A 239,900-nucleotide genomic window follows, 5' to 3' on the forward strand; every position below is an offset into this window, starting at 1 on the left:
CGACTCTTTCCTTTACCAGTGGTCTGGACTCTTTCGCCTCACCATGGAATCGTGTGCATAGTTTGTCTTGTGATGGTAATAATAGCACTTCACCCTGAGTAGGTACTCAATGCTATTCACTGCATTTTGCATATCTTCTGGTATTACTATTCTAAAGCTGGGAAATCTAAGGCTCAGAAAGCTCAGGAAACTTGCTGAAGACGCAGAACTGGACCTTGAACTCAGACCCTCTGGATGGCCTCACTACTGCCCCCCTGTGGCCTCTTACAGTAAGTGGCCGTTGTGGCACCTTCTCACTGACCCCACCACACACAGCAGTCTCAATTCACCCCAGGGCAGGGACTGCACTGTGCTCATGTCTGAGATGTCCCGGTTAAAGGTTTGTGACCTGGAACTCACCTGTTTTGAACCCTTCAGGGAGGCAATTACATCTAGAGAGGGTAAACTACTAGTTTGGGGTCCTACAGCCAGAAATCGTGAGAGCCAGGTTGTCGGGACTCCCAGGCTGAGCGGGGCAACTGTGCCCAGCATGAAGGGTCGGGGGAGGCGCAGGCTCCTCTGTGTCTGAGGGTGTCTGTCAGGCTGCCCGAGTCCGCAGGTCCTGGTTGGCCAGGCGCATCCTTGTCCAGGACACCCAGGCCAAGGCTCTTCTCTGGACCGAGCCTCATCTCTGCAAGGGCAGCCTGTCCCATCTCCAGTCCGGCTGTGTCATGGATCCTCTCATCCACGGGTGGTGGGAGCCCCCTGCTGTCCAGAGCGAGGAGTGGTAGCAGGGTGGGTAGGTGGGTGGAGGCCACCAGAGCCAGGAGCCCCCGGGGCCAGCAAGTCAAAGCCAGATTGGGATGTGGCCCTGCCCACCTCTCTAGCCACGCCCCCCACCCCCGAGGAGCACCACTGTTCCCACAGTTCCCTGCGCCTCTAGACATTTGCACCTGCTGCTGCTGCTGAGGCCTCAAGGGCCTTTTCAGTTGTCTTGAGTCTGACTAAGAATTACTGTGCACCTCCTGTGTGCCAGTCTGGCCTGTGAGGAGTTGGCAGTCAGTGTGAGCCGACACGAGGTGAGCTCACTGCAATATCATGTGTGTGTGTGTGTGTCCTCCTCCAAGAAGCCCCCCTAGATTGCCCCTCTGCCCAGCCCAGCCCTCCAATGGCTCGTGTGCCCCCCTTTATAACAGCACAGGTTGGCCTGAGCCTGACTGCTTGTTCCTACCTGTCTTCCCCATCAGACTTGAGCTCCTTTGGGGGGGCAAGGGCTTTGCCTTGATCATCTTTGGACCCCAGGTTCCGTTTGTGTGGAGGCTGGGACATGGTAGGTGCTCCATAAGCCTGGGTGGAATGAATGCAAGTCTGGGTTCAAGGTTGTGAGATCTTCAAGAAGCTACGCAATGGTGGAATTTCAAGCAGGGGGCTGGGTTAGAGTGTGGGGGCCACTTCGCCGCCCTGCACATCTGAGGGGGCTGCCTAAAGTCCTCGCATTTGGGACCACCAGAATGGGAGCCCCCCGCGGGGCTGGGATTCTGTCTTATTCCACTGGTGCCTGGAACACTGTAGGTACTTAATAAATACCGTAGACGGTACAAAGAAATGAAGATTACCAGATTTTGAGTTCCCGTCATGGCTCAGTGGTTAACGAATCCGACTAGGAACCATGAGGCTGCGGGTTCGATTCCTGGCCTCACTCAGTGGGTTAAGGATCTGGCGTTGCCATGAGCTGTGGTGTAGGTCGCAGACACGGCTTGGATCCCACGTTGCTGTGGCTCTGGCGTAGGCTGGTGGCTACAGCTCCGATTAGACCCCTAGCCTGGGAACCTCCACATGCCACGGGTGCGGCCCAAGATTACCAAATTCAAGCCCCTCTGTAACACCTCGCGTGATCATTGAAGCCAGTTTGTACTTGCATCCCTCTACAGACAGGGAGCTCATGACCTACCTCCCGAGCAGCATTCTTTCTCTCTTTAGACAGCAGCTGCCCCTGGGGAAGTTCTTTTGCTTTTCCTCGGCCTTGGCAGAACCAGTGCATGTCAGCCCCTGCTCTGAGGAACCCGTGTTGCAGATCCAGCCCCTGGGCATCTGTCCAGTGTGGCAGCCTCACTGCCCGGAAAATGAGGGTCCACGGCCCACTCTTTCCTGTCTGGCCCTCTTGCCCTCCAGCTGCGAAAGAGATGAAGGCGAAGGGCCGAGGTGGGTTCAAGGACAGCAGATGTGGTCCCCGAGAAGACAGAGCCCCACTCGCGAGCTGAATCATGAGATTTATTCTCTATTCTGAGTGTTTCCCAGAACAGCCACTCATGCCCAGAAAATCCCTCATTCCACCCCCTCTCCATGAAGGAGGAGGAAGCTGGGGACCAGAGACGGAAGGGAGAGGATTAAGATCCCACAGCCAGAGTCTCCAGTGGCAGGAGAGGACCTCAGCGCCTATGACCCCTGGCTGCGTCTTCGGGGCCACACGAGGCAACGGAGGTGGCACTCAGCTCCCAGGTTGACATGGGGTCTGAGGAAGATGGCAGATGTCCTGTCAGGCTTCCTCTCACGGATGCCCAACCAGAGTCTCCTCAGTGCAGTATTATCACCAGGTGCTTGCACACCTCCAGAGACAGGGGTCTCAGCACTTGCAAGGCAGCTGCTCTATCTTGACTCCACAGTGAGTGTGTGTGTGTGTGTGTGTGTGTGCGTGCGCGCGCATGTGCACGGGTGGGTGGAGGAAAGGAGAGGTTGCCTCCCTTCCCCAGGGAATCCACCTTGCTCCAGCTCACCCACGCAGGCTGCCAGTGGGGCAGAGGTAACCCCATATCCTGCTTTCCTGCCAGGGAACGTCTCTCCAGGGGCTCCCCCAGGGCCTGTGCAACGGGGTGAGAAGCTCGTGGAATCCTCCTCCAGGCTGGAGCCTCCCTGGAGACAGAGCTGCCTGCCTGTGGGCTGGGAAGTCAGCTCTCCTCCTGATGATGCTACGGCAGAGGGTCTCAGGATGCTGGGACCCAGCTGGGGCAGCTGCCCGCCACCACCGGAGCCCTGGGCTGTGGTCCAGCGGGAGACTGTGGCTGAGACTCTGCCTTAAGCTTCTGTGTCACTCACGGGCGTGGCCGCTGCCTCCAGGCAGGCCTCCTGGGGACCACAGCTCACAAAGCCCTCTTCTTGGCTTCTTGTTTGTACCACCAGTTCTGCTTGAGGACATCCGTCTGGGATGCTCTCTGCTATTTTCTTGAGGAGGCCCACCTGCCGCTTCTCTACAACGGACATCCTTCAGGACGGAGCCCGCTCTGCTCTCCGCCTCCCGGCAGCCTTCCATGCGGAGCCCCCTCCAGCTCGGGAAACCAGTCCAGATAGTCCAGCCAGGAGCTCCCTGGGAGACCAGAACAGTCCTGTCGTCTACCCAGAGGAGGTGGTCTGGCAGGAGGGTGGTCGCTAGCTTACCCCCTGCTGGGACCCACACTGGACTCTGGCCAACAGGTGGGATGTTGAAGGGGGGGCCATAGAGCCAGAAGGACCAAGACATTTCCATCCAGACACCGTGGTTTCCCAGGAACCAGAGAAGGAGTGTGACTTGGCCGAGGGCACACAGCAAGTTGGAGCCGGAGCTGGGATTAAGACTGCAGGGTCGGGGCTCCCAGTCCAGTGCTCCTGGGTCTCCTAGAGATGATCTCTGTGGGTCTGAGACGTGTATGTCTGTCCCTTGGGCGGGAAGGGCCAAGCCCCGGCTGAGGATGGGGGAGGGCCAGCCAAGAAACCGCCTGTGCGGAAGGAGGTGGCACCGCCGTGGCGGAGGGTAGGACACACTCCGGCCCCTCCCGCTTTGAGGGCTGAAGGCACATCAGACGGCGAGGAGATCTTTGACAGAAGAGGAAACTGAGGCCCAGAGAGCGGACAGGGTGCCAGGTTCTGGGCTGCTTTCCTTACCTCGTATTGCAGTGGACCTGGCAGGGCCGGGGCCTTTCCTGGGTGCCCGGGCCCGCAGCCTCATGGTCAGGCTCTGAATCTCAGGGGTTCCCACCCAGCCTCCTGAGCCCTGCCTCCCTCCTCCTGTCAGCTGGAGGTAAAGGGGGGAGAAGGAGGATGCCTGCGGGCCAGGAAAGGGGGCCCTGGGGTGAGGGGTGGGTCTCTGGGTACCACGGGTCACGTGGTTCCCAGGAGGCGGAGCATCACTTCCCCGGAAGCTCACTGCTTGCTGGCGATCTTCTTCTTCCGGGCAGAGACCAGGTCATAGAAGGGGACACGGGTGATGCTGGCCCTGGAATGAGAGCAGGTGGAACGATTTCAGGGCTGGGCGAGCTGATGAGGGGGGTCTTACCTCCTAGGGCTGGAAGTAGGGGCACGTGTCTCTCAGGGTGGGCTTGGCCTGCCTGGCTGCAGAGGAAAAGGCCAGATGACCCCAACGAGGACCAAGCCAGGGAGGGTTCGGCTTCGCTGGCCTAACCCAGAGTCCCACGGGGCCAGAGGGGCTGCGGCTGACAGCTGAGAGCTTTGCGAATGCTGCTCCACAGGCCTCTGGACTCAGGCTCTGGCTTGCGGGTCCCGGCTCTGCCCTCACTGGCTGCGGGACCCTGGGCGGCACCCTCCCCTCTCTGGGCCTCAGTCCTCATCTCCTATCTGTAAAATCGGGGTGAGAGGAGAGTGGGTTTGGCCTGGCAGCTCACAGGGTTTCTGGAAGGCCTGAGGAAGAAGACCCCACAAGCCCCTGGGATATGGCCCTCGGCCCCCTTAATTTTTTTCCTTTTCAGGGGCACACTCAGAGCATGTGGAAGTTCTCAGGCTAGGGGTTGAATCGGAGCTATAGCTGTCGGCCTACACCACAGCCACAGCAAGGCCAGATCCTTAACCCACTGAGCAAGGCCAGGGATTGAACCCACATCCTCATGGATACTAGTCGAGTTCTTAACCTGCTGAGCCACCACGGGAACTCCCTCCATGACCACTTTGGATCGTGATGCTAAGAGGCGCTGGGCAAAGAGCTTTACACAACATCTCCCATGATCCTCCACCACCTCCACAGGCCCTGTGCCGGCCCACGACAGGTGCTCACGGGATACGGGGGGAAAGGATTTGCATCCCAGAAACAGGAGGGAGATGCTGGAGTTAGTCCTCTTTACAGACAAGGAAGCCAGGCCCTGAGAGAAGCAGGGGCTTCTGGCGGGTGACGGGAGACCCCGCCCCACCAGCCCGGCCAGCCGTTACCGAATGGCCTGGATCCATTGGTCCCGCTCCTCGGCGCTGGCGGCTGAGATCCGGTAAGACTCATGCTTGCCCTCCACCACTTTGCCGTCGCCGTCCGTCTTGCAGGCCTTTATCTTCTGGCCCCGGCAGCTGGGGTTGTAGAGCTCCAGGCAGAACTGTGGGGAAGTGGCCAGGTGAGGGCAGGGCTCGGGTGGGAGGAGAGGGCGGCTGTCCCGGGCTCTCCCGGAGGCTCAGAGAGGCCCAGACCCTCGGGCAGGACCAGCACTTGGACCAGTGGCAGGACACACCCGACCCCCGGCCTCCCTGTGAGGGGCAAAGGGGCCTCAGGTGCAGCTCCTCATATTGAGAACGACCTAGGCGCCAGGCTCTACCTAAATACACGATTCTCCTTAAAATCCCCAGTTGACAAAGGGGAAACTGAGGCTCAGAAAGGAGCAGAGACTTACTGAAGGTCCCGGAGCCAGGGGCAGAGGTAGGCTCGAGAGCCAGCGAGGCTAAGCCCTCTTTTTTATATTTTGATCTCTTTTCTTTCTTTCTTTCTTTTTGCCACACCCGCAGCATATGGAAGTTCCTAGGCCAGGGATCGAACCTGCGCTACAGCAGTGAAAACGCAGGAGGCTCAGCCTGTTAGACCGTCAGAGAATTCCCTTATTTCTTTTCATTTTAGGGCCACAGCTATGGCATATGGAGAGTCCCAGGCTAGGGGTCCAATTGAAACTATAGCTGCCAGCCTACACCAGAGTCACAGCAATGTGGGATGCAAGCCTCACCTGCGACCTACACAGGCAATGCCTGATCCTTAACCCACTGAGCGAGGCCAGGGATCGAACCCGCATCCTCACAGAGGCAACGTTGGGTCCTTAACCTGTTGAGCCACACCAGGAACTCGGAGGCCAGCCCCCTTGAGGACGTTGACCTGTCCCCAGGGTCCACAGCCGCGGGATGGAGGCTGAGGCAGCCGGGAACCACCCAGAAGGTGTGATGGGCGCAGCCTGGGCCTCTGGGGAGCGAAGCCCAGCAGCCCCTTCCTCCTGCCCTGTTTTGTAAATTCTTGCAGCCGCCACTGCGGCCTCAGGCCCCCACCCTGACACCTACCGGCTTCTTGGGGTCGTCCACCTTCTGCACTGAGAGGTTCTCAAGGGGGATGATTCCTCGGGGCTCCTTGTCCTGCAGGGAAACGGGAGGAAGGTCAGGATCGCAAGTGGAGCCTCCAGGCCAAGGGCAGGAGTGGATGTGGGGGACCCCAAGGCTCAAAGAGAAGTGCGTCCCTCTCCCCAGACTCTGTCCAGCCCTGGCGGGGTGGGGCGGGGGGCGGGGGCAGCATGGGAAGAGCCCTGGCTGGGAGTTAGGAGGCCTGGCTCTGGCTCTGCCGAGCACCTTGGCCCAGCCCCTTCCCCTCTTCGTGACTCAGTGTTCCTCTTCTGCAGAATGGGTGTGGAGCAGGACCGGATGACCGGGAGGGGGCCCCAAGCTCTTGGTGGACTGGCTATTGAGGGTTCGGGCAGGGGCTGTGGGAGGTGCGGGGAGAGGCTCACGGTGGTGAACTCGAAGTAGTAGAGGCAGCTGTCAGTCAGGATGAACCAGCGCCGTTTCCACGTCTTCACGCGGCCTCCTGCAAGAGCCCGTGGCCAGGCGGTCAGGCGTCCCCTGCCCTGGGCCACTGGTGCTTCCCTCCACGGGGGAGCAGGGCCTCTGATGCTCTCCTCTGGGCCCCCACCTGCGTCCCCTGACCCCTGGCCTGTCACACCTGTCTCTGAATTTCCCTCTTTCCTGCTGAAAAAACCAGAGCGGCTCCCACCACCCCCAGGCTTCCCCTGAGCTGCCCGACACCAGGTTCCTTCCTGATAAGGCCCTGGGGCAGGCTGGCCATCCCCTGCATCCTCCTGCTTCCCTCGCCCTTCCGTTCATCCTTTGGCCTGCTCCCTGGCTGGTACTGTGCCAAGCCTGTCATCATCTTTCATTTGCCAGGTAACATTCTAGAAGTTTAAAACAATATTCACTTTTATGTATTTATTTATTTATTTTGCTTTTTGGGGCCGCACCCACTGGCATATAGAGGTTCCCAGGCTAGGGGTCGAATCGGACCTGCAGCTGCTGGCCTACACCACAGCCACAGCAATGCAGGATCCGAGTTGCATCTGTGACCTACACCACAGCTCATGGCAACGCCAGATCCTTCACCCACTGAGCGAGGCCAGGGATCGAACCTGTGTCCTCATGGATACGAATGGGGCTCGTTACCACTGAGCCACAATGACAACCGCATGAAAACAACATTCACTGATCAACCCCTATAACCACCTATGAAGAGGGGACCATTATTAAACCCACATTACAGATGAGGAGACTGAGGGGCAGAGAGGCTAAGCCATCTGCTCAAGGTCTTGCAGCAGAGCTGGGATTCGAACCCTAGTGTCCCAGCCCCAGGGCCCAAGTGCTTGGCCATTATCCTACACATATAACCCTCCCAGGGATGATTGCTCCCATTTCACAGCGATGGAGACTGAGGCCGAGGAGCCTGACCCCTGGCCCAAGTGGAGAAGCTGGGGTCTGTGAGTTAGAGACGCCCCGGGACTGAGAAGAGTCAGCTGCGCAAGAAAAGAGGCTGCAGTCTGCAGGGAGATAGGCTGGGAGGTGAGCCTGGAGAGACAGAGGGTTTGGAAGGGGCCCTCCAGGCCGGGGCCCCTGCTCACCACGAGGGTCCTGTCCTCTGCTGCCCGGGAAGACCACTGGGCCTGGCTGGACCGCCCCTGCTGGGGGTGCCGGGGGCCGACGGCTGAGCCCTGCAGTGCCCTGGCTGCAGCAACCACCACAGCTCCTTTCTGCAGGGGGAGGCCCTCCCTGCCCCCCACTCACACCGAGGGGAGGCTTCCTGAGCCACATCCTGTCATGCTCCCTCGGACACCCAACCGTCTGCCCACCAAAACCCCCCATGGGCTGGCTGTGCGCCCTTGGGCAGGTGCCCTAACCTCACTGGGCCCGGGCTTCCTCAGAATGGCTTCAGGAAGAGACGCCTGGGGTGGAAGCCTTTATCTCTGAATCTGTCAACTTCTTGGCCCCGCTTTCTCCCCATCATTCCCCTCCCCCAGGGTCCCCTCATCCCCAGGACAGACAGATGGAGGGATGGGGCAGCCAGACAGCTAGCTGTGCAGGGGGGGGCGTCAGGAGACCTGGGGCTGACCCAACCCCGCGCCCCGAGGCTGTGTGTCAAGTGTGTGCATGCGTCCGGCCGTGTAGCCTGAGCGCGCAGCTCACCCAGCTTAAGCAGCCAGCCCTCGCGGTCGGGGTTGAAGAAGGTGTGAGTGAGGTCATTGCCGTCGTCCTCGGGGATGGAGAAGGGCTCGTTCTTGATGCTGTCGAAGAGGTTCTGCCGCGGGAGAAGGGGGGAAAGAGCTGCTGTGACATCCCTCCCAGTCCAGGGCCTGCGTCTGGCCTGTGTGGCTTTGGGCAGGTCCCGGCCCCTCTGGGAAAACTCTTTCCCCTCCTGTTAGCGCCCTGTGGGTCCCTGGCCTTCCTGATGAAACCCTCCCTGGGCCCCCAGGCCCACCGGTGTTCTCTGTCCCCCACCTCTGCATCCTGCCTCCCCCTCGTGGTACCGCAGAGCAGAGCCCACGGGGTCAGCCCCACAGAGAGGCGATGCCCGGCTGCCCCTTCCTGAGGTTGACCCTCCAAAGAGGTGGGGAACTCCTCCAGGGCAGGCCTGCGTGTCACAACCCCAGAGGCTCCCCAGGGCCCGGCCTAAAGCAGGTGGGCAACTGTTTGCTGACTGACAGTGGCTGACAGTTCCCCCCACCCTCGCCCCCGCCCCGTCCTCCCACTGGAATTCCAGCGAGTGGCAGGAGAACGTGTGGTGGGACTCGAGCAGCTGCCTGGTGTCAGGCTGCTTGGCTTAAAAATCTCGGCTTGCTCACTCAATGGCTGTGTGACCCTGGGCAGCTCCCTCGACCTCTCTGAGCTGCTGCGTCCTCATCTGAAAAATGAGCAGACCAAGGTGGACCCCTGAGGTTCTAGGGGGAGTAAATGGGTTCCACCGGGGTCAGAGCCTCACCCTGCCCCCAAGTAAAGGGGTAGATGAGGAGGAGGAGGAGAAGCCCCGCCTTCACCCTGACCACCCAGTTCAGTCAATTGGGGCCCATCAGCCCCGTGTCTGAGAGTATTAGAGGCAAGGAAGCGCAGATGGGATGTGTACATGCACACACATGTACCCCTATGCACGTACACACACACACACACACACTGGGGCACAGCAGCCAGGGCTGGGGTCTCTGGGAAACATCCATGGGGGGAGGGGGTCTCCTCTTAGATGCTGTAGCTAGACTTCCAGTTGTACCCTGGGTGCGGGGACGCAGAGGAGCTGCTAGGGAGTCAGAGAGATTGGCCACCCAAGCTGTGACTCATGGCTCTTATAGGTCCCCCTCCTAGGCAGAGACCTGCGGGGGTGGGTGGGGGGGGAGAAGAATTTTCCAGAAAGCAGATTTCACTTCTCCATGGAGGACTTCCTAGCAGACAGAGCTGCTGAAATGGAAGGAGCAACCTTGCAGGGTAATGAGCTCCTTGTCACTGGAGGTATGCAAGTTAGGGCTGTGACCTCCCTGTGGGAGAGTCGTACATGTTGGTAACAGATCACCGGTCTGTTTGGAACCCCCGCCTGCCTTAAACCCCGTGGGTACTACTTTATGGACAACCTGCCCGGATTTCCAAGGGGATAGAAAAAACATTCTAAATTGTCTCTTCTGCTTATTAAAACCAGACGCAATGCTGGGTCCCCGTCGTTGAGATAATGTAATCATTTCCTTCCGCGGCGTTGGTGTGTGTGTGTTCAGATGGTTTCCTCGAAATTTTAAATGGAAAATTTTCATAACTGCCGTTTGATTTCCCAACGTTTTAGAAGTGGTGCCGCTGGTTTTTACAGGCCTTTTCTGATCTAGGAGCCTAGGGATGGTGGTGGGTGAGAGAGCGGGGAGGAGGGCGTGGGCCGAGGGCAGCTTTGCCTGGGTTTGATGGACGTTTCTATCACTGTTGACTCGGGGGGTCCCCGGTCTCAGCTGGCTGTGACGGGGCGGGTGAGGAAGAGCACGGCTCTTTTGCTCTGGAGCCCCTGCACTCCTCGGCCGCCAGGAAGCCCCGCTGCCCCTCCCCCGCAGGCCCAGGCTGGCGCTGGGAATCCCCAGGTGGCGCTGGCTGGTTGACTGAGGCCTGCGGTGGCAGGGCCTTGTCAGCAAAGCTGGCAGCCCAGACAAATATTCTGAAGCCCCAAGGAGGCAGGCAAGAGGGGGCAGAGGGGGCCTCATCCTTCACGACACCCACAGGCAGCCCCCTGGCGGCTTCTGCAGGCGCCCTGCAGCCTTCACAGGCCGCCCCCGCAAGGAAACCTGCTCAGTTCACCCACGTTTCCTGTACTTTGTAAACCACCAGCCGCCACCCCCCCCCCCCCCCCCGCCGTGCCCCTGCCCCCGGTAAGAAAACCCCTGTACCTTCCGCCACCAAACCACTGGGCCAGTCTGTCTTCTCCCACCTGGGGCTGGGTAGACGTGATCAGAAAGACAACAGGCAGCCAGCCTTTGGTTCTGCCAGCCTTCTTCCGGTTCTCCTCAGTTCTCCTCTGGGGAATCTTCCTCCCCACTTTCTGCCCAGGTTGCTGGGCGGGGGAGGGGGGGGGCTGGCGGGGAGGGTGGACACTCACTGCCCCTTCCCCACCCCCAGGCTGCAGGAGACAGGGAATGACTCCCATCTGGCTAATCAGAGCATTTTATCCTACTGGCCACAGTGCCTGGTCCAGAGAGGGACCTATGACCTATGCCAGCCAATGAAGCCTTTATTCTGGGGCTCGAGTTTAAACTGTTAAGCAAGACAGAAGCCCTTGGGGAGAGCCAATTTAAGAGAGAAACCGACATGGGGGAGGGGTTGCTCAGAGATGGAGAGACCAGATTGAGCCCTGATCTCACTGAGCGCCTGGATCTAGCTGAGCCTGAAGCCGACTATTCATCCCCCATCTTTTCTACAACATGAGTTGAGATTTCCTCCAGCCAAGAAGCAACTGGAGGAGTTCCCGTTGTGGCGCAGTGGTTAACGAATCTGACTAGGAACCATGAGGTTGCGGGTTTGATCCCTGGCCTTGCTCAGTGGGTTAAGGATCTGGCGTTGCCATGAGCTGTGGTGTAGGTTGCAAATGAGGCTCAGATCCCACGTTGCTGTGGCTCTGGCGGAGGTGGGTGGCTACAGCTCTGATTAGACCCCTAGCCTGGGAATCTCCACATGCTGCAGGGGCGGCCCCAGAAAAGGCAAAAAGACAAAAAAAAAAAAAAGAAGAAGAAGAAGAAGAAGCAGCAACTGGAAACTGGGAAACCCAGCCAAGACCTCTGTCCCCAAATCTTGCCTTCTGGTCTCTGCAGAGAGAAGGGCTCTGGAGTCAGACACTCCTGGGGTTGAATCTCCACTGCTCATAAACTGAGGCCCCTGGCCAGCTCAATTGGAGCTCACTTTCCTTTGTTGTCAACTGGCAGTGATACCTACTGCCCAAGGTTGTCAGAATGACTTAATGAGAACACTTAATGGGCCCGGCACACGCTCAGTTCTGATGGAGACACTTGGACAAGAAGAACCCAGGAGGTCCAGTGCTGCCTGCAGCAGAAGATGCCCTGAATTGGGCATCTTATTAAACCAGATGGAGCAAATGAGTAAATAGAGTATGTGATTAAATTATCTCAATGTTGGAGACCCAGCATTGCATCTGGTTTTAATAAGGGACTCTCCACCTGTGACCCCAGAGGCTGGAGAGCCCTCCCTCTGTCCTCTCTCTTTCTTCCCCCGCTCCACCCTAGCTCCCTCCCTGCATGGCTCTGTCTGGGTGGTACCAGGCGCTTGAAGCACACAGTCTGCTTCTCAGGAGAACAGAGCATCATCAGCCCAATTTGCAGATGGAGCAACAGGCTGACACTCAGGGGCACACAGCCATAAGGGCAGAGCTGGGATTTGATCCCCCGAACTCTGAGTCCACATCCTGCACCTTAGTCCCCTAGACCCTGCCCCATCCCCATTCCGACAGTCAGGGTGAGGCCAGCCCTACATGTCTGAGCTCCCACTCCCATCATGCACCTCTCTGAAGCCTTTCTCAGATGCTCCCCCTCATGGTCACGGGGTGACCTGTCTTTAGATGACATATCTATGTCAATTTAATCTCATCAATCAGGCCACTTAAGCACGAGTCTTTGGCGAGACCCAAGCTAGAGTAGCTTCATGGAGACTCCTTCTGCAAAGATGCAAACTTTGAATACCTGCAGGTGCTTAAAGCCAAGTCCTTGCTTTAAACATGGGGAAGATGAGGCTTGGAGAGGAAGCAAGGGTGATATCCTTTAAGAGCTAGGATTGGGTCAGTGGGATCCACTTTGTGCCCTGGGAAGCTTCGGGATTAATTAGCCAGCTCGACGACATAGGTGCTGTGCTAAATACCTAACGCTTCTACCCCAATCCTGTAAACTGGGGGCTCAGAGAGGTCAAGCCACTTACCTAATATCACACAACTAGACAATGGGCGAGCCAGCACTTGGATGGGGCTGTGACTCCAACGCTGGGCTCTTTCCCCCACTCTGTGCCCGCCTCTCTCGGCTGCCAAGGAGGATAATAAACCCTTCCCAGACCTCCCAGGCAGAGTTTGAAGCTAAATGGAGATAATAGACCCGAAAGCCCTAGGAGAAGAAAGTTACAAGCTCTATACAAATGCGAAGCTTTGTTATTAACAAAAGGCTTGAATTGGGAAAAATACCTAAGGAGGGAGCTGCTGAAGGAGGCCCTTTGGGGGCTGAAGCAAAAAAGCTGGCACCTGGGAGATCCAAAGGGACTGGTGCTGGCATATCATTAACTCATTACCTGCCAGACAAGGTGTGCCCTGCTTCCCGCCCCAGAGAACCACAGTGAGATTAGTTACGGGTTTCAAATGCCTTTCACAGTTCGGGCATTTTACAGGGGGCTGGGGATTTAAAATTACTATTAATTATTCTTAATAGCGACCTAAGCCACCATTTAGAGCTTGTGCTATGTTCCTGGCATGGGCTGTGCCCTTTACATTTTTAAAAATGACTACTCACAGCCGCTCTGTGACGCAAGCGTCATTATCCCTGCTCTCCTGGTTGAGGGAACAGGAGCTTGGAGAGGGTGAGTCATGACCAAGGTCACTGGGCAGGCAGGCCAGGCAGGCAAATGGGGAGGTGGAATTTGACCTGAGCTCTAACCTACTCCCAAGCCCTCATTCTATGTCGTGCCCATCCCCCCATGATACGCTTTCTCCTTTGGAGACTAAGGAGGGTGCTGGGCTAAGGGGGTGGCTATTCTCAGACACCAAGGGAAGAGGGGCACCAGAATCACTCCAGACCCAGGCTCCCTACCACCACCCAGACTTCTGCTGCTGGGAGGTGCAGCACCGGGTGCCAACTCTGAGTGTGGGTTTCACACTCTTTTCTGCTCTCCTGCAGGGCTCTGACCCTGAGGCAATGATGCTCTATTGAGCTCTGGGGCGTCTCTAGTCCTGGAAATGAATTGCCAGTTCATTTTTGCTGAGCCAGGCTTTGGATCTCACTCCTGTATTTCTAGAACAGCTCTGCTCCGCTTTGCCTGTAGGAAGCTGGCAGATTCCTGAGGCTGCCATTAGAAGCCCTGGGCACTCTGGCCCTGCCTTGGTGCCCACAACTGTCTATATATACACAGTGGGCCATTCTAAGTGCCCCTTCCTTTCCCAATCAGGTCAGGTGCTTGGCCATTTCCTCCTGGAATATTCTCTCTCTGCTTTGCTTCTGGGCAAACTCCTATGCAACCTTCAAGGCCCAGTTCAAAAGTCACCTCCTTCATGGAGTCTTCCATAGCACCCTTCCCCTGCCCCCAGGAGAGGGACCTTCGTGTCCTCTGCGTTCCTACGGTCAGCACAGCATGAATCATGCAGGGTTGTCACTCACACATGTATCACCTTCCCGCCAGACTCTGAACTTGGGCTGACTCAGCCCTGGCTGCCGCATGCCAGGCCCAGGGCCTGGTGCAGTGTGGCTGGGTGGGGGCTGTTTGAGGCGGAGATGGGAGGCCTGGGCTCCGCTTGACACTTGAGCTGATGTTTGGCCTGTGTTCCTTCCTCTCTGAAGGAGTCCAGGCTCTGAACAGAGTTTGAGGATTTTCAGCTCTGACCGCCTGAAAATCTAAGCATCTGAGATTCTAGGAAACAGACCACAGCTGCAGGCAGGAGGCACCCTTTCTGGAGGGTGTGAGAGGTGTATGTCCAGAGTTCTCCAAAGATCAGGGTCTAGTGGGGTGGCGTGGGGGGAGGAACCTCCTGGGCATCTATCTTGGACCTCTTTTTTTTTTTTTTTATGGCTGCACCCACAGCATATGGAAGTTCCCAGGCTAGGGGTCCAATCACAGCCACAGCAATGCCAGATGCAAGCTGTGTCTGCGACCTACACCGCAGTTCCCGGTAACGCTGGATCCTTAACCCACTGAGTGAGGCTAGGGATCAAATCCCCATCCTCAAGGATACTAGTCGGATTCTTCACCCGCTGAGCCACAAAGGGAACTCCTGAGACCTCCTTCTTAAGATGGGGCCACTTGGGGAGGCCCGGCTCAGGATCCACCTCTCTTGTGATGGTCCCTCTTAAGACAGCTGCCAGGAAGGGAGGTCTGTCTCGGCAGAGTCCCCTCTTGGAGTGCTCTAGCTCAGAGGAGCCCCTCTTGGGCCACGGACCTAAGGACAGGCTCCTCCTGGATGCCTGGGGACTGAGCTGATGGGGCCGCAGCCCTCTTACCCGCAGCTGCTCCTCGGGCAGGTCACTGCCGTCATTGATGCCTCGGTTCATGGACACAAAGCGCTCGAAGGGCGGCCTGTCTCGGACATTGGGGTTGTGGAGGCTGGTGTTGAGCATGATGATGGAGAAGGACAGGACGTAGCAGGTGTCTGCGGGACGGGGCGGAGATCACAGTCCCGGCCACACCCCCTCCCCTGCCCAACCCCTTCCCGGGGCCAAGAGTCCAGCTGGCTTAATGCCCGGCCAGTCCACCCTGTCCGCCTGACTCGGCATTCGGGGCCCGGCCTCACCTCCCACTCATCCTGGGCTCTCTGCTCTAAACAAGCTCTAGCTGTCAGTCCCCCCCCCCACCCCGCGTGCTCGCATGCCCCCCTCCCCACTTCTGCTCCTGCTGGGTCCCCGACCAGGCCCGCCCTCCCCTTCCCGTTTTCTCTGCATTGAAACCTCCTGCTCTTTTGGCTCCAGCTCCAGCCCTCCTCCCTGCCGACCCCTTCCAGCCCCCCTGCCCACTCTGTTCTGCCTCCTCTGAACTCAGAAGATGCTTATTGTTGGCACTGCTGTTCAGGGCTTGGTCACGTGCTGCTTGGTAATCTTGCTGGCATCGTGGGGCTCCTGTTCCATTATTCAGACTTTCAGGGGCTTGGGAGCGAGGGCTGAGCGTTTGGGAGAGGGGGGCGCTCGCGGCTGTGATGTTTTAAAGCCGTGGGTCCAGAGCCAGGGCAAGTCTGGCCGTGTCCCTGGTTCTCTGGTTGACCTCGGAAAGTCCCCGAGGTCCCGGAGCCTCAGCTTCCCCATCTGTGACATTAGGTGGTTTAACGTTGAAACAGCCTCACGTTCTAGAACCTCGACCTGCCTGCCTCTGTGAACAGTGGCACCCAGCGTTGGTGCCTGCCTTGCGCTAAGCTCCTTCCATCCCGCGAGAACACTCTGAGCCAGGCACTGTCACCAACCCCCATTTTACGGATTAGGAAACAGAGGCACAGAGAGAGTAAGCTACCTGTCCAAGGTCACACAATTAGGTAGTTGGACTGTGATTTAAAGCTGGTGCTTTAAAATTCCTTCCTTCCGACAGAGATATGGAGGACCTCCTGCGTGCTATAGACTGGGGATCAACTAGTGGAAAAAGGTCTGTTTAGACTTGTAGAGCTGATGGCTAATAAATATGCAAATTTCTAATTTACATACAACTGCAAGGTAGGACACATGCTCTGTAGCGCTTGTCCATGGATATACTGCCAGGAAGTCCCCTTCTTTCCTCTGAGTCCGTATCTATGTGGCTGAGAATACGGCTGACCTCACAGAGTGGATGTAAGGATTAGATGACTTTGCGTGGGGAGCACACGTAGCGCAGGGAGAGTGCTCAGTACGTGTAATTGGTTATTGCTATGGTGGCTTCAGATCCAGAGAAGAGGCCAGGACAAGCCCGCCAAGATGACTTCTCGCCTGTTGGGAAGTTTGGAGGACTGATCTTTGCCAATATTCTTCTATGCCTCTTTGTCCCCCTGCATCCTGCCTAGGCTGTCTCATGCTTTGGTGCCTTTGCTCAAACTAGAACTCCTACCCTGAAGGCCTTTTCTCTCTTTGACCTCCTGGAGAACTCCTATTCATCCTTCAAAACCCCACTCAGACCTCACAACCTTTAGGAAGCCAGCCTGGACACACTGAGTCCTGCCCTCAATGTGGTACTGCTGCCTTAGGACCCTGTGCCATTGTTTTCTGCCTTCTTCCCCAAGGATTATGTCCTGAGGCAGCTCTGCTCAGCAAGCACCCAGCAGAGGGCCTGGCACAGAGCTGGTGCTCAGTGAGGGTTCATGAGGGGATCTGAGCTCCCAGGGTCTGGGTGCTTGGAAGAGACTTGAAGGGGTGGAGAGGCCATGGTGCCCTGGGTGGCAGATTTACACCTGGCAGGGTCCCCTCCCACACTGGTACCTGTGGACTGGAAGACGCCTGGGTTACAGAGGCAGTATCGGGCAGCAAAGGTCTCCATCATACGGTCGATCTTCTGGGCCTCGCCTGGCAGCCGGAAGCTCCACAGGAACTGTCTGGGGAGGAACAGAGCTGTGGGCAGAGGATTGGTGGTGGGGGGCCCTTGGAGGGAGTGGGGGGCTCTCAGAGAGGCTGGGGGCCCCTCCCCACCAATAAGCTGCTCTGCCTCTCCCAGGCTTAGTCTGTCTTTCTTTTTCTTTTTAGGGCCGCACCTGCAGCATATGGAAGTTCTCAGGCTAGGGGTCGAATTGGTGCTTCAGCTGCTGGCCTACGCCACAGCCACAGCAATGCCAGATCTGAGCCATATCTGTGATCTATGCTACAGTCTGCAGCAACTCTGGAACCTTAACCCACTGAGTGAGGTCAGGGGTCGAACCCGCATCCTCATGGATACTAGTCCGGTCCTTAGCCTGCTGAGCCACAATGGGAACTCCAGGCTTAGACCCTTGAGGGTCAGGCCCCCGCCCCCTGGACCACTCACCTGAGGGCCTGTACGAGGTTGAGGTTGGCGAACTCGTGGCAGTCCACGAAGGCCTGGAGGACCTGCAGGTTGATTGGGTCCCTGGGGGAGGAGGCAGAAGGGAGGGTAGGACACACTGGGGAATTTGCTGGAACCCACTGCCCTGAGTCAAATCCTTCCTCTGTCACTTCCTGCCTGGGTGACCCCATGCAAGCCACTTGACCTCCCCAAGCCCCGGTATCCTTAACTGGAAAATGGAGAGACTCAGGCGTACCCCCATTTCCTCCCTCTTCCAGGTCTGAAATAAAAAAGCGCTACCCTCTTGTCTGCTGCATTTCCAGCTTGTTTAAGACAAGGAGTGTGTCTTCTGGGGGCCGGGGTAAAGGGGTGCTGGTTTGCTGGCCCAGCTCCACGCTTGTCCCCTATACTCTGTCCCCCACCCAGAAGCCAGAGGGGTCCCTTCAGGCCACTCCTCTGCCCAGAACCCTCTCAGGGACCCCCATCTTGTCGCCTGCTACTTCCTCCCTCCCTCTCTCTCTTCCAGTCTCACTAGTCTGCTCTTCCTTGAGCAGCCTTCTGCCCCAGGGCCTTTGCACATGCTGCTCCCTCTGCCCGGGAAGCTCTTAAGTTACAATCCAGGGTCACATTCTCTACGAGACCCTTCATGTCCACACTACTTAAAGTCACAGCCTTCGACACGTGGTTTCCAGAACTTTCTCACCTCCCTTCTCTGCTTTATTTGTATTCCAAAGGACTTACAATCTTCTAACTTATTTCATATATTTTGAGATGTCTTTCCCACTAGAATGTCCCAGAGGGCAGGAGGTTTTTTTAATTTTTTTTTTAATAGGAGGCTTTTTTTATACTGAAGTATAGTTGATTTACAATATTGTGTTACATGCAGGTGTATAGCAAAGTGATTTTATATATTCTTTTTTCCGTTTTTTGCCCATTATAGTTTATTATAAGCTACTGAATATAGTTCCTTCTGCTATACAGTAAATCCTTGTCATTTATCTATTTTATGTACGGTAACCTGGTAGCGTGCACCTGCTCATCTCATATTCCCAATTTATCCCTCCCCGCCCCCCACCCCAGGCATTTTGTCTGTCTCGTTTGCTGATGTCCATCCAGGGTTTAGAACACTGCTTGGTACACCCACCGTACATACTAAAAATATCTGCTTGTTTTCTAAACAAACAAAGGCAGCAAGGCAGGCAGGCTTTGGTTCAGCGTGTGGAGGGGAGCCATCAGTGAGTTGACACAAGACCCAAGAGTTACAACTTTCCTAACATGATTCATGCCCTTGCTTACCTGCCCCCCGACACCTGTGCCCACCCGCACACCCTCATTCCCTGCCACCCAAGGGCCCCTCCTCCTCACCTCTCTCCCAAGTAGGTGCCGATGGCCGTCTTATTGAGCCCCTCACCCTTGTACAGGAACTGGGCGATGTCCTGGACGTCAGGGCTCAGCAGTTTGTGCTCAATGAGATACTGGATGCCCTGGAGGTCATACACAGAGCCTGTGAGCAGCTACCACCCAGCAACTGGCCTGGGAGGAGGAAGGGAGGGAGCCCCTGTGGCCAGAGCCCTGGGGCCTGGCATTCTGGCATTGGCTTGGCTGGATCTGGGAAGTCGTGTTCTCTCCCTCCTAGAAGATGCCTTTGTAAGGTGGTGAGTTCCCCATCGGCAGAGGTGTGCAAAGAGAGATGGGGTTCCTGCAATGAACCTGAGTCACACCAGGTGCTCCGCAGGGTCCCCTTCAGTCCGACACTCTCTGATTCTATGCTTCAGTGATGCTATGAATTTTAAAGATTGGATGAGTCAGCCATTCCTTTTGTCCCCTTAAAATTCATATTGTTTAAAAAGAGTGTTTCATTTTTTTCTCCCAAGGAATCTATGTCCATTGTTAAATATTAGGGAAAAAAAAGCCCCAGCTCAATCAAAGGAGAGAAAACTACCCAGTCCAACCACATGGAGGGAGACGGTTTCACTGGTGGCCTCTCCTTCCCCTTCTGTATGAAAATGGGCCTGTGCCTTGCGCGCTTGGCTGAAACCCGCTCTTGCGGTTTGATAATATCACAAGCATCTCTCCCTACCATCCAGGCCCTCAGAGCCTGTCATGCTAATTTCACAAGTTGGAGGGGTTGGTCTCTGGATTTCTGTGATGATGTGTTTGGGTCCCTGTTCCTTTGGGAGAAATGGCTGCTGAAAGAGGGAGGACGGGCTGTGGAGAGCTCTGAGTGACAGGCAGATAGCATGGGGACCCTTTGATGTCCCCTCCCTGGGGGCGCTCAGGCAGGAATGTGAGTTAGTGTGTGTGTGTGTGTGTGTGTGTGTGTGTGTGTGTGGTCCATGTGGATGGAGCAGGGTCGACTTCTGTGGCTGTGGGACCCGAGGGTCTGTCTGGGGGAAGAGAGCCAGCCTCCCAAGCCAGAGCAGGAAATTTCCAGGGACCCCTCGGCTGCCCCAATCCCACCTCTGTGTGTCAGCTTGAGGCTTTGTCTGTCTCTGCTCCTGCAGGAAAGGAGGCCAGTGGTCCCCTAATTGGGCAAGAGGTGGGGGCTGGGGTTGCTCTGAGGCTAGTGGGGTGGGGGTTGGGGGGTGGGGGTGGAGGTCAGAGCGTAGCTGGGCTCTGAGCGCCCAGGGCTCTAAGCCAGCATCTCAGGACTGGTCCCCTGACCGAGAGGCTGGAAGACCCCACTGGAGACTGGGCCTCAGGATCTAAGGGCCCCACTGGCCAAAGTCCTACTCACAAAGTGGGAGACAGAGGCCCAGAGCCAAGGGGCCCCAAGGCCATGGACATCTCAGACCCCACCTCATCCTCCTGGCTCCCACCTCACGCCCTGGGGCCCCTATGCTGTAGGGTGGCAGAGCCCCTAGCCGTGAAGGGCACCGGGCAAGGTGCTGAGCCTGGCGAGGTTCTGTTTCCCCATCTGTAAAGTGGGTCATTGTGTCAGCTGAGGGGAAGAAGAGGAGTGGCAGGGGTGGCGGGCCCCATGACCCGCGCCCCCGCAGCGCCCACCTTCACGGGGTCCATGTTGAACTTCTTGCGCCCGATGGACAGCTCCTTCTCTTTCTGGGCCACGCGGCTGCAGATGGGAAGACATCAGCCTGGACGCCCCAGGACCCAGGGGAACCTCCCACCCCCCCTAGAGCCTATTTTCCCTAAGGGCCTCCAAGGGGGGTCCCTCAGGCCCCGCGTCAGAACCACCTGGGAGAACGTGAGACAAGAGACCGGGTCCTTTCCTGAGCTACGATGCCAGATTTTCAGGGGGCCCAGCACCAGCATTTTCATCAGCTCTGGAGCTGTGGCCTCAGGAGCCAGAGGGGCTCCTGATTGGGAGGTGGAATTATTGGGGTGTGGTGCTTGGAGCGGGGTCAGGATAACGGGGAGGCTGGGGGTGAGAGCACAGGCTCTGGAGCCAGAGCCATGAAGGGTGAGTCACTTCATGGCTCTGGAACTCAGTTTCTCCATCTGTAAAATGGGGGTGACTCCACCCCTGCCCGCAAACATCGTTGAGCGGTGTAAGCACAGAAAATAGCTGGCGGTGGGTGCCGTGTAAATGTTACGTTGTTTTTAATCACTGGGTGGGAGCAGGGGAAGCTGGAGACACGAGGGCCAGGCATCTATGCGTGTGTGTGTGAGTGCGTGTGTGTGTGTGTGTGTTCTTGAGTTAGGAAGGTGGAGACCAGAGCCATGAGAGGACTAAGGGGTGGCAGGGGTAGGGTGGGGGTCTCCTCGGACACCTTATGTAGGAGTCAGTGTCCTGGGGCCCTAGGGGATGATAGGGACCAAACTTATTCTTTTTTTTTTTTTTTTTTTTTGTCTTTTTAGGGCCACACCTGCAGCATATGGAGGTTCCCAGGCTAGGGGTCAAATCAGAGTTCTAGCTGCCAGCTTACACCCCAGCCACAGCAAAGCCAGATCCGAGCTGCAGCTGTGACCTACAGCGTAGCTCACAGTAGCACTGCATCCTTAACCCACTGAGCGAGGCCAGGGATTGAGCCCGCGTCCTCATGGAAACTAGTCAGGTTCGTTACTGCTAAGCCACGACGGGAACTCCCAGGGCGGTCTTCCCATAGAGGGGGAGGGGTAGATGACATAGGCCAGGCTCCTAACCCCATAAGATCCTTGGCTCCCTTGGGCCTGAGTTTCCTTCTCCCTGGCGCATCCCAAGATGCTCCTGGCCAGTGGCAGCTTCCCAGTGTCGCCTGCCGGGCCCCTCACCTCTCCTCCGCTGTCTCAAAGCAGTCGATCTGGGCAAACACATCTGCGATTTCCTCCTTCAGCTTCTGCGGGGTGGCAGGGGGACAGGGAGGGAGAGTCAGGGGGGTGGAGGCGGGGACAGAAAGGGCTTCGCGACCCTCCCCACCCCCACACACAACCACTCCCACCCCTGGGCACAAGTCAGTCCTCTGTCTTGAGCAGCCAACAAGGGCCCCAGCTCCTCAGACCCCTCGCCCAGATGTCTCTTACAGCCTCAAAATCCCTAGCCAAACTTACCGCTTCTGCTTGTACCTAATTCTCCAGGGGCGCCTGTCCTGGTGTGAGGGAGCGCCTGGTCCCCACCCTTCACCCCGCTCTATTTCCAGCCCTGAAAATTGTCCTGCCCTTGAGCGAAACGTTCCCAACAAGCCCTCCTCCACCCGGCTGCCATCTTTCTGAAGCGCAGCTTGGTGCCCGTGCTGCTTCTGCTCAAAGGCCATCCATGGCTCCCTACTGCCTCTCCAGGCCAGAGGTACAAATTCCTGCCCTCTGATGAGGCCCCAACTCCTCTGGTTTCCCTCCCTCCATCCGTTTACTCTGCCCCCGCCCTAGACTCAGCGGCCAGCACGAGCCCGGTCCAGCAGGTGCAACCAAGGTACGAGACCGCACAGGCCTCTCCTCGAGGGATTTCTGCCCTTTCTGTGGAATTTACAGAAGAGGACACTGAGGCGCAGAGAAGTGAAGTGACGTGTCCCACATCTGATTCCAAGCCTGTCTTTTCCCTGATGCCCCCCTGCCACTCCTGGTCCTTTTCATCTTGACTCAGAAGAAGGTGCCCCGTGGCGGGGTACAACTCCCAGCTCCGCCAACCACTGCCACTGGGCAGATGGGGAGAGGGGGCACAGCTCGCTTAGCAATCCCCTGCTGCGGGGGGTGGTGCATGAACACCCAACAAGAGCCTCCAAAGGCACCCAGCCTTCCCTCACCTCCCAGGATCTCTGGAATGAGGGTAACCCTGGCTTATCCTGGGACCCTGGGGCAGCAAGGGGACTGGAGCCTCTGGGCCCAGTCAGCTCCTGACCATGTGACCTTGGCCGAGTCCCTGAGCAGCTGCCCCACAAATGAAATGAGGCTTCCCTCCTGGGTATTAATTGAGCACCTACTATGCTCTGACGAGTGGGCTGGGGCTACAGGGACGGGAAACACCAGGCTTTCCTCATGTGGAGCTCAAGGTCCAGTGGGGCTGCGATGGTGGCAGTCACGGGGCAAATGAAATGACCTTGCAGAAGATGGTCAGAGTAATGGAATATGCTAGGTGCTTGCTGAGTGAATGATCTTGTGCCCTTATCTTCCCCTGGAGTCTCAGGTGCACCTGTCTTGGGGCGGGGATGGGGTTGGGGTGGGGTCCCAGCATCTACGTTCGGGGTGGTCAGAGCAGTCTCTAGAGGAAGAGGCGTTGAAGCCAAGGATGAACTAGGAAAAGGAGGAGTCGTGAGGAGAGTTCCAGGCCAAGGGAACTGTGAGTGCAAAGGCCCAGGGGCAGGGCCGAGCACGGCATATTCTGGGAACAGAAGCAGGGTCTATCTCAGAAGGTTGCTGAGAATCTGATGAGCTAATGTCTGAGAGACTGGTGAACTGGAAAGACTTGGTAGATACGGGAGTGATCTTGTTTCTTGTTTCTTTTTCTTTTTAGGGCCGCACCTGCACAATATGGAAGTTCTTGGGCTAGGGGTCCAATCGGAGCCGTAGCTGTGGCCTACACCACAGCCACAGCAGCTTGCCATCCCAGCCGTGTCTATGACCTATGCCACATCTCTGGATCCTTAACCCGCTGAGTGGGGCCAGGGATTGAACCCACATCCTCATGTGGGACCTAGTGGGGTTCTTTTTTTTTTTTTTTTTTTTTTTTGTCTTTTTGCTATTTCTTTGGACCGCTCCCGCGGCATATGGAGGTTCCCAGGCTAGGGGTCCAATTGGAGCTGTAGCCATTGGCCTACGCCAGAGCCACAGCAACGCGGGATCCGAGCCGCGTCTGCAACCTACACCACAGCTCACGGCAACGCCGGATCCTTAACCCACTGAGCAAGGGCAGGGACCGAACCTGCAACCTCATGGTTCCTAGTCGGATTCGTTAACCACTGTGCCACGACGGGAACTCCCCTAGTGGGGTTCTTAAACCACTGGGAGCCGCAGTGGGAGGTCCTATTAGTGTGATCCTGACCAAACAGTCTACATTTTTTTGGCCACACCCACTGCAGGCAGAAGTTCTCCAGGCCAGGGATCGAACCCAAGCCACAGCAGTGACCTGAGCCACAGCAGAGGCCATGCTGGGTTGTTAACCACTAGGCCACCAGGGAACTCCATAAATGGTCTACATTTTTAGGGGGATGAAGCTGAAAGCCAGGGTGGGGATGAGACCAGGTTGAGGCCACACAGGCAGGGATCGGCACACAGTAGGTGCTTAGCTGGCTGCTTTCTTTCTCTCCCCCACTCTCCTGGCTCTCTCTGGGCCCTGGCAGTTGAGCCCAGGAGTGGAGAGTCCCCTGAGAATTCTGTTCTCCCCACTCCTGGGGGCAGGGGCCGAGGCTGCATCGGGGCTAGAATCAGGCCCTACTCCCAGGCCAGGGTGGGTTGGGAATGAGCAGGGTGGTGTGTGAGCACGTCTGAGTGTCTGCGCGTGGGTGGGTGTGGTTTGAGGGTGTGTCAGCATGAACTTGTATGTGGACAAGAACATGAGTATTTGGAAGTTCCTGTTATGATGCCGCAGAAACAAATCCGACTAGGAACCACGAAGGGCGGGTTCGATCCTTGGCCTCACTCACTGGGTTAAAGATCCAGTGTGGCTGTGGCTGTGGTGTAGGCCGGCAGCTGTAGCTCAGATTCGATCCCTAGCCTGGGAACCTCCATAAGCCACGAGTGCGGCCCTAAAACGCAAAAAAAAAAAAAAAAAAAAAAAAAAAGAGCATGAGTATTTGTGAATGTGAGGGTGAGCACACCTGGATGTCCTCCAGAAGCTGCTTCCGGTGCCATTTGATCCGCTGCAGCTCCTCTGTCTCCCCGCTGCTCAGCTCCCCTGGGTCTGGAGAAAGAAAAACCAGTGGTTCCGGGTTCATTCCCCACCCTCCCCTCCGTCATTCAGCTCCAGCTTCTCTGGAGCTTTCATTTCCCCAGGGCCCTCTTCCCTCCAGAAACCCAGGACTTGCTCGCTCTCTTCATTCAAGCCTCTGCTCAGATGTCATCTCCTCCAAGAAGCTCTCCCTGATTGCCCTGTCCGAAGCAGTCCCTCCTCCCCCCTCCTACTAGCTTTTTGTTTCTTCTGCCCCTCTGGGTACAGACTCTCTAAGCCATCCTGTTTACCTGCATCTTGTGTGTTATACTTATTCCCCGCGAGGGAACAGGCACTTCAACAATTTCGCTCACTGCTGCATCCTCAGCACCCAGAGAGAGCCTGACACAGAGCAAGTCCTCAGTACAATACTAGCTGAAGACATTCATCCTTTGCTGGAACTTTAATTCTTCCCTGGATCATGCATCTGTCATTTATTCATTTATTTGCCCAACCGGGAAGTGTATCGCTTCACCTCACATCCCATTGGCCAGATGTAGTCACGTGGCCACAGCTACCTTCAAGGGAGGCTGGATAATGAGCCTTTAGTAAGTGGTCCTGATATCCTCACTATGTAAGATGAGAAAACTGGATTTGGGAAGGGGGTACATTTCAGTTCCTGCCCCAGATACTGAGGCTCAGAAAGGTGAGATGACCTGGTTTGGGTCTCAAAGGGATACATTGCGGAGCCGGGGGGGGACTTGGGTTGGGATGGCTACACAGCCTGAGTTCTTTCCTCATTGCCTGGAATTAAAGGTGACACAGGAGTCAGCTGACCTTTCTCTAAACCCCATTGCGCTTCCCGTCCCATCCTTAACACCCTCTCGGTTAAAATCTCCACATACAGAGTTCCCGTCGTGGCGCAGTGGTTAACGAATCTGACTAGGAACCATGAGGTTGCAGGTTCGATCCTTGGCCTTGCTCAGTGGGTTAAGGATCTGGCATTGCCATGAGCTGTGGTGTAGGTCGCAGATGCGGCTCGGATCCCGTGTTGCTGTGGCTGTGGTGTAGGCCGGTGGCTACAGCTGCAATTCGACCCCTAGCCTGGGAACCTCCATATGCCGCGGGATTGGCCCTAGAAAAGGCAAAAAGACAAAAAAAAAAAAAAAAAAAAAAAAAAAAAAATCTCCACATATGCACACAAAAAAGGGAATTCCCTTGGTGGCTCAGTGGTAATGAATCCGACTAATATCCATGAGGATGTGGGTTCGATCCCTGGCCTCGCTCAGTGGGTTAAGGATCTGACGTTGCCATGAGCTGTGGTGTAGGTCGCAGACACAGCTCGGATCCCACGTTGCTGTGGCTGTGGTGTAGGCCAGCAGCTGCAGCTCTAATTCACCCCCTAGCCTGGGAAATTTCACATGCTTCAGGCATGGCCCTAAAAAGCAAAAAGTAAAAATAAAATCCCCACGGAATCCTTATTGCTTAGAGTGAAAAGTTTTCATCCTGGTCTTGAGTCTCCCCAGCCTCTCCAGACTCTCCAGCATCCTCAAGAGCCTGGCATCCAGTCTGCCCACTCCTCACTGCCCCCAGCGGCCTAACCCCAGTCTTACTTCCCCACCGTTGCCTCCTCACCTCCACCACGTCGGCACCCCTTTTCCTTTGTGTGCACCCAAATCCCTCAACTCTCAAATCCTAGCTTTGGGAAGTGCCCGGTCACGTTTCTTGAACGTTTTTCTTTCTCTCTGTTTTGCGTTTTTAGGGCCCCACCTGCAGCACATGGAAGTTCCCAGGCTAGGGGTCAAATCGGAGCTGCAGCTGCCAGCCTACACCACAGCCACAGAGACTCAGGAATCGAGCCACATCTGCGACCTACACCACAGTGCATGGCAACGCTGGATCCTTAACCCACTGAGCGAGGCCAGGGATCGAACCTGAGTCCTCACGGATACTTGTTGAGTTCTTAACTCACTGAGCCACAACGGGAACTCCTCAGTCAGTGTTATTCTAAGTCTCTTTGTTACAGCAGCCATGCCTGAAACTCGGCTAATGCGGTGTCCTTGTCTCTGAAATGTGAATCATAACCTAGATAGTAATTATCAGGATTAAAAAAGCTGAATTTTGCTCGATGCTCAGCAAATATCTAACATACGGTAAGGGTTCAACCCATGTCTGATGGATGCCATGTTGTGGCAGCCAGTTCTTCCCCTCAGGACCAAGGCACCCACTCCCTCAGCTGCTGGGGTAAGTGTATGCAGTCTCCTAAAGGCTCACAGCCGAGTCCTTCCGCATGAACTTGACCTCAGTCCAAATATAGAGTTGCTTTACCCAAGGAAATACCCCTGCCCGAGGGTAGTCACTGCAGAAAAAGCCCAGGCCCTTTGCCTGGTTTCTGGGCCCGAGTCAGTTTTTAGATTTAGGCCCTGACTTTTTCAATTCCTTTTTTTTTTTTTTTTTTTTTTTTTTTTTTTTTTTTTTTTTTGCTTTTTAGGGCTGTACCGGCGGCATATGGTGTTTCCCAGGCTAGGGGTCGATTTGGAGCTACACTTGTCAGCCTACACCACAGCCACAGCAACTCGGGATCCAGGCTGAGTCTGCAAGCTACACCACAGCTCATGGCAATGCCAGATCCCCAACCCACTGAGTGAGGCCAAGGATGGAACCTGCATTCTCAGGGTACTAGTTGGGTTCGTTACCACTGAGCCACAACAGAAATTCCATTTTTTTTCCTTTTTTTTTGCTTCCCCATGGCATATAGAGTTCTTGGGCCAGGCATCAGATCTGAGTACAGTTGCACCCAAGCTGCATCCGTAGCGATGCTGCATCCTTAACCCACTGTGCAGGGCCGGAGATCGAACCTGCGTCCCAGTGTTCCCGAGATGCAGCCAATCCCACTGTGTCACAGCGGAAACTCCAAACCAGGCCCTAGTGACGGAGAGGCCAGGCCCCCAGAAGGAAGGCTCCTGCATCACTGTGGCCAGTGTATGTGGTCATGAGCGCCTTGGTCAGGCAGCCAAGCCGGGTCTCTCTGACCCACCAAGTCCCACAGTCAAGCCCAACAGCCATCCTTTGTAACTGGTTCAACCCACTTCACCTTTGTAAACAGGTCACCCAGTGAGCAGAGACAGAGGGCTCTAGTAAGCTCCAGGGACAGGTGGCTCAGACCCCCATGTCACCCACTGTTATCGCGCCAGTTCTGCACGGATTGTGGATCCCATGGGTCCTTCTGACAAAGGAGGAAAATGCCTGAACTTGGTTCTTGATGGTGGTTCAGTGTTTGGGTACAAGCAGAACTGGACAGCTACTGAACTACAGCCCTGCTCAAAGTTTCCAGAAAGTGGTGAGAAGCCCCGCCTCCCAGTAGGCAGAGCTTTGGCCAGGGCACCTGGTCATCTATTTCATGGGGAAAGTGAAGTGAAATAAAAATCTATATGCGTTCCTGGGCAGTGGAAGATGACTGGCTTCTTGGTCAGGAAGAAGGAGAGAAGAAAGATGGGGAAAGGAGAGGTCCGGGGGATAGATGGGTGCGTGGCCGTCTGGGAGCGGGCACGGGGTGTGAAGATTTTTGCAAAGCACATGAATGTCCCTCAGGAAGCAGCCACTATAGGAGGGGCACTAAACCTCCAGACAGGCAGCAAGACTCAGCCAGCTGACTTCAGTCTGTCTCTGTGCTGGTCCGACGATACCTGAATAAAGCAGAGGAGAGGCATGGACCCACTCACCCAGGCTCCCCAAGCTGCTGCCACCTGCTGAATATCAGGCCCGCCAGCCACAGAGACCGAGGGTTTCCAAAAGGCCAACCAGCAACCTGATGGCAAATCAATTACACGGGCTCCCTTGTTCTGGATACGCGGCATCCTTTCCTGCCCACAGAGCCTTGGCCAGCACCACTATTCAAGGGTTGATCTGCTGACTCAGAACCCTGCAAACGCTGCATGAGACCAGAGGATCCACTTTATAGTAAAGGAGGCGTAGGAGGAGCCTGGGGCCAGAGGACCCACTGGTCCTCGTATTTCATCACCAGAAGACGTTGGTCGGACAGAGCAACGGAGCAGCCTACTGAAGGTGCAGCTGAAATGGCAGCTGGGAGATGACACACTGCTTGGGTGGGGCCCTGTTTTCCCTTCTGTCCCTGCCACTCTGAGCTCTGCAAGCCTAGAAATCCTGCTTTCCACGGGCACTGAGGGGAAGTGGCACTAGCACCAGGAGACAAAGTGAGAGTCGCGCGAACTCTAAGCTCCGAAACACCTGCTCCCTGCCAACAGCTCCATGTAAACCTTGTCGTTTAATCCTCACAACTCTTCAAAGTGGATCTTTTCCAGTTTAAGACCCTGAGGCTCAGAGAGGCAAAGCGATTGGCGCCACGTCACAAGAAGTGGCAGGGCTGGCATCAGAACCCCAGTCTGCCAACATCTAAGCCCCTGTCCCAGGAGAAGCAGATACTGCAGGCTGCTGGGGACACACAGGGATGGAAGGTGTGAGGGGCCATCCTCACGGAGGCAGGAGCAGAGCCACAGCGGGGGAGGTGGCCCTGGAGGCTGGGACCCAGAACGCCTTCAGGAGTCGGGGGAGTCTTAGATCCACGGAGGAAAAACCCCAAAACCTCTAGCTAATTTGGGCTGAAAGATCAGACTTTTTTGTTTTGTTTGTTTGCTTTTTGTTGTTTTCCTGTTGGCTGGGGCTGGTGTCCTGAAGGTCTCTTTCTGGCTGAGGGCACCCCTGCTGGTGGAGGCCACGTGGATCCCAGACAAGCTGCTGGTTGGAGAGAAGCCAGGTGGGAGTTCCGTGTTTCTGTGGATAACCCCAATGCGGACGGCCCGGGGGGAGGGATGGGGGTGCCCATGGCGGGGTCCCCGGCTGACTTCTCTCTCCCCAATGGGTCTCATTAGCCCTCTCGCCCTTTGCTGGCCTGGACTCACACGCATACCTTCAGCTTCAGCCCCTTCCCCGAGTTTCAGACACTTGCGTGGCCCCCGTGTCCCAAACACCATCTCATTTGTCGCTATATGGAACGTCTAGAATTTCCCCTCAAGCTGGCTTTCTTCCCGAGTTCTCAAGCTCTGGGAATGCCCCCCCACCCCAGATACCCCGGCCAGAACCCCAACAGGCACCTTGACACACACCTCTCTCTCACCCTTCTGTCTTCTTGTGTCGCCCTCATATCACCAAGCCCTGTCTCTCTTCTTTCTTTTTCCAAGGCCCCCACCATCTGTCCCCCAGACCCCAGGCTCCTCTCTCTGGATGATTGAAGGTGTCCTGATGAGCCCCTGCCTCCACTCTGCCCCTCCCATCCCATCTCCTGTGACCTCCCATTGTCCTGGGGATAAAGAGCCCACCTCTTACTGGACCCACCAGTCCTGCTGGGGCCCCACCCTCATCCCACACTGCGCTGCCCCTGCCCCAGGCTCAGGCCTCCTGGCCACCCCTCATTCGCTCCCATACGCTCACTCCCTTTGCACCTGCTGTTCCCTGGGTCTGGAATGCCTTTCCTTCTCCTGCCTGCCTAGTGCTTCTTACTCGCTCCCTCCCTCTCCCCTCAGGGGCCCCCCTCTGGGCACCCCCTCTCCCTCATCTCCCTCCCATCCCTGCAGTAGAGCTGGGAACTTGCTCCATGAACCAGCCAAGCTCTTGGCTAAAGAAACGCATGAGGGTTGAGCACCTGCTCTGTCTCAGGCCCCGGGGGCTCCAGGCTCTGGCCCTCCACCATCTCATTTGATTCCCACCACAGCTCAGGAGGAAGCTATTTCTAATCTCATTCTACAGATGAGGCATCTGAGGCTCAGATTGTCCAAGAGGTGGCAGGGGTGTGATTCACTCCCAGGCCCATCTGGAGCTCTGAGGCCACAACCCTAGCCTCGATCTTCTCAAGCCAGATATCTCAGTGCAAATCATCAAACCTCATCAAGACACTAAGCTTGGATTAGAGAGTTTCCGTTGTGGCTCAGCGGTAAAGAACCTGACTCGGTAAAGAACCATAAGGATGCAGGTTTGATCCCTTGCCTCCCGCAGGGGGTTAAGGATCTGGCGTTGCTTTGAGCTGTGATGTAGGTCACAGATGTGGCTCGGATCCTGCCTTGCTGTGGCTGGGGCGTAGGCTGGCAGCTGCAGCTCCAATTTTACTCCTAGCCTGGGAACCTCCAGGTGCCGCTGGTGTGGCCATTAAAAAAAAAAAAAAAAAAAAAAAAAAAAATACACCAAGCTTGGATATTCTGACTCAGAAATGCTGGCCACGGCTCCTCACTGTGGAGAATGAAGGCAGATGCAGACAATGCCTGCAGAATGAGCCCTTTCTCTTTTGGGGCAAGAAGGCAAACAAGACCAATGTCAGAGCTGGGCAAACAGTTTTCCTGGCACAGTGGCATGACGTGGGGGTACATTATTTGCCTTTTTTTCTTTGGGCAGCTGCTTTTGTGGTTTGACAGGTACATTCATGAACCCTCTCAGTCCAGCATCCCCTTCAGTTGGGTCCTGACCCTGGCAGGTGGCAGCTGGCCAAGGGCATCGGAAACCCTGAAACAGGGCTGACCGCCCCGAGCCTGCGGCACCCATCACTTGGTGGCGTCGGAGCCTTTGGACCCTTCACCTCTTTATTTAAAAGGGTGGATTTCTCCCCAGTTCAGAGCTGCAGTTCAGGGAGGATGACAAGGACACAGCCCGAGAGGGGTCACTTCTGACACCAAGCCTGGCGGTGATGGAGTTTCAGGCAGTGATGCAGCTCAAGGGAGATGGATTTTAATAATAATGATGATGACGATGATAATAATAATAGTGCTAATAATGATAAAAACGCAAAGATATTAACATGATAGGAATGACCACCACCAGCAGCTCTGTTTACGCCTCCCTGGGCTCTGCTTTCCGAACCTCACAAAGGCCGCCCTCGGACCCCTGACCCCACCCACGCCGTGACGAGGCTGCCCCTCGCGCCCCATGCCCAGCCCAGCTGCGTGTGCCCAGGTGCCGCCCGGGCCATCTCCCCCACTCCTCTCTACTTCCCCTTCGTCCTTCCTCTTTCCCATCATATTTTTAGAAATTTGCTTGCAGCCCCGCTTCCAGAACAGCTGGCCCCGCTTCCCCTTTCCAGGGCAGTTGGAGGGGGGGGCAATCCTGGGGCCCTGAAAGCAGCGGCTCCTCAGACTTTGGGTCTGAGGGGCTCTGGGGTGGGGTGGGGGGGCAGGCGGCCGGCAGAGCCGTACCCCACCCCCGCTGCTGAGGGCCTGCGGGCACCCGAATCGCCTGGCCTGAATCGAGTGGTTTCCTCCCCCAGCGAAGCCCGCCTCTATTTTTAACCCACAGACTTGCTGCACCAGCCCCACCGCTGTCTTTGGTCACGTTGGGGCTTTGTTGCCTGGATCGCTCAGGTTTTTCAGCAGATGCAGGGGGAGGGGCCCCGCTCCAGGGTGCCAGACATCCGCAGCTGGAGCTGGGGGTGGGCGGACTTTTGCCACCATCCTGCCCATCGTACAAGTGGGGAAACTGAAACCCACAGCGGGAAGAGGCTCACCATGGCCACAGGGCATCGGAGCCAAGGCGAGCTGTCCCCCGGATCCTCATCCTTGCCCCGCTGCCCAGGTGAGACTGGGATGAGGGTGCCCACGCAGAGGTGGCAAATCTGAGCTTGGAGAGGGGAAGTCACCTGACTGTGGAGGAGCTTTGATTAAGACTGGGTCTGGGTAGCAGAGAAATGACCCACTCTCTCTCCCTCCACTTCCTCCAGGAAGTCTTCCTGAACTGCCCCTGCCCTGGGGTGGAAAGAGTCGCTCCTTCCCAGCTGCAGGTCTCTGCCCATTTGCACATCGGCCCTGGGTGCCCGTCCTGCAGAATCTGTCTCCTCCTCTCCCTCCCTTCCCCCTACCCCCATCCCAGGCCAGCAGCTCAACTCGGGACTGGGCCATGGCTGTCTCCAGCATCACAAAACTCAGGGCCGGCACACCAGTTTGAATGAATGAATGAATGAATAGATGAACCAATCAATGGAACCCTCACATCTCCCAAGAGACTGCCTGCAGTGACTCCATTCAACCTCTGTCCTCCCAGGACTCGCCTGACCCGAAGCAGTGGCTTCCCTCAGATGCCCCGCACCTATACCCCCCAACCCAGGCTAAACTGGGGCTCTCTCTTCTCTTAGATCTTGTCCCTATTCTGCTACTTATTGGCCACCTGACTTCGGGCCCGTCCGTCCTCTCCTCCAGTTCACCTCTGTGAGCCGCCGTTTCCTCATTTGCATTATGGGGACAACTATCCTAAGGCCTTTGGTACCAGAAGACCCCCCCCAGCAAAGAACCAAGTAAGAGTGGTAGCCAGTCAGGCAGTGTTGGCTGGCGAGGGGGAAGGGGACTTCACAGTCTCTTGTCACCCTTGTGTCAGCTGTGTGACCTTGAGCCAGGCACTGCTCCTCCTGGGTCTCCTCTTGTCCCCCAGTTGCCACCTGCGGTGTGTTCACCAAGCCCCTACAGTCTGTGAGCCACCTGCCTCCCAAAGCCCGCAGGGGAAGCTCAGGGTTTGGGGAGAAAGGGTGGGGAGGGGAGCCAGGAGGTGGGGAGGGGTCCTGCCCCAGCAGGACGGTGTCCCTCTCTTGGCCTCCTTTGTTCCATCTGTAAATGGGGGTTGTTGAAACTAATGCCTGCTTCTCTAGCTGTGTTCCCCTGAAACCCTGGGGTGAGGGGAGGCCCAGTGGGCGGGGTCGGACTGCCTTGTATGAGGGTTCTTTTGTTCCCAGACTAGGAGTCGAACCGGAGCTGCAGATGCCAGTCTACACGACAGCCACAGTAACACCAGATCTAAGCCACGCCTGCAACCTGCACCTCAGCTCACGACAACGCCAGATCCTTAACCCCCTGAGTGAGGCCAGGGGTCGAACCCACATCCTCACGGATACTAGTCAGGTTTGTTGCTGCTGAGCCACAACGGGAACTCCTGTGTGAGGTTTTGTTTGAAGGTAGGGTTCTGCTGCACATTATCTGGACCTGGGGAACCGAACTGCTCCAGGCAGCCCTTGTCCTCAGGAATTCCAGGCCATGCTGGAATATTCTGAGAAGGACTTGGGCCCTCTTCTCTCCTCCTCACGGAAACACAACGGAGTCCCGTCCGCCCCTGTACCCACTCTGCAGCCTCCTTTCCTTCCCCTCCAGACACATGGTCCTGCTGACCGGGCAGGGGCCCGGCCACGGTCCCCGGCTGCTCATTCCTGGGCCCCTCCACTGGCAATCAGTGGTGTCCTCAGCCGCCCCAGAGGCCACCGTCCCCCACCAGAGGCCAAACTGGGGCTGCAGGGTGCTTGTGCCACCCGGACACTTATCATCCTCACGGATGTCACCGTCTTTGACACAAGCTATCTTTCGCGTCCCACCTCCGGACCTTTGCACTGGCTATTCCTTCGTCTGGAATATTCTTTCCCCAGAAACCCACACGGATCCTTTCCTCCCTCCTTCAAGCCTCGGCTCAAACAGTGTCTCCTCTTGAGGTCTTCTCGGCCACCTGTCCCATCTTCCTCATCTCACCGTGCCGCTCATCCGGCTTGTCACCTCCCGACCAAGCACACGCACACTCGCACTGTCTGTCTTCCCCCTAGAACATAATAAGCTCCTGAGGGTGAGGGGAGCCCCCGCTTCGTTCGCTGGACTCCCGGCCCCTGGAACACAGCTTGGCACCAAGCCCGAGCGCCTAGACCTCTGTTTTCTGCTCCTGCCTGTCCCATCTGGCTTATATCTATGTACACACTGATTGCTGTGAGGCCAGCACCGTTATCCCCATTCTACAGAACAGGAAACTGAGGCCCAGACAGGTCGGCCCAGACGCTTACCTGGGTGGCACAAGTCCATTCTGAAGCCCCCCCGGGGAAGGGCGGCCCGGGCTCCAGGGGCCTGCTGACCCAGCTGCAGCTCGGCTGCTCAGGCAGAGATGTGTCACCTCAGCTAGAGCAGGCCCCTTCCCGTCCGCCCGCCCCGCCCAGCCCCTGTGTGGGGAGGAAGTCCTGTCCTGCCTGGGTTCTGGGGCTCTGGGGCTCTGGTACGTAGGCTCTTGACGTAACAGCACTTCCTAAAACCAGTTCTGCGTACTGGGGACTCTTTGCATGTTGGGGGTGGACGAGGGAGGGATAGAAGGACACGGGGGGCGGGGGATAAAAAGAGAAAGATGGTGCGACAGAGAGAAACATGCAGACACACCCCCCCGAGGAAGATGCTTATTAGAGCACAGATCCTTCTCCAGCGGGACCATGGGCACTTACTCAGCAACCTCCCTGCCCTTCAGCTGAAGGGTCACTCCACTTGAACAGTCCAAGCGGAGCCCCCTAGGTCCCACCCCACAAGCTCTCTTTCATCAACCCTCCCTTGATCAAGGAAAAATTAATCCAGTGCTAGCAAAGGCTCTGCCTCCCCTCAATGAAATGCTTGGCTTTTGCCTGTCTAGTGATTGGTCAGGCCAGATGTTCAGTTTCCCTTTTCCCCCAGGTTGCTGGGAAGCTCAGTCAAATCCAAAGTGCCTTGACGACTGTTCTGTTGTAACAGACAGACGTTGAGGCCAGACAGCAGGGTGATTCAGCTCTGCCACTCAGGGCCTGGGTGAACTTGGGTGAGTCACTTATTGGCAATGAGCCTCAGTTTGCTTACCTGTAAAAGCTGAATACTAATTCTCACCTCGGGGTTATGAAAAACATGGGGGACATAATGCATGTAAGATGCATGAATAGTCAATAAACACTATCTTCTTTCTCTTTTAGGTTTCAATTTTCTTTGGGGGTTAAAATTTACAATTCGACTGCTTGTGTCTTTTTTTAATTTTTTTTGGCAAGCTGATTCAAATCCTTGGTGGAAAAAAGTACAGTGTGAAGAAATATTTATAGGGGTTCCCTTGTGGCCTAAGGATTCGATGTTTTCACTGCTGTGCCTCAGGTTCTATCCTTGGCCTGGGAATTTCTGCATGCCGTGGGCATAGCCAAAAATGAATAAATACTTCAAAAGAAGAAATATCTAGGAGGTCCTATTGTGGCTTAATGGTAAAGAACCCGAACAGTGTGCATGAGGATTTGGGTTCAATCCCTGGCCTCGCTCAGTGGGTTAAGGATCTGGCCTTGCCAGGAGCTGTGGTGTAGGTCACAGAAACGGCTTGGATCCCAGGTTTTTGTGGCTCTGGCTCAGATCTTGCGTGGCTGTGGCTCTGGCGTAGGCCGGAGGCTACAGCTCCGATTTGACCCCTAGCCTGGGAACTTCCATGTGCTGCAGGTGCGGCCCTAAAAAGACGAAAAAAAGAAAAAAGAAAAAGAAACATCTATAAATTCACTGCTCCTTCCTTGTCACTTTGTGGCACATATTGTGTATTCATCTGTTTTCCCACCAGTCTCAAAGCCCAGGAGGACAAGGGCCCTCTGTGTCCTGTGCTTGGTAAATGCTGGGGGCCCATGCGGGTGTATGAATGTGCAATAAATGAACGAATGGACGAACGAATGAATGAAGGGCACCCAGGGGAGGGGGTGAGGTTGATGCAAGAGCTGGCTACAACGGCCCCCCGTCCCGGTATCCACACCCCTCTGCCCTGTGATGCAGTCGCTCTTCTTATGGAGAGGTGGCATCTATTTCTCTTCCCCTTGCGTCTGGACTGGGCTGTGTCTTTCCCTGATGGCTAGAACGTGGCAGAAGTGAGGTTACATGACTTTCAAGGTGAGGCCTTAAGAAGCCCTGTGGCCCAGCTGTCCGGGCTGGCCTGCTGAGGATGGAGACACACAGAGAAGAGAAAACTGAGGCCCCTTCCTGGGACACGCGCGACCAAGTCGGAACTCGAGTTCCTGGCCAGCTCAGGACCAGAGGCCGGGCTTACTCACTCCTGGTGGAGTTTTCAGGATTCTTCATCCCTGCCCCCAGCCCCCAACCCCTGCCTGCCAGTGCTGCCTACCTTGAGGTTATTTCTTAGGCATCTTGTTGACATTCTTTTCATGGTAAACTAGAAATTTTCTCAGCCTATCTGGGCTGGAGGCACAAAAGCCCATTTCCTGGGTCATTTCAAAAAGAAAAATGGGGGGAGTTCCCGTTGCCGCTCAGTGTAAATGAACCTGACTGGTATCCATGAGGACGTGGGTTTGATCCCTGGCCTCACTCAGTGGGTTAAGGATTGGGTATTGCTGTGAGCTGTGGTGTAGGTCACAGACTTGCCTTGGATCCTGCATTGGTGCGGCTGGTGTAGGCCAGTGGCTGTAACTCTGATTTGACCCCTAGCCTGGGAAGTTCCGTTATGTGGCTGGTGTGGCTCTAAAAAAAAAAAAAAGAAAGAAAGAAAAGAAATGGGGAGAAAAGCGTCATTCCCAGGGTAGAAAAGTGTTCACAGCAGATCTTCTTGCACTATTTATAACAACCAGGACATGGAAGCAACCTCGTTCAAACAGATGAATGGATAAAGATGTGGTATATAGATACAATGGAATATTACTCAGCCATAAAAAAGAACGAACTATGCCATTTGCAGCAACACGGATGGACCCAGAGATTATCTTGCTGCATAAGTCAGACAAAGACAAATATCACATGATATCACTTATATGTGGAATCTAAAAAACAAATGGGAGTTCCCGTCCTGGCTCAGTGGTTAACGAATCTGACTAGGAACCATGAGGTTGCAGGTTTGATTCCTGGCCTTGCTCAGTGGGTTAAGGATCCCACATTGCTGTGAGCTGTGGTGTAGGTTGCAGACGTGGCTCAGATCCCACGTTGCTGTGGCTGTGGCGTAGGCTGGCAGCTACAGCTCTGATTCGACCCCTAGCCTGCGAACCTCCACATGCCGTGGGTGCGGTCCCAGAAAAGATAAAAAAAAAAAAAAGATGCAGATGAACCCATTTACAAAACAGAAGCAGACTCATAGCTATAGAAAACAAATTTATGGTAACCAAAGTGAGAGGGTTGGGGGGAGGGATAAATTAGGAGTTTGGGATTAGCAGGTACCAACAGCTATATATAAAATAGACAAACACTGAGGTCCTACTGCGTAGCACAGGGAACTATATTCAATATCTTGTCATAACCTGTAATAGAAAAGAATCTATACATTTACATACATATATAAATGAATGCATATGTATGACGGAGTCACTTTGCTGTAACCAGAAATGAACACATTGGAAGACAGATTTATATATATACAATATATATAAATATACATACATAAATATGCACATATAAATACACACACACACACACACACATATATAAAGCCTGCTTGTAAGTTTGGCCCTTGGCTGGAGTCTGGGAGCTTGGATTTCTGGAGAATTCCTACTGTTTCCTGGTAAGAGTCGGTCACTGTGCTATGCAGCCAAAATTGACTCAACCCTGTAAATCAATGATACACTAATAAAAAACATATTAAAAAAAAAGTGGCTCACAGGGCTGAAAGTGTTTGTGCAGACAGCATGGTTTATGCTGAGCCCCCGTTTTTTTGTGTTTTTTTTGTTTTTTTTTCCCCAGGATTCTGGGATTTGGCTGTGTGCTGGGCAGAGGATGCCTATGTGACCAGCCCCCAATAAAAACTCGGGGCGCTGAGTCTCTACTGAGTTCCCCTGGTTGACAGCACCTCGCACCTGTTTTCACAAGCTGTTACTGGAAGAATGAGGTGCCCCCTGTGGGACTCCACGGGGAGGGAGGCTCAGAACCTGGTGCCTGGTTTCCGCGGGACCTCACTGCACGTGCTTTTGCTGACTTGGCTTTGTATCCTTTGGCTGTAAGATCAGAGCTGCAGCTAAGTCTCCGTGCTGAGATCTGCGAATCTTCCTGGTGAACCCATCTATCTCTGCATAGTCTTGGGGAACCCCTGACGCATGCTCTGATGCTTCAGCCAGGCTGGATGGGTGTCCCTTGCCCAGGGCCACAGTTTGGCATCTGTGGCTTTCCTTTTTTTATTTTTTTAATGATTTTTATCTTTTCCATTATAGTTGGTTTACAGGGTTGAATCAATTTTCTACTGTACAGCAAAGGCACCCAGTCACATACACATATATATATTATTATTATTATTATTATTATTTGGTCTTTTTGCCATTTCTAGGGCCGCTTCTGCGGCACTTGGAGATTCCCAGGCAGGGGTCGAATCGGAGCTGTCACCTCTGGCCTATGCCAGAGCCACAGCAACATGGGATCTGAGCCACGTCTGCAACCTACACCACAGCTCACGGCCACGCCGGATCCTTAACCCACTGAGCAAGGCCAGGGATCGAACCTGCAACCTCATGGTTCCTAGTTGGATTCGTTAACCACTGAGCCACGACGGGAACTCCTCTTTTTCTCACATTATCCTCCATCATAAGTGACTAGATATTGTTCCCAGTGTTAGACAGCAGGATCTCATTGTTTATCCATTCCAAAGGCAATAGTTTGCATCTATTAACCCCAGATTCCCAGTCCACCCCACTCCCTCCCTCTGCCCTTCAGCAACCACAAGTCTCTTCTCCAAGTGGGACTTTCCTTTTTGTCAAAGATCTAGAGGAAAGGTTCAGTTATTACTCCTACCTCTTTCTCTAAGACTCAACTCAAATACCACCTCCTACGTGAAGCCTCTGGTGATTGCACCTTCCTTCCCTCTTCCCCCACAGCTCTGATCATGTCCAGGTAGGCTGGGAGGGAGGGTTCTTTCACTGTGGGTGGCAATGGGTCTGATAGAATCAGCAGCAGGGGAGCTATGGAAACCCGAATTCAAATCCTGTCTCATTCTCTGTTAGTTAGGTCGACCTTATAGTTTGTCATCTGCAAAATGGGTACAGGTCAGATTAAGTTTGTTTACATGGGAGAGAAAACCCAAATAACAACAGTTTAAAGAAATTAGAGGGATAGAAAGAAGCCCGAGGTCAGTAATGCAGGACCAATCTCATGGATGCCTGGTGATTAAGTATTCAGGCCCTTTCTAACGTACTGCTTCTATTCTCAAGGTCTCCTCATGGTCCAAAGAGGCTGCCTGATCTCCAGCCATTATGCCTGAATTTGAGGCAGGAGGAAGGATGAAGAGGGGAAGGGCTTCCCTTAAAGGGCTCCTCCTGAAGGTCTTTCTGGCCTGAGGTCAGAGTTTCTGCTTCCTTTATGTATAGTAGGTGGAAGTCCACAGTTGATTATGGGACAACCCCTAGCAGTCCCCACACAACTACCCCTGCCACTTATGGAATGCTCAGCATCTGCCAGGTTTTGTGCCAGGTGCTTGTACATCACCTTCTTTAATCCTTTCCACAGCCTAATGAAGTGTATTGCAAGCCCCATTTTATAGGTAAGAAAACTGCCTTCAGAGAGGTTAAGGTACTTGCTCAAGTCACACAGCCAGGAAGAGGCAAAGCTCAGATTTCAGTCCAGCGCTGCCTTCATAGGCACTCTGAATGTGCGCATCATTTTAAACATTTAGAAAGGAATTCAGCCAACTGCCCACCCCTCAGGGGAGAAAAAAAGATCCAATATTTGAATTGTATCAAAACCACATGGGTGACACTTTCTGTTTGCCTTCAAGCTCAGAATTCCTCCTCTGGAAACAGCTGGCTTGAGGGAAAGAGACGTGGAGGGAGCTTAGAGGTGGTCTAATTCAATGGTCTCCTTTCACGAATAACTGAGACCTGAAGAGGGAGGGGCCTGAGAGTAAGTGAGGGGCAGACCCTGCCCTTGAACCTCATTGAACTTCACCTTTAGAGTACCTCATCCATCCATCCATCCATCCATCCATCATCCATTCCATCCATCCATCCATCCTTTCAGTTGGCCTTTATTGAACGCCTACTATGTGTCATGTACTGTTTTTCCCATTGGTACGCGACAGATAAAAATCCCAGCCTTCATGGGGCACATGGTTAAGTCACCATGTGGGCGCAAGGTTAGGTTACCATAGGGCTGGGTGGGATGGGACAGGTGTGGGCTGAGTGAGTGTCTAGAATAAATCATCTTTGATGTCCCCTCCCTTCATAATTTTCTCTGATTTCTCATTTTTTTCCTCATGAGTCAGAACTGGAAACAGCCTCTGTCTGGAGGGGGCACCCCTGCATCTTGGGACAGCTGAGGGTCTGGCCTGTGAGCCCTGAGCAGCAAGCAGGCCTCCAGAAGCCCAGGAACTCTCTCAACGTGCCTGATTTCTGCCAGACCCATCACTCTTGATCTGGGTTTGGCCATAAGACTCCCTGGGAGCCTGTAGGACAGAGGGACAGAGGGAAGCTAGACCTGGAGGAGGGTTTGCAATGCAACCAAAAATAGGGATGGAGGTCAAGGGCAGCAAAGCTCATTTTCATGTTCAAGTTCACATCTAGACATTGTCTCTAATGAGGTAATTGTGCATATGTGGGAAGGGGTGAGCACAGAGAGAGGCTCCTCCCAGCTTCTCTGATAATTGGGGAATTGGGGAAGAGACAAAATGCACATCAGAGGCTAAATTATTTTGTGTCTAGATGATGGGCCAGTGTGAGTCATGAAGGAGAAGGATGATGATGCAGAAAATTCAAGCATCTTCTGTTTTGAAGTGTAACTCAGTCTGGCTTAAACTGGAATTTACCAGCTCAGTTCCTGGAGAGTCAGAACTGGGTGGGCTTTCAGGACATGAATACCAGAAACTCAAATTATCCTTGTTTTTTCTTTCTCTCGTTCTCTGTCTTAGCTCTTTCTGTCTCTGGCTTCAGATGAGTTTTCTCCAGAGGACAGCCAACCTGGCCACAGAGAGCTCCAGGCTCACATCTAATTACCTTTGACTTCAGAAAGAGAGCCAACCCCCTAAAAATCCTCACAGACTTTGATTGGCTAGGCCTAGGTCATGTGACTCTCTAGGTACCAATCACTGCACACCACTCAGTGAGGGCATCGCAGAGCAGAGATGCCTGTTTGGAGTCCTGGCTATTTGTTACAAGGAAGGAAAGACGGCTGTAGAGGTCAAACAGGAGTTTGTGCTTCAGAGGAGGTGAGGGAAGGGTATTCCAGGTTGAAGGAATAGCACAGGCAAAAGCTCAGAGGCTTGAGGTGGAATGGAGTGTGGGACTTGGGATGAATTCAGGCCTAGATCTGGTTCTCCCTAGATTCTGTCCCTCCCCTGCACCTCCTTCCCCTCTCAGGCCTCCACTCAGCAGCTCCCTGATGCCCACTTCCTCTTTCCAACCCAGGCGGCAATAGTTTGGAGACAGTAGTTTCTGCTGGGCACATCAAGTGCCTGTGTGTGTATCACTTCCATGCAAGAGGTAGCCCAGGCTCCACCCTCCTCCCCAGCTCACTGGGGTGGGGGCCTGGAGGAAGCACAGGTCTCCAGGGGCCCAGGAGGCTGAGTTTCAGGCCATGTCTCCCTGTGTCCTGCCTCCCTCATGGTCACCAGAGGGCTGCAGCAGCTCCAGGCATCTTGTCTCTATTTGACCACGCCCACTATGGCTCTGCTCATCCCACGTGGCTGGGATGGACCCATGCTCATGCCCGGATGCAAGGGATCCCGGGAAGCAGAGCACCTGGTGTTTGCAGCATCTAGGAGGGTGGCGGGCTCCCCCAGCCAGGGAGGGGCTCGTAAGAAACAAGGCGTTGGCCCATGGGGCCCTTGAGGGAAGTGGCACCACGGGGATGGAGGGGAAGCAGTCGAAGAGACGAGAAGAAACTCAGAGTGTGATTAGAGACACACACTCTAAGGGCCTTTGAAGAGGTGGTCATCAGTGCCCCAGTTGGGGAGGGGGGGAAGCGAAGGTCCATGAATGTCCATGGAGTTAACTCCAGGTGGCTGGAGTGGGAGGTGACCCGGCCAGGGCGACAGGCAGTGAGCTGAGGAAGTGGAGACAGCGAAGTGGGGTGGCAAGAAGGGTGTGGGAGGTGGGGTCCACTGGGCAGGGCGTGTGGGCAGAGGAGGGTATTTTTAAGAAGGGAGTGGTTTGGAGTTCCCACTGTGGTTCAGTGGTAAGGGACCCAACTAGTATCCATGAGGATGTGGGTTCGATCCCTGGCCTCGCTCCCGTGGGTTAAGGATCCAGCGGTGCTGTGGCTGTGGTGTAGGCTGGCGGCTGTAGCTCTGATTTGACCCCTGGCCTGGGAACTTCCATATGCTGCAGGAGTGGCCCTAAGAAGCAAAAAAAAAAAAAAGAAGGGAGTGGCTTTACTTGAGCCAGGCCACCAGAAACCCAGGGTGTTTGTGATTGGAGAGAGTCTGGGCAGGAGTAGAGGACGGCCCAGCACGGAGGGCAGCCCAAGGGGAAAGGACAGACAGGTCCCCGGCCTGACAGAGAGATCCACCCAGACCCTGGTCGCCGCCAGCAGGCTGGGATTCTGACCTGGAGGTTGAGTCTGACTTTTGCATTGTTGCGGTGAAGGGCAAGCTGTCTGTCTGGAACATCGGTTCTACCCCCTTTTTTTTTTTTTTTTTAAGGTCTGCCCCTGAGGCATATGGAAGTTCCCAGGTGAAGGGTGGAATCAGATCTGCAGCTGCCAGCCTCCAGCACAGCCACAGCAATGCAGGCACCAAGCTGCTTTTGCGACCTGTACCACAGCTCATGGCAACACTGGATCCTTAACCCATTGAGCAAGGCCTGGGATCGAACCCACATCCTCATGGATACTAGTCGAGTTCGTAACCCACTGAGCCACAGTGGGAACTCCCAGTTCTATTTACTTTGGAGGCTGCTCCTTTAGAGTTTTGGCCAGCCCTTCAAAAGATGGAAATCCAATACTTCAGTGAGTTCACTTGGGTCAGGTATGGTCCACCATGGAGCCTTTTGCTTAAAAGTGTAATAATAAAGCTTTAACAAAACGATCTGTTTACACATGTCCTCCTGGGTCCCTCTGGTCCCCTTTTCTGCTATTTTGGTCTCATCTCTTTGGTGGCTGTGTCCACGTTTGTGGGCCCCGTGGTGTGGGGGGCAGGCTGGGGCTACCAGCTGCACTTTCTGAGTTTGAGCCCTGGCTGGAGGGGGTGCCATACCGCAGGATCTCCCACTTTGAAAACCAACTAGTAAGAACAATTTCTGTGAGGTCAGAGAGCAGGGCTGGGTGTTTTAAAATGTTGCCTGGGATTTTGGTTTTATTCAAGTATGATGAGGCCAACAGAATGGGAGATGATTGCACGAGAAGAGAGGTTTTTTTTTTGTTTTTTTTTTTTGTTTTTTTTTTTTCCCACTGTACAGCAAGGGGGTCAGGTTATCCTTACATGTATACATTACAATTACATTTTTTCCCCCACCCTTTGTTCTGTTGAGAAGAGAGTTTGAAATAGGCACAGGCCCTAAGAGAAGGGGGTATGGCAGGCCATGCCGGGCCACACGGGGATGCACCAGGGCCAGCCAGGAGGCAGAAGAGTGAGGGGAGGGCATGGACAAGAGCCTTTACTGTGGTTTTCTGGGGAAGGGATGGGCGAGGCAAGGTAAGCACTGAGCAGGCTTGGGATTGGCTCATTGGAATAATCTTGGCTGGCTCTGGGCAATAGGGTGGCTCCCAGTTGTTTAGAAATGACTATTGCCTGCTGGAATATAAGCCAGAGAGAGGAAGCAAGTAGGGATATGGGCTCAAGATTGGTGGGTTTGGAATTCATGCTTGCAGCCACCTTCTTTTTTTAAGGGCCACACATACAGCATATGGAGGTTCCCAGGCGAGCGGTCGATTTGGAGCTGCAGCTGCCAGCCTACACCACAGCCACAGCAACTCGGGATCTGAGCCATGTCTGCGACCTACACCACAGCTCACGGCAATGCTGGATCCTTAACCCACTGAGCGAGGCCAGGGATTGAACTCGAGTCCTCATGGATACCTGTCGGGTTTGTTAACCACTGAGCCACGACGGGAACTTCAACAGCCACCTTCATTTACCAGCTCTGGATAACTCTGGTGGGGGTGGGGGGCAGCCCCTTCCCAGCAGTCAAGCCCCAGATGCCAGAGTCTCAAGAATGCAGAAAGGGAGCTCCCGTCATGGTTCAGTGGTAACAAACCCATCTAGTATCCATGAGGACACAGGTTCAATCCCTGGCCTCACTCAGTGGGTTAAGAATCCAGTGTTGCTGTGAGCTCTAGAGTAGGTCGAAGAGGCGGCTTAGGTCCCAGGTTGCTGTGGCTGTGGTATAGGCTGGCAGCTGCAGCTCCGATTCGACCCCCAGACTGGGAACTTCCATATGCTCAGGTGCAGCCCTAAAAAGAAAAAAAAAAAGGCAGAAAATAAGGAAATGCAGTTAGCATATAAGTTAATGCACTGGGTTGGTTTGGTTCCCTGCTGCTTCGAAGGGAGGCACAGAGCACAGGCTTGTCCTGCAGCAGGTATTCAGTGCATGCTTCTTGGAAGGAATGAATGTGACACTATCACCAGTGAGGTTCAAGCTGTGTTGTCAAAGCTGTTGTGTGTTTCACCTGCGAGCATCAGCCTCTTGCTGGTGTCAGCCTGTAGTTCAGCGGGTTCTGGCTTTGAACCTCGGTGCCTCCACCTATGGCCGCAGCCTCCTGGACTCAGCATTCTCATCTGTAAAGTGGGGATAGTTCGGAGGGCACGTGAGGATTAGAGGGCGTGGCGGTCAAGTGTCCGGCCTGGAGTGGAGTGGCCTCAGTGGAGCAGCCGTTGGTCCCTTGTCAGTCTCTCCAAGGCTTATGGTTCCAAAGTGTTCCAGGCCCTGGCAGACAGTAAGCCCTTGTTTAGTGTCTGTTTCCTTGGGATTTAGGAAAGATTCTCTTAGGCAGGGGACCCCCCCTAAACCTGGAGGGCCCCCCTGGGAGCCTATTAAGATACAAACGGCAAGATCCTGAGTCCATCCTCTGATGCAGGGACCTGAAATCATTACTTTATTATTTTATTTTATTTTATTTTATTTTATTTTATTTTATTTTATTTTATTTTATTTTATTTTATTTTATTTTATTTTATTTTATTCTATTTTATTCTATTTTATTTTATTTTTGCTTTTTAGGGCCACACTTGCAGCATATGGAAATTCCCAGGCTAGGGGCAGAATCAGAGCTATAGCTGCCTTCACCACAGCCACAGCAACGCCAGATCCGAGCTGCAGCTGCGATTTACACCAAGCTCACGGCAACGCTGGATCCTTAACCCACTATGAGAGGCCGGAGATCGAACCCTTGTGCTCATGGATACTAGTCGGATTTACTTCCATTGAGCCACAATGGGAACTCCCTGAAATCATTATTTTAAGTCAATTCTCAGAGGCCTGTGACCCCAGCAAGGGAGATATTGTCCCCCTTTCTCTGCAACGGTGTCAGAACATACGTGGGGCTTCAGAGCTCTGGAGTCAGCCTTTAGCAAAGAAGTTGTGACAAGAAATCAAGAAACCACTTCTGTGTTTTCTACTGAAGGCGTGATATCATCCAGCGCTCCTTACATCAGGAACATATGAGAGATTTCCTCCAGCGTGGTATTAGGAAAATGCATCTGACCATGGTACTGGCCTGTTTCCCCTTTTCCAGTAAGGAGAACTGAATAACTTGCCCTGTTTCCCTTTTTACTCCAGCTGCCAGGAAGCTCAGGCAAATCTGAAGCTCAGCTGCAGCATCCTTAGGCATATTTTCTCCCCGTCCTGATTCTTCTACTTCCATATTCTTAGCTTCTCATATATATGGGCGATAGTCTGGGACATACAGATTCTCATTATAAAAGAAAGAAAGGAAAAAAAAAAAGAGGAAAGGAAGGAAGGGAAGAAGGAAGGAAGATAGAATAAAAATCTCAGGGAGTTCCCATCTGGTGCCATGGAATCTAGTATCCATGAGGATGCAGGTTCGAACCCTGGCCTCGCTCAGTGGGTCAGGGATCTGGCAGTGCCGTGAGCTGTGGTGTAGGTTGCAGTCGCAGCTTCATACCCGCATTGCTGTGGCTGTGACATAAGCCGGCAGCTGTAGCTCCTATTCGAACCCCTAGCCTGGGAACTTCCACATGCCGTGGGTGCGGACCTAAAACGTCAAAACAAAACAAAACAAAACCCCAAAAAACCCTCAGGCAAAATCCAAGTAGAGTGGTCAGGGGAGACCAGACTTAAAGTTTTGGCCACCAGCCTGCTGTGTACCCTTGGGCCACTCACTCACACTCTCTGATTCCTTCCGCCCTCCTGACCACTTCGAGGTCTCCTCTGCAGGCTCCCCTTTCTCTGCATGTCCTGAAATGTTCATTCAACACATACTTATGATGTGCATGTCTGTTCTGCTCTTAACAAACCACCCCCAGCTTCTTAGTGGATCTCAACCACATCTATTTTGCCTGCAAAGCTTCAGTCTAGGCAGGGCTCAATTAGGCAGGGCTCAGTGGGAATAGCTGGTCTCGACTCCACTTGCTGTCAACCGGGGTGGCCCAAGACTGGGCCTGGGACCTCTGCAGGCTCGTTCTCTTGCATCTTTGGTAGCAGGTCTGGGGGCTTGAACCTCTGGACCTTGGCATCTGCCTGTGGCCTCTCCACGTGGCCCCTCCAGCATGGCAGCGACCAGGTAGCCTGCAGCCTAGGAAGCCATGGTACGTGGGCCGAGAGAAAGCCCGGTGGGAACAGCTGACTTTTACAACCTGGCCTCAGAAGTCTCTTAGTGTCACCTCTGTCACAGGGTCCCTTCGTAGGAAGAGCATGTGGGATGGGAGAGGTTGGTGCCGCCACCTTTGGAAAATACCACCTGCTGCTCTTCCTCGGGCCAAACGGCGCGCTGGGCCCTGGGGCCACAGATAGGGTGGCGTGTAGGAGGCCTGGCTTCCTCCAGGGCCTGTCCCCATATCTCTTTCCATATTGCTCAGGACCCACGTCCTCAAAGGGACACTTGCGCCCGCAGCTCCGTTCCGATTCCTGACTGACACCTCCAGTTTCCTACCCGACAGCACCATCGGTGTCTCATCAACTCGGTGGGTCCCCAGCTGGTCCCTCAGGCTTCTCCAGCTCAGCACTTGGCACCCCCCCAGTCATCCAAGTGGGACCCTGGGCATCAGTTTAGTTCCCTTCTTCTTTTTTTTTTTTTGGTTTTTTTTGTCTTGTTTTAATTGTTATTTCCCCAATACTCTTCTTTTTTTATATGTGTGTCTTTTTTTTGGGGGGGGGCACACCTATGGCATATGGAGGGTCTCAGGCTCGGGGATGAATCAGAGCTATGGCTGCTGGCCTACACCACAGCCACAGCAGCTCAGGATCTGAGCCATGTCTTCGACCTACACCACAGCTCATGGCAACAGTGGATCCTTAACCCACTGATCGAGGCCAGGGATTTAGCCCGCAACGTCATGGTTCCTAGTCGGATTTGTTTCCAGTGCGCCACGACGGGAACTCCCTTAGGCCCCTTCTTTTCCCTCCTCCCTGCCTGGACAATCAATGTCCCCTAGAATCTGACATTCCCCACGCCTCTCAGAGCCATGAACTCCTCAGGTACCCTCACTGCCAACCCTCTATCTGGGCCACCGTCATCTTTCCTCTAGTGACAGCCCTGTAGGTCCTTTGACTGTAAGCCTAGCCCCACACCAACCCCGCCACTTTGCCCTCACAGTATTCAGCTTGATTTTTCTAGGACCCAGATCTGGTCATGTCCTTCTTCTGCCTAAAACCTGCTGTGGCTCCCTACTGCCTTCAGGCTGCCATTGAGGCTCCATAACTTGACCCATGAGACCCTCCAGAACCTGGCTTGTGCCTGCCGCTCTGTCCTCTTCTCTCCTCCACGCCACTGCGGCTCTAGGGGCCATCTTCCTTTATCTTGATCAGACCACAAACGCTCATGCCCCAGGACCTTTGCACATGCCACTCCTGCCACCCTTTGTGCTTTCCCCCTCCTTGCCTTCTCCGGCCAACTCCTACTCAAACTTTGGCTTAATCCATTTTCTTTGCGCATTTTTTCCTGACCCCATACTCATGGCTCTGAGCACCTCCTACCAGAATCCTTGGACCCATCACCATAATCACTTGCTCCATATTTGTTTTCATTGCTGGATTATAAACTCTAGGAGGCACGGGGCTGGGTGTCTCTGTGAGTCTGTGGCACACGGTGATGCTAAGGAAGTATCTGCTGAATGAACAGATGGCAGGGGGCAGGGGGCAGTGTTTGACCAAATCAACCCTGGTCTTCTGGATCCTACGACCATAAAGTTCCATTTAAGCAGAAGGCAGGTGGCCAGCCGGCACCTTTCCTCCATCTGGTAAACCACAGTTTTGGAGGTGGTAACAGCTGAGGCCATCAATCATTTCCACCCATTTCTAGGGTCACTTTGCAATGGGTCCGGCCACTCTGTTAACCAGAATCTTCAGTTATCAGGAAGCCGGGTCCCTGGACCAGGCTGGGCCGTGGGAGTCATGTCCAGGGATGGTGACATGGACCAGCTTGTGATGGCAACGAACTTGCAAGCCTGGAATTCCAGAATGTTCTGCTGGAAGGCCCTTTAGGGTATCTGACGTCTCTCCCCTTTTGGTCACAGAAGAGAGGGGAGTGGGGAGGTGTCCCAATCGCCCTGCGTCCCAGGTTTTATTCTTTCCCTCTTATCAGCCTTGCCCCCACTGCTGCCCCTCCAGCTCTTGCCACTCTGTCCGCACCAGGCTGTCGGGGCGGTGGGCCAGGAGGAGGCCCCGTGTGGCTTCTCCACGTAACCTCAGGCCCACAGGGTCCTGAGACAGCCCTGGGACGGACGAGGCACCTGACTTGGCCAGTCAGCCCTGGGGGGCGGGGGGACGACAAAGGACCCTGACCCTACCTGCTAGATCTTTCTCTTTGGTCCCGACCAAGTCTGCAAGCCAGGACATGGGGCCTCACAGGCAGGGGTCATGCTAGTGGGGTGAGGACCCAAGATGGTACCAGGCAGACCCAGCTCTCCTCTGCTTCCTCTGTCCTTCCCAGCTGTGTGACAGGAGCTCAGGGACTCGGCCACACCAGCCTTGGTCTCCAACTCTGCAAAATGGGCCTATTTGCTCATTTATTCCAAAGACCTGCTTAGAGTGCCCTCTGCAAGGCCTGGGGGCTCTGGGCACCCAGTGAGTGGGCAGCAGCAGCTGAGGAGCCTGGCAGACGTGGCCAGGTCCCTCTTCCCACCAGCTGCCACCCGCTTTCCCTTTCTGGGCCTCTTTTTCCTTCTCTGTAAAATTGGGGATAATGACAGCATCGCCCACAAAGGAAGGTGTGAGGGATTTCATTAAAGGATCCAGGGACAGCAGCCAGCACCCAGCGCGACCATGGGAGACCCAGGAGGGTCTGGCCCCCTCCCTCAGGTTCCTTGGAGAACAAAACCAGCCCGAGGGCTCCACCCTGTGGTGGCTTGGGGTATGCCACTCAGAAGAACCACAGCCTGGGGCTTCCCTGTGCTTGGGGTCTCTGGGCTGAGACTAGCTGGGGCCAAGGCTGGGCATCGAGAAGAGAGTGGCAGCCCCTTCTCGCCGCCTGCTCTTTCATTCTCCATCACCCCCTTCTCGACTCTCCATTGCAGATCTCAGGGTGGGGATGGGGGTGGTGGTGAAGCGATGGTTTAGGGGCAATGGGGGGGGGGGTAAGGAGGTGCTGGAGTGGCTGGCTTCAGCTGCGAAAGCCTCACGAAGAATCCCCCTGACTCCATCTGGTGACTGGTCCACCCACCCAGCCTTCCTCCACCACCCGCCATCCATTCTTCCATCCGTCCCTCCACCAGCTGTCCATCAGCTCATCCGCCACCATGGTTGAGAACTTGCATCCTGGGGAGTTCCTGTTGTGGATCAGCGGGTTAAGAACCTGACTAGTATCCATGCGGATGCAGGTTCGATCCCTGGCCTTGCTCAGTGGGTTAAGGATCTGATGTTTCCACAAGCTGCGGCATAAGTCACAGATATGGCTCAGATCCCGTGTAGCTGTGGCTGTGGTGCAGGCCAGAAGCTGCAGCTCTGATTCGACTCCTAGCCTGGGAACCTCCATATGCTGTGGGTGTGGCCCTGAAAACAAAAAAAAAGGCAAAAAAAAAAAAACACCCCAAACACCCACGTGTCCCTCTTGATATAGTCTGACACTTAAATATTCATATAACACTGGAATGCGTTGTTTTAAAAAGCCCCTTGATCTCTGATCTTCACAAACATTCAGTGGAATAGATGTAATTATCCCCATTTTACAGATGAGAAACTGAGGCCCAGAGGATGAAGTGTCTCATCCAGGGTCTCATGGTCTGTGGGTGGGAGGGATGTGAGACCCCCTGAGTCTGAGTCACAAGGCCACACCCATCTTTTCACGTCACTGCCACTCCTCAGGATGGAGTGGGGTCCAGCCACGCCCTGGGGAGCCAGTGCAACTGGCTAGACCATCCTCTAGGGAGTCCACAGGCATGTGATGAGTTCTTAGAACAAGCACGGAGGTAATGATAGATTCGGGTGCAGCGAACCAGTGAACGGGTCACAGAGCAGAAGGTTGCATGAACTGGCTTGGAGGAAAGAAGAAGGAAGGGCATGGAGAAGTGGGAACAGCATGTGCAAACCGCAGAGGCGAGGCTGAGCCGGGCACCTCTGGGGGCATCCACAGACCGGAGCCCACCCTGTTCGGTGCGTGAGTCTGTGTGCGTGGCTTCCGTGGGGGGGGGGTGCGGGGGATGAGTCTCAAAAGAAAAATGGGGGCCAGACGGGGAGCGGTTTTGCCCGCCAGAACACAGCTGACGTTTCTCCTCTCACCTGACTGCTGATAGAGAAGGAAGGAACCACGCTTGGCAGGAAAGCTCTCTTATGCCAGACACCACAGAGGGGTTTTCACATCTCTTGTCTCAAGCACTCTTCACCACATCCCTTTGAGATGGCTGTCGTGATCCTACTTTGTAGATAAGTGAGGCTGAGCCTCAGAGGTTCTGTCACCGCCCCTCCTCCCCCAAGTCATGCAGCCAGACGTGGGGAGCTGGGAGCCAATCGTACTTCTAACGTGCAGTTTAGAAACGTTGCTCTGAGAGTTCCTGTTGTGGCGCAGCGGAAGTGAATCTGACGAGGAACCATGAGGTTGCGGGTTCGATCCCTGGCCTCGCTCAGTGGGTGAAGGATCCGGCGTTGCCATGAGTTGTGGTGTAGGTCGCAGATTTGGCTCAGATCTGGCATTGCTATGGCTATGGCATAGGTGGTAGCCATAGCTCTGATTTGACCCCTAGCCTGGGAACCTCTGTATGTCTCAGGTGTGGCTCTAAAAAGCAAAAAAAAAAAAAAAAAAAAAAAAAAAAAAAGGGAAGGAAAATTTGCAGTGTGCGAGGATATAGGTGAACCTGGATGACATTATGCTAAGGTTGAAAAAATCACAAAAAGACAAATACTATGTATGATTCCACTCACAGGAGGTACTTTGAATGGTTGGATGGTGGTTGCTGGGCGCTGGGGGAGGGGGAGGGGCTGTCATTGTTTAGCAAGGACAGAGTTTCAGTTTTACAAGATGCAAAGAGGAGTTCCCGTCGTGGCTCACCGGTTAACAAATCCAACTTGGAACCATGAGGTTGCAGGTTCGATCCTTGGCCTTGCTCAGAGGGTTAAGGATCCGGCGTTGCCATGAGCTGTGGTGTAGGTCACAGAAGCGGCTTGGTTCCCATGTTGCTGTGAGTCTGGCAAAGGTCGGCAGCTGCAACTCTGATTAGACCCTAGCCTAGGAAATTCCATATGCCGCGGGTGCAGCCCTAAAAAGTCAAAAAAAAAAAAAGATGCAAAGAGCCACGGGTGATGGCGCTGGTTTCACAACATCATGAATGTGTTTATACCACTGAACTGACACTTGATGGTTAAGATGGTAATTTGTATGATATGTGTATTCGCTGTAATGTATTTACACAAAACAAATGTGTGTGTACGTTATGTGTGTTTACACGTAACATGGCAGATTTACACACCTGGAGCTCCAGAGAGAGATCTGGTTTGGAGCAATGTATCTGGGCGTCCTCACCGCGCAGGTGACCGCAGGGCCGTGGGACCGCGTGAGTTCATGGAGGCTTTGGAGTGAGAACAGGAGGGAGCTCAGCTCTTTGTGCTTATCTGGCATCTGCTCTCCTTTATCCAGAGAGGGTCCTTCCTTCCTTCCCTCCCTCCCTCTTCTCTTTCTTCCTTTTTTCTCTCTTTCTTCCCATCTTTCTTTCTTTCCGTCTTTCTTTTCTTTTTTGTTTCTTTTCTTTTTTCCTTCTCTTTCTTTCTTTCCTTTTCTTTCCTTCCTTCCTTCCTTCTTTCTTTCTTTGGAATTTCCTGGGCCAGGGATTGGATCCGAGATGCAACTGCTACCTATGCTGCAACTGCGGCAACACCGGATCCTTTAACCCACTGCCCTGGGCTAGGGATTGACCCCGAGCCTGCACAGCGACCCAAGCCACTGCAGTTGGATGCTTAACCCACTGCACCACAGTGGGAGCTCCAGTCTTTGTTTTCTTTTGGGACCAGCACACCTCCACTTCCAGTCCATGTGACTGATGAGGCTGACCCCTCCCCCAGCTCCAGGATGAGGAAGGAGAAGGCGTGCCCTCATAGTCCATCTCCCGGCTGTTATGGTTGGTTCAGCAGTGCTCCTGTGCCTGAAGCAGAGCCAGTGAGATTCAGTCCTGGGACTTTGGCCAGAACGATGTGGAAAACAAAACTTTCAGGTGTGATTCTAGCTGCAAAGAGGATGCAAATCTGGAGCTGCCTGGTGCCACCAGAAGGATCCCAGGAATGAAGCCAAAGCAGACGACACTGAGTGGGCAGCTGGAGAGCAGGAGAGACTGAGTCTCTGTGACATGGTAGAAGCTTCTGGGTCCAGTGGTGTCTGAGCCCTTCGTGGCTACAGCAGATTTTCAGAACTGGCTCCCTCAACACCTACTCCCAATCCGTGTCCTTCTTTCCTTCCTTTGCTACAAAAGGAAGCTAACCCACTCCCGGGCATCTATCCAGAGAAAACCACGACTTGAAAAGATACATGTACTCCAGTGTTTATTGCAGTACTCTATACAAAAGCCAAGACATGGAAACAACCTAAATGTCCATTGACAGGGGAGTGGCTAAAGAAGCTGTGGGACATATACATGATGGAATATGACTCAGCCATTAAAAGGAAAGAAATAACACCATTCGCAGCAACATGGATGGACCTAGAAATTATCATGCTAAGTGAAGTCAGTCAGACGGTGAGACACCAACATCAAATGCTGTCACTGACATTTGGAATCTGAAAGAAGGACACAATGGAGCTCCCGTAGTGGCTCGGCCTTTAGCGAACCCGCCTAGCATCCATGAAGATGTGGCTTTGATTCCTGGCCTCGATCAGTGGGTCGAGGGTACAGCGTTGCTGTGAGCTGTGGTGCAGGTCGAAGACGCGGTTCGGATCCCCAGTTGCTGTGGCTGTGATGTAGGCCGGTGGCTACAGCTGCAATTCGACCCTGAGCCTGGGAACCTCCATATGCTGTGGGTGTGGCCCTAAAAAGACAAAAAAATAAAATAAAATAAACAAATAAAATAAAATTAAAAAAGGACACAATGAACTTTGCAGAACAGATACTGACTCATAGACTTATGCTTTCCAAATGAGACAGGTTGGGGCTGGGGGGTGCGCTGCAGGTTTGGGATGGAAACACTGTAAAATTGGGTTGTGATGATTGTTGTAATAACATTTTTTTTTAAAGAAGGAAGCTAAGTCATTATTTCACAGCCTCCCTTAGAGCCAAGGGTGGTCACATGACCCCTTCTGGCCAATGAGGATGTCCCTGAGGAGAGAGTCCCCTCCTGAATAAAAGGAAATTCTTTTTTTTTTTTTTTGTCTTTTTGTCCTTTCTTGGGCAGCTCCTGCGGCATATGGAGGTTCCCAGGCTAGGGGTCGAATCGGAGCTGTAGCCGCCGGCCTACACCAGAGCCACAGCAACGCAGGATCCGAGCCGCGTCTGCAACCTACACCACAGCTCACGGCAACGCTGGATCCTTAACCCACTGAGCAAGGCCAGGGATCGAACCCGCAACCTCATGGTTCCTAGTTGGGTTCGTGAACCACTGAGCCACGATGGGAACTCCTGTCTTGAGAGGCACTCCTTCCCTGGGGACCTCGGGCTTTTAAGTACCACCTGCATCTGGACACTGTATCATGGACGGCTCTAGTCTGGATCCTTCCCTTGCTCCAGACACACCATCCAAAGCCACACTTGACACCCCCATGTCCAACACACTTCTCAACCCAAATTTCCAGAATGGGAGCCTCAATTCCCGATCCTGCAAACCTTCTCCTCCCCTAGCCACCCCTTCCTGGTTAAATGGAAATTTCCATCAGCCACCGTTGTTAAGAATGAAAATGGCGCCATCCTCGACTCCATCGGCAAATCCTATAGACTCTACAGAATATATCCTGGGTCTGGCCACTTTGCAGATCTTCCACCACCACCTCGCTGGTCCAAGCCTCCATCCCGGTTTGCCTGGGCACCTCGGTGAGGACAGGATCTCCCAGCTTCTGCTCTTGTCCCACTACAGTCTATTCCTAACATAGCCACCAGAGGGCGCCATTTAGATTCGGATCCCGCCGTTTCCCCGCTCATAGAATGAACGCGAAATCGTACCTGGGCCTCCAGACCCTGGCCGCTCTGCCTAGTGCACCTCCTTCAAGCCCCACAGGCCTTCTTGCTGCTCTGAGAACACTGTCAGCTCCTCCCACCTCCGCCCTGGGCAGGGCCTCCCTGCCCTACTCTTCCCTGGGTCTTTGAGAGCTCAGCCTGTTTTTTTAATCAAAACTGCCTTGTCCCTTCTGCATCCTTCTCTTCTTCCCAGCCTCCTTTTCTATTTTTTTTTTCATGGCACTTTTACCTCTTGTATGATCATTAGATTTATTATCTTAGTTGCAGTCTGTGTCCCTGCCTGGCTGTGGACTCGCTGTGTCCCCAGGCCAGCGCCCAGGACGAGTTGTTGAATGAGGGTTGAATTGTGCAGGTCAGACTAGTGGTACAGGGAGCATCTTCCCAGCACCTACCCACCCCCCCCACCGCCAGGCCCGGCCCCATTGAATGTATCTTCTCCTCCCTGCTCAGCATCAGAACCCCCGGCCCCATCCAGCATGGGAACTGGCATAGCTGGACAACTGACACCTCTGGCCAGGGCACAGGGAGAAAGGCAAGAGCGAAGGGGTGAAATGGCCTGGGGGGTCCCTGTGGGAGGGTGGGGACACTGAGAGTTAAAACCCAAGACCCTCTGTTGGAGGAGATGGGAGGACACCTTGGCTGGAGTGGGGAAGCTGCCCAGAGACCCCTGGCCTCTGTCCACTGCAGCAAAGGTGTGTCTGAACCTTGGCCTGTCCTGTACAGTGTCTGAGGCTGACAGGCAGGCTGGCTGGGGGGTGGGGGTGTCTCTGCGCCTATCTGTCCTTGATAAGGGGAGGGGAGGGGAGTGGTGGGAACTCGGGGCCAGCGGGAACACTCAAGGCTGAGTGTTGGTCTAATAGCCTTTCTGGGTCCCCCATTTCTTGTTTGTAGGAAATGGGCCTCCTTCAGCCTCTGTGACCTTCCCTGAGGGCCAAGGGGCAGGTTCAGACAGCTGCTGAGCAGGGAAGGAAGGGGTGCAGAGACAGGGGAGGGTCCTGGGTCCCTCTCAAGGGCTGCGCATAACGATGTAGGCATCGCATACACTAAGAGAAAAGTTATCTTCCTTATGCTTCTTTTAAAAATGAATACTTGAATACTTGAACATTGAACAGCTTAGGAGTTTCCGTTGTGGCTCAGCAGTTAGCGAAACTGACTAGCATCCAAGAGGACACAGGTCGGATCCCTGGCCTCGCTCCATGGGTTAAGGATCCAGCGTTGCCACGAGCTGTGGGGTGGGTCGCAGATGCTGCTTGGATCTGGCGTTGCTGTGGCTGTAGCGTAGGCCGGCGGCTACAGCTCCAATTGGACCCCTAGCCTGGGAACCTCCATATGCCGTGGGTGTGGCCCTAAAAAGACAAAAAGACCAAAAAAAAAAAAAAAAAATTGAACAGCTTAGAGTCCTTTCTTGGGCTTCTCCCTGGCCTGATTGCACTTTAAACAGAATCACCCCTCAACTAAAGATTAGGCGCCCTGAACACCATTGCCTGTGGGTTAAAGACTATTAGCGCATGATGTTTTTCCAGGAACTTCTCTGGTTTGTTCTAATCTCTGATCCATATGCCTTTTCCTCAAGTACTGTTATTCGAGGCAATAACCCAGAAGGCCACCATCGCGACCGTGCTTTTGTCGGCTTTGGGGACCAAGATTCCCCCAGAAAGAAGAATGTATACGTTCCCTCAAGACTGAGTCTTATCCAGAATCCTCTTTTTCTCCTTTTTACTATAAAACTCCCCACGGTTCTTCCCAACCGATGGCACAGTCTTTAAGGCCTTTGCCGGGCAAAGCAATAAAAGCTCTCTTTTCCTCCTTCACCCCAAACTCGGCCTCCTATTTGTATTCAGCCTCCGTGGACAGAGGCTGAGTTTCAGCAACACTGAGGGGAAATAGGATCTGGCCAGGCAGGAGGAGGACAGACGGCTGGCAGGAAGATTGGCAGGGGCCAGGCCACACTGAGTGGGCAGGCAGTAGAGGACCCTTGAGAGTCTGGCCTGCTGGTGACAGAGGATGAGGGTGGGTGGCATGGACAGGGAGACTCTCCTGCCTAAAAGGATGGGAGTGGTCCCTCTTCAAGGAAAACGGGAGCCCCCTCACGTCTCAGAAACCACCCCCCAGCACTGACCCTGATGTGTCTACACTCTCCTAGGGAGAAAGGCTGAGTTCTGAGGCAAACTGCGAGAAGGCCAGTGAGAGAGCGAGGCCCATTCAGGAGGGGGGACCCCAGGCCCTGGATGCTGGGATGGAGAGATGCCCAGGGCTCCAGGGCTAGTTAAACCCACCGGCGAAGGCAGCAGGAGCTGCAGGCTGCTTTCAGTCAATGGGCTGCTTTCATCGGCTTGGGGTAGACAGTGTTGGTTAAGGGAGAGCCATGCGGAGAAAACAAGGTAGGATCCGTACCTCGCATGGTAGGGCGGGATCATATGACATGCATCACATAATCCAATGTCAGAAGCTAGACCATGAAGCAAGAAGAAACCACAGAAGGGAGACAGAAAACTAACTCCGGTAGTCAGTGTAGACAGAATACCCACTCAGGCAGTCAGGGTAGGAGCGTGGGCTCCATACGTTCTTGGATATGGATGCTGATTAACCTTTGTGGCTTAAGGGCTCCAGGGAGTAACACCCCCACAGGGCTTGTTTTATTATAGGAAATGCACTCTCCCCACAGGCTTTGTTTATGGCAGGAAATGGGAGAATCTCTAGCCCACCCCTCAATGGATAAAAAGAAATGAGAGGAACGGTGACTTGATCTAAGGAAAGAAAAGGACAAAGAAACCATAAAACTTACGCGACTCCAGCCCTTATCCGGGACGGATACAGGCAGTGGAGCAAGGCCAATGGAGAAAACCACATCATTCTGGACCCCACGGTGGGGCCCCTCCCCAACTTTTAAGAGATAAAAATCCCTATAGAACAATGAAGAAGGGGGCTCTTTCCCCCCGCCCAGCAGCCCTGGGAGCTGTCTGCTCTTCTGTAATAAAGACTTTGCTGGCTGGCTGGCTGCCTGTGTTCACGGAGTTCATTCTTCGACTGCCCATGAACGAGAACCTGGATTCCGGAGTCATCCTTCTGGTATCAGAAGGATGTTTTAGACATGTCATGTCAGGGTGGCAGAGGCCTTTCTAAGAGTTACAATGAACCTAGAAGCCAAAGAAAAGACAGATGGACCAGTTTGAAACTGTCAGCACTAACAGCGGGAACCCACAGCCAGAACACAGACTGGGACTTGAACCCAGGTCACCCGGTGTCTGGACTCACTGAGGTTCAGGTTCTTCCTGCCTCAGTGCAGAAGGAATTCAGCGAGAGACCCAGTGAGAGGGAAGAAATAGATGTATTAGGATAGGATGCTTGTGAGAGATGCAAGCGGGCAGGCACGGAAGCTCTGCCCCCAGCATCCAGCGGGCTACAGTTTTATCACCCAAGGGGGTCGGAAAGGCCCGCCTCTCCCTTTCTGGGAGTAGTAGCTCCGCCTGGGCATCTGGAAAAGGTGTGTGTTCGAATCAGCAGAAGGGGGGTCCTCAAACCCCTGCCCCGGGTCTAAATCTGAATGCAGACCTCACCCCATCCCCTACCCAACGACCTGAGGCCCTTCTCAGGCCTCCAGTTGTCCAGCAAGCCTGCCCTGAGCCGATGGCTTTCTCGAGCAATGATTAACTTCCAGGGATCTGTCCCTCTCTATCTATGATCCTTAACCGGGACGTCTACGGCTACGTGGGCCTGCTCCATCCCCATCAAATTGACACGAATATGAAGAAATCAGTGTGGCTCAAACCATGGCTAGTAACCCAGGGACAGTCTGGGGAAACAGAGTTGTGACTCACGTGACAAAGAGCTGATTTCCCTGAAATGGAAATCAAGGAGAAAGCCCAACCCCCAGAAGAAAGTGGGCAAAGGAAAGGAAAACGCCCGCCGTTCCCAGAATAGGGGAAATGCAAATAGCTTTCGACGCTCTGAAAAAACGCTCACGCATATGCAAAGAAATGCAAATGAAGACTCCACGGTTCTGTCCTTGTGGCCTCTGCTAATATCCAATGTAAGAGGCGTGCAGGTGAATGTGGGGGAAGGCGTTTTCCTGCTTTGCTGGTGGCAGGAGGGATGGGTAGAGCCCCCAGGAGGGGATTGGACACAAATGACAGCCCTGTCACCCAGCAGCCTTCCGACCCTCGCACCTGGCAGAAGGGTGTCTGTATGTCGTGATACAGGTGATACAGGGCGGCGTGGCTGGAGAAGGGACGGGTGGGGAAAGCTTAACCCTCCTTCGGTAGGAACTAATCCGATTACTTCCAGCACGCTGGAACAATGGGTTTCTGTTAAGCTGCCAGAGGGAACCAGGAAGCTCTTTACTTCAAGGGAACTAGCTTTGAGGTGAATAGGCAATGGAAACCAGCCGCCCAGAGGATGCCCGGCAGCGCGTGCTCCCTTCCTGGTGAGAGAAAGAAACGAAAGCAGCTTTTTGTTCCCTGCTGGGATGTCTCTGGACACAGAAGAAACTGGCAAGCGAGGTGGCCTCCTAGGAGGGGGCTGGGGGCTGGGCTGGGCTTATCACCACAGACCATGCCCAGTGCTTGTTGCCTTGTGAGTTTTGACCCAGGTGAATGTCTTGCTCCTCCAAAGGTACGACGAAAATATGAAAATAACAAAAACTTAAAAATGCTGCCTGGGCCCAAGTTTACGGGGGACTGGGCTGGTTGTGTCTACCGGAATGGGAGATGGGGAAGCCTGTTGAGTTGGAGGGGCCAGGGGGGCATCTGGGGTGGGGATGGGGGTGGAAGCATCTCCAGCAGACGGAGGACCGAGATCCAGGAGCCACAGTTTGGAGATAGTGTCATTTCTGCTGAACCACAAAGGAGACTCCCTCTTTTTTTTTTTTTTTTTTTTTCAATTTCGAATTTTGTTGACTAAAAAAATCCACAAGCTGCAAATTGAGAGTTATTTGGGGTGAAATTAGGATTTAAGTCTGGAAGACAGCATCTCAAACCACTCCTTGGCGGCGAGGGAGGAGCTAGGATGTGTAGTTTTTGCAACAAAGGTTAGGGAGCAGGAACAAAAGAGGCCTGGGCTCACTGAAATCCTTCCTTTGAGATGCACATCAGCTCTCAGGGCTGGTGTGCTGCGCTTTCACAGCCCCCAGGACTCACCGGCTCTCACCCTTGGAGGAGACGCCTTTACAGGTGGCTGTGACATTCTCCATCCTTGGGTTGACATACCACCTGGGGAGGAAAAGGGGGACTATCAGGGTGTGATAAAGGTCAGGGGGCGGTGCCTGCAGCACACACACACTTTGCAAACGTTTGCTGCTGATCTCCCGAAGGTCACCAGCAGTCACAAGGAGCAGACGCCACCATGGAGGATTTTAGTGTCTTTCTAGATAGGAGGAGATGCAAGAATTGGGCTCATAAAATCTTCTCCTGAAAATATCTTGACTACATGAAGGCCGGTTCTTCCAGTTCTCCGAGAGCACAGAGTGCCTCGCTCCTGGTCCCCACCCTGAGCTCCACTCAGGGGCTGCTGGGGGTTTGTAGCTGCAGTGGCTCATGTTTTAGTCCATGTAAGAGGCTGATGGCACGTGCCAAGCTTCAGTTCACAATTTAATAAACATCCTTATTTCTATAACAGTTTACTAAGTGCCAGATCTATGCCAGATCTTAGCGTACACAGTAAAGACTTTGGCAGCATTGGCTGCTATTTTAATAAAAGATTAACATTTTTATGAAGATATGATACCTCTGGGAGTTTCCATTATGGCTCAGCAGGTTAAGAACCCAACCTTATGTCGGTGAGGATGTGGGTTCCTTCCCTCGCCTCGCTCAGTGGGTTAAGGATCCAGCTTTGCTGCAAGCTGCTGTGTAGGTTGCAGACGGGGCTTGGATCTGGTGTTGCTGTGGCTGTGGTGCAGGCTGACAGCTGTAGCTCTGATTCGACCCCTACCCCGGGAACTTTCATACGCTGCAGATGTGGCAGATGCAGCCATAAAAAAGAAAAAAAAAAAAAGTGGAGAATGGCAGTTGAGGGATAGTCAGCAGCATTTCCCCAAATGACTAAGTTAGATTTCTGCAGGAATGTCCCCTTAAGCGAACACGTTAGGGGATATATTCATGTTGCAGCATCTCCATAGATACAGGGGGAAAAAAGCAATCAATAAAATTAAACACTTGTGATTGGAACAAAACAGTTGTTGCTAAGAATAGCCAGGAACTTTAACTGATAATAATATATGATAAAAGTGATATCTGCCAAAAGCCTGCGTCATGTTCCCTGGTTGAAACTAGAGCATTATTTTTTTTTTCCTTTTTTGATCTTTTTAGGGCCACACCTGTGACATACGGACGGTCCCAGGGTAGGAGTTGCATCGGAGCTGCAGCTGCCGGCCTTAACCCACTGAGGGAGTCCAGGGATCGAACCCACATCCTCATGGATACTAGTCAGATTCTTAACCCACTGAGCCACAGTGGGAATGCCTGGTGCATTCTTTTTCAAGTCAAAGATGCCTGCCTTCGCTGAGTCTATTCAACTCAAGGAATTATGTTGTTGGAAAGGAAGAAATAAAACTGTCATTTTGCACAGAGGAGACTGTCTACGGTCTTAGACTTTTTAGTAGCAAACTGTCTAGATAAATTATAATAAGAATTTCCATCCAGGCTGCCATCTATTTAAGTCCAATCTGCAATGTCTGACATATTCCTACATATAAGCCACAAACAGAAAATACAGTTTTTAAAAAGTGAGTTACAATGGCACCGAGAGTAATGAGGTAACAAGCAGTAAATCTTATGAAAAAAAATAGTGCATGACTTTTCTCGGGGGAAATCATAAAACTTTACTGAAAGCTATAAAGAAGAAATACGGCATGTTCACGGGTAGGGAGACTGATGTTACGAAGATGTCAATTCTCCCGAAATGCTTCTGTAAGTTGAACCGAATTCTAATCAGAATCCTGATACAGTTTTTCTCGGAACTTGACGAACCGATTCTAAAATCCACAGGAAAGAGCACAGGGTCGGTGACAATTACAACAATTTTGGAAAAGTTCAAGAGAGGAGAATTTGCCCTGCCGGGTATAGAGACCTGGCATAGAATTTCAATAACTAAGGCTGTGTTGTGCTGGCTCCAGGGTGGACAAAGAAAGCAATAGATAAAGAAGCAAAGAACAGACACACACGTACAGACACGTTGCCGTGAGAAGCTGGGGCTGCAGCTCCCTGGGGAAAAGGCAGGCAACCCTCCTCAATAAATGGTCATGGAGACAAAATTAAATCTTTTTTTTTTTTTTAGGGCCACGCCCACGGCATATGGAAATTCCCAGACTGGGGTCCAATCGGAGGTATAGCTGCCAGCCTATGCCACAGTCACACAGCAATTCAGGATCCTGAAATTAAAATTGCAGAAATCCTATCTTACCGCACCCTAAAGTCCACCCCAAGTGTGCAAGGACTGAATATGGAAAACAAAAACTTTAAAAGCTTTTGAAGAAAGCAGTAGGACTTTTTTTTTTTTTTTTTTTTTTGGTGTCGCCATGCCTGGGGCATGCCAAGGTACCTGGGCCAGGGATTGAACCCATGCCACAGCAATGCAGATCCTTAACCACTAGGCCATCAGGGAACTCCCCAGTAAACTGTTCTTATGAAATTGGGAGTAGGAAAGGATTTCGTAAGCAAGAGTCACTCCAGAAGCTAAGTCTTTAGGGAAGAAATGTAAATTAGACTACATTCAACTGAAAATTGTGTGTATTCAAAGCCCCAGCTGATTAAAAGACATCTCAAAGACTAGGGGGAAAGATTTATAATGCATATAGTAAATTTAAATTTGGGTTCCCATTGTGGCTCAGCAGGTTAAGAACCAGACACAGTGTCTGAGGATACGGGTTCAATCCCTGGCCTCTCTTAGTGGGTTAAGGATCCAGCATTGCTGCAAGCGTGGTGTAGGTCGCAGACGCGGCTCAGATCCCATGTTGGCTGTGGTGTAGGCCAGTGGCTGCAGCTCTGATTCGGCTCCGAGTCCGGGAACTTCGATAGGCTGCAGATATGGCCATAAGAAGAAAAAAATAAAAAAATTTGGGAATCAGAATATCAGAATATACAAAGAACTTCTCCAAATAAGTACCAGAGAGGAGAAAAATGGACCAGAGATATAAGACTATTTACAGAACAGGAAACACACGTGTCCCATAAATATTTGCAAAAATGCCATAAATAATATATGTTAACACTGCAATGAGAGGCCAATTCACACTCATCAGGTTGGGAAAAGTATAAAGCTTTACAAGCCCGGTGTGGGTGAGGGTGTGGCCCCCTGAAAAATGACATCTCGCTCCGTATTAAGGTGAAAGATGTGCATACCCTCCAGTTCTGCTGTGCCACGTCTAGGGGCAAACCTCACTGGCCAGCTCCAGGAGCCCACAAATCACCGCAGCAGAACGGTGGGTAAAGCAAACACCACAAGCCTTACGTATATCCATTAACAGATTAGATAAGTGCACTTTGATATATTCATATCACGTGAGATTATACACCAGCACAGAAACCTGAACCAGAGCCATGGGTTAAACATTTACCCGCACGCTGCTGGGTGGAGTTGTGCTTCCGGAACCGAAGGCCTGGGGGGTGGGGAGGAGGGAGCTGACTGATCTGACCCGCCCCTGGAGGATACAAACTAGGACCTCTGCGGGCACAATCTAGGGAGACAGATTGGGCTGAACATGAGGACTGGTTTTCTAAATGGCCCAGCCCCCCAAAGACGGGAAAGACTGCCATCTAAGGGAATGAGCTCCCCGTCACTGGAGGTATGTGAGTAGGGGCTGCGTGGCTGCTTCGTGGGCAGTGAGTCAAGCATTGGATCACGCATGGTGCCAAGGCAAGATTGGGAAAAGACCAGCTTTAGGATCCTCTACGCATGCCCAGAAGCCCCGTCCTCTCTACGCATGCCCAGAGGCCCCGTGCTTCTGTGATTCAGTGAATTTGCGAAGTGTGGTTAACAGGACTGAATGAATAACCAGAGGGTGACACATCCCTGGATGGAACACCGCTCCCTAATGAAAGCGGATGGACCACTGCCCATGCAGCCGCATGGCTGGATCTCAAACACACACCGAGGGAAAGAAGGCTTGGGGCTGTATACTGTGATGCCACTTCTGTGAAACTGGAGAAGACGCAATTAATCTGTAAAGAAGATCAGACCTTCTGTGGGGGCGGGGGGGAGGCATGGACTGAGCAGGGGTGTGAGGAAACTTTCCACGCTAATGGGAATTTACTGCCTCTTTTCGTTCTTTTTTCTTTTTTTGGCTGAGTGGGGAGTTTCCACGCCAGGGATCAAATTTGAGACGCAGTCCCGACCTAAGCCGCAGCTGCGGCAAAGCTGGATCCTTAACCCACGGTGCCAGGCCAGGGATCAAACCCACGTCCCAGAGCTCCCAAGATGCCACCAGTCCCCTTGTGCCACAGCGGAAACTCCCGTGATTTTCTGCCTTTGATGATGTGTGGTCTCGTGGGTGTATGTATCTATGAGAATAAATGGAATTGTATACTTTAAATGGATTTATTTCTTGTATGTAAACTATATCTCATAGATATTAAGAAAAAAAATAAAATAAAAAGGAAGAAAAAAAGAAAAGCTGAAGAGGACTAGACAGGAGGCCAGGGCTGCTGCATCTTGGCCTTGCTCTCATGGCCTCGAGCCTCAGTTTCCCATCTGTGAAATGAGGGGATTTGGACCTGCATTCACTTCCAGTGTGGTGGCTGCGAGTGTGTCAACCCGAGCAAGTTCATGAACCTCTCTGTGCCCTGGTTTTCTCATCTGTAAAATGAATGATAGAGCCACCAACAGCACTGGGGCTGAAGAGCAGTGGCTGCCGCACTGGAAGCAGGCAGAGACTGCCACTGTCCTTCTAGCCCCTACTGTCCTCCAGGCTGCCCCACCCCCATCTCATTCCCCTGCCAACCCTGGCCTGTCCTCACAACCCCAGGCCCACCTGCAGATCAGGGCCATCCCAAGCTGTCCGGAGGTTCCACCACCCCCGAGTCACTCTCATTACAGGTCACCAGTTCTTCAGGGGTGTCTAGCTGTCTTCTTGGTTTTGCATCCACTGCAGTACCAGCTCAGAGCCAGGTATTAAGTGGTGCATAATTGATACATGCAGATTGAAGAAGGGAGTCAATTGGCCCTGAGTCAGGGAGAGTTTTGCCAGGGCGGTCCTGGAGAAGCAGCTTCCTTAGGAAGGAGAGCAGGTGCGATTGTACAGCCAACATGGCCAGGTATGGTTGGGTAGGTTGTTTACTGCACAACAAGGCTCCATGTGATGGGGGATAAAACCCAGTGCATTTGTCTCTTTCCGAGTCATGGGACCATTCTCATTGGCTATATCTTCCCAAAGAGCTGCTTTGTACTTTTTTCTTTTCCTTTTATCTTTTTAAAAAATTTTATTTCTTTTCTCTATGGCTTCACCTGAGGCACATGGAAGTTCCCAGGCCAGGGATCAAACCCACCCCTCTGTAGTGACCTGAGCTGCTGTGGTTGGAGTCTTAACCCACTGCACCCCAGCGGGGACGCCTCTTTTTTTTTTCTTTAATAAGCATTTTATTTTGGAATAATTTCAGATTTCTAGCAAAATTGCAGGAACAGTAAGAAAATTCACAATATCCTTCACCCAGTTTCCCCTTATGTTCACAGCATTTGCATAACCGCAGTGCATTTGTCGAAACTAACACTTGGTACAATACCGATATCTAATTTCAGATTTGTTTTGGATTTTGTAACTTTTTCCACTAATTTTTTTTCTCGTTCCAGGATCTAATCCAAGATCCCACATTACACTTAGTGCATTGTTTTTGTTAGATTAACACGGAGGTTGCCCTGTAGGGTCGTGGTGGTTGGGAAAAGAATGTGGATTTGGGGGAGTAGCCAGAACGAAGTCCTTCGGTGTGGCCTGTGTGGCACCCGGGGTGGGTCATCGGGGGACACTTGGCCTCCCTGACCCCAGCTGGGTGCCGCGAAGTGCCTTCCACTGCCTCAGCTCCACCCGTGCAGAGCACAGATGTTTGTTGGCAGGTTTTAATCATTGGCTGGCCAAGTGCTGGCGCAGGTCCGTGGAGAGACTGCATTTCCCTTTCTGCAAAAGCCATTTTCAGCAACGCTGTAGCTTGTGTGTAAGCTTCTGGAAGGTTCAGCTCCAGGTGCCCCCAGGGCAGGGAGTGGGAGGGGTGCTGGGCGCCCAGCACCTGGCACTCCACACCCTTCTACTGGTTTCCCAGTTTGTCCTGCGTGAGTCTGGGGTGGGTGACTGGTGGCTCTGCCCATCCCCTCCTGCCCCTTGTCCCTGGAGCTGGAAGGGCGCTGGGCGTGGAGAGCAGTGGCGGCGAAGAGAAAGAGCAGGTGAACTTGGAGCCCGGGGCAAGGGTCCAGGGCTGCTCAGACCCTGAGTCTCCCTGAGGCCAACGGGGCGCCCTCGCCCTCCCCACCTGCTACAGAATTCAGGCTCTGTGTCCAGACTGCAGCTGGGGTGAGGGAAGAATGTGGAGGCCCCTAGCCTCGGGGTTGATTTCAGGCAGGGCTTTCCTAGTCAGCAAACTGATTTCTCAGAGCCTCTGTTTCAGCATTGTTAAGATGGGCCACAATTCCGGAGACCTGGGGGGCCTCCAGCGCGGGGCCTGGCTGGCCTGGGCGCTGCCTTCTGTTTCCCCTTCTCCATCAGCTGATCCCCACCTCCCTTTCTGCCTCATCCCCCCATCTCCCTCCACATTCAAGGGGTCCCACACTGGCCCCGCTGCTTGGCCAGGCTGTCCCCTCTGGCCGGTCCTCTCTCTGACACCAGCTTTCAAGTCCTGGCTTGAACGCCACTTCGCAAGCGCCAGCTCACCCTCTGTGTGATTCTGTGGTCCCCTCCCTGTCAGTCTTCCGTGGCCCCATCACTTCCTGCCCCGTTTTATGGACACCTGTGATGGGACTGTATCTTCCACCGGGACCTGCTGTAGTACCACTCACATCCTGGACTCATCAGCACCCAGTACAGTGCCTGGCACACCGTAGGTGCTCATTAAATGCTTATTGCTTAGAATTGAGGTGAGCTACGTCTTTGGAAGCCTCGAGTTCTCAAAGAACAGCTCTGGCCCTGCCCTTGGGAGGAAGCCTCCAGCTGAGAGGGTCCCCAGGTCTCCGGTTGGTGCTCCAGAGCAGGGATGCCCAGGGTAGGGCTCTGCCCAGCACCTGACAGCCACCCCACCCTCCGGTGGTTCTGCCAGACCGCATGCTCCGCCTTCTGCAAACGGCCGCGGGGGCAGCAGCTTGGGTAAGTTCCCCTTCCGCTTCCTCCTGCCTCCTGTCCCGCTGCTGCTGCTGCTCCTCGCTCAGGGCCCCCCTCCAGGCTCTCCACAGCCCCGGTGCCTGCAGAAGCGCTCCGCGCCCCCAGCTGTCACCACCACCGCCTCCCAGGCCTCAGACGCCATGCAGGCCATCAAGTGTGTGGTGGTGGGAGATGGGTAGGTACCTGGTGGGACTTGCTCCCAGCTCCCTCCTGGGGGAGCCCTGAGGCCCTCCCCCTCCCCACGCCCCTGGGAGGCGGCTTCCCCTGCCCTGCAGATCCAGGGTCCCTGGGAGGCAGCTGGAGGAACCACTCCCTTTTTCTCCCAGGGCCCAGAGGGAACCTCAGGACAGTGAGCTTCACCCTCGCTGCCCACCTCACCCCGGAAGCTGCCTGGGTTGAGGGTACAGGACTGAACTCGGGTGTGCCCGGGGCCCCTCACCTGCACCCCGAGACCTGGGGCAGGTCTCCCATGCACCCTCAGTCTTAACTGTGGATGCCGGCAGGGGGTGGTCCCCAGGCTGGCTTGGGCTCTAGTCACTGGCTTGCACTGCTGTGTGGCCTTGGGTGAGTCACAATGCCTCTCTGAACAGCTCTGTTGTCTGCAAAGAGGCCCTTGATGCCAGGTCACTTGGGATGTTCTGAGTGTTGGTCCTGTGCCTATACGCTCAGTCAAGAGCGCCTCTCACCCCCAGGCCTGCCTGGCTGGGGAGGGTGTGGGTGGATGTGGGGGAGGAGGTGGGGGGAGGGGTGAGAGAGGCCCCGCTGGGAAGGAGGAGAGAAGGGTGGCGGGTGAGCTGATCAATGCGGGCCAGGCTCCGCTGAGGGGGCTCCTCGGCTGTCAGATCTCAGGGACCTCAGATTGTCACATCCTCAGTGTCCTCCCCTGCACATGACAGGTTCAAAATGCCAGTCTCTCTTGCCTGCCCGCTCCGTTGTCTTAGCGTTCTGCCCAGAGGCACCTCCTGGGGTGGGTTTTCTGTAGCTCCATCCACACACATTCTGGCATGTTCTAGCTGGATGGGCCTCCCCTCCAAGCCTCCCATCCTACAGAGGGGCAGCCTGAGGCTTTGAGAGGCTCGATCGGCCTGGCCTGGGGTGGGCGGGTGTATCCGGCAGCCCTCCGCTGATGGTGATGCACCCGCTGCCGTTATCTGCCTGCCGGTGCAGCTCTGCTCACTTCTGCTTTGCATCTGATATGAGGAGGGGAGGGCGGAAGCCAAGGGCATCGTTCCAGTCGCTCAAAGTTACCTTGGCGGCAGGACGGGGGGAGGGGGTGGGGAGAAGAGGGCGGTCAGCCCCCTCGGAGCAGGAAGTGATGAAACCAAGCAGAGCAAGGGAAGAACCAGCGTTACCTGTGTCGTCCCCCCCCCCCCCGTGTCCGCCCCCTCCCAGCCCAGCAGGTGGAGGACAATGACAGTTCCAATAATGGCCACCTCTACCAACTATGAAAGGCCTGGGCTTAGTCTCACCCCTCTCTTTTATCCTGCTGCCAATCCTAATATTAGGCCCATTTTACAGATGGGAAAACTGAAGCTCAAAGAAGTTAGGTACTTTGCTCAAAGCCTCAAGGGATTGGATCCCTGGTTTTTGATTCCTAAACTCCAGGCTCTTGACTGTCTGGCCCTCTGGTGGTGGGGGGGCGCAGGGGAGGGTGCACTTTGGCCGGCATTTGCTGGGCCAGGACTGTGCTCAGTTCTTTCACTGGCTTCGTCTAATTTCTCTCTGAGTCCATCCCATGGGGATGTTGGCTTCTCCCTATTTTCTGGAGGGGGAAACAGGCACAGGGAAGTTAAGTGACTTGCCTAAGATTGTGCCACTGGTGGGTGGGTGATGGAGCCGGGGATCTGAACCCCAGAGGAGAGATGGCAGAACTCGTGGGAGGTGGGGGGTGGGGGGTGGAGGTGGGGGTGCTGAGGCCTTGTCCATTTCAGCCGGCCTCCTGGGCACCTCTGGTCCTTCACCCTCGGTCCTACGTCAATGTCACCTAGGGAAAGCTGGTAAAACACAGATTCCCAGACCACCCCGCACCCAAGATCCAGAACCTCTGGGGTAGGACTCCAAAGTCTGCCCTTGAACAAACACCCCAGCTGACTCTTAGGCCTCATGGTGGGAGACGACTGATGCGGGGATTCTCAGATGGGGACATGGAGGGCTGGGCCAGGGGACCAGGCAGGAGCTGAGAAACCTCCCCAGGTCCCAGGCAGGGCACATGACCGCTGTCTTCTGGAACTTCCTGTCTTTCAGAGCCGTGGGCAAGACCTGCCTTCTCATCAGCTACACCACCAACGCCTTCCCGGGAGAGTACATCCCCACTGTGTGAGTTCTATGCGTGGGCGGGGCGCTCGGAGGATGGGGAGACACGCATCGCCAAGCCCACCCCCCCTTTCAGGCATTTCTTGTGTGTGTGTGTGTGTGTGTGTGTGTGTGTGTGTGCGCGCGCGCGCTGGGGGGTCACGTCGCAGCCCATCTCTGCCTGGCAGAGCTGCCCTATGATCCATCCAGTGGGGAGGTGGCAACCAGCGCCAGGAGGAGTTGCACCGAGGACTCCCAGGAGGGAGCGGTGGGGAGGGGTAGAAGGGGGCTAGGGGGCAGGTGGCCTTCAGGAGGGCCTGGAGGAAAGAGGAGCTGCAGAGGGCTGGTTTGAGCGAAAGCGAGTCGGAAGAGGGGCTGGGAGGGAGGAGTGGAGGGGAAGGGGCGGGGTGGGGGAGGAGGAGGGCCCCCTACTAGGGACCGACCTGGGTCGCCTGTGTGTGGTGGGGAGAGTGCAGCGCCACCTGAAGGCCAATCGGAGGCATGCCCTCGTGTTGGATGGGGAGGCAGGGGTCACTTGAGTCTGTGGGGAGAGGGAAGGGTGGACAGGAAGCAGAGACCGCCCCCCCCCCCCATGCCCAGGGCCCCATCCCTCATCCAGCTCTGCCGCGTGGCATCAGGGCTCTGCGTGGCCTTCTTCAACCCTCCCTCTGGCTTCACAGCCCAGGACTTGGCTTCATGTCCTGTCTGCCTCCCACCGCCCGGTCACCAAACACTCCCTGGGCGTTTCCACCTCGGGGCCCTTGCTCCAGCCCTTCCCTCTGCCTGGAGTGTGTTTCCTTCCCACGGCCACATGGCTAAGACCTCCAGGCCGGCTCCAGTGCCCCCTCCTCCAGGAAGCCCCTCTGATGTAGCCTGAAAGGGTCTCTCACTCCCCAGAGTAACTTCATCTGATCTTTCCCATGACCATGAGCCTGTGAAGGGCAGGGGGGCACCTCCAGTTCTTTTTGGGTCTCCCATTGTCTCATGCACAGTGTAATCTACCTGCTCTTTGTGTGTGTGTCTTTTGTCTTTTTAGGGCCGCACCCCAGCACATGGGGGTTCCCAGGCTACGGGTCTAATGGGAGCTGTAACCCCCGGCCTAGGCCACAGCCATCCAAACATAACAGTTTGCATCCACATACAGTCTTATATACAATGTGTATTTTGAGTCAACCTGAGCTGAACTTTAAGGAGAGACCTTAGGAGGATGGATCACAGCTACCATTTATTGAGGGCCTACTATGTGCTGGTCCCTGGGTGAAATGTCACGTGTGTGGCCTCTTTTGATCCTCAGGGGAGGTGGGTATTATTCTTTGCAGGGTGCCCTCCGGGGAAGCTGAGGTTCACAGCAGCTAAGGGGCCCGTCCCCCAGGGTCACCAGGTGGTCAGACTCCCTCTACTGGGTTTCCGTGGGACACTGGCCCAGGCTCCGGTTGCCTCAGGCACCCCCAGCCTGGGCAGGGGGATGGCAGGCAGCCAGGAGAGGGCTGAGAAACCTGGGTAGGAAGCCTGGAAAAGCGATTTCTGCCCCATTTTAATTCCCAGCTGCCCCTAAGGTGCCGGGGCCCCTCTCTACCTCCGCCCTCATCTGCACGTTCACCGTCAACCATCTGATTCTCATCAGCACCTCCTAGTGCCCTTGGGAGGGCTGGCTCTAGACCCGAGTGGGGAGGCAGGTGCACAATCAAGACGGCTCCTGCAGAAGGCCACTGTCACCAGGACAGGGCTGGCACTGTCCTTGCCTGTGGTGGCTCGGTTGGAGGGCCCACTTGCTCAAAGACCTTAGACCAATTGCTTCCCCTCTCTGAGCCTCAGTTTCTTCTTCTTTAAGAGGAGGGCTGGGCTGGGTGATGCCACGCTCATTGCCCGGGCGCCTTCCTTGTGCAGAGAGATGGGAGGCAAGTTCTCAGCTGCACGATGACGAGCGCAGCAGAGGCCAAGGCAGGGCCAGTCGCTCTCAGCCTGCTGGAGGGACTGGCCCCTGGTGGCCTTGAGTGGATTCCATTGTCCTGGACAAGCTTGCCGGACAGACAGAATGGACCAGACAAGTTTTATTCCCAGGACTCTGAGGACTTGGGTCAGAGAGCAGGGCTGGCTCCCAGGTGGACCATAGCGGGAGCAGAGCGTCCCCCACTCGGAAGGGTCTTGAACGTGGTTTAATGCTCTATCCTGAAATTCTTTTGTTTTTGTTTTTGTTTTAGCTTTTTAGGGCCACACCCATGGCATATAGAGGTTCCCAGGCTAGGTGGTGAATCAGAACTGTAGCCGCCCGCCTACACCACAGCCACAGCCATACTGCATCCTTAACCCCTGAAATTCTTTTTTTTATTTTAAAAAAATTATTTCATTTTATTTTTTCAGAATGTCTAAATACATTTCTTTTTTTAAAAAATATAATTGAGGTGTTCCTGTCCTGGTGCAGCGGAAACTAATTTGACTAGGAACCATGAGGTTGCGGGTTTGATCCCTGGCCTCACTCAGTGGGTTAAGGATCCGGTGTTGCCATGAGCTGTGGTGTAGGTCGCAGACACGGCTCTGATCTGATGTGGCTGTGGCTGTGGTGCAGACCGGCAGCTGTAGCTCTGATTAGACCCCTAGCCTGGGAACCTCCATATGCCGCAAGTGCGGCCCTAAAAAGCAAAAAAAAAAAAAAAAAAAAAAAAAGTTGATTTAGCATGTTGTACCAATTTCTGCTGTACAGCAAAGTGACCCAGGCATACATAGGTATACATTCTTTTTCTCATATTATCTTCCATTGTGTTCTATCCCAAGAGACAGGATACAGTTCCCTGTGCTGGACAGCAGGACCCCAGTTTGCATCTCCTCACCCCAACCTCCCCGTACATCCCACTCCCTGCCCACTCACCCTTGGCGGCCACATGTCTGTGAGTCTGTTTCTGTTCTGTCCACTCTGAAATCCTTCATGTTTGAACAAGGGGTCCTGCATTTTCCTTTTGGGTTGGACCCTGCCAAGAATGTAGCCTGCTCTGCACCCCCACCCTCTCTGTCTTCCGTAGGGAGTTACTCGGCTCTGGCCAAGCCCCCAGAGGTGCTTCCTGCTATAAAACCTGCACACTCCTGTGACAGGCAGGGGAAAAGAAGCCACCCTGAGCCCTTGACATTGGAGCAGGGGGACAGCCAGGAAGAATAGACTTGAGGAAAACAGGTCGCCTGAGATCTCTGGCTCGGAGTTAAAGGTTGAGAGAGGCCTGGGGCTGGGGTGGTAGGTTTTCGGGGGCTGGAGGCACGTGTCCCTTGCACTAGGTCAGATAATCAGGAGAGCTGAACTCAGCTTGCTGCCAGGGGCTGGGGAATGAACGCTCAGGGTCAAGGCTCCATCTCACAAAAGGGGAGACTGAAGCCTGCTCTGTGCTGGATGTTGGGGATACAAAGACAAGACAGGATGCTCCTGTTCTCAGGTGCCTGTGACATGAGTGTGTGTGTGGGGGGTCTCCCCTTCCCCTCTCTCCTCCTAAAGACCATTCTCAAACAGAAGCAAAATTTAGAAGGAGCCATGCCGCGGCTTAATTTCTTCCCCGAAAACCCATGTCTTACCTGCTTCACTCCTCCTCGGGGGTCAGACACGCCAGACTCCCCCAGCCCTCTGCACTCCCACTTCCCAGCACTCAATTCACTGCTCAGTTGTCTGCTCCCTGACCCCTGGTCTAAAGCCCCCCCGCCCCCGGCCCCCTCATCCCACCACCCGGCTTGGGATGGCTTGGCTGGCTGGGCTGGCTGGGCATTGTCCGCTGTCTGTCCTTCCTAGTCTGTCCTGATCTGACCTGCCAGCTGGGATGGGAGCCCCTTGAGGGCAGGGCTTCTAGAATGGAGCTGCGCACACTGCTGGCGCTCTGTAGTGACCGGACCACCCTGGCAGGCAGGGAGGGCACGGTACAGCCTGCCCCAAGAAGGTGCTAGAACTCAGCCACCAGCCAGGGGCCCAGCTCTGCTGGGCTCCTCTCTGGGAAGAACATGCGTGGTTCATCAAGGTCAGATGGGCCAGTACTTGCTTTTCATCTTCCTTTGTTAACTGGCACATCAAGCCTGGAATTCCCATAGACGAGCTGTCATCCAGCCTCCCCAGCTGGGCGGTCCAGGGGCCCTGCCCAGCTTTCCACCCTGTCTCTCGGCTCCCCCTCACCCCAAGCTCCTGCCACCAAACCCGTTACTCCTTCACTGTGTCTGGCTGGCTTAAGCCTCCTGCTGCTTAGACAGCCCTCCCCACCCCCGAGGCTCTTACTCCACCTGGGACCCTGTCCGACCCTAGGTGTCTATATCCCCAGGAGAATCAATCCTCTTCAGTGCACCTGTCCACACTCAAGCACAAACGTGCATGTGCAAATCCCAGCTCTTGCACTTATGAGCCGCCTGGCCTTGCACAAGTTATTTGACCTCTCCGGACCTGTTTCCTCAACTGTCTAATGGCAATAACTGAATTCTTTTGTCTCAGGTCAATGGAATGTCAGGACCTAATGTATGAAGGTCCCTAGCCCTCTGCTCAGCCCAGAGCAGATGCTCGGCACTTCTCTAAGTCCCAGGAATGGGCTCTTCCCCCCTCGCCATGGCCCCTGAGACCCTGGGGCAGCTTAGAGAAGACAGACACCTTTGGCTCAAGGAATCTTTTTTTTATTTTTATTTTTTGTGGTCTTTTTAGGGCCACACCTGCAGCACATGGAAGTTCCCAGGCTAGGGGTTGAATCGGAGCTGTAGCTGCCGGCCTCCACCACAGCCACAGCAACACCAGATCCCAGCCACGTCTGTGACTGGCCTACAGCACAGCTCACAGCAATACTGGATCCTTAACTCAATGAGCAAGGCCAGAGATCGAACTCGCATCCTCATGGATCCTAGTTGGGTTCATTAACCGCTGAGCCATGATGGGAACTCTGGCTCAAAAAATCCTGGGGGTGCTTTCTGGTGCCAGAATTTCAGACTGGACATTAGAGGAGAGAGCATCCGTATACTCCTAGGCTCATCCCCAAGGGGTGTTTCTGCCAGAAGCCAAAGGAAACCTGGGCATTTCTTTTCCCATCATGCCCAGCAGTGCCTCCCTGGACAGCGCCTTCTGCCTGAAATCCCACAGCAGTAGGGGTGGTCCCCAGAGTAGGTATGCAAAGCGCCTACTATGTGCCTAATGTGATGGCACATAGTAGGTGCTAGCTTCAGGTTGTTGTGAGGAACAAGCCAGGCGTGGTGTCTGCTGTTTGGATGCTGAGTTCACCAAAGATTGCTTTGGAATGGGGTGCGGGGGGGCCCCCCTGACCTGGCAGGGGCTAAGGAATGGCTTCTTGGAGGAGGTGACCTTGACATGGGGCTGGAGAGAGGATGAGTAAGAGTCAGCCCGGCACCAGGAAAGAAGAAGAGTGGGAAGCCAGGGGAGGGGCATTTGCAGGAACTTTCCAGGCAGGAGGGAGCAGGGCCATCTGCGGAACTGAGGGCTGAAACAGCACCATGTGCTAAACATGTCAGGCTGCCCATTTTTTTGGTGGTGGTGGGGGGTGGGTGCCCATCTCAGGATAGACATCTTTGGAGTTGCATGAAGGCTTCTGCAGCCTGTCCATGGGCAGGGGTCTTGGAGGGCTTCATGGAAGAGGTGGCATGTCAAGGGCTGTAGTTCAGTTTGGTTGAACTCCATTCCACCTGCACTCACTAGGTGCCAGCCCTGCGACTTCGGAGAAGAAGCACATGGGCCCCGCCCCCATGGGGCCCAGAGCTTGTGGTGGGACAGGGATGGAGAGGCACTAAATGCCCGCTCCTAATCAAGGCAACACAGTTGCCCGAGGGAGGGGATGACAAACTCTTTCCAGGTGGGGGAAGGGAAGGAGGTGGCCGGGAGGTTTCCCCATAGAGGAGGGGCTTCCTGGGCAGGGTTTTGAAGCATGAATAGGAGACAAGGGTGACAAGGGGTTGGAAGAGTATATCCAAGAGAGGCACAAGGGAGACAGGGGTGAAGGCTGGAGAGTATGGAGGACCAAGTGGATCTGAAGGAAATCCCTGGAACGGGGGGGGGGGGGGCGGGCATTCCAGAGGGGGCACAGCGTGAACAAGTGCTGGGAGGCAGGAAGCGAGGGCTTTACCTGGAAAGGGAATCGGCTTGGCTGGTGGGTGAGGGGAGGACATGGGAGTAGCTGGAAGAGCCTGAGGTCTCAGGGGGCCAGATCAGGGGATGAGGAGCAGAGTCTGTGTGGGTGGCTTCGGCGGGGAGAGAGAAAGTGGTGGCCCCAGCCGTCAGGGGACAGTGGGTGAGGGCACAGCTACGGCACAAGGTCGTGAGCACTGGATGTTTCCACATCAGCTGGAACTGGCTTCTCACTTAGTTGGGTTGCGTACTGGCTGTGTGGCCTTGGGCCAGTCACTCTACCTCTCTGACCCCAGGATGAGGAACCAGCACTTACCTCTCAGGGATGTGTATAGTGAGAAAAACTATTGGAATGATTTTTTTTTTTTTTTAACCCAGAAGCGTGTTTGGTTGCCTTGGAGACCTCTCTGGTGCTGGCAGGGAGCTTTTCAACATCTGTCCCATCTTAGCATCTGTCCTGTTGCCTCAGCAGATGTCTTTCCCATGGGTGCCAATGGCATTGCCTGAACTCTCCGGGGACCGACAGCTTTTGGTGTGCCCTGGGGTGGGGGGTGAGGCTAGAAGGCCAGGGAATTGGTGCCCCAGGACGCCCCTCTGCCAATAGGAGATGGAGACGGTGGGAAAAAAAGGCCCCGGCTCCCGGTCTCCTCTGGGGGTCGCCCTGAGCTCAGGGGTCCCAGCAGATGGAGCCCCAGTTCCCCCGCAGTCGCAACTCAATAGTGCATCCTACATGGGCTCTTGTTTCTTCCACACCTCTTCCTCATTCCCCTCCCTCGGCTGCCTGGGGTCGATTCCCAAATAAACCACTGGTACCACCTCCTCATCTCAGGATTTGCTTTGGGGGAAGCAACCTAGAATGGGAATGAATTCTCATTTAATAGATGTTGGGTGGCCAAGGGCAGCGGTGGCCTAGGAGGTGGGCAAAGTTTACTCTGATCGCACCTTGCAGGGAATGTGATGAAGCCTTGAAAAATCACCACTCCAAAGGCAAAAATATGGTTGCGGCCATGTTTTCCACTTTATGCTGACCTGCATTTAATTTTTTTAATGTAAGGGATCTGTATGAAAAATACAAAAGAGAGGAAGTTCCCATTGTGGCTCAGAGGATTAGGAACCCAACTAGTATCCACGAGGATGTGGGTTTGATCCCTGGCCTTCCTCAGTGGGTTAAAGATCTGGCATTGCTGTGAATTGCAGTGTAGGTCACAGATGTGGCTCGGATCTGGTGTCCCTGTGCCTGTGGCGTAGGCCAGCAGTTACAGCTCTAATTCGACCCCTAGTCTGGGAGCTTCCATAGGTCCCAGGTGTGGCCATAAAAAGAAAAAAATAAAATAAAAAAAAGAAACCCCAACGGCATAGTGCTGTGTGACCTTGGTCCTGTTGCAGCTCCTCTCTGGGCGTTGGCTCTGCCATGGAGCCATGCACTGCAAGTCCGCAGACTCTGCGGCTGGAAACTGACCCTTCCGTCTTGCCTGCTCCCCCAGGTTTGACAACTATTCAGCCAATGTGATGGTGGACAGCAAGCCCGTGAACCTGGGGCTGTGGGACACGGCGGGGCAGGAGGACTACGACCGCCTTCGGCCGCTCTCCTACCCGCAGACGGTATGCCGCCCCACCCCCTCCTTGTGGTCCTGGACTTTGCCTCGTCTTCCCTCTGCCTGGGACGCCCCTTGGCAGCCTGGGTTTGGTGAACTCTGACCCTTCCCTCAAGGCCCAGCTAGAAAAGTCCCGGCATCTCCGCCCAGCCCTCCATCAGTGCCCTGTCCTCAGTCTTCCCAGCTCCTCTGCCTGATGGGTTCAGGCAGACCCCGGTTCTCAGTGGGCGGGGCAGACAGACAGGGATCCAATAGGAGCTCAGGATAGTGAGCCCCAGGGGTGCTAGGGGAAGGGAGGAGAGATGGGAGCACACCTGCAGTGGACTCTGGCTGCTCGGCTCTCCTTCCGGGGTGGCAAAGAAAGGGCTAGGGCTGGTGGCCAGATGGCGGGGTACTGAATGCCTGGTGAGGATCACGGAATGGCAGATGGCAGACCTTTTAATCCTCAGAAGCCTCACTTTCCCAATCCGTAGAATGGGACAGTAGCAGCGCTGCTCCAGCGTTGTGTGGGGATGAACCACGTAGAAGGAGCCCCGCCCTTTAGGAAGTTTTGGATAAACAAGGCGCAGTCGGGTGGTAGACGCGGGGAGGAAATCCCTGCTCTGCCGGATCCTATTCGCCCAGGGTCCTCTGGGCAGCTCCACCCCTCAGAGGCTGCCCAGGTGCGGGAGGGTCCTGGAGAGATGACCTTAGGCCTCCCCTCACGAGTGACCCTTGCCTGATCCCCCAGGACGTCTTCCTCATCTGCTTCTCTCTTGTCAGCCCAGCCTCCTATGAGAATGTACGAGCCAAGGTGAGTCGGGGCGGGGGTGGGGGCAATGGGCATGGGGCACATGACCCTAAGGGAGCCAGAGGGCTTGGGGGGCTGGGACCAGTGACCCTGAGGGAATGAGGGGGGGCTTGGGGGGAGGGCAGGTGACCCTGAGGGAGGGAGCACAGGAGGGAGGGAGGAACAGGTGGCTCTGGCCTGCCCCTGGGACAGTGAAGATGTGGGCAGAGAGGGCCCCATGGCCAACCAGGGCTGAGGGTGGGGGGACCCAGAGGGTGGGACTCAGAAGGGGTCCGGAGGGGGCTGGGATGGTTAGCTTTAGGCTCTAAACTTGTCCTCTCTCCTCCCCAACACCCGCCTGCCCCCCTGTTATCTTCTCACAACTTGCTGCCCCGCCTTCCCCTCCCATGCTCCCCCTTCTCCCGGCTCAACCTTCCACCCCCTTCCCCGGCCCAGTGGTTCCCCGAGGTGCGGCATCATTGCCCCAGCACGCCCATCATCCTGGTGGGCACCAAGCTGGACCTGCGGGATGACAAGGACACCATCGAGAAGCTGAAGGAGAAGAAGCTCGCGCCTATTACCTACCCACAGGGCCTGGCGCTGGCCAAGGAGATCGGTACGGGGCTTGGAGAAGGGAGCTGGGGGCAGGGGAGCCCCGACTCAGCCTCATGGTGGTTGCCCACCCAGGCTCCAGGGCCAGGCTGTGCTGTTCCAACCCTGGCTGTGCCCTGGACTAGCTGTGTGACCCTGGATAAGTCACTTAGCTTCTCTGTGCTGATGTTTCCTTGTCAGTGAAACACAGCAATCGTAGGAGTTCCGGGCGGTTGGGAGAATTAAGAATTCATACCCACGAAGCTCCTAGAGCAGCAGCGGACATAGAAAGTGCTCTGTGTTAGTTATTATCATCCATAAGTAGATTTTGAAATGTGTGTTTTGACAGAAGCAAGGATAGAGTGGAGTGGACTGTGTTTGCTCAGAGAAAGAGCAGCCCACTTAAGCTTGGGTCTTCTGGGAAGGCTTCCTGGAGGAGGCACTTCTATTTTGGTTTGATGGGTGACGCCGCGCCATCTGCCTCCTTCTCGCTCCCCATTCCCCAACCCCCTGGCTTCTCAGCCCATCTCCTCTTTGCCTCCCTATCACTGGGCCAGAGAAGTAAAGTGACTTCTCAGGATCACACAACTCGTAGGTGGCAGAACCAGGATTTGAACACGCTAGCTTGGGGGCCTCCTCTTGGTGGTTCAGGACTTCCTGTACCAGGGGGGTGGTGACTGATGAATCTGGCCTCTTACGAGGTGTCCAGGCCTGCTGTCCCTGGTCGGGCCTGACCTGCCTGCAGCCTGGGGATGGGGCACCTGGCCAGGAGCCTGGGACCCCCCAGCTGGGTTTGGCCAGTGTGAGCAGCGATCCAGCTGCCCAGGGCTCAGCCCTGCCCCCCACCCCTGCCTTGGCCCTACTGCCCTTCCTTCCGCAGGAACTGGGAGGGCCCTGGGGACTCACATCTCTTCACAGGAAGAGAAACCGCAGCCGCCACCTCTCTCTCTTCGCATGACTACAGGACCGTCCTTGTGACACAGCCCCTCTCTCCCAGGGGCCTCTGCTGCTGCTTAAACCCTGGGCCCTCTGCCCATCCAGGGGGCTCTGGCTCCCAGGCTCTCTGGTCTTTGCTCACAGATATTGGGGATTGCACCTCTGCCTTCTTCCTTTTTTTTTGCTTTTTTGGGGGGCCACACCCACAGTATATGGAAATACCCAGTTTAGGGGTCAAATCGGAGCTGCAGCTGCTGGCCTGCACCACAGGCACAGCAACATGAGATCTGAGCCACATCTGTAACCTGACTCACAGCAACACCGGATCCCTGACCCACTGAGTGAGGCCAGGGATCAAACCCGTATCCTCATGGATATAGTCAGATTCGTTTCTGCTGAGACCCAACAGGAACTCCACCCTGCCTTCTTTCTGACCAGCTTGCCCCACTCCCAAGCTCCTTCCACCCAAAACTGCCTCTGCAGCCTGCCTCTGACCCCGTCCTTTTTAAACAAGGGCTTTGGGATAAGATGGGGCCCGGAAGCCTGGATTGGGGCGGCTTGGCACTGACTGTGTGACCTTGGGCCAGTGGCTCCCCCTCTCTGGAACTCAGTTTGCCCATCAAGCCAGCCTACATGCTCCCCAAAGGTCCTTTCTCCTCCATGAGGCAATGACCTGGGGGTCCTTCCCTGGCTTCTAGCCAGTCCTTCCTGGGGCCAATCCCAGGTGGGGGTGTGGCAGGCACCATGAGCAATGACTTTGAACTTGCTTCGGATCAGCCCAGACCAAGGGGTAGACCTGGGGAAGCTGCAGACTGAGGAGGAGGTCACAGCTGCCTCTGTCCACCAGCCCAGGATGACGAATTGTGGGGCAGCTCTGATCCTTGCTGACATGGATTGAACACTTCCTCGGTGCTGGGCCGGTGCATTGTCCCCTTCTGTTGTCATAGCAACCATGAAGGACGGCCTCTCATCATCCCATTTTACAGAGGAGGAAACCGAGGCTCAGGGAGAAGAAGCCATTGGCTCAAGGCCACCCAGCTGGGATGTGGCAGAGCCTAGACTCGAACCTGGGCTACCTGGTTCCTTCAGTCATGTTCAGGGTCATCTGGTCTGTGGGAGACTAGGGCACTGAAAGGGGAAGCGGCCAAGGTCCTGGAGTGGCCAGGCCCCCAGTCAGCACCCTTCTGGGCACCACTGAGCCAAGGAGCATGTGTGTGGCAGGTGCCCAGGAGGACGCAGTCGGTGGGGATGGAAGGAACAAGTGGCCACATGCCCTGTGACCCCCTTCTGGGCACAGAGGGTTAGGGTGACAAGACTCCCAGACCCAACTCAGCATGCTCCATCTCTGCCAGGTGCCAGGCCAGCTTGTGCTCCTGGGTGGGACAATGCTCCCATGTGCCCCATCCAGCATGTGACTTTGGGTTTTTTGTCTTTTTAGGGCCGCACCCATGGCCTATGGAGGTTCCCAGGCTAGGGCTCAAATCGGAGCTGTAGCTCAAGGCCTATACCACAACCACAGCAACTCGGGATCTGAGACTCGTCTGTGACCTACACCATGACTCATGGCAATACTGGATCCTTAGCGAGGCCAGGGATCGAACCCAAGTCCTCATGGATACTAGTCAGGTTCATTTCCCCTGAGCCACAATGGGAACTTCCCAGTGTGTGACTTTGGACAAGCGACATCCTCTCTGATCCTCATCCCTGCCCCACCATTTCTTTCTTCCAGCCCTGGGCATCAGTTGGCTTTCCCATCCCTGGGCTGCCCTCCTGAGGTCCTGGCTTCCCCCCGCGGCTGTGTGTCTCTGGACCCAGGGTCCCCTCTCTGGGCCTGTGTCCTTACCTGGGAAGCCAGGAATCTCAATGTTTCTCCGCAGGGTGGTCAGAAGCGCCCAGCTGGGTGCCGGGTGGGGAGCAGGTGCCAGTCAGTGTCCATCTGCGTCCCTCCCTCCGGAAAAGCGGGCTCCAGGGAAGAGGCAAAGTTGTCCCTTTCAGCCCCTCTCCTTCCCCCTGTTCCTGAAATTGGTCCCCAGGCCTCTCCCAGGGGTGGGGGGGGGGGTGAGGGGTTCAGCTGCTCCCTTCAGGGAAACTGCTTGGGTTGTAGTGGACACAGATCTCACACAGGCTCCTTCCAGAAGGTCATGGAACACTGCCCCTGCTAGTGGGGCTCAGCCTGCCTTCCTCACCATCTGTGCCCTGGGATCCAGCCCCGAGTGGTCACAAGGCCCCCAGTGGCACCTGGAGGCGTGGGGAGGGGAATGTCTAGCATGTGACTGGACAAGCAACTTTTCTGAGCTTCAGTTTCCTCCTCCATAAAATGGGATGAAGCTAAGGATGACATTTGGAAAGTCCTGGTGAGCAGACTGGGGCTCCTAGGCCTTCCTGGGGGAAGCGTGGAGGCCGGTGTGTGGTCATTTTCTAGAAGAAAGGGAGGCACCGAGGGATTTGGTTGCTGTCGCTTGAGCCCCCTTTGCCTAGGGAAGGTATCCACATTCCTCCTGCCTTCTGCCAACGAAGGGCTTATGTGTCCAAGAAAGCCACAAACTGCCCTCGTGAGTCTTAACCTCTCCGTCTGAATTCAAGCTCCATCTTTCAGACGCGAGGAGGCCCAGACACAGAGCAGGAAGTGGCCTGCTTTGAGCGACACAGCCCAGGTGGCCCCAGCCTGGTGCAGCTGTGTGGCGTGGGCGGGGGTTTTGCCAGCCCTGACCTAGGCCTCTACCCTCTTGCTGTCCTGACCCAGACTCGGTGAAATACCTGGAGTGCTCGGCCCTTACCCAGCGAGGCCTGAAAACCGTCTTTGACGAAGCGATCCGGGCCGTCCTGTGCCCCCAGCCCACGCGGCCGCAGAAACGCCCCTGCAGCATCCTCTAGGGGTAAGAGCCCCCCCCCCATGGCTTCAGGACCCTCCCCCTCCCCACCCCAACTCCCCCCACACATAGTAGGCTCTGGCTGGGAGGGAGGCATCCAGCCACTGCTTGGTGGCCCTAGGTTTCACTGGGAGTGGCATTTAGGCCAGGACAGAAGAGCATTAAAGGGGCCTCTGTTTGCCCATCTGCCTGAGCCCTTCCTGCTCTGTGAGTCCAGTGTCCAGACGGAAGGGTCAGAGTATCAGAAAATACCAGGTAGCCTGAGCCAAGGTGCCGTGTCCCTGAGCTCCTGCTCTGCAGGAGGGTGGGAAGGACAAGGATGAAAGATACCTTGGTCCCGGAGTTCCCGCTGTGGCTCAGTGGGTTAAGAACCTGACTAGTATCCGTGAGGATGCGGGTTTGTTATCTGGCCCAGCTCAGTGGGTTAAGGATCTGGTGTTGCTGTGAGCAGTACTGTAGGTTGCAGACGCGGCTCACATCTGGTGTTGCTGTGGCTGTGGTGTAGGCCGGCACCTGCAGCTCTGATTTGACCCATAGCCTGGGAACCTCCATGTGTCACAGGCGTGGCCCTAAAAAAGAAAAAAGAAAAGAAAAAGAAAAAAAAAAAAAGATACTTCAGTCCCTACCCCTCAGGACAGAGGGCTGGAGGCAGGGCAGACTGAGCTGTGGGGCTCCTGGGGCACAAGAGGGACGGATGTGGGGTGGCAGAGAGGGCTTGCCAGTCTGGAGCAAAGCTGGGAGCTGGCATGACCTGTGAGCTCAGAAAGCTGGGCGTGTGGATTCTGCTTGTCCCCAAATTCTCACCCTGTGCCTGTGTCCCTTCCAGGACGAGCCCAGCCCTTGCAGCCAGATGGTTCTGACCCTCCAGGACCCCCGATGGCACCCTGGCTGTCCCCTCCTTGTGGCGTTTCCCAGCAAGATGGCTGCTGAGCTTGGTCTTCTCCGTGCTAGAGGCCCCCACCCCCGGGGCCCAAGGGGTGTGAATCTGTAGGCGCTGCATCCCCCTCCCCTTGTGCTCCTATCTGGAACCAGAGGGGAACCCTAGGACCTGATAAGCCGCCCCTGCGTTGCTGTGGTCAGATGCCACACATGGCATTATCTGCCTGTTTACCCCTCTGGAAACTTCGGGCCAGATGGTCGCCGATCACCACTCGTCCACCTTCAGGGACGGGTCTCTCGGTCGACTCTACTGTTGATGATTCTACTTATCTGAGCGTTCTCCTCCTGAGCTGAATTAAGGGTCTCAGAACCTTTACTCCTCTGGTCTTAGTCCTCCTTGGGGGGACAATATAAAATATTTGTTTTCTAAACCTCTATGGACACCTACCCAGCCAATTGAAAAGCTGGGTCCAGCTGACTCCTGCCATCTCTTGTCTTTCTGCTCCACTCACAGGATCCTGAGCTGCATTTACCTGTGAGGGTCTTAAAACTTTCAGCCCTTGCCAGTCAGGACTATGCCATTGCCCACAGAAATCCAATTCAACCTGCTTAAACAGAAAATAAATTTATTAATTCAAGTCTGAAAATTTCATGACTTCAGGTGCAGCTTGATCAAGGGGGCACAAATGATGACATCAAGGCTCATTTTCCTGTCCTTCTTTGCTCTACCTTCTGCTGTCTGGTTCATTCTTAGGCAGGTAACTCTCCAGGTTTCATCTTTCCAATTTCAAGTTCAGCAAAAAAGAGCAAGCGTCTGCCCCCAGGCAAAGTTGTATTGAAGGTTTACTCTGATTGGACCAGCCTAGGTCTTGGGGCTCCCTTCAACCAATCATATCTGTCAGGAGAAAGCTGTGCTCTGATTGGTCAAGCTTAGACTACATGCCAGCCTAGAACATGGAGTCGAGGCAGCCCTTTCAAAACCACACACCCTAGGGAGGAGGGAAGGGGTTGGTTCTCAAATGGAGAGCCCTGCCAGGATTTGGGAAGGTGGTTGTTGAACAATGAGAAACCCACAGTCTCTACCATTGGAGGTCCCAGGAAAGTGTCCCAACTGGGTAAGGAAGCAGTGCTGGTCCCAGGGGGCACTAAGCACAGGGGAAGTTTCTTTAAAAGGGAGATAGGGGAGTTCCCCTCGTGGCTCAGTGGTTAGCGAATGCGACTAGGAACTGTGAGGTTGCGGGTTCAATCCCTGGCCTCGCTCAGTGGGTTAAGGATCCAGCGTTGCCGTGAGCTGTGATGTAGGTTGCAGACACGGCTTGGATCTGGCGTGGCTGTGGCTCTGGCGTAGGCTGGTGGCTACAGCTCCGATTAGACCCCTAGTCTGGAAACGTCCACATGCTGCGGGAGCGCCCTGAGAAAGCAAAAAAGACAAAAAAAAAAAAAAAAAAAAAAAAAAGAGAGAGAGAGAGAGAGAGGGCTGCTGTAAGGGTTTATGAAATTCATCCCTAAAGCACCACCGTGCCTGGTGGGGAACCAGTCCCACCTCGGGGTTTGCTAATTCAGGAATGCCAGACTTTCCAGTCCTGCGGATGATCGGATGATCGTGCTTCTCTGTCCAGAATTCATTCATACGCAGCACAGACTTACTCTGTGTTCACACCTACTCTGTGCCAGGCACTGTTCTGGGGTCCTGCAGTGCGCCCAAGTCCACGCCATCAGGGGCTGATCCTCTGGAAAAACTAAAGCAAAGTGATTAAAAAAAGAGACATGTGGAGCTCCCTCTGTGGCAAAATGGGATTGGTGGCATCTAGGGAGTGCTGGGTCAAGGGTTCGCTCCCGGACCTGGCACGGTGGGTTAAGGATCTGGCCTTGCTGCAGCTATGGCTTAGGTTGAGACGGGAGTTCAGATCTGACCCCTGGCCTGAGAGCTCCATGTGCCACGGGGCAGCCAAAAAAGACAAAAGTGATATAAGACCCCATCCACGACATCGCCAAAGTCTCCCAATTCCCAGCCAATGAAACGCTTGGGTTTCTGTTTTCCGCTGTCCCAGAGCTCCGGGCCACCTCCACTGCCCCCATAAGCCCTGAAGTTCTGAGGCAGGATCTCCGTTCACTGGCCTCCCCGGAGCCCCACCCTCTGGAAGGAGACTGAGTGCAGTGGGAAAACGCCCGTGGCCTTTCGTAGTTTCAGCGCAGACAATGTCACTAGGTTTTTAAAATTACTTCTCTTCTGAAACAAACCAGAAAACCATTACCGCCACACGCCCCCACACCGCACACGACACACACACACAGTCGTGTGTGAATCAGACTTCCCACTCTAATATATTCAGTGTTTAAAGGCCCCGAGAAGCCCCTTCCGGTGGGCCAGAGTCAAGGAGGGCCTCTTTGGGTTCCCTGCTCTTCCGGCCTCGGGAAAAATTCAGGTCACTTCCGGCAGGTGGCCTTGCTGGCCACGCCCCTCCTCTCTCTCTCCTCCTGTAATCGTGTCTCCTCTGCCTTGTGCCTCTTCCCCTGAACCTACCCCAGTGGACACAGTCCTTACTTTATACCAATAATAAAGTCATTAAACAAATTCTCTCCCCATTATGTGGTCTCAGCTAGCACATATGATCTCATTTAATCCTCCTAGCAGCCTTCCAACGTAGGTACTAAGAGCTCTGCTTTGCAAAGAAGGAAATAGAGGCACAGGAGTTAGAACACGATTCATTAAGGCAGACACTATGCTTTGCTGCTCACCACCATTCCTCCCATCCTCCTTGCTAACAGGATCTTAGTTTGGTGCAGAGCAGCAATGTATCCAGCTGCAGACAAAAATATTTGTTTTCCCAGCCTGCTTTGCAGCTGGCATCCCAAGTTTGCACCATTCTGGCCACAATAAGACATAAGAGAAAGCCAGCTGGAGAGGTGGCTTCTCTGAAAGTCTCTGTTTTCTTCCATAAAATTGACAGACCCAGCCCGCCCCTGCTCTTAATCCTGCCTGTCTCCTTCCCTGATGACTCCTGATGAGATAGCTGGAGCTGCAGCAACCCTCTTATGAACCTGAAGCCACTAACATGAAAATACAACCTAACATACTAAGCATGGAGGAGCAGAAAGATTTTAAAAAAAGAAAAAGAAAAAGAAAAGAAAAGAAAAAAGAGGCCTGGATTCTTCACAACTTTAGTCTGGAGCTGAACAAATGCCAATGGCTGCCTTGTTAAGGGATTAGAGAGACTATGAAACCACTTATTTGTTTCTTGCTGCTGTGGTCAGGCCTTCTGATACTGTCATTGACAGCATTTGTAACTAAGGTCTTGGGACTCCTAGCCCTGCATTCCTTCCACGGTATTACTGTGTCCTGAACTCATCGGATGTGGGGCGTGCCACTGGTTTCTGCTCTGCAAACTGGCTGCGGACCACAGCCCCTTAAGGTAGGAAAGAGAAACCTCGAGGGAAGTCAATGAGGGGTTTTGAAACAGGAAGAACTGTTAGTTGTGGGCAGGAGCCGATGACATGGCTAAGCCCACTCATTTGACAGCAGCCACTCCCAAGCATCCACCCAGTGCCAGGCCGGGGCTGGGTCGGACTTGGGTGCATTACATTTGGCTTCTTGCAGTGACATCATCCCCGGGTGGGCAAGGCAAGCACCTGCCAGATGAGCCTGTCTCATTTGGGGCTCTCCGTCTCAGAGCCTGGCTTCTCCTTGTAGCTTCTTCCAAAGCAGAGGCCTGGGGGTCCCCTTGGCATCTCCCCTTCTGTCATCCCAGCATTCACTGGTTACTAAGCCTGGAAAATTCAGACTCCCAATATCTGTTAAACTCACCCCCTCATCTGGTCCACTGCCACTCCCTGGCAGCCATTCACATAGTCTGAATCCCTACTCTAGGCCTTCTAACCATCCCCTTGGCAGTAGCTACGGCCTCCTCGCTGGCCTCCCTGCCTCCACAGCCCCTGCCTATACTCCAACCTCCACCAGAGGGCCTGGGGGATCTTCCTCATTTACAAACAAAATGATGACACTCAGATGTCACCATGTAGAGTCACCAGGATCTTAGCAACTACCGGGCACCTAGTGGATCCTGGATAAATGTTTGCTCTTTATATAAAGGAATAAGCAGGTGAAAGAATGAACTTTAATGGAGGGTGAGACCCAACTCTTCTGGTGACCCAGCTGAGCCCTGGCTTCCAGCATCCTCGCCAAGGCCTCAGTCCTGTGCATGAGCCACCTTGGATGTGCCATCCCAGTCGAGTCCCCACATGACTGCAGCCTCAGCCAACAGCTTGTGGAGCAGAAGAGCCACCCCACCGAGCTCATCCACCTCTGAGAGATGATATACTGCTATCCTGAAACGATGCATTTTCTGGGGCCAAAGTCCCTGCCACCTTGTCCTTTGCCCCTTTACCGCGCCTCTCTATCCTTTTAACTCCCCCACTGCCCCAGATATGGTACCTCTGGGGTGCCATCTACCCTCATGGGATGTGGGAGGCAAGACAGGGTAGGTTCTGGGGAGGAAGAGCGAGATCTAGGATAGTTCCAGAAAACTTCCGAAGGCTTTGAGAAAGTGAAATGAGGAGGAGCCATCCCCATAATCTGAAGTTCAGTTCGATTCCATTTCCATGTGAAAACAATACCCTCTGTGCCAAGTGGTGCTGGCAGCCGGAGGTGCAAGATCCAGTCGTCTGCTCCCCCAGGGCTCAGAGGCCGGGGGCAGAGGCAGCTGGGTAAATCAACACCTGCCGCGGGGTTCGATCGACACACCACGGAAGTGTGTTCAGCAGAAAAAGGAAGAGACGCTGGTCTCAGGGTGCCAGGTAGAGATGTTTTTGCCTCCTCACCCTTGGCTGAAAAGCAGCCAGAGAACATGAAACAGAAACTCTCATCTTCAAAGAAACCAGGAGACACCTGTGCGCCCAAACCGCAGCACATAAGCAAGAAGAGCAGAGAGAGGGGTGGTAAATGATTGAACAGATCCCAGAAAGACAAACCCAAGCGCCGGCTGTTCCATGTCGGCGGGGTTGGGTGGGGGCTTGGAAACAGGAGAGATGCAAATAGCCTGGACTTACAGAACCACAGTGAGGGCTCCAAAGTAGGGGACCCAGACACTGCAGGTGGCAAGGCAGGATCCTGAAAACACGGGAGATTGTTTGGAAGTCCGTCTAAGGAGCTATGAGACCCCCTGGGTCTTCTCCTCTGCACTATGCAGCCAGGCAAGCATCCCTCCCTAACCTGGGCAGGCAAATCCAACCAGAGAGTTCTGGACCCAAGGACACCAGCTACAGAGCAGGTGGGAGTGAGGCTCCAGACTGATTATTGGGAATGGGGTAGATTTGGTTATGCTGAGCCAAACATCTCCTTCCATCCCCCACTTCTGGGGGAAGAGTGTACTTCCCCACTTCACGGATGCTGCCTTGGCCATGTGACTTGCTTTTGGCCAATAGGACGTTAGCATGTGCCTCACAAGAAGAGACTTGATGTGCTTGCCCCATGTTCTCCTGTGCTGACAAAAGAACATGCTTTGGTAAGCCCGCTGCTTCCGAGAGTATAAAAGAAATAGGGAACAGAGATGTCCAGCTCACCTGCAGACCTGCAGCTCAAAGCAGATCAGCCTAGCTGAGCCCAGCCTAGATCAACCAATCCCAGCTGCCCTGAAGATGTGCAGTGAAATAAATGCTTATTGTTGTGCACTACAGAAGTGTTTGTGGTTGTTTGTTACACAGTAGTAGCTGACTGATACAGGGGGACTCAGTGAAAGTCTGAATACATAACCAGGGGACCCCAGGCCCCTTCCCCGGCCCTGCATAGGAATGCTAGCACCCAGGCATGCACTCATCCCAGACGGGAAACCAGACAGATTCTGACCATCCCAGGGAAAAGCCTGTCCAATGTTGACAGCTAGTAACATCTGGACATCTTGAGAAAACATCCAGCTGTTCCTACAGAGATGTTCATTATTTTACAAGCCCTGCTTTCCCACATGGAGCTTCCAGTCCAATTTTTTTTTTTGTAGGACCCCACCCACGGCATATGGAGGCTCCCAGGCTAGGGGTTGAATTGGAGCTGTAGCCGCTGGCCTAAGCCACAGCCACAGCAACACCAGATCCAAGCCACGTCTGTGACCTACACCACAGCTCACAGCAACGCCAGATCCTTAACCCACTGAGCAAGGCCAGGGATCGAACCGGCATCCTCATGGTTCCTGGTCAGATTCGTTTCTGCTGCACCACCACAGAAACTCCACAGTCCAATCTTTAATGCTTCATTCTGAAAACTGAATGGAGAACCAAAGATGACCAGTTACCTGAGGAAAGTTCTAATGTGAAAGAGACCCAGTCAAACAAATAGTGGAAAAAAAAAAAACTAGTAAGAAATAGAGACAATGCAGTGATCAGAAGAAAACTTTAAAAGAAGCCACCACTGCTCTCCTTAGAGAGATAAGGAAGCATATTATATGTACAAATAAATAGAGAATGCAATAGCAAGGAGCTCTTAGTAATTTAAAAAATGTTGATTAATTTTTTTAAAAATAGAAGAATTGGAAGATAAAATAGAGTTAAAAAACCTCTCAGAATAAGATGTTAAAAGTAAATAACCAAAAAATTAAAGGATTAATCTAGCAGGCCAGTGGAAAATAATAAATATTCCAGAAGGAATAATAAAAAGTCTTTGCTTGAACAGAACACAAATCTTCAGATCAAAACAGTTCACTGAGGAGTTCCTGCCATAGTGCAGGGGGTTAAGAATCTCACTGAAGCAGCTCCGATCGCTGCAGAGGTGCAGGTTCAATCCCTGGCCCGGCATAGTGGGCTAAAGAATCTGGCGTTGTTGCAGCTGTGGCATACGTAGCAGATGTGGCTCGGATGCAGCCTGTGACCTAGGAATTTCCATATGCAACAGGTGCCACCATAGAAAAAAATCAACCCTCCCCCAAACAAAAACCCAAAGGACAATTCACTGAGTACCCCAAACTTTCTACTTGGTGTTGGGGGGGGGGAATAGTGCCCAAGCATTATAAAATTTCAGAAATTTAGGGATAAATCAAAGATCCTAGAGACTTCTCAAATAATGCAAAAAGCTATGTAAAAGTATACACACAGGATTGAAAATATGAATAAGACTGGAAGCTAGAGACACGAACAGATGCCTTCCACCATCTGAGTCAAAGTCGAGATTTACAACCTAGAATCCTAAACCCAGCCAAGCTGTCAACAAGTGTGAGAGGAGAATTAAATGATTTTCAAACCTGCATCCTTTCTCAGGGAGTTACTAGAGGATGTATGCCAACAAAATAATGGAGTGAACCATTAAAGAGGAAGGCATGGAATTCAAGAAACAGAATTGAACACAGGAAAAGGTTGAAGGAAGGGAGTTCCCACTGCAGCTCAGTGCAAATGAACCTGACAATTCTCCATGAAGATTCGGGTTTGATCCCTGGCCTCATTCAGTGGGTTAAGGATCCAGCATTGCTGTGAGCTGTGGTGTAGGTTGCAGATGTGGCTCGGATCCCGTGTTGCTGTGTCTGTGGTGTAGGTCGCAGCTGTAGCTCTGATTTGAACCCTAGCCTGGGAACTTCCATATGCCGCAGGTGCAGCCCTCTAAAAGCAAACAAACAAACAAAAAAATGGAGAGAGAATCCCAGGGTGTCAGCTGTGCACAGGTGTTGGGAGAGCTGGGACAGGTAGGAGGAACTTAAAAGGCTCCAAGAACAAATTCTGAGATTAGACCCTGGAAATTCCATTTCAAGTTTTTATGAAGCTGCAGGAGTGTATGGAAATACTTAGTTCAAGGAAACTAAGATTAAAAAAATAAAACCAAGCAAATGAAAAAATGAGGCGCTTCTTAACTCCTGACTGAGCAGGAAATAATATTTACATTGCATTAATAATGGAATCACTGAATATGTATTTAACAGAAAATATTTTGAGCGGATGGGGAAAAGGGACCGGCGTGTGTAAGAAATCTGAGGTCCTCCTTTACCGTAATAGGAAGCCTGCAGGTGATGGGTAACACTGGGGATTCAAGCGATGGAAAACTAAACCGGTATTTAGCAAGATGGAGATAAATAAAAGAGAAATAGCTGAGAGGGTGGAATTGCTTCAGAGATACAGAGTGGGTCAGCGCTATGGGAGGACTCCTAATTTTTGCTGTTACAAGTCTTTTTAGCACTTTAGGTTTTGTTGTTGTTTTAAGTACATTTGATTTATAGTGTTTCGTCAAGCTCTGTTGTACAAAAAAGTGATCCAATCACACATACTCCCCTTAGCTGCACAGTAGGATCCCATCCATTCCAAATACAACAGTTTGCACCCCTGCAAACTGCCCCCCAAATGCCAATCCATCCCATTCCGTCCCTTTCCCTCCTCCCGCCCCACCAACCCCAAGTCTGCTCTTGGCCATGATCTGTTTCTAGCACTATTGGTTTTTAAAGTGTACTTGCAAACAGTACTTTGATGAAAGCAAATAAAACATAATTCCATTACAGGGGTTCGCTGGTGGCTCAGCTGGTTAAGGATCCAGGGTTGTCACTGCTGTGGTGCGGGTTCGATATCCCTGGCCTGGGGACATCCGCATGCCGTGGCATGGCTGAAAAAAAAAAAATTGCATTATAGATAAAAAGGGATCCCAGTGGAGGGAGCATCAGCGAATGAAAAGTCTTCAGAGAGGACTTCCTTGAGCAGCTGACGCCCTAAATCTATTGAAGCCTAAACAGAGGCTTAGGGAATAGTCCGTGCAAAGGGCCTGGGGCATGAGTGAGGTTCAGCCTGAAGACCACAGCCTTAAAATAGAAAGGTAAGGGGAATGGGAATAGGAGCAGGCAGAGGCAGTTTACATGAGTACTGGGCCCGGGTGGGGCTGTGGGTTTCATTCTACAGCAGCAGGTAGCTCTAGGATGCTCTTAAGGGGCAAGCGTAACTTTTTTTTTTTTTTTTTTTTTTTTTTGTCTTTTTAGGGCTGCACCCGCCGCATATGGAAGTCCTCAGGCTAGGGTCGAACTGGAGCTGTAGCCAGCATACACCACAGCCACAGCCGTGCAGGATCCGAGCTGCATGTGCGATCTACACCACAGCTCATGGCAATACCGTATCCTTAACCCATTGATGGAGGCCAGGGATCAAACTCGCATCCTCATGGATACTATTTGGGGTTCATTACTGCTGAGCCACAACGGGAACTGCCTGGCATAACTTGTTTTTAACGGACTCTTTTTTCTTGCTGAAGAGGGGGTGGGGGCAGAAGCAGGGGGACCAACAAGAGGTCAATGTGGTTTGGCTCAGAAGAGAGACTTGGGTGGATGGAGAGCCGTGGACCGGTTAGAAAGATGAGAATTCAACAGAAAAGCAAAAAGGCTTGGTACGGGGAGGAGCGGGGACAAACGGAAGGGTATTTGACCTTCCCAGGAAGCTTCGGGGCAGGGTGGGAAGGGGGCCACTGCTTATCCTGAAGAAGAAAGTTTACAGAGGAGTTTTCACAAAGTCATGCTGCTTAATGGAAGCAGATCAGGGGCTCAAGCTCACCTGCCCTGCCTGCTAGCCCATCTTCCCTGACTACAGGAGGTGTCCCTGGGAACAGCTGCTGGGTAAAGAGGTTACCGCTCTCATTCTCAGCAAGGCTATGCAGTAGGTGTTGAAGACGAGGGACTGAGGCTCAGAGAGGTTGAGTCACATATCCAAGGTCACACAGCCAGTAAGGAGAGAAACTGAGGTTCGACCCTAGCAGAAGCCAGCAGGGGCTGACCAACCAGAGGGTGGGACTCTGTGACGAAGCCCCATGGGCTGGGCTGGAAAGATGTTTGGGCTTTTGTCTGGTCTTATTTGAGGGGACAGTAGCTGCGTCCCCGACCCCCTGTGTGGTCAGCTTTGGCCCAGGCATTGTGAGGCAGGGGGAGAGGAGAAGGCCCTGGGCTGGCTCTCAGGGGTGGGAGGAGCCTGGGCCCCAGCTCCTGGAAAAGGACCTGTGTGATGGCAGGGGCTCATCATCGGTCTTGGGGAGCCTTCCAGTCTGAGGGTGGAGACACGATCCTAGTTTCAAGGAGGCCAAGGTCTGATAGGAGAGACACGGGTGGGCCTGTGAGCCCCCACGGAACACCAGGCAGACACAGCCGACCGTCCCTTCCTGGCTGTTCCCTCCTCCCCTTGCCTCCTGAGAAAGGGTCAGGGCGCTCAGGTGCGCAAGGTACTGAAGGGCTCACCTTGGGCACGTAGCCGTCCTGCCGCTCCATTCACCAGCTGTGTGATCTGAGCAAACTGCTTGCCTTCTCTGAGCCCCGGCAGCCGCATCTGGAAACCAGGTACCCTAACACTGCTCACCATAGGCCGTGGGGTGGCCATGGAGCCTGGTGCCGTATGGGAAGCAGTTGGTTCAGGATGAGGGCTTCGTGACAACTGTCATTGCTAACGGATCCTTAGGGGCGTATAATGCTTATAATGAAAGAGGAAATTAAGAATGATCTAAGCCACTGTCCCCATGATCCAGACGAGAAAACTGAGGCTCAGAGAGGGGACAATTTACCCGTGGTCCCATGGCCAGTCAGCACAAGCTGGGGCACGGGATCCAGGGCCAGCCAGGCCTTTGCTCAGGCTCCAGACCAAACATCTAAGACCAGGGGGTCGGCAAATCGGGCCTAGGAGGCAAGCCTGGCTCACCGCCTGTTTCTGTACAGCCTGCCAGCTAAGCCTGCCAGACCATTTGCCGTCCGTTTGATGAAAGGAAATGCTAACTTTGAACTCCAATTAAGGAAAACGTTATCCCCTCCAAAAAAACGCAGTTCCACTCTTCTCAGTGGTATATCTGTATTTCCAAGCAGTCCTCCACTGTTAATATGACCTTTGAAGTTTGGCCAATGTTTTTTTATATCTGAATTTTGTTATAAATAGTGGACATTTGTGCTCTCCTGTACAGCAGCTTTGATTTTGCCTCTTGGCCCCTGAAGCCTGAAAGTGTCATTCTTTACTCTGTCCTTCTATTGGTCACCCTGCCTGGGGCTCCTCCGACTCGACCAGGCTCTGGACTCACCCACCGACTATAGGACTGTGGGCTCCCCTCCCAGGGCTCACCCCATACCCCCAGCCCTCCTCAGGGCCCCGGCCTTGGGGCCCAGCTGTCGCCCTGGCCGGGGGAGGAGGATATATACCTTGCTGGCCTGGGAAGCATCCGGCCCCTGGCTCTCAGTCCCCAGCTTCCCTGAGTACCACACTCTCGTCTCCAACCCCCTGCGGGAGCCAAGGCCAGCGTGGGTGGCTGAAATCTCCCCGGTAACAGGGTCTGCCCGCACCCCCCAAGCCTCCTCCCCTAACCTGCCGCCCCTCCTCCCTCGCCCGCACCTGCGCTCCGGCCCCGCCTCCAGGTCCCGCCTCCCGGCCCCTCCCGCACCCCTACTCCGGCTCCCTCCTTCCCTGGCTCTCCATGTCACCATCTGTGGCACAATCCTTCTCTGTCACTCTCCCTGCCACCCCCTCCTTCCCCTCCCTCCTCCCCTGCGCGCTCTCCCTGCATCTCTCTGCATCCCTCCCTCTCGGCCCTTCTCTTGCTCTTTCCTCCTCTTTCTCTCCTCCTGTCAGGCATTTCTCATCACTCCCCCTCATTCTGGCTTTCCACCTACTCGCCGTCTTCTCTCTGTCTCTCCCTCTCTCTCCACCTCCGACCCACCCCTCTTTCCCCTCTATTCCTATTGGTTTCTTAGAGTCCCCTGTTCCCCATTTCTCTTCTTTTCCTTGGGAGCCTTCTCCCTCCATCCCCGCTCCAGGCTCCCGCTTGCAGACCCTCCATTCCTGTCCCTGCCTCCCCCCCATCCCCACCAGGACGTGTCCTGGAGATGGGGGGTGACGCACCAGGCGCCGGTGGGAAGTCAGTGCCAGAGACCAGATGGGAGCGGCTCTGTGGGCAGATGTGGCTGCCACGGGCCTAGGAAGGGGCCCGGTCCCGTGAGCAGTCTAGAAGTGGGCATTGTGTGGGGAACCCGGCCAGGGGGTGCACGGGCACGCCCAGGGACTGGGCAGGGAGAGAGGGCAGCAGAATGATAGCCGGCCTGGCAGCAAGGAAGGGAGCCCTCACCCTGTGGGCAGGTAAGGAGGCTGGGGCCTGGATGGGGTCCCGGAGGGTGGGGTGCCGGAGCTTACCCTCTGCCCAGGGGGAACTTGGGAGGCTGGGGCTGGGGGCTGGGAGAGGATGGGAAAGCCCAGGGGAGAAGGAGGGCTTCTTGTGACTTGGAGTATGGCAGGGGGACAGTGGGGGGCGGTGGGGGGGGCGGCATTAATTTTGGAATCTCGTGCCACAGATCTAGAATCTTGGAATCACATAACAGCAGAGTGTCAGAGCTGGACAAAACCAGATGCATCACGGCATTTAGCCTCCTTGGTTCACGTGCCAGCCTTTCTGAGCTCCCCCTCCGTGCTGGGTGCTGTGCTTGGCATATTCCCATTTTAATCTTTACAACAGCCCTGGGTGGTGGGTATGCTTGAGTTCATTTCAAGAGGAGGAAACTGAGGTCCAGAGATGGCAAGTGAGTTGCCCAAGGTCACACAGCAATTCGGCGTCATTGCTGGGTGTCAGAACCCAAACCCCCAACCTAGGGTCTGTGGGCTGGTGGGGTGTGTTCCTGAGGGTCAGACCCCAGGTCTGAGGTGGGAGTGAGGCAGTTGGCACTGATAATCTGGGCCTCTTCCCAGGGGTGGGGGCGGGGGCAGGCCCAGGGGAGCAGAGAGCAAGCAGACCATAGAGCCAGCTGGGACTCTTAGGCTGCATCGTCCAGGGCTGTCCCAGTCTTTGATTTCTCTGTCCGAGGCCTTCTGGGAGGCCCGTGGGGCCAGGAGATACTGATGGTTGAGGAATGGACAGAACTGGGTTCAACTTCTGGCCCCCCACTCACCAGCTGTGTGACCTGGTACAGCTTCATGAACCTCTCTGAGCTGCAACTTCCTCCCCGCCCTCCCGGGCTGGGCGAGGATCTCCTGACGCCCAGGAGCAGCTCCCCACCTCGCTCCAAATTCTACTCGCCCAACTACTTGGTTGCTCACTCATTTGCAGAGGGCCTGGGTGCTCTGTCAGGTGCTGGGCTTACAGAAATAAATAACTCAGAGTCCTGCGTTCCCAAAGCCAGCACTTTTGAGGGGGTGGGGTGGGAGACAAACGGAGAGCAATTCAGGGCCCGTCCTGAATTGCTGGGGGGCTCAGGGAAGCCCCTCACCTTCTCTGGACCCCTGTTCCCTCTGGGAGAGTCCTCTGAGGAGTCCACCCCCGGCTTTCGGGGAAGCTAATGCCAAAGATAAACCAGACAGGGAGAAAGAAAAGAGCCCTCCTCTCCAAAGGATGAACCAGATCAGGCACCACACTCCGGCTCCTTAAAGAAAAGGCGGCATCTAAATTGCAGGTCTGACTTACACCCCTGGAAAGCTGTAATTTCCTTGCTGCTGGCACTCCAGCCCGTTAAACTTTGGCAGGGAAGATGGGCTCCGATAAGACTGGAGGCAGGGAGTCTTGGAGGGACAGGGGCTCTGGGAGGGGCTCTTTCATTCTCTTGCACAAAGGCAGGGCCTGGCTGGGACACTGTGTTCTCGCCAAGGCCATGTGTGTTAGCACGTGTGCCTGTGTGTGGGTTTGTGTGCGTGTGTGCACACATGTGTGTGCCGGGGCAGGAGGGGCCGCCCTCAGAGCTCACCCTCAGGCTCCCCCGAGGGCTTCTGTCCCTGCAGCCTGGAAATTAGGTTGGCCTGGCTCTCTGCTCCTCTCCTGGGAGCCTGGCGCTCCCCCCACCTCCTCCAGCGCTGGGTCGTGATTGGCCATCTGGGGGGGAAGCTGTACAGAGGGCCTACACCCACTCTCGGGGAGGCAAGGCGGGTGGCTGGGTGACGTGGGGCTCTCCGGGGAAGTCTGGATACTAAGGCCCCAGATTCACAATCCCGGGTCTCAGAAGAGCTGGTTCCAGCATTCCAGAATTCATACCTTCTCTGATCCCAAGACACAGAGGCTAAAACTCTACAACTCAGTTCTAAGATTCTAAAATTCTACTTTGGGGTCTCTAAGTGTCTATAGATTTGACTCCATGATCCTCATAGTTCAAAGGCCTAAGGAGCAGTGAGAAGAGCTCTGAATAGGCAGGCTGGATGCAGGTGCAGTGACCAGCTATGGCGTTTAGACAAGTGTCTTCTCCAGGCCTGGCCTCAGTCTGCTGGCCTGGGAAATGGGGAGGGGGTGGCTTTAAAAATCCTCCCAGCTTTGCCCCTTCCTAGCTGTGTGACCAGAGCCCCTGGCCTCAGTTTTGTTCCCTGTCTGTACTGTGGGGACAGCGCTAATGGATGCAGCATGTCACTACTTAGCCTGAAACCTGGAAGTCGGGGCTCGGTGACCAGGGGCTGGCAGCCCTGAGAGGATCCTTTGAGCCCACTGTCCACACTGGCCCTCCTTTAGTGCCTGGGGTGAGGGCAGGTTGAAGGCTTTTCAGGCTTGGAGGAGCAGAGAGGGGGTGCTCGGAGCCTGGCCAGCCTGGGGAACCATCACGAGGAGCCAGGGCCAAGGGGTTCTTTGCCATTCTTGGCATCTCCCCACCCAGCACTCGGAGCCCTTGGAAGCCCCAGGTCATTGGGCAGAAGCAGCCAGGCACCCACCAGGGGTGTTTGCCCTGGTGCCTCCCCTTTCCAGGAGCTTCGCATCTGAAAAGTGGTGTCCAGACAGGGAGATGCCCCCCCTGGAGGCTTTTCAGGTCCTGCATGGGGTGGGGAGGAGGACACTCGAGGACGGCTCCGCCGAGACCTTGTTCTCCCTTGGCATTTCTCTAGAGAGAGTCAGAGCAGCCAGGGAATTGGAGAAGCCGCGCGGCGGGGGCAGAGGGTGTTCATTGGGAAAGAGGGGAGGAGGTCCAGGCCCCAGAAAAGGCTCCAGCTTTCAGCCTCGGCCTCTACCTGGGTCTCCACGGAGCCGGCAAGTCCTGCTGCAGGAGGCTGGCAAATCCTGAGGCAGGGAGCCTCTCCCAGCAGCGCCTGAACCCCCACTATCGGCGAGTCCTCTGCAGAGAGCTCTTTGCATTCCATGTGTCCCCCCAAGCTTCCCTGATGCCCTGGGGGCCTCCAACACTGATGCAGAACTTGTGCTTGAAGGACAGGGATGAGGGAGGGGCCGGAGCTGAAGACGAGCATCTCCAGGCTTAAGGAGGGTCAGGACTAGCAGGGCAGCCGGGAGAAATCCTGGCTCCTCATAACACACGGGGGTGTGGGAAGTAGGTGCTCACGGCGTGAGTGGGGTGCTGGTTCCCACGGTGCCGGGCAAGCTCTTACTCACGCTTCAAGACCCACCTCATGTCCTCTTTTCGAGGGAGCCCACCCCACCAGCACGGTGCTGGGATGGGGGCGGGGGCGGGGACAGGGGCGGGGGGGTGCGGGGCGGGGGACAGCGGAGGTGGCTATTCTCTACTGATCTCCAGCCTCTTATGAGTTTCTCCACCACCGGTCCAGCCTCGGGAGCAGAAGGGGCCCCAGCCGCCCACCTCCCAGGTTCACAGCCAGTCATCCTGGGCAGTGCTTTGGTGGGGGTACAGTGGGCTGAGCCAGGCCCAAAGGGCCCTCAAGGGCTTTGATTTGCATGGGAGGGGACTCCGTTGGGAATCCGAGGAATCTGGTGGACGTGTTGGGCTCTGCCAGAAAAAATAAGGACACATTAAGGGATTTATGGCCCCTCTGAAGTTTATCTGGACACCCAGGTTCAAGGTTAAGCAGTGTTTTTTTTTTGCATGTGTGTGTGTATTTTGTTGTTGTTGTTGCTTGTGTTGTGTTTTGTTTTGTTTCTTTTTAGGGCTGCACCCAAGGCTAGGGGTCAAATTGGAGCTGGAGCTGTCAGCCTACGCCACAGCCACGCCAGATCCCAGGCGCATCTGCATGCTGCAGCTTGCAGCAATGCTGGATCCTTAACCCACTGAGCGAGGCCAGGGATCGAACCCACCTCCTCACAGACACTATGTCAGGTTCTTAACCCGCTGAGCCGCAAAGGGAACTCCCTAACATAATAGTGCTTTTTCAAATGGGACAGCTGGACCCTGTTGGGAGGTATCTTAGTCTGTTGGGGTTGCTGAAACAGGATACCATAGACTGGGTGGCTTAGAAACAACAGAATTTTGTCCCTGACCACTCTTGCGGCTGGGAAGTCCATGATCGAGTTGCCAGCAGATTCAGTGTCTGGCGAGGGCCTGCTTCCCTGTTTATAGATGGCTGTTTTCTTGCTGTCTTCTTGTGTGGCAGAAGGGACAAGGGGGTTCTCTGAGGTCCCCTTGAGAAGGGGGCTATTCCCATTCGTGAGGGCCCCACCCTCGTGACCTAGTCACCCCTCCCAAAGCACACCCCCCCCCAGTACCATCACGCTGGGGCTCAGGATTTTAATTTATCAAAGTTAAAACATGGGATCCACGGAGTTCCCGTTGTGGCACAGTGGTTAACGAATCCAACTAGGAACCATGAGGTTGCAGGTTTAATCCTTGGCCTTGCTCAGTGGGTTAAGGCTCTGGTGTTGCCATGAGCTACAGTGTAGGTTGCAGACGTGGCTCGGATCCTGCATAGCTGTGGCTCTGGCGTAGGCTGGTGGCTACAGCTCCAATTCCACCCCTAGCCTGGGAACCTCCAAATTCCGCGGGAGCGGTCCTAGAAAAGGCAAAACAAACAAACAAAAAAACCAAGGGATCCACTTGGGGCTCTGGCAGCTGGGCAGTCCTAGGCAGACAAGGTAAGCAATCTTTGATAACATAAGAGCTCCCCCTGTGGCACAGTGGGGGGGGTGTAATGATCTGGCTTGCCTCTGCGGTGTTGCCAGTTAGATCCCCAGCCCGGCACGGTGGGTTAAGGATCTGGCATCGCCGCGACTACAGCATAATTTACAGATGCGGCTTGGATTTGATTTCTGGTCTGGGGGCTTCCATGTGCGGCAGGTGCTTCTGAAAACAAGACAAAAACAAAAGTTTGACAAGTGCTGGTATGGAGGAAAGGGCTTATGCTGTCCTCAGCTGACTGAATGACCCCCTCACACAAATGTGGACATTTGTGGCGCACTCGCCCTGGGCACAGACCAGGCCAGTACTGGTTCCAGCTCTTGGGAGGCCAGCAAACCCAAGCCCCGTGTCACACCCCTGTTACGTGTTAGAGTAGTCACTGCCCCTCTCTGAGACTCAGTTTTCTCATCTGAGAAGTGGGGCTATCTGCCGGCCCCCCTTGCTGGCCGTTGCAGAATGTGCTGGGACATGTCACACACTGGCCAGGCACCCAGGAAGTCTCCACGTTCAGTGTGACGGGGGAGGGGGCTAGCGAGAGAGAGCCATCCCCTGCCACGACCAAGCTATGCCCTCCCTCTTCCAGGCCAGTAGCTGACTGCTGACCGCCGTCCCCCGGCCATGGACACCCCTGGTTATCCTTCCCTCGTGCCCACAACCTCGGAACCCGGGAACGCCTCCTCAGCCTGGTCTCTGGATGCTGTCCTTGGAAACGGGTCCTCGGCGCCGAGTGCGGCCGGGCTGGCTGTCCGTGGCATTCTGATTCCCCTGGTCTACCTGGTGGTGTGTGTGGTGGGCCTGCTGGGCAACTCGCTGGTCATCTACGTGGTCCTGCGGCAGACGGCCAGCCCGTCCGTCACCAGCATCTACATCCTCAACCTGGCGCTGGCCGATGAGCTCTTCATGCTGGGGCTGCCCTTCCTGGCCGCCCAGAACGCCCTGTCCTACTGGCCCTTCGGCTCCCTCATGTGCCGCCTGGTCATGGCCGTGGACGGCATCAACCAGTTCACCAGCATCTTCTGCCTCACCGTCATGAGCGTGGACCGCTACCTGGCGGTGGTGCATCCCACCCGCTCAGCCCGCTGGCGCACGGCGCCCGTGGCCCGCATGGTCAGTGCGGCCGTCTGGGTGGCCTCAGCCGTGGTGGTGCTGCCCGTGGTGGTCTTCTCCGGGGTGCCCCGTGGCATGAGCACCTGCCACATGCAGTGGCCCGAGCCGGCAGCAGCCTGGCGGGCCGGCTTTATCATCTACACGGCTGCGCTGGGCTTCTTTGGGCCGCTGCTGGTCATCTGCCTCTGCTACCTGCTCATCGTGGTCAAGGTGCGCTCAGCTGGGCGGCGGGTGCGGGCACCCTCGTGCCAGCGGCGGCAGCCGTCTGAGCGCAGGGTCACGCGCATGGTGGTGGCCGTGGTGGCGCTCTTCGTCCTCTGCTGGATGCCCTTCTATGTGCTCAACATCATCAATGTGGTGTGCCCTCTGCCCGAGGAGCCTGCCTTCTTCGGCCTCTACTTCCTGGTGGTGGCACTGCCCTATGCCAACAGCTGCGCCAACCCCATCCTCTATGGCTTTCTCTCCTACCGCTTCAAGCAGGGCTTCCGCAGGGTCCTGCTGCGGCCCTCCCGCCGCGTGCGCAACCAGGAGCCTCCCGTGGGCCCTCCAGAGAAGACGGAGGAGGAGGAAGAGGACGGAGGGGAGCATGAGAAGGGGGGGGCAGGGAACCAGGGGGAACGGAAAGAGATGAATGGCCGTGTCATCCAGATCACACAGCCTGGTCCCAGCGGGCAGGAGAGGCCACCCAGTGGCACTGCCACCAAGGAGCATCAGTTCCTACCCCAAGAACCCTCGGCTGGGGACAAGTCAGGCCCACTGCACATCAGCTATCTCTAGGAGCCTGCGGAGGGCCGGGGTCACCTGAAGACAGGGCAAAGACTGCGGGTGCACATAGAGCATGCCACCCGAGGCACCAGGGGCCCATGATAGGATGTTTGGAGGCCTGGGCTCTGATCCCCTTGCTGCTGAGACTTGCTGTGTGAGCTCAGATAGGTCACTTCCCCTCTCTGGGCCTTGTGTTTTCCTCTATGACTCAGGGATAGGGGGTATCTGCCTAGATGAGCTTCTCAGCTGAGAAATCTGGAGGGGCATCGCTGCTGGGCTGATCTTTCTGGGTGGAGCTGGTTAAGGGGGCAGGTGCCAACCGGCCTTCCCCTTCCAAGACAGAGCCTCCTGGTGGATCAGCCTGAATCTTGGGCCTCAAAGGGATAAACCAAGGCCTGGATTTCCTGGGCTCAGACTCAGGTTCACAAAAGAGGGAGTTGGGGCGCACATTGGCAGGGAGCTGTAGGGTAGCCCCCCAGGAGAAAGTCTTACCTGGTGGGGAGGAGGGGTGCAAGACTGCCCAGGCCCCACGTCAGCTCTCCCCCGTCTTGCTGCAAGGCCATGGCCCAGCTCTTCTCCTTTCTGGACCTCAGGCCTCACCTCCCGAACAACCCAATAACCTCCAGGCTCTCTTGGCCCCGGTGGTCAGTGCCAGGACTCCTGTGTTTCTGGACAGCAGGAGAAAAGGTGGATTTTCCAGGGAGCTAATTAAGTCCAGCTTCAGGGTCCCTGATGACTGGGGCCCTTCTGAGGCCTGGAGTCTAATTTTGTACTTGTAATTTTGTGTTCTTTTTCTTAAAGAGGGACGCCCCCCCCAGGAGTTCCCACTGTGGCTCGGTGGGTTAAGAACCTGACTAGTATCCGCTGATGATGCAGGTTTGATCCCTGGCCCTGCTCAGTAGGTTCAGGATCTGTGAGCTGCAGCTTAGGTCACAGATGTGGCTTGGATCTGGCATTGCTGCGGCTGTGGTGTAGGCTGGAGGCTACAGCTTCAACTTGACCCCTAGCCTGGGAACCTCCATGTGCCACGGGTGCAGCCCTAAAAAGACCAAAAAAAAAAAAAAACAAAAAACAAAAAAAAATAGAGGGACCCCCCCCCCAATTGCATAAGCCTAGCTCAGACTCTGTTGGGGACAGCTACCCAGTCTTCACAGCAGCTCACTTTGTGTCCTGTGGCTGTGGGGGTCCCTGGGTCCTCGAGGGCTGGGAGCCTCCTCACCAGAGAAACCCTCCCTGCTCCACCTGAGTGACTGAGGCAGGAACTTGGCCCAGGCAGACCAAGCAGGGCAAAGCCGAGTGTCTCCGCAGGGCTGAGAGGAGAAGGCAGATGAGGAGGAGGGAGAGGAAGGGGGAAGGAGAGAAGACGAGGAAGGGGGGAGAGAAGGGAGAAGGAAGAGGACGAGGCGGAAGGCAGATCTGTTCCCTGACCTTGGAGCTGGCCTTGGTCCCTCTGGGCCGAGCCCAATTGCAACATCAATGAAACCAGGGTTGCCGGTGCCTGTCCTGATCAGACGCAAGGAAAGGATGCCATCGGGTGGAGAAGCGAAGGCTCCGAAAGCTTTGAAGCCAGGCCCCCTTGAGGGCCAGCAGTGCTGCTGGCAAGAAGGGCCTTGATGGAAGCCTGGGGGCGGAGCTGAGAAGCAGGGCCTGACTCCCCAGAGAGGGTGGGAGGAGTGGAGCCACCTTGGCAGGGAGCAGGCCTGCTTGTCCTCTGCCTGACCCAGAGGAAGGTCGGGAAGGCCCAAGGAAGACCAGACTAGAGGAGGCTGGAGGGACACCAGAGGGAGAGGTCATGGTCCAAGGTGAGGCCTGGGTGGCCTGGACTTCTCCCAGAGATGACCCCTTAGAGCCATGGTGAGACTGGTCCTGGGGAAGGTGGTACTTCTGGCTAAAGCCTCCAACCCCGGACCCCACAGAGGGTAGGGGGTCCTCAGGAAAGGGATGTGAACCTCAGGTTGGGAGACCTAGACCTTCAACTCACCTCCGGATCCTGTCCAGCCTTGACCTCACCAAGCCTCAGGTTCCCCATCATAAAACGGAAGGGGGTGTCCCAGCCTGCCTGGCCCCTGGGATTTGGGAAGAAGATGAGTCATTTGAGGTGAACTGCCATGTGCACTGCAGTGGGTGGTGGTGGGGGAACTGATCATAAAGTGGAGCCGGCCCCCTGCCAGGCTTGGCCTTGACCTCCTTCTCCTTCATCAAGCCACCTCTCTGTCTCCAGCCCTTGGGGGTGAGGACACTATGGGACATGAGGAAGGGGGAGTTGGGGATCAGAGACCAACTCAGGGAGGCAGGGCTTAGGGGAGACTGAAACCCCCTTCAGGGAAAAGGAAGTTTATCAAACCAGAGCTTGTGTGGAGGTTGGAGGCTGGAAGTCTCTACCTTGGTCCGGGGTTGCCCTGAGGAGGATCTGGGGCTCTGAGGGAAGAGGGTCCCTGCCATTCCGGCATGCCCTGACTTCCTGGCCAGCCCTGCCTTCCTGACTCCTGGGGCAAGGGAGCCTGTTCTACAAGGGTGGCTGGGAGGCCCCTTCTTTACGGAAATCTGACTCTAGGTCTTGCCAATAAAGATGGTGACACATGACAACAGGCTGAGGTCCATGCGTCTGCCCAGCGCTGTGTTTTTAGATCGGTGTGCGTGGGTGGGGGCATGTAGGAGCATCCTCCTCTGTCAGGATGCTTCTTCTATCCTGCCCAGGCCCCCTTGTGTACAGCCTCCCAGAGTCGTGGTCCCAGGAGTCAGGGAAGATGCTCCTGACAAGCCTTAACCTGCATCCTTGCTGATCATGATCCAAAAGCAGTAGAAAGATTCTCTTCTTGTGTCCAAATATCAGATCTCATGGAAGAGAGCTGATTGGCCCCAACTGGGTCACATGGTGGTCCCTTGAGCCAATCACCAAAGACCGGTTGATAGAATGCTGTGATTGGCCAGGTATGGGTCTGGTGCTCATTTTTTCAGCCAAAGAGAAGGTGGGACACTGTGATGGACAGTTTGGCCTGACCAGTGAGGTAGGGGTTGGGTCAGGGACAGAGTATCAATGGCAAGGAGAGATGAGCCAGGCAGCAACAATAGTGGAATGAGGGAGGGCATGTAAACACAGTGCAGGGCACATAGTAGGTGCTCAGGGCATCTCAGCCATATCCACGAGTGAATGTGTATTGGGGTGTGACACCAAGTATCTGCCACCTCTGTGGCAGGTGTGCACAGGGTGGGAACAGAGGAACTGTTGGCATACGAGGTTGCATGGGAGTAGGGCCTGGGTCAGGGTCCCCTCTCTGGATCCCACAGCCCTTCAGGTTGTGTCATGCTCATGTGCATGCCTGGGGGCGGGAGTAGTGTCCTGTTAGCTTTGTCGTTCACGGAAGGGACAGTGCCTCAGGCATCCGTGTTCCCAGGGCTTGGCAGGGCTATAGGCCCTTCATATGACTATTTGGAATAAATGAATGAATGGGGGAAATTCCATTTCATAATTTCAGGGGGAAACTTTCACGCCGTGACTCTAGACTTTGGATTTTTTTTGCAGTGTGGTGACCTTGAATGAATGCGGGGAGGATCGGGGACGGAAGGAGCTATATGGGAGTTGGGGGCTGGCATCTGTGGGTTATGGGAACCACAAGGAGTGTGGGCCAAGGGGAGGTTCTGGGGCTGTGCGCCTGAGAAGGCAGGAAGGAGTGGTGACGTCTCTCCTGCCTGATTCCTTCTCCAGACATCCAAGTTGCTCAGCCCCAAGACCTTACCTTGAACTTGTCTCTCAGAGGCTGTTGCCAGGCAACAGCCCATGGCCACCAGGCTCTGGACCAGGACTTCATGCGTCAACATCAGTACCAGCGGAAGGAGCAGGGAGTCTGCAGGGCCTGGGGTAGGGGAGGCCAAGGCCCCAGGACTTCAGGCCCTCCTCACCTCCAAGGGGTAAGGGAGACAGAGGCCACTGTCCCTTGGGGAAGGGGACAGCCTGAGTTCCTTAGAACTCCAGACACAGAAGAAAGAACTCTCAGGGTGGCAAGAACTCCGGGCTGTCATGTGAGGGGGTCTCTCTGGAGCTGTGCAAGGCCTCAGGGTGCTGGCCTGTCCCTGGCAGGCCCTGGGGAGACTCTTGGTGTGTCTAGTGAATGGCCGTGGGGCAAGAATGTCCCCTAAGTGTCATGAGACCCAAAGTCAGGAGGCCTGGCACGTAGGCCCACTCTGCCACCAACATACTGCGCAGCCTTGACCATTCGCTTGACTGTTTGGGCAAAGTTCTTGAAGTTAGCAAAGATTTTCTGCACACTCACTGGGTTCCAGGTGCTGACACTGGGTTGGGAGGCCAGTAGAGGGAAACAGACATAATTTCTATGCTCGTGGGGTCACGGGCAGCCACACAAGTACATGTACCCCTATCCGTGGGGGCAGCTGTGCAGTGTGCTCTGGGGACGCCCAACTGGGCAAAGGGGCCGTGGCGGGGGCAGCACTGAGAGCAGCAGGTGAGTGTATGTGCTAAGGCCCTGGGGTGGGAGGAAGGCAGTGGATGAAAGGGAGAAAGGCAGAGATGAGCCCCAACCGGGGGGCAGAAGCTGCATCAGACAGGACCTCCTAAGAGGTTAATTCCTGTTGTGTCCCCTTCTCAATTTCCTATGTTGGCGTCCCCATCCCCAGTACCATGGAGGTGACCTTATCTGGCACTAGGATCCCTGCAGTCAGAAGTAGTTACAATAAGGGGGTTCCCATTGTGGCTCAGTGGTAATGAACCCGACTAATATCCATGAGGATGCTGGTTCAATGCCTGGCCTTGGTCGGTGGATTAAGGACCTGGCTGCGGTGCTGAGAATGGTGGTGCAGGTCATAGACGTGGCTCAGATCCCGCATTGCTGCGGCTGTGGCGTCGGCAGGCAGCTGTAGCTCCGATTCAACCCCAAGCCTGGGAACCTCCATATGCCGCAGGGGCAGCCCTTAAAAGACAAAAAAGTAGTTAAGACGACAGCACCGTAGAGTAAGGGGGGCTTCTATTCCAGTATGACTGATGTTCTTAAGAAAAGGGAAGCTTTTGGAGTTCCCGTCGTGGCTCAGCGGTTCACGAATCTGACTAGCATCCATGAGGACGCAGGTTCGATCCCTGGCATCGCTCAGTGGGTTAAGGATCTGGCGTTGCCGTGAGCTGTGGTGTAGGTTGCAGAGGTGGCTCGGATCCCGCATTGCCGTGGCTGTGGTGTAGGCCAGCGGCTACAGCTCCAATTCGACCCCTAGCCTGGGAACCTCCATATGCCATGGGAGTGGTCCTAAAAAAAGAGACAAAAAAAAAAAAAAAAAAAAAAAAAGAAAGAAAGAAAGAAAAGGGAAGATTTGGACACAGACACGAGCACAGGGAAAACGCTGGGGTGATGCTTCCACAAACCAAGGAATGCCCAAGGTTGCCAGCAAACCACCAGATCCTGGGAGGAGCCTTGGAACAGATCCTGCCTCACAGCCCTCAGAAGGAAGCGACCCTGCCTGACACTTGATCTTGGACTCCCAGCCTCCAAAACTAAGAGAAAATAGAGTTTTGTATTTAAAGCCCCTTGCTGGTGGCACTTTGTTCCTGCAGCCTGAAAAAAGGCATTGGATTCTCCCCTGCAAAAAGGAGCCAACAGCCCCTGCTCTCCTGGGTCTCCTAAGGAACTTGGACTTATTCATTTTTGCATTTAATAAGTGTTTATTGAACAGCTGCCAACTGCAAAAAGCTGAAGCAGAGAAGTGCAAGGCCTGTCTTTCGGGGTGAAAATGAAGTTGCATGGAAGATAAGATAGGCAGAGGTGGTTTTGAAGTCTCTAGAATCTGGAAACTGCTGGTTTTGAATCCTGGCTCATCCATTCACTGGCTGTTTGACCTTGAGCCAATGAATTCATGTTTCTGTGCCTCAGCCTCCACGTCCCTGAGATGAGAATGAGAGATGTCTATTGTGAAGAGGTTGAAATGGGTTGATATTTATGAGCCATTTAGAACAGTGCATTGAGCTGTTATGTGTTAAATACATGTGAGACGTGCTTTAACAGAAGCAAGCATCCATCCACGGGTGGGGAAGGGGTGGACATTTCCTCAGGAGGGGTTAGAGGCAGGAGGAGGAACAAGAGGGAACAGGAGTTTGTGGCCCGGGAGCAGGTGCCAGAGATGATCAAGGTACCAAGAGCAGCTCTGATACCCATTTTACAGCTGAAGACAGTGAGACCTGGGATGGTCACGTGATCTCCCCCGGGTCACAGCCCCAGAGGCAAGACCAGGAGCCCCGTTTTCCTGGACCCCCAGTCCCGGTGTCTATAGTTTCTAGAAACTACCAGAATGAGAGCCAAGGTGGCAGGAGTGATGCTGGGAGTGAAAAGAGCTCGAGGCCATGGCTGCCAGCTCCCTGGCGGCCACTGGCGGTGACAGACGATGCCTTCGGGCAAGACTCAGCAGGCAGGAGGGGCAGCCCAGATCAGTGTCTGGACTGAGGGGGCAGTGACGTCATCATCACGCAGATGGGCAACAAGACGGACCTGGCCGACAAGAGGCAAATAGCCACAGAGGAGGAGAAGCGGCTCGCCAGAGAACTGCTGGTGGAGACCAGTGCCAAGACCGGCTACAAGGCCGGCTACAACATAAAGCAGCTCTTCCGAAGTGTAGCTCTGCCTGGAATGGAAGATGTCCCAGGGAAAGCAGAGAAGGACTGAACAACATCAGGCTGGGCAAACCCCAGGAGCCCCCGGCCGTCAAGGGCCACCGCTTCTGCTAATGCAGCCTGACCATCGGCTTCCCATGACATTACTTGCTTGTTGTGACCTTGGTTGCCTCCTAGGGGCCCAGCCACCCTCCAGCGAGCCCTGCAGCCTCACCCAGGCCTTCCTGGAAGTAGCCTGTCATTCACAGAGGGGTGACACAGTGACACATTCACACACACGTGCGCCTAGAGGGCAAGGCCAGCCTTGCTTTTTCACAGGCTCAAGGAACGTGCCTGGGGCCACACCTGGCTTCCTTCAGGGTCCCAGAAGCCTCTGGTCCTGGGTCGCATACCCCAGGGACACAGCCTGTTGACAGCCTGCCCTCTATGGCCATCTGGTTAATAGATGAGGAAAACCAGACCCGCAGGAGTACAGGGCCTCTCACTCCCGCTCTCTGCTCCAATGACCAGGCAGTATGTCAATATTTGCACAGGGAAGGCTGGCCCTGATGTGCTTGGTCAATGTGCCCAGAGCCAGCTTGGTTTTGTCATCTGTAAGAGTTGTCTCTGTGCTCTGGTGTAGGCCTTCCACCCGCTCATCAGACAGGTTGGCCTGTCCTCCTCTCTGACCGTAATAAATGGCAGCAATTATGGGGAGAACAAAGCCAGCACACAATGCCCACAGACGTGGGCGGCAGTGGCAGGTGAACTCTCCGCCACACCGCCCATTTCAAACTCCACAGCCACCATTTATTAGCACTCGGTGCCTTTCGGACCAGACTCGAAACCTCTTGGTGCCTCAGTTTCCTCATCCATAAAATGGGCTCCGTAGCCCCATCTCGCAGGACGGCGGCATTCCGGCCTGGGCCAGTGCTGTGCTCTGTATCCGGCAGGGGGCGCCGCGGGATATTGCCCTCTCCTTTCGGAGCGCCACTCGGCCGGACTCGGCTTTATTCGGCTCCACTCGGATCCAGTCGGTCAGACCCGACTAAGATCGGCCGGACACGCTGGGCTCGGCCGGACTCGGTTCTATTCGACTGTCCTCGGCCGGACTCGGCTCTGCTCAGCCAAGTTCGGCCTCGCTCGGTTCTGCTCGGCTCGGCGGGGCGCTGGACGCGCCAAGGCCCCGCCCCCTCGCCGCAGCCGCTGCTCCCGCCCCGGCCCGCGCACGGCTTCCCGGAGAGCGGCCGGGAGGCGGGAGCAGGGCCATCCCCTCCGCCCCCCGTGCTGGCTGGTTTCCCGGAGGCGGCGAGGGCCAGTCTGGCGCCCAGAGTGGCCGCGGCTGGCGGCAGTCTCTCCCCAGGGCTTGAGGCTGAAGAGGGTGGGGATGAAGGGGCTTCGCTTAAGGGTGGAGAGCGCTCCCCTTAGTGTTGCCAAGAGAAGCGAGGAGGCGCTGGCGACCTTGGCCACCCCATCATCATCTGGCTCTGCCACTAGTGGCCGCGGGGAGGGGGGCCCGTTGCTGCATCTGTTTCCCTGTAACAAGAGGGTCCTCGTCAGGGTCCAGCGGGACTGGGATGGCGCTGGCTCTTTCCCTCTCTGAGACTCCTGAGGATTCACTTCCCCTTCTGCAAAATGGGATGAAACTTGTCCAATTCGGAACAACACTCGTTAGGAACAGACCTGGGTTGCTGAAAGCCCAGGGTGGAGAAATTGAGTCCAGAGAGCGAAGTTGACCCAGGATCACCCAGCTTGTCGAAGGAGGGGCTACGCAGAACCGGGAAGCGCGAGTGAGCGAGCTGCTTGGGAGAGAGAGGGTCCTGTCGGACCCTCGGCCAACTTTGCAGGGAGTGGGGTTTGGAGGAAGGAGTGAGGGAATGAGCGCCCCAGCCAGGCCCTAGAGCGTCTCAGTGGGCCCTTCCTCTTCCCCCCTCTCTTCCCTCCCCCCTAGCTCCCTAAGAAGAGGACGGATGGGGAGCGTCACAAGCCCTAGGTGGCGAGGGGTAGGTGACTCTCCCCAGTAGGTGGCGCTCACGGTTTCCTTTGTGTAGTTTCTTCATTGCTGTCAGTTAGATCTGTGACTTGCCATGCACCTCTTGCATAGTTGCCGCCAGGAAGCGTGCTTTCTGTTCTATCACACTTTTGGACAGGCACACATTTTATGTATATTTTTTAACTGCATGAAGTGCTCTTGGAGCTTTGTAAGCACTGACTACATGTCATTATTTTCATACCGTCTTCCCAACCCTGGGCTGGAAGGTGGATGTGCCTAGGAGCTTAGTTCTGAGAATCAGTGAGTCTGTGCCTCATCTTCCTCATCCGTGTGCGTCAGGAGAATGGGCTCGTGCCCTCACCGTATTCAGGGTTTAACCAGGGAGAAGCTCTGGGTGGTGACCAGTATAGAGTAGCCTCATTGGATATTCCACCAGGCTGCCCGGATGATTTTGTCCTCGTAGCCCCCTGGCCCAGGGTCACCAAGGCTCAGAGGTAGGGAGATATGCCCAAGGCCACACAACTAGAAAGTCGTGGAGCTGAGATATACCCCAGTTTTATCTGCCCCGGGGCTGGGGCTCTGTCTCTGAGCTACCTGGCTGGCCTGCTGGGGAGATCCTCAGAATGGCTGCTGCATCAGTGGCAGAGTTTTTGACATGGTGAAAGAGTGGGAGGGAAAGTATTAAAGGACTGTGTAATAGCCCCGAGGCCTGCTCTGTGGTCCGCCCTGCCCCTAGCCAGTTGCCTTGGACCCAGAGGTCAAGAGACCCTTTTCTGGGACGCTGACATGGCTGGGAGTCAAAGGACCTGGCCCTAGAACCTGATGAGAGTCAGGTGCTTTTCCAGACCTCAGCCTCCCTACCTATTAAAAGAGAGGAGCTCCCTTTTATGCAGAGGGGCTATGGAGTGTGGCAGGAAGCACACAATAGGCCCTGGATCAAACCCTTCCTGAATCCCCACCCTGCTTCTCCCCACCCCCTCTCCCCTCCCCCTCCATCTTCCCTTCCTTCCCTTTTTCCTCAGTTGCTGGGCTTTCTGAGCCAGATCGCTCAGAGACAGCCAGGAGCAATGGCCCCTTCCATGCTGCTGACTCAGCCCTATTCCCTCTGGTGACAGCAGTGAGGGGAGGGCGGGGAGGGTGACTGCCCTCGCCTCCCTCCGTCTGCAGCTCTGGCTCTATGCCCTGGCAATGCTGCCTGGGGCAGGGCCACATAGAGGGCACAGCCAGTGTGGACCTGACATTTTCCCAGCATTCCATAGTCCTTCTGTGTGCTCTCCTTGGACCCCTAAATAGGCCTGGGGGGAGGGGCTCCAAGTGGGCTCGGGAGGGGTAAGCAGCACCAAGCTAGACGTTGGGAGAGTCTGGCTGTCATCCCAACCTGCACGGCCGAATGCCATGTGACCTTGAGCCAGAGCCCTGCCCGCCTTGGGTCGCAGTGTCCCTGCCGCACAGGTTAAGGATTCGGGTTAGATCATCTCTGAGGCTCCTTCCAGGTCTGGATATTTTGGCCTGTGATTATCCCCCCAAGTAACAGGAAATCAAGCTCAGAGGCAAGGGCTGGGCAAGCCCACACAGGGAGGGCTGTTCCACCCTCCATAAGTGGCCGAGCTCGGAGGGGGAACTGGGGTTTAGCGCCCCCAACCCCAAACTTTAATAAATCCCTCCACCCTCCCGAGGTCACTGCATGTTGCCGAAACTTGGCCTCTGTCCACTGGTGCCAAAGAGAAATGTGGAGGCAGAGTTTTGGGTGAAGGAGAAAAAGATTTTATTGTGTTGCCAGGCAAAGGGGGCCACAGCAGACTAAGGCCTCAAAGACTGTGGCCTCGGTTGGGAAGAATTGCGGGGAGTTTTGTAGTAAAAACGGGAAACATGGGGTTTCAGATAGGGATCAGGACTGGGGCAACATGCATCCTTCTTTCTTTGGGGGACTCTTAGTCATCAGAGCTGGTGTCAGGCGATCCTGGCCTGGTCATGATGGTGGTCTGGGTTATTGCCTAAAATGATGATGCTTGCGAGAAGGGCATATGGGTCAGAGATTAGAACAAACCAGGGAAGTTCCTGAAAAACTTCATGTGCTAATAATTGTTAACTCACAGGCAATTGTGCTTGGGGTGCCTAATCTTCAGCTTATGGGTGATTGTGTTTAGGGTGCAATTCAGCCAGGGAGAAGCCCAGGGAAGCACTCTAAGGTGTTCAATTTTGTTTGTTTCCGTTTTGCTTTTTAGGGCCCCACCTGCAGCATATGGAGGTTCCCAGGCTAGGGGCTGAATCAGAGCTACAGCTGCCGGCTGATGCCACAGCCACAATGCGGGATCTGAGACATATCTGCAACCCACACCACAGCTCACAGCAATACTGGATCCTTAACCCTCTCAGCGAGGCCAGGGATCGAACCCGCAACCTCATGGTTCCTAGTCAGATTCGTTTCCGCTGCCCCACGGTGGGAACTCCTAAGCTGTTCCATTTTAAGGTATTTATTTCTAGGGAGTTCCCATCGTGGCTCAGTGGTAACGAACCCAACTAGTATCCAGGAGGACGCAGGTTCAATCCCTGGCTTCGCTCAGTGGGTTAAGGATCCAGCATTGCTGTGGCTGTGGTGTAGCACAGCAGCTGCATCTCCAATTCCACCCCTAGCCTGGGAACTTCCATATGCTGTGGGTGTGGCCCTAAAAAGACCAAAAATGAATAAATGAATAAATAAAGAATAAAGTACTCATTTTTAAAAGAAGCATAAGGAAGACAACTTTTAGGTGTATGCGATGCCTACATCGTTATGCGCAGCCCTTGAGAGGGACCCAGGACCCTCCCCTGTCTCTGCACCCCTTCCTTCCCTGCTCAGCAGCTGTCTGAACCTGCCCCTTGGCCCTCAGGGAAGGTCACAGAGGCTGAAGGAGGCCCATTTCCTAAAAACAAAAAATGGGGGACCCAGAAAGGCTGTTGTATCCAGGAGCCCCACAGGGCCCTGCTCAGTTAGCTGTACTCCTGTGGCCCCCAAAGGTGAGAATGTCACCACTTCCCTCTGCCCAGGGGACAGACACCCAACTGTAACCTTTGCCCACAGCTGTGCCCAGCTGTGCCATCATGGGAACTCCAGTGGGACAGAGAACATGGAACAGGATTGTGGTGCCTCTTCCCTAACTGTGTGACCCTGGGCAGGTCACATCAGCTCCCGCCACTAGCTCCCTTACCCCCGAGGCTGGGGTTAGAAGAGTAGAAATGCTGGATATCAGTACCCTCGGGGGTCCCGAAAGCCCCTGCAAAGATGAAGGCTGGCCCGGGCAGGGAGCTCAGCAAATATAGAATGAGAGGGGGCTGGAGGGGGAGGGGCGTTTGGGACAGTCTTTGCACAGGGGTCTCTGACCCCAGGGAACCAGGGCTGCAGCCTTTGCTAAATTACCTGCAGCCTAAAGAAGCTGAGGCAGGACCTCTCCTGGGGCCCAGGGGCTTTCTGTACAGGCTGCCCTCCTGTGAACTTCTCAGGGTGGCATTTCCAAGGGAGATTGGCTCTGGAAAACCAGGAAGATGGACAATCACGGCAACATTCCAGGCAGAGGAGGAGGACATTTGTGTCCATAGGGGGTAGGGGGATTGACCTGGCTGCCACCCTCCCCAGATACCCGAGGAGGTGATACCCACACTCAGTGAACATGTATTCAGCAAACCCTCCCTGGAGACTGGTGTGGATGGGGCTGGGAGTGGAGTTTTACAGACGCCTAGGGGCTGCGGGCAGGGGAGGGACTGGCCCGTGGGGCCAGTGCCAGGATTCCAAGCTGAGGCCACTGGGTTGGTGCCCGTGCCCTCTCCGCGGGGCCTCCTGCCTCGGTGACTCAGAACTGATGAGCTCTTCAGCTAAGGCCGGAGCCCCGCAGCATCCAGCATTGGGTTTCCAGCACTGCTCCTCCTTCCTGAGCAACTTTTGGGGCTCCTGCTCTTCCCCTACCCCGGTCTCAATTTCCTCAGATTTCCCAGCTCCGCACAGCGGAGGGGGGGGCCTTACACCCCTTCCTGCTGGGACCTCACTGGGTCTCTGAATTCAACAAGAACCTCTTGGACTGCCGCAGGGTTAAGCAAAGGAAATCCAGGGCTCCCTTTATCTCTGCAGAACCCAGAGGCTGGAGGGGAGGGAGCAGGGAGGAGGGAGGTGGGAAAAGCCAGCTCAGCCCGCTCCCTCCGCCCGCCCACCCACCCGCCCTGCCTCCCTCCGCTCTGCCTCCCTCCCTCCTCGGCCAGCCAGCCAGCCAGCCGGCCGGCCCTGGGGGTCTGCGCCAGCAACAAGTTATTATCGCAGACATGGACCAAGGAACCAGAGGCCGCCCAGAGGCCCGCGGTCCATGAGCTGCAGTTCAAGGCTGCAGGACACTGGGTGAGTGATGGGAGGGCCTGCGCTTCCTCCAGCAGGGCCGAGGGGGTTGGGGTCAGAGCCTGGAATTCCTCTCTTTTCTCCTCTCTTCCTGGACACACATCCTTAGCGGCACTGCTTTCTCTCTCTGACCCCTGCCAGCCCCTGCTAGGCTCTCCCCACCCCATTCCCTCCTGTGACCGGAGACAGGGCTGCCCTCTGCGGTACCCGGCTTGTGCCCACCGCAGCCTGGACATGCACCCACTCAGCTCAGCAAGACTGCAAAGAGGGAGACCCCCAAATCCTCCCCCCCGACCCCCGCCACCTTGGCATGGTCCCATCACACTTGATCTCAGCCTGCCAGCATCCCGGGACCCGGACTGGAGGACTGGACCGGAGCCAATCAATGACTGATTGTGGTTATTGCTACTTTTGTTAAAGGCTACTTTGCTTCCTGCTTCCTGCCTCTCCCCCTTCCCCCACCCCAGGTCACAGTTCTGTGTCACAGATCTTTTGAGTCCCCAGCTGGCTGGGCCAACAAAAATGTCCCCAAACCATGCCAGTCCTGTGGGAGAAATTCCCCTCTTCCTGTCCCATGTCCCTGGGAAGAGGTCATGGTGGGCAGTGGAGAAAGGAACTGACTTTTTACTAAGATTCTTTTACAAGCCAGGCACTTTCCCCGCAGTTAAATCCTCCCAAACAACCTGGTTGGGAGAGAAAGTTGTTTCCTCCTTGTAAATGTCATGGAGCAGGAAGCTCAGAGAGGTTAAGCCACTAGCCCTAGGTCACACAGCTTGTAAACTCTTCTGGGGATCTCAGATCTGACTCTCAAGGCTTACCTTTTCCTATGAGTTCATGTCTATGGCCAGAAAAAAAAAAAAAAAAAAAAAAAAGAGGGGATTTTGCGCTTCTCAAAACCGTTTGGGGACTTCCCATCATGGCTCAGCGGAAATGAATCTGACACGTATCCTTGAGGACCCAGGTTCGATCCCTGGTCTTGCTCCGCGGGTTAAGGATCTGGCATGGCCGTGAGCTGGGGTGTAGGTCACAGATGAGTCTCGGATCTGGCGTTCCTGTGGCTGTGGTATAGGCTAGTGGCTACAGCTCTGATTCGACCCCTGGTCTGGGAAGCTCCACGTGCTCGGCCATGGGTGCTAAAACAAACAAACAAACAAAGCATCACACAAACCATTGGGATGTGTAATTTACAAATAAAAGATAAGGGCGATCATCTCCAGCAGGATTGGACCTGGCTTGTGGAGCAGAATCAGAAAGCCAGATGGGGGTGGGGTAGCAGAGGCAGGGGCAGAGGGGAGCTTGGGAAGTGTCACCTCCAGGAGAGGGGTGGTGGCTCCGGAGACTCCCTACCCACCCACCCCTCCCCATCTTGCCACTTCCCAGCCCCAGGGAGGGGGGAGGGGGGTGTTGAGGGGAGGGCTCCTGCCCCTTTAAAACCCAGCTCTTACTACAGTGCTCAGGTTAGGATAGAATGGTATTTAAAAAAAAAAAAAATCTTCATTTTACCTTCTCTACACATATTAACCACAAAAAAATATTTTTGAATTGTACTAAATGTTAAAGGAGAACAGAAAGGAAATAAACAAAGAAAAATGCCAGAAGTGTAAAAACCAGTCTGGTTTCAAAAGCTGAGTTTCTGATCCTGCGATAACTAGGTGCCAGCCCTCAAAGACTGCCACCACCTCAAAGGCTCTCTGCCCCGCTTCCTGCCCACCCAGCCCCGGCCTGCCTCCAGTTGCTGCTGTCCAGGCTACTTCCTGTCCCCCTCCTGGAACTCTGAATCCCTTCTTTGCCAGGGCCAAAGACGGATCCTCACAAACTCTTGGACTTTCCCATACCTTTTGGATTTTCCAGACCTCCTGGGTCCTGCCCCTTAGTTTCAATTGACCACCTCGGCAGCTGATTGGCAGGTCTATGATGATTGACACAAGCATCTTCCAATGAATTCTCTCCTGCCCCTTCCCTGCCGGGCATCTTGGGTGAGGTTGAGTTGTTCAGGTTGTTGACTGTGCAAAGATGCTGAGCGAGGAGGTGGGCTGACATCAGCTATGCACCTTCAGTGTTGCATTCCTGCAGGGACTTCTTTTATCTTCCTTTCTAATACGTCTGTCCCAAGGGGTGCCCTCTTCAGCTTTGCACTGCAATGATGGTGGAGTCCATGGCAAGAAAACAAGCCAGAAGGAAATGGGAAAAGCATTTCTTTGTCTCGATGGCCAAGACCCATGGGCAGCCAGGCACCTTACTCAGCCACCCCAGCAGAGGCCTCCTGGGACCGTCATTTTCAGAGGGGGTCCACCTTTGTGGGCCCGGGTTCCAGGAGCCTCAGCCTCCAGGCCCTGCACTACTGCAGGTCTCTTCGTGACCTTGAGGACTCGCTAGCTTTGTCACAAACCCCTGGATTTCCCTGTTCCTTTTGAACGAGACGCCTCAGTCTTCTCATCTGTTAAGTGGGAGCACTCGTGCTTGATCCTGAGTTAGAATAGGAACGCACTTGCTGCAGGTGGCAGCGGGGTCCAGGCCACGCAGCAGCAGAGTATAGATGTTCCTCAGTGTTCTCATCTGTTAAATGGGGGCATTCAGACCCCCTTCTCGAGCCCTGGCAGGAACGTACTTGCTGCAGGCGGCGGGTCCTTGCTGCACGTCCGCAGAATGGAGATGGTAAGTTAAGTATATTTCTGTCCCTCCTTCCCTGCTCCAGGTCACCATGGGGAGAGCTGCCCTGGGCCTTCTCTGGGCAGTGCTCCTGTTCCCTGTCTCCACATCTGGAATCCCCACTGAGGAGCCCACGCCTGGGGAAGCCGTGGCCTCCAGGTCCTCCAGGCACTGTCGACGATGCTGTGACCCCCAGGACCCCCTGGTCCTTGCTGATGCCCCCGAGGTATCCTCGGCCTCTCCGTCTGCCCTGCCCTATGTGCTGCCTGAGGTCAGGCCCTACGTTAACATCACCATCCTAAAGGGTGAGGACCCGCACGGGGCTCAGACTGGGCTGGGCCGGGTCCCCGATGGGGTGGGTGTGGGCATCTCTTCCTGGGCCTGCGGGAGGGGAGGTGGAAGGAGCAGGAGAGACCAGGACAGGAAACTGTCCCAGACACTCTCCCACACTTACAGAGGACCTACTGTGTGCCAGGACTGTGTGAATTCTGGGATGGAGTGTGTACAAACCAGACTTAGAGGCCACCACTGCGGAGCTTCTGTTCTAGTGAGGGAGGCAGATAATGAAGAGTAAACATATAAATGCTATGAGGTGGAAAGGTGGGGCAGGGTAAGGGGGCATCGGGCATGCAGGGTGGGGCAGGGCAGGTTGCATGTTAAGTAGAGCGGTCGGTGTAGGTCTCGCTGAGAAGGTGCGGGGGGGAGCCACATGGATATCAGGGGAAGAGCAGTCTAGGCAGAGCGAACAGCAGGTGCAAAGGCCCTGGGGTAGGAGTGGACCTGGTGTTTTTAAGGAATGGGAGACCAGGGGAGGAGCCGAGTTTGGAGACAAAGCAGGGGCCAGATCAGACTTGGGCTTCTCCCCTGATGAGATGAGGAATAGGGGAGGGTTTGAACAGAGGAGGGACCTGACCCAGCTTAAGTTTCAAATGAATCCCTCTAGTTTCTCATGAAGCGTAGAGGGCAGGGTGGAAACAGGGAGAGCTGTGGGGGCCACTAGGGCTGTCCAGGTGAGAGCTGGCTCCCTGTCCTCTAAAACCAGACCTGAAGGAAGCCACTTCTGCTGCTGGTGGCTGTGGACGGCTGGTCCCGGGGCCAGGCCCTTGACGTCCTTAACCTCCATCATTGCTCACGACTACCTTGTGCGCTCGCGTAGTTGTCAGGGCTCTCTGGCTTCTGAATCCTGATGCTTCTGCCCAGGTGACTCGTTCTCTGGGTCAGAAACACCAGGTGCATCTTGCCATGCCCACATCCCTCTAGAGTCCCCCTGGGTTCAAAGACTTGTGCCCGCCATACACCCATTTTACTTGGAGACAGACCACAGCTGGAGTCCTGCCTCCCCTGCCCCTGAGCTGTGGGACCCCGAGTGGGTCCCTTTGCCTGTCTGTGAGTGGAGGTGGACATGGTGTCTCCCTTAGAAGGGCATTCCAGGTGGTGATGGCTGGTATGCAGCAGGTGCTCAGTAAGGGCTGGTTCCTCTGGCCTACCTTCTCTGGGCAGTGGCAGAGCCTTCGGCAAACACACTTCGGAGCCCCCTCGGGGCAGACCTGGGCACCCGCCCTGACTCTTTCATTCTTGCCCCCGCAGGTGACAAAGGGGACCGAGGCCTGCTGGGCACACCCGGGAAGCTGGGCAGGGAGGGACCCCGGGGGGAACGCGGCCCCCAGGGCACCAAAGGTGCCAAGGGGCAGGCGGGCAGCCCTGGCAGCCCATGCCAGATGCGCTTCTCGGCCTTCTCCGTGGGCCGCAAGACGGCCCTGCACAGTAGCGAGGGTTTCCAGCCGCTGCTCTTCGACACGGTCTTCGTGAACCCGGACGGGCACTTCGACCTGGCTGCCGGCCACTTCGTCGCCCCCCTGCGTGGCCTCTACTTCTTCAGCCTCAACGTGCACAGCTGGAACTTCAAGGAGACCTACGTGCATGTCGTGCACAACGACAAGGCGGCCGTCATCCTGTACGCGCAGCCCAGCGACCGCAGCATCATGCAGAGCCAGAGCGTGATGCTGGCCCTGGCCCCCGGGGACCGCGTCTGGGCGCGGCTCTTCAAACGCGAGCGTGAGAACGCTGTCTACAGTGATGACATTGACACCTACATCACCTTCAGCGGCCACCTCATCAAGCCCGAGGATGATTAGTGCTTCCGGGGGCGCAGCTCTGATGTGCGATGGCCATGGGCAGGTCTGTCCCCTGCGGGGCCTCAGTTTGCCTGTCTGTAAAGTGGGCCCTGGGCCCTGGCATTCTGGGCAGACTTCCTTCGCTTTCCTTTCCTCCGTCATCCCTCCCAGGCTCTCTGTTTCTGCCTCTCTCCTCTCTTGGACGTATTTCAAGAAACCTCCCTAATCTAAATCTTCTAGAATTTTCCCGGACTTTAGGCCAGCCCTTCTCAAACTTGAACGTGCCTACGAATCACCCAGGGATTGTGCTAAAATGCAGATTCAGATTCAGCATGTGTGGAGTGGGCCCAGGATTCTGCATTTCTTTATTTTTATTTTTTGCTTTTCAGGCATATGGAGGTTCCTGGGCTAGGGTTCGAGTGAGAGCTGTAGCTGCCGGCCTATGCCACAGCCACAGCCACAGCAACACAGGATCTGAGCCACATCTGCAATCTATACCACAGCTCAAGGCCACACCAGATCCTTGACCCACTGAGCAAGGCCAGGGATCGAACCTGTGTCCTCATGGATGCTAGTCAGATTCGTTAACTGCTGAGCCACCACAGGAACTCCAGGATTCTGCATTTCTGATACACTCCTGGGTGATGCTGGTGCTGTTGGTCAATGGACCTTACTTGAGGAACCCGGTTCTATCACTTTAGCAACATTCCAGTACTTTCTGAACATCCTGGAGTCTTCCATTCATTCTAGAATCTTCCCAACACCCTTCAATTCTCTCATCCTTTTAGGACATGCTCTCCTCTGGCTCTTGCCCCTTCTCCCTTCTCTCTCACTCTTGTCTGCACCCCCACTTGTGTAGCCACAGTTCATGTATTCATTCATCAAACACTCACTGAGCACTCACTCTGCACCAAGCGCCAGGGAGGCTGAGGTGAACCAGACAGAGGCCTTACCCTGGGCGAGCGCCTAGTCCAGCCAGGGCAGGGAGACCCAGAGGATTCTGAAACCAGACCTAGAGAAATGCATGGGGCTCTCATCACATAAATCTGTGTCCTGGGCGTTCAGACTCTGTAGCCCCTCATTACCCACCACTCCCCAAGGCTGGTGGGATAAGGTACCTGAGCTAGGGGGTGTCCTCTGCCTGTTTCTCTCTTTTCTGCCCAGTGCCCATCATTACAGCAAACCCAGAGGGGCCTTGGTCAGGGGGAAAGTACTGTGAGGATAAGGCCCTGGAGCTTGGGGGCATTTGGGGATAAGGGGTCCCCCAGGGAAGGGAGTCGAGGCCCTTAGCTCCCCACATGGGGGGGCGGATGGTAGCCTGCGAGGACTCCCACCCTCCTCAGTGCATCCCCCTACCCCCCGCCCCACACCCAGGCCGCTGTCAGGGCCATGCTCAGCCTGCTCTGCCAAAGGTGCCTGGGCCTCAGTTTTCCGTGGCTCCCGCCGGCCACTATCAGACACTGATGTCTGTCCCCAGGTGTCTGACCCCGCCTTGGCCTCTCTCTCCAGCCCGGTGCCCCCCGACCCCCAGGCTCTATTAAGGTGCTGAGGCCCTGGTGGGCAGCTCCTGCCCAGTGGAGACCCCTCTGGCCAGTTGCTGTCATTACAACCGCTGCTGCAATGAGCCAGAATGGAAGGTATTAGGCTTTGGACCCCTCAGCAGGTCTGGGGAACCAAAGCAGGCAATGTTCCATGTCTGGTGGGGGGACCCTCCTCTGAGCCACGATGCCAAGGGAGGCACTGGGAGAGGCTGAGGCCAAGCGAGGGACATCACGACTTCTGTCCCTTCCCCTCTCCCAGGGAAAGGGGACAGCTTTCCTCTCCCCGGACCCTAGGCGGCCTGAACCTCTCCCCAGAAGGGCGGCCTCCGCCCATTGGTGCTTATGCAGCCTCAGGGGCAGAGGTGGCCCTGGGGTGGTCTCTGGTGCTTACTCCTGGCCAAGGGACCCCTGGCTGTGTGGCTGTGTGACGGCAGCAGGGCCCCACCCAGCCCTAGGAAGGCTGGTGCTAAATGACCACCTCCCCAGCCCGACCTGGCCCCTGCCTGGCTTATCCAGCGTGATTAAAAGCTGTGTCTTCTTGGCAGTTCAGGCTGGTTCTTTCTTCTCTGTTTCCTCTGCCCACCTTGGGAGGGCAGCCGGTCCTGTTCTTCTGGGGCCCAAGTTCAAGGCTCCAGAGAGACCGAGGCAGCCCAGGGCCCCATTCCACATGCTCCCCGCCCACAAAGAAACCAGCCCCCTCGGTCACTCCCTGGTGACAGTGGGACCAGCTCAGAGTCTGCTGTGCAGTGCCCTGGCTGTGGCCTCAGGAAGGTCCCCGCATCTCTGAGCCTCAGTTTCCTTGTCTATAAAATGGGAATGACAATCACCTATCTCATGGGGTGGCCATAAAAAGAGAGCTGGCCTGGTGAGTGCTGCATTCATCCTTTGGACAACTCTTTTTCTTCTTCTTCTTCTTTTTTTTTTGGCTGCATCCTTGGTGTATGGAAGTTTCTGGGCCAGGGGTTGAAACTGAGCTGCAGCTGTGACCTACACCACAGCTAATGGCAACGCTGGATCCTCAACCCATTGGGCAAGGTCAGGGCTCGAACCCGCATCCTCATGGAGACAAAGTCAGGTCCTTAACCCACAGAGCCACAACGGGAACTCCAAGGACTACAACTCTTGAGCACCTACTGTGTGCTGGCTACCCCGCTAGGCTCAGAGACCGCAGTGGAAAACACCCGTGGACTTTATGTTCTCGTGAGACACTTGGACTTGCCCAAAAAGGGTACCCCTTACCTGGGGCTTCGGTCTTGTGTTTTGTGTGTGATGGTTACCAGAGAACCACTGGCTAGTTTCTGGAGGAAAATGCCCCGCACCCCAGCATCGGAGTCCTGGCAGGATCTGACTTTCTAAGCCGGCCTGATAGCTACTCACATAATGATATTTAAAGTAATCCGTGTCAGCTCCCCTTACCAGCCTGATGGGGTGTGCCCACCCTGCCAGTTGCTGTGTTCCATCACACACATGGGGTACCACGGGGAAGAGCCCGCTGTAAAACCCCGACCGTAATTGCTCCAGGATTCACCTGAGCCTGCGGCCACCCAGGCAGAAAGAGACACAGTCTTATTTTCCTTAGAGCCCACCTGGCCCCTGAAAATGTTTCCCACCACACCCTACGCCTTAGGGCACCCGAGAAGCCCTAACAGGTCAGCAGATACACAGGGGAGTGATCCCACCGCATGATTTTGGCGCAAGCTCTGTTGAAGCATCACTGGCCTAACCAGCACCCCCGTTTGCACTCTGGTGGTAAAGGTTACACCCAGTGCCAGGCGGGAGGCTTTGGTCATAGGTTTGCTGATTACTGAGGCAGAAAGGCATCCGACACTCCTTGCCAAGCACCGGCAGGAAGATTGAAATTTGTCCTTTGTTAGCTGAGGCCAGAGGCTCCAGGCACTTCCAAGCCGCGTTACTTTAGAGTTCCAAGGCCTGCAGCCCCTCCATGGTCTCATCAGACCCGCAGCAAACACGTCTTCCATTCGTGGTTCAGAGGCTGCCTCTGGTCGTCCAGGCCCGTCAATCCCGTGAGATCCCAGTTCCTGACTTGGTGGCATATTGTGGATGGGGAAAGCCACTCGGTCCTGGTTATGGAGACTCTCCCAACAGGTAAGGTCTTTAGGGGGTTGGGCAAAGGCCCTGGAAGACTGGAGGCTCCCAGCTCACTGTCAGGTCTGTAGGGACCCCATGCCACCCCCCCACACCTACCCCTGAGATCTGCGATGCATAATCCTGCCTATGCCCCTGTAGCCACCTGCCCATCCCGAGGGGCAATCTCAGTCCCCAGTGAGGACGAATGTGAGGGTGTTTTGGGCACTAGCAGTGGCTGGCACGCGAGTCCTTGAAGGGTAGAGGATGAATGACCTCCTGGGCGGTAGGGAGAGGGCAGGAGTGCAAAGCTGAAGCCAGAACCAGGAGGAGTGCTGAGCCCGGGGATAAAATCAGCAACTCCGCTCCCCCCTCCCATCCTGCCAGCTCGCAGGCCTGTCCCAGTAGCCACATGCTGCCACGTGTACTTCTGGAGGAAGGGAGAAACACAGGCAGAAACCCAACACAACCAGAAACAGATGTCAAGAACATTATGGGTGGGGCCAAGCCAGGGAGAGCTGGGGCCAGCGGGCAGCTGCGGTAGCCAGAAAGGAAGGAGGGATTTCCATGACATGAGTCAAGAGTGCACGGAGCTTTGCTGGCGGGGCTGGGAGCCGCTGGTCTGCAAACCCAGGAGGACGGGAGGCTGGGGTGGCCAGGAACCAGGCTCGGTTGACAGCCCAGGCTCCGGATGAGGTGTGAGGTCACCTGGAGATGGTGGCGTGGGTGGGAGGAAATAGTCATTAGGGTACAGGCCCAAGAAGGAAACCGGGGAACCCTCAGCAGGGCAGGAGCAGGGAGTGTGTCGGGGGATATCCACGGCTGACCTTCATCTAGCTGACAGCTCTTTACCATTACAGGGGATGAACTGATGCCTCATAGGCAGATGTACTTGAACTAGAACTGTACTTGAAAGAGCACGTTATTTCTCCATGCCTAACCTTAACTTCCATTCTGCTGAAGGTGAAGAAATGCCATGTGGGCTAGCGGCGGCGGGGGGGCGGGGTTCCCTCTCCTACCACGTTTCCCCGAGGGGGCGCTGCATCTGAGCGCCCCATCCCCGGAGCAGGAAGGGTCCCAGGACATCTGCTGAGTGTGTTAATATCCCCTGTGCTCGGGCTCCTGGTTCCGCCCACATCCCTGCTGACCACGCCCATTCCTGAGGAGCAGCCTGGCTCCTCATCCGTCTTGGGACGCCCAGGTCCTCTCTGCACACGTGCTTATCTCACAAATTCTGTATCCCTCAGAGGGCTGTCTGAACCCAGCCCCATCAGCCTGCATGTACCGTCTGGCCATTTCCTCCCCGAGGTTTCAGCCACCTTCCCGGGGTTCTGCTCCGGGAGAGAGGAATGGCCTCTCTGAGTCTCCGAGGACCCAGACCTGCTGGGGGTCTTCCCTGTGTGCCCCTCGTCCCCCACCTACCAGGCTCACCTGGGCAGGAAGGACCAGGATCCATTTTCACCAGGAACCCCAACACTGGCACGCTCCTGGCTTCCTCTCTGCCTGCCGCCCCTGGGGCATCTTGGATGTTGGAGGGGAGGGGACCGTGTGTCTCCTCAGCATGCCTTCCCCGAAAGCTCTTGGGGTTCTTTCCATCTTGTTTTGAAAATTAAGTACCTGGAAAAGACTCCTTTCCTCTTTCTGCTTTTTGTTATATATCCTTTCTGTATTCGTTGGGATACTTTAGGGTCCAAGGAACACATCTTGAACATAAAACATCAAAAAGGAAAAATAACCTTAAATCCCAGGGTGGGGCAGCTCTGGGATGGGTTAATTCAGCACCTCAGCAGCATCACTCAGGACCCTGGTCTGTTATTTCCGCTCAGCACACTTAATGCGACAGCTTTGGTCTGGAGTCAGCTTCAGAATGGACTGGAAGTCACAGCAGCGGCTTGGGTTGCTGCTGTGGCAGGGATTTGATCCTCTTCCACGTGCAGTGGGTGTGGCCATAAAAACCCCACAAACCCCAAAAAACTGGTCTGGAGTCCCCGGACCTCTCACACTTGGTGAAGGGTAAGACCAGGCTTGGGGGGGCAGGCATGACGGAGGTACTTTGGGTGTGTACCCAGGCTCAGGGACCTCTTTCCCTGGGACCCCGCCCCAGCCCCTTATCCCACTCATGACCCAGCTTTCTTCTTTACCCTTCCAGGGTAGTTGATGGCTGCAAGGGACCCCCCAACCCCAGCTGGGACTTGGGAAGCAGAGCCATAGCTGGAACTGACCCTGGAGCCCAGGCACAGTGGTGCCAAGGTCCTGGGGCTGCCCTGATTTCTTTCTCCCCAAGACTTGTGCGGGGCTCGAGCTCTTTGCCTTCATTCTCAACATCATTTTTTTTGGCCATGCCTGTGGCACACAGAAATTCCCAGGCCAGGGGTGGAACCCATGCCACAGCAGTGACAATGCCAGATCTTTAACTTGCTGAGCCACCAGGAAACTCCCTAACATGGTTTTTTTTTCAATGTTAAGTAACAGGAGTTGAATTCTAAAAGGACCTCAATTAATGTACCCTAGGTCCCCAGAAATGTGCTTACCTGAGCGGGAGCACCAAGGGACAATAGGTCATTTCAATTCTCTCACATTAACCAAGTATCTCCAGGAGACTCTAGGGGTCTAAAAATACCTGAAACAGGCCAGATCCCCTTCAGGGCTCCTAGTTCTGGGAAAGGCCCAGACCTGCAGGAAAACTAGGGAAATATGGTGCACTGGGGGCCAGAAAAGAAGCTTGTATAAGGTGCAGGGATTCTATAAGGGTGGGTAGCCCAAAGGAGAGAGCAACCAGTTTTGCCCATATGTGTTTGGGTCTTGAAGGATGAGTAGGAGTTTGCTGGGAGGAAGGTCAAGAAGAAGGTTGCACATAGCATTCCATTCTGTACAATCCAATCTACAAATCGCATAAATACTTTTTAGGAGCAAGTCCATCTCATCTTATATGGAACTTATAGGCTGGCATGGGCAAAGGCACGGACTGGAGATCATGGGCACATTTCAGGGAGCTATCAATTGCTATGTAAATTTAGGAGATGTTTTATATATTTTTTATCCCTCCTTTCAGTTTTTCTTTTTTTTTCTTTTCTTTTCTTTTTTTTTTTTTAGCTTCTTAGGGCTGCAACTTGCAGCATCTGGAAGTTCTCAGGCTCGGGGTCAAATTGGAGCTGCAGCTGCCAGCCTACGCCCCAGTCACAACCATGCAGAATCCAATCCTCATCTGTGACCTATGCCACAGCTCACCACAAGGCCAAATCCTTAACCCACTGAGCGAGGCCAGGGATCAAACCTGCATCCTTATGCATACGAGTCAGGTTCATTACCTCTGAGCCACAAGGGAAACTCCCTTTCCGATGTTCATATCACTTTCTCCTGCCGTCTCCTCTGACTGCCTTGTTTAAACCTGTACACCTGACCCCGAGTATCCTGCTTTTTCCTTTTCCCACGGGGTTTGTCTTCTCACATCCTATGGAATTTACTTAGCTGTTGAATTTACTATCTCTGCCCCCCCAACTCCCACCAGACTGTAAGTTCTACACAGTAACTGTACACATACTGAAAACAAAGCTTGCCATATAGTAGGTGCTCAATAAAAATCTGTTGACTGGATGAATATAAGTCCTAGAATTTGGAGAGTTTAAGAGTATATGTGGGGTTGCCCCAGACAACCTAGGATCTGGTTTTTTTTTTTCTTCAATTTTTTTATTTTCCTCCCTCTGCATGTGTTTTATTTGAACTGGGCCTACTCTATGTCTTTTATACTCACTATGACCACCTTATTTTCTAGGGACAAAGTTGCCCTCTATGGTCTGAAAAATTTCTTCTGTCTTTATTTATTTAGATAAAGCCTTAAAAATGTTTAGAGTCAAATCACATATATTTACTCTTATCATTTGCTATAAGAATGCCTTGAAAATTCAACCCAATGGTCCTTGTACTGACATGCTTCCTCAATGATAATTATTTGCATATTTGTCCTACCCCATACCAAGAGAAGTTTCTTTGAGTTGGACAGATTTTAAGTCCCACATGTCCTGTAATTCCCACAGTGTTGCCAGCAGGTACTCAGTGAATCCCTGCTGGATTACTGAAGAGATGAATAGACTCCTTCTCCTCTCAAGGCCAAGACCTTCCTTCTTTCTATTCTTCTATCCATCCATCCTTCCTTCCATTCTTCCATCCTCCATCCTCCATCCTCCTCTCCATCCATCCATCCCTTCATCCATACTTCTCTCCACCTCTCCATCCATCGTCACTCTATCCATTCTTTCAACAAGTACAGCCTGAGCACCTACCCTGAGCCACACATGGCTTTAGGTGCCAGGGAAGCCATGAGACTCCATGGACTTGCCTTGTGACTTTGAATAGATACAGTCCAGCCTGGAGGATAGATCCCAAGCAAGTCCTTCAATGCTCAGCCAATTACAAATGAGAACAAGTGCTTTGAGAAGAAGGGCAGGTGCTGGGACCAAATAGACCCATGTCTGCTTCAGATGGGGTGGGACTGGCCAGGGAAGGCCTTAGCGGGATCTCTGTGGGAGCCTGGGTGAAAGCCAAAGCAGGAAAGAGCTCTGAGCCTTCTAGGAGCTGACAGGCAGCCAGGGGTAGGGGCAGCAGGGCTGGGTTTTTCAGGGCCAGGAGGTGAGGTTGCATCATAAGTGCAGCGGGAAGGCTTAGGGAGGTTTTAAGCAGTGGTGGCGGGGTATCTGATTTTCATTTTAAGTGGCTGGGGCCAAGGTGTGGCATTGGCACTTGGGAGGCAGAGTGATGGCTGGACAAGCAGGACAAAGGAGATGCAGGGCGGAGGGTTGGGGCGGGAGGTGCAGGACTGTGAGTCCTTGGCACTCAGGGGTAGTTGGGGTTGGAGATGGGGGTGTTCCCCATCCGCAGGACTAAGGGAAGATGTGCAGGACAAGCAGAGGGCTGGGGGCCGGAGCTGTCTCAGGAACCTGTTTCCGATCTGTGTCAACTGGGGCAAGAAGAGGAACCACCTGGGTTAATTTCCTTGCTCTGAATCTGCTGGTTAAGTGGGATGAAGTGATCTGGGAGGCTGGAGGCCAGGGTTCATACCTCTGCCCTGCTGTGTGACCTAGGGCTGATAGCTGTCCCTCTCTGGGCCCAGACTCATCATCTGTACAGAGAGAGGATAGACCTGAGAGCCTCCAAGAGCCCTTGCAGGTCACTGGACTTAGCTTTCTCCTTCCTTGGCCTCCCCCATGCTGCCTTTCTGGAATTGAGGGGCCCTGGTTACTCCCCCGTCTTGCGTCCTGGGCGCCTGAGCCCCCACGGAGGAAGCGGCTACTGTCCACTCCTGGCCACTCTCCTTGCTTTCACATCACTTCCCTCCTGCAGAACAAGCCTGGTGTAGAGGCAGGCATCGCCCTCTGGTGGCAATTTATGGGTCCACATGTCACCTTGCCTTTGTTCTAACGCAAGTTTTTTTTTTTTTTTTTTTTTTTTTTTAACCAAAATGCATGCTATTTTTATTTCTTTAAGGGAAAGTTTTAAGCACAAACGCAAGTATTCTTAAAGCAATTATTGAGCGCCCTTTGTGCGCAAAGTCCTGAGGCAGGTGAGGAGAGGTGGGCAGTGAGGGGAAGAGGGGAAGGAATCCTGCGTGTGGTGCTCAGAGCTCAACTCTGAGTCCCCAACCTGGGCTCAGATCCTGATTAGGAGGGAGTCCTGGGTGTCTGCATCTCTACGTGGGGGGTCATGGTTGACAGAGCTCAGGTAGTTGCTTCGTGCATGCAGTGCGTGTCAATCTCACCCCCCATCCGGGACATTCAGCCTGTGTTTATTACATGCGCATGCTCAGTGCCTCCGGGAAAGACCGCCATCGAGAGGGGCTCGTTGCTGTGGGCTTGGCCCCGTCAGCTTTGGGGCTCCTCCAGGCAGGGTGGAGCGCAGTTGCCAGTGCCATCCAGCTTCTCCCGTCCCCTGTGGAGGGTACCCCCAGCAGCTGCTCCGAGAAGGGAGCCCCAGCTGTGCGGGTGCGCTGCAGGTATACACCTGTTGAATGGCCGCATCTCCAAAGAGCCAGGACTGCAAGGGCCCAAGGGCGTAGGGATCCGTCTGGGGCAGCCTTAGGCGTGTGAGGCATCTCTCGCTCTCCAAGTAGCAGCAAGACTGGCTGTATTTACCTGGCTCAGGTGTGCTTCGAGGCGGGCCACCTGTACACAGGTGTGCTGGCTTGCATGACAGAGATGGCCTGGGCTTCCTCCTATGGGAAGGAATGATCTCCTCGTCACAGGGGGCATTCAAGCGAGCCTGGGCACTCTGGGTGAGATACTCTGAGGGGAGTTGGGCATCAGATGAGGGTTGGATGGGGGGAAGTTCAGAGCTCCAGACATCAGCTTCAGCCACGCAGACCTGTGTCTACTGCCCCCTCTGCCCTGGAGCTCAGGCCAGTCTCTGACCTTTGTTAGACATTTTAGCCTTCAAGGCCTGGCTCAAAGCTGCCTCCTCCATGGGGCCTGCCCTGAAGAGGCAGCCGTGCAGGGGGGAGTCTGAACAGGTCCAGTTACGGTTGTATTCACACCCGTGCCGGTTTCTCCTCTCCCATCTCCTCATCTAGGCCCCGGACCTCTGGATTCCATCAGGCTGGAATCTTGAGTATCTTTTGTAGCTGCCATGACCCCCAACTCAGAGCTGGAATCATACAGATGCTTGACAAATGCTCCAGGTGGACTGGTCGGTGTTTTTACCTTCTATTCCTGGGAAAAGCATGATTCCTACTCTCCCTGGAGACGCGGGGGCCAGAGAAGTGGTAAGAAGGCTATAGTGGGTTCTGGAAGGCCAGAGCAGCACAAACAGGGTAGGTATCAAATGGCCAGCAGGGCCTGGAATTCCCATGGCCCTCTCCTTCCAAAGGCGGTGGCAGCCTGGCAGTTAGGAGTATGTCCTCTGAAGCCAGGGGGCCTGGGTTCAAGTCCCAGCCTTGGCACTTACCACCCGCGTGGTCTTGAGCATGATACTTAATGTCTCGGTGCCTGAGTGTCTTCCTCTGTAAGAGAGGATCGTGAGGGTACCTACCTGAAAGTGTTCTTGTCAGGATTAAATGAGTTAGGGTGATGCTTCTCGAATGGGAATGACCTGCAGATGCTGACTCAGTCTGGGGCAGAGCCTGAGGTTCTGCGCTTCTGACAAGCACCATTACACTTGGCATATTTGGGAATTAATCCCTGTAAACTAGGAACAGGGCCTGGAGCATAGTAAAGAGGGAGGAAGTGTTGTCAGCCCTGTTACCTGGCACCGCTCAGGGAAGGCTTCTAGAACTTTCTCCCCTCTTGCAGGGCACCTTCTTGGTGCTCTGCTTTCCAGAGCCTTGGAGATGCTGTAGCGTCTGCCCTCTGAGGTGGCCTGTTCTGCAACTTTTCAGCGCTCTGTGCTCTGGGTGCTGAGGAGGGACAGAGGTCGTGGGCGGGTAGAAGATGGTTTTAGGAGAGAGCTGAGAAGAGAGACAGGAAGAGGGCCTGGCGGCACAGGTGGCTCACCAGGCGCACACGCTCAACTGTCCGGGCTGCTCTGGTGTGAGCTTTGCAGCCTAAACCACACACCGTGCAGCTTCCTTGGCCTCCTTCGCCCCTGCCGCCCCCAGCTTCCTGCGGGAAAGGCACAGGTGACTTCAGCCAGAGGGCCAGCAGCACTTCTGGTCTGGAACCGCAGACCTCAAGCCTTCGGCCACATCCTCCTGATGGAAGTGTCCCTTGGCCCCCACCTGGCCCCACTCCCCCCGCCTCTGGGCCCTGGTGCACTGGCCAGGCCTCACTGGTCCCTGAGCTCTGGCTTGGGCACGGGTGAGAGCTTGGGTTCCTAGGTGCTTCTGAAGAGGTGGCGGTTGGGGGATGGGGGATGAAGAGTCTGGGAGCAGGGGGTGTAGAAAGAATCCGTGTCAGGACCCTGGCTGGGCTGACTCAGCTCTGCCTTTGAGAGCTGCCCCTCCCTCCCCGAGTACCCCCATCCCACGGTCTTTGTCTTCTACCCCCAGGGTTGTTTCCAGGGGTCCCATGTGGCGACCTGTGAAAAGCAGGTGCACAAATCCTCTTGGTCACCAGGAGCGGGCAAGGGCCTCCTGGCGGTACAGCTGGGTGCCACCCAAGCTCCAGGTTAGGTCATTTCCCAGAGAGCAGCTCCAGACCCTGGGGAATGAGCTAGTCACAGCGTTCCTCCGGCCTTGCCCCAGGGAGGGTGACGCAGCCTGGGGCCCTTTATCCTCTGCTGCTTTCAGGTTGGCTCATGAGCTCCCTGGGGCCCATGAGATCAAGGTCACTGGTTTAAGCCCTATGGGGGGGGGTGGGTGTGGAGGTGAGCTCCTCTCCTCGCTGCTCAGGTGGCATTTGTCTCCTAAATGGGGGTCTTGGGTGGGCGGGGGGGCATGCAAAGCCTCCACATGTTAGGAACCCCTCCTGGAGGCTGGGAAGTGTCTCTCTCACCTCAACCCCCAGTCACCCCCCCCCCATCCCCTGGTCTTCCCCCTCCTGCCAGGGAAGTAAGCTGCCCATTTTCGATTCCCCCATTCAGAGGATGCCTTTCCTGGAAGAACTTTCAGGATCATCTGATCTGATCCTTGTAGGGCGGAGAGGCTGGGAAGCTGGGCCCAAAGAGGGGAGGCCTGGCCCCTCTGGTTCTTGCTTGTTCGGGATCCTCTGCCTTCCTGTTTCTGGAAGCGGCACCTGTTTCTCTTTGGAGATGACCCTTCTACATTAGATGAGGTGTTGGACACGCTGTCAATCAATGTCCCCGGGCCAAGGCTGTCCTTTCCAGCCAAGGAGTGGGCAGTTGACCCCATTGCAGCCAATGACAGTCTTGGATTTCTGGTGGACCGAGGCTGGGAAAGAGCTGGAGGTGGGCGCCTCGAAGGCATCTTTGTGGGCAAGCCCCTGCAGCTGAGCTGGAATCTGCTCCCCCAAAGTCTGGGTCTTCAGCTATCTCTAGAACCTGTGAACCACTCCAGAGCCTTCTATTTCTGGTGGGCTCAAGCAAGCCACAGCCTGTTCCTGTGGTCTGTAGCCCCAGAATAGTGATTACCGCAGGGAAAGACGTGCGACTGGGGAGCTGGGGGCACTGCTGGGACTCCCACCCAGGTCTCTAGACTCCCAGGCAGCATTTGTGTCCCCTGGGAGGAGCCCCTGGCCTGGGAGGAGTGGCAGGACGGAAAGGAAAGAAAGATATGTATGTTCTCAGGCCTGGCCGGGTGTTGGGCGGGGGTGGTGGTGGTTTGACTGCCGGGCAGAGTGTGAGGAGGTGCACGGGGCGGGCCGGGGGTGGGGGGGGGGGGGTCAGCCCTCGCGTGAGGCTCCTTGTCCCCGTCGCCCATGCCTGGGCCCCTGCCCAGCACGTGGTAGACACTCTGCTCCAGGTGAGGGTGAGGGGGTTCAGGCGCCCTCCCACCCCCGCTCGGGGAAGGAGGATTTGGTAAACAGAGCCTGTGCTGACCTGGTTCAGAGCCGCCAGGGTGGGTTTGCGACTCGAGGCAGTGGGAGGACGCACAGCGGGGCCGCGCGTCTAACTCACTCTGAAAGCGAAACCAGCCACCTACCAAGCATGGGGGCCTCTGCTCGTTCTGAACGCTCCGGCGGCCTGTCTCTTTATTAGCCAGCACCCAAAGTGGAAACCAGTCAGAGAGAGACAGATCCAAGGTCAGCCAGCCAACTGGGGGGCGCCTGGGCCTCCCAAGGCCTTGAACATGAGGCCTTTGACCGTAGACCCAGCCGGGAAGACATCCAGCCGTGACGGCCTCTTTAGAGTCAGCCGCCCTGCAAGAACACGTGGCAACAGGAGGGTTTTGTCTTAGACCCCGTGGTGCCCCCTGAGATCCACAGGTCACGCCTGGCCTTGGGGCCTGCCTTATAACGCGGACCCTATTCCAAGGGCCCCAGCTTCAAAGCATGGGCAGGCACACTTCTCTAGCTGCCCTGTTCCTCTATCCCCACCTCACCTTCACCCAGGCTGGTCAGCCCTGGCTGATGGGTGGGGTAGGGTGGGGAGGAGAACCAGCAATAAAAGCCAATGTCAAGTCTTAATCTTGGTGCTTTAGCAGTAAGGAGATGTCTTGTGATGTAGCAGGTTAGTCTTCTGGTATTGCCACTGTAGTGCTGCAGGTTTGATCCCTGGCTCGGGAGCTTCCCTATGCCATGAGCGTGGCCAAAAAAAAAAAAAATATATATTTGTGCTAAGTGACTGTGCCTCCCTGCCTGGCCAAGGCACCTGTGTCACCCAGGAATCTCAGGTGCAAACCACAGAGCCCAGCTTGGCCACTTTGATTAGAAAAGCGTTTGATTCAGGCATCTCTGGCAGGACCTGCACATCAGGCTTGGAGGGGTACAGCATCCAAGATGCGATGCTCTGATGCCCCCTCACCAGCCTCCTGAAGTTCTCTTGCCTCCTAACCTGCATCCCTGGCTCCCATCCCCGGGTCTGCAGCAGAGGCTCCTGATTGGGTGAGCCTGGTCACGTGCTCACTGCCCCTGCTGCAAAGGGAGGCTGGGAAGGTAAAGCTTGGGCTTGTTGCTTGGGACGCGGGGCTCTTCAAGAGGTAAACACCACAAACACAGGAAAGGTTTGCAAAGCTGCCATGTGACCGCGGTGTAAAATAAATATCCGGCCAGGGCTTGAGAATAAACATCCTGGACAGAGGGTCCTTGTCAGCCCACAGCCCCACCCCTCCCCCCGAAAGTCCCTTTCCTCACACCTCACGGCCATCAGCGTGTTCTTTCTGTGGCTTGGTGGTGGAGTTTTGCTGGGGGTTGAAGTTCGTCCATGACCTCTATTGTAAGTGAGAGACATTCACATTTCAAAACAAAGCAAAACAAAACCTCGGATTTTCTGCCTTTCTTGAAAATTCAGAATTTTCTGGCAGTATGGAGCCAACATGCCCATCTGCCATCTCCTGTGTGGATGGAGCGCTCGTTTGCTGTGGTCCTTGCCTGCGGCGGGGTCTCCTGCCCAAACCCACCTAAGGGAGAGAGAAGGCTGCCTCCCTCACTCCCAGAGTCCTTGATGCTGGGGGGGGGGGGATCAAGGTTGGGGATATTTTTGTGAATTGCTGATTGTCCAGAAATGCCGTGTGGTTCCTGGTGTCTGTACAGGGCAACTGGGGTGGCCCTCGAGGGGACCTGCCAACTTGAATCAGGAGAAAGGATGTCAAGAGCAGCCTGTTTTAAACTTGGCAGAGCCTTCGTGGGATCACCAAGTGGGGAAGGCTTTGAGCTGCAGGTGCAGGAGCCAAGAGGCTAATGACAGGGCCCCAGATCACCATGCTTCCCTGAGGGCCCTTCTCCGTGAATCCTTGGTGCTGGCCCGGCACCTTCCCAGGCTTTGCCCTTGCCCAGAACGCCCCTTCTTTGGGCTCAGGGGGCCCCTTTGTTCTGAAGGAGACTCACGGTCTTTTCTACATCCTCATTGTGGCTGTTTCGGGATCTGCCAAAACCCTGGTTTCCTCTCTTCTCTCCGCCCCACCTTATTTAGATTCTGGAGGTGGCCATGAGAGCGGCATGCCAGAATGCCAGGTGTCAGGGGCCAGGGGAAGATCTCACGGTCCCTGTCGCTGATGCTGGACCAAGTGCCGCCCAGATGGGGCCCACCTTGCACCTGCCCACGGCCTGAAGCGAGCATCCTCACTGCTCGGAGGGGTTCAGGGTCCCAGTCTCTGGAGCCAAACTTAGCTGGGGGCCTCGTTCCAGCGCTGGGGTGAATTTCTGACCCCATTTACTGCTTTCCTCTAAGAAGACACTGTAGGCTGTGCCGAAGGGACCTTTAAATTTGTTCCGATTCCTTAATAAAAACACTAAGAAAAAAAAAATAGCTAGCTAGCATAACTTCTAGATAGAGAGGAACTTCTCACAGACACTTTGCAGACATCACACGTCCTCTTTCCTCGCTGCAACACCTAGACTGCCTTCTGAGAAAGATCATAGATCTTGGTGAAACCTACTTAAGCATAAGAACAAGTGAAAAGATCCTTCTTCTACCTGTTTCTCACGGGAAAGGGGGAAAGCGTTGCAGGTGCGGTCAAAAGGGCTTTGGAACTCTCCTGGCTGTCCCCGGAGGAGGACTCTGGCCTGGCAGTCAGGAGACAGGGGTTAGGGGTCAGTGCGATGGTGGGTGAAACGCCTTCTTTGCTGGGTGCCATCGGCACGGGGAGGTGACCCCTGGCCTTGGTGAGTCCAGGACGTTTTTCGGGTTCCTCGGGAGAAGAGGCTGGAAGTCATCAGGAGGCTTGGTGTTTAGGGGGCCCCCAGGGCCCCGAGGGATGCTCCATCCCCCATCAAGAGCCCCATGTTTTTTTAACGTACATTTTAATTTTGGTTCTGATTTCATGTATTTTCTTAAGTAGGTATTCCGTTCCTGTGAAACAAAGTTCCAAAGGTAACAAAGTTACTCAGGAAAGTTCCTCCTCCTCCTCCTCGGCTCCCTGGCTCTCCCCTCCTCGCCTCCTTGAAGGAGAACCCTGCTGTCAATCCCTAGGGTTTCCTTCTAGAACGACTTGATGCCTGTACCAGCCAGGGGGCAGGTGCTCATGTACTCAGCACACATTCACTTGCACACGCTTTTTCGCACTTGCATAGCAGGTGCACACATCCTCACACACAGACAGGCTCCTTTTCCCACCCTTCACACGCACTGCTTCTCACCCCTGCCCCCTCACACGCACGCGTGTAGGCTTATCCTCACTCACACACACACTCACGAACTTGCACCCACACCCCGGCACATGCCCTCTCACACTCACACACTCACAGGTACCCCCCTTCCCTGCTAACCAGGGCTGGCCCACTGCACAGTTTGTTCTGAACTTGGCTTTTCTTCCTTCCCGTGCATATCTCAATCCTTCCGGAGCTGTCACTTTCCTTTCCTTTTTTTTTTTTTTTTTTTTTTTTTTTTTTTTTTTTTTTTGCTTTTTAGGGCCACACCCGTGGCATATGAAGCTTCCCAGGCTAGGGGTCCAATTGGAGCTACAGCTGCCAGCCTACACCACAGCCACAGCAACGCCAGATCCTTAACCCACTGAGTAAGGCCAGGGATTGAACTCACAACCTCATGGTTTCTAGTCGGATTTGTTTCCAATGCGCCACAACGAGAGCTCCTGTCCCTTCCTTTTTGTCACGGCCACTCTGTGGTGGATGTTTCCAAATCGACACACAGGCAGTCCCCTGGGGCGGTGGGCTTAGGCTGCCCCCAGGCTGGTTGCTGCTTGGACTTCTTGGGATGAGTTTGAGATGCCGTGCTTCTGGGCCATGTGCTGAAGATGCTGGTAGATGTCATTGTCACCCTGCTTCCTGAGAGGTGATTCCACTTTGGGGAATGCCAGCAAGATGATCCAGCCTCATGACTGATGTGCTGGCAGACTTTCTGGAACTTCAAATCGTATCCCCTGTGTTGTCTCTAACGTGTAGTTTCTGGATCCTTGAGGGTATTAGAGATTTGGAAACTTTGGTTCTTTTTCTTTTCCTCTTTTTCCTTCCTTCCTTGCATCTTGGTTTTGTGTGCTTGGCTTTGGGGTATTTTGTTTGTTTGTTTGCTTTTAGGGCTGCACCTGTGACACACGGAGGTTCCCAGGCTAGGGGTCAAATCGGAGCTGCAGCTGCCAGCCTATGCCACAGCCACAGCCATGCAGGATCCAAGCCACGTCTGAGACCTACACCACAGCTCACGGCAATGCCAGATCCTTAACCCACTGAGCGAGGCCAGGGATTGAACCCATGTCCTCATGGATACCAGTTGTGCCCATTATCCACTGAGCCGCGATGGGAACTCTATGGAAGGGCTGGTTTTACATCGGGAAGTGGAGTTAGTCTGGAAGAGTGGGGTGGGAACGGGGTGGCCAACTCTGTCCCAGTTTTAGCACTGAAAGTCTAGGTCCTGGAAACTGCTTCAGGCCCCAGCAAAGCAGGACAGCCGCAGAACCAGAACAGGGAATGACTTGCTATGCGGACGGCTCAGGGCGCTGGGGTTGGAGTGGCCGGGGCCGACGCTCATGGGTGTTCAGGTCTGGAGCCTGGGAGGCTGGCAAGGAGGGGACTCTGGCAAGGCAGAGGTAGGGAGGATGGTAGCTTGGAAGTGGGGACTGAGAGAGAGGAAGGAGCCGAAGAGGATGGCCGCATTCTGGCTCGGGGACTGGCGGGTGGCGTGCCCCAGTGAAGAGGGGTTGTCTGCGGAGGGGCTGGGAGGAGATCCTTGCGGCCGTCAGCCACCAGACTGTTCTTTCTCCTTCGTGTCCTGCCCTGATCACCGAGGTCCTGTCCTACCTTTTGCTTTCCATTTGGTGTGACCCCCCACCGCCACACACATCCCCAACCCACCAGTCGCGGGGAGGACCAGGCTGAGGGTTGGATGAAAAATCATCCATGCACAGCCTCCTGGACAGGGGCTAGGATGCTATCTGGTTACCGGTGAAGCCAGGCTCTGTAGCGGTAGGATTTTCTCCAGCTGAGGACTCAGCCACCTGCTGACTTTTGACCCCTGGGAGGGGTGGGGTGCAAGGACTTGAGAGTGGGAGTGGGGGTGTCTACTGGATGAGCATCTAAGCCGTCGGGTCTGAGCAAGGCTGGGAGGGGACTGGGGTGGCAGGTGGCCCAGAGATACTGGAGGTCTTTATGATGGCAGAGGTCAGTCACAGCAGGGAAAGTGACGGGTCCCTGCAAACCTGTTTTCCCCAGCCTGTGAGCCCTCTAGTTATAGCTGGGCATATTTCCCACCTTCCTTTGCGGCTAGGTTGGTCATGTGACTCAGTTATAGCCAATGGGATATAAGTTAGAAGTGCCCAGGGCAACTCTGCGGAAGGGTCCTTCATAAGCAGAGGATTTCTTTCTTTGCTCCTTCCTCCCTCTTCCAGCTACAGGAATGCACATGTGATGGATGGAGCTTGAACTGCTCTCTTGGTCCATGAGGTAGGAGAAAGGCACTGAGGTATGCCCCTGCGGCAGGACAGATTTAGTTCAGGATCCTGATGACATCATAAAGCCCCTCCCCCCGACCCCAGAAGAAGCCCTGGGTGGCCTGCTTCTGTCCTGCTTTTAAGTGAAAGAAATAAACGCCTGTCTTACTTTAGGGCCCTCTTATCCTCTTCGATTCTCTTTGATTCACGCCGCTGGATTCAATCCTAACTGGGACACCGTCATAGACCAGGAGGGATGGCAGCAATAGCGGGGAGGTGGCAGCTTGGGGGCTGGCTTGGCCTAAATCAGAGTGATGACAGGGTCCCAGAATGGGCCTGGGCAGGGCCTGCAGTGTGGTGTCAGACAGAGGGTCCCTGGGGAGAGGATGGTGCCAGAATCCTGACATCTCCCAGGAGGTGGGGTGCAAAGGAGGGGGAGGGGCATTTGGTAGCTGCCAGGGCTAAGGGGGAACAGGGGTCTGTCCGCCTGGCTTGAGCCCTGCAGAAGAAGCAGCCCCGTGATGGGCAGGTGGAGTTTCTGCTGTGGTGCAGTGAGATCTGTGGTGTCTCTGGAGCTCTGGGATCCAGGTTCGGTTTCCCCAGCCCAGCACAGTAGGTTAAGGATCTGGCATTGCTGTGGCTGCTGCGTAGATCACCACTGTGGCTCAGTTTGCTTGCCTGTAAAATGGGAAGGAAGATGCCAGCTCCGTGGAGAGCAGGGGGGCAGTCTCTGTGGGTATCCGTGTGAACGAAGGGAGTTCAGTGGGGGGTGGGGAGGGGCGGGCGGCTGACATGCTCCTTGAACAGCAGGAATGCCCACGCTGAAAGCAAGTTTAGAGATGAGCACAGGGTCAGTTCGAGCGAGTCTTCAAGGCCAAGATTAAGAGTCTGGGTTTTATTCTGAGTGCACTGGGAACTACTGGAAGGTTTCACAGCGGGCGGTGCAGAGAAATGACCTGATTCGAGTTTGGGAAAGATCTGGCTGCTGAGTGGGAACAGACTGGAGGGGTCAGGAGTGGGAACGGGGAGGCCCTGCGGTGAGGGGGCTGCGGTGGACCCGGCGGGCAGGGGGTGGGGGGCGGGGTATTTTGCAGCTGCGACAGGGGTGCAGGCTGAATCGTGCTTGGCTGCCTGCCTTTGCCAGCCTGCTCCCCACCCAAGCTCCAGGGTCTGTCCCTGGCCTGTCCTTCCCATCTCCCCACCCTGTACCCCCCCGTACCCTCCCCCACCACTTTAACCATCAGCTTAGGTACCTGGGGACACTTATCTGATTGAGGATAAAGACTGTTGAGTGCTGAGACAGAACTTTCAAATCTCAGAAGCCCAACTCAGAAGTAGTTCTTGCTCCTGCGACCATCCAGTGTGGATTGTCTGGGGAGTGGGGGTGAAGGCCTGCCCTTCAGGTGACTCCCCCGCCACCCAGGGCTTCACATCCTTCCCGTGGGGTTCGTGCAGGGGGCAGGGACAAGGAGGGAGGGAAGGACACTGAGGAGGATCAAAGGCGAGGGTTTTTTTGGTGTGTTTTTCTTTCTTTCTTTTTCTTTTTTTTTGCTCTTTAGGGCCAAATCCTTGGCATATGGAAATTCTCAGGCTGGGGGGTCAAATCGGAGCTGGAGCTGCAGCTGCCGGCCTACGCCACAGCCACAGCAACGCTGGATCCTTAACTCATTGAGCGAGGCCAGGGATAGAACCCGAGGCCTCAGGGACACTTGTTGGGTTCATTACTGCTGAGCCACAGCGGGAACTCCCAGGGGTTTTGAGGCCTGGAAGTAAACTGGATCCATTCCACTGGGCAGACTCAGTCACGTGGCCACACCTAACTTCAGCGAGACTGGCCGATGGAGTCTAGCTGATGCCCAGGAGGGAGGGTCATAATGGGGTAAGGGGGTACATTTCCAGGCTCTCTCTCACACCCCGTTGCACCCCTCCCCACTACAAGGTCTATAGCTGTGAGGTTTTAGGTGGGGGATGGACAGCCCATGCCTTGTTGGGGTGCCCCCCCACCTGCTCTGCATAGCCACGCCCCCTTCCACCTGAGGCATCCCGGCCTGAGTCTTCCCACAAAAGCCGAGCCCCTGGGGCCTGAGTTAGGGGATGCTGAGTCTGGGGGCTGCCCCCCTCATCGCTACCTTTGCTGCACCCCCATGCCCAGGGCACATGACTGGTTAGAGCTGCCTCCCCTGGTCCTACCTCTGCCTGCCTGCATGATGCTCAGAAAGGCAGGGTTGGTGTCAGATGCCTCAGGCTCCTCCGTGCCTGGCCTGGCTGCTGCGGCCTCCTGGATGCTCAGGAAATGTTTGCAGCGTGAATGAAACAGGGCAGAGGGATAGAGGGTGAGGCGCCTCGGGCGGACCACACGGGCCAGGTCAAGGTCATCCCCAGGGACGAAACCATTACAAGCTGGGTCCGTGATTTCTACCTTCACCTGGGGAGGGATTTTTTTTTCCTTATCTGTGTTTTTTAAAAAGTTTTAACTGAATTCATGTGTTTGGGGGGCAGGAAGTACACGCATGTGGTATAAAAGCATCTACCGGTGGGAAAATGTCCTTCCTTCCTCTTCTTCACTCGGCTTTCCTCCCTGGGAAAGCCAGCCCTCCTCCTTTCTTGAGAAACTTCCAGAATTATTCTAGATTTATTTATTTATTTATTTATTTTTGGCCGTGTCCAGAGCATGTGGAGATTCCCAGGCCAGGGATCGAACCCATAACACAGCAGTGACCCAAGCCCCTGCAGTGACAATGCCGGATCCTAAACCCACTGCGCCACTAGAGAACTCCAAGCAGAGAGTTTAAAATCAGGAGACAGGGGTTCCCGTTGTGGTGCAGCGGAAATGAATCCTACTAGGAACTGTGAGGATGCGGGTTGGATCCCCGGCCTCGCTCAGTGGGTTAAGGATCCGGCGGTGCTGGGAGCTGTGGTGCAGGTCTCAGACGTGGCTCGGATCCTGTGTTGCTGTGGCTGTGGTGTAGGCTGGAGGCTGTAGACCCCTAGCCTGGGAACCTCCATATGCCGCAATTGTGGCCCCCCCCAAAAAAAAGTAAAATAAGGAGGCAATAGAGCTGCTTATTCCAATGCCAGCTGAGTCTTCACGGGGTCTCTGGGCCTGTGACACTGCACAGGAACAGACGTGCCACTTTCTGAAGAGGGGTCTGTAACTGTTCATCATTAAAAACATAGGAGGAAAAATGGGATTATAAACCATGACTTGAGAGGAAGAGGAAGGTTCTAGAATGTTCAACAAGTGGCCATCAAATTGTTTGCAAGGCTCCCCGAAATAGTCGTCTCTGAATGCTTAAACGAGTAACGGGCTTCCTGGTAGATGGGGTGAAAAGAGAAGTCTCAGAAAGATGGGGTGTCTTATCCTACGGCTGAGGTACACCTAAAGAGACATGTTTGTGTGTGAGTCCCGGGTATTAATCCGTGTATGTGTGACCGCATGTAGGTGTCAGAGGCTTGAGGTGGCCTGTGAGATGGGGCAGGGGTGGCATGGGGGAGAAAAGCAGGGGCCTTGCCTGCATGGGCTCTTGTGTGCAGCAAGGCATCTATTTGAGAGTGAGGGTGTGTGTGTGAGTGTGTACACGCACGCCTGCTGTGGCAACACCCACGGTGCTCCCCCCCACACAACGCACACCCCGCCCCCCCCGCCGCCCGACCCCCCTAGCGGGGGAGGGAGATCTTTATCTGGCCCTGGTGCTACAGGAGTTTCAGGCTTTCTAACCAGCCAGACCTCCCCCGCCTCCCCACCCCAGGCCTTGCCCCCTGCAACCTCTGCACAGGAAGTGGGCTGGCCCTGGGGTTTTAGTCTTTGCCGGCTGCGGCCCCATCAGCCATCTACTACCCGGGCCGAGGGAGCCGGAGCTGGGCCCTGGGGAGATGGCTGTGGTGCCAGCAGCGGGGAGAAGCAGAGAGAGCGTGCCGAGGCCCCATGTCCCAGCCAGGTAACGCTCCACCTAACCCTCCTCCTGCCCTGCCCGGTCCCCAGGTCCCCCGGGGGGCTCTCTCCTGGCCCCTGCCACCAGCCGGGGGGGCTTGAGGTGAAGGTCACAGGGGTGACATTCCGCTCTGACTCAGATCCCCCAGCAGTTTCTGCCTGAACTCCCATCTCCCAGGCCTCACCCCCAGCCCTGTTGCAGAACCCCCCACCCCCAGTGATGAGGCAGCCCCTCTGCTCTCCTGGCTCCAGCTCGAGGAAAAGCTGGTCCCTGGTCTGAGGCTCTGCCTCCCTCCCAGCTCTCCCTGTGGGAGGCTGGGGGCTCTTCTGGGATGAGGGGCTTCCCCGGGCCCTGGGCTGAACCCCACAACTCAGAGGGGTGGAGGGGAGGTGGGAGGACTGGGACGGGGAAGGCTAACTGAGCCTCAGATGGGCTGGGCGCCCGGAGATGGGGCTGGGATGTGGGTGGGAGGGATGTCTGGCTGTGGGGCCCACCCTGGGGAGGCGCCCTTGTGCAAAGCGCGCCTTAGGAGGCTTGCGGGGTGAGGGAGGAGAGACCGGGCTGTGAAGTGGGTGTGCCGGGAGGTGTCTGGGAGCCCTGGGCTGGAGGCCAGGCCCCTGGGTTCAAGTCCAACTTTGTCCCTTACTCGGATGGCCAGGCAGATCAGGAGCATCTCCAGGTGCTGCTGGAGGCGAAGGGACTCCATCTTTGGGGCCACCCGCTTGTCAGGCTCCTCCTCCACTCCTGGGGCTGAGGTCTCCCACCTTAAGCCGTGTTTGGAGCCCCTAAGGAGAAGAGCCATCCCAAAGCGTCCCCTTTCTCCCCCCCGTCCACAGCCTGCATCCCACACCCAGCTGCGGAGATGCCCCCAGATTTAAAGAGCAAGGGGGAGCCCTGTGTGTGTGTTGGGGGGTGATGGACAGAGAGAATAAGTGGAGATGGGGGCCGTCAAAGTCAGAGGTCAGGCGGGATGTGTCTCAGGCTAGTGAGCTGCTTCACATCGTGCCTCGGCACCCCTGTACCCCACATCCCATGATGTCAGCCCCAGCAGGACCTCAGGCTGAACCTGACCCCAGGAGGCTCACACGGGCCTCCGTCGCCTCATCCGAGAAGAAGAGTCATAATAGTACCTACTCATTGGGTGGCTGTGAGCATTAAACGAAGTAATATCAGCAAAGTGCTAATGACGGTGCCGGGCAGAGGCCTGGGGATTAGTCATTATCACCATCATCACCATCATCAATATCATCCTCCTCATTATCATCAGCATCACCAGCATCACCAGCATCACCACCATCATCCTCATTATCATAGCAGTCAGTCACCATCATCACCATCATCACCAGCATCATTATCATCACCATCACCAGCATCACCATCACCATCATCACCATCATCATCACCATCATCCTCATTATTATCAGCATCACCATCATCACCAGCATCATTATCATCATCAGCATCACCAGCATCACCACCACCATCAGCACCACCACCACCATTATCATCACTACCATCCCCACCCCCATCCCCAACCCCATTATCACCACCATCACTGTCACCGTCACCATCACCACCTTCTCACTTGACATCAGACAACCTGGTTTGAGTCCCGTCCCTTTGGCAGCTGAGGGTCAGTCTTGGCATCTGTCAAATGGAGATGACAGCACACACTCCTGGGGCTTTGGTGGGGACCGAATGAGTCAGTAGGTGTGAACGGCTTTGCCGTCTCGAGGGCACGGTACATGTGTGTGGGCGTGCGTGAGAACCCAGGATGGAGGCTGCTGGGGGCTCAGAGATCCCACTTGCCTCCCTATGGCTGGGCCCCTTCCTTGCTCTGTGACCTTGAGCAAGTTCCTTAACTGACCTGAGACTTAGTTTCCTCTGCTGCAAGAGGGTGCAGCTCAGACAGTGCCGGGAGCCCTCCATCCCCACCCCCCGCATCCTCTTGGTGTACAGGCGGCACCCTTCCGCTCAGGGTGGTGGGAAGCTCTTTCTGCACAATGCTTCTTCTGCCCAACTCACTTTGGCTGGGGCTGTGGTTTGGCCCTGACCTTCCTGGGATCTAGCACGCCTTTACCCTCCTCCACCACCTCCTCTCACCCTGAGGCTCTGTGCCAGGTCCTGTCCTGGGCATGGGGTGGCCCTGCTGACTGGGCTCTGGCCTCAGGCCACATCCTCCAGGGGACTGACAGGGCCCCTGCCCTAGGGCCATGATTGAGTGAATAAGAGGCACAGGGGGCTTGCTAGAGCCCCTTTCCTGGGATCTGTGCCCTTTGGGGTTCCAACCCTGTGCCCTGGGCCATAGGGGGCTGGAGGGGCCAAAGGAAGAGGCAGCCAGCCCTGCCCTGAGAGCACACCCTCCTACGGGAAGGTGGCGGGCAAGGAGGACCCCCAGCCACCTCTCTGGGCTCCTTTCCACACCCAGGCCAGATGCCCGCTTGTCGGCTGGTGCGCCTGCTGGGCCTTGACTCCCCAGGGTGGGGAGGCTGCGGGCCTTACCTCTGGGGCCAGCGCCTAGGACAGGGTCTGGGGGGAGTGATGTCTGGGGGAACGGGCCTCGGGGTGAAGCCTGGGAATGGAACCAGCTCTGCCTCTTCTTCGATGTGACCTTGGGGTAGTGGCTTAGAGCCTTGGTCACCTCATCTATGTAAGGGGACAATACAAACACCCACCCCCAGCTCCCGGGCACAATAGGTGAACTGGCATAGGGAATCCTTTGTGCAGCGTGTATAGTTACGCGGTATTGTTAGGAGGTTATCTGCACAAGTTGATTAATTGTGGGTGGGGGGCTGTAGTCAGAGACGTCGCAGGAGGGGAAGCCCCGGCTTGGGCTCCAGGTTCCACATCTGCCTCTTATCAGCTGTGTGACTTTGGGTGATTTGCTTTACCTCTCTGTGCCTCAGTTTCTCATCTGAAAATGGAGATAATAAAAGCATCTTCAGGGAGTTCTTGTTGTGACTCATCAGTAACGAACCTGACTCGTATCTCTGAGGACTCAGGTTCAACCCCTGGCCCTGCTCAGTGGGTTACGGATCTGGCATTGCTGTGGCTGTGGTGGAGGCCAGCACCTGCAGCTCCGATTCGACCCCTAGCCTGGGGACTTCCATATGCCATGCATGCAGCCCTTAAAAAAAAAAAAATAGGGAGTTTCCATTGTGGCTCAGCGGGTTATGAACCTGACTAGTATCCATGAGGATGTGGGTTCAATTCCTGGCCTCGCTCAGTGTTAAGGATCTGGTGCTGCCTTGAGCTGTGGTGTAGATCGCAGATGCGGCTTGGATCTGGTATTGCTGTGGTTGTGGCGTGAGGCTGGCTCCTGCAGCTGTGATTTGACCTCTAGTGTGGGAATGTCCATATATGCTGCAGGTGCAGCCTTAAAAAGGCACACACACACACAAATAAAATAAAATAAGAGAGAGAGAGAGCCTGGCATAGAGGAACCTCTTTACAAATGGTTTTGGTGTGGTTGGGGGGCAGCTAATAGAGAGGATGTGTGTGTGGGCTGTCATCGCAGCCCTGTGCCGGCCTTCCCAGGGGACCTAAGTCTTTTCTCTCCCCAGGCCTCAGTTTCTCTGATTGGGCCTGCTCAGAGAGCCCTTTCAGGAATGACAGCATGGGTCCCTGAATCTCGGAAGGAAAGGCAAGAGCCTGGGTGGGGTAGAGGGACCAGCAGGTGCAAAGGCCCTGAGGTTGGCGTGCTGGGGAGGGCAGGGCCCAGCCTGCCTCTTGGGTGGGGATGGACATGGCTGGGTGTTCACTCATGCTCTCTCCCCTTCTTCCTCCCTCCAGGGCTTCCTTCCCCAGCTCCCACTCGTGGATGTGATGGCGGCTCCTGCTCTGTCCCGGTGTCTGTCCCTCCTTGCCCTCCTCTTGTCCCTGGCCATCTCTCGGGCATCTACAGTGGTGAACGGTGAGGACCCTGGCAATCTGGCCAGCTGTGCTTTCCCTCGAGGGGTGGGGGAAAGGCCAAGATCTTTCTAGAATTTCTTCCAAGACCCCTGCTTCTCAGCAGAAGCTCCATTAGCTGGGGCAGGAAGATCAGGTATCTTCTGAGTCCCAGAACCAGAGATCAGGGATCCATCTTCGCCCTGGGCCTCCATCCTGCCTCCGCTGCACTCACAGGCCCCTCCAAACCCCAGGAAGACACTGTCTTCTCCCTGCCCTGCCTCGACCTGCCTGGGGGTCCTTGCAGGCTCTGGGGCTCAGTTTTGTCCTCTCTGAAATGGATCCACTAACCCCTTCTCTGCCAATCCCGCCAGGATTGCCTAACGTCTCATCTGGTAGGTGCAAGAGTGGCACGCAATCCCCAGAGGGCCACTGGCACCCTGCAGCCAGCCACACCCACCCCATCTTGCCAGCAGCCGCTTCCAAGCTCACGTGCTTCTACAACTCAAGAGCCAACATCTCCTGCGTCTGGAGCTGGGATGGGGGCCTGCAGGCCATGCCTTGCCGCATCCACGCCCAGCCCGATAAAAGGTATATGTGGGATCCACAGGCAAAACTACATAATCTCAGGGTGGGGAGATTTTATCATCACTGACTCCCCCTTCCCCATTTTTGGCACAGTTGTGACCTATGCCGCAGTCGTGGCAAGTCCCGATCCTTAGCCCACTGTGCCAGGCTGGAGGTTGAACCTGTGTCCTAGCGCTACAGAGACACCACGGCTCCCGTTGCGTCACAGTGGGAACTCCAATCGCTGGCTTTTGGATTCTTGAAATCCTAGCTCTCGGACTCCAGGAACGCTGCATTTTGAGAAGCTTGGGCTAAAAGGACACACAGACTCTCGATATCACGGGAGTCTGGAAGATCTTAAGGGTTAGATATTTAGCTTCTGGAGCCTGGGCGGCAGTGGGGCATGGGGGCCAGGCTGCAATGGAGGAGCTGGACAAGGTAGTTTGGGGACATTGGGCTGCTATGCTGAGGGTGGATGTGATGTTTGAGGGGAAGGGGGAGAAGGGGGCTCCCAGAGGTTTTTGAGTGACCTGGAATTTTGAGAGACGCCTATGGGAACAAGGGACCGGGGAGCGGCTGGAGAGCAGGTGGGCTGGGAGGGAGTGGGTGAAGGCTTGCTGTAATCCAAACATCCTAGTGGCAGCCAGCGAAGGCTGCTTGGGGGTTTGACCTTGGCTTCCAGGGGGTGATTATATGGGGCCCTGAGGGCTCAGTCAAGGAGCATGTGCACCCTAAACGCTGTGGGGAGACTTTGGAGGGCTTTAGGTGGGGAGGGCCATGTGCCCTGAACTGGTTTGTTTCTAGGTAAATTTCGATGCCATGGAGTCGGGCCGGGCTGGGGAGGGCAGGAAAGAATGCTCAGAGGGGAGGCAGAGCAGGTGTGGGCACAGACCAGCCACAATGCCTGGGGACATTCCAAGGCCCAGCTCTGGGGCTTCCTCTTTTTCTTTTTTTTTAGGGCTGCGTCTGTGGCATATGGGCCCACGGCAATGCTGGATCCCCAACCCGCTGAGCGAGGCCAGGGATCAAACCCGTGTCCTCATGGATACTAGTCGGGTTTGTTTCCTCTGTGCCGCAACGGGAACTCTGGTCCCTCTTTTCCTTCTAAGAGGGTTCTTTTGTCTTGAAAGGCCTTGGAATGAATGCTGTGAGCTGCTCCCAGTGAGGCCAGGCTCCTGGGCGTGTAACCTGATCCTTGGACTCCCAGATGTGAGTAGCCAGGGAAGAGGTAGGGAGGAGGGGAGAGGGACCTCCAGGGGAGGGGCTGGGCCCAGCAAGCCCCAGCAGGGACTGGGGACTGCTGCCTCCCAGGCCTCCTGGAGCTGGGGAGGCAGAAGGGAGGAGGGCAGCATTCAAAGGGGAAAACAGGCCGGAGCTGGGGGTCAAGGGATCCAAGGCGCAGGAGGCATCCGCCACTCTGCCTCTGCTCCTGCTGGATCCCCCAGGCTTTGTGGATCCTGTGTTCCTTATCAAGTGGAGAGAGTGCCCAGTGATAATAACCACCACACCTGACTCCTCCCAAGGTCTGGCCAAGTGCAGGGTGGTGTGGGGTTGAGAGTGTAGATCGAAGGAGTTCCCTGGTGGCTCAGCAGGTTAAGGACCAGCGATGTCACTGCTATGGCTCAGATCACTGCTGTGGCGTGGGTTCAATCTCTGGCCTGGGAACTTCTGCAGGCCAAAAAAAAAAAAAAAAAAAAAAAAAAGGGTGTGGTTCCAGCGCTGGCTCTGTCATACCCAAGATGGGTGACCCTGGGTACCTTCTGAGTCCCAGTTTTCCCTTCTGTAAAAGGAATAAGAACGGCATCTACCTTGCAGGGTTGTCTGAGGGTTGAGCACTTAGAACCCCACTCAGAACAGAGCATGTACTTGTCACTACCATCAGGGGGCTCCTTTGACTGGGGGGTGGGCACCAGCACTGTCCCTTCTTACCAAGGAGGAAACTCAGGCTCAGAGAGGCATGGTCCCTGCCCAAGTCACAGAGCTAGGAAGTGGCAGAGCTGGGATTGATCCCTGGGCTGTGAGACCTACCCCCAGCCCGGGCCTTTCACCCTTGCACTAGGCTGCTTCCCGAAGGGCACGAGGCTGTGTCCACGTGCCTCAGATTACTGCCTGGCAAACCCTTCTGGGCAGCAGTTGGCACCGGAGATGCCCAGACCACACTTTCCAACCATCTTGGTTAAGTGCCTTCTCAAGGGGCACGAGGATGTGGAGGTGGGCACACATGGTGTAGCAGATAAAGCCAAGCCCCTTGAACCAGATTGCCATGCCTGTCCCCCCCAAGCTCTGTAGATCTGGCTTCAGATCCTGACTCTACCTCACTGTGCGGCCTTAGGCAAGTCCCTCAGCCTCTCTGTGCTTCAGTCTCCTCAGCTGTAGGGTGGGAAGAGTAATAGCGCCTGTCTCATGGGGTGGCGAGAGAATTAAATGAGGTATTATGTACAAAGTGCTTAGTTGAGTGCCTGGCACAGAGAAAGGGCTCAACAGAATGTATTATTGGCCTCTTTAAAACAATAACAAGGAGTTCCTGTCGTGGCTCAGTGGAACCGAATCTGACTTGTATCCATGAGGACGCAGGTTTGATCCCTGGCCTTGCTCAGTGGGTTAAGGATCCTGCGTTGTCATGAGCTGTGGTGTAGGTCATAGACGCGGCACAGATCCCTTGTTGCTGTGGCTGTGGGGTAGGCCGGCGGCTACAGCTTCGATTCGACCCCAAGCCTGGGAACCTCCATGTGCTGCAGGTGCGGCCTGAGAAAGACAACAACAACAACAAACTCCAATAATGATAACAATAATAATAGTAATATGATAATAGTATTATTATCTGGGAAAATCTGGTCTCCACAACAGCTGAAAGAAGGCTGGGGCTGGGTCCTTAGCATTAGATGGAGCAATTATTCCCGGGTCCAGGAACTCTGAGGATCAGGTTCAAGGTCTGTTCATTGTGGGCCCTGTGGCCGGTCAGAGGGGTTGTGCCTGGGGTCCTGGGCCTGAAAACACCACCCAGACCCCAGGACACAGATCCTAACAGGGCCTGGCCTAGACCTTCCCCTGCGGGGCTGCCCTCTGCACACAGGGGAGGCCGCCGTAGCTGTTCACTCGGCCAAGGCTGCCGTTTGTCTGAGGGCTGTGGAGGAGGAGGCCTGAGTTCGAATCGAGGCTCCCCTGCTGACCAGATATTTGACTTTGAGCAAGATCCTTAACCAGCCTGACCCTCAGGCTTCTCCCCTGCCGTGTGGAGGTCAAGGGCAGCGGAGAGGATCAGCCCGAGAAGGGTCCAAGACACCCAAGCAGTGTCTGCCCGCAGAGATGCTCAGTTCCTACCCATTTCCTTCCAGAAAAGTGAGGGGTGGGGGTGGAGAGATGGGGAGGGGAAGCCTTCACAAGTATAGGTCTGGACCTGCACCTTCTTGGGAGCTCATCCTGCTTACACACCTCCCAGGACAGGGAACTCCCTCCTTCCCAACGCAGCTCACTTCCCTTGAGATCAGGGGTTGACAAACCCTTACGGCCCACGGGCTGAATCCAGCCTGCTGCCTGTTTTTGTAAACAAAGTTTTACAAAACTTTACGCAGCCATGTCCATTCACTTACATGTTTTTAATGGTTGCTTTCGCATACCAGTGATGACGGGAAGTTGAATTGTTGTGACAGAGGCCATGCGCAAAGCTGAAAAAAATTTTTTTTGCTTTTTTTTTTAGGGCCAACCCGTGGCATATGGAGGTTCCCAGCCTAGGGGTCAAATTGGAGCTGCAGCTGCCGGCCTACGCCACAGCCGCAGCAATGCAGGATATGAGCTGCGTCTGCGACCTACACCACAGCCCGTGGCAACGCAGGATCCTTAACCCACTGAGTGAGACCAGGGATCAAACCCTCAACCTCATGGTTCCTAGTCGGATTCGTTTCCACTGCGCCAGGATGGGAACTCTCAAAGCCAAGAATATTAACAGAGGGAGTTCTTGTTGTGGCTTAGTGGGTTACAAACCCGACTAACATCCATGGGGATGCAGGTTTGATCTGAGCTGTGGTATAGGTTGCAGATGTGGCTTGGATCTGTCATTGCTGTGGCTGTGGTGCAGGCCGGCAGATGCAGCTGCAGCTGCAATTCAACCCCTAGCCTGGGAATTTCCATATGCCATAGGTGAGGCCCTAAAAAGCAAAAAAAAAAAAAAAAAAAAAAAAAAAAACAAAAAATGTTAACAGACCCTTTACAGAAAGTTTGCCGAGCCCCGCCTTAGGCAGAGTGGCTCGGGGAGGGGCTCCACTTTGTTGCAGTCCTGGTCCCCATCCGGTCTCCCCTAACCTCATCCCAAGCCCCACCCCCTCCCCCATCACATTCTGGCCGCCGCATCCCTGGCCTCCTCCTCTTGCAGTCTCAGAAACTGACCATAGTTGACGTCATCAGCTTGAGCGTGATGTGCCGAGAAGGGGGGACGTGGAGGAGGCTGCTGACCCAGCAGTTCAAGCCCTTTGATAGTGGTGAGTGAGGACTCCAGGGTCGGGGTCGGGGTCGGGTGGGCGTGGGTGGGGTGTGCACCTCCTGCCCTCTAGGATCATCTGCTCCCGTCTCTCCCCTTCAGCCCCCATGCCCACATCTGACCAGCTCCCTGCCCACTGCCCTTGGGATGAAGTCCTGGCTCTTTCCCCTGGCATTCAAGGCCACTTGGGCTCCAGCGGGCTTCCCTGTCCAGCTTGCCTCCTCTTGTGGCCTGTCCTCTTGCCACACCAAAGGCCGGCTCTCCAAACTCAACTTGCCCATCCATGCCTCTAAGCCCTGGTATGGGCTGGTCCCATCGCTCGGAAGCCTCTTCCCACCTGGAAAATTCCCACGTACCCTTCAAGGCTCAGTGAGGAGTCACCTCCCTCAGGAAGCCTTCCTGGACTCCCCTAGCCCTTGGTACCTCCCCTTTCAGGGTGTTTCTGTCCTGCGTCTTCACCATCTGATTATGGGTCTGTCTCCCTCATTGGGCTGTGAGCTTCCCTGAGGGCAGAGTCCTATGTCTCCATTCTGAATACTCAGCACTAGGCCTGATCTGGGCAGTGTTCTGGGAAGGTTTGTTGAATGACTGAGTGTCTTCCTGCCCCTGCCCCCCAGGCTTCCCTCTTCCTCTGATCTTGGAGGCCATCTCCAGGGAAGAGAAGGGGCAGAGGATGAGATCCAGATGGGGTTCTAGATGCAACCCTGCCTTAATTGAGTGTCATCTGGCAGATCATGTGACATGTCTGAGCCTCAGTTTCCTCATCTGCGAAGTGGGGATAACAAGTTACCTGCTGCCCATGGGTGCTGTGAGGAGTCTATAAGCCAAGACTCAGAGACTGCTTAGCGCATGCTCAATAAACATTTGCTTATTATTATTTGTGCAGGTCTACCGAGTCTCAGAATTATAAAAACCTAGGTCAATGTAACTTCATAATTATACAGTTTTATAATCATATAAGTTTGATGAGAGAGAATTAGATTAAATTAAATCAGTGAGATGATCCAGGTAAAACCCGTACGTCAATTCTGAGGGCAGAGAGAGGCTGCCTTGATTCATTCGTTCGGCAGAAATTTAATCAAGCACCAGGGCACATTTCAGGCACCAAGGCTGCTGGAGGGAATAAAGCCCCTGCCCTCAGCCAGAGTCTGGTGGGGGAGGTCGAGAAGGCATCAGTGACCGGAAGTAGATATTTAACATGTTGGGTGGTGACAGGTGTGGGGAAGAGACAGGTGAGGGGGACAGAGAGTGGTGGGTGACCAACCAGGAAGGCTACTCCGACTGGGTCATCTGTGAGCGGGGACCTGCGGATCTCTGGGGGAGGGCCATGCCGGGAGGGAGGAGTAGCGGGTGCAAAGGTGGAGGTCGCAGCAGGGCCCCCCTTTTTCATCTCGGCATCTGGCATCCCCCAAGTGTACTGCTCCTTTTTCTCTCTCCCGTCTCCAGTTCGTCTGATGCCCCCCAACTCCCTCCAAGTCGCCCATATAGGGACCCACAGATGCAACATAACTTGGAACCTCTCCCAGTTCTCCCACTACCTTCAAAGCTACGTGGAGTTTGAGGTCCGGACAAGGTCCCCCGGCCTCAGCTGGGAGGTGAGTACATGGCCCCATCCCCACCTGCCCTGATTCCTCCTTCCTGTCCTGGTTCCCTGTCCATCCTTCATCTCAGCAAAGCCACAGCAGCACCCCAGCGACCCCTGCTGCCCCTCTGTCCTGCCTGCCCACCCCCACCCCCGGGGTTTTGCCCCCTGACACCCCAGGGGTCCAGCTGGTGGCAGATTCCGGGCAAGGTTTCCAAAGCCAAGAGGCAGGTGACTGCCCTCTCTGGAGATTTCAAAGGCCCTGGGCAGCCACCCTTTCTTCTTCAAATCCAGTGTGGTTCAAGGCCACAGGGGATTGGTTGCTTATTCATTCACTTCCTTACTCCTTAATTCGCTCACTTATGCACTCAGTAAACTGAGTCCCTCCTATGCGGTAGATGCTGGGGGGAGAGCGGAGGGTGAGCCTGACAAAGCTGCCCGCTCTCAGGAGATTCACCTAGGGGAAATGGGCAGACAGCTGGCACACAGAAACAGGAGGCCATGGGGTATTGACAAGTGCCATCAAGAAAATTAAATGTTGGGAGTTCCCGTTGTGGCTCAGCTGGTTAGGAACCCGACTAGTGCTCATGAGGAGGTGGGTCCGATCCCTGGCCTTGCTTGGTGGGTTCAGGATCCGGCGTTGCTGTGAGCTGTGGCATAGGTCGAAGACGCAGCTCAGATCTGGCGTTGCTGTGGCTGTGATGTAGGCTGGGCAACTGTAGCTGTTTCAACCCCCAGCTTGGGAACTTTCATGTGCCAGCAGTGTAGCTCTGAAAAAAAAAAAAGAAAAAAGAAAAAGAAAATTCACTGCAGTAACGCAGTTGAGAGGAACTGGGCCAGGCTACCTCACACTCAGGTCACGAGGGAAGGCCTTTCTGGGATCTGGGGCTCAGGCAGAGGCTGACCTTTCTCGGATCTAGGGAGGGTCTTTTTTTTTTTTTTTTTTTTGTCTTTTGTCTTTTGTCTTTTTTGTTGTTGTTGTTGCTATTTCTTGGGCCGCTCCCGCGGCATATGGAGGTTCCCAGGCTAGGGGTTGAATCGGAGCTGTAGCCGCCGGCCTACACCAGAGCCACAGCAACGTGGGATCCGAGCCGCGTCTGCAATCTACACCACAGCTCACGGCAACGCCAGATCGTTAACCCACTGAGCAAGGGCAGGGACCGAACCCGCAACCTCATGGTTCCTAGTCGGATTCGTTAACCACTGCGCCACGACGGGAACTCCTAGGGAGGGTCTTCTAAGCAGAGGAAAGAGCCATTGCAAAGGCACGTGTTGGGACACTAGGAAATAAAGCAAAAAAGGTGATGGGCCAGCCCTGCCACCGGAGGTGAGGTGGGCGGTGGGGACCCCTCTGGTCTGACAGCCCTGTGTCTGCCCTAGGAGTCCCCGCTGCTGACCCTCAGGCAGAACCAGCAATGGATCTCCCTGGAGACACTCGCCCCAGACACCCCGTATGAGCTTCAGGTGCGGGTCAGGCCCCAGCTAGGCCACCAGAAGGCTTGGAGCCCATGGAGCCAGCCCCTGGCCTTCAGGACAAGGCCTGCAGGTACTGGTGGGGAGCCGGGGTGGGGATGGAGCTGGGGCCCGAGGCAGTGGCTGGGGGCCAATGGGTGGGCGAGGCTGGGGGTGTGGCCCCTCCACCATCATCAGCTCTCTTGCTATGACCCGCAGAGTGGGGCAGATTTTGCCAATGGGAGCAGGGGCTTGGGGAGGGGGCGGGGCTTGCCATTGACCTTGTGAGTTAGTGGGGAAGCCAAGGAGGCTTTTCATTTTCTCCAGCCTGAAACCTCAACCTCTTGCTTTCTGCCAACGTTGCGGGGGGGGGGCAAGGTTTAGGGGGTTGCTTTCACCTCTTAACTTCAGTCTCCTCATCTGTGAAGTGGGTACCACAGCAGGGCTGCTGTGATGAAGGCACCCGAGGCCCCATGTCTGTCGGGCACACAGCAGCTCTGCTGGACTTAGCTGGGATCCGGTGAAGGCCCGGGGTCAGAGGGCGGTTTGTCCCTCGGCACGAGGTTGTGGGTGGGGGTTACTGGATTGACCCAGAGGGAGTGGGGGCACTTCTCTAACTCGGCCCCCTCTTCTCCTCCCGCCCGTGGGCAGCGCCTGGGAAGAAGATCCCGCCCATCCCGTGGTCCGGCCACATCATCTTGGGCCTCGTCTTTGCCGCCGTTAGTTTCGTCTTCCTGGTTTACTTTCTGGCCAAATGCCCGTACATCGGGCCGTGGTAAGAGCGCTCCTCTCCCCATCCTTCAGGCTCCTGATGCCCCTGCCCGGCCAGATGAGGTCCCCTCCCCCCCCCCCCCGCCGCCCTCCCAAGAGTGCCCTTTGCTTGGCACCTGGCCTGTCCCCCTGGGATAGAAGCCATGGAAGCAGCCCAAGGGGGGCAGGAGGGCCTTCTGGGGCCCTAGAGCCTTACCCTCAGGACTTGAGCATGTGTGTGAGCCTGTGCATGCATCCACCAGCCGCCTGCGTGTGGCCGGGGGTGGAGGCGGGTCCTTACCAGTCTGGGCCTTTGTTGGCTGAGTCCCACCTCAGGGCCAGCTATGATGCTGAGCGCTGGGGATACCAGGCCAACCACAGGCACATGGTCCCGTCTTCATAGGCTCACAGTCTCCCGAGGGGGGAGGCAGACGCTTATGAATCATGCCTGTTTAGAATGACACATGTGATTAGGCTGGCGAAGGAAGAAGATCCCAGACAGGGAGAGGAGGCTCCACTAAGGGGTTGGGGGGAAGCTTCCCCAGGAAGTGATGAGGCCATTGAAATCAGGGGAAGGAGTGACCAAGTCAGGTGGAAAAGTTGGGGGGGGCACCTCCCAGGCCGAGGAAACGGCTTGTGCACAGCCCCTGGGTGGGAACAAAGCGGGAGTATTCCAGGAAAGGGAGTCCAAGGAGGTGGGTGTGGTCGGAGGCCAGGAGGGAGCTCCAGACCCGAGCCTGTGGGCCTCTGGGCGGCAGACGGTTTTTCTGGGGCCTTGAGGCTGTGGCTGACAACTCGAGGCAGGTGCATATAGGTATAGGGACCCTCAGCTTGGCAAGCAGAGCATGGGCTAGAATTCAGCCTCCATTCATCACACCTACCCCCCAAAACACAGGTGCCCTTGGGCAGTGCACAACTAGAACCACCGTCCAAGGCAGCCCTGACGAGGAGGGCTGCAATCTGGCATCTCTCCTCCCTCCATCCTCCTGGCTCACTCTCCTGCAGCCGTCTTTGTTCTCTACCACTCTGCTTGTGCGGTCCCCACCCCCACATCCTTCTCTTGTCTAGCATCCTGCTCCTTCTCTCCACAAAGTAAATGGTAGTGTGGTACCATTGTCTAGCTCCCCGTTAGAGTGTTACCTCCTTAAAAGCAGAGATTTTCAGAGTTCTTGCTGCAGCTCAGCAGGTTACAAACCTGACTAGTATCCACGAGGATGTGGCTTCGATCCCTGGCCTCGCTTGCGTTAAGGATCCAGCGTGGCTGCAAGCAGCAGCGTAGTCGCAGATGCGGCTCAGATCCAGTGTTGCTGGATCCGTTTCCACACCTGGCCCCAGAACTTCCACGTGCCGCAGATGCGGCCCTAAAAATACATAAATAAAAAAATAAATAAAAAAAATAAATGAATGAGTGCAGAGCGGCTCGGGCCCCTGGCCCCTGGAGCTGCAGGGCTGAGGCGGGCCTCTGTGGCCTCCCTCCTGCTCACCCTTCTTCCCTCCCTTCCTCTCCCCTGTTCAGGCTGAAGAAGCTTCTGAAGTGTCACATCCCGGACCCCTCGGAGTTCTTTTCCCAGCTGAGCTCAGAGCATGGAGGAGATTTCCAGGTAGGAGTTTGGAGGCAGAGGACAGGGCTGGCAGCTCCACCGGCTGGCCAGCCGGTGGGCGGTGGTGCACACTTCGTGGGCAGGGAGTGCAAGAATAGCGGGGTTTGCACTCCACGGGAGGGGATGTGAAGTGAACTGCCTCCTGGGTGGGCCTGAGCCCCTTTCCTCAGCTCTGGCACCGGCGTTCTCAGACCGAAGGGCAGCTCCCACCTGAGCCGACCTGCCTGGGTTCTGACTCTGGCTCCACCACTTCCTGGCTGTGCAGCCTTGGGCAAGTTACACGACATCTCTGTGCCTCAGTTTCCTCACTTGGAAAATGGGTTGCGGGGGGGGAGGGGAAGAGTGTTACTGCGTGTCTGGTCCGGAGAACACTGCCTGGCACACAGCAAGTGTTCAGGAAGCCCTAGCGAGCTTCAACAGCAAGTGTTCAGGAAGCCCTAGTGAGTGCCCAGCTGTTGATGGAGCAGGATTTGCCAGGTCCAAGTTCCTCTCACCCTGCTTCCTGTGCAGACCAGCTCTGGGGAGGGGGGTGGGTGAGGGTTTTCTTTGTCCTTGAAAAAAGTCCCTGGCCAGGCTCCATAACTCATCACAGACGTTAGCAAGTCAGAAAACACAGATTTGGGAGTTCCCATTACGTCTCAGTGAGTTATGAACCCGACTAGGATCCATGAGGATGCGGGTTCGATCCCTGGCTTCGCTCAATGGGTTAAGGATCTGGCGTTGCCATGAGCTGTGGTGTAGGCTGGCAGCTACGGCTCTGATTTGACCCCTAGCCTGGGAACTTCCATATGCCACAGGTGCCGCCCTAAGAAGAAAAAAAAGGAAAACAGATTCATTTAAAAAGGGCACGCCTGTATGTCAGAACACTCTGAACGCCATTTAAAGTTCAGTGGTCTCCCCTCCCTCAGCCCACATGTGCTTCAGGAAGGAAGCTTCTAGGGGGGAGGGGGATGGGTGGGCGGCTTCTACCACCCCATCCCCACTCTAGGCTCCCTAGATTGGTGTTGGTGGCGGGGTGGTGAGTGGAGGGAGGTCACAGGGAGGCTGAGAGGCTGGAAAGTCATGCCAGACGAAAGCTGTCAGGAGCTGGCTTTGGAGTTCTCTATAGTGGCTGATCAGGGCCCCTTCTGGAATTCTTTGGAAAACTCCCAAGACTGGGGATATCTCACTGACAGTAGTCTCGATGTAAGGGAATGCATCTCCTTAAAATTCCTCCTCAGCCCTAAAGGTGGTGAGGTCTCCCTCAATAGAGGTATTCAAATCCACCTTGGCTGACTGTGGGTCAGCCACATGGCAGAAGGGATTCCTACACTGGAGCTGGTTGGAGGCTGGACTAGACGCCTTCCTCAGACCTATTCCAGCTTGAAGTCCTTCTGATTCTCTGGGCTTAACACATTTTGAGGTGGCGGGGTCCTCTGTGGGGAGCCGCAAACCACTCCATCTTCGCGTGAGATCACCTCCGGGGTCTAGATGCCTGGCCTGGGCCTGCTGTGTGGAGGGGTAGCCAGAGCAGGTCCTGGGAATACATGATGTGACTGGGGGGCGGGGGGAGGGCGGGGAGCTAGCCAAGAGGGACCCCACCCTCCCCTCTGCATCTGGGTGAGAGGCAGGCCCCCCTCTCTCTCTGCCCCAGAGCCCCCAGCTCCAAGACCACCAGGCCCACTGCCCTGTGCACGGGACCCAGAGGGCGTGTGTCAGCGTGTGAGTGTGTGTGAAGGGGGATGGGGTTCTCCCTGTGCCTCCCTGCCCGTCCCCCCGTCTCCATGTCCAGGGCCTTGTGGACAGAGGCCCAGGCCCAGGAAGTGGCTGACCACACACACACCTCTGAGGGCGGCCGGTGTGCCCCCCACCCCACACAGCAGCCCGCCCCTCCCGCTCCGGACCGCTACTCCTCGGCTCTGCTGCCCAGCCCCACCTCTGCTGCTTCTGGCGGAGCCCCCCGGACCCGGCTCTTTCCCTCCCTTCCTCGTCTGCTACCCTTCTTGCCATCCTTAGTTTGCCCCCGCTGTCCCTCTCGCTCGTTCTCTTCTCCTGTTACACCAACACCCCCAGGTTTGGGGGAGGGGGTAGATTTTGTTGAGGGGCTCTGTCCTGGGAACTCACTCTGGGGAGAGAGAACCAGAATGTTTCTCTCCTGGCCCATTAATTCAGTGCAATATATATATATATTTTTGCTTTTTTAGGGCCACACATGTGGCATATGGAAGTTCCCAGGCTAGGGAGCTGCAGCTGCCAGCCTACGCCACAGCCACAGCAATGCCAGATGCAGGCCGTGTCTGCGACCTATAGCACAGCGCCGAGCAATGCCGGATCCTTAATCCCCTGGGTGAGGTCAGGGATCTAACCTGCATCCTCACGGATCCTAGTTGGGTTCTTAAGCCACTGAGCCGCAATGGGAACTCCCTCATCTGCAATACATTGACTGGGCCCCCTGGCCCTGTGCTGGGCACAAGAATGCAGGGGGACCCCATCAGGCCTGGCCCCTGTGCTCAGAGGACCACAGTTCAGCTGCTGAGGGCTCCCGGACTACTGGGGTTCTCAAATGCACCCAGGGCTATTGGGGTTCTCAAGGGTACCCAGGGCTATTGGGGTTCAAATGTGCACCCAGGGCTATTGGGATTCTCAAGTACATCCAGGGCTACAGGGGTTCCCAAGTTCACCCAGGACTGTTGGGGTTCTCAAGTGCACCCAGGACTACTGGGATTCTCAAGCACATCCAGGGCTACTGGGGTTCTCAAGTGCACCCAGGGCTGTTGGGGTTCTCAAGTGCCCCCAGGATTACTGGGGTTCTCAAGTGCACCCAGGGCTGTTGGGGTTCTCAAGTGCCCCCAGGATTACTGGGGTTCTCAAGTGCACCCAGGGCTGTTGGGGTTCTCAAGTGCCCCCAGGATTACTGGGGTTCTCAAGTGCACCCAGGGCTGTTGGGATTCTCAAGTGCCCCCAGGACTACTGGGGTTCTCAAGTGCATCCAGGACTATTGGGGTTCAAAGGCGCACCCAGCTACTGGGGTTCTCAAGCGCACCCACCAGCAGCCCATCACCCCACCCCGAGGGGCATAGCCTGTGTGTGCCGTCTCCTGCGCCCCTGCTGTGTAGTCTAATGTCACCTGTGCCATGTGTTTCCACCTTAATTTTCTTCTTTAACATCTTTGCTGACCCATAGTGAGGAAGTCAGGAAAGAGACAGTTAACCATGGTGAAACTGAGGCTCAGAGAGGTGCGGTGACCTGCCCAGGGTCACACAGCTAGTGAGTGTCAGGGCCAGGGCTGGAACCCAGGTCTCCTTGCTCCATGCCAGGGCTGTCTGGACTCCGGAGCCACTGAGAAGTGCTCGGATGGTGCCTTCCTGTCTCTGTGGCTGGAGAGGGTGGGAGGTGGGGGGCTGCAGGGCACTGGAGAGAGAGAGCAGTCTGGGGACCATTCGTTCCCTATCAGAGATAGCGCCGCGGCTGTGTGAGTGGGGAGGCTCCGGCCCAGCTCCTCCATCTGTTGGCTATGTGATCAGGGCCAGGGCACTTGCCCTCTCTGGGCATCTGTGACATGACCCTCTGTGCTCCCCAGGGCCCTCTCTGCTTCTGCTGTGGTTGGTTGGTTCACACGCCTGCACTCATCCCCCCAGACACTCAGGATTCTGCCCATTGCCGTGTCCCCGGGCCCTGGGGCAGCACCAGGCTTAGAGTAGCCACTTAATAAACACTCATGCATTGCAGTAATGCATGCCCTGGGTGCCCACAGAGAGCCAGGAAGGCCTGTGCCGGGCCTGGGAAGCGGCACACCCCCTGGTCTTAGGCAGAGGCTTCCCCCAACCCATAGGTTGTCACTGTGTGTGAGTGTTTCGGAGATGGGGGGCACAGTCAGGGAGGGCTTCCCGGAGGGGGTGACTCTGAGCTGATAGAGGAGGAATTAGGGGTTGGTGCTGAGTCGGAGGAGGTGGCCCGCTCACCATCCCACCGCTCTCTCTCCTGGCAGAAGTGGCTCTCCTCGCCCTTCCCTTCGTCCTCCTTCAGCCCCAGCGGCCCGGCACCTGAGATCTCCCCGCTGGAGGTGCTGGACAGGGACGCCAAGGCCACGCAGCTTCTCCTGCTGCAGCAGGACAAGGGCCCATCGCCCGCGCCAGAGACCAGCGGCCACTCTGTGACCAGCTGCTTCACCAACCAGGGCTACTTCTTTTTCCACCTTCCGGACGCTCTGGAGATTGAGGCCTGCCAGGTGTACTTTGCCTACGACCCCTGCGTGGAGGAGATGGATGAGGGGGGGCCCGGGGCGCCCGAGGGGGCTCTCCTCCTGCCCCTGCCGCCTCTGTCAGGGGAGGACGATGCCTACTGCACCTTCCCCCCCGGGGACGACCTGCTGCTCTTCTCCCCCAGTCTCCTCGGTGGCCCAGCCCCACCGCACGCTGCCCTTGGGGGCGCTGGGGCTGGTGAAGCGAGGCTGCCCCCCTCCCCACAGGACGGAGGCCCTGGAGACTGGGTCCCCCAGCCCCCGGGGCCTCCCACCCCAGGAGCCTCTGACCTGGTGGATTTGCAGTCCCCCCCGGAGCATGCACTGGGAGAAGAAGGAGAGGAGGGGGCGGCCCCCAGCCCAAGGGAGGGGGCCAGCTTCCCCTGGGCCAGCCCTCCCGGGCACGGCCACGTCAGGGCCCCCACCTCCTGCCTGACCCTGAACACCGATGCCTACCTGTCTCTCCAAGAGCTCCAGGATCAAGACCCGGCTCGCTCAGTGTAGACAGATGGCCAGGGCTGGGAGGCAGGTGGTGGTCCCCTGTTTCGACGGGCCCAAGGGAGGCCTCTCTGCGGGTGAGGCTTGTCCACGGCTGAGACCCTTGATGTCCAGCTGTGCCCTGGACACCTCTGCCCAGAGGGCCCCAAACATTCAGCTGTTCACTTCTAAAGCTCAGTTGCTGCTCCCTGGTCCTACTGCCCAAGCCAGGAACAGGGTGGGGGGGGGGTGCATGCTGACTCCCCCACTCCCTTGTCAATCATGGAGTCCCCTGGGTTTTGCCTCCGAAACATCCTTCCTCTCCAGCCCCGCGGCTACTCTTCAGGGAGGGTCCTTGTGGTTCCCGGGGGGGCTTCACTCTGGCCTCCTCACTGGGCTTCCTGCCCCAGTCACACCCTCTCCTCCCCATTCCCCACCAGACAACCAGAGTGTTCTTTCCAGAATACAAATAGGGCTATGCTGCTCCTGGTTTAAAACCCTACCATGGCCCCCACTGCCCCCAGCGCCACTTCTTGACCCACCTCTTGCCAACTCCAGCATCATGTTGGAAGATTCCATTCTAGAACCTTCCCAACGGTCCTACTGAGCCACTTGGAGCTCCCTCATTCCCCTATACCTTTGCACATGCTCACCACCTCCATTAATGGGCCTAAACCATGAGATTCAATGCTGAAGGGACAGGCTCTTGGGGTCACAGGGTGGCTGGACAAAGTGGCTGTGTCACTTCCCCTTTGGGATCTCTCCTGACCTCGGAATGCTTGGTGACCTTACTGCATCCTTAATGCTGTGGCCCAAGTATGGATGCAAATGCCCCAGCCAGGTGGACCCTGGCTGAATCTTTCACAGTGGTCTCAAGACCCAGATGGCTTGCTGCTGGAAAGTAATGCCCTCTTAGAGATGGGTCCCAATGCCATCTCAGAAAGCACCCCCCCCCATCTTGGGCCCCTCCTGCTCCACCCTCCCCTTGGAGGACTCTCTTCTGCAGCTCGGGGGCTGGCACATGGCCTCCAGATGACAACTCCATTCACCGCACTTGACGCAATGCATTGGCCCCACCATGTTCCCTGGTGGCTTAATGAACCATCTGGTACCATCCAGCTCCCAGGAAGATGCCTGTGCCTAGGCCTTTCTGAGATTAAGATTTGGAGGGGTAGAAGTTCTCATGGTGGCTCAGCGGGTTAAGAACCTGACTGGTGTCCATGAGGGCTTGGGTTCGATCCCTGGCCTCGCTCAGTGGATTAAGGATCCAGCATTGCCTTGAGCTGTGGTGTAGGTTGCAGATGCGACTCAGATCTGGCATTGTTGTGACTGTGGTGTAGGCTGGCAGCTGCAGCTCTGATTCGGCATCTAGCCTGGGAACTTCCATGTGCCGCACATGCGACCCTAAAAAGCAAAAAGATTTGGAGAGGCGGAGATCCATGCCCAGTAGGTTTCAGGATGCGGCTCCAGCAAGAGGCTCCTTGCCATGTGGCAGTCCTCTCCGCCCACACACAGCCCCTTCCTTCTCGGTGCTCCCCACCACTCCTCCACTTTTCTTCCCTCTGTCTCTGGCACTGATTACACCTATGATGCCTGTCCCAGGCATCTTGACTTAAAGTCTGCAGAAGGCAGAAAGGCTACTAGACCCATCTAACTCCGGGTGTAAAAGCACAGGGCCTGCATTTATAGGCACTGCTTACAGCTGATTGGGCACCTGACACAAGCCCTCCCTTAGGTTCATCAGCAGCCTATGAGGTGGCTTAGAATGGAAGCTCTTTTCAATCAGGGAGGCTGGGCCTGAGTTGGCCAATCAGATTTCTCTCAGTCTAGGGCAGGGGGGAGGACCCTGGGAGCAGATGCACTGCAGAGAAGGTGCCCAGAGGATGCTCCGGCTCTTGGTACAGAGACTCCTGCTCCCAGGGGGCTACTGCCGTTCACTCAGGATTCCTGTTTCTTTTAGGTCCAAAGTAACCTCCCCTTTCCTGAGGTTGGCTGAATCTTGGATCCTTACCATGAACTAGCTTAATTACCCCCCCCATCTCACTCCCCATCTCCTGCCATAGGAGGTGGTATGTCCTGGACATACGGGTTGAAGTCTCCTCAACCGCAAGGAGAGCGTCAGACCCAAGTTTGGTGCCTATAGCTTTGCTTTTTGTCCTGTGGCAACTAGGAAATCTCTCTGCAAGTCAATTTCCACTTTGAAGAATTTTTGGAAGGTTTACATTTCTCAGGCTCGGTCAATGTAGTATATCTCTGTATCATCTTTGTTATTGTTTACTTAATATTTTTCTTTGAAGCAATTCACCTTTTTTGTTTAAATACTTTTATTTAAATAAAAATCTTTACATTGGTTCTGTAACTAGACTTGGATCTTCACTATAAAGAAAATGTAATGAGGAGCTCCTGCTGTGGCTCATGGTTATGAACCCAACTAGCATCCGTGAGGATGCGGGTTTGGTACCTGGCCCCACTCAGTGGGTTAAGGATCCAGCATTGCCTTGAACTGTGGTGTTGGTTGAAGACATGGCTCGTGTCTGGTGTTGCTGGTGGCTGTGGCATAGGCTGGCCTGGGAACTTCTATATGCTGTAAGCGTGGCCCTAAAAAAAAATAATTTTTTTTAAGTGTAATGGTAGAAAGTTAATACAATCAAACAGAAATATTTCAACGCATGGCCTGCTGGAAGTCTGTTCTGTCTCTTAAATAGGAGATTAGCCACTGTTGGGAAGCTATTGAAGATATGTCAGCCCCAAACAGAGATGTGTTCCTTGAGAAAATGCAAAAGGACTGAAAAGAGACTTTTTCACTAAAAGAAGTCAGATTTATCTTATTTTGCATCCAGACACCATCTGACACAGTCTTACGGAGAAATGTTGCACCTGATGATATGTGTATCATCGAATAAATATATATAACCAGACATACATAATCAAACATATGTATACTCACATATAATTTTAAATTCATATATAATAAGATTTTATGTAAATTTAAAATAGATATAATTTATTTTTTCAATATCCTTAACTCTGAAAAGTTGGACCAGGTTCCAGAGAGCAATATCTGGCATTCATAAAGCTGCACTCATGGCAGACATTACTAATCAATTGCAGTAGTACCTGGCAGACATTGCTCATGGACCACAACCTTCCTTACTCTGGAGCTTGGATGCAGCCTTAGATTCTGTAGGCAGGTCCCAATTGATCATAGTTGGTACTTGGTGATATGTCTAGACCAGATAACCCCTCAGGTTCCTTCCACGACAGGAGCTGTTGTTCCTGACTCCGGGATTTTCTAGGCAGGGAAGCTGAGAGGGGCTCTGAGCAGGCATGCCCAGGGAACCCAGCTGTCTCTACCGTGTCTGATGGGAGACCCGAGCTGGCCGTGAGCAGAGTAAGGGGCCACCTTACACCAAGTGGAGATGCACTGATGGGCCAGAAGCCAGTGGGACAGGTCCAGTGTGGATTGGAGTATGGCCTTGGGAGACGGGGCACGGAGGGAGAAGCGGGCGGGGGATTGGGGGGATGAAGGAGAGATGGGCTTCCCTGGATCAGATTGCAGGAGAGAGGAGCTGCACCAGGTGGGCACCAGACAGGCTTGGAAGAACGGTCAGATGCTGAATGGAGAGCAGGAGGAAGCCGGGGCAGATTGGGTGGCGGGGGGGAGGTGGTGGAATAAAAGAGAGGAGAAATGGGGGGGGGGGCCTTGGAGCCTCTCGGGTCTCCAGTGCCTCCAGATGTATTTGTTCCTTCACCTCCTCTAACCCTCAATATCTCTGTTCTCCCCCCATCTCCCAGCTCTCACTCCAAGCAACGTCCTACAGTTACCGAGCAAATTGTGGTGGAAACGGTTCATGACTAGGATGAGTAATTCAGCACTATTCTAATTATTGACATCCTGGACAACTGCCAAAATGATCAAGAAGCACATTTTAAAAGCGGTAAGAAAGTGTCACTGTCTCACTGAAAAAGACCTTACCAGGCAGGTGTTGTGTTGCCCATTTTGCAGATCAGGATACTGAGACTCGGGGAGGTTAAAAAATGCAGCCACGGAGTTCCCGTCATGGTGCAGTGGTTAATGGAATCTGACCAGGAACCATGAGGTTGTGGGTTCAATCCCTGGCCTCGCCCAGTGGGTTAAGGATCTGACGTTGCTGTGAGAGCTGTGGTGTAGGCCGGCAGCTGCAGCTCCCATTCAACCTCTAGCCTGGGAACTTCCATATGCCTCAGGTGCAGCCTTAAAAAGGAAAAAAAAAAACCAAAAAACAAAAAACAAAAAAAGAAACCAAAAAATACCAAGCAATCAGCATTCCTGCTGTGACACAGCAGGTTAAGGATCCAGCATTGTCTCTGCAGTGGCTTGGGTCACTGATGAAGCCCAGGTTTGATCCCCATTCTGGTGCAGTGGGTTAAGGATCCGGCTTTACTGCAGCTGTGACATAGGTCGAAGCTGCCACTCAGATTTAATCCCTGGCTTGGGAACTTCCGTAGGCTGTGGGTGAGGTGAAAGAGGGGAAAAAAAAAAAAAAAAAAAAAAAGGCAAACTGTATTCTTTTGTGATTGTGACTGTGGCTGAAACCATCCCACCCTTGTAACCCGAAAACATCATCTCTCACTCACGTCCCCGGTGAACCTCCTTCTCGGTCCACCTGTCCCCCGACATTGTCTCCCCTAATCCTTCTACCTCTGAGCCTTGCCACGATGGTCTTGTTCAGGGGCACATCTGGCCACACCATGGCCCTGCCTACCCCCCCCCCACGCCCCCCGTGACTCCCTGTTGTTTTCAGCACACTGGCTAGAATCCTTAATGTCATAGTCATTGGCTTGGGGACCTCAGGCAGGTCTCATCTGCTCTCATGCTTCTGTTGCCCCATCTGTGAATGGGGCACTCAGATTGGATAATTTCTAAGTGCTCTCCTAGCCCTGATCGTCTGTGGTTTTTCAGGTGCCACACGGAATGTGGCTTGTGGCTGGGACTGCATGTACTTCGCTTCAAGAGTGGGAGGCTGGGCTGGAGGGTGGGGATGAGAGCCGGGACCGCGACTGACTCATTTGCTTTGGCACAGGCTGGTCCCTGGCTTTGAAGCTGTCCCGCCACCCAAACAATCCACTCCTGAACTCCTACACATCCCTCAACACCTTCAAGCATCCCCACTTCTGGGAGGCCCTCTGATTCATTCCAAATAAGGAGGATACCTCCTCCTACTGTTCCCCTCCTGAGCTCCCTCTTTTCGAACCATCTATTGTGCTACGAACCAGACACTGTGCTAGATTCTAGGGGTGCAGGGGTGACAGTAGCAGCTATGGAAGAAAAGCAACCACAGCCCCATTAGCACAAGACTTTATTTGGGAATACTGGACATGAGAGGGCCCTGAAGGAGCTTCTAGGTCGGAGAAAGAAGGTGGAATGTTATACAGGGCTGTAGTGAGGGGCTCAGCCACAGTTCAGCTGTATGGGAAATTATTGTTCTAGGATGATTCCTGGAAGAGAGTGATTTTTTTTTCTTTCTTTCTTTCTTTTTTTTTTTTTTTTTTTTTTTGTCTTTTCTAGGACCACTCCCACGGCATATGGAGGTTCCCAGGCTAGGGGTCTAATCAGAGCTGTAGCCACTGGCCTATGCCAGAGCCACAGCAACTCGGGATCCAAGCGTCTCTGCGACCTACCCCACAGCTCACGGCAACGCCGGATCCTTAACCCACTGAGCAAGGCCAGGGATGGAACCCACATCCTCATGGATGCTAGTCGGATTCGTTAACCACTGTGCCACTACGGGAATTCCGAGAGTGATTGTTCTTACAGATTAGCAGCCATGGTTTGGCCCTTTGGATTTTATTAGCAGGTAGTGGGGATGGGACAGCTGTGAGGACAACCTGTGAGGGCCCCACTGGGACCTTCTCCATCCTTCAGGGTCTCTTCAAGAAGAGGCTTTCTTGAGCACTTCGCGGGCATCGGCACATTAGTAACCCACCTGATCCTTACAACGATGCCACCGGGAAGGAACTATTCTTACCCATTTTACAGATGAGAAGACTAAGGCACAGAGTAGTTAATGACTGGCCCGAGGCCACACAGCGGGCACCCAGTGGAGCAAGGCAATCTCTCGAGCTCACATGGGCAAAGCTCTTCACTGCTTTAAAATGTGTGCATGTCAGGGATCCCATACAATCTCTAAGCCACTCGGCACGGCGGGGAAGACCAAGATTCTGGGTCCTGCATCGCAGGTGTGATCAGCGCCCTGTCCCGAGCCACACAGTGGGTGTGCTTGGGGGGAATGCAGACGCCCGGGCGCTCCTCCATCCTGCTGTCTCATGGCCAGGGTTGTTGGGGTGGGGGTGGGGGGATCGGGTTGTTGATTAAACTTGAGCTCAGCACCAGCAGCCTGGACCTGGGCCCTGTGACAGCCCCGGGACATCCCCTTGGCTGGCTCTGAGACATTTTCCACCACCGCAGGTATGACACACTCCACGTCCCATCACGGCACGCCCCGGGAGGGAGGGTGGGAGGCTGGCCGCCAGGCCTGTGAGAAAGCAAGGCCGGAAGTGCTGAGTGGGGGAGAGGAGCACGTGGAGGGGGAGGAAAAGGTACCCAGGCTACAATTCCAGGAAGTCAGGGTGCAGAGGGGAGGGAGGAGCCGGCGGGTGGAGGAGACGCGCCATTCTGCGTGTCTGGCCCCACACCAAGCCCTGGCCACTGACAAGAGGCTGGCCGCTGTCCTGTCTGCCAAGAGTCCCCAGCCCTCTGGGGGAGGAAGTGACCCCAGAGGGCACAGACCAGTCCTCAGCCCTCTTGCGGTGGAAGGCAGTCAATCAGAGTTTTTACTGCAAATGCCTGGCCAGGGGGAGGCTCGGAAGGAGGGTCCTAGCCTGGGGGAGGGAAGGTGGAACATTCTATGGGGCTTTAGCAAGAGGGGCAGCTGCATTCGGCTGGTTTCAGAAGCACACAGAGGACACAGTCCAGACCCCCCCGTGATTGCCGAAACTGAGGATAGTAGCGAACCCCCACATATGCTATGTTTGTTCCTGCACTACCTGCCTGTGCCAACGTTTAATTCATAAAGGAGGCATAGTCAGGGAACATCTGAGTCTCCAGCATCACTCGCCTTGAGCCTTGGGGCCATCATTACATAGCATTAGGGTGACTTGAACACAGCTCTGAGACATGGCCACAGGCCGTCCGACACCCCAGGTGGCTCTTAAGTGGCTATGATGAGCAGAGGCCCTGGACCAAGGGAAAATGTGCAGCCCGGGTGGGGCAGAGCGGGATGATGCAGAGTTTGAGACTTAGGAATTGTTTCTGGAATGTTTCATTTCATATTTCAGACTGAGGTTGGCCGCAGGTAACTGAAATGGGAGATAAGAGGGAATTACTGTAGTTGATGGAGCGTGGCTCTTGGAAGAGGGAGGAACTGCTCTGAGGGATTCATATCTTCATGCCACATGCATTGACTGAGGGCTTATTCTGTGCCGGGCTCCATGCTCGGAGCCGGGGATGCAGCAGCGGGTGGAAGACAGTCCAGCCTGCCCTGGGGCACCTGCGGGCCCTTGGGGACAACTGATGGGGTGGTTCCAAAGCACTCACTCTAGACCTGGGCGGCTTGGATGAAAGCCATCGACTAGCTGTGACCTTGGGCAAATTCTTATTCTTCTCTATGCCTCTCTTTTCTCATCTGTAAAAGGGCGGAGGATACTGGGACTGTTGTGAGGATGGAAGAAGTGAGTGTGTATAAAGTCCTTGGAAGAGACAAGCTGGGAGTTCCCGTCATGGCTCAGCGGTTAATGAACCCTACTGGGATCCATGAAGATGTGGGTTCGATCCCTGGCCTTGCTCAGTGGGTTAAGGATCTGGTGTTGCCATGAGCTGTGCTATAGGTTGCAGATGTGGCTCCGATCCTGCGTTGCTGCGGCTGTGGCGTAGGCCAGTGGCTACAGAATTAAAGTACTTGGAAGAGACAAGCTGGGAGTTCCTGTTGTGGCTCAGTGGTAACGAACCCTACTAGTATCCATGAGGATGCAGGTTTGATCCCTGGCCTTGCTCAGTGAGTTAAGTATCTGGCGTTGCGGCAAGCTGTGGTGTAGATCACAGATGCGGCTCAGATCCTGTGTTGCTGTGGCTGTGGCTGGCAGCTGTGGCTGGCAGCTGCAGCTTGGATTCCACCTCTAGCCTGAGAACTTCCATGCCTCGGGTGTGGTCTTCAAAAGCAAAAAAAAAAAAAAAAGAGAGAGAGAGAGAGAGAGTCAAGCTGGCTTCAGGGGATGTGGGACAGGCAGGGACAGGGAGGTGACCAGGGGAAACCCAAAGGCCACAGGTGTGAAGGCAGCTGGGCAGCCTCTCAGATGCTCTCCGCTGTCTTGGTGATGCTGATTGGGGTGGGGCTGACTTTGATGCCACTGCGGGCTGGGGTTCTCTGCCCCTCTCCCCTCTCCTTGCCCTTTCTCACCTCCTCCTCTGCAGGGTCTGTTTCCCTCAAGCACCTGGGCAGGTCTCAGAAGATAATGATTTAAGGTGGGACCCTCCTTATGGGAACCCAGATACCTGAAGGGAGGGATTTCTGATGAAGGGATTCCAGGAAGTGAGACAAGCACGGAAGGGAAGCTGCTAGGTCTCCCGCCTGCCTCCCCAGTCCAGCCATGTCAGCTGCTACCAGCCTACTCCAGGGCCAGGGGCCCTCAGTCTGTCCCCACTTGTCCCCCGTTCTGAGTTACTTGTCCCCTTTGAGCCTCAATCCCTTCATCTGTAAATGGGGGTGAACGATGCGGAAGTGGCGGGATCTATCTTGCCTTGAACCTCCCTTCTGGCTCACCCTGTCTATCCTGCGGCCTCTGGAAGGATGGGGGGGGGTCCCTGCTCCCTCTGGTAAAATGACCAAGAAATTTTGCCATCGCACTTAGCCTCCAAGACCCCCATCTCAGTTTTAAATTCCCGGGGGAGTTATTGATGAGACAAGACGTGTGACATGCTTGGTAGCCCACTCTGCAGCAGCAGCCCATTCCCCATTCATTCTGATACATTTATTGAGTTCCTGTGGTGTGCACGGCACTGTTCAAAGTGGACACACGGATGGGAGGGAGCTGACATTGCTTGGGACCGGGCTTGGTGGGGGGTCAACCCCAGGCTTTGGGTGGGTGTCCCTGGCTAAGAGTCTAATAATGATTCTTATAAAAATAGATGCAGGAGAGCACCGGCTTCAGGGGTCACAGCGGCCAGCCAGGAACTGAGTAAGTCAGCAAGTGAAGTCTGTTGCTGGTTATTTATGCAAATAGGAAACTAACAATGAAACCTTTACTGCTGGGATTCCAAACTCAGAGGCAGGTGCTCATGGGGGAAGGGGGAGGAGGCAGATCACAGCCGCAGGGTTGAAAATGATGACAGCAACGTGTAGTGAGCCCTTAGGAAGTGCAGGCACTGTTCTAAGTTCTTCACAGAGGTTCTCTCTCTTAGTTTTCACATCACTTAGGATTATCGTCTCATTTTCTGTACACAGAAACAGGCAGAGCAAGATCAAATGACTTGTAACTCAAGTCATGTGGTTCATAAGTGTCAGAGTCAGGATTCGAACCCTGGCTTCTGACCTCAGTGCCTGTGTTTTTCACCCATACAGTGGGAGACAATTGGGAGTGGTGGGGTCTGTGTCGTACTGAAATTGCTCAGGACAGCCACCACGAACGTGCCATGTTTGGAGGCAGATCAGATCTTCTAAACATTTAAAAGAAGCTGGAAATTCAACTTGTTGTGTTAGTGTCCTTAATTTTTTTTTTTTCTTTTTTGGCCACCCCACGGCGTATGGAGTTTCTGGGATCAGATCCTAGCCTACGTGCAACTGCAGCAACACGGGATCCCTAGTCTGGCTGGGGATTGAACCTATGTCCCAGGGCTCCAGAAATGTCACCGATCCCATTGTGTCACAGTGGGAACTCCTTAAGTGTCCTGATTTCTAAATATGGGCAACTAATTTTTTAAAAAATTTAAAACACGAACAGACGGAGCAAAATGTGTCTGCTTAGGGGAGACGACAGGAAAATCATCCTCTGAGATTTATTGCAAGGGTTGCTTCTTGTTTTCAGCCAGGCTGGGTGCTCCACGCTCCTGCACCTGGGCTCTCTGAGCTCAGCTTTGAGTCTTTGCCGGCCCTGATCTTGAATCCCAGCCATCCCTGCATCCCAGCACCTGCCGCAGGATGTTCATTGAATGAGTGTGTAGATTGTGACTGGGTGAGAGGAGGGAGGAAAGAAGAACGCAAGAGAGGGAAGGAGGGAGGGCAGGGCAATTACATAAACGTTCCGAGACCATGGACTTGCTTATAAACCCCAACCAGAGTTCCCACTGTGGCTCAGTGGGTTAAGAACCTGAGGATTCTGGTTTGGTCCCCGACCTCGCTCAGTGGGTTAAACATCCAGCATTGCCACAAGCTGCGGCCTAGGTCACAGATGTGGCTTGGATCTGGCGTTGCTGTGGCTGTGGTCAGGCCAGCAGCTGTAGCTCTGATTCGACCCCCAGCCTGGGAACTTCCATATCTTGAGGGTGCAGCTATTAAAAAAAGAAAAAGAAAAAGAAAAAGAAACCAAATGGGCCACCAAAGGGACAGAGGCCACAGGCGTTAGGCCCACACATAGCCCCGCCAGCATGAATAGGTGCCCTGATGACATGAAGCATCAGAAGAGGTGGTAGGAGCTGCTGCTGGGGCTTCCTCTGAAGGGTGGCAGCAAAGAGGCTCCTGGCCTCGGACCAGGCCTCCTTGGAGAGCAAGAGCCACCCCTTCAAACCGAACTGCCTATAGGGGAGGAGCTCTGGCTGCAACATTTTGAGGCAAACATACTACTTTTCTTATTTTTTAATTTTTTTTTTTTTTTGGCTTTTTAGGGGCGCCCCTGGGAAGTTCCCAGGCTAGGGCTCGAATAGGAGCTGTAGCCGCTGGCCTCCGCCACAGCCACAGCCACGCCAGATCCTTAACCCACTGAGCGGGGCCAGGGATCGAACCCACGTCCTCAGGGAGATGATGTTGGGTTCATTACCACTGAGCCACAATGGGAACTCCCCAAAATACTATATATATATGTTGAAAATTAGAGTTCTGGGTGCCTTGGAAATTTTTATCAACTCTCTGTCTAAGGACTTGCATGTTTAGTAATGATATTGCCCTTTCGCTTTATTTTTAAACACACATTTGCGGGCAGAGCGCTAAGAGGAGCACAGGACTAGGAACCAGGTAACCTGGATTCCAGTCGCAGCCCCACCGCAGCCCCGCCACGTGACCTTAGATAGTTCCCGCCAACCCCCTGCCCCGAGCCCCTCCTGCCGGGACGTCGCAGTGGAGAAGGTCAGACCAAATGACGCACAAAGAGTTTCCATTCTGTGTCCCCAGCGGCCTGGCTTGAGGCAGCGCCTCTCAAACCTCAAACCCTTGATCAGAAGCCACTCCTCTGAGAACCAGGCTGGGAAAGCAGGGAGGGGCGGGCTGGGTGCTTGTGAATTCTCCCCCAGCGGACAGAGGCCAGGGCCCAGGGCTGCAGCAGGAAGGGTGGGGTGGCAAGGAGGGAGGGGACACACAGACAGGAGGGCATCAGGGGGCTCTGAAGTCAGGGGGTCCTGGGTCTGAGTCCCAGCGCTTCCTGGCTGTGTGAGCAAATGACCTCTGCAGTCTGAGCCCCCTTTCTCGCCTCTAAAATGAAATAACGTGGCCATTTTTCTTTTTTGCTTTTTTCTTTTTTTTGTCTTTTGTCTTTTAAGGGCTGCACCCGCAGCATATGGAGCTTCCCAGGCCAGGGGTTGAATCGGAGCTGTAGCCACCGGCCTACACCACAGCCACATTAACTTGGGATCTGAGCCGCGTCTGCAACCTACACCAGAGTTCATGGCAACGCCGGATCCTTAACCCACTGAGTGAGGCCAGGGATCAAAGCCGCATCCTCAGGGATACTTGTTGGGTTCGTGAACCACTGAGCCACGACGGGAACGCCCTATTTTTCTTACTACGGGACAAGGCCTGTCCCGTATCTGGTTGGCAGTATCATAAAGTCACAGAGGCTTAGGGTCCCCGTCAGGGATCTAGTGGCCCTTAGGACTGTGAATTTCTCTACGGGGAGGGAAATCAGGCCACTAAGGCAGTGACTCCTGCAAGGCCCTCACAGTTAAATCGTTGGCAGCCCGTCCTGACGGATGCTTCTTTCTCGAAGCACTAAGGAGCATCCTGAGTCCACTGAGGGCTCTGACCTTTATCTGTCCCACTGTCCATCTCCCTCGAGCCGGGCTGTGACCTTCAAGGGCAGACATTGAACCTTGCTTGTCTCTGTGGCTTTGGTGAACAGCCAGGCACCATGTAAGTACTTGACACCGTTTAAAAAACAAGCATGTGGAATTCCCGTTGTGGCTCAGCAGTAATGAACCCAACTAATATCCATGAGGACGCGGGTTCGATCCCTTGCTCAGCTTACTGTGAGCTGTGGTGGAGGCCAGCAGCTGCAGCTCCTATTCGACCCCTAGCTGGGAACCTCCATACACCGCCTGTGTGGCCCTAAAAAAGGAAAAAAAAAAAAAAGAATGAGCAAGGGACTGGCAGCAGGTGCATGGTGCCTTGGACAGTGGGGATGGAGGTGGCTTCTGGTGGCTTCTGGGGTCCCTGCCTGGGCAGCCTCTGAAGACTAGGTCAAGGCGACATGAAAGATGTGTTTAGCTCATGGCGTTTCTTTTCCTCCCAGCCACACGGAAGCTCCAGAGGCTGCAGGGGTGGGGAAGGGGAAGGTTGCCCCTGTGTTTGGGTGGGAGGAGGGTGAGGAGGGTAGGAGCACAGGTGTAGACAGAGGACAGGCTTTGGAAGTGACTTGAAGACGCAGGGTGACATGGCCTTTGGGACAGCAGTCCATGACTTTGCCAATAACCAGCCCATTCCCACCTCTCACCCCGCCTGTGATGCTTGAACATGGAGGTCCCCACCCTGGTTCCTCTGGAGGTGACCTTATTTGGCTATAAGGATCTTTGCATCTGTGGATAGAGGAGGTCACTAGGGTGTGTCCTTATCCAATACGACCCGTGACCTTAGAGGAAAAGAAGAGGCACGAAGGCAGACACACAGGAGAAGGCCATGAGACAAGGGAGGCAGAGGTGACATTCCACTGGCCTCAGCCAGTGGAAATACAACCCTGCTCTCTGCCTTCGCCTGCGTATGGCATTCTCCAGGTGTGGGTCTGTTTCCAAATTCCCCCTCTTGTTTTCTTTTTTTTTCTTTTTAAGGCCACACCCGCAGCACACAGAAGTGCCCAGGCTAGGGGGTCGAATTCAAGCTGCCGCTGCAGGCCAAACCACAGCCACAGCAACACTAGATCCGAGCCGCATCTGTGACCTACACGGCAGCTTGTAAACAACAGATCCTTAACCCACTGAGCGAGGCCAGGGATAGAACCTGCCTCCTCATGGAGACTATGCAGGGTTGCCAAACCCTCTGCGCCATAATGGGAATTTCAAATTCCCCTTTTTATAAGGACATCCGTCATATGGGATGAGAGGCCCACCCTGATCCTCTGGGACCTCATCTTAACTAATTACCTCTGTGACAACCTTATTTGTAAAGCAGGTCACTTCCAGAGGGACGGGCGGTTAGAATTTCCACAGGAGAACTGGGGGATGGCTTCTTGTCCCTGGAGACCAAGGGGACCCAGTGTTAGTGTGACATGCAGAATCCCAGGGAGGAGCAAGGCCTCTGTCCCCTGTTTGTGTCCTTCTGTCTCCGTGCATGCGGCCCCCACCCTGGCTCTCTGAGCACTGGGGAGCTGGCACCCTCGCCCCCGTTTTCAAACACCCCCTTAGACTTTTGCCGCCCCTCCATGCCAGTCCCTCCCCCATGGCTGTGACGAATCAATGGCTGGGTGGCTGACAAGGACAGAGGACATGATTACACAAGATCTTCTGCTTTTCTTTTTTCTTTTTTTCCATTACAGCTGATTTACAGCGTTCTGTCAATTTTCGGCTGCACAGCGAGGTGACCCAGTGACACATACATGTATACATTCTTGTTTCTCACATTATCCTGCTCCATCGCAAGTGACCAGACATAGCTCCCAGTGCTTTCAAAGACTGTCCAGCTACCAGCCTGCCTGGTCTGGGGGCCCGGGCCGCTTAGGAGGGGTGTAGAGGCAGGGGTTGGGGTGTCTGCTGGCCCCTGCATGGCATCCCTGCTTGCATCCTGAGCAGCCCTCCTTGAGCAGGCGAGCAGGGCCAAGGGCTGGGAGGAGGGTGGTGGGAAACCTCCCTGGGCCGGGGGACATGGAGAGGGGGGCAAAGATGGGGTCCTGGGTTCCAGGTCAAGGTTGGGCCCGTGGCAGGGCTGAGGAACAGGAGAAATGAAGGCAGCTGTGCCCCATTCAGAATCCCTGTGTGCCCCCTGCCCAAGCCCGAGCCCAGCCCTCCCCCTACTGGCAGTAACCTTTCGTCTGGACATACCCAGGAACCCCAGGCTTTGGAGCCCGGTCACATCAAGCCCACTATCCTGCCGCAGCCTCGATCGCTACAACACTTGCAATTCCATGTTTTGTAGTCACATTAAAAAGTGAGGGGTTCTCGCTGTGGCGCAATGGGATGGATGGACGCGCTGGGACACGGGTTCGATCCCTGGCTGCGCACAGCGGGTTAAGGATCCAGCGTTGCCCCAGCTGCAGCTTAGGTTGCAAGTCTGGCTCAGATCTGAACCCCGGCCTAGGAACTCTGTGTTCCACAGGGAGGCCAAAAAAAAAAAACAAAAAAATAAAAAAGTAAAAATAAGCAGGTGAAATAAATTTTAGTAATATATTTTATTAACCCACTCAAACCAATGTGTTCATTCAACATGTAATCGACATAAAAGATTCTTACTGGGCCACCAAAACGGACACCACAGCTCTCCAGACCCCAGTAGCAATGCAGATAATCCCAGCTCTGGGTGTTCCTTTCATGGCTCAGCGGCTAACGAACCCGACCAGGATCCATGAGGATGTGGGCACAATCCGTGGCTTCAATCCGTGGGTTAAGGATCTGGCATTGCCATGAGCTGCGGTGTAGGTGGCCGACACGTCTCGGATTCCACGTTGCTGTGGCTGTGGCGGAGCTGGCAGCTGCAGCTCCAATTCGACCCCTCGCCTGGGAACCTCCATATGCCGTGGGTGTGGCCCTAAAAAGCAAATCATCATAATCAGGATAATAATTTCCAGCTAAACAGCATCCACTCTCGCGGCCCCCTCCCCGCTTTCTCCCTTTCTGTCCCCAGAGCGTGTGGGCTCAGCCTCCTCTTCTCTTTTGGGACCCCTGGCTTCTCTGATCGCACCTGTCCAGGTAAAGAGACCCATGTGAGCCCCTGCCCGCATGGCACAGGCCCCTGCACAACTCCAAGTCCCCAGCCACCCCCACCTCATGCTCTAGGGGACCAGGGGCTGTAACCAGGCAGGAATGTGACTAGGCAACGGGTCTCAGGGGAGAGCTCAGATCTCCCGCACCTGCCTGCCAGCCTCAGGGGTGCCCACGGGGCGGGGCGGGGCGGGACAGGCACTGCCTGTCTCTGGTCACTGGCCTGTTTACCTGTGCTCAGTCACAGGGCTGTCCCCAACCCAGCAGGAGGCCCATGGAGCCTGGGGCCACAGGCCACAGGGGACAAGGGCCAGACACCTCGGCCATGGCTGTGAGCCATTGATCGGGCCCAGGCTGGCTGGGTGGGGGTGGGGAGACTTTGGCCTGGACAAACAGAAGCTCTGAGGCCTGCGTGCAGGCCCGGCACCCACCTGCCACTCCTAAAGGTAAGTGGGGACCTCCAGGACAGGGGACCAGGATCTGTGAATGACCTGGTGGCAGTGTCCACCCCAAGAGGCAGGCCTGGTTTCCTGGGGCTTGAGCCCACTGCTGTGCTCTGAGGCCTGGTCTGCTGGGCCTCAGCAGCCAGAGAGTGACCGGGTGAGCAGAAGGTGAGGGGTCTGTAGAGCTGGGGTCGGAGTTCAGGTATAGGGACTGGAACAGGGGAACAGAGGGGCTGCAGGTTCTGAGTGCTGGGAGGCCTGGGGCTCAGCTGGGGATGGTGGACTCCGTGGCAGGAACGGGGCAAGGGAGAGGCCTGATTTGCCAGGCTGAGTACCGACCCTCATTTTGCAGGGCCAGACAAGCTGTCCCCTCCAGGCCCCACTGGAGCTTCTGGTACAGGAAACAGGCCCAGAGCCCCCCCATTGTGCTAATTAGGGGACAGGCTCAGAGTTGAAAGTGGCTCTGTGTGTGTGTGTGTGTGTGTGTGTGTGTTCATTCGAGCACACGCACGCATGCAAGCTTGCATCAGGACTGTGTGTCACAGGCTTCAGTGTGTTTCTGTGTGTGCACATCCATATGTGAGTTTATGAGTGTGTCTGTGTAAGAAGGGATTTGGCCCACTCCCCGCACCATCGCAGTCAAAGCAGCTCAGAGTGGGGACTGACTGACCGTGAGGCCCAAATGGCCTCAGTGGAAAGTCCCAGATCAGAATCCCAGCTCCGCCCGCTCTGCTCTGCCTTCCCTGGGCTCAGTGACCTCGGGTAGGTCATTTTCTCTCTCTGGACCTCAGTTTCCCCAACCATCAGGTAGAGAGAGCAAGGCAAACATCCCAGCTGGCTGGAGGCTGAGACAGCCTCTGGTCGTGGCAGCGTCCAGCCCAGGCTGGCCCGCAGGAGGAGGAACCGCCCAGCCCCAGAGAGCTCAGCCTCCAGCAGGCAGACTGTGGACCCGCCAATGCAGGAGGGAGGGAGAAGCAGGTGCCAGGCTGGGGTTCCGTTTCTCAGATCAGAGGCGAAGCCTCAGGCCCCTGCGGCAATTGGAGTCTACCCGGTCCCTCCCTCCAGGGGCTCACCCTTCAGGGGGACAGAGAGAATGTCCCCAAGGGGAACAGCATACTGATCGAGGTGGCCCAGGACTCTTCAGAGGAGCAGCCACCCCTCCAGGAGCCTTCTGGGAGGGCTGCCGGGAGGAGGTGAGAGCTGAGCTGGGATGCAAGGGAGCCAATTAGGAGGTGGGCTGCTCAGGAAGAAGGAAGAAAGCCAGGTGGTGAGCAAGAGTTTTCAGGGTTCAAGTAGCAAAACGTGATGCCCTTCACCCAGAGCTGGCTCGGAGCCCCAGATCTGCAAGATGCTTCTACCCTCCTCGCTATTCGCATTGATCACCGAGAAGTCCAGTGTCACTGGGTGCAGCAAGGGAAAAGAGGGAGACAGGAGGAGGGAGCCAGGGGATGCTGCCAGGCTGCATGGGCACCCAGCACCCTGGCTGAGCTGGAAGGAATCCCAATCTGCTCTCGGAGCAGGGCACGCGGGAAAACGGAACAAGGCCCTGCTCTGGGGCAGCTCGCGGCTGGGGAGCAGCCAGACCAAGGACACAGAAGCATGCTGTGTAATTCTGGTCTTGAGAAGAGCTATAAAGAAAAATGCAGGAATTCCCGTTGTGGCTCAGTGGGTTAAGAACCCAACAAGTATCCCTGAGGATGTGGGTTCGATCCCTGGCCTAGCTCAGTGGGTTAAGGATCCAGCGTTGCTGTGACTGTGGGGTAGGTTGGCAACTGCAGCTCCTTCTGATTCAACCCCTAGCCTGGGAATTTCCATATGCCGAGGTACAGCCCTTAAAGAAAGTAAGAGAGAGAGAAAGAAAGAAAAAGAAGGAAAGAAGGAAAGAAAGAAGGAAAGAAAGAAAGAAAGAAAGAAAGAAAAACAGAAAGAAAGACAGAAAGAAAGACAGAAAGACAGACAGAAAGACAGACAGAAAGACAGAAAGAAAAGAGGAGCTCCCGTCGTGGCACAGTGGTTAATGAATCCATCAGGGACCATGAGGTTGCAGGTTTGATCCCTGGCCTTGCTCAGTGGGTTAAGGATCTGGCATTGCCGTGAGCTGTGGTGTAGGTCGCAGACGTGGCTCGGATCCTGCGTTGCTGTGGCTCTGGCGTAGGCTGGCGGCTGCAGCTCCTGATTAGACCCCTAGCCTGGGAACCTCCATATGCCATGGGAGCAGCCCTAGGAAAGGCAAAAAGACAAAAAAAAAAAAAAAAAAAAAAAAAAAAAAAAAAAAAAAAAGAATAGAAAGAAAGAAAGACAAAGAGAGAGAGAAGGAAGAAAGTTAGTTCCCATTGTGGTGCAGCGGAAACGAATCCGACTAGGAACCATGAGGTTGTAGGTTCGATCCCTGGCCTCGCTCAGTGGGATAAGGATCTGGCATTGCTGTGGCTGTGGTGTAGACTGGAGGCTACAGTTCCAATTTGACCCCTAGCCTGGGAACCTCCATATGATGCAGATGTAGCCCTAAAAAGCAAAAAGGAAAGAAAGGGAGAAAGACAGGAAGAAAAAGAAAAGATGCAGCAGAGAGAGAGCAGTGGTCAGAGAAGGCCTTGCTGAAGTAACATTTGAGCAAAGGCTTGAAGCAGAGAGAGGAGCAGGTCATGAGGCAAGACTGGAGGAAAAGCATTCCAGAAGGAACAGCTAGCGCAAAGGCCCTGAGGTGGCCTGTACTTGATGTGCTGAAGGTCTGGCTGGGAGCCGGGTGTGGCCGCAGCAGAAGGAGGGAGAGGATAGCAAGATGCACAGAGGTGATATCACGGAGGCCCTGGTGGGCTGTGACAGGGGCTTCGGGCTCTGTCCTAGATGGAGAGGAGCCATGCGGGGCTCGGGGGCAGGGCGCGTAGTGAGGGCCACTCTGGAGTTGTGCGGGAATGCGCCGGTTTAGGGTGACCGGACGACTGCCTAGTCTAAGAGTCAAGGTGATGGATGATATTGACCTGGATGATGGGGGGAGCCACAGAGGTGCCAAGAAGGGGACAGGTTCTAGGAATAATTGAAAGGGAGAGCCACAGACTCTCCTGATGACTGGACCCTCATAACAACCAGGAAGCTGGTGTATAATAATAAAAGACCAGGAGTTCCCGTCGTGGCGCAGTGGTTAACGAATCCGACTAGGAACCGTGAGGTTGCGGGTTTGGTCCCTGCCCTTGCTCAGTGGGGTTGACGATCCGGCGTTGCCGTGAGCTGTGGTGTAGGTCGCAGACGCGGCTCGGATCCCGCGTTGCTGTGGCTCTGGCGTAGGGCGGTGGCTACAGCTCCGATTCAACCCCTAGCCTGGGAACCTCCATATGCCACGAGAGCGGCCCAAGAAATAGCAAAAAAAAAAAATAATAATAAAATAATAATAATAATAATAATAATAAAAGACCAGAGGGGGAGGAGGAGGAAAAGGGGGAGGGGGAGGAAGTGGGATGGACGGGGAGTTGGGGGGTGGTACATGCAAACTCTTCCATTTAGATGGATAAGCAATGAGGTCCTGCTGTCCACAGCACAGGGAATACTATCCAGTCTCTTGGGATGGACCATGATGGAAGATAGGATAAGAAAAAGAATACGCATGGAGTTCCCGTCGTGGCTCAGCAGTAGCGAATCCAACAAGTATCCATGAGATTGCAGGTTCGATCCCTGGACTCGCTCAGTAGGTTAAAGGATCTGGCATTGCCATGAGCTGTGGCGTAGGTCACAGATGCAGCTCAGATCCCGTGTGGCTGTGGCTGTGGTGTAGGCTGGCCACTGCAGCTCCAATTTGACCCCTAGCCTGGAAACTTCCATATGCCATGGATGCCGCCCTAAAAAGCAAAAAAAGAAAATAGAAAAGAAAGAACATACATATATGTATAGATGGGTCACTATGTTGTACAGCAGAAATTGGCACAACACTGTGTAAATCAACTATATTCTAATTTTAAAAAAGAGAAAATAGTCTTCAAAAAAAAAAGATAAGGGCTTGGGATCATGTTCACAGCTGTCAGTTGCCACAATTGTCCACCACCTGCTGGGCCATCAGCCCCAAGAGGATCAGAATGCAGCCTCTTCTGTTCACCAGTGTGGCCCCGTGCCCAGCACAGAGCCGCCTCCAAGCAGGTGCTCAGTAAAAACAGAGGGGCCCATAACCAAGTCTACCGCTCCAGAGGCTCACACCCGCTTCCAAGGCCGAAGACAGGAAGATGCGGGAGAGAGCACTGCTCTGGGAGTCTGAAGCCTGCGGGCTCTACTCATCCATTGTTTGAAAGTTCCTTTCCACTCATCTGTTCTTTCACGGGGCATTCATTCAGGTGGCAGACCCTGTGCTGGGTTCTAGGAGGATCTGAGGTGAATAAGACACAGGTGTGCCATTCTTAATCTTTTTTTTTTTTTTCTTTTTTTTTTTTTCTTTTTAAGGCTGCACCCGTGGCATATGGAAGTTCCCAGGCTAGCGGTTGAATTGGAGCTACAGCTGCCGGCCACGGCCACAGCCACAGCAATGCCAGATCCGAGCCGTGTCTGTGACCTACACCACAGCTCACAGCAACCCAGGATCCTGAACCCACTGTGCATGGTCAGGGGTTGAATCCGCATCCTTTTGGAGATTAGTGGGGTTTGTTCCTGCTGGGCCACGATGAGAACTCCGCCATTCTTGTGGGGAGAGAAATGAAGCCAAAATCCAGGCAGGTTGTTGATCTGACCAAGGGCTGCCTAGGGGAGGAGGTGGCTTACTCCCCAGGGCTCCATCACTGGGCAGGTGGCACTGGAGCAGCTTTTAAGGGTCCCTGGCGTCCCTCAGGCGGAGGGCGTGGCTGTACAAAGGTGCACGCCGTGGACCTGCATGTGATGTGTGATGGAAGTTAAGGCTACAGGGGTGAGGGCAGCAGCCTGGTCATGGGGGATCCTGGGTGCCATGGCAAGAGGGGGCTGGGAACCTTGAGGGGACTCAGCAGGTGAATGGGTGGAGGTGGGTGGGGAGACCTCCCTGGTGACAACGTGGAGGGTGTGCTGGAGGAGGAGAGGGAGGCCGGGAGGGAGTTAAGAGGCTGCCCTAGGATCCGGGCGGGAGGGGATGGGAGCTCAGGTGAATTGTGTCCCCCACATACACCACCCCCAGTTTTTTTGGTTTTTTGTTTTGTTTTGTTTTGTTTTTTCTTTTTAGGGCCACATCCACTGCATATGAAAGTTCACAGGCTAGGGGTTGAATTGGAGCTGCAGCTGCCAGCCTATGTCACAGCCACAGCAACCTGTGATCTCAGCTGCATCATGACCTATGCCGCAGCTTGTGGCCACGCTGGATCCTTAACCCATTGAGCGAGGCCAGGGATCGAACTAGCATCCTCATGGACACGAGCTGGGTTCTATACCTGCTGAGCCACAATGGGAACTCCCTAATTTCTTCTTTTTCTCCTCCTCCTCCTTCTTCCTCTTCCTCTCCTTCTCCCCGCCCCCCTTCCCCCTTCTTCTCCTTCTTTAAATTTTACGGCCTCATCCACAGCATATGGAAATTCCTGAGCCAAGGCTTGAATCTGAGCTGCAGCTGTGACCTATGCCACAGCCACAGCGACACCGGATCCTTTAACCCACTGCACTGGGCCAGGTATTGAACCCACGCCTCCACAGTGACCTAAGCCACGGCAGTCAGGTTCTTAACCTACGGCACCACAGCAGGAGCTCCCGAGAGGAGGTTAACTTCTTAGGGGTCTGGAATCCTTGCTCTGCTGAGGGGTGGCAGGTAAAGGGCCTTCCTTGCACTGTGGGAAAACCTGTCCAAGAAGCCAAAGAGCACTCAGAAGTTTGCCTGGGGGTCTAGAGTTAGAGCGGCAGGTCCAGGCACTTACAGGGTGGCATTCAGGGATTACCTCATCAAGATTTATTAATTATCAGCTGATTCACAGAAAGTAGCCCAGAATAGTGGAAAGATCGGGGAGTCAGGCACTTGGGTTTGATCCCCCACTTACCTGCTGTGTGACTTTGGGTAAGTGGCTTAGCCTCTCTGGGCTTCGGTTTTTCCAGCTGCAAAGGGGGCTGGTTGTCCATGCCAGACAATCAAATCACCTTGGGAAATAAGGCAGGGAAAACTCTGGGGTGAGTTTTTGCTAAAACATCCTGGGTGGAGTTCCCGTCATGGTTCAGCAGATACAATCCAACTTGCATCCATGAGGACGCAGGTCGATTCCTGGCCTCGCTCAGTGGGTTAAGGATCCGGCGTTGCTGTGAGCTGTGGTGTAGGTCGCAGACGCGGCTTGGATCTGGCGTTGCTGTGGCTGTGCTATAGGCCAGCAGCTATATCTGATTCCACCCCTAGCCTGGGAACCTCCATCTGCCATGGATGCAGTCCTTAAAAAAAAAAAAGACAAAAATAAAAATATCCTGGGTCTCAGTTTCAGTTTCCTCATCTGTCCAATGGGTGCAGGACCTTGAAAGGCATTTGGAGGTTAAGCAAGATAACACATGTAAAGTGTCCATATAGAGTGTGCTGAGGAAGGAGAAGGCATGGGGACCTTGTCCCCACATCCCGGGTGACCAGAGGATTAAGTAGGGTGATGTCTGTGAAATGTCTTATACAGATTCTAAATGAATATTAATTTTTCTCTCCTTCTTCTGCCCCTAAGAGACTTGTGGGTGGTGGGGAGACGAGAGGGATGGCATTCTTTGAGAGGCAGTCCCTGGCTCAGCGCAGAGCTGGTTCAGGGCTCCTGGAGGAGGGTGAAGCGAGTGGTTTGCATCCATACCGTGGAAAGCTCTGCTCTGAGGACTAGGAGGAAGGAAAAAAACATCCCCCGGGGTGGCAGGGAGAGAGCAAGAGGAGCTCGTTTACAGAAGCTTGTACCCTGTCTGTACCACAGTTCCATCTGCTGGTACAGCCTTTGGGGGTGGGGTTCAGGCACCGAAGCCTCCATCTCTCCTCTGACCGCAGATGCAAAGGCGGGGGCTCTGGAGCCAGATTGGGTCCCCCTGTGAGCCGTGAGCTGGCTCAGCCCCCTACCTGCAGGCACTGCTCCCTGGCGTTATCATCCTCCTTTTCCAAAAGGCAGGGACGCCGTCTAGCTTCCAGGCAAGGCTGATGTTCAGTAAAGGCTCCCATGCAAATGCCAGGCTGGGAGTTCCCGTTGTGGCTCAGCGGGTTAAGAACACGACTAGTATCCATGAGGATGCAGGTTTGATCCCTGGCCTTGCTCAGCGGATTGGGTGTTGCCCCCAGCTATGTGTAGGTTGCAAATTCAGCTCAGATCTGGCATTGCTGTGGCTGTGGTGTAGGCTGGCAGCTGTAGCTCTGATTTGACCCCTAGCCTGGGAACTTCCATATGCAGCAGGTGTGGCCCTAAAAAAAAAAAAAAAAAAAAAAAAATGGCAGGCTGTTTCCAGCCCTGGTCTGTTTCTTTGCCAGGATGCCCATGGCCGAGGCCCCCCAAGCGGCTGCTGGGCAGGGTGACGGAGGTGATGGCGAGGAGGCCGAGCCGGAGGGAATGTTCAGGCCCCCCAAGGATTCCAAGAGAAAAGTCCGCGACTACCTCCGTCTGGCTCCGCTGTGGCTGGCCCTGGTCGTGCTGGCTTCAGTGGGGGTTCTGCTCTGGTATTTCCTAGGTAACTGTGTGGGCCCCTGGGAGGGGCAGCCGGGGAGGACTTGGGGTGACTGAGGGGGCGCAGCAGGACAGACCCGATTCCAGGCTCAGCAACACCTAGACACCCCTGGGTGACCTTGGACGAGCACTTCTCCCTGAGTCTCCCTTCCTGTCCTGGGCGATGGGAGTGCAAGTTCCTTGCTGGGGCCAAGTGTCCCCTGCTCCCAGCAGCTGGGGAAGAAGTGCTCTCCCAGCACCCAGTCCTTCTGAACTAACAAGTCAAAGGAGAGTAATCATTGCTTCCCCTTCCCACAGCCCTCCTGGGTTGCCCCTGGGGCTCGGAGCCAGCCGGCTAAGCTGGAGCACCAATTAGTGCTTCTGCTCGCTTGCGCCCAACCTGGGAACTCTCTCCTAGGGTGGGGACCATAGCTCTTTCATCTCGGGGTCTCCAGGGCTCAGCACGAGCGGGGAGGAAGGGGAGGGGGGAACAGGACTCAGGTGTTCAGGGGTGCGTCCATGCACACAGATACCTCAGCACAGCACACGTGGAATTCAACCAGGAATGAACTGGCGGTGGGTCTGGAGTGTCCAGCACAGAGGGCTCGGGCCTCTCCCATGTCCTGAATTTGGGCCCTCCCTCTCTGGTATCACAGCCCTCAGTCAGTTCCCTGGAGCCCCAGCAGGAACTGGCCCATGTTCTGGGTCCATTCATCCATCCTTCACTCACTCATTCATCATCCATCCATTCATTCTTTCATCTATCCATCCACTCATCCCTTCATTCATTCACTCATTCTTTCATGCACAACCCAACACCTCCTGTAGCCAGTTCTGTGCCAGGTTCTAAAGATAGTCCATGCCCTCACCATAAAGCATAGCACGTGCCAGGACAGAGCAAGCTGTGGGGGCCCCAGCGGAGCCATAGCAGGGACGGCCCACCCTGCTCAAGTGATGAGAGACTTTCCATTAGACGCTGGGCAAAAGTTAGATCTTTTTCTTACTGACTGCATCTCCTGGTGGAATTTCAGGTCCATTGAAAGGTATGGGGAGCCACTTTGGAGCAGCCATTGGGGCCATCAGCCTAAGCCCAGCCCCCCAGATTGAAGCCGCTAGGAAGCCTAGGTCTGATGCAGACTCTCCCACCCGTGACGCAGGGTGGATTGTGACTCTGCTCAGAGCTGAGCAACGCCGGCAGGGAGTGGAAGCTGTGTGCATTTCACCAGCGGCAGGAAGCCAGGGCCCCAAATAGCACAGGGCTGAGGCGGCCTCCTTAGACTACAGGATAATGAGTCTTCAGGGGAAACCACAGAGCGTCAGACCGTAGGGCCAGGAACTCACATGCCAATTGTCTTTCTTCACAGAGTCTAATTTCTCCTGATTCTGCTCCAGTAGTGAACTGGCCCCAGGGAGTGGGTGCTCCGTGGGGCTGACGCCCCAGGGAGTGGGTGTGCCAAAGCCTCAGCTGGGGGACGCCAACCCCTTCCCCAAAGGGATGAGGGTAGAGGAGGCACTTTAGGAGATGTTTGAACGAGTGCTCCCGCCCTGGGCCAGGCTGTGCTCCAGGGACCGGGCACCCAGCGAGCGGGTAGATCAGAGATGAGCCCTGCCCGGTCTGGAAGGGGAGACAGAAGAGAGGCCCGTTACGCTGGATCAGGATGCGCTTGAAGGGTGGAGCGAATGACTTGGTTAAATGGCAGCCTCTTGATTCAGAAAGCGGCCCAGGAGAGGAGAGGTGGCATCTGGCTTCCCAGAGCCAGTGGGTCCTGGGCTAGTCCATGCGGATCCCCCAGAGCGGGGCCGTTCACGCTGCCCAGCTCTATTTTCCTGGTCCTTTCCCTCTCCTGTGCTCCTGGGCCACTGTGAGCCTCCCGCACACCCCCCCACCCATCTTGCCTCCTGCTTCAATGAGAAAGTGGAACCACTCAGAAGAGAAGCCCATAGGTGCCCTCCTAGTGGTGAGCATGTGCGCTGCCCTCCGCCTGTCCCCACGGGTGAAGCAGCCCTGCAATGTCTAAAGCCAGCTGTCCTCCTGGCCCAGATCCCACCCTCTTTGTCTACCTGCTGTTGGAGCAGGTTGGGGAGGGGGGAGAAAGGGAGCCACGCCCATCTCCTCCAGCCACGCCCATCTCCTCCAGCCACGCCCCTCCCATCCAGCCACGCCCCTGTCTCCTCAAGCAGCAGCATCCATCAGTGCAGACAGAGTACCTTGCCTTCTCGTTCCTCCTGTGCCAAAGTTCTCTGGTGCCCCCCCAAAACAGCCACTTCTCTGCTCCGCTTTGCAGCAAACTCCTGCGGTGTCAAAGTGCTGCTGCCTCCAGGTCCACCCCCACCCCCCGTTCTCTCTGTACACTTTCCAATTTAACTTCCGGCCCTCCAGGCCCCCACAAGCCCAAGGGCACTTGTCAAGGTCACCCATCTTCACGTTGCTAACACAATGGCAAATCCTCATTGACTCTGACCCACTGGCGGCACTTGACCAGGTGCCTCAGCCCCAAGGCCTTGAAACTTTTTTTCACTTGACTCCTCCTCTGGGCCTCCGCTCACTCCCTTACCCCCCCTGATTCCCACATTTGCATTTCCAGCCTGTGACGTCACAGGGGCCTGCCCTCCTCCAGGATGTCTAAGGGCGTCTCAGACCCCCTGAGACTTAACTCTTTTGTAAACTGTCAGTCCGCCTTTTGAGTGTATTTTAAAAGGGCCTTAATTTAATTGATTTTCACCAATTGTTAACATAAAATGATATTGAACTATTGATTTTACATGTCTCAGAGGCAATGTTTATATATAAGATTTTTTGGGGAGGTTGTGCTCATGGCATGCCGAGGTTTCAGGGACAGGGATCCAACCCTCACCATAGCAGTCACAACCCTGGACCCTTAACCCATTGGGCCACTAGGGAACTCCATGTAAGATTTTTAGAAGTTCAAGGTTTTGATAAATGAAATATGGCTTGATGGTTTATATAACCATCAAGTTATATTAACCGGGCAAAAAAATGAAGGATTAGAACCTAACTCTCCATTATTTCCTCCAAACCTGCACCCCCACTGCCGGCCGGTGGTCCTTTCATCGTTCCCACTGCTCCCTCTTATTCCTTTTCTTTTACAGCCCAGCCCCATTTTGCCAGCCTGCAAACCGTGACCACTCTAACTTCAAAATATACCCTGATTCCAGCCACTTCTCTCCCTCTTCGCTGTGCAGCCTGGTCCGGGCTCCGTGGCCTCTTCCCTGCACCACTCTCCCTGGACGGCGGCAGGAGCTTCCTGTAGACCTCCCGGCTTCTGCCCTTGCTCCTTAGAGCCTGTTCTTAACACAAAGATGGTTTTATCAAGTGGAGCAAATCATCTCACTTCTCATCTCATCTAACCCATCTCACTCAGACCTCCTGGGGTTGTAAGGCCCTACATGATGTCCCCTCCCCCATCTCCCTTTGTCCGGCTTCCCCCTCACTCAGTCTTTCCTCGTCCTCAAACACGCCAAACAAACTCCTGCCTCAGGGCCTTTGCACCTGCTGGTCCTGCTGCCTGGAATGCTCTTTCCATAGATCAACATCCAGGAGGCTGATAGCATCCCCATCTTCCCTGGCCTCCGTGGTGCAGCCCACATCAGCCCCCGATTTCCACTGTACTTACACCGCTAACATATTATATGTTTAAGTTGATTGTTTCTTATCTTTCTTGCCAGACTAAAGGCTCTTAAGGGCAGGGTTTTTTTTTTTTTTTCTTCATTATTTTGTTCATCGTCATGCCGGTGTATGCCCACGTGCTCCAGGCCAGGCCTGACACGCAGTAGACTGTCAACAGATGTTTGCCGAGATACTTGCTGAGACTCATATTTGAATAAATGACTGAATCGGGGTATAAACCCTGGGCTGTGAATCTATTCCCTTCACATCAGCCAAAACGATCTTTGCAAAACGGAAATCTGATGACATCACGCCTGATTTGAAACCTTTCATGGTTTCTCTCATTCATCAGGGAAAGACCAAAACCCTGCCCTGCTGCTACCTCCGCTGCTTAGAACCCTCCCCCATCTGCCGGCTCCACCCCAATGGGCTTTCGGGCCCTGGCCCTGGCTTTTGGCCTCTGTCTCAGGGCCTTTGCACCTGCTCTTCCTTTCTGCTCTGAAGGTACTTCCCTGTATCCCCTCTTCCCAATTTATTCTCCCTTCCTCCTGTCTCAGTTGGAGGGTCACCCTGGCCCAAGCTGGGCTTCCTTGTCATGTCCCCTCATTAGTACCTGCGCTTCCCCTTTAAGACAGAAGAAGATGAATCCTACAGGTTGTGTGTGAATGGGAAGAATGTCTGTCTTACCCACCCGTGTCAGCTCCGTGCGGGAGACACACCTGTCTCGGTTTACTCGGGCAACTCACTCAGGAGGTGCAACCTGGACAAGCCTCCAGACAACACAGAGGTGCTAAATCAAGAACTTGACCTTCTGGACCCATGTGGCTTTCTTGGCCTTCACGTCATCCATGTCCTGGCTGGATCACTGTGTCAGCTTCTCACTGGGACTCACAGGGACACCAGCCGTCTGGGGGCCTCTTTCCTTCCTGGTGTTGTGGGGCCAGTTTGTCACTACTTAAACCCTGAATGACAGTGACAAGATGGTGGCTCCTGGGAGGTCCAAGATGCTGGAGGCTGAGCCAAAGGTTTGGGGTGGTAGGGAAAGGTGTGGGGGACACAGGAGCCTTTCCCACCTGCTCCCTTGGTTACCATTGCTGGTTTCTTCCTGGGCAGGATACAAGGCGGAGGTGACAGTCAGCCAGGTGTACTCAGGCAGCCTCCGCGTGCTCAATCGCCACTTCTCCCAGGACCTTGCCCGTCGCGAGTCCAGTGCCTTCCGCAGTGAAACCGCCAAAGCCCAGAAGATGGTAGGAAGGACTGCGGGGATGGGAGGGAAGGATGGTGGGGCAAGAAGAGAGAGGGGAGGGGCCTGATCGTGTCAAGCCAGTTGATTGGTCCATGCAGAGCACCCATGGGGGCAGAGGCGTGCTCTAGGCATGAAGAAAGGGAGGTGGTGTAAGGCGGCGGGGAAGTTAGTAGACTCTGGGGTCAGATGTACTCGGACCAATCCTGACTGTGCCCCGTAGCAGGATCATGACCTTCAGAAAGTTAGGGGGTGCTGCCAGAACCCAGCCACACCCCCTCTCCTCCCGGAAGGCCATGGCTTAGGGCACTGGGGGTGGTCTCCTGCTGTGAGCCCCCACCACTCTCAGGCTCAGGACCCTGCCCTGACCAGCAGGGCAGATGGAAAGTGCTGAGAAGTTATTCCCAGCAGCAACCCTCAGGCAGGAGAGATGGAGAGGGTGGATAAATAGCCCAGCTCCCTTGGTCCCTGGAGAGGGCGGTTCTGAGGATGCCCCGCCCCTCTGAGAGCTCCCCGTTGCCCTGTGCCGCCACTGCCCATAGCTGCCCCCAACCCCTCTGGCACCTGCATGGCCCTGTTTCTCTTCCCCACCTGCATCATCCTCAGAATCACCTCCAAATGAACCACTTGCCTCATGTCCCGGATTAGGACCTGCTTCTGGGGACCCAGTCAAGGCTATCTTTCCTTCTCTGTCGAGTCGGGTAACAACAGCAGTGCTTGTCTGCACGGCTGCCGTGGGGTTGAAGCGAGAGAGGAGAGAGTGTGGCTGTTGTATCTCTACCGTTCAGAGTGCCTTAAGAAGCCACCGTCCTGCCATCCCTCCCAGCTGGCAGCACCAACACTGAATGTGCAAAGACCAACCGGCTGAGCTCCCAGTTGGTGGCTCAGGCTCAGGAGGGGACCCAGGAGGGGACCCAGGAAAAGACCAAGGAGCCCAGTGGGGCCTCTCAGAGTCAAAGAGTGACTTTTGATGAGGGGGAGAGGCTCTTGGTGCCTTCTGGTCAAGGTCGGAGCTGGTGGGGGCGGGGGCAGTGCTTGGGGGTAGGGGGAGGGACAAAAAGATGCAACGAGTTTTGTTTCCTGGCGTGGCCACTGCCCACCATGTGACCACAGGCAAGCCTTTCTACCCCGTGGGCTCCTCTGTCAAGCAGGGCTGCTGAGAGGAGGCAACGGGCATCCCAAGGCAGGAGGGGCACAGTGGGCGGGGGAGGGGGCTCTGACTGTTTCTCCCCCTTTTAGCTCAAGGAGCTCATTGCCAGCACCCGTCTGGGTACTTACTACAACTCCAGCTCTGTCTACTCCTTTGGGTGAGTCCTTCCCACGGCCCCCCAACAGGCCCCTGCTAGAATCTTAGGCTCCAAGAATAGGAGAGGACACTGGAGGCTTCCGATGCAATGACTTCATGTTTTAAAAACGGGAAACTGCAGTTCCCGTTGTGGCTCAGTCGTTTACGAACCCTAGTAGTATCCATGAGGATGGGGGTTTGATCCCTGGCCTCGCTCAGTTGGGTTAAGGAACCAGCTTTGCTGTGAGTTGAGGTGTAGGTCACAGATGCGGCTCGGATCCTGTGTGGCTGTGGCTGCGGCTGTGGTGTAGGCTGGCAGCTGCAGCTCTGATTCGACCCCTAGCCTGGGAACGTCCATACGCCGTGGGGGTGGCCCTAAAAAGCAGAATGATAATAATAATAATAAACAACATGGGGAAACTGAGCCACAGAGAGGCAACTTGGCTTCCCGTGTGTGACCTCCCTTCACCAAGTTTGGTTTCCTCATCTGTAGAATGGGCACAACGGCCTGGTAGGGACTACCCTGAACAGTAGCCATGGCATCCTTAGCAAAGGCCTGCTGGCATCGGGTGAGACCATGGAGAAGCGGTCCTGGGATGACCCGGCTGTCCCGTGCAGGTCTGGTTCCACCGCTTACGACAGGTTCCTTGGCACACGGCCTAACCACTTGTGGCTCAGTTCCCTCACCTGTCGGTCGAATGGGGATGCTGAGAGCACCTCCCTCAAAGCTTCCCACGGGCTTTCCGATGCCTGAGAGGTAGTAAGTGCTCACTGGGGCCCAGACGCCACACTCCCTCCCCAGCCCCTCTCCATTCTGCCCACCTCAGGGAGGGACCGCTCACCTGCTTCTTCTGGTTCATCCTCCAAATCCCTGAGCACCGCCGGCTGATGCTGAGCCCCGACGTGGTGCGGGCCCTGCTGGTGGAGGCGCTGCTGTCCACGGCCAACAGCTCGGCCCCTGCTGCTGCCGCCTACAGGGCCGAGTATGAGGTGGACCCCGAGGGCCTGGTGATCCTGGGTCAGTACCGGGGCGGGGGAGGCCTGGGAAGGCTGCCGCCAGGGCTGGGGCGCTTTCAGGGATGGGCCCCCACCCAGGTGGCCAAGAGCCAGGACCGAGGGGCGGCCCCCGGGGAGGACGGGCGGTCAGGGTAGAGCTCAGTCAGGCTGGCTCTGATGGCCTCTTCTATTTTGATTTTCCTTTTGTGTTTCTATTTATTTTTTATCTCTTTATTTGATTGTTCCTTTCCTTTTAACAGAAGCCAGCGTGAAAGACATAGTTGCACTGAATTCCACGCTGGGTAGGCGACTTTGGTGTTTCAAACTCTCCACTTTCCTTTGAGTTGGTGTTTTTCTTGGTTTGGTCGAGTGTCGGGGGTCCACATGGCTTTCATGGTGGGTGCAGAGGGGAGTGGCCTGGGGCACCCAGGCGGTGCCATGGTGGACTTGGTGATGGGTTTGAACAAGGCTGGGCACCTCTGGGGGGAGGAGAGGAGGTGTTGCACCGGTGTGAACACGTGTGTATCTTGTACAGAAGTGTGGACGTGCTGCATGTGTGGGGTGCGAGAGCGAGTAGCAGATTTAGTTGCACATAAACATGACCCTGCTTTTCTATCGTAGAATTCCATTTGCCCATGATCCACCGTTTCCACTGACGGTAGAAAATAATCTTGCTAACTGGAGGTGTGCTTTGGCTTTAAAACTTACTCTTTGGAGATATTTCTGTCACTCTCAAGGATACTCCCTCCACCTTTTCCTTTCCTTTCTCAGCCAGCCAGGCTAACCTGGGCTCTCCTCACAGCCCTCCCCTGTGCCCCTGTGCCCTGTCGCTAGAGTCTTGCTTTTCTCCAAGAGGCTCACAGTATTCCTGCTAAGCCCTGGGAAGTAAAGCACCAGCAGGACCCCTGTGCTGCACAATGCCAGGGAGTGATACCCATGTTGTAGTCTCTGTGACTGGAGACGCCTGGAGTTGTGCAGTGCACCACCTGTGCTACTGTACCTTGTGACTCTGAGCATGAGCTCCTACGTTCTCAGATTCTTCCTAGACCACCTAGAAGTTTCTTTTTTTTTTTCTTTTGGCTTTATAAGGCCACACCTGCTGTATATGGAAGTTCCCAGGCTAGGGGTTGAATGAGAGCTGCAGCTGCCGGCCTACGCCACAGCCTCTGCAATGCCTGACCCAAGCTGCATCTAAGACCTACACCACAGCTCACAGCAACGCAGGATCCTTAACCCACTGAGCGAGGCCAAGGTTCGAGCCAGCATCCTCGTGGATATTAATCAGGTTTGTTTCCACTGAGCCACAACAGGAACTTCCTTAAAGCCTTTAAACAGGCTTTTGGAGCATCCTGTCCATGCCAGGCCCCATACCTGCTCTGGTGACACCACCTGACCTTGTCCTCACCCCTGCCCTCAGAGGAGCTCCAAGCCCCAAGAGGGAGACAGACACATAAACAGATTCTCACAACATCAAGTGCCAGGGTTAGAAGAGAGATCCCGGAGGCAATGCAGAAAGGGAATCATTCTGCCCTGGGGACAGAGATGGATCCCCAGGGGCCGAGATCCAAAGCAGAGCAAGGGATGGCCTCTGGAGGGAGGAAGGAGTTGCTCCTGACCAGGGGTCCCTGAAGCCTTCATGGAGGAGGAGGCAACAGACTCAGGACAGGAGGACAGGTAGGAATCGGTCAGGTCCTGCAGGGGAGCGGGCACTCTGGGCAGAGGGACGAGCAGGAGCAAAGGCCAGGGGAGAACACACAAGGTCGTGTACTTTCTCCCAGCCTCCCCAAAGGCCTTTCCTCCTTTTTTCCTCCTTCCTTCCTTCCTTCCTTTCCTTTTTAGGGCCACACCTATGGCACATGGAGGTTCCCAGGCTAGGGGTCAAATTAGAGCTGTAGCTGCCAGCCTACACCATGGCCACAACCACGCCAGACCTGAGCCACAGCTCATGGAAACATTGGATCTTTAACCCACTGAGCAAGGCCAGGGATCGAACACACGTCCTCCCAGATACTAGTCTGGTTCATTACCACTGAGCCACAGTGGGAACTCCCAGCCACAGTGGGAACTCCCAGAACTCAGAGTGGCTGAGATACTGACCCAGAGTCACACAGTGGATGAGAGGTGGAGCCAGGATGATAAGGCAGAGTGTGGACGCCCCACATACCAGGCTGTCTCCCACATCTGGGGCTCACTCCCGCACCCCTAGTGCTTCCTGGCAGAGCACCCAACCTCCCTGCTTCACAGGCTCCTGGTGAGGTTTAAATGACACCCTTATGGCCCGGGGACTTCTGCTGGTCCCTGGAGCCTACATCAAGCACGGAGTAGGTGCCCAATAACAATGCTGAGTGAATGGATGGATGGATGGGTGGGTGGGTGGTATAGGTGAAAATGGTGACAAGTCACAGGACTTTCTCCCCAGCTCCACCTTCTCCCTCCCCGCACATCCACCTAAAGAAGAACTGTCACTGTGCATACTGAGCACCTGCTGTGTGCAAGGCACTATGCTGAGAACTCGGACATGCACCCTCCCTAAACTCTGGGACAACCAGGCTAGAATTGTCATTGCCCCCATATTACAGAGGACAAAACTGGGCCCCAGGAAAGACTAGGTGGAGATTAGAGGAATCTATGTTTTCTGGCCCAGGTCTGTAAAATGGGAACAATGAAACTATTTCATGGAGCTCTCGGGAGTTCTCATTGTAGCTCAGTGGGTTAAGAACCTGACTAGTATCCATGGGGTTGTGGGTACAATCCCTGGCCTTGTTCAGTGGGTTAAGGATCTGCCGTTGCCAAGCTGTGGCATAGGTCGAGGATGAGGCTCAGATCTGGCGTTGCTGTGGCTGTGGCTTTAATGGGACCCCTGGCCTGGGAACTTCCATATGCCGTGGGTATAGCCCTCAAAAATAAAAGAAACACATTTGATTCCCGGGAAGCACACCAAAATAATAACAATAATAAAATAAAATAAAAATAAAAGACACACGTAAAAAAAACAAGCCCCAACCCCCCAAAAAACTATTTCATGGAGCCATTAAATGAGATGGTAGGTGCATGGCCCTGAGCTCAGCTCCCTGCAGGCATCAAAGCGCTGGCTAAGTGCCATCTGTTTATTCTCGTGGTTTGGTTATCACTCGCTTCCTCCGCCTGGGCGGCCTCCCAGCCCTCCTGGAACATACCCCCTTCTCTTCACCTGCAATGAAACCCTCAGCTGCTCCTCTTACTGCTGGGCACCTCCCAACCCCCGAACTAGTCCCCAGTCTCCCGGCCTCCCCAGCCTTGCTCCCAGCAGCCAGAGGAGTCTATGATTCCAGCCCCACCTAACCTTCCATGGCTCCCGTGGCCACAGGAGGAAAAGGCTCATTTCCTGGCGTGATCTGAGCCCTGCCTCCCTCCTCCAACTGGCCCTCCTGCCTTGGAGTCCCCTGCCCGCTCAGCCGGCAGCCGTCACTGTCCTGCCTGCATCTGTATCTGTCCCCGATGTTTGTTGCTCCCGGGCAGCGACAGAGCCTTGCTCTGGTACTCGCCAAGTGCAGCAGGGGAAGGAATGCATGAGCCGGTGAACGAGTGAGTGGGTGAGGAGGCTGAAGATGGGAGCAGCAGCGGGACAGAAAGATGGGACTGAGCACCTCGGGGCTGAGCCCCACCAGCGGCTCTCCCGCCCCCAGCCCTGCCCGGGTGAGGACCTGACGGGGCTGGCCCCACCCCAGGTCTCTCCTCCCAGCTAACAGGAGTCAGGGGGCCTGTCCCTCTCCCCCACTCCAGGCTGCTACCGCTATAGCTACGTGGGCCAGGGCCAGGTCCTCCGGCTGAAGGGACCCGACCACCTGGCCTCCAGCTGCCTGTGGCACCTGCAGGGCCCCGAGGACCTCATGCTCAAACTCCGGCTCGAGTGGACGCTGGCGGACTGCCGGGACCGGCTGGCCATGTACGACGTGGCGGGGCCCCTCGAGGGGAGGCTCATCACCTCGTGAGTCCCTGGGAAGGCGGGGCGGGGGGCGGGCAGGGGGGGTGCTGGGAATGGGAAGGGGATGGAGGGGTGGGGTCAAAACCACCCCCAGATTCTGAGACAAGGGGCTGTGTGACGCTGGCCCCCGCAGTTGGTACCTGGGGACAGGGAGGCTAGCCCAGAAGGGGGTGGCGAGGGGAGACTGTACCGTGGGCAACCCCTCCTCCTCCCCCCGCCTCAGTTTCCCTATTCGTAACAAAACAGTTGCACTGGGAGTTCCCTTTGTGGCTCAGTGGTAATGAACCCAACTAGTATCCACGAGAACTCAGGTTCGGTCCCTGGCCTCACTCAGTGGGTTAAGGATCCAACGTTGCTGTGAGCTGTGCTGTAGACCACAGAAGCAGCTCGGATCCCACGTTGCTGTAGGGACTGCGGCTGGCAGCTGCAGCTCCGATTCAGCCCCTAGCCTGGGAACATCCATGTGTCACGTGTGCGGCCCTAAAAGAAAAAAAAGTCAGCTCTGGGAGGTGACATGATCTTGCTAGAATGCTTCAGAATCTGGCAGCCCCAGACTTCCGGCCCCACTCTGCTACTTCCTAGCTGTGTGCCCTAAGGCAAGTTACTTTGCCTCTCTGAGCCTCAGTTTCCTCACCTGTAAAAGAGGTGCACAACCACGCTTACCTTGCCGGGTTATGGTGGGAATTTTCATCAGTCCCTCTGTGCCAAGATCCTCACACATAGTAAGCATCAGTATCACTGTACATTAAGCATACCCGTTAAACATCCCATGCCATCCACTATCCCTCATCATCTAGAGTCTAGCTGGGGCTGGGTCATAAAGGGCATGGAATGCCAAGGGCAGTCTGAATGTTCACACTTGGTCAGCGAGGAACGAACGGGAAATTCTTGAGCAGAGGAGCAGGACTTTAGGATAAGGCGTGGAATGCAGGAGGTGGGCAGGGGGTGGGTGGAGGGGAGACCTTGAAGGGGCTGGAAATGACCTTGGCCTCCAGGAGCCTGATCACCTTCCTGCAGGGTGGGGGTGGAGTGCCGTGGATCTACAGGGTTCTGTAGGAGGTGGGGGAAGCACTGGGGCACGAGGCTGCTGCCTCCCCTGTCTTGCTTGGGCCGGCTTCCCGGCTGCGTGGGGCTGGGACCCGCAAGTTCAGATCAAGGGCTGTGCTGGAGGATGCGCTGGGCCACGTTCTCCCGGGCCCCCTTCCACAGGGCCTCTCTGAGTCTCTGAGCTGTGAGGCTGCGCCCTCCTCTGCAGCCCCACCCCGCCCTGCCAAGTGGTGACCTCAGTCTGGGGTGTGCGTGGGCTGGGTTCCTGGAGGGCTCTGGGAAGCTCAGAGAAGCCAGACACCATCTGATTTCCAGGCCTGATCAGAGCGGGGACGCTTCAGGGCTTTCCCTGGGCTTCTCCCAGGCTCCACCCCTCCTCAGCCTGCTGTGGCCGGCTGAGCTCTCTCCCCACTCCCTGTGGCACCAGCCTGCTTACTCCCTCTCAGACCCTCGGAGAAGCTGTAAAAGGATGGGTCAGACAAGACCGAGGTGTCCTCCAACGCACCCCAGACCACGCGGGGGCACCTTAGTGGTGATGGGGAGACAGAGTCGGGGTCGGAGCGGGGGAAGCCTCCACACTTTCACCTTGTTTTAGTTACAGCCAGGGCTCAGCTGCTAGGTAAGTAAAAAAAGTTTCCAACATTAAAAGCGACCATTTAAGGTGACCTTGGGGAGTTCCCGCTGTGGCTCAGCCGGTTAAGAACCTGACAAGTATCCACGAGGAGCCAGGTGTGATCCCCGGCCTCGCTCAGTGGGTTAAGGATCGCACCTTGCAGTGAGCTGCAGTGTAGGTCACAGTTGCGGCTCGGATCTGGCCTGGCTGTGGCTGTGGCGTAGGCTGGCAGCTGCAGCTCCAGTTCAACCCTTAGCCTGGGAACTTCCAAACGCCTCAGGTGCAGCCCTAAAAAAAAAAAAAAGGTGACATCAGGTCCCTCTTAACCCTAACATCTTACCTCCCACCTTCTGGAGGGGAGGAGCCCCCAGAGGCAGAGGAGAGAGTAGCAGAGAGGTGGGGGGACGGTGTGCACTGGCAGTGACCACAGGTCCCCCGTGGCCAAAGCAGGAGGTTGAGAAAGCGGGGACCAGTGCCTGGGTGGGCAGAGGCCAGGAGAAATGGCCTTTCCCAGCACCCCTGGGGACACTCCTGGCAGGACCCTGCTAGGGACACTCCTGGCAGCGCTGACTGTTCTCTCACCAGCGGCAGGGCTGCCAGGGCTGCTGCAGGCGGCATTTCTGAGGCTGTGCTTGGATTCCCCACCCTCGCCTGGGTGCCTGCAGTGCCCCCATCACGGCCACTCCCACCAGTCAAGTCCACGCGGCCCAGGGCGGGCAGGCAGGCAGTACCTCCACGTTGGATGTTGCTGCAGCCCTTCTGGGGGAGGCACAGTTATTAACTTCCTGGGAATTGGTCTGCCCATCAGCAAGGGCTCCAGAGGATTCTGTGGGAGACAAGAGGAAGTTTGACAGAGGTTGGCAAGGAGTGAGGCAGAAGCCGGGAGCCCCCTTCTGAAATGGGCGGAGCCGGGGCACGGATGGAGCGGGGGTCACCAGGCAGGGTCACAGGCCTGTCTCCGCTGTGGACAGAGCGGGGCCCCAGCATGTTCAGGAGCCTGTGTCCCCATCTGGAAACCAAGCAGTGACCTTGACAATCTCCGAAGAGCCTTTTCAAGGCTGACCTTCCTCTAAGGGTCTAGAATTCTAAGATAATGTTGTCTCTTCGGTGCCCCCTGCCCCACGGCCCAGACCGCACACCTGTCCTCTCTGTTCCAGCCCAGAACAAGGCCAAGGTCAGGGGTGGCAGCTGGAGGCTGTAGCCGCCAGAGGTGCCCATCTGTGCCAATCTCCCTGCTGGGCACTCAGGGGTCCTGGGGATTCCGAGGGGGTGGAGGGGTGCTGTGGGACTGGGAGTCAGCCGTCGGAGTTAAATCATAAGCTCTACCCCCCTTCTGGCCTCTCTCCCCTGGGGAGGTGGCCTGACCCTTACAGGGTGTCCAGTCAGTCCAGAGAGGGTCAGAGTCCTGCCTAAGGACACACAGCGGGCTGGCCAAAGCCCCGGATGGACAGGCTTCCAGTCTGTCCTCCTCTGCTCCTCCCAGCAGCCCTCTGCCCTCCCGGGGGACCTTCCCAGGCCCCGCCCCCCGCCACCTTTCTCTGTCTCACCAGGGTCTATGGCTGCAGTCGCCAGGAGCCTGTGCTGGAGGTCCTGGCGTCGGGCGCCGTCATGGCCGTGGTCTGGAAGAAGGGCCTGTACAGCTACTGTGACCCCTTCGTGCTCTCCGTGCAGCCCGTGGACTTCCAGGGTGAGGCGGCCAGGGGCCCCTAGGGGATGGGAAGGGCTCAGGGCAGAAGGCTGGGCTGCTCCTCCGACTTGCCTTCACCTTCTTTGTTCTGGTCGGGGATGGGATGGGGCGGGGCAGGGAAGGTTCTGGAAACACCTCTGTTCTCTGTTCCCCACCCCCACCTCCCACCCCAGTTCCCCCCCCCCATTCTTGCTCCACTGCCCCTAATTTCTTCACTCTGACCTCATCCCCTCTCCCGCCCTTCCCTCCCCCCTCACCTCCCCCTCATGGTCCCTCCTGCCCTGTTGTTGACTCTCTCGTTCCAGAGTTTACTGTTGGTCCTCCCTCCTCTCCTCTCTCATTCTCGCCCCCATTCTTCTCCGTGCCTCCTCTCCACACCCCCTCCCCTGCCCATCTTCCCTCTGCATCCACCCTGGCCGAGTCTGGAGGCTGGGGTTCCTCTCATGCCAAAGGTCCGCCGCGCAGTTCTCCCTGGAGATGGCATAGGATGCTCAGGGGTGGGTGATTCACTGCATGTCATGGGAAAGGATCCCCAGGCTGCCCCACTGAGCCTCCCCCACCCTCCTCTGCTTCCCGATTCCCCTCTCCCACCCCCTTTCTCTGGAAGAGCACCCCCGCCTCACACCCACTGGCTGGTTGTCCTTGGGCAGAGAGCAGCAGCCTCTGGGCAGCAAAGCGAACTGTGCCGTTTCCTAGGCTCAGTGGAAGGGAGGTTACGAACCGGAGCCGGCGTGCAAGCTGCCGCCACCCCTGCCTCTGCCACCAGTCTCCTCTTCCTGCCTACTCCCCCTCCTTCTCTTGGTGTCCACCCCACTGGTCTCCTGGTAGTGCCCCGGGTCCACGGGTGACCCTCTGGGAGTCCCTGGGGCTGAGAAGTTGCTAGAGCCGGCCCGTTCTCCCAGGCATCTCTGATGTAGCTCCAGGAGGAGGGGAATGGAGGGCTTTAGAACCCTGACTCCATCGAAGGTGGTGGGCCAGCTGGGGACACACCTGCTCCCCATTCCCTGCCCTCTCACTGTGTGACCTCAGCCAAATCACACATCTTCTCTGAACCTCACCTTTGAAATGGGGAACAATTCCCTCTCCCCCAACTTCCGTAACTGTGAGCCTGGCACAGCAGTGAACATATTCAGTAAGAGGTCAGGGGCCGCACAGCTGTTGTCCGTGGCAAACACTTAGGGAGCACCTAGTGCATGCCATGCCTGTTCATGCCACTCAGCGACCCTATGAAGTAGGTACCGTTCTGGTCTCCATTTCACAGATGGGGAAACTGAGGCCCAAGGTCACATGTTCACACTCAACCATTAGGCTCTACCATTTAGTGGGAGTAGGGGTGGTGGGGTTTCAGCTGCCCCACCCTGCACCTGTTGGGAAGTGCCATGGGGTGCGGCTGAGCGACCCCGTATAACTTCTGCTTTCTGGGTTCAGCCTGCGAGGTGAACCTGACCCTGGAGGACCGGCTGGAGCCACAGGGCATCCTCAGCACACCATACTTCCCCAGCTACTACTCACCCAGCACCCACTGCTCCTGGCACTTCACGGTGAGCCCGCCTACCCTCTGCCCGGAGCACCCTGTAGACCTCCAGAGACCCCGGCTGGGAGGGGAGCACTGACCTGCCTCTGCTGAAGCACCATCTGTTGGCTCTGGGTGCCAATCCCTCTGAGGTTGGTTGGGGGGATGGCTCTCTTAGCCATGGTGATGCCCGTTTGTTGAGTGACTAACAAACCTCAGCCCTAGCCAGTACTCTGTGTTCGGCAGGCCTCCTTCTCCTTTTGTTGTCCAGGGAAGTGGGGCCACCTGCTGACCAGCTCCTCTGTCCCAGGTGCCCTCCCTGGACTATGGCTTGGCCCTCTGGTTTGACGCCTACGCGCTTCGGAGGCAGAAATATGACATGCCCTGCACCCAGGGCCAGTGGACCATCCAGAACCGGAGGTACCCAACCCTGGAACCCCCTTCCTTTCCCCATAGGTAACCCCCCTTGGGAGCCCGAGTCTGGGACCTCGGAGGGGGCGCATAGGACGAGAGCAAAGGCCAGGACAGTTGCTTGGCCCTTGACCCCATTCCTCCCCCAGCCACCACCCAGGGGTCTCAGACACACATTTGTCCTCAGTCACCTTGCATGCTGATCCTAGCGAGAGGAAAATGGTTTCGTTTCCATGGGCACTGTCACCCCACTGTCTGGCACTCCAAATCCTTAAATGAGATAATGCAGAACCACAGAACTCAGCGGCGCTAGGGTGCCTTTCCCTAAGCCCATCCAAGTGCAATTGGAGGCACCCCTTCCATTATCCTGCTCCCTTCTCTTGCCCAAAAGCAAGCAGCTTCTGGGCTGGAAAGCTGCCCAGCCAGGGTCAACGCTGCTCTTGCTAATCTGGCCACTGCCCAGAGAAACCCTGAATCCCCCTGTGTCCCCTGTGGGCACTAGCCCTGCTACCTGCCCTGCCCCTGGCCCCCCTTGTGACAAAGTTCCTGAGGAAGTTCCTGTCCCTTGGGGAGGTGGGCAGGACACAGCGGGGACAAGCCATCCTCTGATCAGTGTGCCTGCAGCTTGAGCAGTAGGATAAGAACTGGGAAATGCCCACCAGGGCTGGCAACCTGGTGGTCCTGACAGCTGCAAAGGGGCAGAGTGGGCAGGGAGGTGAGGAACCGAGACAGTGCAGGTCTGGGGAGAGGGGAGAATCAGGGCACTCAGAGGCTGGCATTTTTATAATGGGAGGGGCTCCGTGTCCAAACGCCGTGCGGGAGCATCCCACCGAGGAAGAGACAGTGGCTCAGGGGCAGGTGATAATGGGGCGGCAGATGAGGGGGAGCAGTGGGAGGGATGTGGGAGGCAAGGGGGGGCATCAGGAGGACCCCCTTCCCTGGCTCCATTCTTGTGGGGCGACAGAGTCTTGGGGAGAGAGAAGGCATCTCAGAGTAGCCTTGCAGAACTGGGGAGAGCCCTCCCCGTCTGGGGTCCGAGGATGTTGATGAGAATATTATCTTATTAGATCTATTATCTAATAGATCTGCCCTCCCTTCCAACCCTGGATCCTAGGGGTCCAACAGAGTCTGAGATTTTAATATGCAAGCTTCTTGATTTCTCGGTCTCACAGATTTTGAGTATCCAAGATTCCAACACACTAAATTTGAAAAGTCCTAGGACTCCAGAATTCTTGGACTCTAGGCTTGGTGTCTGAGTTCATGTCTTTTGCTTATCGCTTGATCCTATGGAAAAGCAGCAGCCAGACAAAAGGTGACAGGGGCAGGGATGTGTGCTGACTCGTCGGCATGCTTTCAGGGTTTTTGCAATGTATCAGGGGCCGAGATTAAAAGGAAAAAGAAGACATGTTGAGGGGGTGAGTTCAGGCCTGGCTGTTTGGGGCTGACATCTGATGGGGTGACTCTGGCCCTGTGTTGTTTGGAGAGCAGAGGCCACGCTGTCCTACAGGTCCCAACACATGGTGGCATGGCTGATCATGGCTGCCCTGATCCCTCACGGAGCTCCCTCAGAGAGGGCAAGGCATTTGAATGAAGTCACCCAGCCCGTAACTAGAGAAACCAAAGCCGAGTGAAGCAGTGTGATCCAGAGCGTGGGGCATGGGCGGGCACGTGTGTGCCTCCGTGCCCATATGCGTGTCCACGTCAGCGCGGAGCCTTCCAGCAGAGCCTCTGAGCAGCCGTGCTAGCTGTTCCCTCCCTTGGCCAAGGCATACCCAGCCACCCGCCGGCATCCTGCTGAAGGGCCTCCGTTCTGAGAGCAGCCCGGGGAGTCCCACCTCTGTCTTCTCAGACCTTTGTTCAGGGTCCAGGGCTCCCAGGTGGAGCCCCCTGTCCCCCTGTCCGTCTGCCCCCAGGCTCCTGCCCGTGTCTGCGTATGGAAGGAAAGGCAGAAGTGTGCCTGCAGGTTGTAAGCACGGGACAAACCGTTTCCTCTCGTTATGATCTTTTTTTGATAATGATCATCCTATGTAGTTGCTGGGAAATTCTTTGAATGAGCATTTGTTGGAAAATCTGCCTGTGTGGGCGGCAGAGACATGAGCGGCCTGGGGAAGAGTTGGAGATTTCCAGGCACAGGGTCTGCAGGGAGGGGAGGGCACGGTCCTTCGGCCCGGCATGGCCATCGGTGAGAAGCCACAGAGGGCGGGTGGGGCAGAGGGGGTCTCAGCCTCAGGGCCAGCATGGTGATGAGGAGAGGCTGGCCTGGGCCCCCTCCTCTGGCAGGTGTCTTGGGCGCACCACCTCGCTCCTCTGAGCCCTTCTGCCATCCCCCCACTTCCCCGTTTTCTACCCCCTTTCTCTGTGGCTGAGGCCTCATGCCCTTTGAGTGGCCTGGAAGTGGGGGAGGGACCTGACCTCGTGAAATCCGGCCACCAGCTGCTCCATTTCGCAGAACCCACTCCAGCTGGGTGTCAGTGCGGCACTGGCTTCCCCCTTTCCGGGAACCTACGTCCTGCCAGCTTCCTCCCCTGTGATGTCACTTTTTTTGTGATCAGCCCAACCAGTTCCACTTTGCCCATGGGGACAGGCAGAGCCATTGGCTCCTTAGGCCTAGCTGGAGCCCCTCAGGCCTGGCCTGGCTCTGGGGAGGCCCTCCTGCTCTCCTGAGCCCCTGGACGGTCACAGGGGCTCCCTGAGGAACTGCCGGGTGCTGGCCACGTGGCAGGAGGGGCTCCAGCTGCTGTCCGCAATGAGCTCACAGCCTGACGATATCAGCAGCTGGTTTTCAGAGAAATCATTTCTCACGTATATCCTAAAACCTGGTCCCACCAGGGAGCTGGCACCCTCTCTTACGACCTGAAAATGGATGCTTGCTGAGGTTGAGTCAGATGCCCAAGGGCACACAGCTAGTTCATGTGGCAAATCCCAGGCTCAGCCTCAGCTCTGCAGCTTCAGGTCCACCGCTCTGGCCACCAAGTCAGACACTGCCGACCTCCTTTTGCAGTGCTTGCCTTCTCTGATCCTCCACCCCATTTAGCCTGTCCTTTGGGAAAGGAATGTGTATGTCTATCCGTTGATTGATCCATCCACCCCTCTTCCACTGATCCATCCATCCAACCATCCATCCATCCAGCAACCCTTCTTTCTTTCCTTCCTTCCTTCCATTTATGCATCCAATCCATCTGTCCATCCACCAACCCACCCTTTCTTCTATCCATCTATCCATAAAAACGCCCACACCGCCCATCCTTCCTTCTTTCTTTTTCTTTTCTTTCTCTCTCTCTCTCTTTTTTTTTTTTTTTTTTAATAGCTGCACCTGCAGCGTATGGAAGTTCCCAGGCTAGGGGTCAAATCAGAGCTGCAGCTGCCAGCCTACACTATAGGCACAACAGCGCCAGATCCAAGCCACATCTGCCACCTATGCTGCAGCTCATGGCAACGCCAGATCCTTAACCCACTGAGTGAGCCCAGGGATCGAACCTGCATCCCCATGGATACTAGTTGGTCCTTAACCAGCTGAGCCACAATGGGAACTCCCATCCTTCCTTCCATCCATCCATCCACCCACCATCCAATCTTTCTTGAACTCCTCCCTGTGTAGAGTTGCTGATATAGAGGGTTGACCAGGTCACTGCTTACTGTCCAGGTGAAACAAGAAGGAAAATTCCCCAAATCCAGAGAAGTGAGAAGGCGCAAGGCAGGGCCCAGTGCAAAAACGTGCCTTCAGACTCCCAGCACTGTGTAGCTGAGATGAGAGGTGGGCTCCATAGCCTTCTGACTTCTGGTGCTCTTGGGAGAAGGTCTGTAGGGGAGCGGACAACATTTGGTGGGTGGGGAGGGATGGGAGAGCCAGAAGATGCACACCTTCTCCCAGAAGGCACTGCAGCAGGAACCAGAAAGGAAGATGTGCAAAGGGGCCAGGCCAGCACGTAGTTCCATGAAGCAGGTTGCGTGGGGGAGAGGGAGGGAGGGGCCTGCTTAGCTGGACCACATGTGCCTTGCCTAATTCAGGTAGCTTTTGATTACTTCCAGCCAGTGTTTCTGGGGCTTATTTTTCAGATGCAAAAATCTAGATTATTAGATGAAATTAGCTGGCAACTACATTGGAAAAAAAAAAACAACAACAAAACTTTTTAACACCACGTAGACTAAACAGGTCATCTTTAGGTTGAGCGATTCAGCGTAAGTCGCCAGATTATAGCCTCTGCCTTGAATTCTTTTCTGGCTCCTGTTAATGAAAGGCTTTGCCCCGGGAATTCTGCCATCTCCAATTCTGCCCCAGGCCTCCAGAGTGAGAACTAGATGCCACCCAGACTGGGTAGGCTCTTGAGTACCAGGCTGAACCACAGATGGCTTCTGGAATTCTCTCTTGGATGCCAGTAGAAAGATGTCCCTTTGGCAGGTGCTGGTGCCTTAGAGCCCCCGGCCAAGGCTGGCGTGACCATGCAGGCTTCAAATTCTTATCAACATTCCAATGCCCTCCAACCCAGCTGTGGCCCCTCCCTGTCTCTCCACACTCTCTCCATGACCGTGTGGGGACAGTGCCCCAGGCCCCCGAACCTTAAATATCTTCAGGGATGTACCTGTCCCGTATTTCCCCCTGCCCAGTATTCCCAGCCCCCAGATGCCCTGTCCACTCGTCAGGGCACTTCTCTGGGGACAGTAATCCTTAATGACATTTGTTTAAATACTTTAAAAACAAACAAATGACAAAACCCCTTTGTTTGCCTAGGTTGTTTCATTTGTTTTGTTTTAGGGCCATACCTGCGGCACATGGAAGTTCCCAGGCTAGGTGTCCAATTGGAGCTTCACCAGCTGGCCTGTGCCACAATCACAGCAACGTGAGATCCAAGCCACATCTGCAACCTAAATCACAGCTCACGGAAATGCCAGACCCTTAACCCACTTGAGCGAGGCCAGGGATCCAGCCTGCATCCTCATGGATACTAGTTGGGTTCTTAACCTGCCGAGTGGCAGCTCAACTCCTGCTTAGTTTTAAAAGGATAAAGGCCAGACTTGCTCAGGGACGCCCCCTGGTGGCACCTTATCCCTCTCTGGTCCCCCAGGCCTGTGGGAGTCTAGGTCGTTTTCAAAAACTTCCATCTCAGAAACTCTCTATACTCTTTAAAATTACTGAGCACCCCAAAGACTTTTTAACCTGTATGAAAACCATATTTATAATCTATGTTTACAGTATTAGAAATTAAAACTAAGAACAGTTAAAAACATTTATCAATTCATTTAAAATAATAAGGATATTTTTTATGAAAAATTAAATATATTTCCCAAAGCTAAAAACATTTGGTGAGGAAAAATAACATCGTTTTGCATTGTTGCAACTTTCTTTAATAACTGGATGAATAGACCCCAACTGAATCTCCCCACATCTGTTTCCGCATTCAGTGGGTTACCATATCAGACATCACGTAGTCTCTGGAAAATTCCACTCTATCCTTGTGGGAGAAGGAGGGTGAAAACCTGAGAATTATTATAAAAATAATTTTTAATTTAATTATAGTTGATTTACCACGTTGTGTCAATTTCTGCTATACATAAAAATAATTTTTACTTTGGACCCCCAGGGGCCCCCAGAATTATTTATTGGTAGGAGGGCAAGAAAACGGCCACTGCAGCCAGACAGTATGGGGAGGCTGTAGGTTAGGCCAGGTCTGGGGGAGGGGCCCATGGGGAACCTAACCGCTCAGCCTCTGGAGCTCAGGTGGCCTCGAGGGTCAGGGAGCCTACCTACCCAAAGAGCAGGTTCAGGGCAGCCTCCTGGCTCCTGCGGACGCTGGATTCGGGTGCAGCCCAGCACGTCCCTTCCAGAGCCTCATCTGAAAAATGAGATGAGAACAATGCCTCCTCACAGGGTGGCGTTGCTGAGATGCCCTGCAACGAGGCCTCGGGATTTTAATGAGGGAGGCGCCGGACCAGAAGGTCCAGCTGTGCCCCGCCCCCCAACACCTTGGGGTGTTAAAACCACCCCCAAGCTCTTCCTCGGTGGTTCATTGATTAACTCATTGATTAATTAGGTGAACTATTAAGGGCTTGCCATGTTCTAGAAGTTCTGAGGAAGTCTCTGCCCCCCACCTTGTCCCTAGGAGTTAGGGGACCAGTCCATGGGATGCTGTATCGACCGTGGGAGGCTCCCATCATGCTTTGGGGCACTCCCACCTGCTCTTTTGACGTCCTCCTACCTTCTCAGCGGGGGGCATTTTCACCTCTCTCGTGGCAGATCTTTCCGCCTGTGTTCTGGCTGCATGTCCCTCATCCATGAAGGCATTTCTGTTTGCTCTGCGCAAACACTCCCTTCTCTGTGGGGCCATTCCCATGAGCTGATGGGGGCCGCCCCTTCGGGTCTGTGAGGATGTCCCGCTGGGGGAAGGCAGGGAAATCTAGGCTGCTCTCGGAGGAGGGTTCCGCCTCTCCGGGGGCGTGGCTGCGCCTGCTCCGTGAACACACACCCACTTGCTCTGCCAGGCGACGTGGAACCAGACATGACGGGGGGATTGAGCCCCAGGGTCTCCCACCCTGGAGATGGGAGGATGGCTAGGATGGCTACCTGCTCTCTGGGGGTATTCTGTCTGTCTGTCGAGGTCTCCCACCGGGTCTGTAGGATCAAGAGCATCATCGGTGGGGTTGGGGGTCCGGCTGGGATGAACGTGTGCTCCTGAGGCTGGGGGATGGGCCCACCCGAGTGTGGCCACGCTCGGAGAAGATGATGCCCATTAGCACTGCACTCGTGCCTCCCTCATGGCCAGAGAGTCACAAGGAAGCCACCAGGGCTGTGGAGGCTTACTCATTGGGCGGGACAGGCTTGACTGGAGACCGAGGCTGCCTTCTCATTCCACGCAGAGCACCAGGGCAGCGTCCCTTCTTGTCAAGGACTTTTTTTTTTTTTTTTTGGCTTTTTAGGGCTGCAACCATGTCATATGGAAGTTCCTGTGCTAGGGGTTGAATCGGAGCTGCAGCTGCCGGCCTGCACCACAGCAACACAGGGTCCGAGCCAAGTCTGCCACCTGCACCACAGCTCATAGCAATGCCAGACCCTCAACCCACTGAGTGAGGCCAGAAATGACCCATCCTCATGGGTACTGGTCAGGCCCATTACTGCTGCACCACAGCAGGAACTCTCTGTCAAGGACTTTTGTATCTACTGAGGCATTGGAGCCTTTTGTCAGATGTCAGGTCAACAGAGACGGTAATTTCCCTTATTTTATAAGGGAGGAAAGTGAGGTTCAGAGAAGGACCCTGACCTGCTAGAATCTCACAGCTCCTAGGTGAATGGGACTGGAATCCAGATGTGAAATTTTATCTTGCAGGCAATGGGGAGCCACTTGAGGGCTTTTGAGCAGGGGAGTGACATAGCCAAGCTGCTTGTTAGATGATGCTGGGGGTGAGCCGTCACCCCTGGGGAGAAATCAAGACAGAGGAGGTGGGGGTGGGGTCAGGGTGTGGCTCCCCCTTCCTCTCTGGCCGCCTTGTCCTTGCTCTGTCTGCGCCTGGGCACCCAGGCTGTCCTCTCCCTTGGACCAGCCCGTGTGGCCCTGAGTCTGAGTCTATCACTGGTCACCCCTAGGCTGTGTGGCCTGCGCACCCTGCAGCCCTATGCCGAGAGGATCCCCGTGGTGGCCACCGCCGGCATCACCATCAACTTCACTTCCCAGATCTCCCTCACGGGGCCCGGCGTGCAGGTGCACTACAGCTTGTACAACCAGTCGGATCGTGAGTGTGGGCAGACTGGGGGGGCGGGGCGGGCACCCCCAAACCCCCTGCAGCTTCTCCCTGCCTCTCGCCTGTCCCAGAAAGCACTGAGAAGCTGGCAAGAGGAGTGTGTGAGTGTGCCTGTGCGGATGTGTGCACAAACGTATGCAGCTTTGTGTGTGCCCACGTGTGCACAGCAGTCATGCGTGTCCACGAGGTATGTACATACTCATACATACCAGCCTGTATGCTGCGTGCCTGTACCCAGACATGTATGTCCACGTGGCCCATGTACACAGGCATGCGCGTGGGTACACACATGAGCACACAGATGCGACGCGTTTGCACGTGTTTCAGTGGTGACGTGTGTCCTAATGGCGCCCTCCCTGTCCAGCCTGCCCCGGAGAGTTCCTCTGCTCTGTGAATGGACTCTGTGTGCCTGCCTGCGACGGGGTCAAGGACTGCCCCAACGGCCTGGACGAGAGAAACTGCGGTGAGCAGCCCCCCACTCCCATCTCTCTCCCCACATCCGTCTGCACTGCGCTGAGCCCACCCCTTCGAGAGCGGCACCACCATGGACAGCTCCCACCAGCCGCATCCAGGGAGCAGGGCGCTCTCCGTGGGCAAGATGGAAACACAGAGTGGGCAAGGGGCCTCTCCAGGGCCACCCCGTGGAGCAGTGGCAGGGACAAGCTGGGACCCAGGTGTCCTGACTCCCTGCTCAGGGCTTCTGGCCACCAGGCCATCACGCCCAGTCTTCTGTCCATCCAGCCGTCCAAGAAGGAACAGAGCACATGAGGGAGAGTCGGACCACGAAGGAGAAGGCTCTGAAGCTGGGATGGGCAGGCCCAGGGTGCCAAGGAGAGAACCTTCCATCTCTCTCCTTTGAGTGGCATCCCTACCCTCCACTCTAGGGTTTCAGGCTGGAGCTGCCAACTCCTCCTGAGGTTGTGCCCAGCCCTGGCAGAAGGGGCTCAGGGTCCTGATGGCCCCCCAGCCAGGACCCTCTTGGATGTTTACCTCTTCCTCTGAATCCTGGTTTCTGGCCCCCAGAGTCACCACCAGGGAAGCCTGTTCTTGTCTCATCTCCCCAGCTCACCCCATCCCAGCAAAGTTTTACGTATGTGGGGAGAGAAGCAGGAGGGAAGGGAGATGTGCCTGCCTCTGGGCTGATCGTGCCTTCATGCTGGGGGAGGTGCCTCATATTTGAAACCAGAACATCTGGCTTCAAGTTCTGGCTCAACCAGGTGACCTTGGACAAGTCATTTCCTTTCTGTTGCCACCCATGAAATGGGGCATCTCACGGGGTGGCTGTGACACTCAGGTGTAAAGGAGCTGAGAAAGAGATGTGTGAGCGTGACGAAATGAGACCCAATACGCATTCTCCAGGCAGCACAAAGTCCCAGCCGGCTGCCTCTGGCTTCCTCCCACCTGTCCCCTCTCTGTGTCCTCACGCAGTTTGCAGAGCCACATTCCAGTGCCAAGAGGACAGCACGTGTATCTCACTGTCCAGGGTCTGTGACCGGCAGCCCGACTGTCTCAATGGGAGTGATGAAGAGCAGTGCCAGGAAGGTAGGGCAGGGTATGGCCGGTATCTAGAGGGAGAATAAAGAATGGGCTCAGCCAGAGAGCCCAGCCCTTCTGCATGCTTCTCCTGCAAAGGTTTCTGCCCTCTGGTCCAAATACTTACCAACCCATCTATAAGTATGCTGTATGTCCATCTGTCTGTTCATCCATCCATCCATCCATCCATCCATCCATCCATCCATCCATCCATCCACCCACCTGCCCATCTATCCATCTTCTGGTCTCTCCAACCACCTTGTCTGACCATTGATTCATACCTCCACTCACCCATTCACCCATTGTCGAACCACCTCTCTCTCTACCCACTAAACCACCAATCGATCCATTTACTGATTTACCCAACTCCCTGTCCATACATGTCCTTTGTTCCATCCTTCCTCCATGCATCCATGAATGCAGATGTACATGCATCCATTCCAGTGATCTTTGCGCACTGGCCCTTACATCCACTCATTCATCCACCCTCATAGCTGCTTGTCAGTCTTCCCACCAGACCATTAAGCCACCCATCTGTTGGTCTGCCCAATCTCCTGTCTGAGCCTCCAAGGTTTAGCCATCCATCCATCCATCCATCCATCTGACCAACCAACCTTCACTTGCATGCTACCCAGGGATGCGCGAAGCAGACTAAGGAAATGGAATCAAAGATACCAGAGATGTGGTCTCAGCCTTCTGGGGATTATTTGATAGTAAAAAAAAATGATGGGTGACTCTCTCTGGCCCAAAGGCTTTTGAACATCACGTCCAGGAGCATAGGGAGACTGGAGGGCGAGGAGGAGATCAGGCTGGGAAAGCTTCCTAGAGGAGGTGGGCTTTGAACTAGACCTTGAGGAGACATAGAAGTTAAATAGAGGAGGAAAGGAGACGAGGCGAAGGCTGGGTGGTGGAGCAGAGAGCTCTTCACGGTAAGGAGCAGGTGGGGGGCCAGGTGGGTGCCAGGCTAAGCGGGGAGCCCTAGTCTGATGGGAGAGGCATAGCCCTGCTCTGGGAGGCTGGTCTGAAAGTGGAGGCACAGGACTGCCTTCAGGTACCACACCTGGGGGGGCATGACCCTGCGGTGAGGAGCCCCAGCCTGAGAGGGAAGCATCGCTCTCAACCGACCAGGCTGAGGGGGTGAGGGGTGGGGAGGGGACGTGGCTTGCCTCTAGGGGACCCTACAGGAGCCTCAGGACACCCATTAGTGTGGTCAAGAGACCCCTCCCCAGTCACCTCCCGGCCTCTTCCAGGCTCTGTCTTCCCCGGGCTTGGTTTTGGAGGCTCCCTCGGGCTCAGGGACCCACCCTCTGCGCCCTGCCCCCACCCCCTCTATCGCAGGGGTGCCTTGCGGGACCTTCACCTTCCAGTGTGAGGACCGCAGCTGCGTGAAGAAGCCCAACCCGCAGTGCGACGGGCACCCCGACTGCAGGGATGGCTCCGACGAGCAGCACTGCGGTGAGCCCAACACCTGGGGGCTTCGATGGGAGGGGCAGGACCCCCCCCTCCTCTGCTGGGCCCTCGAGTGTGGGAGGGAAGGAGGGCCCCCCACCGAGGAGCAGGGGAGCTGGAGGAAGAGCTGGCCTCTGTCCCTCTGTCTCTTCCGACCCCGCCTCTGCCCCCTCGTGGGTCCCGGCCACCTCCCTCCCTCCCGCCTTCATTCTCCTCCTCCAGCTCCCTTCTTCTCTTTCTGCTGCTCTTCTCCATGCCCCCCCCCTTCGCAGTGTTGCTGTGTCCTTTGCTCACTGGTTCTCTCCCGCCCCTCCCCCTCTGTCCATCCCTGCTCCCCCCCACCACCCCCAGACTGTGGCCTCCAGGGCCCCTCAGGCCGCATCGTGGGCGGGGCCGTGTCCTCCGAGGGTGAGTGGCCGTGGCAGGCCAGCCTCCAGGTTCGGGGCCGACACATCTGTGGGGGGGCCCTCATCGCTGACCGCTGGGTGATCACAGCTGCCCACTGCTTCCAGGAGGACAGGTGAGGGGGACAGGGACACAGGCCATGAGAGGTGGGGCAGGGAAGGCCGTGGCAGGAGAGTACAGTGTGTCTGAGATCTAAGCAGACAGAGGGAAGGGTGGGGTGGCGGAGAAGCCCCTCAGACTGGCCGCCACTTGGGTTCAGTCGGGGCTCCACCATAAACATACTCCGTGGCCCTGGAGATATTGCTCAACCTCTCTGTGCTCCACTTTTGGTACCCTGCTTTCCGCTGGGCCTGTGATTCATTCGTGTGCTCATTCATTCATTCAGCAGTATTCGTTGTGCTCTTAGTACGTGCCAGGGGCTGCATTAGACCCTGGGGTACAGCAGAGAACAGAACTGTGTGACCCCGCTCCTCCAGGCGTGCCTGCCTGTGATCTGGGAGGAGGTGCAGAGAAGCCCACAAGAAGGGACATCTCACCCCGTCCCGTAGACATCGTCCCCATCTGTGTGGTGGCCTGGTAGTGCCTCCTCTCCACCTGCAGTCCCATGTCCTGGACCCCAGGCCCGCCCCCAGCACACACGGCCCCGGCCTCTCTCCTCCCCACCTCCTCCTGTGACCTGGGTCTGCGCAGTCGGAGCCAAAGGCCTGGAGCCCCCAGGGCACCCCCTCCTCTTCCCCTCCTGCTCCAAGCCACAGAGCAGGTCCTCTAAGTGCTCCGGACACATCTTCAGCCACTGCCTGTCCACGCGGCCAGTGCCACCCGGGGTCACCCTGGGGGGCCGGAGCCCGGGCACCTGGGTGCTTCTTCCAGGTGTGGTCTGGCCACCTGGCTTCCTTCACCCCATCCCTGGCTCCCTACTGCCCACGAGGTAGAGAAAGACCCAGACACCAACCTGGCCTCCGGGGGTCTGCTCATCCCAGTCTCTGCTGAGTCCTCCACACTCAGCTTCCACCCCCTGTTCCTTAGGACCAGGTCTTGGGGTGGCTGGGGGTCCCAGCTGCTCTATAAAGTGCATGGAACAGAAGGAGAGGGGTACTGATTGGGCCCCGGCACTGTGCCAATTTTTTTTTTTTTTTTTTGTCTTTGTGCTTTTTCTAGGGCTGTTCCCAGGCTAGGGGTCTAATCAGAGCTGTAGCCGCTGGCCTACACCACAGCCACAGCAACACGGGGATCTGAGCCACACCTGTGACCTACACCACAGTTCACAGCAATGCCAGATCACCAACCCACCGAGCAAGGCCGGGGATCAAACCCGCAACCTCATGGTTCCTAGTTAGATTCATTAACCATTGAGCCACGACGGGAACTCCTGTGCTAGTTTCTTATTAAAGTCCCCGGAGTTCCCATTGTGGTTTGGTGGGTTATGAACCCTACTAGTATCCATGAGGATGTGGGTTCCATCCCTGGCCTTGTTCAGTGGGGTAAGGACTCCATGTCGCTGTGGCTGTGGTGTAGGCTGCAGCTCCAATTTGACCCCTGGCCTGGGAACTTCCATATGCTGTGAGTGCGGCCCTGAAAAGAAAAAAAAGAAATCCCCTAGGAACATATGAGTGGAAGATGCTGCCCCATTTCACAGGTGGGGTGGCTGAGGCCCAGAGAGGTGCACACTTATCTAGGGAGGGATGGAGCTGGGGCTGGAACCCAGGCAGGTGGCTCCAGGGTACCACCAGCTGCCGGCCTTCCAGGGCAGGACAGGGATGGGCGTGGGGGGCGATGTCCCAGGTGGGGAGGCTGGCTGTCCTAGGGATGGGGCTGGGATGGGGGAGGTGGCCGCTGAAGGAGTCCCCCCCACCCCAGCATGGCCTCGCCGGCGCTGTGGACGGTGTACCTGGGCAAGGTGTGGCAGAGCTCGCGCTGGCCAGGCGAGGTGTCCTTCAAGGTGAGCCGCCTGCTCCTGCACCCGTACCACGAGGAGGACAGTCACGACTACGACGTGGCCCTGCTGCAGCTGGACCACCCCGTGGTGCGCTCGGCCGCCGTGCACCCCGTCTGCCTGCCTGCACGCTCCCACTTCTTCGAGCCGGGCCTGCACTGCTGGATTACAGGCTGGGGCGCCCTGCGTGAGGGCGGTGAGCCGGACTGCGGGCAGGGGAGATAGGATGGGCCGCCCTTAGGCAGCTTCTGAGCCTGGAGCAGAACAGGCAAGGGGTCTGGGGGCTCCAAAGCTTGCTCGTCCTGGGATTCAATTGGGCTGGATTTCCCAGAACACGTTTTATTATGGGGGCTGTGGGTCCCTACCCACCCCCAACCCCCCACCCATCCCTTCCTTCCAGAAGGGCATTTAAGGAGTTCCTGTTGTGGCTCAGCGGTAACTAACCTGACTAGCATCCGTGAGGACGTGGGTTTGATCCCTGGCCTCTCTCAGTGGGTTAAGGATCTGGCTTGGCCGTGAGCGGTGAGTTGCAGTGTAGGTCGCAGACACGGCTCGGATCTGGCATTGCTGTGTCTGTGGTGTAAGCTGGCAGCTGCAGCTCTGATTGGACCCCTAGCCTGGGAACCTCCATATGCTGCAGGTGCAGCCCTAAAAGAGACATAAAAGAAAAACAAAACCCCCAAACCCAGAAGGGCATTTAGGAGAAGTAAGGTCATGGAAGGCTGTGTTGGGGGTGTGTGTGGAGTGATGGGGCAGGCCAGGGATCCCATGGCTCAGGGCCAGCTCCAGCCCTCTGCTCCTTGGACAGCGGGACGGTGGAGGGGTATGTGTCTGTGTTGAGGGGAGGCTGAAGCTCTTATTAACATTTTCCACATCGAGGTTAGATTTTAAGGGAACATGATGTCATTTAATCCATCCAATAACCCTCCTTATTGGTCATCATGGGCCCCATTTTAAGGATGCGAAAACAGAGGCTCAGAGACATTTAGCGGTGGCTCAGAGTCACACAGCCAGAGAAGGCTGGAGCAGAGACTAGAACCCAGGACTGTCTGAGCTCAGAGCCCCAGCTGTTTGTACTCCTGCCTCTCAGAAACACGGCTCTCTCCCCTTCCCTCCTAAACTGACTGGAGCTGGCCACCCCCGGAGGCCACTTCTTACTTCTGTACATATAGCCACGCCCTGCTCCCTTCGTGGTGGGGGCTCAACAAAGGTGAACCATGACTTACAGTCTGGAGGCAGGCAGGATTGAAGAAGAATTTAAAGATGGAGAAACTGAGGCTCAGGTGAAAAGTGACTTGTCCAAGAGGATAATGGAGAACCCTGGTAAGGCAAGGATCGGTTCCCTCACTCATTCATTCTTTCACACAGTTTTTGTTTTTTTGGTTTTTTTTGGGTTTTTTTTAGGGCCGCTCCCACGGCATTTGGAAGTTTCCAGGCTAAGGGTGGAATCAGAGCTGCAGCTGCCAGCTTTCGCCACAGCCACAGCCACAGCCACAACCACGCCAGATCTGAGACGCGTCTGCGACCTACACCACAGCTCACGGCAACACGGGATCCTTAACCCACTGAGGGAGACCGGGGATTGAACCCGTGTCCTCATGGATGCTAGTCGGGTTCGTTTCTGCTGAGCCACAACAGGAACTCCTCAACGACACATTTATGAGCACCTGCTCTCTGCCAGGCATCACGTTGGACAAAGGGGATATTGAGATGAACAGGGAACCCTCTTGGGAAAGACAGTGCTAAGAGCTGACACGGCTGGGGAGGGCCATGGGCAGAGGCAGCGGGGGGTGAGCTGAGCTGAGGCTTGGAGGATCGGTCAGCAGTGTCCCCTCAAAGGGGAAAGGCATTTACGGTAAGAGCAGAGGTGTCAACCTAGGGAGCCCTAGGATCACCTAGCACCAGAGGGGACGCGGGGGCAGGTGGGTCTGGGTGAAGATGGGCCGGAAGGGCAGGCAGGGCCTCGGAGTCCACCGTGAGGATCTTGAGCCAGTTCTCCTGACCTGCACTGAAGCCTCAGGTCTTTGAGAAAAGCACCGCTGTCCGGGCCCCTCCCTGGCCGTACAGACCAGCTCTCCGGTGGGACTGGGCGCCGTGTATATGGAAGCTCCCTGGGGATGCTAACACGCAGCCCTCGCGAGAAGTGCTGCCTGGACAGTGGGGGGATGCTGACAAGCTTTAGGGGAGAGGGGAGGGGTAAGATGTACGTTCTGGAAAAATCCCCCAGGGCTGTCACAGAGCAGAGAGGAGGCTGCCCAATGGCCTCCAGGAGGAAGAGGGAGGGAGAAGCTGGAGGAGGTCACTAGCCCAGATAAACTCTGGGTGGGGGCTCTGCCCCTAGGAGCCCCTCGGAGAAGGAGCCAGAACGGGGTGATGGCAGGCAGAAGACGAGTGGGGGAGGGTGGGCAGAGCAGGAGGATGAAGGGGACACCTGAGGTGCACAAGGACTAGCGAAGGCTCTTCTCACCTCTGTCCTCCGCCCCGCCGGGCAGGCCCCACCAGCAACGGTCTGCAGAAGGTGGACGTGCAGCTGATCCCGCAGGACCTGTGCAGCGAGGCCTACCGCTACCAGGTCACCCCCCGTATGCTGTGTGCCGGCTACCGCCGGGGCAAGAAGGATGCCTGCCAGGTGACTCCCAGGGGGCGGGAGGGACGGGAGAGACAGGGCGCTGCTCATGTCACCCAGGGCCTGTGCCTCCGCTCACAGCAGCCCGCAGCAAGGTGGGGTTGGCTGGCCCCATTTTATGGATGAGGAAACTGAGCCTCGGGAGGTTGAGAGGTTTGTCCCAGGTGGCAGGCCCCAGGTCAGAAGAGACCCGAGGTAGGCAGGCCTGAGGCTTGGTCTGAGCTCTGCTCCTTGCCCGCTGCAAGGCACTTGGCCCAAGTGACCCAGCAGAAAGACTGGAAAGAGCCAGCAGAAGGGAGGCAGAGCCGGGCAGGGCGTGGGGCCACACGGCCACGATGCCCCGCTGGAGGCCACCCTGGGCTGGATTGGGCTCCCTCCATGTGTCAGAGGCTTCCAAAGAGGATGTGACTTTCTCGCTGTCACTCAGAACATCCTCAGCAGTGGGGACTGTTGCCTGGAAGGGGGTGCCTTTACCTTGTCATGACCCGTCTCTCCTCCTCTTCCAGGGCGACTCGGGTGGCCCGCTGGTGTGCAAGGAGCCCAGTGGCCGCTGGTTCCTGGCAGGGCTGGTCAGCTGGGGTCTGGGCTGCGGCCGGCCCAACTACTTTGGTGTCTACACCCGCATCACGGGAGTGATTGGTTGGATCCAGCAGGTGCTGACCTGAGGCACTGCCCCCTGCAGAGCAGGGACCCACCTCTTGGACTCAGAGCAGGGGAAGCCAGTATTCTGTGGGTGGCAGGGCCCTGAGGGGACAGGAGATGGCATCTTTCCTGTCCCTGGGCCTGCTCCAGGTCATCTGCCCCAGAGGGGCACAAGGAGGGAAAAGGGCTATCAGCTGGTGGTCTGGCCTCCCCCGAGGGCCTGGGATGGTCACCAGGCCTGGCTGGGGGCGTTCCCATCCAGCCTGTTCCCTCCCGATTCGCTCTTCTCCTTCCCCTACCGCTGACTTTGGGGGGCAGAGTGAAACAGCAATCACGTGGCTGCCAGGTCCTGGCAGGAGGGTCTGAGCCCCGCCCCGGCCCCCACGAGGAGGATGCTGGGAGGGCATCCCTTCCAGAGGCCCGCTTCCAGCCTGTGAGGCCCTTGGCCCCACCTGAGGGGTGAAAGGAAGGTGCCCCTGTAGGAAAGGCCCTCTGAGCCCTGGAGACAGCCAAGTGGACCAGCCACCACTGCAGGCCAAAAGGTGGGGAGCCCTAGTCCGTGGTCCCCCCCCCGCCGCCGCCCCCCCCACTCCCCGGGCCTTCGCTGCCCATTCTCACCTGGAGGTGAACTCAGCTGCCCTGTGGAATAAAGCCATCTGTCCAAGGTGCTGCTCTGGGGATTAAATGGGGCCCCAGGTGCCAACCTCAGGCCCTTGACTGAACAGACCCTGCTATCTGCTCAGCCCCCTGGCCAAGTGTCCAGAAGGCCAAGGTGGGGCAGTGGGGGTAGGAGTGCCCTCCAGGCAGTCCCAGGAAGGCAACGGTTTGGTGACCCTCAGGTCAGAGTGAGGGCTGGGACAAGTGACGGGCTCCGTCTGGAACCTGCAAGAAAACTGAGGGGCAGAAACCATCAGGATCAACCCAGGGGGCAGCAGGGCAGCTGGGGCCCTGCTTCCTCTCTGGCTGGGCACCCCCTCTGCGTTCAGAGTCATTTATTCAGCAAGCATCTCACAGGCGCCTACCATGTGCCAAGTACTCTGCTGGGGTCACAGAGCTGCACAGAACTTGGCTCCCCACCTCAGGAGGGCTGGGGACGATGATCCAGTGTGAAGGGGCTTTGGGGTCGCCTGTAACTCAGGGAGTGGTGGCCGGGGGGGGGGGGGGAGAGCATTCCAGGCTGGGGAACAGCATGTGCAAAGGGAGAGTCCCAAAAGTCACTTGTCTGTTAGGGAGAGTAAATTGTTTTTAGTCAGAATAGAGGTCGGGGGAGGGAGGGAAGATGCTGAAATTCATGGGAGGGGGAAACTGAGATTAGATGGCAAAGAACTTAGAGTTGAGGAGTTCCCGTTGTGGCTCAGTGGTCACAAACCCAACTATTATCCATGAGGACTTGGGTTTGATCTCTGGCCTCGCTCAGTGGGTTAAGCAGCCGGTATTGACACGGCTCGGATCCTGTGTTGCTGTGGCTGTGGTGTAGGCCGTCAACTGTAGCTCCACTTTGACCCCTAGGCTGGGAACCTCCATATGCCACGGGTGTGACTCTAAAAATAAATCCATAAAATAAGAGAGCGAGAGCTTGGAGTTGAGCTAAGGCCTTGCCCCTGGGTGCTCTGGGGAGCCATGGAAGGCTCTAGAGCGAGGAAGTGACACGTGAGTGGATTCACATTTTAGAACCACGACTGGCACCAGCGTGGAGGAAGCGGGAGGCAGGGAGGCCGGGGAGGAGGCCACGGCAGACCTCCAGGGAGAAGGGGATGGGTTGAGGAGGGCGCTGGGGACAGACACAGGGTTAAAGGACCCTCGTTGTCCCTCAGGTGCCTCAGGGGATGGGGTGAGGGGAGGTTGTCACCCAGGACTACGCCCACCTGGGCGGGTGGAGGACCCACTGCCTGATGGGGGGTGCAGGGACACACCCCTGGAGGGAAAGGTTCTGGGAAGGCGTCATGAACTTGGGGCGCGCCTGGGAGGGCGATGTCGAGGAGGCGGGTGGAGCTTGAGAGAGGTTTGGAGGGACTTTCTAGCCACCATCCAGGGAAGACGGAGGAGGCGGGGGGAGACACAGAGGAGGCAGAAGGGGCCCGGGTAGGAGGCTGAGGGGTGTGGCCAGAGGCTGGAGGGGGGCTGAGGGGGCGGGGTCTCAGCCGCCAGGGTGTGGCCTGAGTGGGCGTGGTCAGGGAGGGCGCAGGGCGGGGCCCTGGCGGAGGCGAGGAAGGGTCCGGTCGGGTGTGGATAAGTCCTCCCAGGAGCCTAGCTGGGAGAAGGAAGTGGGGAGCCTAGGAGGGCACCTCGTCTGCGAGGGTTTTCAAAGACAGGGAGTGGCCACGGCATCCATGTGTGGAGAGCCCTTCGCCTGCTGGGTCCCGCCTGTGGAGACGGAGCTGATGGAGCAGCCGCGGTGGATGGACACCTTTGGGGTGGGAGAGGGCTCCCAGGAAGCCTCTCAGAGATCTCAGAGGGGTACTCTGCTAAAATGCAAATTCATGGCCTTATCCCAGTCTTAATTAGTCGGAATGAGAGGAGGGGGGGGTAATTTGTTCTTTTCACAAGCCTCCTGCCGACTCTCTGGCAAGCAAAGCCAGATATGAAAAGTGGGGTCAACTTCAGAGAGCTGAGTGGCCCAAGGGGAAGTGGTAAGGTCTCCCCAGAGTGCTGAGTGGGCTGGGGAGGGCCTCTGCCTAGGTGGCTGCTGCTGCTGGGCTAGGATGCTGGGAGGCAGGGTGGGGGGAGCAAGGCAGACACTCAGTAGGACCAGAGAGATGAAGGCCAGGAGGGTCAGGGGGCCAGATGGACTCAGAGAAGATGGAGTGGGTTGTATTTCCCAGGACTTGGGACAGAGGGTGGAGGTGGCCTGAGGTATCACAGCAGGAAGCAGAAGGGATGTCCTGGGGGGCTGGGATGGAGCAGAGGGGATGTCCTGGTGTCCCAGGACGGAGCAGAGGGGGCAGGGAGAAGCCAGGAAGCAGAGGGACCCCTGAATGGTGAGGTGGCGCTGCGAAGGGGACGTCAGGGAGCCAGGCTTGGGAGGACCTGGTTTCCCGATTCCCAGAAGCCTGACTTCCCACCCACTCAGCACTCCAGCTAATCTAGGTCTGCCTGGTGGCGGGGAGAGACATGTGTGACTCCAGGGGACAGGGCCTTAGAAGTCACCTGGTCCAACCCCTCTCTTTACTGATGAGGAAACTGAGGCCCAGAGAGGGGCAGGCACTTTCCAAAGTCCACCCAGCAAAGCAGAGTAGGCACCCTTGGCATCTGGCCACTGGACAGGGATCCAGCTGTGATGCCCCACCCTCAACAGGCACAGGAGAATGACAACTGGGTGGGGTCCCCGGGCTTTAGGAGAAAGTCCCATTACCTTTGGGTTGTCTACCCCACCTTGAGTTCAGCCCCTGTCCCCAAAGGTGGCCCAGAGAAAGAGCGGGAGGCAGCCAGGCTGGCTGTTTCTTCAGGTTTTATTCCACGGTGGGGTCGGACACAGCTGAGAAGCAAGGAGCCATCCTGGGAGAGGCCAGAAATGCAGGAGGGGCCCCTTGCTCAGCCCCTGTCCCCCCCCCAACCTCCACCACCACCCCCCCACCCCCCGCTGACTGTCCCCTGGGCAGAGGGAAGAACATCCCCTTTCCCTCATCATCGGTCCCTGAGTGGTCGCGCTGCCACTGTCTGCATCCTGCCGACCAGGGCGCTCTGTGCCCAGCAGGACAGACGGGGGTGGGAGCAGCCAAGGTGAAGGCCGAGTCGCCCATCCCCTCTCTCCTATGGGACCGAGCCCCACACCTTCATCTCCCACCAATCCCTGAAGCTGCATCTGGGGCTTTATACCCTCCCTGAGGGTTTCGGGGACCTTGCTCCTCTTTGTAACCTCACCACAACCCTGTGAGGGAGGCAGGGCAGGGAGTGAACCCATTCCACAGACAGGAAGATGAAGGCTCAAGGGAGTGACACGACGGGGCTGGAGGAGGGTGGATCCGCCATGGGGCTGAGGGGCCCGGGGGCGGGGACGGAGGGGCGAGGGAGACACAGCTGGACGGCGCTGCCACTCTCTGGCCACGGGCAGGTGCCCTGCCCAGGGGTCCCAGGGCCCACTTCAGGCTTTGAGAGGTCCCAGCGGGCCCCCACCCGACCCCCCGAGGCAGGGGCAAATCACAGCCCCGCAGGTATAGACAGAGGTGACAGCGGGGGGACCTCTTCCTCCACCTCGGGCCAGGGGCCCACCCCGTGATACAAAAATAAAGGATTTCAGATCGGAACCCCAAGTCCCTGGAGGTGATCTGGGGCCTCACATCCGGGTGCCTCTGGCTTGTAACAGCTAGAAAATAAGAGGGGGCAGGGGGAGGGGGGTGGTGGTGTTCGGAACACCAGGAGGGGGATGAGAGGGTGGGACCAGTGAGGAGGGGGTCGTGCAGGGCGAGAAGAAGGGCAGAGAGGAGATTGAAATGGAGGGAGGCGGGGTGGGAGAGAGGGAGAGAGAGAGAGGTAGGTGAGTACAAGGTCCTTGCTGGAAGGAAGGCGGGGGCTGAGGCCCAGAAAAAGTGGATCCAGAGCTGAGGGGGGGCAGGAGCAGGAAGGGGACCCAGCTCGCCCATCTGGGAGCCCCATGCCCCATCGTGGGCTGGGTGGTGGCCACCTGGCAGTTCTGCCAAGACTCTGGCCTGGGTGTGGGAGGGTGTCAAGGCCAAGAAAGGCTGGTCACCACGGTCTCAGGCCAAAGGTCACAGAGAGCAGCTGTCCGTCCCCATTTTAGAGGCATCTGTGGCCCAGAGAGGGACAGTGACTTGCCCAAGGTCACACAGCAGGCAGATAAGATTGCATGGGGGCCTGTGGGCACCTGGCCAGGGCTTCTTCTGCCCCGGCCTGACCCTCAGCCGGCTCCGGCTAACTCCTCATCGGTCAAGGGAATCCAAGTGTGGCCTGGCCTTCCCACCCCCGCAGAAACTGGGGAACCCAGTGCCAACCCAGGAATGCTGGAGTTCCTGGCCACGCGGGGATGAGGTCAGGGCGCCTGGCTTCTGTTTCCCTTCCCTCCTGCCCAGCCTGGCTCTGGTGCTGACAGGCAGGCAGGAAAGAATCTCCTCTCCCTTTGGTCGTGTCTCAGAGCCTCATACCCAAGGCCCAGAGAGGCCGAGAAACTTTGGTGAGAGGAGGAGAAAATCAGCCGGAAGTTCAGCTCAAGTCCAAGGAACAGGAGATGAGCACCGTCCGGGCTTCCACCCCTCCCTCCAGCTCTGCCAAAGCTACAAACCAGGAAAGGCAGCTCTGGGGGCGGGCGAGGGGCCCAGGAGGGGGCCCAGGAGGAGCCCTCGCTGCAAGAAGCGCAGCCTCAGGTCTGAGGGCGTGCGGACGGGAACCTGCAAGGAGGAAAGGTGAGGAGGAGAGGACAGGGCGGCCACGGAGCAGGGGGACCAGCCTCAGACGTGCCCGGCGGACGCCGATGAGGTACAGCCGCACCCCTCCTCCCCGGGCCTGGAGGCAGGAGGTGCCAGCAGGGGAGCAGGAGGCGGCAGGCAGGACGCTCTGGAATGCAGGGCCAGGGCGCCCGGGTGGAGGGCGCAGGAGGCTGGGACCAGGGCAGCCCCGGGATGGAGGCGCGAGCAGGCAGAGAGGAAGCCCGGACAGGGGCAGAGAGGGAAGAGGCAGGGTGTAGATGAGATCCAGGAGGAAGAGGAGGTGGATGAAGATGAGGCAGGAGCTCCAGCGGGAAGCGGAGGAGGAGGAGGCGGTGGTGGGAGGGAGAAAAGGTTAGCGGGATCCTGAGATGACTGGGCTGCAAAGAGAAAGTGAGAGAAGGGATGGTTATGCAGGAGAGGCGCCAGGGCTGCGCTAACCCTGGTGGGCCGCCCCCCCCGCCGTCCCAGGGCCCCGGGTCTGCAGCTGGCTCCAGCTCGGGCGGGAGGCTCCGGCTTTTATTAGCAATCATTCTCCTGGGGGGTTGGCTGCACCTTTCTCCTGTGTATCTGCCTCCACCTGCACCTCTGCCACCTCCACCTCCACCTCCTCCTCCTGCTGCTGCTCCTCCTCCAGCGGCTCCTCCGCGCTCTGTGAACCAGCCGGCGGACCCAGGGAAGAAAGAGCGCAGAACTAACCAGGGGGCCAGGGCCTGCTGGCGGCTGTCCCCGCGGGCCCCCATCTCAGGGCAAGGCGAAGGGGGGCCTCCGGGGGAGGGGGAGCGCTACGGCCACAGAAGCTGGGGCATCTTGTCCCGGTCCCCGGGGGACGCCTGGGAAGGGTCTGGGGAAACCAGCCGAGGGTGGGGTCCTGCTGAAGATGCTCGCAGATCAGCCTGGCTGCTGGGATGCGGGCAAGGCTGGGGCACGGGAGAGAGGCGGGGATGAGTGGGTGCGGCGTCCTTGAGGGGTGCCTGGGAAGGCCTCATTTTAGGAGGTCCGACCCAGAGTAGGCATGCGGCCAGGGAGGGCTCAGGGCAGCCACCGGCCCCATCTGAGATGCCAGCCACAGCCTCTGGCACCCCGGGTCCCGAGGTCTCTCCCAGAGAAGCAGAAGCAGCAGGCTCACCCTGCACCCTTGCAAGGCCGTGCCAGCCATAGCCCAATGGGGGCGAGGCGGGCAGGGGAGGTCACAGCACAGGGAGGCAGACAGATGGGAAGCTGGAGTTCCTACATCTCCACCACACAGGGACAGGCTTCTAGAAGGAAGGAATGTTCTCCCTTCTTCCCAGCCTGGCTTGCTGCCTGCTCCACCGGTCCTACTGTAGGGCCCTGGAGGCTTCTGACCAGCTCTGGGTCCAGGGTGGCAGGACCTCTGCTCAGCCCCTCCCCCGAGCCAGCCGATGTCCCTCACTGGCCAGAAACAGAGATCTGGAGCCCCCAGGGCTCCTGACCCCTCTTCGGCAGAGCCCGGGCAGGAGCCTGGGGGAGGGACAGGATGAGCAGACTCCCCACGGCCCAGGCCCCTGGGAAATACATTCTCTTCGAATCCCGGAAGTTCCAAGCTGGACAGCATCACAGAGAGCACGTGGTCCCTCCCTCTCACTTCTCTGAGAGCCCAGCCAAGGTGTCCAGAGGGGGTCGGAATCGTCCAAGGTCTCCCAGGGGGCTCGAGCCCAGCCCCCTAGTTCAGGGCACACCCCCTGTGCTGCACCACCCCATGGCCACTGCCAGCCCGCTGTTCAAGTGGCATCTAAGTCCACTCTCACTGCACCCTGGGGATGACCCATCTCCCTGCCCCCCTAGCCTGGGCCTGGGTGACTGGGGTGAGCAGACAGGACCATGGGTGGCATGGGATGGATGGCATTGACTGTGACCGAGGGAGGGAAAGGGGATGCGTGGGCAGCGGGAGGGAGAACGAAGCAGCAGGGATGGCCGGGCAGGGGGGCGGGGGGTGGAGGGCGTGAGGGGAGGGAGGTAAGGGTGGGGGCCGCTCACCTTGGTTTTGCGGCTGGACTCGGAACTCAGCCCGTGTGGGGAACTGTAGAGCTCCTTGGACACCACGCACAGGAACTCTGCCTGGTCCTCGCTGCCGTAGTTGTAGGAGGAGCCGATGTTCACCAGCTGGAGGGGGGAGCGTGGGGAGAAAGTGACAGGTAGAGTGGGGGGGCGGGGGCAGGTGGACACTGGCACTTGTCAGGACACAAGTGGTGCCCTGATCTTGCTGTTCTATTCAGGCCCATCCCTGGGTTTCCAGAGGGCACTTGGGCCCAAAGTCTCAGTCCTCTCCCCTCCCCCACCTAAGCCTCTGGTCTATTTCGAGGGCCAGCCTCCCCGAGTGGCTTGGCTGGGCCTGATCCTTAGAGGAAGGCGGTCATCATTGCTGTTCCTCCCCCACCCAGCCTACTCCCAGCTCTATCGGGCCACTTTCTAAAAGCAGGCACAAAGAGGCAAAAAAGGGAGTTCCTGCTGTGGCTTAGCAGGCTGTGAACCGGGACTCATGTCCAGGAGGATGCGGGTTTGATCCCTGGCCTCGCTCAGCGGGTTAAGGATCCGGCACTGCCTTGAGCTGTGGTGCAGGTTACAGATGTGGCTCGAATCCCGTGTTGCTATGGCTGTGGTGTAGATCGGCAGCTGCAGCTCTGATTGGATCCCTAGCCTGGGAACTTCCATATGCTGCAAGTGCAGCCCTAAAAAGCAAAAATAAAATAAAACAAAAGCAGGCAGAGGCTCAAACAGGGCAGACTGTGCCCCTGTCCCAGACGTGGCTGAAGCAGCCCCAGACCCAGGTTGCAGGATGAGGTTGGCATGACCTGGGGATGGGGCCCCAGAGAATATTCTGTTCAATCCTTTTTTTTTTTTTTTTTTTTTTTGGTCTTTTTGCCTTTTCTAGGGCTGCTCCCGTGGCATATGTAGGTTCCCAGGCTAGGGGTCTAATCGGAGCTGTTGCTGCCGGCCTACACCACAGCCATTGCAACACGGGATCGGAGCCGCGTCTGCGACCTATATCACAGCTCATGACAACAGCAGATCGTTAACCCACTGAGCAAGGCCAGGGATCGAACCTGCAACCTCATGGCTCCTAGTCAGATTCGTGAACCACTGAGCCATGACAGGAACTCCTATTCTGTTCACTCTTGGAAAGAGAGGTAAAACAGGTTGCCCGTTCCTTAGGCCAGTGGCCCCCTGACATGCTAGCTCAGTCTTTGAGGGCCCATGCCATTGCCAAAGACTCCCACAGGCTTTCAAGAGTGGCTCCACCTTTGTTCTGGGGTCCCTAAAATAACCACATGGTGTGGGAACCTCCACATAGTGTGGGTGTGGCCCTAAAATTAAAAAAAAGAAAAAGAAAGAAAGAAACTGAGGCCCAGAGAGATGTGACTTGCTCAAGGTCACACAGCATGCCTGCGGGGAGGCCTGGATTCTGGCTCCTGGGCTGGACTCGTCCCTCCATGCTGCCTGGCCATCTGGGGAGCCCGGCCTGCTCCCTTCTTCAACCTTCAGGTGCAAAGGAGCTTGTGTGGGTAAAGGGCCGGACCGATGCTTCCTTCCCCTTCTCGAAGGGCAAATCTGACCTTGGGTTAACCTGCTGGCTCTGTTCCTCTGGACACCTGAGAAGGCGTGACGTCAGCTGCATTACTAGGACAACACTGTTGATGATCAAAATCTCTCCCGGAGGACAGGGAGGAAGTACAGGTCACTGTAAATACTTCATGAGAAGCCACTGCTCTGGGCTGCCCTGAATGTCACAGTGCTTGTAACTGGGCATGTCCCTTAAAGGAACCCAGAGGCTATGCCTGGGGAATTGTTACAAGAGCTGTGGGTCCAAAGGGGCCTCTGCTCCATGCTATGAATCTTGTCTCCTTGCAGCAGAGCTGTTGCGCTGCGGGGAAGACCACCACCCGCCGGAAAGACTGCCACCAAAGGGGACTCACCGGAGCCGCCCCGCTGCCAGTGGTGCTTCCTTCTTCGCCCTTCCTGGTCAATCTGCTGCCTTTTTTCTTTTTTTGGCCACACCCCCGGCATGTGGAAGTTCCCAGGCCATGGGGAATCTGAGCCATAGCTGCGACCTATGGCACAGCTGCAGCAACGCCTGTGCCTTTAACCCACTGCGCTGGGCCAGGGAGCCGACCCATGCCTCGGCCGCTGCGGTCGGATTCTTAACCCACTGTATTACAGTGGGGACGCCCCAGTGTGGCATTTCTTAATCTTGTCTAGTTTGACTTAAGCAGACCCCTGGGTGGGGGCTGTGGGAGGGACCTCCCCCCCCACCCTGATACCCCCTGCTTTGCCCGGAGGTATGGCCCCCGCACACCCAGCCCACCTGCTCGAAGCGCCAGCCGTCAGACATGGTGGAGACCATCTGCGTGAGCTCCTCCTCCTGGCACTGCAGCACGCGGTACACGTGCTTGGGTGGCACCTGCGGGCAGAGGGGTGACATGGAGGGCACCCGTGGGAGTGCCAGGCACCCAGGACGGGAAGAGCACCTGCCCTTCCCCCACCATCTACCCCCCTAAGAAGGACAGAAGGTGGGGGTGGGGGGAGTGGGAAGATGGGAGCTGTGTTCTGAGTACCTACTACGTGCCAGACACGGGACATGCAGGATCCCACTGAATCCCTCCCCAATTCTGGCAGTAACGGGGTGTTCATGGAAGCTCAGAGGGGGTCAGTGACGTGCCCAAGGTCACCCAGCTAAAGAGCAGCAGAGCCAGGGCTGGAACACAGAAGGGGCTTGGGGGACACCCTGGGTCCCTCACTAACTGAGGCAGCCCCTCCAGAAGACTGAAGGGGTGCATCTCAGCCCCCTTCAGTCTCCTGCACCAGGAAGATGGGGCCTCACAACCCATCTCCCACCCCTCGCGTCTCTCCCAAGATGGGCAGAAACTCTCTCCAGCTCCTCCTCCAGACTGGCCCCTTAGGCCTAGGGCCCAAGCTCAGAAGAAATGCCAGCTCCAGCAGCGGGTGGTGTGCCCCCCACGGGACACATGAATGGACAACGTACTAGTCCTGAGTTGCCCCCCAGAGGGCCCCCTGTACCTCCACACTGACCCCGTTTTGCCTGTGAGGAAAGGAAGCCTGGGCAGTTCTCAGCACGCCATATTCCACAAGAGGGAGTCAAGGTCCAGAGAGGGTCGTGATGGGCCCAAGGTCACACAGCAAACAGAACTCAGGATCCGTCTCCCAGTCTGGGGCTTTGCTGGGCCGTCTGGGAGCTGGATCAGCACCCCCCTTACAGGAGAGCTCAGCCTCCCCAAGGCAAACTAGTTCTGCCTCTTCCAAGCTTCCCCTGCCTCCCTCCCTCCACCCCCTGCTCTGGCCACAGAGGCCGCCCCACTGCCCCACTGCCCCCCCTGACCTGTGTGACAGTATAATCCTTCTCTTCCATCCGGTCTTTGATGATGCGGATCAGCGGGCCGATGTTGTAGAACTCCGCTTCCTCCAGGACCCCTGGCACAGACAGAGCAGCCCCTTGGTCACTCCCGCTGCCCCCGTGTCCCGTTCTCACCTTGTCCCCTCCGCCTCCAAACCCACCCCCTTTCCGGCATCTGACTTCAGGGGTCAGGCCAGAGGTTTGCCTTCCTTGGGTCCCACGCTCGCTATGGTGGGGGTGCGAGGGAGCCATCGGCTGCGCCCTTAGCTGCGCATCCATCCCTGCTGTGCCAAGCATGGTGACCCGGGAACGCCAGAGGTCCCTAGTCTGGGGGCTGCTCTGGGGCTCTCCAGAGGCAGTGAGCCTGTTGCCACTGGGCCCTGGATCTCCACAGGGAGAAGGGGTTGGATTGGCCCCCGATGACAGGCTCCGGGTGATGAAGCACCTGCCCAGGGCCAGGCATCACGCTAGGCATGTGACACGCTTTACCGCAGTTCATTCTCAGCACAAGAAGCAGGTACTTTCGTCACCCCCCTCCCCACAACTGGGGGAACGGAGGACCAGACAAAGCAGCAGCTGGGCAAGGCCACATACGCAGCACGTGACAGCTGGGATTCAGACTCAAGTTCCTCTGCCTCTGTGCATGATCGTCGTGCATGTGCATCTCCTCGACCGCCACACTTCACAGTTTGCAAAACCCCTCCTGTGCTCATCACAAGCCCCAGGGCCGGGGGCAAGCAGGCGTTACTGTCCCCTTACAGTTAAGGGAACTGAGTGTCTTAGAGACTGAGTGAGTCACTGCTTCGGTGAAAGGGACAGCCCTCAGCCTTTGGGTGCCCCTAAGGTCCTGGAGGGCAGGGACATTTCTAGTCCTTTCCATGACTGGCCTCTGGGTGTGATCTGCCCTGTTGTCCCCAACGCCCACACAGCCCCTAACACAGAGGAGGCAGTCAGTGAGCACTGCTGCCTGGGTGGCCCCCACAGAGTCCTGCAGGTGACAGACAACCACTCTGCGCCTCGGATCCTCGGGGCCTCGGTGCCAGGCACTGCACTAAGTGACACACTTGTATGAGGTCCTTTTATCCTCTCAGCAGCTCTGCCAGGTGGGTGCTCCTGTCACAGATGCAGGCATGGAGGTGCAGAGGGATAAGTGACTTTCCACAGATGCAGGCATGGAGGTGCAGAGGGATAAGTGACTTTCCAGGTGTCACACAGCTAGTTAATTTCCTCCCAGATCCCCTGACCCCCTGGATGGGGGCCTTAGCCCAGTGTGAAGGTGCTGGAAGTGCCAGGGCTTTGACAAACCCAGAACCTGTAAACAGGTGTTGGCTGTGACGCAGCCGGAATGTTTAGCTCCCCTCCACACAGGACCTACTCCTGGGCCTGGGCCATGCCCATGGTACCTGTTCCCCCAGGGGCCCAGGCCACGCCCATGGTACCTGCTCCCCCAGGGGCTGCCGGGAAAGCTGTGGGGCTCTGCAGGGCCCATGCCTACGGTGGGCTCTGATTTTCAGCCCTGTCCCACTGGGGAGCCATGTGGCCTCTAGATCACTGTGTCCCTCAGGGGTCAGGACGGAAAATCGGGGGCCCGGGTGGGGATGAGGTCTCTGTGCTAAACACCTAGAGGGTACAAGCCCCGGGACGCGTGACATTTATTGTCCCTAAGGTAAGTCACCGCCCTCACTTTACACACACAAGTGGAGACTCAGAAAGAAGTGACAGGTCTAAGCTGGCCTGGCTGGATCCGCAGACCCAGAGCCACACCCTCTGCCTTAAGGAAAAGTGTGCTTGGCACCCCCAGCTCTTGACCAGGGCTCTGCCAAGAAGCCATTCTCCCTGGCAAGGCTCCCCCACTGGGTGCTGGGCCCAAAAGTGGACATCTTCTGGGCCTCAGCCACCCAGGCCTGGGAGGGACTGAACCCTCGCTGGGGAGGGGACTCCCCACTTCCCCGCTGCCACCCACAGCTGGTACTGCGCTACAGAGGCTGCCAGTTTGGGGAAGAGGCCCCTGCTCCACCAGCTGCGGACTGTAAGCCCTCCCCAGTCATCTGAGATACGGGATCAGCCAGAGAAAGAGAGCCGTACTGCCTCCATGCCCACAGCCACCCTTGCTCACAGCTGGCTTCCTGGGAGGCCAGGCCATCCCTGCCCACAGGGGAGGCTGCCAGCCCCACTGGCTCCCACTATCTCTGTGGGGTTATTTTCCTTTCTTTTTTGGCCATCCCATGGCATATGGAGTTCCTGGGCCACTGCCTCTGTGCTTGTCACTGCACCCCCCACCCCCCCGCCGCCACCAGGAGCACCCAATGGAAGCACGGCCAGTCACCTTGGTAGAGTCCCCAGGCCCAGCCCGGGCAGAGGTTTTAGGATTCGATCCTGTCAGGGATGAGAAGAGGCAGGAAATGTGGAAGAAAGGCGATGCCCCCTCCAGCTGGGAGAAATAACTTTGGAGCTCCATGGAAGGCCCTGGCAGGCCGCCCAGGACAGGGCTGGGGTGTGGGCCCCGGGCAGCCCCCTGGACCAACTCACCCTCCTCGGCCATGTCCTTGTCCAGCACCAGCTTGCCGTGCCGGAGGAAGTTCAGGATGGGCCCGAAGTAGGTGGGGTCTCGGTCGATGAGGTAGGCCCCAGTCTCATCCTGTGGGGGCGAGGGGCACAGGCGGTCAGAGGAGAAGAGCGAACCCCCGCTCCCTGTCTGACCCTGCACACCCCCTCCTCACTTCAGTCCCAGTAAAGGATCAGAGGGAGGGCAGGAAGAGGCAGAGGGTTTGCTCATCCCCAGAACAGAGGGGCAGGATGGAATTAAAAGGCTTCAGGGTCAGGAGTTTCCATGTGGCTCAGCGGGTTAAGAACCCAACTAGTATCCATGAGGATGCAGACTTGATCCCCCACCCCGCTCAGTGGGTTAAGGATCCAGTGTTACCCTGAGCTATGGTGTAGGTCACAGTTGTGGCTTGGATCCTGTGTTGCTGTGGCTGTGGTGTAGGCCAGCAGCTGCAGCGCCAATTCGATCCCTAGCCTGGGACCTTCCATATGCCGTGAGTGCGGCCCTAAAATGAAAAACAAGCAAACGAAAAAAGGCTTTGGGGTCAGACACACCTAGGTTCAAATCCTGCCTCTGCCTTTTCCTGGCTGTGTGACCTTGGGCCAGTGAATGGGCCTCTCTGAGCCTTACTCCTCTCCCCCATAATGAGGGGACATTGTGAGCATCCAGTAAGGTCTGAGTGGCATCCGACCCAGAGTAGGGCTCAGGGATTGTCCCTCTTAGAGGCTGTTTCCTGAAGCCAGCTCTAAGCTGTCTTCACTAGATCCCCGGTCATTCTGGGGATGTTTACAAGTTTCCAAAGGAACCGCTCTCTCATTGGATACCCTCAGCCTGCAGGGAGGCAGGGCGGGCATCAGCACAACTCTACAGAGAGAAAGCAGAGACATCATCAGGTGAGGGGACTCGCCCAAGGTCATAGCATCAGAGGGTCTGGAAATGGGATGGAGGGAGCCTTTGAGGTCATTGCCTGACCAGCCCCCTGGGGTTGCAGGCAGGAGGCTGAGCCTGGCGCAGGGAAGTATCTGACCCAGAGTCATGCAGGCAGTTTTAAAGCCGAGATGGGAACCCAGAAATGGTGCCCCAGGCCAGCGCTCCTCCCAGATGAAGCCCAGCTCAGAACACACCCTGGGGTTTCTCCACCCAGCTCCTGGCACACCAGGCCACCCACACCCCAAACGGCGGGGAGAAGTAGCCTTGAACTCCTTCTGTAGTGCAGGAGGCCGGTTTGGGCAGGAGAAAAGGCCCTAGGGGTCTGTCCCTCCCCCCAGTTCCAAAGCAGGGTGAGAGTCCCCATCCATCAGCCTCCGGGGTTGGGAGCCCTGGGCACAAAAGCTCCAAATGGCCGCAGCCTGGCGTTGTCCTGTTGCCACGGCAATGGCACATCCCTCACTCTCCGATCCACTTCCTTCTCCCGGGCTCCAGCCAGTTCTTCCCGCCTCCAGCTCTTGGAAATAAACCCGGCCGGGTTTCCAGCCCCGAGGGGGGGCCAGGCCGGAGAGCCAGATTCCAGCGAGCGAAGGATCCCCAGCCCGACAGCCGCCCACCCCGTGGGCCTCACCCGGTCGGACTGCAGCTCTTCCCCCTGGCACAGGCGGCTGAGGAAGGACTTCTGCTCCCTGCATAGCGTCTGCCGGGTGGTCAGGAACACCGTGCCCCCCACGTTGAGCCGCACCCACTTGCCCCAGCCGCCCGCCCCCGCCGGCGGCGCTGCCTCGCCGGCCTCCATCCTCATCGCTCTTCCCAGCGTCTGCATCCTCCCGGCGAGGCGGCTGGAGGCGGGCAGGTACCGCGCGCAGGGCATGCCGGGAGCTGTAGTTCGCACCGCCCCCCGCAGGTGGAGCCCCGGCTGAGGGTCCCCCGACCCCCGCGATCCTGCCTTCCCCAGTCCTGCCCTCCTTTACCCTTCCTGGAAGACCCGCAAGCGGGTGTCTCTTAAAGAAGTCCTTGGCCAAATTACTCTGGGGAAGGTCAAGTTGTTATTTTTCTGTCATTTTTTTAAAGTTGCGTTGAAGTCTAATTGATTTACAATGTGAGAATTTCTGCTGTACAACAAAGTGATTCAGTTGGACATGCACACGTCTATTCTCTTTCGGACTCGTTTCCCACATAGATGATCACAGAACATTGGGTAGAGTTTTCTGTGCTGCACAGGTACGGGTTGGCCAGTCATTCATACCTCAGTGCGCATGTGCCAATCCCAACCCCCCCCCCCCCGCCCCCGACCATTCCAGCCCCACCCCCTCACCAGAAGTGACGGTCAAGTTCCAAGTCACTGGGAGAAGAGTGAGTGAGACCCCAAGCCAGCAATCGTCCTCTTTGGTCTCCCAGCATCATTTTCCTTTTGTCCAATATGGGTTATCAAACAGCTGACATGAGAAGAAGGGCCAAGGGCTGAAGGGAAGCTTTCCTCCTTAATTTCCTTTCCTTCTCATGGTTTCAGTCCTGGTCCTGGAGTAGGGGGAGGACCTGAGACTTTGCTCCATGATGCCAGTGTCACACCCACTGGCCCCGCACACTGGGCAGCCTGGCCCTGCACTGGGGGAAAGCTTATAACTCCTCCAGTTCTGCTTTCCCCTTGGCAGGGAAAGTGGCACTGCTACCAGACTCCTGCTCCTAGGAACTTGTGTTCTCTTAAGCACAAGTTCAAGTGTGAACTTGAGCAACTTCCCCCCTGAACTTCAGTTTTCCCTGAATAGAGAATTAGAATAGTTGCTACTGGGGAGTTCCTGTTGTGGCTCAGTGGGTTAAGAACCCCACACAGTATCCCTGAGGATGTGCATTCAATCCCTGGACTCGCTCAATGGGTTAAGGATCCCACGTTGCCACATTTGTGGTGCAGGACACAGATGTGGCTTGGATCCAGCATTGCTGTGGCTGTGGTGTAGGCTGGCAGCTGCAGCTCCAATTCGACCCTTAGCCCAGGAACTTCCATATGTCGAGGGCCTAAAAAGCCAAAAAAAAAAAAAAAAAAAAAAAAAAAAAGAAAGAAAGAAAGAAAGAAAAGAAAAGAAAAAGAGGAGTTCCCATCATGGCTCAGTGGTTAATGAATCCGACTAGGAACCACGAGGTTGCAAGTTCCATCCCTGGCCTCGCTCAGTGGGTTAAGGATTTGGTGTTGCCGTGAGCTGTGGTGTAGGTCACAGACGCATCTCGGATCCCATGTTGCTGTGGCTCTGGCGTAGGCTGGAGGCTACAGCTCCGATTCAGACCCCTAGCCTGGGAACCTCCATATGCCACAGGAACAGCCCTAGAAAAGGCCAAAAGACAAAAAGAAAAGAAAAGAAAGAAAGAAAAAGAATTCTTGCTCCTGGACAGCACTGTTGTGAAGACTGAATTATGGCTGTGAAACACCTGACATGGTCTCTGGCTTGTCCTATACTGAATAAATGGATGAGTGAATGAATGAAATGGGATATGGGATATGAACTGGCCTTGGAAGATCAGCAACTCCCCCAGCACTGGGTTAAGTCCTCAACCACTGTCAGCTCAGACAAAACCATAGTGGGAATATTTCTTTTCCCACGTAAGCGCTGGAGGCAGGGAGTGACATGGTCAAATCTGTCCCTTGGATCACTCTGGGGGTTTCAGCAGGGATGGTTCGAAGCCCCAAGAGACCAGCCAGGAGGCCACCTGAGTGAGGAGTAGGGAAGCCCTAACGAAGCCAACATCAACGGGCCAAATCAGGGGTGGATGCTTCAGTGGATACCCGGCGGGGGGGGAGTAAAAGTTGAAGGGATTCTGGGAAGGGGGGAGGAGGGGGAAAAGGGGGAGGGGCCGTGCTGAGGCCCTGGCTCCTGGCTTGAACCAACAGCTTTGCTGAAGCAGGAGAGGCAGATCTTGGGAGCAATCAGGGATGAGAAGGTCAGTTTGGAACTTGTATTTGCAGTGCCTGCGGGCAAGTGACATTTGTCCCTGCAGGTGTGATATTCAGGAGAGTAGCGTGGGCTGGAGAGGACAGGCGGTGCTGTCCTGAACCCAGAACAGGAAGGAGGACCCCCTCCCCAAAGAGGACATAAAAGTCCCAGAGGTGGGGGCCTGGGAAACCTGTCTCCAGGTGGCGCCAGTGGATGGAGAGGATGGGACACCACCTGGAAGGTGAGGGACAAGAGCCATACTCCAGAGACCAAGCAGGGGCCAGTTTGAATGAACAGATTTGGAGTTCCAGTTGTGGCTCAGTGGTAACGAACCCAAGGAGTATCCATTAAGATGTGGGTTCGATCCCTGGCCCCGCTCAGCAAAATAAATACAATAAAATTATAAAATAAAAATGAATGAACAAATTCACATGAGGAGTCAAAGTTGAAAAGGTGGAAGTTCAGCGTCCTGAAGACGCAGGGCTTGCCTGACCCAACCTGCTCCTGCAGATGTGGCAAAACCAGGCTTGGAGGCACAAGAGCGACTTGCAAGGGGTCACTCAGCAAATGAGAAGCAGACCCTAGATTTCTTAGGTCAGCCCTTGGCCACTGGGGGCTGCCTCTCCCTGGCAAGGAGCACACTCGGACAGGGTAGAGTTTGTTTTTTATTTGGGGGGAGGGGTTGTTTTATTTTGTTGCTTTTTAGGGCTGCACCTGCAGCATGTGGAAGTTCCCAGGGTAGGGGTCGAATCAGAACTGTAGCTGCCAGCCTACACCACAGCCACAGCAACACCAGATCCAAGCCACATCTGTGACCTATGCTGTAGCTTGTAGCAATGCTGGATCCTTAACCCACTGAGTGAGGCCAGGGATGGAACCCGCATCCTCAGGGAGACAATGCTGGGTCCTTAACCCGCTGAGCCACAACAGGAACAATGGAAGTTTTTTTTTTTTTTTTTAATGGAAGCATACTTGATGGATAGTGTTGTGTCAATTTCTGCTGTACAGCACAGTGACCCAGGCAGACACAGGTATACATTCTTTTTCTCATATGATCTTCCATCATGTTCTCTTACAAGAGACTGGATAGAGTTCCCTGTGCTATAAGTAGGTGGAGTTTTTAAACTAAGGAGGAATGGGAGTTCCCGTTTGTGGCGCAGTGGAAAGGAATCGGACTAGGAAACATGGCGTTGCGGGTTAGACTCACTCAGGATCTGGCGTTGCCGTGAGCTGTGAGGTAGGTCACAGAGGAGGCTCGGATCCTGCGTTGCTGTGGCTGTGGTGTAGTCCGGCAGCTGTAGCTCTGATTTGACCCCTAGGCTGGAAGCCTCCATGTTCTGTGGGTGTGGCCCTAAAAAGCAAATAAATAAATAAATAAATAATAAACCAAGGAGGAAGTTCATCAGTGTGGCACTTTGGGAAGCTGAACCTGGCATTGGGGCACTGTCGAGTTGGAGCGAGAGCCTGGGGCCTGGAGGGAGAAATGAGGGTGGACCTGCCCAGAGCCCCCTCCTCCTTTTTCCCCTAGCCCCTTTTTCTTGGGCTTTCCCCACTGCAGAGACCCCATCCTTGGGCTGCTGTGTGGCAGGTGTCCCACTGGGCCTGGCTTGGAGACGGGGAATAAAACAAAAGCCCCAACGCCCGGAGTGTCTTTAGCACAGGGCCGGTCCTCTTCCTTCACGCTGGCTTCTGTTGTATTTTATTCCACTGCTTTTGTGCTTCCTACGTGCCAGATGCTGTTCTAAGTGCATCGCCCCACGTAACAGGTGTGCTCGGGGAGACAGGTGACAGCAGGAGCTACCGTCTACTCATCGAACATGCTGGAGATCATGCCGCAGGCATCCGAGACAGCAGTGGCAGCTGTCATGGAAGGTTTATTTGGGTCCAGGCCAAGACCGTGCGTTATCTCATTTCATTCCCACAACAGCCCCACGTGACTGATCCTCTTCCCATTTCTGTCTTTTTTTTTTTTTTAATTCTTTTTTTTTTTTCTTTTCTAGGGCTGCACCTGCAGCATATGGAGGTTCCCAGGCTAGGGGTCGAATCGGAGCTGTGGCTGCCAGCCTTCGCCACAGCCACAGCAACGAAGGATCCGAGCCTCGTCTGAGACCTGCACCACAGCTCATGGCAATACCGGATCCTTAACCCACTGAGCGAGGCCAGGGATCCAACCCACAACTTCATGGTTCCTAGTCGGGTTCATTAACCACCGAGCCATGACGGGAATGCCCCAGCTCTGTCTTAATGGAACATGAGACTGAGGCTCGGAGACCACGGGCCTCCCGTGATGCTGGGTGGTGCTGGGAATGGCTGCCGAAGGCGAGAGCTGGCCTCCAAGCCTGCCTCATGCCCAAGCCTACGTGGAGTCCCAGTGCACCCCTCCACAGGTGTTTTTTTAAAATTCATTTTATGGCTGTATTCGTGGCATATGGAAGTTCCCGGGCCATTGATCAAATCCAAGCTGCAGCTGCAGCAATGCCGGATGTTTTAATCTACTTTGCCAGACTGGGGATGGAACCCATGCCTCTGCCGCAAGCCAAGCCGCTGCAGTCAGATTCTTAACCCACTGCGCCACAGTGGGAACTCCTGCATTCTTGACCTGAGGGACTGATGAGGAAACAAGTGGCCCAGTGCAGGCCAGCTCAGCCCAGGGCCAGAGCTCATCGCCAGCATGGGCCAGGGCCCCAGAGGTGTCGGGGAGGCTACGCCAGCAACTTTGGTCTCAAAGTGGGGAGGGAGGCTTTGGATGAGCCAGGCTCACCCCCCCTCCTCAGAAGCCTCCCCCCAAGTCCTAGACACTAGCATCCTCTCAGTAGGCGCCTAATATGTTCCCACCGGAACGTCCACCCTGCCCCCTACCAACCATCATTCAGGGGCACCACTGTGTTCTGGGCACCAACTGTGCGCCAACCAGAAACCCAGAGCTGAAGACGCCAGGGGTGGTCCCCGCCCTAGAGGGGACTTCAGTTTGAGGGAGGTGGGCTGGAGAGGCTTTGACAAAACAGGGAATCCCAGACTGTCCTGCTTGTCATCGTGGACTGGCACTCTTCATAGTTTTATGCATGTCTTTCCCCAGTTAGAGGATAAGACCAAATATCCTTTAGACACTTTCTGGGGATGGTGGTTACTCTGGAGGAGAGCCAAATTTCAAATGTCCCCTGGTTGCACTGCCCCCTGCTGTCCTTTTCTGGGAAGAGCCGCTCTCAGGTGCTTATATATTTATTTATTTATTTATTTAGCCCTCCCCCTCCCACCCATCCCCCAGGCATGCAGAAGTTCCCAGGCCAAGGATCCACCAGAGCCACAGCAGTGACAAATGCCAGATCCCCAACCCCTGGCCACTTGGGAACTCCTCTGGTGCCTTTTAATAGGGCTCCGAGCAGGGCTTGAAAGTAAGACAGGACAGAGAGCCGATTAAGCAGCAAGCTCCCCCACAAGGATGCCAGCCCAAGCTTTGTGGCTTGCTAGCTGGATGATCTTGGGAAAGTCACTTAACCTCTCTGAGCCTCAGTTTCCCCGTATCGAAACTGGGAATAAGAATAGTTCCTAGCTCATGGGGTTGGTGCGAGGATTTGATAGGTTAAAGTTACCTAACACGTGAAGTTACAGGAAAAGCTCTCAGCATACTGCCTGGGCAAAAAAGCCTCAGTGAATACTGACATTTGAGAAACCAGTCCTGCTACTCTATCTCTCGTTGTCTGGACCCATAATCAGAGGCTGAGCCAAAGGCTGCCCCTTTAAGATCCATTTCCCATTGGCCAGGGGCGAACTAACCCAAGCAACACCTTCCCTGCTGGACTAGGAGCGAGAGGCAGAGAGAAAGGTCACCTCAGATGAGCCAGCCCCCCCACAGCAGAGCCCCATGAGACCTCAAGGGGGCTGGGAGCTGTTCTCCTGCCAGAGAGAGCTGAAGGAACAGAAAATACATCCTGAAGTTCTCACCTGAGCACATCACCGCATCCTATTTGGATCTTCTTAGCGGCATCCCCCACCTCTGAGAGGCTTGCTCACATCTGCTGTCAGTTCCATGACTAAGATGTCATTCCGCCTCACAGGGTTTTTTTGGGATTCAGTCCTCCTCTTCCCCACGTTCAGAATGTCAGAACATTCTGATTAGTCTCGACTCTTTGTGTGTGTGTGTGTGGTTGTTTTTTCCATCAAATCAATTCCTATCACGGCCTTGCCTGACAGTTCTGCCTCTTACCTTGGAAGAGGGGTTGTCGGTTGTGCGTTGGCACCTTTTCGGGTCACCTGAGGAGAAGAACAAGCATAGCTAGTAAAAGAGAGTGTGTCCTGACCAGCCAGAAATATTCAAACACGCTTTCAGGGGCCGTGGTCCAGAGTTTGGATTTTGGCTTCATGGTTCCCGGCTCTGAGACCTCACTAATGAGTTATGTAAATTCTTCAACTTTTTTTTTTTTGGTCTTTTTTGCCATTTTTTGGGCTGCTCCCATGGCATATGGAGGTTCCCAGGCTAGGGGTCCAATCGGAGGTGTAGCCACCAGCCTACACCAGAGCCACAGCAACACGGGATCTGAGCTGCGTCTGCAACCTACACCACAGCTCAGGGCAACGCCGGATCCTCAACCCACTGAGCAAGGCCAGGGATGGAAGCCACAACCTCATGGTTCTTAGTCGGATTCATTAAGCACTGTGCCACGACGGGAACTCCTTCAACTTTCACTTTATATCATTTGCAATACTTACATCATAATGTTATTCATATTTCTTACTGTTTTACACACAGTAAATGTTAGCTATTATGACTGAACACCTACTATGTGCCACGCCTGGGCTAGAATACTATTATTATACCCATTTTACAGATGGGGCTGAGAGAGGCTAGATAACTGGTTCACAGACTTGAATATCTATAAGATAATAAGTATGCCACAATGCATTTACCTAGAACTTCCTCTAGTTGTCAACAGATGAGCACACAGCCTGCCCCAAGTGCTGGATTTTTAGAGCTTCTGAAATGAAGGTGCAGACCCTACCCCCTGTGAAGAATCACGGAGCGGGCCCATAACGTCTGCGAACTCCAGGGGGCGCCAATTCGCACCCTGGAAGGGCAGCCAAGGGTCTAGAGGGTGGGGTGACTTTCTTCCAATTTGCACAAAAATGCAGCTGGGGCTGACCGTGAAGTTTTCCCATCCCGGGTCCCTGCTGGATGCCCTCAGCCTGGGCGCTGCTCTCTTCAACCACCCGGCGAGGGCCCAGCCGGTTCCCCGCCGGTCGGCCCCCGCAGGAGTGTGGTCTGCTTCAGCTTCACCAGCAGGGGGCGCACCAGCCTGCCCGGGGCCTTGGAGGGCCTCGCGCTGCACCCTCGCCCACCCGGTCCACGCGGTCCATCTGCTGCTGTTGGTTCCCCTTTTCAGAAGCTCAGCTCCCCGAGGACTGAGGTCGTGACAGGCAGCTAACTGGCCAGCCTTCCCCAGGGACCCCACGCTTCCCTGCAAACGTCCTTCTGGCTCCTGAGGATGTCATTCCGAAGATGGAATCAGAATCTAGTGATCAAACTTGAATCAGGAATGACGCAGAACCAGGAATCTACTGCCTGTCTCCTGGGGTCCCGTGGACCCCTGCTCCTGCTACCGGAGTGACTTTTGTGAGCACCTCCAGGGCCAGCTCTGTGCCAAGCATTTTCCTGGATTATCTCTCTTAACCCTCGT

At 55.6% G+C, this 239,900-nt stretch overlaps 7 protein-coding genes and 3 long non-coding RNA genes across 29 annotated transcripts; 6 read left to right on the top strand and 4 right to left on the bottom strand.

The window, feature by feature from the left end:
- Window positions 1–2,236: 2,236 nt before the first annotated feature.
- On the bottom strand, window positions 2,237–34,556 carry CYTH4 (cytohesin 4). 2 transcript variants are annotated; one of them, XM_085024526.1, is made up of 13 exons: window positions 34,455–34,556; window positions 24,603–24,685; window positions 21,520–21,692; window positions 20,422–20,488; window positions 18,781–18,899; window positions 17,419–17,499; window positions 16,881–16,993; window positions 14,952–15,100; window positions 8,425–8,536; window positions 6,705–6,781; window positions 6,265–6,336; window positions 5,170–5,324; window positions 2,237–4,225 (listed from the first exon to the last, which is right to left on the bottom strand). In XM_085024526.1, exons 3-13 carry the CDS (start codon window positions 21,522–21,524, stop codon window positions 4,153–4,155), a joined length of 1,023 nt encoding a protein of 340 aa, XP_084880652.1. In that variant the 5' UTR covers window positions 21,525–21,692; window positions 24,603–24,685; window positions 34,455–34,556; the 3' UTR covers window positions 2,237–4,152.
- Window positions 31,736–35,619, top strand: LOC146403129 (uncharacterized). Its single transcript, XR_014803072.1, has 3 exons — window positions 31,736–32,224; window positions 32,781–32,939; window positions 33,372–35,619. It is a non-coding gene; the product is annotated as an uncharacterized LOC146403129 (long non-coding RNA).
- Window positions 35,620–67,309: 31,690 nt separating this feature from the next.
- RAC2 (Rac family small GTPase 2) lies at window positions 67,310–83,980 on the top strand. The gene is made up of 7 exons (XM_013997537.3): window positions 67,310–67,497; window positions 69,567–69,638; window positions 77,178–77,295; window positions 78,019–78,081; window positions 78,514–78,673; window positions 82,328–82,460; window positions 83,281–83,980. Exons 1-6 carry the CDS (start codon window positions 67,463–67,465, stop codon window positions 82,456–82,458), a joined length of 579 nt encoding a protein of 192 aa, XP_013852991.1. The 5' UTR covers window positions 67,310–67,462; the 3' UTR covers window positions 82,459–82,460; window positions 83,281–83,980.
- Window positions 83,981–94,695: 10,715 nt separating this feature from the next.
- On the top strand, window positions 94,696–105,386 carry SSTR3 (somatostatin receptor 3). 3 transcript variants are annotated; one of them, XM_085024727.1, is made up of 3 exons: window positions 94,696–95,375; window positions 99,901–100,014; window positions 100,641–105,386. In XM_085024727.1, exon 3 carries the CDS (start codon window positions 100,676–100,678, stop codon window positions 101,939–101,941), a length of 1,266 nt encoding a protein of 421 aa, XP_084880853.1. In that variant the 5' UTR covers window positions 94,696–95,375; window positions 99,901–100,014; window positions 100,641–100,675; the 3' UTR covers window positions 101,942–105,386.
- Window positions 105,387–114,799: 9,413 nt separating this feature from the next.
- On the top strand, window positions 114,800–119,822 carry C1QTNF6 (C1q and TNF related 6). Its single transcript, NM_001142830.1, has 3 exons — window positions 114,800–114,871; window positions 117,564–117,822; window positions 119,105–119,822. Exons 2-3 carry the CDS (start codon window positions 117,570–117,572, stop codon window positions 119,650–119,652), a joined length of 801 nt encoding a protein of 266 aa, NP_001136302.1. The 5' UTR covers window positions 114,800–114,871; window positions 117,564–117,569; the 3' UTR covers window positions 119,653–119,822.
- Window positions 119,823–123,027: 3,205 nt separating this feature from the next.
- IL2RB (interleukin 2 receptor subunit beta) lies at window positions 123,028–163,418 on the top strand. 9 transcript variants are annotated; one of them, XM_084955399.1, is made up of 12 exons: window positions 123,028–123,278; window positions 129,817–130,056; window positions 145,842–145,962; window positions 146,312–146,528; window positions 147,635–147,713; window positions 150,874–150,979; window positions 152,425–152,573; window positions 153,941–154,106; window positions 154,664–154,787; window positions 156,279–156,363; window positions 160,331–160,794; window positions 160,841–163,418. In XM_084955399.1, exons 3-12 carry the CDS (start codon window positions 145,875–145,877, stop codon window positions 161,016–161,018), a joined length of 1,656 nt encoding a protein of 551 aa, XP_084811525.1. In that variant the 5' UTR covers window positions 123,028–123,278; window positions 129,817–130,056; window positions 145,842–145,874; the 3' UTR covers window positions 161,019–163,418. The 9 variants fall into 9 exon arrangements, with proteins under 9 accessions (XP_084811525.1, XP_084811521.1, XP_084811524.1 ...); XM_084955400.1 differs by lacking the exon at window positions 123,028–123,278 and adding an exon at window positions 129,122–129,243; XM_084955395.1 differs by having other exon boundaries at window positions 160,331–163,418.
- A 4,012-nt stretch (window positions 163,419–167,430) lies between these two features.
- TMPRSS6 (transmembrane serine protease 6) lies at window positions 167,431–217,744 on the top strand. Of its 6 annotated transcripts, none has more exons than XM_084955403.1 (18): window positions 167,431–167,507; window positions 184,203–184,399; window positions 189,116–189,249; window positions 190,485–190,552; window positions 191,358–191,548; window positions 191,787–191,828; window positions 195,289–195,493; window positions 198,701–198,837; window positions 200,266–200,378; window positions 200,661–200,770; window positions 208,338–208,483; window positions 208,857–208,955; window positions 209,921–210,034; window positions 211,364–211,480; window positions 211,826–211,994; window positions 213,737–214,008; window positions 216,305–216,441; window positions 216,945–217,744. In XM_084955403.1, exons 2-18 carry the CDS (start codon window positions 184,204–184,206, stop codon window positions 217,101–217,103), a joined length of 2,409 nt encoding a protein of 802 aa, XP_084811529.1. In that variant the 5' UTR covers window positions 167,431–167,507; window position 184,203; the 3' UTR covers window positions 217,104–217,744. The 6 variants fall into 6 exon arrangements, with proteins under 6 accessions (XP_084811529.1, XP_084811530.1, XP_084811527.1 ...); XM_084955401.1 differs by lacking the exon at window positions 167,431–167,507 and adding an exon at window positions 176,751–176,974; XM_005663807.4 differs by lacking the exon at window positions 167,431–167,507 and adding an exon at window positions 176,751–176,809.
- Window positions 206,082–207,094, bottom strand: LOC102159397 (uncharacterized). Its single transcript, XR_002343907.2, has 3 exons — window positions 206,956–207,094; window positions 206,508–206,592; window positions 206,082–206,236 (listed from the first exon to the last, which is right to left on the bottom strand). It is a non-coding gene; the product is annotated as an uncharacterized LOC102159397 (long non-coding RNA).
- Window positions 214,257–217,243, bottom strand: LOC146403130 (uncharacterized). The gene is made up of 3 exons (XR_014803073.1): window positions 216,913–217,243; window positions 215,039–215,132; window positions 214,257–214,460 (listed from the first exon to the last, which is right to left on the bottom strand). It is a non-coding gene; the product is annotated as an uncharacterized LOC146403130 (long non-coding RNA).
- Window positions 217,745–220,511: 2,767 nt separating the features above from the next.
- Window positions 220,512–232,132, bottom strand: KCTD17 (potassium channel tetramerization domain containing 17). Of its 4 annotated transcripts, XM_021091531.2 has the most exons (9): window positions 231,933–232,132; window positions 230,359–230,467; window positions 227,815–227,906; window positions 226,783–226,878; window positions 224,457–224,582; window positions 223,014–223,110; window positions 222,766–222,838; window positions 222,317–222,424; window positions 221,169–221,383 (listed from the first exon to the last, which is right to left on the bottom strand). In XM_021091531.2, exons 1-9 carry the CDS (start codon window positions 232,125–232,127, stop codon window positions 221,314–221,316), a joined length of 966 nt encoding a protein of 321 aa, XP_020947190.1. In that variant the 5' UTR covers window positions 232,128–232,132; the 3' UTR covers window positions 221,169–221,313. The 4 variants fall into 4 exon arrangements, with proteins under 4 accessions (XP_020947187.1, XP_003126090.1, XP_020947188.1 ...); XM_021091528.2 differs by having other exon boundaries at window positions 220,512–222,838; XM_003126042.5 differs by lacking the exons at window positions 222,317–222,424; window positions 222,766–222,838; window positions 223,014–223,110 and having other exon boundaries at window positions 220,512–221,383.
- Between the last annotated feature and the right edge of the window lie 7,768 nt (window positions 232,133–239,900).

This window comes from Sus scrofa, chromosome 5 (assembly GCF_054392235.1).
Source record: "Sus scrofa isolate SSC_HxYL_T2T_F1_AM1 chromosome 5, Sscrofa_HxYL_maternal_Yorkshire_Landrace_v2.0, whole genome shotgun sequence".
Taxonomy (NCBI): Eukaryota; Metazoa; Chordata; class Mammalia; order Artiodactyla; family Suidae; genus Sus; species Sus scrofa.

Bases quoted from the DNA above. Each gene is read 5' to 3' on its own strand.
- CYTH4 (XM_085024526.1), bottom strand. The intron at 18,900-20,421 runs GTGGGCGCTGCG...TATGACCTCCAG, and splicing joins TCAACATGGACCCCGTGAAG to GGCATCCAGTATCTCATTGA. The intron at 6,782-8,424 runs GTGAGCTGCGCG...GGGCTCTTGCAG, and splicing joins GGGCTGGCTGCTTAAGCTGG to GAGGCCGCGTGAAGACGTGG.
- RAC2 (XM_013997537.3), top strand. From the start codon at position 67,463: ATGCAGGCCATCAAGTGTGTGGTGGTGGGAGATGG. The intron at 69,639-77,177 runs GTGAGTTCTATG...CTGCTCCCCCAG, and splicing joins GGAGAGTACATCCCCACTGT to GTTTGACAACTATTCAGCCA. The intron at 78,674-82,327 runs GTACGGGGCTTG...GTCCTGACCCAG, and splicing joins GGCGCTGGCCAAGGAGATCG to ACTCGGTGAAATACCTGGAG.
- SSTR3 (XM_085024727.1), top strand. From the start codon at position 100,676: ATGGACACCCCTGGTTATCCTTCCCTCGTGCCCACAACCTCGGAACCC.
- C1QTNF6 (NM_001142830.1), top strand. From the start codon at position 117,570: ATGGGGAGAGCTGCCCTGGGCCTTCTCTGGGCAGTGCTCCTGTTCCCT. The intron at 117,823-119,104 runs GTGAGGACCCGC...TTGCCCCCGCAG, and splicing joins TAACATCACCATCCTAAAGG to GTGACAAAGGGGACCGAGGC.
- IL2RB (XM_021091526.2), top strand. From the start codon at position 123,234: ATGGGGAAAGCCACTCGGTCCTGGTTATGGAGACTCTCCCAACAG. The intron at 123,279-145,841 runs GTAAGGTCTTTA...TCCTCCCTCCAG, and splicing joins TATGGAGACTCTCCCAACAG to GGCTTCCTTCCCCAGCTCCC. The intron at 152,574-153,940 runs GTGAGTACATGG...TGTCTGCCCTAG, and splicing joins CCCCCGGCCTCAGCTGGGAG to GAGTCCCCGCTGCTGACCCT.
- TMPRSS6 (XM_084955401.1), top strand. From the start codon at position 176,850: ATGACCTGGTGGCAGTGTCCACCCCAAGAGGCAGGCCTGGTTTCCTGG. The intron at 195,494-198,700 runs GTGAGTCCCTGG...CTGTCTCACCAG, and splicing joins GAGGGGAGGCTCATCACCTC to GGTCTATGGCTGCAGTCGCC. The intron at 214,009-216,304 runs GTGAGCCGGACT...CCCGCCGGGCAG, and splicing joins GGGCGCCCTGCGTGAGGGCG to GCCCCACCAGCAACGGTCTG.
- KCTD17 (XM_021091528.2), bottom strand. From the start codon at position 232,127: ATGCAGACGCTGGGAAGAGCGATGAGGATGGAGGCCGGCGAGGCAGCG. The intron at 226,879-227,814 runs GTCAGGGGGGGC...CTCTGCCCGCAG, and splicing joins AGGATTATACTGTCACACAG to GTGCCACCCAAGCACGTGTA. The intron at 222,839-223,013 runs GTGCAGCCAACC...TTCTCTTTGCAG, and splicing joins GGCAGATACACAGGAGAAAG to CCCAGTCATCTCAGGATCCC.